The following is a 231,463-nucleotide window of genomic DNA, read 5'->3' on the forward strand; positions in this document are numbered from 1 at the left end:
CTCAATGAGATGATGCAAGTGTGTGTGTGAGTATTTGCATTTGCTTGGTTTAAGGGAGAAAAAGAGACCACGTACATGTATTTGTTGGGACAGTGGAAGAGTGCACCCTGAAGGAAACATGACAGGAGGGATGGACTAATGCATAAAGAAGGAAAGGATGTAAGCACAGTGATAGGAATATGACAGAGTAAGTGAATGTGGTTGAAGGATTAGGGGCCATTTACACAACACCGTTTTCAACTAAAAACAAAAAACTTTGTATGCATTTTGGCCGTTTGTTTAAGCCTACACGACAACAGCGTTTAGGGGGCCTGAAAACGCAAAGTTTTTTAAAACAATACTGTTATTGTCTCCGTGTAAATGTGAATTTGTGAAAATGGTGACATCATGTCATGTGCATGCATATTAAAGGGATAGTTCACCCAAAAACGAAAATTAGCCCATGATTTACTCACCCTGAAACCATCCTGTACATGACATTCTTCTTTCAGACGAATACAATCGGAGTTTTATTAAAAAATGTCCTGTCTCCTCCAAGTTTTATAATGGACTACAACAATATTTTTCTGTATTTTATTAAGTCACAATGGTACTCATAATAATCTCCACCTACCGAACGCAAAAAAAAGAGCACGAGGCCTGGTTGAGCTGCAAAGATAGTGCTGTTGCTGTGTCAAAGACACAGTTTTTTCCACAACATTTCCAAAACTCATTTGTTTGACCTTCTTAAGGCTGAAGAACTTAGAGTGGTTAAAACTTACCGGTATTTATCGATGCGTTGCACATTTTATGAAGAACAGCTTGTTTTCTGTAGCCTTTGTAAGACGGTTAATCGCCCCGAAAATTAACCATGGTTTTTGTGATTGATTATTGTTTGTATTACCATAGTTTTCCGACAAATATCACGATTAAATAGTGGATAACATCGTATCTATAATGTATAATAAATTACAAAAAGCATACCACTCTGAAACGTCCTGTGAAATCCGTGACTGCAAAGTCTGTTCATGAAATCCGTTCTCTGCACGGTCTTTTTGTTCGTTAACACTGTCAGGGTCTGAATCGTGCTCGAATTGGTTTGAAATTGAGACCATCCTCAATATTTATATACTAGAGAAGAACTCTATACGCTGATTTCACGCAGCCGCCATTTTTAAATGGCTCCGGTGGGAAGAAAAAACGGAAGTGTCGCCTTTAATCATAGGAGAGTCGCGAATGCGATGGCGTATTGTTGTGTTTAATGTAGAAATTAGTTATTCTAAAAATGTACATACATTTCTTTCATACTTTAGACTATATACAGTGAAATTCATTTATAAATAAAATAATTTTTTATATATATAATTCAGAACGTAAAAAAAGAAGCAGGAACGAACTATATACATATCCTATATTGGATATTAACATCCAATAGTGTAAATCGCGGCAGCAGCTTCAGGTTGGTAGTCCAAGGCATTGTTGTCTATCTGTACTTCCGGGGTTCTTCCCACCGGAGCCTCGCTTTCGATTTCAAAATGGCGGCTGCGTGAAATCAGCCTATGGAGGAACTTGACATTTACCGAAGCGCTGCCCAGTGCCAAGCGCTGCCAATCACAACACACTGGGCCAGCTAACCAATCACAGCACATTTCGTATTTCAGAAGGAGGGGCTTCATCGAAATCGGTGTGTGCGAGCCAGACTGTGGAGAGAGGTGCTGTAATAATGTACATTTGTAATAAAAAATAATAATAATAATAATAAAAAAATCCATTATGAAAACATATTCTAGTACACCCCAAAAACAAAATCAAGACAGTAAAAGGGCATAATAGGAACCATTTATTTTGACAACGTTGACGTCTGACGAAAAACGCAAAGGAAAAACAGGTTGGGGTCACCTCAACCCACGGACTACAGTGTAAAAGTAGCCCAGTTCTGCAGGAAAACCGCAGACTTGGCAACATTGTTAAACAGACACACCTGAACAAGCTGAGCAAGGATTAGAAAGCTACAGGCAGGGTTGGAGCTAAACTCTGCAGGACAGTGGATCTCGAACCAGTTTTGCCCTGTGTTTAAAAAAGTAGAGATTATGCATGTTGCAATAGTTTATAGTAGCTATATAAAATCAAATATATTCAATAATCATGCCATGATTCATACAAAACAAAACTTTTTTGCACTCAAAACACACTGCTTTGATATCCTCAGTCATTCTTGACTAAACTTGTGTTGTCCCTATTCCAGATGTTGATAAAAAAAGATTGAATTTAAAATTTATCTAGTGCTGCCACCAAGTGTCCACATGCAAAAAGGGCATTCTTCCTCTGAATCCTGAAGAATTAGGCTATTACAAATCATTTCTTCATCAATGTTTGAGAATAATATACATTTCATGAGAGCTGCATGTGTAAACACTAAAACTTACAAACTGCCAAACTTAAATGGAGAAGAAAGGGGCATTTTTGTCTCATTTTTCACTGGATCGCAAAGTCTCACATAGGACCCTTTGCCAGCCAGTCCGAACCCAGGATAAACAGGCTCTCTAAAAACAGTTTGGTGCTTATAAATGAGACTCATGTTGTCGGAGACATCGTAAAATGCCAAGATTCCAGCCCTGTAGTCCAAATACACTCCTATTCTGGAGCCACAAGATTTAATCTTCGAAACAGTTTTCTTATTGTCCTGCCAAAATTCAATCCAGGACCAGTTACAACGTATTCCCCATGAGTGCGAGTTTCTCCCAAACAGAGTACGCTGCTTGCCTTTCCTACGGATCCCTTGGTAGGACACAGCAATACAGACCCAAGTGCCCCCGCCAAACTCCACCTCCCAATATTTAGGGGACCCTCTGAGACGTTCATTGCACAGGATCTGTGCCCTGGAGTTAAACCTCTGAGTCTGTTCAGGATAGTCCTGGATCAGGTGTGAGGCCATCACCTCTCTGTCATCTTTTTTTAAGATGAGACTTTCATGTGCTGTGTTGGTATTAAAAGTGAGCTTTGATGCATCTGAGGTGGACAGATAAAAAGATGCAATATAAAACCACCATACAGTAAGCATAACTTATGCAATTGCCAAATTATAACATAAAAGATTTTCTGTGCATTCAGTTCTATACTGGAAACTTACACTGTAGAAACTCCTCTCGAGTCTTTGGTGGTGGGAATGTTACGATTCTAGTGTTTTTCACTGCAAAGAATAATAGTTAAGATGAATTAAAGACATTTTATAACTATAAAATATATATTTAAATAAATCTTCTGCCAACCTTTTCTGGAAATTGTGAGTAAACTCAACTTGCTGGTCATGTTTAGCTTTTCTGTCAGTTCATTAACTGCCATGGAGTCACGCTCAAAAGAGTTGTATGGATGCACATGGAAGACGAATAATTTTTTATACTCGGTCAGTGTGGGCAGAGACACAGCGCTCTGTAGAGAGAACATAATACTTTAAATGCACTTGAAAAGTGACTGTACCTGATCATTTTACAAGCCAATCCGACAAGAATCCATTTCTACATTTGTTTCACAGCCATCTCGAATGTACCTCAAGAAATCGAACTTTATTGTCTGTATGAGAGAGCAGCTGCAGGTGTTGTAGATCAGCATCTGAGGTCTTCATATGACCGATCTCCTGGAGTAGAGTCTTTATGAATCCCTCCGCTTGCTTCACTGCAGTCTGTGTCTGACCTTGGATCAGCTCTGTCACTTTGGTTTGATTGTCCTTCAAAGACTGGATCAGCTCAGTAAACTCTCTCTCGTTCTTCTCCAGTGCCTTATTTGCTGAGGCCTAATAGTGAAGAGGGATGAGTGGATGTCTTAAAATTAGCTACACAAGCAATACCATACCATAAAAATGATGGTTACAGGTTTAAAGCAAAGTTAAATGCCCTCTAACCCTGAACATTTCAACAGCTTGTCTCAGCTCTTGCACATCTTTCTCCTTTGCTTCAATTATGTCAATGTTGTGCTTCAGCAACTCCCCCAACTTAACCTTTAAAAGAAACATAATTGCAATTAAAATTCAGTTGAACACATTCTAGTGTTTTTAAGCCTTTTTTATCTCTTTTATTGGCACTGATAGTACAGAAAAAGAACACGGGCCAGACTCAAATTCATTCCACCCACATAAGCAACATGTTGAGCATGTGTGTTAACCACTGGTAATAGGCTGGTATTTGGCCATTTTGGCATTATCAGTCAAGTGCTTAAAAGATTATGTGTATTTTCAGTCATCTTTAGTCAGATTAATTTACATTGTGACTGTGCTAAGATGCAATCAACTGTCAGAAACACATCCTCGAATTTAGCACATGTATCTCTTCACTTCACTGATATTGCATTCTCAATTACCGCAATGAATCGCTTACAAATGACAAAGAAACAGCATTTCTCAGAGAAAATTGCAGAGTAGATCAATCTCCTGTGGGAGGTCCCCTAACAGTTTACTATTGTTTGTAGCCCATTTGTCTTCATGTATAAAGTTAAGTCTTTGGGTTAAGATTCATTGAAGGCCGACACGCTAACATCGCTGCTGAAGGACTGTGCTACACAGTAGCAATTCTTCTCCCCACAAGAACTCTGGTCAAGCTTACTTGTTTTATGTATTAGAGGAATCGAATACACTGGCGAGCCCCCAAACGACTGCTGGGCCAAATAAAGAGAAATCTAACATGCTGAATATTCAATCAAATTTAATTTAATTTAATCAAATACATTTATATTTACACATTCAAATTTTCATGTGAATTCATTCAAATATAGAGCACATTGCCTGTCCACGTTTTCCAGTGGCGTTGGTTCCGGAAGTGTTTTTCCATTAATGTTTCCCATAGGGATTTTAAAAAAATCTTCGTTTAAAGGTGGGGTAGGCCTATGTGATTTGGAAAACGACCGCCAGATTTTGAAAATGTACAATTCAAATGGTCCTACCTTCTTTCCTCCAACGCCGGTGTTGTGCCTAATTTCGACCCCCTGCCAAATTATTACCCCCCTCGTTGAAGTCAGTACCTGATTGCCTAATCCCAACCCCGCCCCTAATCCTACCCCCTCCCCCACAACTTATCCTAAACCTACCAATGCTAGGGGGGTAATAATTTGGCGGGGGTCGAAATTCGGCACAACACCGGCTCTGACTCCACCCATTCGAAGAACATGGACGCGCAATCATGCACGAGCGAAAACTCAGATGCGCGAGAGATTGTAATGACGATTTACTACTAATCGAACCATAGACAGCATGGAACCGGCTTTACTGACGAGATGCGCATGCGTCACAAACTTTGAGCATGCGCACGACCGGGGGTCACGCGCGCTGGGGGGAGGGGGGCGTGGTACAACTGTTTGATTGACGGACTTACTGTCCAATGATTCTGGTGGTCTTGGAAATGATTGGCTGGAGTTTTTCGAGTCCTGCCCGTTTCACAGATGATTAAATTGCTTAATTTTCATTTCAGTGCTTCTAACTCAGTGGCTGTAAGTGGGTTAGGAATAGGATTTCAAGTTATTTTGAAAAAATGTACAAAAAAGAGAATCACATACCCCACCTTTAAAAGCCGTGAACCAAGTCACTAGCTACGATGTGAATCACAACATTACAAACTTTTTATTTGAAGCAAAAAAGAACTGCAATCCCATTAAGCATTGCAAACAACATAATCAAATTAAAAATGAGAGATATATTAAAGGTATTGTAGGTAGGAATTTTATAAAAAAAACTTTTTTTCAAATTTGTTTAAACTTTCTGTATATATCAATGCATAATTAAAATGTAAGTATTCTGATAAAAAGAGTCTAAAAATCGAGTGACTCTAGTCCGTTTAATCTACACTAAACACAGCTCATTATTTCCTTCCGGGACGAAACAAAGGATTGGCTTAGGCGACTGTCACTCTCTCGCAACCATGGCAACCACCCTTTTGCCACACAGGACCTGCCCACTTGCGCGTATCCGTTTGATTTGAAAAATTCAAGAGGCACGGAACCTAGGAATAGCAAAACAATGGCAGAGAAAGACCAATCAAAATTCACATATGAAGTTCGCGAAGGCAAACCTTAACCAGGCAAAAAAAGGAAGACAGTAACGTTACTAGAAAAGGTAATGAACAAAAAGTCTTTGGATAAACAACGAAATAAAATGCGTGTCAATATCGGCGTGGCTTTCCAGCGATGGCGAGAACTGAGAGACCTCAAGGGGCTGAAAAGTGACGCCTTGTGACGACCTCCTCTCCTTCGCCCTCGACCCCGGATCTGTCCTCGAGCTGACGATGCGGTACTTGTCTCTGGAGTGTAGTCCTCATCAGAGTCAACAATGCTTTCATCATGGAAACTCTTACATGCAGAACACCATATACGGTATGTTATGAATGTTACAAGAAATTCATCTTCATCACAGTGTAAATGATGGCAATGGAAAAACGTGTATCATGCAACCTGTTTTTAGCTTTGCCTTATAGATAACTAGCTCGTTAGCGAATCAATATATATTTTAAACTTTACCAATATCAATATGCTAGCTTGATAGTGAGTACTAAAATACATCTTATTTGTTTATCTTCATAATGATAAAGTTAGATTTTTTTTATTACATGTGATTCTGACATGATGTCACTACATGCACTGCGCTCCTTCCTCTCAGGTAAATAATGCGTCTTCAGCTCAGCGGTCGGAGTCGCGCGTTCATGTGTTTTTGGGGCGTGGCTTTGGACGGAGCCCAGAAGGGAGGGGGTGGAGTGAATGGAAATAATGAGCTGTCTTTAAAACAGTCGTGAGAGGTCTACAGACACTTGATTTTTATACTTTCTTTTTCAGAGTACTTACATTGTAATTATGCACTGATATATACAGAAAGTTTAAACAAATTTGGAAAAAAGTTTTTATAAAATTCCTACCTACAATACCTTTAAAAGTATTCATTTAATGTTGTTGATTATATCTACAGAAACAATTTTTTTAAGTTCATTGCAATATATAGGCTATAGCCACACACACATGCTGTTACGTTTCTACGAGGGAGGACTCAAATGCAGAAATGTGTTAACAGGTTTTATTGAAAGACAGTTGACAAGACGAGATGGTGGTGGGTGAGGAGGTGAATAGTCCAAACAGTAGGCAAGGGTGAGGCACAAAGACAGGCAGGCTGAGAGAGCGCTGAATCCAACCCAGAATGAGAGTAGGAGGGAGGGTAGACACAGAAGGCCAGCAAGAGACTGTCTTGCTGCTTGGCTGATGGTAAAAGCGGCCAGGGAAGCTCAGCTTGGAGACAAACTGGGAAGACAAAAGACACAGCAAGCACAAGAAACGACGAGACTAGACGAGGTGAGATTTAAGTTAGCTCTAACTAGAAATTACTAGACTGTCAAACAAACAATGTAGCACAACATCTATACAGAAGAACAACATCTTACGAACTGGCAACACATGAGGGAGAGCACACATATAAAGGGAGCTAAGAACAAGAGGAACAGGTAAGCTCAGACAAGGAACAGGTGACCACACTCAGGTAAACGAGGACTCAACTAGACAAGAGGGTGTGGTACAGGGAAACAAGGAGGCAGGAACAGAGCACATGGCCAACACAAACAAAACCATACGTTCAAGCACAACACAAACATAGAGACATGAAACAAAGACAACACATACAAAGCTGCCAGAGCAAGACCCTGACACATGCATATGTTGACACATTGTTGACTTTTTAATAGGTGGAATTTTCTGTACCGCATCATGGGCAGTGTAGTTTTCTCCATGAATTCCATTTAAAGATGATTATTAAAATATGTTGAAATATTGCGCACAGATGGTTTCAACAAAAGCATACCATTGATCAACAAACTCGGAACTCACATTGGGTCTGTCTTTAAATGCTTGGTTATTGTTAAAAAATCTAAATCTCTATGGAGAAAATTGTGTTTACTTAAAAGATTAGTTCACCTCAAAATGAAAATTTCCTGATAATTTACTCACCCCAATGCCATCCAAGATGTTCATGTCTTTCTTTCTTCAGTGAAAAAAGAAAATAAGATTTTTAAGGAAAACATTTCAGGATTTTTTTCCACACAATGGACTTCAACGGTAACCAAATTGTTGAAGTCCAAATCAATGCAGTTTCAAAGGGCAATGAAGTGCTTCAAAGGGCTCTACACGATCCCAGCTGAGGAATAGGGTCTTATCTAGCGAAACGATCGGTCATTTTCTAAAAAAAATAAAAAAAAAATGTTTATACTTTTTAACCACAATTGTTCGTCTTGTGCTGGTCTGCGACGCGCATGCCAGGCATTACATAATCATGTTGGAAAGGTCACACTGGACGTAGGCGGAAGTACCGCGCCATTGTTTTAACTTAAATATGTCATTCAACATACAATAAAATTTGAACGATCCTCCTTCTCCATGCTTGTAAACAATGGGGCGGTCCGTCCAGCGTGACCTTTCCAACGTGATTAGGTAATGCCTGGCGCTAGACGAAAAATTGTGGTTAACCAGCACAAGACGAACAATTGTGGTTAAAAAGTATATACATTTATTTATTTATTTTTTAGAAAATGACCGATCGTTTCGCTATATAAGACCCTATTCCTCAGCTGGGATCGTGCAGAGCCCTTCGAAGCACTTCAAAGCCCTTTGAAACTGCATTGATTTGGACAACAATTTGGTTACCGTTGTGAGGAGAAAAAATGAAATGTTTTCCTCAAAAAAAACGTAATTTCTTTTCCACTGAAGAAAAAAAGACATGAACATCTTGGATGGCATTGGGGGGAGTAAATTATCAGGAAATCTTCATTTTGAGGTGAACTAATCCTTTAACTGCTTGCCCTTTTGGGTGTGACTTAATGTGGATGTGGGGGTGGGGGACTTTGATATGGGAAAGAGAAATATCCAAAAGATTTTGCTTTTTTTTTCTTTCGGAAAGGGGTTAGATGCCTTTTTGTTAGAGGCACTGACTCTGAAACACCCATCACAAAAATATATTACAGCGCCTAGATCGCTATACATTACAAAACCAACACCAGCCTATCACTACTAAACACCAAGTCCTGGCTCAGACTTTTAAGAATGACATTCTGCATTTTTAAAAAACACTTCTGACCTGTTTATTGGCCACCTCCACTTCCATTGCGATGACATTATGACCTCTGTGTTTATCAGTAATGCACAGGTGACAGATGCAGCGTTGGTCTGTTTGGCAGTACACCTCCAGCATCCTGCCATGATCAGGGCAGATGTTCTCCTGCAACGTTGCTTTCGGCTCCACCAGTCTGTGCCTCTTTCCGTGCAAAGTGTTATGCAAATCAAGATGAATATCACAGTATGATTCCACACACTCCAGACAGGTCTGATCAGCTTTGCGCTTCCTTCCGACGCACGCATTACACTCCACATCTGTGGATCCACTTGAATGAAGAGCTGGAGCTGTGTCCTCCATGATTGTGGATGTGCTGGCACTGGCACTGGCAGTACTTGACTGAGTTTTGTTTCTGTGGAAGTATGATTAAAGCACTGGCAATGCAGGATTCAAATATTGAGGACAAGGGTGTGGTTTCAGTGACTCAGAGGACTCCTATTGACAAAACCACTGAAAGAAGCCAAGCTATGTTCTTTCACAATAAACAAATCTAATCAAACAGAGAAAGCAACTACTCTATTGTACTTATGTATTCAGTGTCACATAATCCGTTCCTTCAGAAATCAATCTAATGCCAATATGGTGCTCAAGAATAATTTCTTAACATTATTATAAATATTAAGTTCAAAAGAACAACATTTTTGTTGTTTGCTCAGGGCATGAAAGCAACAAGACAATATTAATATGAGCTTTATTTTTATAATCAGTACTGTTTTAGGAATTTGTAAATGTATTTGTATATGTAAAGTTGAGTTTGCTTTGGCTGAACCCGTAGGGCAAACAATATTGGATTACAGTACTTCAAACAACAATTCTGTGTTGCAAACAGACAGATATATTAATGTCAGTATGTATGACAACTCATGAGCTGTGTGCAAAATCAAATACTAACATAGATGTATACTGCAGTAAACTATATAATTCACACTGCATTTTTTCAAACAGTATTAAATGCAACTATAAGGTTATGTCGTGGGCATCTACGACTGGTCGTGTGGGACATGTGCCAACTGTTGCTAGGGCGGTTTTGTCCCTTCTACTTGAAACAGGTTGTGGGAAAGAATATAAGGGAGCATCTCAAGTTGGCAAGCAAAGTTGTCATTTCGTTGTAGTGAAATGAGTGCCGATCCAGTGCTGGAATTTGTTGTTTTTTTCATGTTTTTCACTGTCATAATTGGTGGGAAGCAACGGAAGGAGTAAAGTTCTTGCGCACAGACGCATGCTTGTGAAATGACAAAACAAATGCTAGTAAATTGGTGCTTCTCAAACGGAAGGTTGCCAAGTGAACAAGTGTTGTCAAAGGCCATCTCCATTTGAAGGATCCTTGGAAGGTAGCCTTATTTTTGCGTCCTTCAGCTAATTTTGAGGGATGTATTAAGTGTATCCTTCATGTCCTTCAATCCTTTTAGACCCACAATCCTTTCCACACAATTCACAAAAAAGAACTGATGAAAACGAGTTGACACTGAGCTTGTCTGAGTTCATTATGAAATGTAAGACAAAAATAATGTTTTTGGAGAAGAAGGCATACATGTTATCTTTTGTTTTTGGTGTGAATTAATGACTTAAAGGGATAGTTCACCCAAAAATGAAAATTAAGTCATTAATTACTCACCCTCATGCTGTACCAACCCCGTAAGACCTTTGTTCATCTTCGGAACACAAATTAAGATATTTCTGATTAAATCTGAGTGTTGGATCACTCCTCCATAGGCTTCCTAAGGGAGTGAAACTTGACGGCCCAGAAAGTCATTGAAGAAAATGTTTAAATATTTCATGTGCCTACAGTGGCTCCACTATAAGTTTATCAAGCGACGAGAATACTTTTTGTGCGGAAAAAAAGAAAAATAACGACTTTATTCAACTATTCCACTGCTTCCTTGTGGGCCTGAGACGAGAGTTCAAGAGATTTCCAGGACGCATGCGCGAGAACTGACGTTCTTCTTCTGACTAAACTGCCACTGGGAGACCACAGACGGTTGTCAATCATTGCATTGCATTAGTAGAAACCAATAAAGATTTTTAATACAAAGTTTTTTCCAAAATTAAGTTTTAATGGTATGTTCATGTTGTGATAGAGGGGACGGGACGGGACGGGAACATGTGTGACGTAGCCATGCACACTTACTAGACCGTCTCATTCTAGCATTTGCTGAGGAGGAATGTAGTCTACAAGTCTCTGAAGGACTGGACTAGGATCGGCCGATCGGCACCTACTGTGTGTTCTGGGGTGCAGGGGATTTTTGGCCAGCAGGGGGCCTGCGGGGCCTCACGCATTTGCATGATTTGTATGGTGGTTAACAAAGCTGCTGAGTATGTCTATTCTTCACTATCTTTGCAAAGCCTTGTCTGTGTGTCACTGCAATCCTAAGCAGTCTTCGTTGTCATTGTTTGTCCTGGTTTTGAACTGTCAGCATTTTTTCTTGGATCATGGAATTGGATTTTTTTTTTTCGAATGAATGAATATCTTATATCCTGACTTTGACTCCAGGCACATGTCTCTCTGAATTGCAACAAATTCCTTCATCATAGCCTATACTGGTTTTACCACTGTACCAGAGGCTTTACAACAATAGCCGGATATTGCTGTGCAAGTGTGAGTAAATGTCACAAATGAGTCACAAATGCTGTTTTGTTTAGTATTTTGTCCAAAGAGAAAAAAATAACTGAAATTATAAGAGCTAACTTCAAATGAACAAAGTTAACACAAATTAAACAAAAAATCATAATGGTATTTTTACATCAATAATTATAGTATTTGAGTAAAAACGTAAAACTGTAAATTAGTGTTAGTAATTCCAGTCAAATAATTTCTCTCATATCTATTTATTATGCACTACTTCTGTCATATGTCTGCTGCCTTTATTTCCATCCTTTATCTTTTATCACTGTTCTTTTATCTTTAGTTTCATTTATGGCGTATCATTTCTCACATCTCTGTTTCTGTTCAATTCATAAATGGATTTGCTCGGTCTGTTGTAAGTCTTTTGACTTACATTGGTGAATTTGTTGATGATCTGCTGAAGCAGTGTTGATAATCAGAGGTTCTTGGATTTATCAATCCAACTCATTCATCACAGCGAAAGCTAGTTTTTCAGTTTTGTCATCCTAATCAATCCTACTGGGAATGTGAAACCCCTGTAAACACCTAGAACAAAAATCAGGTTCACACCTGGTTAAAAAATCATTGCAAAAATGTTTTATAACATTAAAGTTCAGTAAAGCATAATTTATTTTGATGACACTTGCTTTTTGATTTTGTTATCTAACATTCATGCATTTTAAGTCTGGTTTTTCTAAATACTTTCCGGGCCACTCTGTTATATTTGAATCATCTTCTATAAAAAATGGCAGAATAATGAAGTTAAGTTCAAGTTATTTATCAACATATCATATGGTGGCTAGAGCAAATAATGGATTACGTAATGATTGACACCTGTTCCCTCGCATATTTACTGTAAAGTTATTTGACGAATCACTTCCTTGTATTTAAAATAGCCAGCTGAGATGAACTGATAAGATAAGCCTATAAGGAAAGTCTTAGTTTCTCATTACACACATAGGCCTAGAGTAAAATAAATCAAATAAACAAACAAGTCAGCAAAATACAATTGTATTCCCACCTATATTCTAGTTTTTATTTCTGTTTCCAAGATTTGTACTTTAGAACTTCTCAGTTTATAGAGAAGTCATACCCTCTGGTCATACCCTCTGTGACGTTGTGGAATAAAAGTGAAACTATCTGTACAATTGTTCAAATTCTGCTGCACTGCCGTGGAGGTATGTTGGTTGTTTTGTTATGCTCAAATCTGCATTATTATTGTAACTGTAATTAAATTAGCATTTTCAAATTGTGTTCTTGTAAAATATCAAAGAGAATTTGTTCACTATCTTATAAGCAAAATAAGAGAAAATAAGAAATATAGAGTATATAATACCAACAGCATTTTAAGAGCACGTACTGTAAGATTATATACAGTATTGATGTCCTGATCAAGTTTTTTGTGCCCCCGATCCTATTTGTGTCATTGAATATTGAGTATCTGCCGATATCGAGTCCCAATCCGATACTTGTATTGGTGCACACTTCAAATACAGGTTATTAAAATCAGTACAATGTATACAGGGATGTGCTCAAGAGTTTCTCGGGGGGCTCAAATGTGAAAAAGAGGCATCTATCACTCTTTCTCTCTCTGTCTCTAAGCTTCTTCTATAAACGACTATTCTATTGTATTTGATATAAACTTACTCTATTTTATATGTACACAAAGCAGGATAATTGCTTATGATAATTGGAGATAAGGTTAGAGCATATAATATTCCAAATATCGAAAATAGTTTTATCTTTAGTTTCACTTCAGTAATGCTCTGAAGTTATTACGTCTCTGTAACAGTGTTCTTTAAAATACAGATTTTACTATATGCAAATTGCTAATTATGGGGGAGAAAATAGACCAATGTGTTAAAAGTATGGGCTGTGCTGTGTTTAAAGGGATAGTTGGTGAAAATTCTGTTATTTACTTTTCCTTGTGCCACATACTTTGGAAATTTATTTGCAAAAATGTCTCCAGTGTTTTTGTTCGTATAATTGCACTGACTTTCATTGCATGCACAAAAACATACATTCTTCAAATATATTCAGTTGTGTTCCACAGTAAAAAAAAAAAGAAAAAGATAAAGAAATGCAGGTTTGAAATGACATGGATGTCTAATTGAATGATGACAGAATTTTTATTTTGAGATTATTGAAGATTTTGGACAACCCTGCTTTAAGCAACCCACAAAAATAACTAATGTATTGCAACATTTATCTGAAGGTGTGTTTACCAGACGTCTGTACTGTCGTGGGAATACAGCAGCTATAGATGTTTCCGACATCTGTGTTTGTGAGCTCTTCTTGTTCTTGTTGTGTGTGCCCTGGGTGTTTCTTTGTTGACCTTCAACCAAATTGGCATAGTGACAAACGATCCTACATAATGTATCATGGCACTACAATGTGGAATGCGATGAGGATCATGAGCGAGGGCTTCTTTCCTTCCGCTGATGGCATGCTGGGTCCTGGAGTCTATGTCACTAGAAGCTTTGAAAAAGCCTCCCGTTACCCTCTGCATTCACATGGGGAGATGCTTGCTGTTCTCAGACTCAGCGTGAGAGTGGGCACGGTGAAGAAGATCGACTACCAGGGTCACCCTTTACAGAAGACCTGGTATGAGCATGGATATGACACAGCGTGGGTTCCTCCGAACTGTGGCATGGTGAACAGTGGCCTACAGGAGAACTGTGTGCATGATCCAAGCCGAATCACAGTGCTGGAAGTCATTCAAAACCCCCGATTCTGGTAGATTCTGTAAAAAATAATGAACTCCTCAATAATAAATGAATTTACTCAAAAACACACTCTCTGATTTATGATTTTGTTTGTTTGGTTTTGGTTTTATATAAAACAGAACATTTTTACTAATATCTTTTGTTTTATTTTTTACACAATTCGTAGATGTGCACCTGCATTGTTTTTGTTATTTACATAACGCTTAAGCAATTATTGGCTTAAGCAATTATATATACAAAATACATTTATTTTAAACAATATTCATAATGTGCATTGGACATTCATATATTGTGAATAAAGTGCTAAATTGTTTTTTTTTTTTTTTTGCACAAACAAAGCACTCGCACCACTTCATAAAATTGAGGTTAAACATCTGGAGTCACATGGATTACTTTAATGATGTCTTTAATACCTTTCTGGGGCTTGAAAGTATAGGCTGTCAACGGAGCGGTAGAAAGCTCTCAAATTTCACTAAAAAGATTGTGTTCCAAAGATGAAAGAATACCTTACGGGTTTGTAATGACATAATTTCTGGGTGAACTAACCCTTTAAATGTTCATTCTTGACTTTCTAAAGTTGTTAGCCATTGATTCCATCCAGCATCAGTTTCATCTGATCAACACCAGAGGTCACCATCACTTGCTTTATGACATGAGTTTATAACCTGTGCCAAAATAACTCCAGTCATGACTTGACAACATTTTGAATATATATATAAAAAAAATGTACTGGTCTCCCCTGCATAGTTGTCAACTTAGGAAGTTTTTTGCATGCGTGTCATTTCAAATCTATCCCAACACGTGGATTCCACAAGTACCAGATGTGGGCCGACAATATGTTGCTGTCTGGGATGCATCCTGCCTTGTCAGCAAGAATAAAAAACGAAAAGACAATCTCGTTTAAGGTCTCATTCTTGTATTACATATTACATACCTTGTTAGGAGGTAACTTATGCCTTGAAGGTTTTAGTATCAGTGTTAACTGGAATTTACACACGTCTTACTGATTTCTTATGTTGTTGAGCAACTACTGTGTTCACTTCTTTTGTTAAAAGAAAAAGCCTCTGGAGTTAGTGTAGCATTGTTTGTTTAGTGATTACATACACACATACATACATACATTTCTTGCCTGTTCGTTCAGGCAAGAAACTGAATTGCATTGATGAGAAATATGGTCTAAGTAAGAGTAGGCGACCACACCCTTAACCACCGACCCCCTTTCTCCCCTTTGGCTCCACCCCAATATACTAAATAAAAGTGAAACCAAAGTTCTATAAAGTTTTACTCTTTTTCTAGAGGCTGTGTGGCACCAAAAGACTCCCGAGCATGTAAGTTAAATTAAATCAAAATTTTAATTAAAGACATTTTATTCAGCTAAATTAAATGAAGCCTTTAAAGCTTTTAAATGATGCAGAAAACTAAGTTTAATGTAGAAAGAAAGTTTCACAGCATAATTTGTGTAGTGTTCACAAGGTCCATTCATCATAACTTTCATTTTCATTTTCAAACTGCATATTTTTAATATCATTCAAATAATTTCTTTGGTTATTCACTAATTATCAAATATGAAAACTTTTCAAAGTGCTTTGGTTACTGCCATGGGGGACAATGGTTATATCACTGGAATGCAGAGCTATCCTGGACGGAGAACATACATCATGTACCACGGCACTACGATGGCAAACGCACGGAAGATCCAAAGTGAAGGACTCAGACCCTCCTCTGATGGCATGCTCGGTTATGGAGAGCTTCTCGTTACCCTGGGTTTGCTGGAGGACAACAGCTGGCCATTCTTAAACTAAGTGTTTGAGTGGGAAAAGTGAAGAGGATTGATTATCAGGGTCATCCCTTACAGAAAACCTGGCATCAACATGGTTACGACACTGCGTGGGTCCCGTCAAACTGTGGAATGGTATCCAGTGGATTAGAAGAGGACTGTATTTATGATCCAAGCCGAATCAAGGTTCTACAGATTATTCCAAACTAACTAAAACTTTTGTCAGCTTTATTTTGGCACCTTAATAAAAAAAAAGTCAATATAATGTAAACAGTAAATATGTGTTTCCACTGAGTTTTGCCAAACTGTTTATCTGTAAAAACCTTGTTTGAATCAATCAATCAATCAATCAATCAATCAATCAATCAATCAATCAATCAATCAATCATTCCATCATTAAATATAAAAATATAAATAGGCCTATAGCTGTTTACTTGTATGTATGTCATCATATGCTTTAAGTCTATTTTAAGAAGTGAAATAATCAGACTTTTAGACTCAATTAAAACGTATTTGCATGTCTCTGTTGTCATGTCTTCAATAACAGGTTTCTGATAAGCACTGCAGTTTAGTGGGTTTCTAAGTGAGAATCGTATGCAAAACAAAGATGAAAATAAATTTGCATTTCCACTTGTTTCTCAAACAACTAGTGCTATTGTTGTCATTGTTTTGTTGTCATTATTATTAACATATTAATTTATTTTATTTATTATATATCATTTTATTTATGTCAAAAAGTAGAAACTTTTTTGGAAAAATCAAATCAAATGGAAATTTGGACATACTTTTTGATTTGGTTGCTGTTGCGCTTTTTTATTGCTATATTTTAATTAAAAAAAACGTATACCATGAATGGCCCTGAATGTTTCAGTATAAATCTGTGTTTACAAGAATCGAGTGGAATTTGTGTGCATGTTTCTCTGAATTTAACTGAATTCTTCTGCAAAGCAACATGTAGAGAAACTGCATGAGTCACACAGGTATTATATCACAGAAGATATCACAGCATTGGGGGTTTTCCAAGCGTAAAGGCTCGTATTGGATGAGTTAGTGACTATTCACTTGTTGAAATGAACTATTTCTATAATGATCTTCTTGACAACACAGCTGAAACTGAAAGTACACATTGTATAGAAGAACTCTATGAATTTATGACTCCAGCCTCACTTTATTTCGGTTGTCCACTTTAGACATTCTACTAACTATAGCTAGCCTGGTTAAAACCAGACCATTCTCAGTTGTAACTGAGTTATGGTCTGGCAAGTGGCAAAGCGTCATAGACAAATCATTTCCAGAGGGGCGTCACCAACGGACGTCGCGGATACACCTAAAACCAATCAGAGCGATGAAGGAGATGACGTATGCAGAGCGGCGGAAAAAACATCTCCAAAAGTCTGAGTGTTGTTCTTTGCTCGGTTTTTTAACAAAAAAGAAACGTTCAAATCGCTTAAAACAGACGCGATAGCTGATTCGAACGAGTGATGTTCGACGGTGGCATCCATCTTTGTAATGTAGGCTACAAAATTTGCTTCAAAATCCCAGCGCTGTCGTCATCGTGTAAAGCCCGCCCCAACGTTTCTGATTGGTGCCTCGATTTCGGCGGATTGGAAATGAGCTTGAATGAACTCTTTGCCAGACTTACTTTCAGAGCAAATTTAAATTTGACGGAAGTTGTCTGGGTTTTCCCAGGCTACCATGGGACAGAATTCAAGGTGAGCTCTCGGATCGCTTTCTCTGTAGCGGGAACCTCATTTTCCCTCATCTCAGATGACACTCAGGACAAATAATAATGGTAAATTGTCAAGGACTAGGTCAGAGAAACACTCTTCGCGACTATCCGTCCTAAGTATTCGAAAATAGAATTAGTACGTCCCAAATCGTAGTATGTTGAAATGAGTGTCCCAAAGAGACCCGGATGGTCTACTATATCCGGTCAGAATCCGAAGTGCAGATCGATGCGCACTCTAACGGCTGATATTGCCCACAACCCATTGCGCGTTGGACGAGGATTCGGTTAGAACTACAAACACGAATGAAAAGTGTTCAAAAACTACAGACATGGAGGCGCGAGTCCGACGGTTATGTAGAGAGGTTCAGAGAAAGGGGTTTGAGTGATTAATTATCAGTATCTAACCTGACGAAAATGTATTTATTCAATGTTGTCCACATTATGCATCTGCAGCAGCATTGTGAACTTTTGCAAAGATACGTTGGTTTAGCCATTAACTTTTAAATGCATTATTATATTCAAATTCCAAACACATGAGGAGAGTCTCCGCATGAAAGACCCATGACTGGCAGATGAACGTGCGACAACAATTCTCTCCGAAATGGTAAGAAGTTATATTAGATTGAATGGAGGATTTTAACTGTGACGAGATGATTGACAGGGCAGTTTACGGTGATAGGATGCACGCGACAGATCTGTCCCTTAAAGATGACGAAGTAGTATGTCCCAAAGCTTGCCTACTCTTTTGTTACACACTCAAAAGTATGTACTTTTTCTTCACAAAAAGAGTACATACTATTAAGGCGTAGTATAAGTAGGCGAATTGGGACGCAGCACGAGTGTTGTTCTTTGCTCGGTTTTTAACAAAAAGGAAACGTTCAAATCGCTTAAAACAGACGTGATAGCTGATTCGAACGAGTGATGTTCGACGGCGGCATCCATCTTTGTAATGTAGGCTACAAAATCTGCTTCAAAATCCCAGCGCTGTCGTCATCGTGTAAAGCCCGCCCCAACGTTTCTGATTGGTGCTTCGATTTCGGCGGATTGGAAATGGGCTTGAATGAGCTCTTTGCCAGACTAACTTTAAGAGCAAATCTAAATTTGCCGTAAGTTGTCTGGGTTTTCCCAGGCTATAACTTTGCAACTACTTTTGCAAAGATGCAATTTCAAACCTGAATGACCACAAGAGAGCGGCATCAGCAACTTAGACTGTTGATTCCTAATGTGTCCATAAGATGGCAGCACCATCTTGTAAACAAATCAACAAAGATTTTTATCTTTGAATCTTCTTTTATCTTCTGAATAATTCTTATGTCTTACCATAATTGTTGCCTAATGTTTGTGTGGAGGTCTCTTAATATTATTATTATTATGATTATAATCCTAATCAATAAACTATTTTTTCCCGAGCAGTACATCGTGAGCATGTGCAAGTTGCTTGTATTAATAGCCTATTAAGAAATGTACGTATGCAATTTTAACTAAGTACTCATTTTGTGTCACCAAAAAAGAAAGAAAGAAAAAAAGCTGTTATAAAACATATCTCTGACTCACTGCCTTTCAGACATATCTGCCTGGATGAAGGAGTGTCATACAGCTCAACCTTGCAAAGACTGAGCTCCGTGTAATTCCTGGAAAGCCGTCAGTTGACCACATCACTGTGATATTGGGGTCTACAACACTAACTGCATCTAAGACAGCGAGGAATTGGGGATTGTTTGAAGACCAACTGCTTTTCCACCATATTTATCTTTCTGTGTTGCACACACATTTATTTTCAGCAAAATCCTTTTTTTGTGTTGGTGGCCTTACAGAAATCCTGTTTATTTAAATAATAAATAAATAAAAATACTAAACTCTCTGTCTTGTGATACAAGAATTTCTAGGCATGCCTGATTCACCCAGAGGCGGCGCCGGGGGTCTTGGGGGGTCTCAAGACCCTCCCAAAAAATGCTTTGACCCCCCACCCCCTTCCTGATTAAAAAAAATATATATCCGGGATAAATATTTAAAAATGTTTATCTTCAAACTACGCAGAACAATAATAATTAATAATTTATTCGACATACAAAATATATAAACATAAGAATCACGTTCCCTCTAAGCTGCGCGCGTGCGCGGTCGTGCACTTCTGATGCCGCGGCCGCGCAGAAAAGAATAATATGCCACGCAGAGGACTGACGCGAAATGTGTGGGGAAATCCATTTGAATGGCGCTTTTCCACTACACAGTACCAGCTCGCCTCGGCTCGGCTCGGCTCGACTCGACTCGCCTTTGTTTGGTTTTCCACTGTGTAAAAGTTGTACCTGTACCTGCTTTCGGGTACTTTTTTTCGTACCACCTCCGGCGAGGTTCTAAGCGAGCTGAGGCGAGCTAAGCCGATACTAAAATGTGACGTGAAAACAATGCCGACTGCTGATTGGTCACAGAGAATCTGCGTCATCATTGCACGCGCCAGATGGAGTATCCAGAATAACCCCGCCATTTTTAAATAGTTTGGCCAGAGATAGTTACTAAACTTACTACTATTATTATGGCAACTCGGAAGAATACGCCGTGGTCAAACGAGGAGGTGCAGACATTCATTTGTTTGGTTGCCGAAGAGAGGATCCAGCGAGAGCTTGATGGGGCAACGAGGAACGAAATGCGTCGCTATGACGACCGGGTACTATTTGTGGCGGTACTTTCTGCAATGGAAAACGGAGCGAAAAGCGAGCCGAGTCGAGGCGAGCCAAGGCGAGTCGAGTCGAGTCGAGCTGGTACTGGTAATGGAAAAGCGCCATTAGTGAGAAATAATTGCAGTGCTCAAACTGGTGAGTGCAGTTAACATGTTTCAAAGAAAGAGAATGATGTGAGCGCGTGTGATTGGCAGTGAGTCGTGTGTGCGGACCAAATATCTCAATACGAGAGGCCACGAGAAACGCAAAGATATGTGAAATAAAATCACAATATCATGTTTTAAAGAAGAGTGGTTTGATTAAAGTGGTGGAAATAACGGATGATGGACACAGAACGGTAACAATTACACACACACCCACCCGCGTGCAAACTCAAAATACATCATTAGTTTACATAGATTTAAATAGTTTCAGGCATGGTTAGATTAGGCTAAAGAGTTCACATATTGACTTTTCTTGAAAATATTTAGCTATTAGATCTAGCTATTTACAGTAAATGCTTCAGTTTGTTTTCATATTATAATAATATAATATGAAAACAAATTGAAGCATTTAAACTATCACTTCAAATACTTCAATTCATTTTTTTATATTATATTATATTGGGCATGTATTTTATTATATTATAAGCCTAAATAAAGAATCTCACAAGGGTATTGTTTAGGGCTCATTGCCATTAAAAAGTTTGAAACCCCCTGCTAAAAAAATTTAGGCTAGGAAATTCATAAGCTATAAACAATCATTTAACTTTGATGGTTTAATGCTGCCTGTACAATTAATTGACTGTACAATAACACTTTATGGTTTTCCTAAACCATCTCAGTGTAACAGCTTAATTTTATTTTATAATATATTATATTATTGTAAAGAATTGAACTGTCCTGCAGAAGATTTTGTAAATAATTTCTCATAGGATTTCTTAGTATAGACTGGAAACAGAGGACACCGAGGAATTGGAGGATGAGGAGGATACTATTTTGTAAATATGTTTTCTGTCATGGGTGTGGCTATGGCAATTAAAGTTCGAGCATATTGTTTGCAAACTGCAATTGATTAATTAATTAAAAACAAAAAACCGTCGGTGTGTGAATGTGAGGCAATATGTAAAGCGCTTTGGTGGCCATTGGGTCTTTGAAAGCGCTATATAAATGCAGTCCATTTACCATTTGTTAAGTAGCAGCAATATGCAGTTATTAGCCGTGTCCACTGTATTTTTTGTTGGTTTTCATGAGACCCCCCTTGAAATGACCAGGACCCCCCATTGCCCCCCCAATCAAAATTGTCTGGAGCCGCCACTGGATTCACCCCTGCCATAAGGTAGGTACCGGTAAGTAAATTACATAAACTCAGCATCTAAAGAATTTCGGTGGAAAACAATCCAGTTTAGTAGCATTTTTTTAGTACCTGACTGTCTGACAAGAAACTACTGTATGATCCTCTATATTACCCATTATGAATTCCCAAGTACTCTTCCTTAAAACATGGAAGACACCACCAGACTCAAAAGGTGAAACAAAGTACAGACAGTATACGTCAGCAATACAATTACCGGTATGAATGCTGATATATTTACATGGTCAAAATAAAATATTATTGTCTAACTGTAGCCCTATAAAATACTCTGTAACACAATACCGCCGCTCCCTATAGCCTACGCAGAGTATGCAGCCTGTGTAGGATACAAATTACCAAGGGGGCACCATCTTGTTCCAACCGAGGAGCTGACGAATTGGAATGCCTGGCTGGTTTTTGATATTCAAGGCATGGGTCATTGGTCATTCATATTTAATCTGATTTAAATCAGTATGGTCTAGTCTAACTATTATACATTTATTTAAATAAACTGAAACTGCATTAGATTGTCACTCAATAATACAATAAGTAGGCCTATTCTACTATTAAAGGAATAGCTCACCCAAAAATTCTGTCATAATTTCCTAATCCTCATGTCGTTCCAAACCTGTATGAAATGCACAGCAGCAGCAGAAGCATCAAAACACATTGGACTGTTTATTCCTATTGTGTCCATTAGATGGCAGCACCATCTTGTTCGCAAAATCAACAAGGAATTTTTCTTGGCTTTTCCTCTAGTCTAGATAATTACGATTTGTATTACATTTTGATTTTGTCTACATAATTGTTGCCAAAGGTTTGGGTGGAGGACTATTATTATTTGTATTATTCAACTTAAATAAGGTCAATGTATGAACATCACGTGCATCATGTCTTCTGCTACTAACCTAGAGACCCTTATTAGCCTACTGCTCCTATGGATTTTTTTGTCAGCTTACTGTTTGGGTGATCGAACACTAATTAAGATCGTTAACGAAGATTTAATTTACCACTTCAAACCTGAACACATAGCACACAACACAATCTGCCAGTTCAACTTCAACGTCTTCAAGACTAGGCCTACCCTCACAGCAAAAGGACTCCGCGGCGGAGGTATCGCTAAACGGACCCGTACAATGTAGGCCTACAACACACACACACACACATACACACACAGGGAAGCCAGGAAAGCTATTAAGAGAATTAGGGAATAAACACACATTTTCTTAGCTGACTATAATGGGGGAAATACCTTAATATTAAAATTAAGCAATATCTCCACAAGCAATGTTGTTCGAGCTGTAATTCAAACAGATGCACGAGGTCGCACGGTAATCACACAAGACACAACCATGGAAAATATGACTCATACTCTACTGTCCTTGCGTATTGATGTTGCTTTTATATAACTCAAAGTGAAGGTAAAATTGAGGAACAAAACTAGTTTCAAAGGCTGAAGGCCTATCGAACGTTGCTGTCTCGTTTCTGAATGAATCATGGCTGTGTCCGAAATCGCCCCCATAGCCTTAAATTGGGCATTTGAGGGGACAGCTGTTTGTAGTGGTGTCCAATACCACAGTTAAGTCTACTGATCTACACTTATCTAATACCCATAATGCACTGTGAGAGTCACACGCTGAATGAATTGTTTAATTAAGGTAGGCCTATATAGTTTCCATGACAGAGTTCAAGATAAATCGTATCATTACTACTGGAGCGGCATAGTTAAGTTTCAAATGATTATTAAAAAAGTAAACACAAAGTGGCAGCCCTTCCAGCGCTCTCAGTGTCCAATTTCACACTCACTCATTTTCATTCATTCCTTCAAGTGGACTATAGTGGAGTAATATAGGGAGTACTCAATGAGGGGGGCGATTTATTTCAAACACTGCTATTGTTGTTGAAAGAATCGGTTGAGTAAATGATTCAATGACTCACTCAAAAATACAGACAGGCTGTATCCGAAATTGCATACTTCCCTACTATAGGCTATAGTAGTAGGTGAAAAACTGTATGACAAAAGAAGTATGTCCAAATTCACAGTAGGCCTACTCTTAAAAGAGTAGGCAAAGTGATGACCTACTTCTCCAAGCGAGATTCTAAGGTGTGGCATCCCATGAGGCCACGGGAGGGAATCTGTGAATGGTAGTGAAGCGACGTCACAACTGACGCTGGTAGGTCACATGATAATGACATTGCAAATGTAGTAGGTTCAATATTACATTAATACTACACACATTCATACTATATAGAATGTGCTTTTTTAGCGGTTGTGAAGTGATTACTTATTCAAAATAAGTACCTACTAAATAGAGTATGCGATTTCGGACACAGCCACTGTTTCGTTCCTGAATGCTCAGCGTTTACGAATTAATCGGTTTAGTAAAGATTCAATGACTCGCTCGTATTGTATATACTGCCACTTGTTTCATTCCTGAATGAATCCGTTTTGACTAAATAATTCACTAATTCAGAAATGCATAGGCCAACATTTTAGCATATCTTTCTGTGGCAAAAATAGTATGCTAGTACGAGAGTCTGAATTCAGCAGTGTAAAGAAACAAGTGGCTGTGTAATTAATTCGTTCCTAAATGAATCACTGATTTGAACGAATCGGTTGATTAAATGATTCAGTGGCTCACCCATAATACACAACACTGAATGATATTCAGAAGAATACCATTCTTGGTCGTAAATATTGCTTAATTGCTAGACTAACATGAAATGTCATTTTTATAAAGACTTTATTTATAAAATGTTCTTTATAAAACGTTGTTGAATGTCCACAAAAGGAGGTTTTGTCAGATTTATTGCACCAATTTTGTCCCCAAACTAAAGGACACTCAAAAAAATAAATAAAAAAAATTCAGTCACAAAACCGTTTTACTACCCTTGTAAATATAGGCCTATAATACAAGGCGAGATAAATATGGCATGTACTGCCCGCCAGTCTTGCTGTTGTCCCTTTCACCCACTGCCTCAGTGAGCCAGATATTAAGTGGTTTAATTATCAAGGTTGGTGGGCATTTTCACCTTGCTGTTCCTGAGGAAGCATAGAAAATGCAAAACTGAGAAACACTTTAGGTTCACATACCTCTATTCCAGATGTCTTGTGGTTGAGCTGCACACTAATGATCTAAAGGTTCATTCTGAGTTGTGCAGGATTGCAGGGCAATTCACCAAATTAATCTTTAATGAGGACCTTTTGCAGTGAATTAATGTATTAATAGCAAGTTATTTTTGTTCTTATTCGTGTACCATACCTATGTGCTCCATGTGTTCTGTGATAAATGCTTTCCTGACTATGAAAAACAAAATCTTCTGACATTACTTTTAGAAATAACCCATCTGTGGTATCACTCTGCTTAATGAAACATGCCCAGAAAATTTATTTGCATAAGTATCTGAGAACATTTTTAGTAGTTTCAGCAAAAAACTCTTTTCTGTATGTGCATGTGTGATAGTTCTCACTCCCTGCCTATTTAGATAAACAGTACATTGTATAATACCCTGCGCATCAATTCATTATGTAACTCAAGGACAGAGCGTGCATTTATAATCTCACTTTCCTCAAATCATTTTGAATCCCTCTTGTGCTCTAAGTGAATTTTGAAGCAATCGCACTCTCTCTTTGTCTCTCTCATTCTAGTCTGCCATTTCCTACATCAAGCTTTGCGAATGTAATTAAACCAAATTTAATCTAACAGGATATGCGCTGGAGTTCATGAATAATTAACCAGCCTCAAATCAAAAAGGTGGCCGTGGCTTGTTTATTTGCCAGCACATACGCTAGTTTAAACACAATCACACACACATATTGCAGGATTGAAGTGTAGGATAAGCAAGGTTGACTTGCAGGTGCGGTGGTTTGAAACAACCTTTATTTTCTCCACTTTCATCAGATCAACTAAGGCCCACTAATAAATCTCACACTTTTTACGTAACCCAGACTTCAAATGGAGCAATTTCCAAGGAGAACCTTGCGGTTAACTTTTGTCTGTCTTAAAGTGCAACCTGAACTCTCAGTTTCCATTATTGACCTCGGGTTGTAAGTCTGTCACGTAGCATGGGAGTAAGTGGACTAGACATTGTGTTTACTCCCTGCCAACTCTGTCCCAGTTTGAAGGGCCTCTATGGACATCTCCAAAGCCAGCACTGCATTTACTCAGCAGAGGCAAACACAGACTACTGTAGAACAGAGGCAAGAGTCAAAAGTCAGTTTTAAAAAAAAAGAGCATATACACATTTGGTCGCGCACACATCACCTCAAAACATACTGTATTTATTCAAATTTACAAAAAAGAAAAGGAAAAAATACAACAGAATAAATACATTTTTAATACAAGCCATCGTGAGATCTCAGTACCAACAGGGACCACTTGGGGCCACAACAATGCAGTCCAATAGGAAGGCAGAAACCAGGATGAATGCAGTAACTCCACACCCAGTTTACAGTTGACCTAATCCACCTGAAAAATATGGAATGAAATGGGACGCATTCAATTCAAAGGTCACACAACAGTTTGAGGCTGTCTACACTGGACAAAGCAAAAGTTACGAATCCATTTGCACTGCGATCGGAAGTAGCACAAGCGTGTGGAGTAAGTCAGAAATTGAACAGGCCGTCAGTTTACAGTTGGTGTCCATCTGTAAACTCCCGCCACATCCAGTGTAGACAGTATCAGTGATTATAATAGGCTCTTTTTGCTTGTAATGTCGCACCGCTTGCTTCCAGTGTAGACACTGTGTTAGGGTAGTCCTGATCAAATAAGCTCCATTCTGTAATTATACTTGTCATAAAGTAACATTTACATGACAGAGCTTGATATTTGGGTTGTTTAACAAGGTGTGGGTTTGTACTGGTATTAGTAAGCCCCCTGGTATTAGTGCGCATGATGGTGGAGTGATACAGTGGTTCTGGTTCAGTCCAGTCACAGTGAGTCCTCGTGGCCAAAAACAGTGTGATATATCGGGATATCATTGCAGAGTGTGTGCTCAACCCAGAAAAAGGACTTCGAATACATTTAGTTGGACCTTTCGCATTCAATTGAGAACAAAAGTTCCGTTTGGGAAGAGCGACACATCCGAATCCGACATCGTATTGTAAATGGTTGGGTTTAATCTGCTTCAGTCAATTCAGTGTCTTCCAGTTATATCCAGTGGATTTCGATGTGGCATTATATATATAATATTCTCCAGTTTTCATTTTATTATTCTATTATTTTTTGTTGCTTGAAGACTACAGTACTGTTGTTACTTTTCACAATGGCATTCAGTGATATTTACATTTAAATGCATTTACATAGAACATTTTTTCATGTTTTTTTCCTCCAATAAAAAAAACAACAACACCATTTGTATTCTATTTGAACATCATGTATAAAAGTGCATTCTAGCTGAAGCAGACCTGTCAGCTCTCGTAATTCACCTTCACTTTTTAAATGTGGGATTTATTTTGACAAGTAATGGTTGTTTGTGCAGTTTTTTTTTTTTTTTTGCACAATTTTAACATCACTACATTTCAACTGCGTCTTTTTTCTTTTTCTTGAGCAACTTTGTATACAATCTGTTCTTGGCAAAAAAATGCAAGTAATTTTGAACCCTGACAATGAGACATCCGCAAAGCAGAATTTCCATGCAGGTTTTAAAATTGATGCGTGTTTGTTTTTGTGTGTATGTGTAAACACAGATAATCTTTGTGCAGACACTTATTCAGGGACTTTACTGTAATATTCAGTGCTTTCTTTTGAATAATTCAGTTCTCTTGCTTTTGTGAATGTATAAACAATTTCTGTACAAACATTAATTTTCCTTCTCCCTCGTGTGTTGCCGTATCTTTTCATCTATCGTTCTGGCCTTGCGTTTCTCATTCCCATGTGGTGCCATTGTCTTGCTCACTGACACAAAAATCCAAGTTCAAATCTCTTACTTTCTCTGTTGTAATTAAATGTGATCTGGTATACAGTGAACTTTGCTTTTCGCTCACTGCCAAACACACTTCAGGAATGTCAAATGCTGGCTAAAGAAACACACCTTTGACTGTGCTCACACATCAGCTTTTCAGCACTTATTGCTTCAAATTGCATCAATCACTCTCTCCACTGCCTCTGCTCTCTCAGTTCATTTTTCCTTGTCTTCCCTTATTACCTTTCCTCTTAGTCTCTCCCTCCTTACCCTTCACTTTTCATTATTCCAGCTCTTGTTGCCTTTTAATCACTGTCCCACCCAACCCCTCTCCTTCTCGCTCTCTTCCTCTCAGACATTCGCCTGCTCCTCGTCTTCAGACTGGTCCTCATTTTCTTTCCATTCCCTGTCCTTGTGCTTTTTGTGGGCCTCTACATCTCTTTCCTTATCTTCTTCATTCTCCTTCTCCCTTTCCCTAAAAAGCTGGGCTAATTTCTGGAATTGTGGGCCCCAATCTTCCAGACCTGCTCCCCACACCTCCTTCTCGGCGTCTTTACTGCCATCGCTGTCCAGGGAACTGAGGGACCCGGCGCGCGAGCCTGTGCCCTCCAGCCCGTACACCTGCACCGAGTCGTATGGAGGCTGCGAGGGGTCAAAGGTCACCTGTGCCAGACGCAGACGCAGGAACTCGCCGACCCTCAGGGCGAGAGAGTGAGCACCTCCGATGGGCGCCCCTCTTCCTGACGCCTCAGGTGCTGAGGGCCACGCTCCGCCATAACCCAGGATGCCCCCAAATGCTCCCCGGCCTTGGCCAGGGTACGGAAGCAGCTGGGGTGTCATATCCCTCCTGCCCAGCGGGTACCCGGTTATGCCCATCCGTTCGTGCCAGTCTCCTATGAACCCGCCACCCTCCGGATACATCCCGGTGCTCAGTGGAATGCTGGCCTCTCTTTCGGGCCTGCCCACCACAAATCCGCTGCCCATCTCCAGCCCGCCCCGTCCCAGAGTCCCCGAGTAGTCCCTCTGCTGCTCCCCCTGCAGGATGGTGGCATAATTGCCACTGACCGATTGCATTTCTGCGCTTCCGTTAGCAGAGTCAAGCACCCCAGGGTGGTTGGACTCGGCAGGCCCTGCGCCGCTCCTACTTAGGGAAAGACTGCCCCGCGAGGAGTGCCGTCCAGCACGGGGGAGCGTGGAGGAGTCGCACATCCACCCTCCGGTGGTGCCCGGCCCAGCAACCGAACCGGAACGGGTCAATACCAGCTCTCGTTCGCGGGGGGCTGTGTCTGGCTGGACCTGTATGGGACGGGGAGGAGCAGGAGGGTTAGAGCGGGAGGTAAGAATGAGTTTATTCTTCTGTTATTCAACAGAGGGACGTGTGAGGAGAGAGGGAAGAGAAAGCAGAGAGATAATTCAGACACAATGAGCAGGTGAAAAAAAGAGAAACAGTGATAACAGTGAAGTGAGACAGTAAGTTATTAGCGAGTAGGGGAAGGAAGTGACAAAGTTAGACAGATGGAGAAAGAGAAACGGTTGACAATAGCTGAAACAGGTTAATTGAGCTCTAAAAAGAGCTAACACTGCACTGTGAGATGAGGATGAGGAGAAAGAGAGACAGTGAGAGACAACTTGTGAAAACACATCTTTCATCATCAACCTGTTTGGCACCTACAACAAAGAGCAAGCGAAAAATAATCTTCCAGCTAACTAGGGATGTGCAAAACAACATATTTTCACACATGGGACATGTACTCACTTTTAATAAAACTAAAGTAAGACTTTTTCAGTGGGAAAATATGTCTACCTTTTGCGTTTCATTGGATAAATGTGTATATGTGTAAAATAAGACATTAAAATTCAGTGGATTGGGCTCTTAAGATGTGCAACGGTATAAAAAAATAATGCAAGCTGCTTTCAATATTTTTGAATTCACGCCTTTCAGTTGTAACTGAATCTGTGGCTAACAACTGTCTCAGAGCAACACACATTATGAAATAAATATTAATATTAATTTCACAGTTGTTTCCAAGTCTCCGGTTCAGTGAATGTTTATTAGACATATTACATTAATACTGATTCGATGCTGCCGGAGTGTGACTGAGAAGTGTGTCTATGAATTAAAATTAGCCATACAATTTTTTTTTCTTAGGCGTTGTGTTTGCTAAAGCTGTTTAACTTATCCAGCCTTAAGCAGTGAGTGGTTTTCTTATTGTCTTGTCTTCTTACTGTTTGTTTAAAAGTCCATCAATTATTAAACAATAATGCATTATTTAGAGACCTCTGGAGAATGAAATGAATAAATTCAATGTACTACATTTGGGTTTTACCCCAAATATTGGTTATTAAAGCAGCTTTGTGATTAATTTGAACATGGACTTCTTACTTAAATAATTAAGATAGAAGTATGTTGCTTTACCCAGTCCAGATCCTGGCTTTGACTCTGACTCTGCTGGGCATCACTGCCTGCGTCATCCTTTGAGTCATTTTTCCTTGGCGTTCCTCCCTCAGATGTGGTAGCTCCGTCCTGAGATGCTGTCCCTTCTTTAGAGCCGTGACCGGCCTCTGATGCTGGCACGTAAATGGCCCCGGGCTCCAAAGGGCCAACCATAGCCGCCTGGTTTTGAATGACTAGAGAGTGGTCTGGTTGATTCCCAGGAAAGCGGTAAGCCAGCTCGGATAAGCCGGGCTCATAGGGGCCCTGTGAGCGACGCAGCACTGGGAGAGTGTGGCTGCTGTAGCAAATCCGCCCATATAGAGGGGCTCCTTGACTGGTGTACTGCCCCGGGTCAATCGCTCCAGCCTGAGCCCAGCTGCTATACGCACGAGCCTTCTCCTGACAGTGCTGTGAATAACGTCTGCGGGAACACGGAATATTTTATGAATGGAAGTTTTATGCAGCCTGCCAAATAAATAATAAAATAAAATACTAAGATCATTTTAAAGAAAAAAAGAACTGGCAGCACCATAAAACTAGTCCATACGACTTGAGCAGGATATTCCAAGTCTTCTGAAGCCACACAATAGCTTTGTATAAGTAACATACCGAATTATAAAGGTTGTTATTCACATAAAATCTTCCACCATATAGCTTTTAAATCTCATTCATGCTTACACACACGCACATCTGCTAATTTTATGTTTTTGTTGAGTTTGTGTGCAACCTCAAGAGAGGTGATGTGATAATTGCGATAAAGCCATAGGTGTTTGAGATGGTATGATCTGTCTTCTTCTGCTTTTGTTTGCTGCGTGCCATTGTTGTTGTTGACTTTTATTATGCCCATGGGGAAATTTAGTTTCAATGAGTTTTAACATGCGTTCACACAAAAAACAAACAATGTACAGTACATAAATATGAGAATCACACAATATAAAAATCGCAGAATCAAAATGACAAAACAATCCTCCCACATTCATCATCACAAACTCTACAAAAACACTCTTTCATTTAAGCATTTTACCTTTGACTTCAGCTTAAAACTGATTCTGTAGTTCTTTCAAATATAACCATTGTGAAAATTAAAGCACAATTCATTGTAACATTTCAACATTAAAATAAACAATGATCAACTCAAAACTCATTCATCATAGACAATGAAATTATTATAACCTAAAAAAGCATTTAAATAAAAAGGGCCATGATGAATTAAAATAGTGGCAACAAATAAGATGGATTTTGGAGGTGATTTGAAGCAGAATTAATATTAGCAATGCATGATTTTAAGGAAAATGTAACTGCAATTTTTTAATAGTTCACCAAAATAATAATAATAGTTCACCAGAACAAAATAATAGTTAACCCAAAAATGAAGATCCAGTCATCATTTGTTCATCCTCAAGTTGTTCCAAACCTGTATGAATTTCTTCCTTCTGCTGAACACAAAATAAATATTTTGAAGAATGTCCGTAACAAAACAGTTGACTTCCATAGAATTTTTTCCCCATACTATGCAAGTCATTGGGGGCCCAACAACTGTTTTGTTACCCATATTCTTCAAAATATCTTATTTTGTGTTCAGCAGAAAAAAATAATAAAAAAAAATTCGAAACAAATTCATTTTTGGGTGAACTATCCCTTTAATACACTTTCAAACGTTATAGTATGGAACAGAACAGTCAGGACATTCCGCTAAACATCTCCTTTAATGTTCCATGGGAAGAAAAACAAAACATACAGACTTGAAATTACATAAGAGTGAGTGAATGATGCCAGAATTTTCGTTTTGTGGTGAACAATCCCAAGTGCATTCAGGAAGTGTTTTATGAATGTGCAGGAGCCAAGGAGTGAGTTGATGTAACAGATGTAGCCACACTCACATGTTCCTGCTGTCCAGGGTACGGTACCCCCTGCGTGCGTTATGTGGGGCGCTCTGCAGCGCTGTGATGTCGAATGCAGCCGTGTCGGCCTCACCTCCTCCTTCATCATCATACGTGATGATGTTCTCTCTTACATCATCCTCCTCTAAAGGCGAAAGCGAGTCCCTTTTCTGCCTGCGCAGAGACAGAGACAAAGCACTGACAGCTAGAGAGAGAGAGGAAAGACAGAGGGAAAGAAAACAGTGAGAGGTGAAGAGAAAAAGTGAGTGTTTTATGATTCCATTTATAAAAATTGAGGACTTGTGTGTATGTGCTGGGTGACAAATTTTTGCAATAAAATTGCAGGGTGCTAAAGAAAGACAAACACTTACACAGGCTGATGCCCCATAATTACTTTTATTACACAGCTCTGGGAAATACTCAATTCTGATTGGTCAGTCACTGCATCCAGTGGTCTGATATTTCCTAATATTCACAGTCGTCCATGACAATGCTGTTTATCAGAGCACTCATCCGGGTGACTGAATTTGGTACTGCTTTCACGTCTTTCATATCACACTGCACCTTTCCATATCACTCACACTCTATCGTTTCATACAAAGATATTGACAGTGTTGACAATGACCTCAGAGGACTTATAGTAATATAGAAATAATCAGTATTATTTCTATATTACTATAATATTGTCACAAACAGTGTTCATCTTGTTGCTAGAACTATTGTTTTGCACACTGTTGTGGACTATTTTTCTTAGCATAAGCTCCAAGATACTATCACTGATTCTTGAAATAAGGGACAAAACATGTCCCCCATTAAAATGCTGCAATTTGCCTTAAAAAACAATAAATTATTTTAAAAGGCTTCAAAAGTTGGATTTGAAAGACTTGTGTACCTATGTTTAGACCCTTTGTTTTGTATATATTTATATTATTTCATAGTCATTTTATAAAATACCGGCACTGTACTATGAAAGCCCATGGAAATGAACTTGTCCCCCGTAGAGGTCACAGTATCAAACTGCAAGAAAAAGTGTTTTAAAATGCCCAAAAATGAGGTTAATTGGGTGGCTTAAAATATCACAAAATACTTAAAGTGAATATTGCATTATTTTATACATAACAACAGCCTTTCAAAATATGTCATTAATTCATGTCAACTCCGTCAGATATTTTTGAAATTCGAAATAAATCAACATATTTTGGTCAACTTTAACCCTAAGGACCTCCTATGACTTCTTTCTGTTGATGGATGCAGCAGTCCAACACATGGTCTCGTAAGTTTTAATTTTTAAAAAAATATTCAGCAAACAAGTTGAAATCCCTGTGGTGACAGCTTTTATGTGTCAACACTGTCTTCAAAGTAGGCATGATTTCAATCAAGAATTTTTAAATAAAAGTTGGTATTTTGGTTTAGTTTAGTGGCAGCTGGCAACTGAGGAAAATCAAAATGGCTACCATTTATTAGACATGATTAAGTTGAAAAAACATGTTGTTTTGTGAACTCCGTCAGACGTCAACTCTGTCAGATATTTTGTCTGACCGTGTTGACATGTAAGCTGACGGAGTGGAAAAGTGCTCCCAAATACTCATTAAGCAATGTATAACAACTACATAACATGATAATATGATCGAAGTATACCGGTACATGTTGATTGACTTAAAATATCTTAATATACCCAAATGCCAAATAATAACTTTAATAAAAAGTATTGTTTTTATCTGTACTGTAGGCAGACATGGCTAGACAAAAACTGTCAGTGGAGGAGCAAAGAAAAAGTAACAGAGTTTCAGATAAAAATGAGAGAAAGAATTAACAGTAGGCGCGTTTCCATTACAGATTTGCTCAAAACCTTTGTTTTTGTTTTTTCAAATGTCAACAAAAAACTATTGTGTAATGACGCAACTCTGTTAAAGCGTTTCCATTAACCAATGTTATGCGACTAAAACTTCATTTTTTCCTCTCGTGATAAGTCATTCCAAAAATCATGGCAGGTTTATGTATATCCCAGCCACTGCACTGGCCATTATTATTATGTGTTTGTGTGTTATCCAATCATTAATGGCAAGGAAAGACCCTTATACTTGTGAGCGGCACATATGAGATGTGTCTGGGTGTTTCTACCTCATATCTGCTTCGAGGTCTTGATTGTGGCATTTCTTTGAGGTTTAAAATCCAGTATTCCTGTATTTCTTTTGTCTTTTATGAATATAATAAAGAAATCTGTCCAAACATACTGTGTCCTCTATGTCAGGTGACTGTAAATGTAAAAAAAATGTTTCCATTGTAGTTTTGCGAAATAGTTCATTTTCGAATTGCCTGAAAAACCATCTCATGTGAACGTAAAAACGTTTTTGCAATAAATGGGATTTTTTTTGCGAAATTGACATGTTTCCATTGGGCGTTTTTTCAATTTGCGCAATTTGAAGGGTAATGGAAACGCGGCTACTGACCCAGAAAGCAGAAGAGACCAGTTAGAAAAGGAGAGACTTAACAAAAAATTAAAACAAGTAGGAGAATTAGGACCAAGAGCAAAGAGGCACCGCAGAAAGTATTGGAGGAAAGCAAAGAAAAGGTCCAGAGCTATGCAGATTAGACGGCTAAATGAAATAGACACCCCACCAGAAGGTCCTCTGGACCAGACTGTTGAGGGCGAAGGGCTGGAGAAGGAACCGATGGGGGAGGATGACAGGGAGGAAACGAAGTTCGCCGGGCCATGGTGGAGCAGAGGGTTCAGAGGGACACGGGGAAGCCGTTGACTAGGGTGACTGAGGTGTAGAAGGGGACACAGAAGGGCGCGGTGGAGACAGAGGGACTGAGGACCGAGGAGTAGAAGGGAGTGAGGAGTCTAATGGAGCCGGGGGGACGAGGGGACAAGGTGAAGCCAGAGAAGTGTAGTCCAGAGGTGATGGAAGCCTGGTGGAACTGATGGGCCTCCTAGATGGAGGTAGGAGCCAAGGGTGAGCTAGTGGACTGATGGGTCGATGTGGAATCCTGGACTCTGTGGCAGGAGTCGGATCCCAGACATCCCCTCTCCAAGATGGTGCTGAGGACTGAAAGCCCCTCAGCGAGCCCACCATTCCACTGGCGTGTAGAAGGCGAGTGATGGGGCTGACAAGAGGCAGAGGAGATGAGGATGACGGCTGGATGATGAGAGGAGGCGGGAGAGGGAGGTTGGGTGGGAATTCAGGCTCAGGAACCGACTCAGGCAAGAGGCGATCATCTCCGCTGAGTGCTCGGGCGGCAATCTTTGCCGGTGACGGATTCTCAGGCGTGGTCGGAGACGAGGGCTCAGGTATGGGGGCGACCATCTTGGCCGGATATGGATTCTCAGGTGTGGTGGCGGCCATCTTGGCCAGAGACGAGGGCTCAGGCGTGGCACTGGCCATCTTGGCCGGAGACGAAGGCTCAGGCGTGGCATGAAGCTCAGGCTGGGCAGGCATGACTTAAGGAAGCTCAGTCTTGACAGGCATGACGTGAAGAAGCTCTGGAAGGGTGGTCTCGACGGGACGAGACTCTGGAAGGGTGGTCTCAACGGGATGAGACTCTGGACGAAGATGGGAGGTGTGGCAATGAAGATGGCAGGTGACGGTGATCCAGGTATTGTTCGAACGTACCCGGGATCGCTGCTGCTGGAGCTTGCTGGTGCAGATGATCGTCCAGTCCGTACCAGAAGACAGTCTTTAGGACGCCATCTGCCCAGTCCACATGGCGAGAAATTTCGAGGAACCTCTCGATATATTTCTCGAGCAGTTGGCCTTCCTGGAAACAGGTTACAAGCCGATCTGCAGGATTCAGTAGGGTACGGAGAACGACCATTTTCTCCTTAATTCAGTCAGTATATAATTACCAACTTTTTGGGTATGGTCGGTTCTTCTGTCACGCTTTGGCTGCGTGAGGCACGTTCAGGAAGACGGATCAGGCTGAAACTCTATTTATTTACGAACAAGACACGTACCAAACTTAGCAAGTAGAATAGACGAGAACCGACAAGGGAGAACTGAATCTAGGGAGACTCATGTCTGTGATGAGGATGATGACAGGTAACAGGTGAAACCGATTAACAAGGAAACGCATGGTGCACAAACACACAAGGCAAAACAAAGTCCAAGACAGGTGTCACAGTGACACTCCCATTGCCATGTCAAAACTAGGTAAATATCTTTAATCGGTTTGATTCTCGATTAGTTTGTCAACACCGTCAATTGTGTGTCAACACCGTCAATTGTGTGTCAACACCATTAGTTGTGTGTCAACACCGTATTATGGAGGTTTTTCATTTTTATAAAAAAAAATTGTTTCTTTTGTTCAATTGAGTGTTCATACATTCAAACACCAACTTATCTACATGCATCAGTGTGTTGTGTGCACAAAACCACTGATTGTATATATTCAAAATTAAAAAAATTAGTAAACTAAATGCAGGTAATTTAAAATGGCTAATTCCACAACAATATAAAATAATATTAAAAGTCTATACAATGCAATTTATCACTTAACTTTACAGTGTTGTTGAATTTATTAAACACAAAAAAACATATTTTCATGTGTCAGACGGAGTTGACAAAAGTCAAGTTACTAAGTGAGTAAATGTCAATTTCTATAAAAAGTGGTTAAATAAAAAAACTGTTTATTTTCATGGTATGATTGATAGATGAGACCAGTGTTTATGAAGATATCCAATTCAAATTAATGTAGTATAGATTCTTTGTTTGTCAAGAATCAATTCTTGTCTCAAGAATCAGTGATATATATACAGATATATTGAATTAGCTTTTATTTTTTATTTTCTTTCATTTTCATTTAATTTAGGGTTTAGTCATTTTTTACATGCTTTTGTCATTTTTATTGGTTTTTGTTTTTATAAATATTTATATTCAGCTTTAATTTATTTTTATTCCAATTTTTATTTTAGCAATTTTAGTACTTCAACTAAAAACTTATTTTATTTCAGTTAGTTGCCAAGGCAGGTTTTTCATCTAATATTTATTTATATTTTATTTTGAAAATATTTATGTATATATTATTTTGAAAATATTTTATTTATATTTTATTTTGAAAATATTTATTTATATTTTATTTTTGAAAATTATTTTTATTAGCTTTGATTTTAGTTTTAGTTAACAATAACATTACTGATAAAGATAAAATCTATATTTGACCATCTGACTGTCCATGATCCCTACTATATGGAAGCTAACACTAAACTTACCCAAAAGAGTGGCCACACAGGCTAAAATGGCCAGCAGGGCGGCAGTGCTGAGTCCAGGGGAGGGCAAGGAGGAGTGCTGGGGCAAACAAACTGTCTCCCTGTCCCACTCTGCCTCACTTTGCTTCTCTTTCTCTCCCGCCCGGGCTCCTCCTCTCAGACAGGGACATACGGACACCGTGACTGTCCCAGTGCTGGTCAAACCGGAGACCCCGTCCCTCAGGACCAGCGGGACGTAGAGTGTGAGGGAGGAAGATGTAGAGCGAGACAGTGTCTGCAAAGGTGACGCCAACACCAAGCTAGCAGTGGGGCCTAGAAAATGAGAATAATAGCAGAGAAATTGAGATAGACAGGAAAAGGGGGGGCTTTTAGATCAAATTGAGCTCGATGGAACTTTAATTTAATTGAACTCAATCGAGTGCAGTTTAATTCCATTGCTGCTCGTATAACATTTGTACAGACCAGTGAGTCCAAATGCAGCATAAATGCCAGAGCACATTTCGTCTGTGTGTGCCGGGAGAAGATAGATGTGGCAGAGAAGCAAAAGCAAACAATGGGGAAAACAAAGGAGCAGGGCACAAAGCAGTCACACAATGTGGTTGCAGACACAGACTAACGGATCAAGAGAGACGCCGATGCACACGGCTGGATGGGAGAAACAAATTGTGGTAGTAACTGCAGACCTCCACTCTCCCTGACGCTGAAGTTGAGGGCAGCGTTGGAGTCCGGAGGGATGTTGAAATGGACGGTGCTGTCATTTCCTCCCTCGTCTCTATCAATCGCCCGCAACACCTGCACCACCTGAGAAAATGAGATAGGAGAAAGATGGAGAGAGAGAAACAATATAAGGGGCAGAGCCAAAAGGGAGAAAGGAGAGAAAGGAGAGAAAGGAGAAGAGAGCGAAAGATTTATGAAGAGAGAGGAGAGATTATAAAAATAAAAAACAACAACCTGATGCACATTTTAATCTCAGATATCAGCATTAACCTCGCCAGCACCTTTGCAAATGGGTGACTTGAGACTGATTAGCCCACACTATGCAGTCAAACAATAATTAACTCTGACCGAGTAGCGAGCTTGGGGAACACCCAAACATAGACACAGCTTTAGCATGTGCTCTGAAAATGAGGCGCCGACTCCAGAGATCCACTTAAACTAGAAATATTCACTCGATGGGCCTCTTTTTGCAGTGCTCTCAACACACATTAGGGAAAAAGTTCTAACAAAAATGAGCCGTGTGATGCAGATCAGAGCTGTGGGTTAGCCGGTTGTGCTGAGGCATGAAAAAGGGAGCATTTTTCTGTGATTTCAGTACTGCAATGAGATAATGTCGTCACGTTAGTAGTTTTCTGAGTCTGTCACCAAACTTTCCTCCTCATAATGGGACTTGTGGTAGGTCGTTATGCGAGCTTCTAGTTGAATAAGCAAGCAGACATTTAGTAAAGGCTTTTATCCAAAGTAAATCACACAGTTCCATAACAAGATAAATCGCCAAAGGGATCTTTTCTATCTCAGTCAGAGTTCAGCTTTGCCATTACAGGAATAAATTACATTTCACAATATATTAAAATAGAAAACAGTTATTTTAAAGTGTAATAATATTTCAGAAGTTAACTGTTTTTTTTTTTTACTGGATTGTACTAATAAAATAAACGCAGCATTGGTGAGGCTTCTTTCAAAAACATTTCAAAAATCGCACAGACTGTATTGTGAAGGTAGTGTAGTGGTCATCAAACATGAATGAGGAAAGACTGATTGTTAGTTTAGATTATAAATAAATTCAGGAAATTGATTAAATAGATTTTATTGTCCCTAAAGGAAAATTATTATTATTAATAATAAAGACAACAGTTTTACGAGAAAAATATTTAAAAAACATTGTCTGATGAAGCATCACGGAAAACATTAAAACACCAGCTGTGTTCTTATTTTTATCACATTGCGAGTGCACAAAAGTACCTACATCACATTTAAAAATGTTGCTCCAGGATATCAAACTTGCATGTAAGCACATTCAATGTTGTTCTAGGACCAACAAGGTTGATAATAACGTTGATCAAGGAACTACTTGTCCTACTTGGTGAAATCACAATACGCTTTCACAATTTACCGCAAGCTGCGAAGACAGCAGAATGATGAAGACAGGAGAAAGGACACAAGCTATGACAGCTTAACAGATGCACCACATCCAATTAAGAATTGAAGAAAAAACATGAGTCAGGCAAAAGGGGAAAAAAAGGGACAATATCATGGAGAGACAGGCACTCGAAATGAAGGAGAGGCAAAATGGATGAAAGCCAACAGACCAAAAGATGAGCAGATTATAATGTATATCTATAGAGAGGAGATGAGAAAGCTTGAAGCATCCGCTAAATGGGAACAGCAGTGATTCAGCTGCAGGGTAACGGCAGAACTAATCAATCAGCGTGCAGGCTGTATAAATGGACACACTCACAGATGTGCACAAAAAATGAGAGCGTACCAAAAAAAAAACTTTCATGCACCACCAAATCTATATGAACACAAAGAGTGCGAGTCAGTGAGTCTAAAGGCCTGAAGTCTTGAGAAAAGGTAATTAATCACCCATAATTCATCTGTGACAATTACCTAATTACAGAGCTTAACAAAAGGACTCTCATTAGAGCACTTCCTGTGCTTTTACACTTCGGGTGGAGTAACGAATTATCAAGTCAATGGAGACAAGTGCGACCTTCCTTGCACCCATTATAACATGTGGCTTGTTCTCTCACCTGTCCAGTGGAGGCGGAGTCACACATGGCTGTGTTGTACTGCCTATCTAGCTCTGGAGCATTGTCATTTAAATCCAGCGTTTCTATGGCAACCACCACTCTGGACACCTGGCTGGGGTTATCTGAGGTAATTGAGAGAGCAGAGAAAGCAAGTCACCAAAAATACACACGCATGACACAGATTGAGTGGCTTCTTGAGGTGTGCTCGCCATGAGCCTGGGCCACTGAAGGTAAATTGTTCTCTTTTAAAGTTTATCACACATTTCCATGTGCGTGTCCACTCACACTTTGAGAAATCATATGCTGAATGCTGACAATTTTCACACACTCATGCTCTTTTACAAACAGTAATGAGCTGCCTACGGAGGCAGTATTTTAAGGCATTGTATTGCAAAAGGTAGCAGCATCACATGTATCCTTTGCAGACAATGCTATTTCATAATGCATTGCGGCAAACTGAGGAAAAATATACATCAAAGTTCCCATGAAATCAAAAATGACGTTTTTTGGCTTTTAGTATGAACATGTTAGTCTTACTGTTATCTATAAGCTCCATCGCTCCAAACCAATGGCAAAATTCAGATTTAGAATATATAAGCATTCAAAACTTACAGTCTCTCACTTTTGCCAATATGGATCACTGATTTTGATGACATCACTCTGCACTTCAGCTTCTAATCAGATTTTCTGTCCAATCAACTACAGCGAAACTACAGCGCCCCGCCCTCAAATAGACGCTGAAGCTGCAGCTAAACTTGGTCACTTGTTCACACATTTACTATTTTCTACATGGTGGATGGCACATATTGCACTATATAGGGGATAGGGAATGATTCAGACAGTGTAAATATACGTTAGTTTCACGCGAACCGCAGCAGAGCGCACACACAGTCTGCTCGGGTCCAGAGACAAGATAGCACAAAGCAGAACATATGTGCGAGTCGGTGCATACCAGAAAAAGTATCAGATGTATCGGAGAAACAGTAAGAGATTAGGAGGAAACTGCGGCTTTACCGAGCTCAACAGCTCTGACCAGGCTGTGATACAAACTAACCGCTATTGGCTGTTTAAAAAAGGGGAGGAGCTGTTCGATATGTCCCGCCCTGTCTTCCTGTTTCTGTGGAAATGACGTCAACACATTGAATAAGGCTGTGCGTATCAAGGCACTTCAGTGGGCCTTTAAAAATGTATCCAAGATAGAAGAAATGTTAAGTTTAAATAAATGTATATTTCATATGATACAGAAATGAATCTATAAAAAATTATTGGACCCACTGTGTGACTTTTTTTTTTAAATGAAAAAATACAGCATTTTAGTCTGACTTTCTTGTATTGTCCTATAACTCTGAACCCTCAATTTTTATGATTTTAGTAATTTGTTATTTGCAGTACATTAATAATCAATCATACCATTTTTATTTTATTACTATTGATTTTCTATTTTATACCGTCTAACTTTTTTAATGGTATTGGTGTAATATATATATGGGTCTATTGCTTGGTCTTGTCTGTAAAGCACTTTAAACGGTTTTGGTTTGTTTGGAAAGGTGCTATATAAATAAAATAGGATTTCAGCAGTTACTTTTCATATTCTAGATGAATGGCTTGTCATGACGAACAAATAGCTTTCAGTAGCTTTTAATTCAGAATAGATCGGCATATTGGTACAGTATAGGTTGAACAAACTTAAAGGATTGGTGTGAGCCTAAAGAGAAATTGAAGCATTCTGTCTTTCTTGCTACAATTCAGTCCCACACACTTGCCTGTGGTTTGGACTGCTTTCACACAAATGTCTTGGACTGCATCCACACACACACACACACGCGCGCGCGCGCACACACACACACACACGCGCGCGCACACACACACACACACACACACACGCACACACGCACACACGCGCGCGCACACACATGCACGCACGCACGCACGCACGCACGCACGCACACACACACACACACACACACACACACACAGACACACACACACACACACACAGCTGTGACATGATGTTGTGGATTAGTGCCCACTGCTTCACATTACTGGGAAGAGGCTTTGCCTACAATAGCCATCAGGCCTCCCTGAAGCGGCTTAGACCTACTTTCCATACTGTAACACAGCGGCATAGATCATCTACTAACATGCTATCTCCCTGAGCAGTGCCAATGTATGTTTAAACCATGTTTAATCCATGCATGCATTAAGATCATACATAAAGGATAAAAAGTAAAAACACAAATCCATTAAATATCTGCTAGTAATTTTAGCCATAAATATTGCATCCTTATACAAATGTGATCAGGAATGTCGCAAGCCAGATTAGAACTTGTTAGCAACACTATTTTTACTAAGTAGACATGGTGGCATGGACATTTTCAACCATTATTATGAATTATTGAGCTAATGAACAACATGCCATCCTGACCAATTTCCAGGTCACTGTATATTGGGAAGTTATGAACTATAAAAAACACTGCTAAAATTTTCCAGTAGTGTGACTAGCTCAGCTGTTTTCAAAATAGTGCAGCTTTTCCAGTAACAATCTACTTTTGAAACATGTAGCGGTACATCATGACAAATCACTGTTTTTAATGTCAAATTATATTGTGCACACAGCTTACAGCCGAGCAAACCGAGGCACTAATCTAATGTGCTCTCCTGAACTCTATTCTCTCTCAAATGTAGTCATTTTAGTGAATTAAACTTGAAAGGTATTTAAAAAGAATACTTGAATATAACTAAATATTTCTCTATAAAAAGAGGCAGTGATTTCTGCACAAACACATGAATCAGTGAAGCATTTCAACAAGCCAATTCAAAAAGAAAGAAATCATTGATCCATGCCTCTGCGCAGCAGTGTTAACTAAAATGTTTTCATTTATTGAAATGAAGTGGAAATAAAATAAAACACAAATATTGGATGGATGGATGGAAAAACTTGAACTTAAAAAACTAGAAAATTATAAATGTTGTCTTGGGCCTTGGCAACTAACTGAAATAAAACTGAAATAAAAGTAAATAGAAATAAAAATGACAAACTATTAAAATAAAGGCTAATTCAAAATATGAATAAATAGAAATATTGAAAAAAACAAATGACAAAAGCACTTACAATTACTAAAATTAAAATTAAAATGACAATATAAAAATCTAAGCTAATTAAAAATATGAATGCATACTATAATCACAAGTACATAAATAATACTATAATAATTCTGCTGTGTCACTGCATTTTTTTATTTTAGAAATATTTAGCAATATTCTAGGTTATATTGAGCTATATTCTCTTTTTTGTATTAAACTATGTTCAAGTGTAATGCTGTCAACCTAAACAAGATTTTTTATTTACAGATTCAGAAACTTCTGAGCTCTGATTAAATTATATAAATGGATATGTATACACTCACCTAAAGAATTATTAGGAACACCATACTAATACTGTGTTTGACCCCCTTTCGCCTTCAGAACTGCCTTAATTCTACGTGGCATTGATTCAACAAGGTGCTGAAAGCATTCTTTAGAAATGTTGGCCCATAGTGATAGGATAGCATCTTGCAGTTGATGGAGATTTGTGGGATGCACATCCAGGGCACGAAGCTCCCGTTCCACCACATCCCAAAGATGCTCTATTGGGTTGGGATCTGGTGACTGTGCATGGGGGCCATTTTAGTACAGTGAACTCATTGTCATGTTCAAGAAACCAATTTGAAATGATTCGAGCTTTGTGACATGGCGCATTATCCTGCTGGAAGTAGCCATCAGAGGATGGGTACATGGTGGCCATAAAGGGATGGACATGGTCAGAAACAATGCTCAGGTAAGCCGTGGCATTTAAACGATGCCCAATTGGCAACTAATGGCGCTTTTCCACTGCATGGAACGGTACGGTTCGGTTCGGTACGGCACGCTTTGGCGCTTTTCCACTGCATGGTACAGTACGGCTCGGTTCGGTACGGCTCACTTATGGCGCATTTCCACTGCATGGTACGGTACGGTACGGTACGGCTCGCTTCGGCTCGCTTTAAATGGTACCTGCTCTGTTGAGATTCCAAGCGTACCGTACCGATACTAAAATGTGACGTGAAAACACAACAGATCACTGATTGGTCAGAGAGACAGAATCGTCACTATCAGCGTCATTGTATTTGCGACACGAGACACTAAACCCACTCGATTTAAATAGCCAGTAGACAACAGCGACCGCTGTAGCACCTGTTTTAAAACTACTTGCTTGACTTGCTTGAAGAAAAAAGAAAGAAAGAAAACTTCCATAAAAAAGAAATGGCTGAATCGTGGTCAGTGGACGAAGTGCAGACGTTCGTCTCGTTGGTTGCCGAGGAGCGGATAAACTATAACGGTCCATCTATAATCCCACCCACTTTGAAGCGGTACTAACTGCAGTGGAAAAGCAAACCGAGCTAAAGCGAGCCGAGCCGTGCCGTGCTGAGCCGAGTCGTACCAGCAGTGGAAAAGCGAAGCGAGCCGAACCGTGCCGCGCCGAGCCGAACCGTACTGAGCCGTGCCAGCAGTGGAAAGGCGCCATAAGGGGCCTAAAGTGTGCCAAGAAAACATCCCCCACACCATTACACCACCACCACCAGCCTGCACAGTGGTAACAAGGCATGATGGATCCATGTTCTCATTCTGTTTACGCCAAATTCTCACTCTTCCATCTGAATGTCTCAACAGAAATCGAGACTCATCAGACCAGGCAACATTTTTCCAGTCTTCAACTGTCCAATTTTGGTGAGCTCTTGCAAATTGTAGCCTCTTTTTCCTATTTCTAGTGGAGATGAGTGGTACCCGGTGGGGTCTTCTGCTGTTGTAGCCCATCCGCCTCAAGGTTGTGCGTGTTGTGGCTTCACAAATGCTTTGCTGCATACCTCGGTTGTAACGAGTGGTTATTTCAGTCAAAGTTGCTCTTCTATCAGCTTGAATCAGTCGGCCCATTCTCCTCTGACCTCTAGCATCAACAATGCATTTTCGCCCACAGGACTGCCGCATACTGGATGTTTTTCCCTTTTCACACCATTCTTTGTAAACCATAGAAATGGTTGTGCGTGAAAATCCCAGAAACTGAGCAGATAGTGAAATACTCAGACCGGCCCGTCTGGCACCAACAACCATGTCACGCTCAAAATTGCTTAAATCACCTTTCTTTCCCATTCTGACATTCAGTTTGGAGTTCAGGAGATTGTCTTGACCAGGACCACACCCCTAAATGCATTGAAGCAACTGCCATGTGATTGGTTGATTAGATAATTGCATTAATGAGAAATTGAACAGGTGTTCCTAATAATCCTTTAGGTGAGTGTATATGGATATTTATCCAATTATATAACTATATAACTTGATAACTAACTAGCTTCACTACAGTTAGCTACTTTTATTTGTAGCTAAATACTTCCCTGTCAATGGGACTGTGTGTGTGTACCTCTCTGTGTAGCAATAATGGTGATATTATGCCACTGCTCATGCTCTCGGTCCAGCTCAGTCACTGTAGAGATGAGCCCAGTGTCTGGAGTGATCCGGAACAGAGCTTCTGGGTCAGACTGAGGATCGATAGAGAACCTGAGGGAGATAGAAGACAAATGGAGAAGGAGAAATTTGTGGCATGATGAGCAGGTGAGCAGATGCATAAAGTCCCGGTTAATCAGAAAATCTGTCATTCAGGAGCTGTTTTAAGCCCAGCGGCGGGAATCAAAAGAGCCGTAATTAGCAAAGTGAGAATCCTCAGATCCCTAACTAGGCACTGTTGAAATAACTGTAGTTCACTGGGATGGATCTTGATCATTGGCCTTTTCCATGTGGAAGCAAGCAAACGTGCCTTGTAGCATGAATACCTTGATTTCTGTGATAATGTTTTGAAGTGTTTTTACATAGAAAACAGAATAGCATACAACAATAATTAATGACATAATGGCTCTGTTCCAAACCCTAATGAGCTGCCTACCCGGACATCTGCTTTAGGTACTCCAGGCATGTTCCTGATGGGAAGGCTGTTCCAAACAACAGGCAGCAAAATTATGATGCCTTTTTAGATTCCTCATTAGAGCCAAATTTTAAGGTTTTATGTATCTTTTGTGGGAAATACACTGCAATGAGCTTAGCGAATATTTTCATCCCAGATGGTGCACAGTGCGTTTTGTTCAGAACTTTTTATTCAGAAGTATTGATAAATACTTTCACCTGCACGTTCAGTGTATTGATCAAATGTAGCTTGTATACCAGTGGTTCACACAACCAGGGGTCCGGGGCCAAGGGGGGCTCAAGATGATTTAAAATGACATTAAAATAAGCTAAGATAACTAAAGGTCAAGATACTTCTTCAACAGCTGTTTTTTTTTTTTTTCATCTCTGAAGAACCAAGATTCCCAACCCCTTGATATATGAGGTGGCTTCATTTGGAGTGATTTGTACTTGGACAAGTCATGTAAATTACTAAAATCTTAAAAACTCTGTGGGCAATTTTATAATGAATATACATTTTTCAATTGTGCCAAAAATGTTATATTTAGGGAAGAAATGGTGAGTACAAATATTTCTAAAAAATCTTTCAAATCCTAAAACAACAATTAGCAAAGTCATTGGGCCTTTGAATATTTTCGTGGACAATGAGGGGCCTAGTAATCAAAAAGGTTGAGAAGCACTGCTGTTCACTGAAAATAATTTGCTATAGAAACAATTTTCTCTCAGAATTTGCTAGTAAAGGAAACGGCAAGTAACACTGAATTAAACGTGAAATCTTGAGGTAGAATAACTGAAATAGAATTTCTTGTCAAATGTACTCCAATAAAAAAGAATTTTTTACAGTGTACCTGATGTTGTTTGTGAGCCCCGTATCTGGGTCCACGGCACTGATCCGCCCCACTGTACACGCCGCTGGGCAGTTCTCAGACACATCCATTCGGTAACGTGCCCGTGAGAAGCGAGGGGGCTCATCGGCATCTATCACGGCCACTCTGATCGAGGCACGGTCTTTGAAAGGCCCACGCCGCAGGAATCGAGGGTCAACGATGGGATTCAGAACCTCCACTGAGAAAGAGTAGGAGCTACGGCTCTCATAGTCCACCGCCTGTAGATCAAACAAAAACATCAATATGAACATAAACCTTATGACAAGACTGCATTGCTCATACTGCCCACATGAGCTCAACATACAGTAGCACACACTAACTAATCACTATAATGGATTAATAAATGGGTCTATTGGGCTATTATGTTGTTGCTTGTTTTCGTATATGTTTCTATGAGAGCAATTGCATGACCTGGAAAGGCTGTTAAATTACATTGGCTACCAGACGCTGATGTGATAGTAAATAATAAACAAGCCAGTTTGCTGGATGGCTGTAAAAAATACAATGCTGTTGAAAATGTGGTGCCGATGGATCTTTGACATCCAATTGAAACTTGGAATGAGCAGTAAATAAAAGTAGATCGATCTGACTATTATCAATCAAGCTGTCTACACCGCAAGATACACCTTCTTACAATAATCCAGGTCCAGGGCATGTAAACATCATACCGAAATTGACTTTGCTTTTGAACTACAAGCCACTGTATGGTATTTCAAAAACAGCATTATTTGACATTCAATTACGTTTTTTTATTTTTTTTATTATCACAGTCTCTTGAAATGCAATCCTGCTCTTTGATGAGGATGGCCATGCTAATGCAGTAGCAAGGTCCAGGCAGCATTTTTGTATTGTGACGAGTCTTGGGATCTGAATCTGGCACTGGGAGGGTTGTGTGGGAAGCTGGCACACCAGGAATGGGTAATGGGTTGATTTTGGCAAGAGTAGCTGGACAGGGGCTGAAGGAAGTCAGAAACGACTGGCTCATTATGACTCTCACTTTTGTCATAATATGTTCTCCATTCATCTGCTCATCGCTATACTACACACACACACACACACACACACACACACACACACACACACACGCACACGCACACGCACACACACATAAGACCAAGTTGAGTTTGGAAGAACTCAGTGGGGCACACAATGTGTTTGGCCTTGGTTTCAGGCTGAAGGACAGACTGAAATGAGCTGAATTAAACTGAGCTGACTGAAGGACATCAGGTCACAATGGACACTTCAAATGTCTGCCACTTTCTGTCTCACCAGAGTTGGACTCTTGAACTTGAGGACTCTCATAAACATGGTCTGAGACTCATTACTTGGTATCTTGGCCTGGGTCTCAAAACAACAGCAAATGGTCTTGGTTTATGGTCAAGAGACCTCAAAAAGTCATTCATAGAGGTGATAATTACCTCAGCCGAAGATCACTGAATTAAACAAAGAATTAGAAAAAGAAAGAAAGGAATACCGGTTTTGGAACGACATGGGGGTGAATAAATGCTCCCTTTACACTGTAAAGCCTGACAATAAAAAACTAGTAATTTTTAATGGAACAAGATTTTGAACATCATATTGTATGATATAGGAGAAAATATCAAGCTCAAAAACACAAACATGCAATTTGGTGAAGTTGTTGATATTTATATGGCCAAAAGGTCAGGTGAATACTGATCGCTTGTAGTGTAAATCAATTTGTCACTCTATATCTTCCAATAATATGTCTTAGTAAGATGCCATTTGAATGCCTAGTTTTATGATCAAAGTTCTTTTATTTTGGGAGCAATGATAATACAACAATAATTGAGAGATGTACAAATAAACATTCCTAAAATGCCTGATCATGTTTGATACTCACGTTTAAACAGGATATTTCAAACAGACAACAACAAAAAAGATGTTTTGTTGTTTTGTCAAGTACACCTAAGTTGCAATATACAAATTATTTGTGTGTTTAATTGAAATAAATATTTCACAGCGAAAAAGACACATGTACCACGGTCTGAATGTGGACATTTTTAGAATTATACAAAAAGGAATTTACAAAAGTATAAACAATCAATCAGATGGAAGAAGACGTGTAGTCGATTATGTACAACAGGATTTTCAGCAAAGTTTTGATCATTTAGAGGCCTTAAAAATGTGTGTATCAAATATGATACAGTAGGATTTATAGGATTAATAATTAATTATACTTGCCTAGGCATTAATCTCTCACATTTCTTCTAAAACAGCTTCTGTGAAGGCGTTTCACTAGATGTACCATGTCTGCAGGCATTTGCTCCCATTGCCAGTAAGGTCAGGCACTGACGTCTGGCACACAGTCTGCGTTTCAATTCATCTCAAAGGTGTTCAGCAGGGTTCAGGTCTGGGCTTTGTGCAAGTTAGTAAGGTTCATCCACACGGGACGCAGAAAATCATTCTATAAGCACTTTGTGCACAGTGACAATCTAGTACAAAAAAGTGTGGCTTTGTGGCTCACTCCAAACCGTTGCCACAAAGTTGGAAGCACACAACATGTCTGAAATGTCATTGTGCCATAGCATTGAGATTTGTCTGCACTGCAACTATATATATGTGTACACAGCTCAAAAACTTGGGGTCAGCAAGGTTTTAAAAAAATAAATAAAATAATAATCATTTTAGGATGCATTAAATTGATCAAAAGAGACAGTAAACACATTTATGTTACTTTTGAACTGTATATTCATCAAATAATCCTGGAAAAATCCACGGTTTCCACAAAAATATTAAGCAGCACAATTTTTTTCAACACTGATAATAATAAGAAATGTTTCTTGAGCATCAAATCAGCATATTATAATGATTTCTGAAGGATCGTGTGGCACTGAATCCTGAAGTAATGATGATGAAAATTCAGCTTTGCTCACAGCAATAAATAACATTTTTAAATATATTTAAATTGTAATAATGTGTCTATTTTTACTACATTTTTTATCAAAAAATGTAGCCTTGGTGAGCATCACAAGACTTCATTCGATAACATTTGAAAAAACCTTACCAACCCCAAACTTTTGAATGGTAGGCACCATTAAGTCCATATCACATTCTGCTATGAATCTATAACCTGAAACAAGAAAGATTATAGATTAAAAATTACTCAGTGGGTAGGGGACAGTTGAAGGACACTGATATTGAAATATAAACATGAAAAATAAAAACATAAATGAAGGTGAGAAAGAGCGAAAGAGACCCCCAAAAAAGGGACAGAGAGTCATGCCAAGAGAGTAGAGGAGGGATAAATGGAGAGAAAAGGTTCCTAACAGGATCCCATTAGAGGCCGAGAGAGACAATCTGTCTGAGGAGGAGAGATGTCACTTACACTGTGAGCACACACTCATCACCCCATCCCTTCCTCTCTCACATACTCAATCACTCACTCTCCCTCCATCCTTCTCTCCTTTCCTATCCCATCACTCCATCACACGCACAACACCCCTCCTAGTGAGCGGCGGTCTGAGAATACACACTCGTGTCTGTTTATAATAAACCTGGCTGAAAAGACCGGACTGAAATGAATTCACAGGCTAGTTTATGCTAGTTTCATGCTGGTCTATGGGACTATACCTATTTGTATTTGTTTATTTATAAAGATGCGTTTTATCCAAAGTTTAGTTGAGGGTGGAATCTCCTCCTCTCTCTCTTGTTCCACTTTCCAGTTTTTCTTTTAAATGGCTCTCTAGTGAAATAGCAATTATACGAAATTAATTAGGCTCTCTATATGGTCCACGATTCGGCTATACTACATTACACTATATTCCATAATACCATATGGCAGATCATAACTTTTCAAGCATTTGATCTTTGGAGAGATATGAAATGAGGTAGATGGTAAGATGTTTTATATATTTTTTTCACGTTTTTAAAATAGGTATTTTATGTTCACCAAGGCTGCATTTAATTGATAAAAAAAAATAACAGTAATAATAACAAATATTATTACAATTTAAAATAAATGTTTACTAATTTATACATCTTAAAATGTGATTTTTTCCTCTGATTCCAAAGTTGAATTTTCAGCATCTTTATTCCAGTCTTCAGTGTCACATGCTTTTTCAGAAATCTGCTCAAGAAACATTTCTAATTATTATCAATGTTGAAACCAATTGTGCTGCTTATTATTTTTGTGGAAACAGTGGTTTGCTTTTTATTTCATTATCTGATGAATAGAAATATCAAAATATCAAAAGAATTGCATTTATTGGAAATACAAATATTTTGTAACATTGTGCATGTCTTTACCATCACTTTAGATCAATTTAATGCATCCTTACTGAATAAAAGTATTAATGTAAAAACAAAAAAAAATCTTACTGACCACAAACATGAATGGTAATGCACGAGTATATAGGAAAACAAAGAAAACCTGAGGGTAAAAGTATGGCTGTAAATATAATCAAATGTATTAATTATTTAAACCACCAGTGCTAACCTACTGCATCACATCAATAACTATTTGATGAGGGATAATGATAATAATAATAATGTACCTCTCTAATAATAAAATGCACCTCTCATAACTATAGTGCTACAAAAAACATCAACAACAACAATAATACATTTTATTTATTATACCCAAAGCACTACAACACAAAATAGTTATTTATAAAGAAATAAAATTGTACATTAAATTTACCAAGAGAAAAAAGGCTGAGAGAGGGCTAAATTGCTCAACAACAAAATCACTCTGTCTCCATACCATTTCAACCTGATACAAACAGTAAATAAAGCCGTCACTATACTTGTGGGTGAGGCCATATCTCCCGGTGAAACCCTCCAGGTTGATATTTTGATCTAATCTCTTTGTGAATTCCTGATGTCTCCCTGTTTCTCTTTCTGTGCATACACATGTTGGCTCTGTGCTTGAAATACTCGTCCTCTGCATGTCTTTTGCGTGCGTACGTGCGTATGTCACTGCATTGAAAGTCGACAAGCAGTCTTGAATCAGGTTGTCTGCCTGACACCTGATTCACAGCTGGTCTCGCTGTCTCCCTTGTGTTTTAATACGACTCTGGGGCGTTAAGCCCAGATTATCCTTTCAATTCACACACTACATTCTAACAATGTTCTGCTTCCCTTCACTCGCTCTCTCATTCATTTCTTATGTTCTTAAACCTTACAAACCAGGTTTTATTCAAAATTCCACATTTGCATCCTTGCATTCCTTCCTTCTCACTATATTTCCTTCTCCTGTTTGCCACAGTCCTTCTTCGCACCCTCAATCACGATCTCTTTCTCTCTCTCTCTCTCTCTCTCTCTGAAGATTAACACAATCTCTCCACTCGGAGAGAAAACAAACACAGATAATCCGGACAGCACCACAGGTTGATGACTCTGGATTAGCTCCACGGTTAAATTGAGAATATATGGATATAAATAACAGAGGGAGGACAGATTTACAGCATCCCCAGATGTTTTAAAACTCAACTGGCAGACAACGGCATTAAAAACCCAGAGGTCATGAGTTTGATTCCCAGGGAACACACGTCCAGATATAATATTGAGCTTAAGTGATGCATGCACTGCATAATGCTTGAATCCAGTCTGTCCAGGCAGAAATAATGATTATTTGTTGTTTAATGTTAATTGTTTTATTGTGTTTGTAAGGTGTCCTTGAGTGTCATGTAAGGTGCCTATAAATAAATGTATAATTAATGTATAATAATAATAATTTGTCAAATCCATGAATGTAAATAATAAAAGATTTGAACCTGCAATCTTCTATTCTCCATCACAAATTAACAGGAAATCCATGTCCACGGATCTATGTTTAATTCACAGCATCACAGCTTCCTATTCATTTGCAACATGTCAATCACTCTGCTCAAACCTCTCAAAAGATGTTGCACCACTAGGTGGCACTGTTGGAAAGCTGTATCGGACTTGTTACAAAAAGGTGGTTAATGCTACTTTAACATTAGTCACTGTCACACACAGAGAGTCACTTTAAGGACAGGTTGAACAACACTGCCACAAGAGATCACATATGTGGATCTATTGCCGGCACATTAAATATTCAAATGTACACAGACCTCTTCCATTAAAGGCCTGTGTAGCTAATGCAGCTCTCTCTCACACAAACTCAAACGGATAAACACAGACTTCCAGCAATCTGCATACGCTTAATCAGAGCAAGCCACCCACCAGCCCACACAAACACACACGCGCCGCTCTGTCTGGATAATTATGACTCTGAAAATTCACTTTGTGTTGATTAGTCTAAGAACAGTGAATAATGCTGTGTAATGCCAGCGCGAGGACAAAGTGTTAAACGAATAGTTCACCCACAGATTCAAATTCTGTCATCATTTTCTCCCCCTCATGCCGTTCCAAGCTGTATATGACTTAAGACATTCTTCGGTGGAATACACAAAATGTAGAAAGTCCTAAGTGGGGACTGTAAAAGCCAATGTGATTTTGGTGAATGTGAACAGGGCCTGTTAAGTTCCAAAATGATCACAAAAAAAGCACCTAAAAGTACAACAAAAGTGCTCCATACGACTTATTCCGTCTCTTCTGAAGCATATGCTATATAGTTTTGTTTGAGAAACAGACCGAAGTTTTTGTCATTGGCAGAAATAGCAACATGTCATTCAAGATTCACAGACCATCTTGACACGTTTTATTACTCTTGACACACTGTCATTAATGAGAAATGTAGCGTTGTCCGATTAAATTAATACAATAAAGCTAAATATAAATTAATATATACCAACATTATGTTAAAGCAATTCAAACATAATAGTAGGCTATGACTTTCTATTAAGCTGTGTATTGTGAAAAGCGCTATACAAATATATTTGATTTGACTTAAATTATCCGAATACAAACTTTTCAGTGAATCGGTTCATCCAGTTCACAAAACGGGCCTGGATGATTAATTCACAAACTGGGCCGATTCTCTAGTTCAATTCACTAATTATCTGGTCAGTGTGGTCAAGCTTTCTGGAGTGGAAGATTGTAGTGAGGAGTGAATAATTATTTAAATGTCGATGTACTTGTTATGCAAAGCAACCAGAAGACTTTGAATATAGCACACAAACGGTATGGGCTACTTTTATGATACTTTTATGCTGATTTGTGCCATTTTTCAAGCTTTCATATCTCCCATTCATTGTAATTGCATGCAAAAAGGATCGACCAGTAAATTATTCAAAATTTCCCCTTTTGTGTTCCATGGAAGAAAAGTCAAATGGAGTTTGGAAAAACTTAAAGGTGAATAAATGATAAAAAGAGTTGAGAACCGAACCTTGAAATACTCACTAAACTCATATCCAGACACCTCCTCAAAACTGAAATCTACAGATTTACACTTTGTTCCTTTCTTTAATCCTCAACTCAAGGCATGTTTTCTCAAGGACAAAGCGTTTTTGCACTGTTTGAGAATCAATGAATTTCTAGCCGTGCTCCACACACTTTTTGAAGCGCAGAAATGACCACAGCACATAACTAACATCCCCCAGGGGAGAGAGAGGGAGCGAGGGAAAATCTGCAGAGAGAAACCCAGCACTGCCTGCACACCGTGGAGATGAGTGAGTGAGCAAGGGAGGGAAAGAGAGAGAGTTTCTCCTCAGACAGGCAGGCATGACCTAGCTTACCAAAAAGGCCCTTGACTGACCCATTCACACACTAAGCCTTAGGCTTTGTCCTCTTTATCCGCACATCAAAGGTCTCTTCTTTTATCTGCAAGAAGCTTCTTTCTTCAGTACCTTTCATTTTTATAATGTGCTCCATTTTTTGTCATAACATAGTTTGTAATTCAGGGCAGAATTAACAGAGCGGGTGGAAAGGTCATGTGTAAATGAAGATGGTCTGTATGTGTTAAATAAAGAAAGGTTTTGTAATTGTCTCGGTCAAAAAGATCAGCTTAGACAAGTTCATGCTGGTTTAGCAGGTTAATCTTGCTGGTTATGAGGAATATACATGTCTTTCCAAATGCGCATGACTTCCTTTCTTCCTTCTGAATGCGAATGAAGATATGCCTGAAATGTCCAAGCTATTCTTTTTTTTTATATGAATATGACTGCAGACTTGAACTGTCCAGCTCCAAATAATGACAATATGTACAATCAAAATGCTCCAGATGATATTTGACATCATTGATTTCTGCACGTCAAGCGACAGTCATCATTGACGTCAAGAGCTACAAGACTTTTTTTCCATTTAAACTTCAGTTAGGACAGTTAATGTATGACTTCAGAAGATTTTAAAGAATTCAGTGACTGCTTTTATGTCTTTTTGTCATTTTTGGATCACAACGACCCTAGAGCTCATTCATTTTTGATTAAAAAGAGCAGCTTAGACATTCATCCAAATATCTTCCTGTTTCATGGACAAAAGAAAAGTCAAACAGGTTTGAGAGGAACAACCTGAGGGTGAGTAAATGATGACAGAAGTTTAATTTTGGGTTGAACTATGCCTTTAAGTGTCCATGCTGCATATGGTCATCTATACATCAACGGATGTATTATATGAGGTTGTTTGTATGTGTAACGGTCACCAGCTAGAGTGCCCTTGAGAGCCACCAGAGGACACTCCACATCAGACTATTGTCATTATCTCCCATAACTCACTGCCCGGACTCTTCATCCATTATCACATTCACCTGTGTCTCATTATCTTGTTTAGCTCACCCCATATAAGCCTGGTTTTCTCATTCATTTTCTGCGAAGTCGTGTTTAGTGTTACACTGCAATTCTCCCTGGTTTAATGTCTTTTGGTTTTGGATATCTTGCCTATTCCGTGGATTACTCTTTCACCCGTGTTCCCTGCCTTGTTGTGTATGTTTGTATGGACTGGCTGCCTGTGTTTGACCTTGCCTGTACTTTGGATTACGTCTTTGGATTACCCTGTTCAATAAATACTGCATTTGGATCCTCAACCGAGCAGTTTGTGACAGTATGCGCATGTACGGGTATGTTTGTATGGTACGTGTATCTCCTCTAAGCAAAAAGCGACCACGCTCTAAGCTCTGTGGGTTCCTGAGAGGTCATGGCGGGCATTGTGATGACAGAAATTGCTCCTATTGGAAACACTTTCCTCCCTGGGGCGAGCTCTTCCTCTCTTTGCGCTGCTTTCTTTTCTTTTCACTATCTCTCTCTCTCCCTCTGTCTCAAAGAAATCTTCAACTTCAGTCTTTCTGATATGGAGCGAAATAAACAAGAGGCAGGCATGACGTTCGGCTGTTCTGAATGAGATAGGCAGGTGGCCAAACTAGAGCGGGGTCCTGTAAACACAAACACAAACACGACAAATAATGTTCAGCAGGTTTTTTTATTTTTGCTTAATGGGCCGGAAACCAAAGGGGAGCTTAGTGCTAATTTTACGCTTTGTTTATTCTAATTCTATTAGAGTGGTATCTTTCATGTTTTCTATTAGTTGCGCGTGGGTTCTCCGACTAAATCCCTTTTAACCTCTTCAATCTTTGTCTTCAGATACTCCCACCTGCATATCCTCACTCATTGTTCTCTTTCTCTGTCTTTGTCTTGTTCTTCATCTCCATCATTTCGTCTTGCAGCGCAGCCAGGAGTCCTGGCCAGAATTCCGAGCCCTAATGGACAATGGAACCGTCTCTGTGTGGTTTTGACAGGAATATTAGAGAGAACTGTAACTGCAGCAATCTTAGAAAATATGATTGGGCGAATAAAGCATCAGTGCAGTGGAGGATGAAGAAGGAATTCAAGGAGAGACATGGGAGGAGTTCATTTGTTTACCCATAATTCCCCTTTTTCATTTCCTCCTTCACTAAGCATTAGAAGACTGAAGCATTCCCTCTTTTGCTTTCTAGTACTTTCTCACTTTTTCTTTCCCAGATGAACAAGTTGTTCCTTCAAGGTGGCTCTTTCAAAGCTCACGATTTACAGAAATACTTCACCCAAAAATGTAAATTCTGTCATAAGTAACTCACCCTTTCTTTCTACTGCAGAACATAAAAGAAGATAAATGAATCGGTGTTTTTGTCCATACAATGGAAGTCAATGGGCTCCAATGGTGTTTGGTTCCCAACGCTTTTCAAAATATCTTCTTTTGTGTTCAGCATTGGAGAAAAATGGATACAGGTTTTGGAACATGAGGTTTAGGAACCATCCCTTTATTGGAGTTACACATTAATGCGAGTTACGTAATACGATTACTTTTTGCAAGTAACTAAGAAACACATTACTTTTAAATTTACAAAAATAGTATTTGCTCCTTTATCGCCTACATGGTCCATGAACCCTTGTAAAGTTTAGTCTGCTATCCACCTTATTTTTCAACATGTAAGTAAGATGTTTTCTGTGAATGTGTGAGACTTCTGATTTATTAGCCGATATAGGGAAATAACAGAGTGCAGTAAACTTTAAAACTGTTTGCGCTACAAACCAGCGTGTTTATAATTAAGACACTACATTAAAATAATATGGTAATAAATACCAGTTTGCAATATCAAGCAGCATAAAAAGCTGTTTTGTACAGCTAAAAATAACTGGAAGCTAATGACACCGGAAGCCAGACACATTCAAATTAGAAATGGTCGCGCCTGCTCTTACCTGAAAAATAAGGTGGATACTTAGCCTGACTTCGTCATACTCATATTCTAGTCAGAATGTGAGTCTGATACTGCTCCATAGGGAATTATGGGTAAACAAATGAACTCTGCACTCAATTGGATAGACCTACAACCAATCAGAGCAATGCAGTAAGTGTTTTTTTATGAGTTATGCAAAGTTTTCAACAACAGAACTCATCTACATGCACGCTGGAAGAAGTAGTAAAATAATGTGTTGCTTCTTTTACTTGGTCCTCCATGAGTGCGACCAAAGGAGAAACCACATCGACCACAGAGTTTTCATTGCTTCCCATCTTCTTAGTGACCATCGGAGCCAGCTGATAAAATAAACTTTTGCCGAATCCCGTAGGAAGGACGGCAAACACATCTTTCCGATCGACAAATGCCTTGATTGCAGTTCTCTGTTCGTCTTTTAAAATGAATGCGCTGTCGATTTCTTTTACAACAGACGCAATAACGGAATCTATACATCTCAATTCTCCAGCTGCAGTCATCTTTGAGGGAAACCAGTTCAACCCAAGCGCTCTTTGATAACGTGATGATTACGTAACTGCAGATCATCTGTCCATCATCGTATAAAGCCCGCCCTGGCAATTTGATTGGCCCGACTATTTCTGAACCGATCATAATTACTCCTCAATGGATCGAGTCCAGACCGAACTTCCCGACCAAAAAATGTTGTGGGCGGGGTTCGGGCTGGCATCCAGGCTAGTGGATACTAGTTCTGTATCCCAAACCAGGAAATGTGAAAAGGGTCCATTTCTACTTAGTTTAAATAGACAAAGTCTTTACATTTTCAGTTAGTTACTCTATGTGCGGCTTTAAAAGAAAATAACCGTCCTATCAAAAAAAAACCTGAATGTGCAAGACTTCACATAACATCTTCAATATGCCTAGCAACTTTAGCCGCTTTTCCACCGTTGGGCCGAGCGGTTCTTAGAACGGTAAGGAATGGCTCCAGTTGAGGCAGGTACTGCACTGCAAATTCGAACTTTACATTTTTATCTTTAATACTGTCTGCCCTAGTGTATGTCTTACTTCCACGTCTCTGTATCTCTCTATATACCGTCTCCTCTCTCTGGTCACTCGTTTAATCTCCCTGCTCCTTTCTGTCGCTTTCCTCTTTCCAGTTTTCCCTTATCGCAGTAACACATCCCTGGCCTAAAATCCCTCCCAGGCTCACCTGCAGCCAAAGCCTTTTTTAACACTGACTTCCCCACACCTGCCAGGAATGTCACAGGCAAACCCCCTCACTTTATTTACTCACACACACACACAAACTTGCATGATCGCAGTATAGTCGACCTGAGGTACACACAAATGAGTCCAGGAAGCTGGATTGGCATCAATAAAACTGTGCTGGCTTTTCCCAGTGTCTGATCACAGATCCAGATCTGAACAGAGCATACACACAATCACCTGGCCACCCAGCAGCTTGGAAATGGCGCTTCAAACATTTTAACTGTAACAGGCAACATGAAGTTCCCATCACTGCAAAACCTGATCAGTTGAGATTATTTTGTATGCAAAATGAGCCTGTTGATTCCATTAAAGGAACAGTTTGATTCTGTCATCTTTTACTTAGGTTCATGTTGTTCCTGTAAGCAGTTATATTTGCAGTCAAAAACACATAAAGAATCTTCACACAGCTGTTAAAAACAAAGACAAAAAAAAATTATATGTAGTCCAAACAACTCGTTTCCAAGTCTTCTGAACAGAAGTGTGAAGAACAGGCAGAATTTAACTAATAATCTTCTATATTCAGATTAAAAAATGTTGTTACTTAAATAACAAATAAAGCAAATATATATTATTTATGTAAATAAATGCATTATAGTATAACATAGTATAGCTATGTGTTGCATGTTAAATACATTAAGGTGATGGAAATAGTGTTTTTGCATAAGCAATGGCATGTTTTGACTATTTGTGCACGTACTGTGAGGGAAGCAACATCTATCTACAAGGAGTGACAGCTTTCTTATAAATAATCCAACTCAGAAGTGTTTAACCTCACATTCAGCCAGAATTTAGAGCCTGGCACCAAGATTATCAATGAATAAGACTTACATTTTGTTCTGTTCCTTTCACAAACCTAACATAGTTTTGGAATATAATGATTTAATGCATGAGCCACTTTTATGTTGTGCAACGTGTTTCTTTTTTTCTTTTTGTTGTCCTGTTTGGAGCTTGACAGTCCCTGGTGACTATGAACTGTCATTGTATGACAAGAGCTTCTAAAAAAACTTCTACTTTTGAGTTCTATGGAGAAAAAGAAAAAAAACAGCATGTGTGTCTGGAATGACATGAGGGTGAGTAAACAATGACAGAATTTTAATTTTTGAGCAAACTATTCCTTCCATTTACTAATGTATCATGTGACGTTTCAGGTGATGCGACGATGCCCACAGGCGAACAGTGCCACTCAGAATCTTTATCAGTGAATGAGTGCAGTCTCATGGGGCTCCTGCGTGTGGCATGCACCACACGACATGTCAGCGTAAATCACACTCTTTTCTCTGATCGGTGTCTCGCGCACACGCACGAATGCGAGAGGAGGAACAGACTGCGATGGGGCTGATTCAACATTGACTCACATCGCCTATACAGCACCGACTCTCATTTTGGCCTTTTGTTGAGGTTTTTTTCTTCCACTGGAACAGATTTTCTCACGACACCTGGCAGAATGAGTAACCTGCCCCTCCTACACCAGAGCATCATCTGCTCTATGAGGCGTCTTCTGATCTCTACCCACCTTCTATGAACCCGTGCCCACACACAGGGCCGTAGTGAGAGGATTCGGGGCCCCCTGAAAAAATATTGATGTGGGCCCCCACCACCCTCCACCAATATCATATACTGTACAATAGATGAGCATGGAGGCCCACATATAACAGAAGATGGTGATGTTGTTGTAAAACCTTTATTTTAAAAGTTAAATGTTTATATAAAAATTAGAAACTAATAAAAACGAACAAAAAGCAAGAAATTGTTAAATAATAATAAAACCAATTTAAAAAAAAGTAATAGCAAAATAATGTTTTTTTTCCCCCCATCAGTCTGTTATAATTCATAAATCAAAAAGTAAACATTTAGAAATTGACAAGAATGCAGTCAAATTTAAAAAATAAAATAATTTATTGTATTATTTTTTAATAAAGATAATATGGAACTGGTAATATTATTAAATAAAGGCAAGCTAATACATTTATTCATCCAAGTGCAGTGTGTTGTATTCATGTTTTTTGATTCCCAGCGAAATAACAATACAACATGTCTTTAAGAACGTCTTGATCGACTGGGATACAACAACTCTCCTGGCCTCCCTCTCCTTCTTTTCATGGCGTTTCTGGTACCCTGATTTATGTTTTCTTTTCCCCGACGGCCCTGCCCACACACACATACACACAAACTTTTCTCTGCTGAAAAGACCAGCGATGGTTACCAGAATGCACTGTGTTTTGGATGCAGGTCAACACTATTGTGCTGCAGTTCCCACCAGGCTTCTTAACTAGCTTAGCCAGCAAGACTTTCTTGTTCAGCCTGCCTCAAACAGGAAGACCATGCTGGTCGACAACCTTCACTACTGTAGCCATATTTAGCTGACAGCCAGCAGCCGAGTTTGTGTCCAACATATTTTATGTGAATTTTGGGATATTGCCTAAAAATAAAAATAAAAACCAGCACCAAACTGGAAATTCATGCTGATTCAGATGGGCTTTTCAGCAAGGTTTTCTCCCTTTCACATATGTCCTGTGCATTCTTCCCACCTTGTTCAGAATGATCACAGCCTCTTGGTTGGCTCCGGTGATGTTAAAGGTGTCCCCTGACTCTCCGTCCAGGATGGTGTACTCCAGCTTGGCATTGTCTCCCAAGTCAGCATCTGTTGCTGAGATCCGACCCACCTCCGCCCCTGGCATGGCCAACTCTGACACAGAGAACAGCCAGGAACCTGAGATAGGAAAAAGATTTGGACAAAAAGACGGGATGAGAAGTGAGACATGGACAATCATTTAGCATCTTCATACATCATATCAATTTGATTTACGAAATCTTTAAACTGAAGCTTCTCATATTTCACTGTATTTCAATCACAAGTTTATCCTTTTGAGTTTCCCCATTTGACTTTGGCTATTGATTGATGGCGCAAAAATGGTTGTTAGCGAAGATTTTTCGTCAATGATGACAAAAATGCATATCATGATGATAATTCATTTGGTAACACTTTACAATACGGTTTCATTTGTTTCATCTATATTCATTAGATGAATACAGAATACGTTTTAAAAATCAGCATTTACTTTACTGTTAATTCTGATCTATTTAATTTTATATTATTATTATTATTTTCGGCTAGCTCCCAAACTTTTGAACTTTAGTGTATATAATAAAGAAGTGGCCACTTTTATGATGCACTTAAATTGTTCATTGTAGAGCTAATACATTTTTTACAGCATTTATTTATCTTAGTTGTTAATCTCAACCATTACTAATGCATTTTTAAGATCAAAAGTTGTATGTTAACATTGGACTGTGCACTGTGAACTAACATGAACATGAACATTTGTATTAACTAAGATTAACAAAGGTGAATAAATGCTGTAAAAAATGTATTGCTCATTATTAGTTTGTGTTAGTTAATGCTTTAACTGTAACAAATAGAGACCTTACCGTAAAGTGTTACCAATAATTGTAATTGAAACATGCTGTTAGCAAAAAAAATATGACAGGAAAAAATATCACAATGCAAGATATTAATGCACTAACATTTCTTTTTGAAGAAGAAAAGTCTAAAAACAATATGATTGTTTCTGAAGCTAAACAGTGAATGAACACCGGCAAACTGAAGTGCTTTGCGAGTGGGTTAAAGACTAGCAAAGACAGAATGTTATAAAACAATGATAGGATTTTATTGTGACATTTATATACTGAGAAAAGTCAAGAAGGAAGGAAGGATAAAGAAAAATGATGGTCTAAAACATATATATAGTGAACATTAGTTCCAAATGTCACCACCCAGGACATTACACAGTACATCTCCATTAGACACCTTGTATCCGTGACACAACAAAACAACAGCCTGTGATGAAAGTCAAAGCTAATAACCATCTCCGTATATCAACCAACTGCACCTAAATGTGCAGAAATATAACACCAGCCTTTCAAATCACTCCCTCAGTAGTGTGCATCAGTTCTGCATTTGAAGGGCTTTGAAATTCAGCACAGACTGACATGTAGTTGATGTCCTGCTGTTCTTCGATGACGGAGAGGTGGCTGATGGGGAAAAAGTCTACGATACAGCAAGTGTGTGAGGATTTGTCTACAGAGTGGCCACCGTGTCATTGCTCGGACTTCAAAACGCTCTGTCACTTCTGTCAAGCAAATGCACGAAATTCCACTTAGAAGATGTCGTCTGCGATTCGGCACACTTGAGGCAAAATCGAGGAGAGCTGTTCGCATTAGGATTTAAGGATTTGGCACAACAGGAAGTCAAACACATAATTGAATGCTCAAGGTTGTGCACTTAAAAGACAAGTAAAAGACAAGATTCCAGACAAGATATTATAATTTATACCTGTGATGGCAAAGCTGAATTGTCTATCTATTCTATATAGTTCTATAATAGAACTATCTAATAACGTATTAGACAGGACTGTTGGTCAGATCGTAACCTAATGAACACGGAGAACGCGAGCACTGTTTGTTTGCTCAGACTCTGGCATTCTCAAAATAAAGAACGCCAGAGCAGTCAAAATAAAAGTCATAACAACAAGCGCGGCTTACGTCACTTCAGAGGTCATACTGGCGGTGCGAATGCAACAGGAAAAGGTTCCTATGGGAACCATTAGTTCTCAGGGAACCACCCTGATGGTTAGTTCCTAGAACTATCTGGTGCGAAAGCCCCTATTATCAATGTTGAAAACAGTTTTTGTTTTCTGAATTTTTTCAGGATTCGTTGATGAATACAGAATAAGGTTTAAAAACAGCATTTACTTTACTGTTAATTTTGATCTATTTAATTTTTTTTTTTTTTTTTGGCTAGCTCCCAAGCTTTTGAACTTTGGTTTATACAATACAAAATTAGCCACTTTTATAATTTTCCACTTACATTTTTTAGTAACTTATTTATTGTTTAAAAAATGTTGGATGAAAATGCAAAGATGCAAACGAAATTATAAAAAATTCATACATATATGCACTGTTAAGGTGGACATATTTTATTTGATTTAATTTTTATAATATTTTTATTTTATTTTTAACTACAATAGAAAATCATTTAAAAAAATAAATTCCTATAAATAAAAAGATTAATCTTTCAGTGTGACTCTTTTGGCGTAAGTCAACTTTGCGCCATATTTAAAACGATAAAGTTTTAAATATGGATATTTTTCTTACACGAACGCATCGCTTCAGAAGGTCTTTATTAACCCGCCAGAGCCGTGTGGAGCACTTTTATCACATATGGATAGGGTTTGATGGACTTCCAAAAAAATATACCCATTCACTCTCATTATAAAGCTTGGAAGAGCCAGGACATTTTTTTTAATATAACTCCGATTGTATTCGTCTGAAAGAAGAATGTCATATACACCTAGGATGGCTTCAGGGTGAGTAAATCATGGGCTAATTTTCATTTTTGGGTGAACTATCCCTTTAATAAATTTGTCTGTCTATGTAGTAGAAAGGTGATTTTAAATCGGTGCTAAACATGTCTAGAGAAAATAGACAAAAAAGCTGTAGAGTTCCCTTTTGCCACAAAGGTAATGAAACAAAATCGTTTGTCTTTTTCCATGCCTTAACACTGAACAAACTCACTTCAAACGAGCAAACACACAATGACAGCTACCTGCCACCTCGGAAATCACAAATCAGGACAGGAGAAGAGCAGGGAAGCAAATGGATGCTCATCTTTTTCCGAAGCAGCTTTAGTCGGCCAATCACACAGCATGTAGGGACGAGATCAATGTTCTGTGACTTCGAGATAGCACTCCCCACTGGGTCACTGTAAATGTGTTCAGAAGGGACAAGCGAAGTGCCACCGCAGCGCCTGCTCGATCTCACTTCAAAAGCACCACCTTTACTCTCGGCCTCACCTCTGCAATGAGAGAGCCTGCTAGTTTTATTCTTTTAATTCATTAAAAGCCACTCTAATGGGGCTGGGCTTCCCAGGGACAGAGAAGGGATTGGCTGGTATGAGTCAGCGCCCAATGGGAGATTAAGAGGAGAGTATTTAGAGCTTTTCAATGATAGGCAGATGGAGTTAATTAGCAGGTCTGTGGATGAAAGCAGGTTCAGCTCAGTAAATAACATGGACAATTACCTCAGGTCCTCTGAGCGAGATGTGTGAGACTCAGTGTGGGCAAGACTACATGTGGGCAAGCAAAAAATGGATTTTGAAAAGAAACCGATTTAAATGGTACAAAGAGTTTTCAATGGATGAATAGATACAGAGGACTGTTTTGTTTGTAAATGACGGGGAAAACAGCTTGATTCAAAGATGTAGTGATTACAGAGCTGAATAGAAATGCAAAGGAAATTCTAGAAGAGAGAACAGGCGGGAGACAAAAAGAAAGTAAAGTTAAGAGAGAGTGAGAGAAGGAAAAGAGAAAATAAGAGGTCTTATCTATGGATGAGGCTTTATGTTGCAGTAGAAATGAGACCTCTGAGATGGGAGAGTCATTAAAAAAGTGTCTAGCTGGCTAAAGCTCAAGCGCTGTTTGAAAATTAGATTGAATAAAATCTGCATCCTTTTAAGGCGTCCATCACTGTAGCACTTATGGAGGCAGGGTGTAAAATGAAGGATGTGGAGAGAGAATTGTCCCAAAGCATCCCGCCTCAGCATCAGTTGCCCTGTCCCTTTACCGCTCTGCAGATCAACTCTGCTGGTAGATGTCATAATTACACCATCTGGATCCTCCCATAGGGTAACAAAAAAGGGACCATGAGAAGGGGTGAACAGTTTCTTCTATAATCAAAGACTGATATAAAGCAGAAATATATCACAAAATTTAATTTAAATATAGTAAATAACACATGCGCAATGTAAGCGCAACATTTTATATTTAAAAATATTTATACATAATACGAACATACACTCACCTAAAGGATTATTAGGAACACCATACTAATACTGTGTTTGACCCCCTTTCGCCTTCAGAACTGCCTTAATTCTACGTGGCATTGATTCAACAAGGTGCTGAAAGCATTCTTTAGAAATGTTGGCCCATATTGATAGGATAGCATATTGCAGTTGATAGAGATTTGTGGGATGCACATCCAGGGCACGAAGCTCCCGTTCCACCACATCCCAAAGATGCTCTATTGGATTGAGATCTGCTGATTGTGGGGGCCATTTTAGTACAGTGAACTCATTGTCATGTTCAAGAAACCAATTTGAAATGTTTCGAGCTTTGTGACATGGTGCATTATCCTGCTGGAAGTAGCCATCAGAGGATGGGTACATGGTGGCCATAAAGGGATGGACATGGTCAGAAACAATGCTCAGCTAGGCCGTGGCATTTAAACGATGCTCAATTGGCACTAAGGGGCCTAAAGTGTGCCAAGAAAACATCCCCCACACCATTACATCACCACCACCAGCCTGCACAGTAGTAACAAGGCATGATGGATCCATGTTCTCATTCTGTTTACGCCAAATTCTGACTCTACCATCTGAATGTCTCAACAGAAATCGAGACTCATCAGACCAGGCAACGTTTTTCCAGTCTTCAACTGTCCAAGTTTGGTGAGCTCTTGCAAATTGTAGCCTCTTTTTCCTATTTCTAGTGGAGATGAGTGGTACCCGGGTGGGTCTTCATGCTGTTGTAGCCCATCCGCCTCAAGGTTGTGCGTGTTGTGGCTTCACAAATGCTTTGCTCCATACCTCGGTTGTAACGAGTGGTTATTTCAGTCAAAGTTGCTCTTCTATCAGCTTGAATCAGTCGGCCCATTCTCCTCTGACCTCTAGCATCAACAAGGCATTTTCGCCCACAGGACTGCCGCATACTGGATGTTTTTCCCTTTTCACGCCATTCTTTGTAAACCCTAGAGATGGTTGTGCGTGAAAATCCCAGTAACTGAGCAGATTGTGAAATACTCAGACCGGCCCATCTGGCACCAACAACCATGCCACGCTCAAAATTGCTTAAATCACCTTTCTTTCCCATTCTGACATTCAGTTTGGAGTTCAGGAGTCTTGGCCAGGACCACACCCCTAAATGCATTGAAGGAACTTCCATGTGATTGGTTGATTAGATAATTGCATGAATGAGAAATTGAACAGGTGTTCCTAATAATCCTTTAGGTGAGTGTAAGTTAGATAATTAATTTGAAAATGAATCATTTTTAACTTGATAAAAAAACCTATAAAAAATATTGATTTACTTAGACGTCAAAATATAAGTTTCCTAAACTAATCGACCATAATCAGTCCAAATAAAAAAGCCAAATATCAACCAATTGATAAAAATAAATATTAATATAATATTTATAGAGGCTCTATGCACATTACATATAAAGGGATCTATAAACTGTGGAAAAGAAATTAAAAATAGGCCATTCAAAAGTAGTCATATATTCTGATGAATGTGTATATGTGTAATAAATAACATGATGGATATAAGGCGCTGTTCATCAAAAGAGCAAAGCAATCAGTAAAGACCCACTGAGATGATATGATTATGCAGGGGTTTTAACATGATATTTACATCCAGGTCCTGCTGTGAGGCTTAATGCATTGTAGAAGTGCTGTCCCGGTGCTTTGGCTCACCTCCCGTGAATGGGCGCACAGCATCGTGGGATTGCGAGAGGGTTAACACTGCTCACTCGAGCCAAAAGGATATATTCAGCACAGCAAGGATTCGGCACAGGGGGAGTTAGCTAACTGTATATGAATACATCAAAAGACTAACTGGAGGAACACTGAAAGTGAGAACGAGAGGCAGAGATTTAGAAATTGGTGTGGCGGCAGTGAGCGAGGTCTCAAAGAGAGAGATGCGTGGGAGATGGACAGTTACTGTATACTGTTCCTCAGAATGAAAGGACTGAGAACGCAGGGGTGCAAAAGCTAACGGGAGGGAAAGAGAAGTAAGAGGAGGTGAGCTAAAGAAAGAGAAAAGGTGAAGACGGACACAAGAGAGATGATGTGAGGCCAAGCGCTTGTGCATGGATGTGCATCTGTCTTCCATGAGTATGTGCTGTTGTGCGTGAGACTGAGGGATGGAGAAAGTTGAGGTACGGAGGGGGGCGGGAGACGTGTCTGTGGGCAATGATTAAGCCGTCAATTGAAGCAGAAAGCGCTGAACTTTAGATGAAATATGAATAAATAGAGCAAAAATAAGCAGGCAAAGAAAATGAAAAAGGATTAAAAGGAGGCTAATATGAACTACTACTATTTTAATTACACTCTTCAAGGATGTGGAGCTTAATTAGAGAAGACAATTATTGGAATTACTTCTATTATCGAACTCCTCCAATATTATTTAAATCACTATTTTCTGCCATTCTGCCATGGAGTTTAATCTGCGCTAAATAAGGATGACTTGGCTTGAAACCTCCATTTACACAGCATGCACCAGACTGGGCCAGAATTGTCTAGATCACCTTAATTACAAGTAACACTGGATGGCTCACAATCACAGGGTAAGAGAGAAGCTTACATGCTAGGTCTAAACTTTGCCTGCTATACATACCCCTGAAAGCCATTTTAGTTTACATAGGCTAATCTACATATGGCTGTAAGATGGAGCAGACATCTTAAAAACAGTACATGTATTGTACCCAGCACACTGTAAAAATGATATGATCAATAAGTTATGACAACATTGTTAAACATCAGTTAATTGTACTTTTTTTACAGTGCAAAAACAGTAGATGCTGGTTTACTATTAACTGCCAGGTGATAATATGCACTGCACATTTTAATATTAAATTTTTATATACACTCACCGGCCACTTTATTAGGTACACCTGTCCAACTGCTCGTTAACACTTAATTTCTAAGCAGCCAATCACATGGCGGCAACTCAGTGCATTTAGGCATGTAGACATGGTCAAGACAATCTCCTGCAGTTCAAACCGAGCATCAGTATGGGGAAGAAAGTTGATTTGAGTGACTTTGAACGTGGCATGATTGTTGGTGCCAGAAGGGCTGGTCTGAGTATTTCAGAAACTGCTAATCTACTGGGATTTTCACGCACAACCATCTCTAGGGTTTACAGAGAATGGTCCGAAAAAGAAAAAACATCCAGTGAGCGGCAGTTCTGTGGGCGGAAATGCCTTGTTGATGCCAGAGGTCAGAGGAGAATGGCCAGACTGGTTCGAGCTGATAGAAGGGCAACAGTGACTGAAATAAGCACTCGTTACAACCGAGGTATGCAGCAAAGCATTTGTGAAGCCACAACACGCACAACCTTGAGGCGGATGGGCTACAACAGCAGAAGACTCCACCGGGTACCACTCATCTCCACTACAAATAGGAAAAAGAGGCTACAATTTGCAAGAGCTCACCAAAATTGAACAGTTGAAGACTGGAAAAATGTTGCCTGGTCTGATGAGTCTCGATTTCTGTTGAGACATTCAGATGTTAGAGTCAGAATTTGGCGTAAACAGAATGAGAACATGGAACCATCATGCCTTGTTACCACTGTGCAGGCTGGTGGTGGTGGTGTAATGGTGTGGGGGATGTTTTCCTGGCACACTTTAGGCCCCTTAGTGCCAATTGGGCATCGTTTAAATGCCACGGCTTACCTGAGCATTGTTTCTGACCATGTCCATCCCTTTATGGCCACCATGTACCCATCCTCTGATGGCTACTTCCACCATGTCACAAAGCTCTAATCATTTCAAATTGGTTTCTTGAACATGACAATGAGTTCACTGTACTAAAATGGCCTCCACAGTCACCAGATCTCAACCCAATAGAGCATCTTTGGGATGTGGTGGAACGGGAGATTCGCATCATGGATGTGCAGCCGACAAATCTGCGGCAACTGTGTGATGCCATCATGTCAATATGGACCAAACTCCCTGAGGAATGCTTCCAGCACCTTGTTGAATCTATGCCACGAAGAATTGAGGCAGTTCTGAAGGCAAAAGGGGGTCCAACCCGTTACTAGCATGGGGTACCTAATAAAGTGGCCGGTGAGTGTATATTACACTTAAAAACTTTGAGGACAGTAAGATTTTTTTAAAGAAATTAATACTTTTATTTAGCAAGGCCTTATTAAAATGATAAAAAATTACAGTAAAGGCATTTATAATGTTACAAAAGATTTATATTTCAAATGTTTTCAAATGAACTTTCTATTCATCAAAGAATTCCTAGAAAATTATAAAGCAGCATTTTCAACATAGATAATAATAAGAAATGTTTCTTGAGCAGCAAATCATATTATAATGATTTCTGAAGGATCAGTGTACTGAAGGCTTGAGTAATGGCTGAAGTCAGCTTTAAAATCACAGGATTAGATTACATTTTAAGATATATATTAAAATAGAAAACAGTTATTTTACCTATTTACGATTGATCAATTGACACAGACAGACAGACAGACAGACAGATAGACAGTTAGACAGATAGATAGATAGATAGATAGATAGATAGATAGATAGATAGATAGATAGATAGATAGATAGATAGATAGACAGACAGACAGATAGATGTGGTATATATACAGTATATATATATATATATATATATATATATATATGAATGATATATTTTTGTGGTATATATGTGGCCAACAAGTTTCTTGGGAGAAGAGAAAAGTGATGGAAAAAGAGAAAACAGACTGGGAATGGTGACCGATATTGCTTGAGAAGGAGAACGGGGGGAAAGTAGATGAGAAGGAGAAGGGACAGAGATTGTGTTTATGTCAGGGCTGCACTGTTTCTGAGGAGAAATACAGGTGGTGAAATCAGTGTTGTGTGGTTGCTTCGGGGTGTTAATACCTCCAAAGGACTCTCACTCTATTTCTCTCACAAAGACCGCTGGGGCTGTGGGGTAATCAAAACACATCCACACCCTCAGCTCAAAATGACTTTAATATCAAATCCCTTCCTCCGTAATTCCACTTTAATAACCGCGACAATTGTGTCCAGGCCACCTGGTGTATATTGTCAGTCTGCGTCTGGCTCTCCCAGGACACCTCAGGTCATCTGATGTGGTCAAGGCATCGTTTAAAATACCCAGGTTAAACTAAAGCTCACTCAGTGCTGCAATATTTCAGTACTAACCACTGCAACTAGATCACCGTATGCTGACCTCTTTATCAACAATGCCCTCAAAGAGCCCTGGCACACTGCCGTATAACTAAATCGGTCCTGTGATTCAACATGCCTGTAATCTAAAAGACCTTGCCCATAGCACAGTTTCTCCAATTACTCACCATCATATATATGGTGTGTTAAATAATAAAAGACATCAATGCATGGGCCAGTGTCCAGAAGAAGAGAAACTTCAAAGTAATAAGCCAGGAATTGACTAGTTTATGCAGCCAGAGCTCAGAGTCCACACTCTCTTTTAGTTCTAGCAAGCGCCCACTTCACTTTCTTTTCAGCATCGTGCGAGAGAGAGGAAGTTGCGAGTTCGTGGTTTGGTGCGAGACCCCCGTCGCGCTGGCAGTCCGACGGCTGCATTCATCATAGAGACATAGGCGCAGACAGAAAGGCCTGCCGGGAACATTCCCATTAGCATGGAAATCACTTCCCTCTTACCTACCCCCACCAACCACTCCACATCGCTCGTTCTCTGCCTCCATACAAGAAGAATGGCTCTAACTCCTATTATTCTGCGTGAAGGCACACTGCCAGGGTAGATGACAAGAAAAGCGAAATCGTTGACCATTTTTCCCGCACTCCACTCTCACTGTCGCCGATAGAACAACGGCCAACCTCCTGATTGATTCCATCGCTGACGTTTGGCTCTGGGGTTATTCCTCAAAAACTCACACGATGGTCAAACACTAAAAAGTTTCCCTACAGCTCATGGTACTGTCCACCTGCTCGTAAGTAAGGAAAAAACATCATTGTGTCACTCTTGTGTCAGATTCAAGAACTTCTTCTGTTGCTGGAATATGTACAGTGGTGGATTTTCTTAGCAAAAGAGCAATGCTAAAATGCAAATCACTGAATAAACATGCATAATTAAGACAGAAAAAATGAATAGGCTTTTCAACATTTTAAAAATGCTTCTCATATCCTTTTGTTAATGTTATAAGACATGAAAATAACTTTGTTAAAGTTTTAGGGCCAGATTTCCTAACAGCTTGCGCCAGCGCACCCCCTCTTTTGGTGTTAAAAAACTACTGTCAGGATTTACTAAAGACACACAGTGACAAATATGCGCTGAAAAGGTGTGGACAGGGTTATTTTTGTGGCTGACCTTATTGAACATGCATTTATAGGAGAGTAGGAGAGTATTTAAATGAATCATGCAAGGTGATTTTCTAAAGGTTTGCACTAGTCATTTTACTGGTATTTGTGCCATTCTTTAACGCCCCCCAAAAAGCATGTTTTAAACCAGATGCTAAATTGCACTGCTCTGGGTAGATTGCGTTGGTCATTATGGAAATTATTATATTAATATCTGGAAAATGAAGTTGACACTTCCTTTCTACCCATTCTACCCACATACAGTCAGATGTATAGGATACCTGAAGAGATAAAACTATGCCTGTTAAAAGAATAAAATAATTGTGATTTCCGACTAGTCTACAGAAAACAGAATAAAATAATGGTTTTGATTTCTGTAGCAAAACCAGCTGAGAACTTTTGATGTAGAAAGCTTAGTATTGCGCACGAAAAAAAGTAAATTTTCTTTTGCAGATAATTTGGCCTCTTGAGAAAAGACTGGATAGGTCTTTTTGATCTTTCGTATTGCTAGTGATTGAAACCTCAAAAAGGCTTTGCAGTGCTACTCTACTATATTTTTCTCTCATTATTAATGACATTAAAACAGTGTGCAGTCACTCTCGGATGCCTTTGACGTTTCACCTCAAATGCACTTTACTCAGACCTGCACATAACGTGTAAGCGGGCAGCCGCAAAGATTCAGTCATCACCAAAATTGGCCGCAGTGCTACCAGTGCCTCATGTGGAACCGTGGATCATCCAATCCCAGCTCTAATTGGGCGTTGTGATACGACGGAGTGATTTCAGGGACGTTTTCATGCCCCACTGCTGTCTATAGCCCCCCGAGGAGACCCCACAGGCAGTCGCCAAGTCAGAAGCGCTTTGCCTGCTTGCCTTATTCATACCAAACCCAATCAGCCGAATCAGTCAACAAATTATCCGATCAGAACACATGGCTGAGCTCCTCTCCAGCAAACTGACTCGAGGAAATGGACAAAGACCAGGCCACGCGTCACAGATAAGGAGCCGCAAGCTCGCTGGCGTACCAGAAAAAAAAAAAGCACATCTTCTGCAGTGTTTTCGAGCACAGCGTGAGATGAAAACGACTCAGACTTCTGTGATTACAGCGGGCTGGTATGGCCAAGATGAGGCTATTAGTGTTCCTCTCATCCCTTCCTTCCTTCATCCCTCCTTCACGCTCGGAGAAGTCGCCCTAGGGATGCATCTTTACGGATTCAGACACGCATCTCACGTCTTTATCGCGCCATGCATGGCGAAAACACAGAAATATAACCTTATGGGATTGGACGAGACTCGCAAATACAAATAGCTGGAGAGGTTCGCTGACAGAGGGGGGACCCACTGAATAGAATTAATTGTAAAGCTACTTTCATTTTAATTGAGTGTTCAGGACCCCGAAAGCCCATATCCGACTACCAAGAGAGAAAGCGCTTAAAGCACTCCCACACATGTGAATTTATTGGGAAAAGTCACTAGGGATGCGCTTTTGGGGTTTTTGGTCTCGCCTTAAACCTCTTTGCTCTCGCCACAGACAACATCAGAGACATTGGTGAGACGCCAGGCAACTAATTCTTTACATTTTCCGCTTCCTTTACTTTTAAAATGGATTCCAGAGGAGGCTGAGATGAGTTTTCCGGGTGCATCTTAGTTACATCCAAACTGTGGCGTTTTATTGCCATTATACTCAAGAGAACATATGCATCAGGCCTAATCGCCTGTTGAACTTGACACTGCATGATTCCATAATGCAAAGCTAGAAGGCTAAATGGGCTTTATGCTTTGATGAGAGTGTAAATAAACAGGCTTTATGATCCGCTGAGAGCACACAGTAAGTGTTTTGATGAACAGTGTTTTATTGTCTGTGTGCACCACTGACCACTGAAGAGCCTTTAAATGCAAAGCCAGCTGAGGGCAGAAGGGTGAGGAGGGCTGAAGAGGGTCGAAAAAAGAAATTCACATAGGAGACGCACAGAAAGCCAAAGAGCAAGAGCAAAGGATGCAGAATGACAATTAGCCCTTAAGGGTTGATGACAAAACCTGTCACCTCCGAGTTTCTCCATCCCCAGCCGTCCTCTCTCCTCCCTCAGACTGATGAACTGTCGAACGCGTGTATGTGACATGAATGTGTATGTGCGTGCGACACAGAAGCTGATGTGTATTCCTGTGAGCACGCACGAGTCTCCTCTCATGAGTCAGTCAGTGAGTGTGTAAATGGCATGCGTGAGAGATGGAGAGAGAGAGAGAGAGAGAGAGAGAGAGAGAGAGAGAGAGAGAGAGAGAGAGAGAGAGAGAGAGAGAGAGAGAGAGAGAGAGAGAGAGAGAGAGAGAGAGAGAGAGAGAGAGAGAGAGAGAGAGAGGGAGGGAGAGAGGGAAGACATGAGAACCGAAACAAGAAATGACACAAGAAATAACACCGTGTCTACACTGGACACGAGCGACAAAACATAATCGCTCCCATTATATTCAATGACAGCGTCAGATGTATCATGCGCTAAGTTGAAGAACGGCCTTTTCTATTTTTGATGCAATGCAGAGCTATGCAGTCCTGTTTTTCCTGTTCATATGAAAAAAATATACATTAACAAATTTAATCTGTAAACAGACTACAAATTTACAGCCGTGCTCAAAAGTTCACATACACCTTGCAAAATGTTAATTATTTACACAAAATAAGAGGGATCATACAAAACGCATGTTATTTTTCAGTTAGTACTGTCCTGAATAAGATATTTCACATAAAAGTTGTTTATATATAAACCACAAGACAAATAAAAATAGCTGAATTTATAAAAAAATGACCCTGTTTAAAAGTTTACATACCCTTATTTTTAATACTGTTTGATCCACGACTGTTTTTTTTGTGTGTGTGTGTGTGTGTGTGTGATGGTTGTTCTTGAGTCCCTTGTTTGTCCTGAGCATTTAAACTGCCCAATGTTCTTCAGAAGAATCCTTCAGTTCCTGCAAATTCTTCCGTTTTCCAGCATCGTTTGCATACTTGAACCCTTTCCAGCAGTGACTGTATGATTTGAGATTCATCTTTTCACACTGAGGGACTCAAACACAACTATTACAACAATTTATTGCAAAAATTCACTGAAGCTCCACAGGGAAGAACATGCATTAAGAGCCGGGAGGTAAAAACTTTTTGAATTTGAAGATCAAGGTAAATTGTACTTAATTTGTCTTTTGGGAAACATGTAAGTATCTTCTGTTACTTCCAAAGGGCAGTACTAAATGAAAAATGTTATATTTAAACAAAATAAGAAACATTTGGAAATCTTCATCCTGTTCAAAAGTCAGTCACTGCTGGAAGGGGTTCAGATATGCAAAAGATGCTGGAAAACTAAAGAATGTGCAGGACCTGAAGGATTTTTCTGAAGAACATTGAGCAGTTTAACTGCTCAGGATAAACACAGGACTCAAGAACAACCATCACAAAACAAAACAAAAAAAAACCTTTTTGGATCATCCAGGTACGACACACAGTATTAAGAATCAAGGGTACAAACTTTTGAAAAGGGTAATTTTTATAAATTCAGCTAATGTATTTTTTTTGTCTTGTGGACTATATGTAAACATATTTTATGTACAATATCTTATTCAGCACAGAACTAAATAAAAAATAACAAACATTTCATATGATCTTATTTTTTAAGGGTTCTGTCACTTCTGTCTAGTCTATTTCTTGGTTTTGTGACAGAGACACTCCTGTTTTGTCTTGTCTGTGCCTTGTTTCATGTGATTTCATGTCACGGTTTGTCTTGTGCTGTGCAGCACTCAGCTTGTGTTTTACACTAGCAGTGTGCTTTCATGTTGTCATGTTTTGTGTGAACACGTGGCTTATGAGTGTTCTCATTAGCTGCGTGTTCATGTCTCGTTTTGTGTGAGCACATGGCTGGTGATTTATTTTACTGACCATGTGCTTGTGTTCTAGTCCTGTTTGTTGTGAGCACATGGCATGTCATGTGTTTCCTTGTGCCATGTGCTCTCCTGTCGGTTGTCTAGGAGTAGGCAAGTTCGGTCCTAGAGAGCCGCTGTCCTGCAGAATTTAGTTCCAACCCTAATCAAACACACCTGAACAAGCTAATCAATGTCTTCAGGATTACTAAGGCCCCGTTTACACGAGAACGATTCCGGGTGAAAACAATAGGTTACTGTCGTAACCCCGGTTCTCTGAAACATCGAGTGGAGAGATCCACCTATGGGAAGGGCATCCGTACCTGACCTCTGCAGAAGCATCCAATTGCACCAAGTCTGGCTAACAGACAGAAGCGCGCAGCCAATGCCAGGTGAGGCCACACCCCCTTACCTACGGGCATATCACAGCTGGGCGCGCTGCTATTCCTCAGTCAGTATATTCGCTTCTCGTGCGGCAAGCGGGGCAAGGCTGGTGGATCTCTCCACTCGATGTTTCAGAGAACCGGGGTTACGACAGTAACCTATTGTTCTCTTTCATCATCTCGTTTCGAGATCCACCTATGGGAGAGACATGGACAGCTCCCCGATTGCCCAATACACTACCAGTGAGGTTCTGAAGGCCAGAGAAGGACGGTCACCTCAGAGAGGCGGTGCCTGACACGTCCCACAAACATGACCCTGCAAGTTTTCCGCCACGCTAACTGCTGTGGACAAGCAGGGCATGAAACATGCATGAGACACATACATGATAATGGCCCCCGCACCACCAATGCACATAGCTAAACCCAAGAAGGAATGCGAATGCTTGGTGACAGGAATGAACATGGCCAGCCGGCCCATTCACTCCTCGTTGGTTAACCAAACGGGGCTGTGGGAAAGGGCTAAGAGGACCCTACCCCTAGGACCGAGTGTGCCACCGAAGTTCCGGTGACATCCAACCGGTAGTAACGCTCAAAGGTATGAGGAGAGGCCCAGCTGGCCGCGGAGCAGATGTCCTGCAGTGGCACTCCCCTGAACAAAGCCCAAGAGGCGGCTAAGCCCCTTGTGGAATGAGCTCTGATGCCCCTTGGGGCTGCACTCCCTTTGCTTCATAAGCCATAGTATAGCGTCCACAAGCCAATGTGAGAGGCATTGCTTTGAAATGGGACTCCCCTTGTGCAGGGGAGCCCTAGAAACAAAGAGCTGGTCGCTCTTGCGGAAAGCACTGGTCCTGGTCATTATGCTTGCAGAGCACGGACGGGACACAGAGCATTCAGCCCCTGATCCTCCGGGGAGGCAAAGGGTGGAGGGTGAAAAGCGGATAGCTCCAAAACCTCCGACGTGAACGCAGGGAAGCATTTCGGCATGAAGGCCGGGTTAGGCTTAAGGAAAACCTTATCTCCACTTAGGGAGAATTTGGCGCACGAGGGGTGAACCGAGAGTGCATGTAGCTCACTGACCCGTTTAGCAGATGCCAAGGCCGAGAGCAAAGCTGTCTTGAGGGACAGCAGCTTAAGGGAAATACTCCCCAGAGGCTCAAAAGGATACAGAGACCGCGCTTCCAGCACCATGGAGAGGTCCCACTCTGGGACAGATTCAACAGATCTCCTGATGACCAGCAAAGAGCGGCGTGCACCCTCCATAAATCTGCGGGTTAGAGGGTGCTGCCTGACGGTGGAGCCCCAAAACCCACATGACAGGCTGAAATCGCAGCCAGGTAGACCTTAATAGTGGAAAAGGACCTGCCTCTTTCCATGAGGTCTTGCAGGAAACACAAAATATCAGGCACCGAGCACTGATAAGATGTGAAACCACGCCCATCATACCACCCTTCGAACACTTGCCACTCACAGCCATATAGGGATCGCGCGGAAACGGCCCTGGCCTTCTGAGTAGTGGCGATTACACGCGGCGGGAGCCCCAGTGCATTTTGGTTCGTCCTCTCACGGGCCAGGCCCAGAGAGCCACCCTGTCCGGGTGGGGGTGGTAAATCTCCCCGTTGGCTTGGGACAGTATGTCCGTGCGAGGGGGGAGGCGCCATGGCTCGGCGTATAACAGAGGGATTATCTCTGCCAGCCATGGGGCTTTGGGCCACCTGGGTGCTATTAGAGTGAGAGACAGGCCGTGCTCTCTCACCCTGGCCAGAGTGAAAATTATCAGGCACAGGGGAGGAAAAGCATACAACAGCACTTTGGGCCATGGGTGGGCCAGTGCGTCTGCCCCGAGGGGCGCGTCCATGTCCTTTAGCGAGAAGAACATAGGACAATGGTGATTTTCGCGCGAGGCGAAAAGATCTACGGCTGCCTGTCCCATCTCATCCATAACCTCTCCACTATCTGCGGGTGAAGACGCCAATCCCCGTGGATTGGGTTTCCCCTCGATAGCAGATCCGCGCCTCTGTTCCGAATGCCCGGGACATGAGTCACGCGTAATGACAGAAAAACCTGTCTGCTCCACACCAAAAGCCTGTAAGCTAGAGCGTGGAGTTTTGACGAGCGCATGCCACCCTGACGGTTGATATAAGCCACTACCGTGGTATTATCGCACCGTACTAGAACGTGATGTCCCTGCAGGCGAGGCAGAAAATGATTCAGAGCTTTCCAAATAGTAAAAGCTCTAAATAGTTAATGTGCGCTGAACGTAGTCTGCTCAGCCACAGACCGTTCACCGTTCTGCCTTCCTGGGTGGTTCCCCAGCCTGTTAAGGACGCATCTGTCGTCAAAACTTTTCGCATCGTACCGTCCCGAGGGGGGGTTCCCCGTGCGTAAAAGTTCTCGCTCACCCAATGGCGCAAGGCCGCCGAGCAGGCGCGCGTCATCGTTACCGAGCGGCAGAGATCGCAAATCGGGCTGAAATGTAGTGTACAAAACCCATTTCGTGAACGTTCTCATTCTCAGGAGACCAATGGCACAACTTGGATAGATGAAGCCATGAGATCCTGCAGCCTGAGGCATGTGCGATATTGTACTCTCGCCCCTTCACTGAACTGAGACAGACAGTCCATCAGCGAGCGAACGCGCTCTTGAGAGAGACGCGCTCGCATGGAGACTGAGTTCAATTCCAAGCCCAGGAAAATGACATTCTGACTGGGAGTCAGATTGTTTTCGCTCGCATTCACCTTGAACCCGAGGGATGTGATGTGTGCGAGCACCCGGCCGGTGTCCAGCGACACCTTCTCCTTTGATTTGGCTATGATGAGCCAGTAAGTCAGAATTCTCAGCCCTGATAGTCTCAGGGGCGCCACGCCCACCTCCACACACAGACAGAAAGTTCGGGGACTCAAATTGCACCCGAACGGAAGAACTGTGAATTCGTAACAAACGCCTTGGTAGGCGAAACGAAGATATTTCCTGTGTGGAGGGTAGATGCTTATGTGAAAGAAAGCATCTTTCAGATCGACTGATGTGAACCAGTCGTTCTGCTTTATGGCACAGGCGAGAGAGGCTTGTCACATTCTGAAATTGAATTTCCTCAAATGTTTGTTCAACACTCGAAGGTCCAATATAGGGCGGGGGGGCGCCACGCCTTTTGGAACATGAAAATACCAGGAATAAAAACCATGGTTTATCAGATTGGGTGGCACCATCTGAATCGCTCCCTTGTTAGGAGGGAGGAAATTTCCTCTTTCAGAATGTGTGAGGCGTTTTCTTCTGTGTGAGAAGAGAGAACGCCGTTGAAATGCGGAGGTTTTATTGCAAACTGCAGCTTGTAACCCTGGGTTACAGTACGCAAAAACCCACTCGGGCGCTGAAACGGCTTGCCAAGCCGCTTTGTGACTCGCGAGCGCCCCCGCTCGGGCCGGAGCGGAGCTGTATGGGCCCAGCTGGTTCATTTGTGATGCAAAGGCGCCATCTAGTGGGAACACTAGAGGCAACATGCAGGGGTTTGGAGGGATTTCCTCTCTCTCCAGTGAGAAGTTTTCTTTGCGGAGAGAGGTCTTCTCTCCAAAACGAATTCATTTGATTCGTAGCTTTGTGTGTTTTGTGTTGGGCAAACACTGGGGCCAAAGCCTTTATTGACAGAGTGAGGGAAACATAGTGTGGTGTCCACTGTACTGAACTTTCCCTCACAAGGTGTCCCCAAAAGTGGGAAAACCACATATCTCCTGAACACATGAACTGGGCAGTCTCAAGTGCAGGCAGAAAAATAATATCCGCGGAGAGAGATACTCTCTCTGTAACGGATTTATTTAATGCGTTTTTTTTTTTTTTTTTTTTTTTTTTTTTTTTTTTTGTGTTATTTAGTTATGTGTGTGTTTTGTGTTGGGGAACACAGGGGCCTTACACACACAACGTCCACTAAAAACACATCGGCTGGACAGCCGCAACTGAGCTGTGTGAGCCCAGTTGGTTGATTTATGAGGCAATGGCGACCTCTTGTGGACGGACTCAGGGCGACATGCATGGGATCAGAGAGATTTGCTCTCTATGTTGCCGCTGGCAGATATATAAATCTGCACGAATTCATTTGATTCGTTTATTAAATGTGTTGTTTAGTAATGTGTGTGTTTGTGTTGGGAAACACTGGGGCCGAAGCCTTTAATAACTGGGTGAGGGGAACCAAGTGCGTGCGGTGTGGTAACACTGCTATGTACTTTTCCTCACGACAGCCCCCTCCCCCGTAACTTGTTGTTGTGGGGGGGAGGGGGACACACACACACAACGTCCACTAACATACGGGCCGGGCAGCCACGCGAGGGGATTAACCGACCGTAGGTGGGAGACCCTGTTAGTTAACGTTACTCCCAATGGTCGAACAACAGGCAGGCCGCTTGCGTTCGGGACCGCCTTCCTAGGAAGGCATACATTGAAAACCTCAACACGTAATCGTAACAAATCAAGGCCCGTGAGACCGTGTTAACAGTCTAGCGGGACGCTCCGGCCGTTCAGACTGGGCGGTGGTCCCAGCGTTTACCCGTCGTACATATTCCTATCCTGGTCGGTGGCGCTCTGTGGAGCTGGCCACACAATGTTGAAACGAACGGCCGCTCGCTCACAAACTTCCAGGAGGATGGACGGAGGCAAAGCCGCGTGAACGCTAGCCTAGGGAACGCTAAAAGGACCGCGTCATCCCCGTCGCCGGAACCGACCGGTTCGTCAACGAGAGTGAGGTTTTCCCGCGAAGATGTCCTCTTCAGGGAATGCGGATTGGGCTGATGTCAGCTCAAATATTTTAGAGAGGTGGCGCTCCGGGAGTCCCCCGGTAGCGCGTCATCATCACCGTGTCTCTCCTCCGAGTCAGAAAGGCCGAGCACGGCGCGCTGTGTCGTGCAACTAAAAGCCGGCTTAGTAAAAGCTACATGGGCAGCAATTACAATGACCGCAATTCCCCGGGTTCTCCAAAGCTTGAGCGTGTTAAGCCCAAGCAGAACGAGAGGGTCCTTATAGCGGCGATGAGAGCACCACACGCGGCCGGGCAGGCTCGTCGTGCTGGGCTGTTCCCCGGGGGAAGCGGCTGTTTAGACGGTCACATAGCCATGGGCGGGCCAGCGGTGAAGAACTCGGAAAAATCCGTGGCGGGCAGCCATGTAAAGGAGGAGCAGGTGAAGGACAGCGAGAGCTCGGGCGGCTCCGGATGCAAAAAACACAGCGGATAGGCTGAAGAAACGACTGTCACTCACGTCTGGCGGAGGCTGATCTGGCGAATGCGATATGTCCTCCTGAAGACTCGAAAGTGAGCAGCGTAACGTTAATCCAACCGAACTGTGTCAATGCAGAGATCGCGAGAAGCGAATGTCAACTGAGGAATAGCAGCGCGCCCAGCTGTGATATGCCCGTAGGTAAGGGGGTGTGGCCTCACCTGGCATTGGCTGCGCGCTTCTGTCTGTTAGCCAGACTTGGTGCAATTGGATGCTTCTGCAGAGGTCAGGTACGGATGCCCTTCCCATAGGTGGATCTCGAAACGAGATGATGAAAGAGAACGTAAAAATATTTTTCGGATGTACCTTTCGTTTACACGGCAACGGCGTTGGGGGCTTAAAAACGCAAAAAAGTGAAACCACCCTCCAGAGTGGAAATCTTAAAAACGCTCCACCGTCGCGTTCCCGTCTAAACGGTAAAAACGCATATCTGCTCACGGTGGCTCTCGTCGCGTACGCGTTTACGCCAAAGGCATGCGCTAGTACAGGAAAATAACAACCAACATGTCAGATTATTTCCATACGTCGGACCTTCAAGTTGCCCTAGCAGCTCTGAAAAACATACAAGAGTCTTTTTAGCAGTTGTACAAAATATTCTAAGATATTTGTGTTGTTGTGTGGCAGTGCTTCACATTGCCACCTAGCCGCCTGGAGTGCATACTACATCGAATTTCACACACTTTTGCGTCACCATATGCACGCGGATTTCCCAACCATAACGCTCGTCTAAACGCAGAATAAAAAGTGATAACGCAACGCCACTTTTGCGTTTTCTCTTCAGATCGTTTCCGTGTAAACATAGCCTAAGGCTATAGGCAGGAGAGGTTTTTTTCAGTGTTGGAGCCAAACTCTGCAGGACAGCGGCTCTCTAGGACTGAACTTGCCTGGCCTGGTCTAGCCCCTCCCATCTTGTTACCTTATTATTGATTGATTTGCCCCACCTGTCCTCCCTCGTTACCTGCCTTGTTTGCTTTCTATTTATTCTCCTTGTGTTTGCATTCCTGTGCTAGTTCGTCGTCGAATGTACACTGTGTGTTTCCCTGCTGTGTGTTCAAGTCAAGTCCAAGTCTGTCTTGTTTTCCCCCTCGGGGCAGTTTTTGTTGTCTGTTTTGTTTTACTTTATTATCATTAAAAACCCATCAACTCTGCACTTGAGTCCTCACTACTTTCACCACCCAAATCCTGACATTATTTTGTTAAAATAATTAACATTTTGCAGATTCTGCAGGGTGTATATAAACTTTTGAGCATGACTGTATATTTTAACATTTTAACACGAAAAAGCACAATTAGTTCAACCTCAGTTTGTTTCACTTAAATGCCCAATTAAATCAGTCCTGGTTCCTTTGATAGCTGCACCCTATATTTGGACAATTGTGCCAATTCTAGAGCCAGTGCATGCAAAATATTAATCAGAATAAACTGTATGTCTTAAGTTTATGTTAAAAAGATGACATTAGAATTGAAAAGAAAGATGATCATTTGAAATTATTAATATAATTATTTCTGGATAATAAACTGAAATTATTTCATTTAAAAAGGAAAATAGAAATAAAATAAATTATTTAAATTATTAATTTGATTACACAATTTGATAAAGTATAATTTGCACAATTTTACGTGATATGATAAGCAATCTTTAGATTTAAACAGCGTGATTTACTGCAATGGTTTTTGCCCCTTAGTTGGTCAGAAATAGTGGATGTTTCTTACTTGTTCAGATGACATTTTCCGGTGAAAATTCTTATGTTGGTCATACTTCTAAAAAGTAGAATCTGTGATTCCGAATGACAGTTCCGAATGACAGCCGCACATTCTCCTCAAAACATTGGATTCATCCGCGCTGTGCCGTGCCGAGGCACAACCCACGTAAAGTTGATAATTCCGTGAATAACTACAATTGCAGTTTTCCAACAGAGATGGCGACAAAGAGGAAAAACTACGGACTGCAGCTTTAAGTTTAGCTCACAGCTAGTATTTTCAACATTGCTGGTGTGCAGCTTTGACGTTTCCAGTGTAGACAGGATGTAATAGATGATTTAAAGGTGTGAGTGGGCGCACAGACACACACATACAGGCAGACACACACTCCCATAAATAAAATTGATTCCATTCTCGGAGCAGAGTTAAGCTGTCCTTTTTCTTGTGTCACCATCACCTCTCCTCTCCTTCCCATCTCAGTCTCCCTGTCAGACCTTTTTTTGTTGTTTTTGCATTCTCACTCTGTCCGTGGACAAATTACGGTGATTATCATTTAGTTTCTCTATTCTTAAACTCTCTTTAAGAACTCTCTTAACCTCTCTTCTTTTGCTATCTTTTTTCGTCTTCCCTCAATCTTCGTTTCCCCTCTCCTTCTCTTTTGTTCTGTAACCAGCAAAGACTCAGGGGAAATAAATTAGTAATATTTATGATGAAACCTTCTCTGTATCGTTGCTTCTTATCTCGTCGCCTCATAAAAAAAGACACTGATCTTAACAGGCGTACCTATGTAGTCATCCGTCAAACAATCTACCCAGCCATCCATCACGGGCACAGTGCACTCCTCTGCTCCTCTCGGATGCCCAACACGGTTCAAGGCTGTTAAAACTACAGAAACCAGCTCAACTCCCACTGCACCTGAGTCTGCATCTATAATACCGAGGGATGCATCACCCTCCCCGCAACATTTTTCAAACGTAATTGCAATGTTCAAAACAGCTCCCAAAACGCCTGTAATTTGTTTGCTTTTATCTGAAGTGAATTCCCAGAGAGATTTCTAAATCGGCTTCCAAGTACGAGGAGATTTACCCAACCTTGCCCAGTCAACCTGAACGTCTACCTGGGTGAGACTTTGATATATTTTCCCCACACGCTCTCTCTCTCTTCAGTCTTCAGATAATCTCACCCCGGCTCACCCCGGTAAAAAAACACGAGAAAGAGAAGGGCAGAGCTGACGTCGGGAGAGAAAGGACCCTTCTATGACCATACTAATAAAGGGCTGGTATGTAATTGAGCAGAACTGGGGGGGTGGCTGCATTTGATAGTGTTACGGCCCCTATGCAGGCACAGTTAAACAGCTGGCGGTGTGGACTAGATACGGCTCTGTCTGTGTCTATAACTAACCTGTAACTCTAGATCTCCTGTCTCCCGTTCATAGAAATGGCCGGTTTATGTGCACCAGGTTGTACACACAATCAATTCTCAAGACCATTTAGGAAAACAAAATAACACAAATCCAATGTTTTGGGATTTTGCCACTCTTATTGATGGAAACAACAGGAAGAGGATGAGAAAATGGGGCAGTGATATGATTTAAACTACATGAGCGCCACAGCTCAACATGTTTGGAACACATGCATTAACATCTAGACCATACTATGATGTATTTAAATTTACCATCAACAATAGTATCCACAAAAATCCCAAAGTACTGTAAAATCGTATTATGGAATGTGCTTGAAAGAGTATGTCAACTTCTGTTTTTGATGACAATGGTGGCTAATGCCATGCTTTATAGGGCTGCCAAGTCATGACGTTAAGTTGAAGGCCAACCTAAAATGTTAACTTGCAAATCCGGTTTTATTAGAAGCTGTAGGAATTGGTGAAATTGTAAGAATTCACACAAAAACATATGACCAAAACCTAACTCTTAAACCCGATCACTAAAACTATATGAAACTGCAATAGAAAAAAACAACTATAGAAGTTTAAAGGTGCAATGTGTAATCATTTTGAGTATCTATTAACAGAAATGCAATATGACATCCATAACTATGTTTTCAGTGGTGTATAAAGAACTTACTTAATAAACCGTAATGTTTTTATTACCTGACACATTTATATCTACATAACCGCGGGCACCCCCTTCTATGAAGGTCGACATATTGTGTCGCCATGTTTCTACCGTAGCCGACAGCGAACAAACAGCGCTACAGAGCGCTACCTTGAAAGAAAAGCAGCAGAAAGCTAGAAGCTAGCCATAGACACCATGAGTAGTGACTTTTCCCTTGTCAGTGGTGTAAAATATGTAGTTGGATTGTTTCATGTAACTTAGTTCTTCTCCCTCGCTGTGTTATGGCTTTGCTATGTGGGGATAATGCGCTGGTTACGTTCGTGAGACAGCTGATTAGTACTCTTGTCATTGACCGTAAAACAGTATGTTACAGGAATCACAACCCGTCGATCGCGGTCGACAAGTCGATCTTGGAAGCATTTTAAGTCGATCGCGAAGAGTTTTCAAAATCAGAGAAAAAAAGCCTATTGTGTGTAGTAAATGGTGTCTAGGGGATGCGGAGGCGCGCGCGCTGTTACAATCATGTCATTTTTGCCGCGCGCACCTTTGGGCTCATGCGTACACGTCGAGTTTAAAGGTGCTCTAAGCGATGTCGGGTGACATCACTTCTTGTTGACGTTAAAAGTATTGTCAAACAAAACGGAGTCTAGTCAGACCCTCCCTCCTCATCCGCGCACTAACCCCCCAAACCACACCCCCAAATCGTTCCTGTCGGTTATTGGCTGGAACAGTTTGTTATGTTTCGGGGTTGCTACAGTTTGTTTTTGTTGCCGTTTGTGGAGCCTGGGGTGTCTGCAGAGACCGCGTCTTTTTACAGTGTGTTCAGGGGACAGGCAGCTATAGCGGATTGTGAGGAGATGTTTGCTGTATGTGACAAAAAATGTTTGGGCCTAAAAAAACGTGTGACATCGCTTAGAGCACCTTTAAACAAGGCTACGCTTTAACCAGCTCAGCCACAGTAACAGCTCATATTTAGCCAGCTAAACTTTTACTACCCTGTTAGAATTTTTTTTATAGTTGCATAGTTTCATGTGGTTCTTCTCCCTCGCTGTATTATGGGTTTGCTATGTGGGGAGAAATGTGCTGGTTACGTTTGTGAGACAATCAGCTGATTACTATTATTATATTATATATTAAGACTCTTGATCCTCACCTGACTATGGCTTTGTAAACTTTATCCATGATGTGGTTTATAATGGACTGTGGTACAGAAACAGTGACAAAGTTACACACTCTTGTCTTACTCTGACTATTCTCTGCTGTCTCAGACGACGATATGTTTGTCCCGTTTTAGCAACCGTAGCTTCTTCGGAAGGGAGGGGTAAGCGGTGGGCTGAGCCCTTAGTGCAACTCGCAACCGAACCGCTAGATGCCGCTAAAAATCACACACTGCACCTTTAATACAGAAAATATATGGTGTAAGATCTCACCATCTTAATTATTAAGAGTTGTCATGAAAGTATGTTATAATTTGCCATTTGTTTCCTCTGGAAAGTCAAATGTGTTTTTAGAATGGCAGTTTTTGATTTATGAATAAAACAATGTCTGTGGCGAACATCACTTGAGGAGACTTTCATTAAAAATACAGTAAAAACAGTAATATTGTAAAATACTGTTACAATTTGAAAATAACTGTTTTCTAATTTAATATTTTAAAATGTAATTTATTCCTGTGATGGCAAAGCTGAATTTTCAGCATCATTACTCTAGTCTTCAGTGTCACATTATCATTCAGAAATCATTCTAATATGCTGTTGCATTTTATTTTATTTTTTCAGGATTCTTGAAATCCGTGTTGTTGTTGTTTATTTTTACAAAGTAAACGTCTTTACTGTCACTTTTCAATTGAATGTGTCCTTACAGAATAAAAGTATCATTTCTGTTAAATAATTTAAAAGAAACCAAATTGACTGACCCCAAACTTTTGAATGGTAGTAAAAGTAGCACAACTACCTCAAGAATAAGTTCATATGCATGATGAATCAGACAACCAATTTAGTCCTTATAGCAACATTATTAACTAATGCTGTTAAAGCTCATCACTTCAACATCTGTGTATGATTGTGTGTGTAATTTATGTTGCAGAACAAAATTAAAAAGTTTGAATTTACTTTAAACTCCCTGAAAATTCCTGTGGGAACCCATGGAGGGAAAAAAAAAGCTAATTCTCATGTGAGTTTTAGGAGTACAAATAGTTCTTCATGGGATATACTTCAAAGAGTGTCTTTTTTTCAAAGATGGCTTTTATTGTAGCCACTATGGTAATTTGACAGACACTATTGGTACCATGGCAAACTTCTGTAAGGGACATAGATGTAGACTTGATGTAAGATAAGGAAAGTTACTCACTTTGTACGAAGCGCGGAGGGTTGTCGTTGACGTCCGTCAATCGTACAGTAATTGTAGTCGTTCCTGACAGGCCACCAAGATGTCCGCCCATGTCTTTAGCTTGCAGGACCACCAGATACAGATCCTGCGCTTCTCGATCCAGATCAGGAACTGCAGTACGCAGGATGCCTGAGGGAGAAAAAGAGACAAAGAGAGAAGCACATCACAAATTCAATCATCTCCTTGAATCAAATAACTTCCATGTGTTCTCTGACCGTAAGCTTGTAGAAACACGTCCCAGTGGACAAGGTCACCCGTGGGAGACTCCAACCATCGGACAACAGTCTACAATGGAGGTTTATTAAAATATATCAAGGAAGTTTAACTACTGTATGGATACACACTATAATGCATATAGGAGGAGACCTTTCAGAGTGCTACGGCTCAGAATGCTAATTCCCGCTAATGAGTAAAAAAAGAATGCCATGCAATGCATACACGACAGAATTAGGTTAATATCCTTGATTAGCATTCACAAAACTCCAGGAGAAAAAGCTCTCTCATTCATATCAGTGTGGGGTCCACAAATGTCAACAAAATTAATTAGGTTTCATTAGACGGCCAAATGGAATCAAAACACGAAGGAAGTCCATTATCAACATAGACAGAGACACAATACACCGACTGCTACACAAACATTCGCACAATGGATCCGTGCGTGCAGAAAAATTCATCTTTCACTCTCTCGCTCCTTCTCTCGCCTCATTTTTTCTAGCCTGTCATACACACAAATACCCATCATTCTATTCTCAACCCTTACGCTCACACATAGAGGTATGCCACACAGTCCCCACTGCATGTAGAATCACCCTGCGCTCACTTCACTTCTGCCAATTCCACTCTACAGCACAAAGAAGCAGGAGTGATTTTTCAAATGACTACAGCCCCCCTGTAACCATGAATAAAAGCCTCTCTCCAGCCTCTGGGTCACAAACCAGACCCTCTGACAGGCACAGAGGCAGAGCGCAGAGCCCGGCAAGTTTGCCATTTAAAAGAAAAGTTCACCCAGAAATTCTGTCATCATTTACTCACCTTCATGGCATTGCGAACCCGCATGCTGTCATTTTATTCCTTAGAACACCGGTGATATTTTTAAGACTCTTTATGCACCTACAGTACCATTTAAAACTTTGGGGGCGGTACGACTTTGTTATTGAAAGTATCTTATGCTTACCAAGACTGCATTTAAAATACAGTAAAAAAGCAATGTTGTGAAATATTACTACAACTTAAAATAATTTATTTCTGTCATGGCAAAGCTGAACTTTCAGCAGCCATTACTTCAGTTTCACATGATCCTTCAGAAAATATGCTGATTTGTCGCTTATTAAAATGTATTATTATACAAGTTTAAAAAGCAGCCGTGCTGCTTAATACTTTTGTGAAAACTGTGAATAGAAAGTTCAAAAGAACAGCCTTTACTTCTCTGTACTGTCACTTGTGATCAATTTAATGCTTCCTTGCTGTATTAAAATATTAATTACTTTAAAGAAAATATCTCACTGACCTCAAACTTTTGAATGGTTGTGTATATAATGGCAGTGAACAACACAAAAAAGCGCCATAAAAGTATCCCATTTGGCATGAAGTCATACAATATCTTTATGTGAGAAACAGACTGACATTTAAGTCGACAGATTGCACGAATGTTTCCTCAGCCAATCCTGCGAAAAGCCAGCGAAAAACATAATTTGTTCCCAAAAAAGAAAGCCAATTTAAAATTACTCACTAAATGCTGTATATAAGCCAAAGGGACAATTTATCATCAATTAAAAATGTCAGAATCATCATTTAATCTGGAGATGCAGGCTAGATGTGAGCTTTGGTGGCATCAGTAATAATGACTTGCAAAACTATCAAATAACTCCAGAAGACTTGGAATATGACGCACTAGTGAGTCATATGGACTACTTTTTATGATGCTTTTATGGTGATCTATGTCCATTTTTTCCTGCTTGGTAACTGAATTGTCATTGTATGGCAAGAGCTACCCAAAGATTCTTAAAAACATTTTACATTGTATTCCACTGAAAATATAACAGCATACAGGTTTGGAATGACATGAAGGTGAGTAAATGATGACAGAATTGAACTATTCACAAACCTGTGGTGACGTCCCACTTTGAAGAATTTCTCTTTTTTCCACAGCCCTCAGAAGTGTGATTTGAGTTAGTGTTTGCAGCATTTGTTAGAAGTGCAGCCGCTCAGCTGGTATGAATACATTTCTGCCAAGTCAGTCTGGATTAACGAGCATTGAAGAGAGGGAGGGAAGAACCAGGAATAGAGGAAGGAGGAAAGAACCAGAGAGATGAAGGGATGACAGAGTGAGGGGGAACTGATCAGGGCTTTGAAGGTAGAACGCGTGGTGCTGATGGCTGATCAGGGACTGAGACCAGCCTAAAGAGAGTATAACATGAAACTGAAGACTCTCTATTCTACAGAAGCATTTTATTATATTTTTCACTGATTTTAGTGACTTAACTTGAGGCTTAGTAACTTCACTTGTCCCTCAAGGATGAAGGACGGTGAGAATCTGATTAAGAACTTGTTCTCTATGGACAACCGATTAGCCAAACACTTGAAGCGGTTCTTCAAACAGTTTCTCATATAAATGTTTTAGATCTCCTCATGTTAGTGGTATCTACTGTTATTGTGTTGTTGTTATTGCATACTCTGCTGTCAGAGACCTTTATTTTTCCCACTTTTAATAAAAGTACAGTAGAGAGAAGATGGGAAATGATGGGAAAAACAAGATCAGAAAAAGATGCAGGCCAGACTTAAACTCATACTGGAAGCACGAACACCACAGCACGTATCAAAAACCTGCGCTATACCCTTCTGAAAACATACCTGGTTTATGGTTGTCAGTGCTGGTTTGATGTTGGCGTAGCTGGTGGACAGCATGACCTTTCTGGTCACAAGCAATACTATGATAGGGAAACTGGTTGACAAGTGATGTTGACCCTTTCGGCAGGCAACAACATTTCTGGAAAACAATGTCCAACTACTTTGTCTTGCTAAGGTTAATTTCATAGCTAGAATTGTATGCATTGCTAAATACAGAGTAAAATAATATAATCACCCTTTGTGCATAATATACTGCTTGTAATCAAAATGATGCTCAATTGTGAAAATGGATTTTTACAGATGATAATTGATCGTTACAAATTTCATGTCAAGCATGTTTTTCGCTGACACTTTTGTCTATTTTATGGACTTTCATAGTTTAATAGGAATATTCACCCAATCAGTTACTTATTTGATGTGCTCTATGTTCATTGATCAATGTTTAGATGTGAATAAATGCCTAAAATAAATCTGTACAACATGAATCGTGTCTCTTCAGAAGACTTGAGTTTAACTGCTCGATTCATAATGTATTACGCTTTAATGAACCTTTTGAAGCTTGAAAGGTTAGGGGGAATGAACTTTCAATGTAGAGACATAAATCTCACAGGTTTCATTAAAAAAATATCTTCATTTGTGTTAAAAAGACAAGACGTTTTAAAGGTGCCCTAGAATTTGAAATTGAATTTATCTTGGCATAGTTAAATAACAAGAGTTCAGTACATGGACATGACATACAGTGAGTCTCAAACACCATTGTTTTCTCCTTCTTATAAATCTCGTTTTTGAAAAACACCCCTGAAAAATAGGCGAATCTCCACATAACACCGAATGTGACGCAACAGTCGGGATCATTATGATGTACGCCTCCAAAAATTTGCATATGCCAGCCCATGTTCAATGCCAGGCGAAACTGCGCAGCCGAATCATTGGAAGTTCTGCAGGTGAAGAGACAAGCAAGGATCATAGGGAAAATGGCAGATCATGGAGACAAATGTTATGTTCCAGGCTGTGCAGGGGATGTGAGGACTTTTCATACCCTTCCCACAGAAAAGAAATGTCAACAGGCGTGGTTGATGTTTATCTATAATCGGATAATGTTACCGCAACAGTTTAATTCGAAGTTGTTAGTTTGCTCTGCCCATTTCACCACGGACTTATTTTCTAACCTGGGACAATATCAAGCAGGCTTCTCTCGGCGTCTCATACTGAAGAAGGGGGCAATTCCAACTATATTCCCGCAAGCAATAAGTAGTGATTTTATTAACGATAATTTACACTGTGTTATCTCGATCCAGCGCAAGATCCTAGTACAGTAACAAATAGCAAACTCTGGGTGGACTAACTCCACCTACTGAGAGCGTGCACATGCGAGTAGTTGATTGGGCGCTGTGGGATGGCGTATAAAAGAAGGGGATTTGGTCAACCGGATGTGTGCCTTGGCGGCGTCGGATGTCACTTTCATTCGTGGCCGCCTAGGGGTTAACCGCGGTCTGGTCTCCCTGTCTGCTGGGCACGTGCAGCCGATTCGTCTCAGCGGCATGTTTCCGACTGAGCGTCTGTATCCCCGCATGGTGCGTGGCAATGAATGGGCCGATTACATCTTCTGGGTTATCGGCATATCTGAGGGCTCCCCCGTTGTATTTAATGGGATCGAGCGACAAATCTAACTTGGGGAACGGTTGAATGGGACTACGTTGCTGTTTTGCTTCTATGGGGTATCTCTTGGTAACTGCGCACGCCGTGACGATCCAGTGTGTTGGTCGGTCTGCTTTTACCCGCGGCCACCTGTCTAGCTCTGTATGACTTGCTTTTACGATTAATCTCCGGATGACTGTGCACGCCGTACAGATACTGTGTGCTGGTTGGTCTGCCTTTACCCGCGGCCACCGTTTCAACCGTGATACTATAGTTGTGAATGGAGTTGATGTTTATGATTGTTTGTTATTCGTTATAGTTTGCCGTGCATTCTGTGCATTGTGTTGATTATTGTTGATTGAGTGAACTGTGTGTTTTGAATATGTTTTCTCGGTAACACTTTAGAATACGGTTCCTTCGTTAATGAATAACTACACAGGAACAAATAAGTAACACAATATTAACAATCTAGTAATTACTATTAACTAACAAGAAATTCTGATTAACAAATTAGTAAGTAACAGCGCACAGATGAAAGTGGTAGTTCACTAAATAATCAATAACTACTTTTTTTAATGCTTCCCAGAGAACTACTGTAAGAATCATGGTAACTAACTAGTAATGACTCAAGTGTTACTACATACTTCTAAAGGAATGACTAATTATTTGGATCCGTATTCTAAAGTGAAGATCACGGTAACTAACTAGTAATTTCTCAAGTGTTACTACATACTTCTAAAGGAATTACTAATTCTTTTAAGCTTTTGAGGTTTTTGGTGAAGTTTTAGATAGTAATTCCCATAGAAGTATGTAGTAACACTTGAGTAATTACTAGTTAGTTACCATGATCTTCACTTTAGAATACGGATCCAAATAATTAGTAATTCCTTTAGAAGTACATAGTAACACTTGAGTAATTACTAGTTAGTTACCATGATCTTCACTTTAGAATACGGATCCAAATAATTAGTCATTCCTTTAGAAGTATGTAGTAACACTTGAGTCATTACTAGTTAGTTATCATGATTATTACATGAAAAGCCAATCCTAAAGTGTAGAATCTTCTAATCCCTCACAAGATATTTGCACGCACGTATGAGGTAGGAGACATTAATAAAATCTTTTTTTTTTTTTTTTGCGAGGTATAGGTTAAATAATAAAATCACTGTATATGGTATTTGGATGGCCGATAACTCAATATGTTCCAGCCGTCACCGTGACTCTGGCCAATTTTCTGGCATTCCTCTGGACTGGCATTGAATCACTACAGGACAAGTAAGGTCCCGACAACTGCATTTAAAAAGCCATTTCTTTAAAATTATTCAGTTGATAAATAGTTCTCTAGGAGAGAGCATAGGCTAATTATTTCCCAAATCATAAGTCTGCTATGCTATTACATATTGATAAACCGTGTGTATTTGTTTACAGCAGTTATTAATGTTAATGTAGTGCTAGTCATTTGTCCTGCATTAGTTATTGATTAGTTTTGCATGAACTATTAATATTCTTCAGTAGTTCTCTGGGAAGCATAAAAAAAATAGTAGTTATCAATTAGTTAATTGTGAACTACCACTTTCATCTGTGCCCCGTTACTTACTAATTCGTAAATCAGAATTTCTTGTTAGTTAATAGTAGTTACTAGATTGTTAATATTGTGTTACTCATTTGTTCCTGTGTAGTTATTCATTAACGAAGGAACCGTATTCTAAAGTGTTACCGTTTTCTCTTAGGAGAACTGTGATTTTGTATGTTTTCTGTGTGTTTTGGTGAGTGTATATTGTGTTTTAAATGTGCTGATCCATTTTGGTGTGATTTCTTCTTTTTTGTAGGAGCTGGAGGTTCCTGGAGAGGGGTGGCTAGCTGCCATTGTGTGTGGGGTGGTTACACCTGTGCCGTGTGTCTGTTTGCAGCTAATCTTCACGTGTGTGTGTGGGAGCGCGTGTATGGGGATAGGGGCTCATATTAAATTAGCGGCTAGCCTGTACCTCCAGGTACCACCACTCCGGTCGAATGGGTTTATTGTGAGAATGTTGGTGTTGTATGATACAGATGGTACACGTTACTGTGAAGTTGAGCCTGAGATTATGTGATCTTTTTAATTATTTATTATGTAAGTGCATATGAGAAATAAAAATACTTATTTTTGCACATGTGTTTCACCCACGTCTCTTTGCCCACGGTTTTAACGAATCTGTGTGCCCTTAGGGCGGTTAGTCCCCAGTATTCTGGGGTGGCGTAGTCGACCATTGTTGCCATTACTGGAGCTTTTATTTTGCTCTTAGAGACAGTGGCTCCCTCCACTCCCGCTTTGCCACACAAGTAACGAGCATTTAAGTATTTACGCTGAGGTTAATATTTCTTGCCTGTGTTGTCATATAAATCTACAAAATAATACTGTAGATACATATGTAAATTCCCTTTTGTCAAATTATTTTACTTTCGTCTATTTTATCAGCAACACGTCAGGGGCTAACTACGTTAGTTTAGTTGCTCACAGATAATGTTAGCTCGCTCAATCCTTCTAGCTAACGTCACATTCTCCACCACATAAGTTGAAGCTATATTTATTTGACAAGGCATCTAACGTCCATTTGTTAGTCCATTTGTTTCACTGAGCCCGCAGTGAAACAGCCAATCAGAGCAGAACTCCTCATTACTATTCATGACCCTTTCAAATAAGGTAAAAACAGACCATTTCATTCTAGGGCCAATTTCTAGAGTTGAAAATGGACCTGTAAAACCATATCTGGACATTTTAAATGCCCTTAAATAAGCCACATACCCTCTATGTAGATATCAGAGACAAAATTAAAATATTATTTCAACACATTCTAGGGCACCTTTAAAGGGATCCTATTATCCTTTTTCACTTGTTCAACTTTAGGAGTGTGTTACTGTTTGAGCATAAAATAGATCTGCAAGGTTATAAAGCTCAAAGTCCAACCCAAAGGGAGATATTTTAATTAACAGAATTCACTTTACAAGAACTACAGTGAACAACTCGTTTGGACAACAACGCGATTGTTTCGGGTTTTGTGAAGTCACAATGTTACTCATTTAAATAATCCCCGTCCACGGAATACGCAAAAAAAGGGGACGAGGCCTGGTTGAGCTGCATTAGAGAAGACAGTGTTGTTGCTGTGTCAAAGAGATGCTGTTTTTTTCACCCCGTTTCCAAAACTCATTTGATTGACCTTCCTAAGGCTGACGAGAGTGGTTAAAATTTGTTTTAAACATTGTTCCTGAACATTATAACCCCAACATTTACTGTCTCTGTGTGCTGCCCATTTTCTGGAGAACAGCTTCCAGAACCTAAGAGAGTTGAATGCAGGCTACGCACAAAAGCTTCTCCTGAAATGGAGCAGTTCCCACTTTGTAGGGACAATCTGTTGTTTGTGGATCACAACTGGTAAGTATGTCTTATTATTTGTAGTTGCGTTTTCTATTAACAGTTCCAATTATAAGTTTTATGTTGTTGCTACGATGTAAACAAAGGGCAAAGCTTTGCCTCTGCTCGCCTGCTAGCCATTAGTGTTGATAGTGTTTACTGTAGCTTTTGTAAGCTCTCGCTTTTGTAAAGCTGTTAACCGCCCCTTAGAAAAATTAGTCATGGTTTTGTGATTGATTACTGTTTGCATTACCATAGTTTTCCGACAAGTATTAAATGGTGTATAACGCATCTTAAATGTATAAGAAAATTACAACAAAAAACTAAAAAAATCCGTGCTTGCAAAATGCGTGCATGAAAACCGTTTTGCACGATCCTCTTGTTTGATAAAGGACAAGTTCGGTATTTTACACTTAAATCCCTGTTTTAAGATCGTTTCTGATGAAATAGAACGGTTAAGATTGAAATTTGGACACATGTTGCTGGCCCGAGAATTTTTGTTTTCTGTGGTTGCATAGGTGCACTGGAACAATCCTTCAAAAACGCATTAAACTTTAGTTTACAAAGACGTGAAACTCACCGAGTGGTCTGGGGTGTTCACTGATATGCTCACACAAAAATCGCTGCAAAAGATGCTTTTCAACAGGTTTTATCGTAGTTTTTGTCCAACTCCATTGACTTGACTTGGACAAAAACTACGATAAAACCTGTTGGAAAGCATCTTTTGCAGCAATTTTTGTGTGAGCATATCAGTGCAAATAGCCATATCCTTTAACATTCTTAAGTCTGAATCAGGCTTGAATTGGTTTGAAATTGACGCCAACCTTAATATTTACATCTGAGTAGAGCTCATGGTTATGGTAAGAGGTGTGATATTTCCCAAACACGCGCTAACTGGTGCCAATCACGACACACTGGGCCAGATAACCAATCACAGCATAGTTCGTATTTCGGAATGAGGGGCTTCATCAAAACAGGAACTAAACGTTCGTTCAAGCCAGACTGGGGAGTGATGTGCTGTAATAATGTAAAATATGTGAAAAATAATGTGTTTTTTGAACAATCAATCATGAAAGCATTTTCTAGTACACCGCAAAAACAAAATCAAGACTTTGTTAAAGGGCATGATATAACAAAAATCAGTTCCTGGGGGGAAAACCCACCTGTCTGAGGGTCCATTGAGAAGTGCGGCTGCCCCTGAACTAGCGTGTACACCAGCCGTGCGCTGTTCCCATATGTTGGATCGTCTGCATCTGAAGCCGTCACCTGGATAATGGAGGTCCCTGAGGAATAGTTTCAGGGAGAAAGACAATAAGATATGATCAATACAGCACATATGAACACAGGTCATAACAGGACAAGCACATTAAATGAGAGCCGTATAAAGACTGACAGATTCTCTCCCTCTCTCCTCTCTCCTCTCTCCTCTCTCCCCCTACTGCAGTGTGACGGATACAGTATTCACTTTCTCTTCTCCCCAGCCGCACACCTTCTTTCATTGGCGCCTTTGACTGTCTCACTTCATTTCTCTTCATCTCCTTCTCCAATTCCCCATTTGCTTCCTCTCTCAATCTCTATGCCTGTTTCTGCGGCCACCCTCCCGTTCCCATAACTTCCTCACGTCTCGAATCTCTCCTGCGTTCCTGACAGATATGGACTTTTTTCCAACCAAATAAATCAAAGAGCTTCATGCGAAGGACCGAAGTGGTTTGAAAAGAACATATATATGTACAATGGAAAGGGAACTACGTTTCCCATGGGGCAACGGCTGACAAGCTCAGAGGGACGAAGGGATTTGTGGGAGCAGCTGTTGCTGTTTTCAGACATCAAAGGCCTGACAGTGTCACCAAGAGAGCTTGTGGGTTGAGGGGAGGCAGCCGTCTGATTACAGATCTTTCACAGGTAGTTAAGAAGCCGCAAATGGAATAAGGTAGGAGAAAGAAAGCAAAGGGAGATTGTCACTGTAAACGAACAATCAGATAGGCAGATCAAAAAACAGACATGACTGCCGGGTTGACGCAACCTGTACGGGCTCAGAGAAATCTATTCATATTCAATTTGAGCGGAACTGAAGAAACAAGGCACAATTTAGACTGATAACGCATTCACACTGCTAGAATATAGATTTGAATGGTGCTCGGGTTTCGTTTACCCCAGCAAGGGTTCAAGCATTCAGATGCAGCGCAGAATATTTCTTGTTTGCGGATGGGATGCTTTGAAATTAATTAAACCCATTTCAGGCAAAACAAAACCACCACGACTGTCGAGGGGTAATATTTTGAGCCTGACTCAAACGGACGTAAAATCGATAAACGCGAGAGGTTATTTCACCAAATGAGCGTCATTAACATTTAAACGGCGCAAATTATAGAGAGCGTTTCCTCAGCTTTTCATCGGATGATTTTTGGGACAGCGTGAATCCTGCATTATTCAAAAATCATTGACATTCACAGAGAAAAAAACATAGCAGGGATGAGCATGTGCTGTCTTCCGCTACCTATGTTCGCCATCTCGGGTACTGTGGCGCTGTAGGGTCCGTCCTCGAAGACAGGTGGGTTGTCGTTGATATCTTGCACTCTAATGATGAACTGGGAGGAGGGCTCCAGGGCACGCTCTGTCTGACTGTCTGTTGCCGTGGCAATCAGACGGTATTCGTCCTTCTCCTCCCGATCCAAGGGCTTGGTTACGTGGATGTTGCCTGTCTTGTCGTCAATCACGAACACTGACCCCGCCCCCTCACCCCGCAGCACGTACTTAGTGCGTCCATCACCTCTGTCCATGTCAGTGTGAAGCTGATGAGAAGAAAAAGAGAGGGAAAGGATGAGACAGAAAGATTACAAGAGACTGAAGTGTTCAGAAGAACAAATAGTATACTGGAGGTCAAAACAGTACAGACTATAAAAACAGACATTTGCATCAAGCAAAAACAGTCAAATAGATGATTAATCTTGAAATATTGACGCCACTGTGATGGGCGAAGACATTGGGGGCTCATCCGCAGACAGTACAGATGGGCGGTAATGATCACACAGCCTTGCGTGAAGCACTCGTACTCGAGGCATTGATTGCGGGCGGAGTCTGGTTACCGGATCAGCAGCAGTCTACGGCTAAGGCTTCATGCAGTGAGCAAAGCCTGGGCTGCAAAGGGAGCGTGTGACGCTCAGAAAGAAGAGTGTGGGGAACGCATCAGCATTCATCCTCATTATTGCTTCTACGTGGACAGAATACGGCTGCTTAAAAAGACCCCATAACAGCACAAGTTGCACAACTTCTACAAAAAGTGCCACACAGCAAGTTCGGAAGACAAATGGGAGCGTGTCCTATGTTTGGAGGCATTCGAGTGTGGAAAGAGCTGAGTATGTTCCCTCAATGGAATCAAAATGGAGATTTTTTTTAAATCAGAATATTCATCGTTTTTGCAGATTGAATTTTGAGACTAAACATGTGGTTGCGTAGATGTTAAATCCCCAAAGAATGCCCTGAAACTCTGTGGGCAGTGATGAGGAAAACTCTAAGAAAAACATTCTGCTCAGTGATACACACATTTTTGTGTACAATATCCAGGCGTAATGCAACAAGTTGACAAGCGATAAAACCATTTTTTCCATGTCGAGGGGTGTTCACATTGAGGTCTCCAGGTCTTTGTACTGTTGGTTGGTAGTAAGGGTTCCAACTCAGCTAGCTGTATCAGGAAGCATTCCTCAGTATGTTCAGATGTAGTTTAAAAGTTCAACTTCAATCAGTCTAAAGCAGTCATTTTTCTTTTTAAAATGTCATGTAAAAGTTTTAGACTGAATAAAATTGTACTAGTCTGCAAAGTTGGACTAACAGACCACTGTAGCCTAACATCATCCAGCATGTACAGTTGTAATCGAAATTATTCAACCCCCATTACAAATCAGGTTATTGGCAAAACGTACAGACTTTCAGCTGTTTGCAATGAACTAATTAATCAAAAGTAAATGTTTCGAGTAGTTTCCCCAAATTCAACTGAAAATGCAACTTTTAATGACTTCTGCAGTCTCAAAATTATTCAACCCCCTGAATTGAATCTCTCACAATAGCACAAATATGCAAAACAGGTGTTGTCTCAAGCACACCTGATGCAACTTATGAAGGGCTTCATTAGTTGCACCAGGTGTGCTTGAACTAGAACACATGAAATATCTGAACTGGCTAGGTTTGTTGAGTGTCACATTTGAGTGAATGTTAGAAATATGTCAAAAGAATGGTCCAAAAAGTTAAGAGAAGATATCATCGCCCTTCACAAACAACGACCAGGATACAAATAGATAGTGAAGGCACTAAATGTTCCTTGAGACACCACTGGAAGCATACGGTAGTTTGCAAGTTCAAAGTTAGAGGAGCAGTGGTTACACTACCTGGATAGGGCAGAAAAAGGAAGCTCTCACCGACTCGAGTGACTGCAAAAGTCCTGCAGCAAGACTTGAATCTAAAATCACATGGTTTTCATGCCAGAACTCCAAGACGTACACTACTGACCTAAAAGCCCAAGAAAAGTCAGCTCCAATTTGCTCAAAATCATAAGCAAATGGGCGGCATACTGGGCGGCAGTGGCTCAGTGGTTCATGTGGGTTGTCTACAAACCGGAAGGTTGGTGGTTCAATCCTCGGTTCCACCTGACCAAGTGTCGAGGTGTCCATGAGCAAGACACCTAACCCCAGCTGCTCCCGACGAGCTGGATGGCGCCTTGCATGGCTGCCGTCGCCCGTCGGTGTATGAATGAGAGAGTGAATGGGTGAATGTGAGGCAAATTGTAAAGCGCTTTGGTGGCCATTGGGTCAGTGAAAGCGCTATATAAATGCAGTCCATTTACCATTTACCATAAAAATCCACAGAAGTTTTGGTATTCTGTTGTGTGGAGCGATGAAACAAAACTAGAACTTTTTGGCCCTATTAATCAGCGGTATGTCTGGAGGAAGAAGAATGAAGCATATGCTGAAAAGAACACTATGTCTATAGAGTTCAGCATGGTTGTGGGGCTCGGTGGTGCTCTGGGGCTGCTTTGCATCCTCTGGCACTGGGAACCTGCAGCGTGTGGAAGGCAAGATGGATTCATTGAAGTATCAGGAAATCCTAGGAGAAAACGTCATGCCGTCAGTGAGGAAGCTGAAGCTTGGGCGTCATTGAAACTTTCAACAGGACAATGATCCCAAGCATACCTCAAATTCCACCAAGGCTTGGTTGCAGAAGAAGTCCTGGAAGATTCTACAGTGGCCATCAGTCACCTGACTTGAACCCCTATAGAAAATCTCTGGTGAGATTTGAAGAAGGCGGTTGCAGCACGCAAACCCAAGAATATTACTGAACTGGAGGCCATTTCTCATGGCTAAGATTCCTCAGAAACGCTGCCAGAAGCTGGTGTCTTGTTATACATCTCGTTTGCAGCAGGTCATAACAGCAAAAGGGTGTTCTAAGTACTGTACTAAAGATGCTTGCCATGAAGGGGTTGAATAATTTTGAGACTGCAGAAGTCATTAAAAGTTGCATTTTCAGTTGAATTTGGGGAAAACACTTGAAACATTTGTTGTGTTGAACTATTTCAATTACTTTTGTTTGATTTGTTCATTGCAAACAGCTGAAAGTCTGTAGATTTTGCCAATAAACCTGATTTGCAAGTTGAATAATTTCGATTACAACTGTATAATAAAAATAATACATTATTTTATTAATAAATGTTGATGTTTATTACAATAATAAGTAAATATTAATTATATTTTCCACAGGCCAATCACAATAAATAAATAAATAAATAAATAAATAACGTTTATATAACCCTTTTTTATGTACTTTCCAAATACTACTGCTCAAAGCATTTTATAGCATGGGTGGAGGGGTCTCCACAATCAGCATCCACCTGGATGATGCTACACCAGTTATCAGTGGAGAGGAGACAGTGTGAAGTAGCCAATTATATGTGGATGATTAGGAAGCCATGATGGAGAGAGGCCAATTTGACCAGGGCGCAGGAGTTGCATCCTAACTCTTTTCAAAAAGCACCCTTTTAATTACCATGAACACCTGGTATTAAATCCATTTTGGGTGATACTGTTTAGACCTGCTAGTATTCATCTCAAATGAGTCTTGTGTGACCACTTTTGTTTGATCAAATTTTTAGGGGAGGGTCTCAAGACTACATATATTACTTACCACATCAGAGTGATACTATAAGTTTGCAGGTGTAAAAAAAGGTACAATGAGTCAGCACATTATTGATTACTGCATAAAAATTAAACATGATGTTTTGAATTGAAAACTCATGTTATTTTAGCTCCTGTTCAAAGTCATTTTTGAAAGCACTTTACATAATCTGTGTCAATTAATGCTGATGCCATGCAAATCAAAGATATTCCAAGCAGTCTTGTGCATGTATATGCAACGTTATCTCATTAGTAATCATACATATTTGTAGGTAAAGTGGTTCTGGCACACATACATTTTTGTATGTTAGCAAAGACACAGAAGCATAACGTATACAAACAACTTTAGAGAAGTACAAACGTTTACAAATCACTGGGTTTGGATCTGAAAAAAATATCTATATAATATACACTACTGGTCAAAAGTTAGAAGTCTGTAAGATTTTTTACAAATATTTTTGACAAGAAGTGACTTATGTGCAACCAATACTGCATTCATTTGATTAAAAAAAAACTGTAAAACAGTAATATTGTAAAATGTTATTACAGTTTAAAAAATTGGTTTTGTTTAATAAAAAAAAAAAAAAAAATGTGTCATCTATTCCTGTGACTTCAAAGCTGAATTTTCAGCCTATTACAGTATGTGTTTTATATGGTTGAGAAATAGTTACAGTACGTTTAGGAAAGAGGTCGGATTAAAGACTGGAAAATATTTATATAATAGTAAAATGTAACTGTACAAATATAATAGATAATTGTAATATTATATCGAAAAATATTCTCTTTTTTTGTATTTAAGTTGCTGTATGTCCATATTACACTTTCCAGAATATATCCAAATATACAAAAATATACATTTATAATATACATATATAAGTGTTAAAATCAAATTTATGAGATGAGGCTGGTACATTTGCACGGAATGGATGTTTTTGATGCAAGTGTTATTTTCTTTCTAAGCCGCAAAACGTTTTGGACCCCACACTTGTTTTTTAGTCCTGATCTCTTGTTATTGGTTCACTGAAACGGATGTTAATACCAGGTGTTAGTACCTCAGCTTCAGTTGGTAACCAGTGGAGGGATATACGTGGCAGCCAGTCCAGGTGTCTGGTGTCGTTGCTAGGGAGAGCGGGCAGCTATGAAGCTGTTGCTGTGTTATTGCTTTGGAATTCCTGATTTCCATCCATTAATTCCGCCTTGAGCTCTTGGTCAGTCAAGCCTGCCAGCAGTTTGCCGTTCCAAGCCCGGGGTTCTTAACGAAGGGCCTTAATGACCCGCCTTAACGACAGGCCTTAACGACAAGACTTAACGAGGCCCTTAATGAAGCTGCCGCTATCGTTAAGGCTGGAGATGGCGGGATGATGAAAGACACGGAGAAACCCCTCTGTGTAGTCACGGAGAACGAGAGGAGCGTGTCCTTTTGTCCCTGGCATTGACCTGATCGAAGTGACCTCAGCCAACACTCCTTGTGATTTACACATTCAATAACACAGACGTAGTGACATGGCTCAAAACAAACACTCAAACAGACTCAAGGACACACACACAGCGTGATCCACAACCACACACACACTTCCAAGCAGATGCCTGACCACATTAGTGAAAAAACGGCCATGAATTTAAACAGTCGCACCATTATTGGCCCTACTGTGATTTGAATATTGGAACTAAATGAGGTATAATATCTACACAGATGAAGTGGGCTGACACCTTAATAAAGGATTTATCAGAGAGGCTGTTAATTCAAAAACAAGACATTTTAAAAAGCAACTGAATTATACATGAAACCGCATCCGAAAGGTCTAATTTATGCACTGATACACAGTTGACCATAATATGCATTCAAATTAGCCATGTCAATTCCTGCCAGACATCCTGTTTCAAGGACATATTCTCAGCTTCCTTTGTATACATGGGCATTATCATTAGACCTCTAAATCAACTAAATTACTTATATTATAAAGTAATGTTCTTATACTCATATAGTCAATTTCATATTTTTGCAATAACCATAAATCATGAACTGTGGGAAAAAATATTCAGTGTCAACCTCTAAATCACTTAAATAACTTATTCGGGTATACTCAATTTCACATTCCTGCAGCACAATAAATCATAAAACATTGGGAGTAGGGAAAAAAATGTATCTCGCATCTGTGCATTAACCTAATGAATGTGTTTTCCTGGGCAGATTTATTTAGCGCCCCGTGAGTTGGGAGAAACAGTGTTTGAGAAAATGGCACTTCAGTCATCATGTGAAATGGGTTTTGACTGCTCTAAACAGCAATGCAGTGCCCTGGATACCGAGAGGCCATCTACACACATAACCATTATAGAAACACACTCCGATACACACAGATCTCAGCGTGTTATGAGTTTCAATCCCCCTTTGTGACCAGGGAATCTTATCAAAGGCTTTAAGGCTGATGGGAGAGAATCCTCGGCTCCTTCACGTCTGAGTGAGGAAGATGAAGCTCACACGCTTCTCCTCAGAGGAACCCAGCCTCACATGACTCACTAGCCACGTTGATCAATTTTATATGTAAATTAAACAAATGTGTATATATATATATATATATATATATATGATTTTTATATAATAAAATAAAATATATAATAAATATATATATATATAGTTTATTGAAATGTATTATTATTATTATTATTATTATGTATAATTAATTCAATTAATCAATAAACAAGAACTATGTTAATAAAAATAAAAATTATATATACTGTATATATATATATATATATATATATATATATATATATATATATATATATATATATATATATATTATAGTTATAGATCATCTAAAGAAATAAGTCAATGTTTCACAATGCTGTTTGTTGATCCTAAACATAATATTTTTCCCATATTTTAATAATATTCAAAATTATTAAACAATGATAATGTCAATTTAACATGTTAATTTAGCATAGGTAATCTAAAAAAAGTGTGTGTGTATGTATGTATGTATGTATATACAATTTATATATATATATATATATATATGTACATATATGTATGACCGAAAAATTTAAATGTGCATTTAAATAGAACGAATTTAAATAACATGGATATTGTGTAAAATTAAGTATAATCACATTTCAAAATGTAATCTGACTACATGAAACGTCACAACTATCGCTGCCCAAGAAGAAAAAGGCTGCCAGAAATCATGTCAATATTGAAAGATCTGCTAAAGCAGCTTCATAACTACTTCCACTTAACGGCTTGAAGGCATATCTTGCAAACCAGAGCAAATGACAGGACCAGACAATCTATCACACATCTATGTTATTTCTGATCTGGCGAGGTGACAGGTGTCTCTTGCAGGTGCAGTGTGGGAGAATTCCAATTCGGGATGACCTTGCTTGGTTAACTCTCCACTCTTGGCCCTGCTGAATGACTAAGAGCAGGCGTGACTGTGTCTTCTCACCCAGACTGACCTTCCATCTGTCTGGCCCCCAGCTAGAACCAACCTTGCATCCCTCACTGGATCTCCTCTGCCAGGCGGCTCCGCACCTGCAGTCCGGGGGCCCAGCTGAGAGTCCACGACCGTGGGGCTCTTATCTATCCACTGACACATAATTAACATCAGCCCTGCCTGCCCAGGCGCACTGACCGCATTATTAAAGCTGTTTACCTTGGCGTAGTCTGACACAGTAACACCAAAGTGCCAGACTCCTGAAGTGCAGCGCTGTGAACTCCAGGACAAGAAGGTTCGTTTCTTCTATTATTCGGTTCTGCTCAATCTGATTTGAAACAGTCGTGTAAGCACTGCTAGGTGAGAATGGTGTCTTGCAGTTGATTTCACAAGTTGAGTTGAGCCGCGGGTACAGGTCAGTGGAGTCACACCGTAGCCTGGTTTCACCCACACTCTTACACTAATGCCCCTAGCAAGTTAGTAGGGGTGCTGAGATTAGTTGCTGGTGCTGAGAGTCTGAGAATGGAGGTGTTGTTTTTGTCTGTTGTTTTTGTCAGGCTGAGTCGAAACTGATGTAATGCCATCTGACTCAGCTTGGCCAAACACCCGACAACGTCCATCACTCGAATGCCCACGTTTGACGGTCACATGAGTAGTTGCTTTACATCATCAGCAAGTATTTTTCCAATTTTCTGCTGTTGTTCAGCCTCCTTCATGCATCATTTATGATCAAAATCAAAACCATCTTTATTTGGCACAAGTTTATGCAAATACCAGTGGTTATTAGCATAATCAGCTGAAATATGAAGAAAGAGAGCGTGGTTGTTTTTATGAATAGTGTTTAACTTTAATGGGTTGGCTTTGAGGCTGACACCATATATTTTAGCTTTATTTACTTTAATATTTTCAACAGGGGAGCATGTAGGCAGGAAAAGGGCACCAATGTTGATGCAAATCTCTTTTGCGCATTTAAAGGGCAGTTTGCTCACTTCTATGCCACTGTCTGACAGTGCCAAGACGAGCAACCCTGTGCCAAAACCTAAATAGCAAAAGACAGTGCTTCTTTTTAATTGTTCTGAGCATGACTTTGAGTAGGCTGTATGAATAAAACTACAAAAATACTACCTTGGTGCTTTTTAGCATAAAAAGTGCCATGCAGTTAAAAAAATAGCAAGCGTTAGTCTCTCTGGAGAAATGTTAAGCGTGTTTATTAACCATTAGGGTGCAGTCCTTTTGAAAGTGGTCATCTCTATGCCGTATTCCTTATAAAGGAGAAAACCCTTTGAAGTAACTCTTCAAGGGGTTTGCCGGGAACAGGGATCACAATTTGCTGTGGTCTGGAATATACATCTAACGTCTCTTGAGGGAGAAGGGAGGCAATGCATCATCTTCATATGTTGTTTATGAAGAACATGAAATGAGCAAATTCCATGATTACATAGCTTTGGCATCTAGATTTAAATATAAATATCAAATTTGTAACATTTATATAGAAAATATATTCAAATTTCCTTTTTATTTATTTAAAATATTACCCTAATCTTAACTCTGAATGAATAAATAAATATGTGGTGACAATTTTTCAGTGAATCTTTCTGCAAAGACAAATGACTGTCTTTATGAATTGAATCATTCATGCAAACAATTTGTTCAAAAACACTGAGCCATTTAGGAACAAAACCTTTATGATAAAGTAATTGAATCAATCACTCAAGCGATTCGTTCTATAAACATTGATTGGTTCAAGTGAAGTAATTGACTGAGTGAATCACTGAATCAACTTATTTATTCAAAAACACTGTGGCTGAATTCAAAATTGCCTACTATTTCTTACTATTTATTTAAGCTATTTAATTATATTGTAGAAATAGTAAGAGAAGTATTCTAGCATGCAATTCTTAATTCAGCCTGATTCATTCATGAACAAAACAAGTGAGTCTTTGAATCATTCTCTCAATTGATTTGATCAAAATACTGAGTCATTCAGGAATGCCACTACTGTGTTGTTGCTCAGACACATGCACTATTGAATGGTTTATTCACCTGCAACAATAATGTCTTTGATATACCTGCATTTTCTCAGCACATATGAGAGAATTTAATCAAATTAATCATGTATTAATTTGGTTAAAAAATTTAATTGATTGACAGCCCTAATATAATTTTGCAGCTCAAAGACCTGTTCTGACTGTAGTCTCCGGTTTCACACTATAATATTGATGAAGTGCCTTTGCAGTTCACAGGCTGTTAGAATGCCCATCTGGAAAAAAATGGTTTCATTCATACCTGCACGAATCTGCACCTTTGCATTTTCATGTTTTAACAGTATAGGACACAGGTCAATTCCCCTTCCCTAAAGCTTCACCCTATTCAATCTCTTCATCTCTCTCTCTCTCTCTCTCTCTCTCTCTCTCTCTCTCTCTCTCTCTCTCTCTCTCTCTCTCTGTCTCACACACACACACACACACACGGGGGCAGTGGGCATGGTTAAGTAGAGCGGATGGCCAGCCTCAGCTGAGAGGATTCAGAATAAATATTAGCTCAAGGTCATGCACTGTATTCACACTGGACTGTGCATAATCATGAGTTAACCCTCTGCAAGACCATCCCCTGTCTGAGCATGAGCAAAGACTTACAGTCCTCCAGCTGCAAATCACTGACAGCGAACTATCTCTAACGCCTTCCCTGGTGAAAAAAAAATATACTAAGTATGCTTGCAGCCAGACTGATTATCAGTATACTTCAAGTGTGTTAGTGATTAGTTAACTTGAAGTGTGCTATTTTGAAACAACTAATTTGTATTAAGTATATTTTAGTTGTAATTAAATTGTAGTAAAGCATAACTTTAAGTGTATTTACTTTTCTGTAGTAAATTGGACCAATTGGAATAATACAAATACATTTATTTACAGTCAAAAAAAGTTACTGCAGATTAAGTATTTCCAAAAACAATATTCACGGTATAAGTATGAATTGTAGCTGAAATATAGCCATTGATGCATGAGGTCCACTATAGTGGACAGATGATAAATCTGATTTTTCTCCCAATCTAAAATCAAAACTTGGACAATTTTACTGTGATATGACTCATTAGATATTGCTTGATGCTGCAATATTTTTGTTTTATCTACAAGAGTCTCTTAGGATAGAAGGAATGGGTGGATATTCCGGAGAAACTTGGCATTTCTGACTGACCATTGGCCATCTTGGTTTGGAGGGGGGAAAAATCAAAACACAATGGCTTACAACTTGGTTGCAATGTATAGGATGATGCACCAGGGTCCACTGAAGAGATTGATGTGCAACTTTGCCATCAAAACCCTTGCAAATTCAAGAAAATGCTTTTTAAATATAGCTTTCCACTGTAGTGACCACTATGCGTGAAAGGGTTAAACATTAGTTAATGTATTAACTAACATGAGCTGTCCATGAGCAATACATTTGTGACTGTGTTTGTTAATCTTTGTTAACGTTAGTTAATACAAATCCAGCTGTTCATTGATTGTTCATGTTAGTTCACAGTGCATTAACTAATGTTAACAAGATTTTAATAAAGTATTAGTAAATGTTGAAATTAACATTAACAAAGATTAACAAATGCTGAAGAAATATTGTTCATTCTTAGTTAATGTTAATTAATGTAGTTAACTAATGAGTCTTATTGTAAAGTGTTAGCATATTTTTATTATTATTTAAAATATCAATATTTTTGGCGTTTTTGCCTTTTATTAAGATAGGACAGTAGCTACACGGGAAGTGAGGTGAGAGAGAGAGAGAGAGAGAGAGAGAGAGAGAGAGAGAGAGAGAGAGAGAGAGAGAGAGAGAGAGAGAGAGAGAGAGAGAGAGAGAGAGAGAGAGAGAGAGAGAGGACGGGATCAGGAAAGGTCCACAAGCCGGGACTCGAGCTCGGGTCTAAAGCATATGTCGGCGCACTTGCCCACAAGGCTATCATGGTGTGATATATTTGAGCAAAAAGTATAGGCTCATTAATACCTTTATTCCAAATACTACAAAGTCCATACTTTGTCTTCAATAACTAATGTACATTATTAGACAAATAAAACTATAAAGCTAATCTTTGTACAAAATACTATTGTATACTATAATGTATTTTGAAAGTATACTTTCAATGCATTGTTACAATGATAATTTCCAGCACACAGTTAAAATATAGCCTAAAAATATATTTTTAATAAAGTGCAAATAAATACACTTTTAAAAAATCAAATAAATTTTCACTTCAAGTGTATTTTTTAAAATATACTTTTAGAAAATATACTAAAGTACAATTATTTTAAAGTGTGTTAAAAGTTGTATTGTGAAAAAAGGTAAAAGCATGATGCTAATATACTTTTAATATATTTAAAGATAGTAAAGTTTGTGTTAGTATATTTGCAATGTAATATTGAAAAGGGGAATATATTTCAAAAACATTAAAGTATACTTTTTTTTCACTAGGGTTCATACAAGCCAGGCATGTGAGAACCTTATGTCATTTCTTCACTGTTGAAACTTGCCCTTACCAGGGTTTCCCAACCTGTGGGTCACAGCATATATTTGACCTTAGGGGAAATTATTATGATTTTACTCTGAACCATAATCAATAATAAATAAATAAAATAAATTTGCCACACAGACAGAAAATAAACACAGAGTGAAAACTTTAGGGTCATTCGCAGTGTTTTTAATGGCGAAATAATGCTGAAAGAAAATAAAATATAAATATGAGATAAAACTATAGCTGAATTAGGCTAGTTGAAAAAAAGCTAAACTTTTACAGTCATCTTGAGACCTCTTGAGCTTTTAATTAAAGAGCCATGAGTAAATACCAGACGAAATACAGTTTGAGCCAAAAAACCTTTGTTTCTTGTGAAAAAAATTCTCAGCATTCAGTGAATTAGGTGCAATCAAAAGAAAGGCACGCAACAGATTGAAAATGTGCAGTGATATTCATATGCCAATCACTAAAATTGAAGGCGCAATATGAAATAGCAAGTAATTTGGTCCATTTATATTAACTGTTCACAGATGCATGAGGATAGGGGCTTGTGAAGCATATTATTTGTGGGGGAAAACTTTTTTTTTTTTTTTGTTAGAAAAGGGTTGGGAAACACTGATCTAGACTGTCACAGTAGATGAAATATAAACTACTCACACCATATTCTAAACAAGAGCAATACAACAAGTAATTTGTCTGTCCAAGCTGAATTCGAAACTGCTGCCCAATGTGACAATCACTATGGGGCACCAAGTGTAACCTGACTAATTTCATGCACCGTATGAATTGCATCACACAAAATGCAGTATTTCATGATAAAATGCTGTTACACCATAATGTGTTTCATACACAGAACGGCAAAAGCCAGTTGCATTTTGTCAGTGGAACCTCTTCGTTTAGTCTGCAAAAGGTGTTTTCTGTTTTTCAAAAATGTTGATAAAAAATGTAATTCACTCTTATATGTGCAAACGGAACGAACTTGTGTAAATTCCATGCATGAAATTACTGGTTCAGAATATTGTGTCCGAAATGAATAGCGGATTTTACATTTGACGAAAAGCAACTGGTTTTTGTGTTTCTGTGCATGATGAAATGCAGTATTTTGTTTTGAGATATTGCATTTCGTGTCACATAATTCATTTGGTTCACAAAATTTGTCAGATTACACTTAGTGATCCAATAATAAGTCAGTCAGAAAACATTTGATGTTTAACAGTTACACTATCGTTCAAACATTTGGGGCTTTTTTATGTTTTTAAAAGAAGTCTCTTATGCTCACCAAGGATGTATTTGCAGTCATTACTCATTAGTATCACATTATCCTTCAGAAATCATTCCTATATGCCAATTTGTTGGTCAAGAAGCATTTCGAATCAATATAAATGTTGAAAAAAATTACTATTCTGATGCACAGAAAATTCAAAAAAGCATAAGCAAATGCATTCTTTTTGAATAAAATGATTAATTTCTGTAAAAAAAACTTACTGACCCCAAACTTTTAAACGGAATTTTGGACCAATGAGATTTCAAAGTGGGTGGGGCTACAAAGCACAACCCTACAGAAATAGAAATAAAGCAATCATCAAAATGTCCTGTTGCTCATTGCAGTCATGACTAAAGGAAAAAGTCTACAAAGACTTGCAAGAGATCGCTTTTATCATTAGTCAAGTTATTGCATCGTGTTACGCAGGCTGTTTCTCTGTTGTGCGAGAGAATAACAGTCAAATTTACCCTGGAATCAAAAAATAGCAGAATGCCATGTGATAGCACCATTTGTTAGAGAAATTAAAATAAGTTCACTTTACATGTGATGAAAGTGTGGGTAAAGGAAGAAAAAATCACAAAAAGCGTTTATGTGTGGCATTATCTTGATTTGAAAGATACACAGGGAGAGGCAGGGAAAAGAATAAAGAGAGAGGAGAGAAGAGAATGGCTTAGACATGTTCTCTTTGAATTTCTCTTATAAAAGACTCTCCAGATCCTCCCCCTTCCCCCTCTCCTCTACTTCTCCCACTCTCAGAACAGAAACGCGTTTGAATTTCTTCTCCACGGGGGTTTATAATAAAATGGTATTTAACCACGCTCTCATTCGCTCTTTCTTAGCCCTCCTTCTCTCTTGCATCCTACTCTCTCCTTGTTTGCTGTGCTTTATCACTTTGCCTTTTCTTCTTTTTTTGAAAAATAAATAATTTTGCAAGAATCCCTCTCACTGGATTTCAAGGTCATGAGCTTGCATATACAGTGGGGTCAAAAGTCTGAAGATTCACTGAAAATCTGGGGTTTAAATTCTAATTTAAAGGAACAGTTTACCCAAAAATAAATGTACCCTGTCTCACCTTCATGCCGTTCCAAACCTGGATGACTTTCTCTCATTTGGGGAACACAAAGAAGATATAATAAAAAAATATTCTGAACAATTTTTGTTCACAGATAATTAGTATTATTATTATTTTCACTTTAGAATACTGATCCAAATAATTAGTACTTTAATACTTGGTAATACTTGAGTCATTACTAGTGGGTTACAATGAGCTTCACTTTAGAATTAATTATACATTATGCATTATTCATGTTAATTATGAACCTGTATATATTAGTTCTTGGTAGTCCTCTGGGAGGTATGAAAAAAAATAGTAGTTATTGATTAGCTAATAGTGAACTACCACATTTGACTAAGCACTTTTTACAAATTCATTGTACTTGTTAAAGGTATGTTCCAAACCAGTATGAGTTTCTTTCTTCTGTTGAACACAAAAGAAGATATTTTAAAGAATGTTGGTAACCAGACCAGTTTATGGTAGCCATTGACTTCCATAGTAGGAAAAAAAAATACTATGGAAGCCAATGGGTGCCGTCAACAGGGCCGGATTATCCATAGACGGGATTGGGCGAGTGCCCTGGGGCACCAGCCAATAGGGGGGCACCAAATGATTAAGAGAATGACTAAACCTTTAAAATAGTTTTCATGTTTTGTATATATATTATTTTGCTGGAAGAGATGCAGATATAAAATGAACAGTTAATGATAACATGTATACAGAGAGAATATAAAATATGCAAATAAAGAATCGCGATTGGGTCAGGTCACAGTGTAGCCTATTTCTTCGAAATGAAGAAAAGACAGAGACATCGATCGGCATCACCAGCAGAAGCCACTAGCAGCGAAAAATGCCTCAACCGATTCTCAAGCAGCAGCTAATGTTGTGAGCAAAGGCGGTAGCCTAACACAAAGTCTAGAAAAAGTTGTTCTGCTAAAGGTAAGGCTTATTTACCATTATTTCTGGGCAAATAGGCTAATGTGACGCTGTTGTCGATTTGAAATTTGGAACGGTTTTCTCTTTTAGCTGGTTGCTTAGTTAGAGATGCTTATTAGATGCATAACTTTTGTTTCAATCGGACTGAATTCATTCCGATCGATGAATCTGAATGTTATGTTTACATGAACGCTAAACGTGATCGGGTTGATGTGCGCGTTTATACGCAAGCTTAAAATCGGAAGAGGTAACGTTAGTAGGCTATACTGTGCATATACCCATCTCCTACATTGGTTCTTTATTTGTTTTAAACAGCAGGCTTAATATTTATCCATATCTGGTCATAATTTGTGGACAATGAGCACATGAACCGTTGTTGTACCGTGTTGCTTATATTTATCAGTAAAATGCCCCTCCCTTCTCTCGCCCAAAACCAGTCGTCTCTGGGTGATAATCCGAAAAATGACTGGTGGGACATTGTCCTGCTCCACTTCACAGACGCTGAGTGAAAGGAGAATTTTAAAATGACGGGACACTTGATTATATGACACTTTATTCAACAGGAAGAACATTTCGAGCGCCATACGTCATTACGCTATTTCAACGTCATTGCACATACGCAGTCCTTTCAGTTTCGCTTTTTAATCCGAATAAAAAAAAGGAATAACCCACCCCTTTCAATCCGATCGAAATTTGATTCCGATCAAGCTCAATCGGATCAATAAAGGTTGAATAAAAGCTTTTCAGTTCGATTGAGCCGTCAATCCGATTACTAATGGATTTGGTTGCATTGTTTTGCTGCTGTGCGTCTCTGTGGTGCTGAATCTATCTGATTCTTGGGCTTGCTTATTTGGTATATGTTTTTTTTAGACATAAGGTTTTGCAAGTAGTCCTCATACATGGCATTTATGATGGAAATGAAGATATTTAGTATGACATGTTCATGTTGCACTAACATGTGAGTTGTATGGGGTGGGGGGCACTTAAAATGTGGTCACCCTAGGGCACTACACTGTGTTAATCCGGGCCTGGCCGTCAACTGTCTGGTTACAACATTCTTTATATATTATTGTTAATATTGCATTACTCATTTGTTCCTGTGTAGTTATTCATTAATGAGGGAATAGTATTCTAAAATGTTACACACATTTGTGACACTGACCATGTTCGACTCATTTGTACAGACAATCAGAAGTTTTTGGTTCCATTGAAGTCCAAGATGCTCTTTGGGTTGTTCTCAAATCACACTGGAGAACATGATCATCAAGTTTGACAAACGTGTGCCGTTCGTGCAGCTCGAGTGCTGCTGTCATTAAAGCAAAAGAGACCACAAAACCAAATACAGAGACATTCTGAAAATGCAACTTTTCACTATTATTATGCTGATAATTTTCACTAATGATCTGACTTTTGGACCCCACTGTTTGTGTTTTCCGCGTTGACCCTCTCTTCCCCTCTTGCGTGCATTTCCAGCTCATTTGCTCCGCGGCATTAACCTTCCAACATTTTCTCATTCCTAGCCCATCTCTCTGTCCATCCGTCATCTCCGCCGCCCACCCCATCGCTCACCTCGGCATCTCAGCATCATTCCTGCATCTTCCTTTATCATTTACCTGTGTGCTCCTCCTTTTCTTCTCTCCCTCTTTGTCTCTCTAATTGCTCTCTCTCTCTCCTGCTGAGCTCCAGCCTGGAGGCTAAATGATTTTCACTGCAAGAGACAGAGTGAAAGAAAACACAAAGCTGTTCCGAAAGAGACATTCCGCAATTATTACTGATGATCTCTCTCGCAGCGTGTGTGTGCTGTAACTGTTGCCCCTGCATGCTCTCTTTTCTGTCGCTCACCCTCTGTGACTTATTCTCACTTTATTCTCATTTTCACTCATTCCCCCTCCCTTGCTTTGAAGTGATATTTAATTCTATTTGGATGTGCAGTGTTTTAGAACAGCTTGTTGGCCATGCTTTTAGGAATGATAAGAGACAAGCCGTGTGTGTGTGTGTGTGTGTGTGTGTGTGTGTGGCCAGATCACGCACGCTACGCCATATTGGCCCCCCAAGAGACCCACCCCATTAAAATGCCAGTGACAGCCACCATCTACCCCTGCCAACACCTAACATATTCAAAACGCTCCCCGAGTGCTCAAGAAATGAGAAATATAATAACCCAGTGTGTCAGAGCTGCAAACGCATACACAGCACGAAATTTGCACATGCTCCAAGGTTACTCAATTTCACCAGCTTGGAGCTCCATGGTGGCATCCTAACATCATCTTTTTCATCCCGAAAATGCGCTTTGTGCTACAAACGTGCTCCTGTTGAATTCGGTTATAGGTTTTATCAACAGATTGTCTAAGATCTTGGTGTGTTTTGTGCAAACTAAGCAGCACAGGTGGATTCGCAGAGAATCTGCGAGGATCCCTTGTGACAGTCGGGGGCCCTGGAGCTTGCGGAAAGTGTGCAGGGGTTCAGGCAGCTGGTTGATGATGCAGTGTGTTGTTCCTCCAAGCAACAGCTTGAAAGGAGGGCGTATTACATTACAGGTTGCCTGTAGGACCCACCAGCACCGGAGCATATGGTAAGAACACAAGGGCATCAACACGCTCTATAACACACACAAACATACTTAACATTAATTCATGACAAACAGGTTGCTTCAGTCCAGGGATGGACTGGGACTCAAAGGCCGACACCGGACCATCACAACCCACTGCGGATAATTTCCCACTACACAAGTGAAGCCCTTTTTTCACTTCAGAGGAAGTGAATTGAAGTGAAAATTGTGCAATAAATTAAAAAAACAAAACAAAAAACAGAATTGTGAGATATAAAGCCAGAGTGCCAGAAGTCAGATTTTGAGATATAATTTCACACCTGCGCGAAATAACAACAGCTTTTTTAGATATTAAGTCACATTATGCAATATAAAGTCACATTGTGAGTAGTCATAATATAAGATATAAATTCACAGCTGTGAGATATAACGGCACATTTTCAGATATAATCTCATATTGTGAGATATAAAGCCACATTGTGATAATTCATATTATTTCAGATATTAATTCACATTATGCGATATAAAGTCACATTGTGAGAAGTAATAATATAAGATATAAATTCTCAACTATGAGCTATAACGTTTTAAAACATAGTCACAGTGCGTGATATAAAGAATTATTGTGGCATAAATCTTCCCAAATCTTGGGAAATAAAGTTGCAGTTGTGAGAAGTAAGCCACATTATGCAATGCAAAATCATATTGTGAGATATAAATTCACGATCTTGGAAAATAAAGTCATAACTGAGAGATATAAAGTGACAATATGGTATATAAACTCACATTGTGAGATGTACTGTAAAGCCACATTGAGATAAATAATATTATCAGATATAAATTCACAACCGTGATATTACTAACACATTTTCAGACAGTCACATCATGCGATATAAAGTCATATTGTAAGGTGAAAACTCGCAGTTTAGAGATATTAAGTCACAATTATGATGTAAAATCACCATTTTGAGAAATAAAGTTGCAATCGTGAGATGTAGTCACATTATGCACAAAAAAAATGTGTGAGATATAAACTTGCAATTTCTGAAATATAAAGTCAGTTGTGAGACATAAAGTCATATTTATGTGACTTTACATTGTTTACATTGTGTGGTATAAAGTAATCTTGTGAGAAATAAAATAAATTTCGAGAAATAAAGTCAGAATTACCTTTTTAATGCATTTCCTTAGTGGTGGAATCAAGATTCCAAAATCACATGCATACCGTAACATACACTTTCAAACTACCTTTCCAGAGATTTCATGTGAACATTTGAACCCAACTTTAAAAACTGATTTATGTCTTATATAGCCTTTTACATTGCAAAGGCAGCACAAAAAAAATATACAATAAATTAAATATCATTGATACTATTGAGTGATTTTCGATAGACTGGAGACTTTGACAGATTAATACAGTCTCATATTTGAACATAATTTTTCAAGAAACTAGTAAAGGGTGCATTTGATTGCTTTCATTATATGCTTTCACTGACTTTATTCAGCTGACCTGTACTGTACGGTGCTATTAATATAACACCATACCCCCACCCACAACATTTGGCTTCTAGCAGGTAAGGACAGACAAATAGCAGCAGAAAAGCGATGGGGCAGCCAGCGGCAGGAAGGAGTATAATACCCTGCGGTCAGCCAATGAATGATGCCTGGTGGTAACATCACAGTGTGCTACAAGGTCACTTTCAAAAACCTCAACACTTCCGATGAAACAAACTCCAAACCATTGACCAGGATCCATGGAATTCCTCAAAACAAACCTCTTCTGAATGCATGAAACAGAAGCAGTGGATAACCCCAGTCTAAACTAAGATCTACACTCAGTGAGACCCGAATCTGAAATATCAAAATACTATTGGAGCAAAAGGTTTCAAAAGCCACCCGACTGGAGATAGCTGAGCTGCCATGAAATTACAGAAATCAAGTGTTTGTGAGTGTTTTTTAATGGATTTCATAAAGCATTTGCAACACATTTTATGGTGTTTTGATGCACTTGCCATGAGAGGATTTGAAAATTCGAAATGAAGAAAGTGAAAGATCAAAGCTCAAAATGCTGTTTAGAGATTCTCCTGTAGAGCGTTATTAGTGGTCTGAGGAGATTTCTGAAGACCTAAGTGAATTTGTTATTATTTAACAAACAATTATTTAGGACTAATAGCCGCTAACTCTCATTTTTAGCTCTCTGAGACTATCATTAGTTCATTCAGCTGGAGGAATTACTGTACATAAAAACATCACAGCTGCTTGTGTAATTAACTTACACTAAAGTAAACTCAAGCTAACTCTTCCCAGGCCTCCTCACTTTACAATTTCAGTTCTATCAGAGCTTGAAGTGGGGAAAATTAGATTTAAATTTGCTTTAAAAATGGGTATTGCCACCTAGACCGAAATCTACCAACCTATTTATCTACCTACCTATCTATCCCATTCAGAATTTAATTGAAAAAGTCTTTTAAAATCCAATTTAACGACAGATGGACGGACAGACGGAATAACGGATGGATCGACAGACTGATCGAAACCAGATAAATAGATGCCAAACAAGTTGCTGACAAAACAACTGTGGAATTTTGAATCTGATTTGTAAACCGCAACATTTCGAATCAAAGCTAATCAAACAAAATTCAGAGGAGGGTAAAGGGCTGAGACATAATCAAGAGAAACCAAGCACCAAAACATCACTTCCACAAACACAAAACCCCACAGAGGAATGATGGTGTTTGCAAACACTTCAAACCTAATCTCAATCATTCCACTTTATTTTGTATCCAAACTATGCCTGTTAGGAACAGGCTAGGGAGACCCACGGCTTTACGAGACCACTGTTCTGATAGGTTCAAACGATAGAGTGCAAATTTGTTTTCCCCGTGCGTCACACCCTGCCACTGCTTTTGAATGCAAAATATGTGCTAATTTATGTCCATACATTAAGATCAAGAAGGAAATGCATTCATTACGGAGTTACAGAGGAGCATATATTGTTATCATAAAGCCCCTGCATTTGCTCACTGGCAATGAGTCCTCTGACATAAACATATGGATGCTTGTTATGCCAACCCCCCAATTTGATTATCATTTAACGCAACCATAATTGCATATAATTGATGTTACCTACCATAAAATATGTTAAAATGCATAATGGGCCAGTGCTGTATTTATAGACGCCGTAATGAGTATATGAACGCGCGCTCCAAATGCTGAATCTGTGCTTAGCATCACGCTGTAGATTGAGTACGCAGTGGCACTTGGCACGTCTGCCGCGGGGCTACATAGTTCACTTCAGCCCTTTATTAAATCATAATCATCTCAGTCATAAGGCGCAGCAAAACACGTCCCCGTTGATTCGACAGGCAGCAGTGCAGGCGGCTCTGCATAGGGCCGAAGCAGCAAGATTAAACATCCGTAAGAGCATTAGGACACATAAGAGCATTAGGTGTGTACGTACACACACAGCACATGCTCAGACTCTGAACAGGTTCAGCCGCAGTGTTAGATACCGTGAAGGATGCTCAGAGAGCAGGGAACTATCAGTGACAGCATTGCCACCTGTTAAGCACACCATATTGGCTCTAATGACATACAGGACTGTCCATCTGTAGTAATGGTCAACAGCACCTAAGGCATTTTCAGTCTCATAATTCCCCATTCCTTCTTCCCGCTGCTTTCTTTCGCTTTCTCTTACTCTTTCTGCTGTCAACGAGGCCCTAATGAAGATCAATGCTTGTCTTCTTACCCACTCTAAACAGCCGTCCCGTTTGAGTGCAGTGATCAAATGTGTCTAAAACTATTGGGTGGATGTGCCTGGCTCTGAAGCTGGGTTTTAACAGCACAGGGGGTTCCATTAAATGCTGCAGGAGATATCTCACAGACAGGAAGACGTCCCAGAAGAGAATGCAAGAGGGTTTTTTTTATATCCCACAGTGCCGTCTGACTGCCTCAGGCAGACACGCAGAATCATCATCATTCATGTGTATTATGTATTGATTAACATGATCTAACCATGAGCAATACATTTGTTACTGTATTTGTTCATCTTTGGTAATGTTAGTTGATAAAAATAAAGCTATTCATTGTTTGTTCATGTTAGTTCACAGTGCATTAACTAATGTTAACAACATTTTTTAATACAGTATTAGTAAATGTTGAAATTAACATTAACAAAGATTAATAAATGCTGTAGCCTATAAGTGCAGTTCATTATTAGTTCATGCTAACTAATGTAGCTAACTAATGAACCTTATTGTAAACTGTTACCAAAATCTTTTTCTCTTTTTTTTTACGGCTTTCAAAACCTAAAAGCTAAAATCCAAATTATGAAAGCTAATAAAGAGATTACTGATCCCATTGATACTTTTTCTTGTTTTAAATCTAAAGCTCAAATATAAAATAAAAATTATTCTTAAAAGAAAAAGAAAAAACATTCACTTAATTTACTTTTTTTAAATTAAGCTTATTTTCCTGAAATACAATCTAACACAAAAAAGTAAATGTACCTAGAAAGATGTTTAAATATTTTTACTGGATAACAGGACAATTTAGCAGTATCTGTATTAATTCCTACGGCATGTGAAATATAAATACATTTTTAAATTCTTTACAAAAAATAAATATTACATTAAAAATGTAATGACAATTGAAAATAATAAATAAATGTATAAAATAATATATATATATTTAAATTAACCTCACAATGTGTGAGAGAATATTTGCAAAGCTGTTATCAAGGAAAATGGTGGCTACCTGGTGGCGAAAAACGTCTCGGGTTATGTCTGTAACCCTCGTTCCCTGAGAAGGGAACGAACGCTGCGTCGAAATCGACACTACGGGGAATGCCCTTAGCATGACGCGTCTGAAGCCTGAATAAAACTAGTCCAATCCTGATTGGTGCTGCGTGATGACGTCAGCCGTGACGTCGTAGGTGACGGTGAGCGGAACTATAAAACGGGCGCCGGAACCCGGAAGCGGCAGCTTTAAATAGTCCGAAGCAAGTCGTCTCTAGGGGCGCGAAGAGTGTGGCCGAGGGACGCAGCGTTCGTTCCCTTCTCAGGGAACGAGGGTTACAGACGTAACCCGAGACGTTCCCTTCCGAGGGAACTCCGCTGCGTCGAAATCGACACTACGGGGAACGCAATGCCCACTGCGCCACACTAAGAGAGTACGCCCTGGTGTGAAGCAATCTGGCACACTCAAGACGAGAGAACCTGTGAACCCGGTGTAGAGGTCAGATCCAAACTGTAATGTCTTATAAACGTGTGAGGGGAGGCCCAGCCTGCGGCATCACAGACCTCCTGAAGGGAAACACCCGCAAGAAGGGCTTTAGAGGAAGCCACTCCTCTCGTGGAGTGGGCCTTAAGCAGAAGAGGTGAAGGCAGGTTGCGCACCTCGTAAGCTGCCGAAATAGCTTCCACAATCCATCTACTTATAGTCAGCTTGGAAGCAGGAGAACCCTTTTTAGGCGCCCCAAAGCACACAAAGAGCTGGTCCGACTTTCTCCAGCCTGAGGATCTCTGCATATAGACCTCCAGGGCTCAGACCGGGCACAGTAAATGAAGGTTAGCTTGCTCAACCGACACATGGGGTGGAGGATGAAAAGCCTGGAGGATAATAGACCGTGCCACATTTGAGGGCACTTTAGGGACATAGCCCGGTCTAGGATGGAGAATAGCCTTTACCTTGCCGGGAGAGAACTCGAGGCAAGAAGGAGCGACCGATAGAGCCTGTAAGTCCCCAACTCTTTTAAGGGACGTGATGGCAAGCAGGAATGCTACCTTAAAAGACAAAAATTTCTCCGACACCTCACCCAGAGGTTCGAAGGGCGCCAGGGATAACCCTTCGAGGACCACTGTTAAGTCCCACGAAGGAACTCTGGACTGGGTGACAGGCCTCATCCTCCTTGCTCCCCGAAGGAAACGAACAATAAGAGGGTGCCTCCCCAAGGTGCCCACCCCTAAAGGCGTGTGGAAGGCAGCCACGGCCGCCACATAGACCTTAAGCGTGGACGGGGAGAGCCCGTCAGAGAAGCGGTTTTGAAGGAACTCCAGCACTGAAGCCACTGGGCAGTTAACTGGGTCCAAAGAGTGATCTCTACACCATAAAGAGAACACATTCCACTTCAAAGCATATAGTTTCCTCGTGGAGGGGGCTCTAGAGTTTAGAATGGTCTCAACAACCTCGGTTGAGAGACCTGCATTTATGAGCTGGTCCCCCTCAGGGGCCAGACCCACAGTTTCCATAGCTCTGGACGAGGGTGAAAAATTGTGCCCTCTGCTTGAGAAAGAAGGTCCCTCCTGATCGGGATTTGCCACGGAGGACCTGCTAGGAGGACCACGATGTCCGAGAACCATACTCGGGCCGGCCAGTACGGGGCTACTAGAAGTAGGCTGACTCCGTACCGCCGGACCCTCTCTAGAACCCCTGGGAGCAGAGCGATCGGGGGAAAGGCATACAGACGTAGCCTCGGCCACGTCTGTACCATGGCATCCAGTCCCAGAGGAGCTGGATGGGTAAGGGAGTACCATAGCGGACAGTGAGAATTCTCTCGGGAGGCAAACAGGTCCACCTCCGCCTGAACGAACTCCTTCCATATTAACTCCACCGACTCGGGGTGGAGTCTCCACTCCCCGGGCCTCAGCCCCTGCCTCGACAGGATGTCTGCTCCCAAATTGCTGTCCCCCGGGATAAACATTGCTCTGATTGACAGAAGTTTTCCCTGGGACCATAGGAGAACTTGATGCGCCAGTCTGCACAGAGGGCGCGACCTCAAGCCCCCCTGACGGTTTAAATATGAGACCACCGACATATTGTCTGTTCGCACTAGAACATGATGACCTCTGAGGTCCGAGAGGAAATGCCTGAGAGCCAGAAACACTGCCATCATCTCCAGGCAATTGATGTGCCAAGAAAGATGATGGTCCCTCCAGAGACCTCTGGTGTAGCGGCCTTCCATTACCGCACCCCAGCCTGTGAGGGATGCATCCGTGGTCAAAATTTTCCTCTGACACGGTGCTCCCAACACAGGACCCAGGGACCGGAACCACGGTTTCTTCCACATGATCAAAGAATGAAGGCATCTGCGCGTTACTTTGATCGTGCGAAAAGGGTTCCCCCTCGGGGAAAACCCTCTGGTCCTGAGCCACCACTGCAGGGCCCTCATATACAGCAGGCCAAAAGGAATAACGTTGGACGCTGCTGCAAGAAGACCCAGAACCCTTTGGAAATGTTTGACAGTGACAGCCTGGCCTAGTTTGATACTCGTTACTGTGGTCAGGATGGAGTCTATACGAGCGGGAGACAGCTGTGCCCGCATCGTGACTGAGTCCCAAACCACCCCCAGAAAAGTTGTTCTCTGTAGGGGAATTAACGAACTTTTCTTGACATTGAGCCTTAACCCCAAGCACTTCAGGTGATGCAGAACAACATCTCGATGTTGAACCGCCAACTCCAGCGACTGCGCCAGTATCAGCCAGTCGTCGATGTAGTTGAGGATGCGAATGCCTTGAAGTCTCAAAGGAGCAAGAGCAGCATCCATGCACTTCGTGAAGGTGCGAGGGGACAGTGCTAGGCCGAACGGAAGAACCCTGTATTGATACGCTACTCCCCCGAAAGCGAATCTCAGGAACTTCCTGTGCTGAGGAAGGATGGAGATATGGAAGTAAGCATCCTTTAGATCTATGGTGACAAACCAGTCCTCGGATCTGATTTGACTCACAATTAGAGGTATAGTTAACATTTTGAACCTGTATCTCCTCAGAGACCGATTCAATACCCTGAGATCTATAATCGGGCGCAACCCCCCATCCTTCTTGGGAACTATGAAGTGCCAACTGTAGAACCCGGTTTCCCAATCTTGAGGAGGAACACGTTCTATGGCCTCCTTTGCCAAGAGGGACTGAACTTCCTGTTCCATGACCTGACCCTGCTCTGGTTTGACCAGCGTATGAACCACTCCGCTGAATCGAGGTGGACGATATTCGAACTGAATTCTGTACCCTTTCTCTACTGTGAGCAGGACCCATTGAGATATATCTTGAAGACCCTTCCAGGTGTCTAGATAATCCACTAAGGGGATCAGCCTCTCGGGACTGACCTCTGGTCTTAAAATAGAAATATCGGTGACCTGAAGCATTTGACTGGCAGGAACTAACCGACTTAATATTCCTGCAGACCTCGTGAGAGGGAACACAATGCGCGGAGCCGCAGATTTTACGGGCGGACACTGCACCTTGCATTCGCTGGAAACCGATGCGTCCCGAAGCGCACGTGGCGGCGGGCAGCATACATCGATTTCCTGAGGGCTCCGTGAAGGAGCGAGCTGTTGTTGCTCGATCACGGAGGGGACCCCCCTCAGAGGCCTGCGCAACGCATCAGGACCTCTTTGACGAAGCCTTCCTAGCCTGAATGACAGTCCTCAGATCTGCCCTCGGTTTGGAAGACTTCGTTTGAGAGTGTTGCCCCTGGCTCCAGGCCTTCTTCGGGGGAGCACGAGAGGCAACACTCTCCTTCTGCTGCTGCAGGCGTGAGGAGCTGGCGGCTGCCTCATGGGACTGCCCCCTGGCAGCAGACCCATGAGACTTAGAACGACGGCGGGGGATAAGGTGTTTGAGTGCGGCTGACTGTCGTTTCGCTTCCTGGTACCTCTCGACGACAGTGTTGACTGCGTCGCCGAAGAGGCCAGTAGGCGAAATCGGGGCATCGAGGAGGAAAGCCCTGTCTTTATCCCCGATGCCCGACAGATTCAGCCACAGGTGTCTCTCCGTAGCTACCAATGCTGCCAGAGAACGGCCGATGGCACGGGCCGTCTCTTTGGTAGCACGGAGAGACAAGTCCACCGTACGACGCATCTCGCGAATATCGTCGTAGGCGACCTCCCCGCCGTCGTCCACCTCTTTGAGGAGGTCGGCCTGGTACGCCTGCAAAAGCCCCATAGTATGCAGGCATGCACCAGCCCGACCTGCCGCCATATAAGCTTTCCCAACCAAGGCCGAAGTGGTACGGCAGGGCTTGGAGGGAAGCGCCAGAGCTCTCAGGGACGATGCAGCATCGGGCGAGAGATGGTTTGCAAAAGCCTCTTCAACCCGTGGCATCGTCCCGTAGCCCCTCTCTCTCGACCCCATAATGGATGAATATAAATGAACATCGGGACTGGAAAGTCGAGAAGAGAAGGGCTTATTCCACGATCTCGACACCTCGGTGTGGAGATCAGTGAAAAACGGGAGACTCCGGCGCGAAGGCTGTGACCGGGCTTGCAGGAAGCGCTCATCAAGTTTACTTTTTTTAGTCGCTTCCTGCACTTCTGGGGGCCAATCGATATTTAATTTAGCCACAGCCCTGGTCACAACCTCCAGCAGCTCCTCAAAGGCAGGGGAATGTGGTGATGGAATTTCACAATCCCCTGCCCCGACGCTGAGAACATCTAAATCCTCGGATTCAGATAGTTCTAGCATCGGTTCCTCTCTGCGGTCGGGAGAAGCCGCAGGGCGGGCTCCCGAACCGTGAGCGGGAACATGAGAACTGGCCGATGAATGCTGAGAAAGAGCCGAAGCTGTCTCAACATTATCAGCCAGATCCTTTTGCGATCCCCATGAATGCAAGCGCCGCGCTGCCTCGACAGACGCGGGACCTGATCCATGGGGAGCGCGAGCCTGGCCTGATTCATCGAACAGGCTCAGGCGGGAGCGGAGCGTTCTTAAGGGCAATGTTTCACAGTTTGCACAGGCAGCGCCCTCAAACGCTGCCCGAGCATGCTCCACACCCAAACAAACAACACAGAGCTCGTGTGTGTCACCCTCGCTTAAATAGCGTGGGCAAGGGGACGCACACTGTCTGAACTGTTTCACAGTCTTCTCCATCACAATACCTTTGCTTTACCGAACAAACAACACCAAATAAGACAGACAGATTTCACATATAACGCTTTGCTGAAGGACAAAAGCTGCCGCTTCCGGGTTCCGGCGCCCGTTTTATAGTTCCGCTCACCGTCACCTACGACGTCACGGCTGACGTCATCACGCAGCACCAATCAGGATTGGACTAGTTTTATTCAGGCTTCAGACGCGTCATGCTAAGGGCATTCCCCGTAGTGTCGATTTCGACGCAGCGGAGTTCCCTCGGAAGGGAACAATGATATAGTTTATAGTTTAGTATATATAGTTTTGTTTGACATTTTCAGTCACTGCATAATTAAAAAATATATACATTTTTGTAATTTCATCATTTTGATAGTTATTTATTCTAAAGATCATGATTAAGAATGTATGTCTAAGGTCCTAAATTTTGACACCTCCAAACTGGGTCAGTAACAGAGAATGAGGGCAGGTAACGCAAACTTTTCATGCTTCACCACCAGGCTTTTGATATTCTGATGAGAAGAGCAATTGTTCGCAGCACATGCATACTGTAGCTTTAGCAGAGTAGAATCAGTGGCTGATTAAGAGGCTGATTGAAACATTATTCTGTGACCTGCAGAGTTCGGCTTCCTCAATCCTCAGGATTTAAACAGACAAAGATAGCAAGAAAAAAAGACTGGGATAATGTGTCTAATGCTATTTAGATCATTGATGTGATAAACGTTCAGACATGATGTTCTGTGGGAGACGTCTTTCAGTCTCAGTGTGTGAGCTTTTCTTTCTCCAATTCGCTTTGTTGAGGGTCACACTGGTTAGTGATCTTTGATTTGATCAGCTCATTATTTAATTAGGATAAGTGGTTATTTAGATATATTCAAAATAATGTCTATTAATAAAAGTTGATAGCAATGAGTTGTGTCATCATCATCAAACTATTTACAGAAGAATGTTTTGTTCATAAAATGATTGTCAATGGGGGCCAAAATAACACTGGACCTCAGTCTTTCATTGTATGGACTTCCTTTCTTTGTGTTTCACTATTCTTCAAAATTTTGGGGTCAGCAAGATTTTTTTTCAAAGAAATGAATATTTTTTCAGCAAAGATGCATTAAATTGATCAAAAGTGCCAGTTAAAACATGTATAATGTTACAAAAGATTTCAATTTCAAATAACAGCTGCTGTTTTGAACTTTCTATTCACCAAAGACTCCTGATAATGTTTCTTGAACAACAAATCAGCATATAAGAATGATTTCTGAATGATCAAGTAACACTAATGACTGGAGCAATGGCTGCTGAAAATTCAGTTCTGCCATCACAGGAATAAATTACATTTTGTAATATATTAAAATGGAAAATAACTTTAATTGTAATATTTTTTCACAATATTATGGATTTTACAGTATTTTTGATCAAATAAATAGACTTTAAAAAATAAGAAAATTCTTACTGACCCTAAAAATTTGCTACATGCCTGTATTGACGTGGCAGTGAGTAAATGAAAGTAATTTTTTGACTAAACCATCCCTTTAATAGAATCATAATGGGTTCTTACCCTTCCAATGAGCACTGGTTCTGGACCAGCATACTCCTCAATGACAAAGAACTGGTTCCAGATCCAGCTTCGTCGTCTTCTAGATCGAGCGATTTCCCCTTTTTGTTGATTCCGCCCCTCATCTTCATCCTCATCCATTTCCTGGAAAACAAGGCCCTGTCCACCTCTGCCAAGGCGAGAGTCCACAGTCATCTCTCCGCTCTCCTCCACTTCCTTCCTTCCCCATTCTGGATCTGGTGGGAGTTTTAGGATGTGACTGCTGTCAATGGGTTCTGAAATTTTAATCAATGGATTCTGAGTGACACTGAATGGCATAAGAGTGCTCTGATCTGATTCATCTTCAACATCAAGACTCCTCTCAGTCAATGAGCTGAAAATGTCAGGCCGAAGTCCTGAGTCGATCTGAGACGGAGTGTGTGATATGCCCATATCTCTCTGACCAGCGAAGGGATTCGTCTCGGTGCTGGGCATGATCTCACTTTGGGGAGTTGATGCTATGTGAGTCGTGAAGTGTTTGTACTTCCATGAAGCAGTTACTGGAACACCTCTCACCTCCAATTTTCTGTCCTCCTCTCCTAGATCCATATTGAATCCGCTAAATTGTTTAAAGAGAGTGTGAACAGTTTGATCCGAATTTAGACTGGCATTTGTAAAAGTGCTTGAATGTAGCTCCGCAGTCTGGTTATCCATGTTATACAGTTCAGGAGTGCCGTTCATTTCTTGTTTTTTCAGTTTGAGTGCCTCCATCTGACTGTGATCCATGTTGATCAGATCCCTTTTCCTGCTGTGACTAATTTTTCCTAGAATATTTAGACCTGGAACACTCTTAAGCTGGGAATTCACAATCCGTACAAGGCTCTCTTTAGATATTAGTTTTAATAAGCTTCCAGTGAGATTCAATTTTCGAGGCGAATCTGGAGTGACTATCTTTGTACCAGCTGTAGTGTGAATGGCAAAATTTGAACTCATTCTGGATCTTGAAGGGATTTTGAATCTTGTTCTATTGAAGCGCATGCCAGAGGTTGGCCTGTGGTGCTTTGGGATCCATTTCTCAACTCTTCCGCCTTTCCTTGTGTTATTTCTGCTCCTTTTTAACTCTAAAATGTCTCTAGAGTCATCAATTGGTGCTTGTACCTTAAAATCCGCTTGACCTGAGTCTTCATTTATTTGTACAGGTGGTTTGGCATTGAACCCAACAAAGCTTTCCTTGGTGAAGACGGGAGAAGCTCCATGGCTCTGGTGAGTTGTAATCTGCTCTTCAATTTCCTCAGGAGCAATCAGTTCTTTGAGTCTTGTCATTGTATTTCCATTCCTCTCCAAACTTGCATCCCATTGGTCAGTTGCTCCATTTTCTGTATGCTGGGTCTGAATTGAGCTCACCCCTCTTCTCCGAATAATCTTACTGACACAGGCTCCTCCTACAAAACAGAGGGACACCAATAGGAGCAGCCTTCTATCAATCATGTCGTCTTATTGTGATGTATTAATTTAAACAACAACTGATGAAAAGACGTGTTCGCTTTCCAGTTGTCTTCATTCTTTCGTCTTTCTCTTCTCACTCTCCTTCACTTATTCCTCCATTACACCACCTTCATCCAGCTCTGGAGAGTGTACGTCAGTCACTGTTGTGTTCACTTTATGTATCTCCCTCTATCTAGCAGAGCTTCTGTGTTTTAGTGCCGGTGAAACGCTTTACTCAGTTTCCCACAGAGGGTTGGATGCCCTGAGAGAAAAGATAAAGATAATTAAGTTAAAACTTTAATCATTGCGGTATGTTAATTAAAAGTGGAACGACATGGCAAAGTAGCAGAACACACAGCCAGGCTGATTCATTAACGTATGAGTAATAATCGCAAGACAGTAACGTCGGCATCATCATTACAATTCAATATGAGCCAAGGTGGCTGATATTTTCTTGTACTGCCAGATGTCTAAGGCATCATCAGAAGGCTTATAGGAAAATTGTGTTATGGCATTTCATTTGTGCTTATCGGAGACAGGTCTGGTCGGCAGCGCACACAGTGGCGCTCCAGATCTTATATCTGAGTCTACTGTGTAATAAAAGCAAAATTGTCTACTGTAGCAGGCGGAGCCAGCGGGGCGCTGTGGGACCATGGACGATGCGTTATATGCGAAAAGACATTTAGCTTCAGGTAAATATCGCTAAATTTAGACTTTCAAAGATTTAATATAAATAAATAACAAATAAATAACACAAATAAATAAATAAAGAGATACACATACATAAATAATTGATGCTCTTATTGGCTTGTATATATGTTCAATCCCTTTCACATCAGTGGTGCTTTGATATATCTTGGGTCAAAGTACAAGATGGCTTCAAATGATTTACAATAAGACAAAACAAGCTTGAAAATAAGCTCAAACAGGCAGACCAGGGATCTCATGGTCTTTGAAAACCTGGAATTTTGAAGGAAGTATGAAGGAATTTTAAAAGTGTGAATTCAAGACCTGGAAAAGTCATGGAAATGAATAAAACCTTATAAATGATAACAGGACAGTGGCATTAACACCAGTGATCATGTAGCGCCTGGAAAGACTGGTCCTCAATTACATCAAGACTGCTCTCCCCCCCACTTACAGTTATCGCCAGTACCGTTATATTGCGACACCCCTAGTGTGTTCAGTACCATGCAATGACAATAAAAGGAATCTTAATCGTAATATTAATCTTAAAGTTATGGAAAATGTAGTTTTTGGGGATAGAAATTGCTATTTGTGAGTAAAACCAAGTAATCACAAATGACTAGAAAAGTCATAAAAAGTGTATTTAAAAAGTGTAAACCCTGAAAATTATTCAGTTATTGAAACTATCTTAATTAATTAAATGATCTTAATATACTTCCACTCCCAGTTTCTTTAAATAAAAAGGTTTAAAATTAGCTATTTTTATTACAGTAAGGCCTGGTTTCACAAACATGGCTTAGATTAAGCCAGGATTTGGCCTTAGTTCAATTAGGATATTTAAATTGCTTTTTGTGGCGAGCAGGACGGGGCAGAGGGCCGTAAGAAATTAATAATAAATTAATGATTAATAATGAGCGACACCTGCGCGACGCACCGGTCTCGTATCTCTCACGGAGGAGCGGAAGCATAAAAGGAGGAGCGACGACAGTGAAGGACGAGAGAGGACAGGCCTGGGGCCTGATGTATAAACGTTGCGTACGCATTTTTCCACGCACATATCGGGATTTATAAAAAATAAACTTGGCGTAAATAAGTGCGCACCGTAAGGATGCTCTTGACCGTGCGTACGCACATTCTGGAGACAAAGGGAATTGGCGACACCGATGGTGAGCTGGAGTTAAATGTCTTTTTGGTCACTTTTAGACAGAAAATTTAAAGAAAATGATACATATACAGAAAGATAATAAAAATATTATTTCACTTTGAAGCTAATATCCATCCCTTCTTAAATGTCTGCGCCAGTGAGCGCGTTGGGCCTTTAGTGAAACTGACAAATGTGTAGGCTATCTAACGGCAGATTAAGTAAAACCGTAAATCTTCATTATGAGTCCTAATCATAAATACAGTGCATGTTCACAATAAAAGTTTAAATAAATAAAAAAATGATTTAAACCAAGCTTTACTCCTGATATAAACATTTAGATTAAATATTCCATTCTCATTAATTGAGTTAAACACTTAAATTGCATGAAATCATTACTGAGAAGTTACAACATTTTTTTTATATTCAATCAATAGAAATATTTGTAGTGGATGCAATGCTTTTGACCACTTTTCCTGTAGCATGCTGTGTTTAAATGTTTTACAGAGATAATTGCTTATCATGATAATAGCAGATTGCCTGAGAAAATATTTTCGTGGAAATTATGCACAATAAGGCCTATCTGTATCTGTCCATTAAAAATATAAATCAATTAAAAATACTATTTGGCCAGTGGAAAAGATTGAGAAAAACTTTCGCTGAAATGTATTTTATACTATTTGATTGATTTATTCAAAAACAAGGCAAGGATAGGCTACTAAATGATTTTTATTAATGTAATGTGAAGGCACATCCATATTTCATATTTTCCTAATGTCTTGTACCGTTAAACATGTTATCACGTGGATTAATAATCATATGCAAATGATATGCAGATGAGGATATGCATAGTAAAACTAGGCGTTGTAAGCTTCATATATGGTTATTTCGGGGTGGAGACGCATGTGCGCACAATTTTCCGCTGGCTGGGATTTATAAAGTGAATTCTGCGCAGGTTCTGGCGTACGAACGGTTTTATAAGTCGGAATATTTTTTTGCGTACGCCATTTTTGGCTTTCGGGCGCACGTACAGTTTTAGTAAGGATTCTACGCACAGTTTATAAATGAGGCCCCTGGACTTTACGTTGTTTTGTTTATGTTTTATTGTGTGTGTGCACGGCAGTCGGCCGTGAGGGGCTGCCGTCTTTACTTTGTTTTTGTATTTGTTTATTTATTAAAGTTAAATGTTCGCTGGTTCCTGCCTCCTTCTTCCCATTTTATTTTTTTTCTTCATTTAACAGGGACCATACAGTTAAACATAGTTACAATACAAAGCTTGTAACTGATGCACAGCATATGGTTTGTAGCTAATGCTAATTTTCAACTCCTGTCCCTGGTTGTGTCACGGGGTGGTTCAGGAAGGACAGGAGCGGCAGGTATAATCCAAAAACGAGTTTAATTCACAAGACAGGCAGACAGGCAAACGGGTGCAACAGCGTGTGAACACGTAACAAAGTGTAACACACAAACAATACCGGACACTGAACTGAAGACAGGCAGGAACTAAATACACAGATGATTGATACAAATGACAGGTAGCTGTGAGGGAGGTAATCAGTGTCCATGGATACAGATTGGTGGCGGGAAACTCAGACAGGGGAACACACGTGGAAATCAAAACAAACTGAAAGTCCAAAGAGCCTAATGGTGACATAACGCCCCCCTCCGGCCAGGTGCGTCCTCGCACCGTAACGCAATAACGAAGGGAGGACCGGAGGAGGTTCTGGTGGTGGACGAGGTGATGGTGAAGTGCAGAAACGAGGCTGGAGTGACAGGATAGTGAAGGGATGACGACGATCCCCTGACGGCATGGATGGAGATGGCCTGGTGGCGCAGACCCAGAGCCGTCCAGTACCGACAGCCCACGGCAGAGTAGAAGGAGGGAAGAGACCAGGTGGCGAGGAGGCTGACGGTAGCTGGGGGATGACCGACGGAGACTCGGCGGCAGAATCCATCGGCGCAGACGGAGAGCCTGTGGACTCAAACGACATCGCTGGACTGGGAGACCTAGGCGACATCGCGGCGACGAGCGCTGAAGGTGGAGCCAGAGTACCCGAGAGCAGAGACGAAGTCGGTGTGAGGGAGGACAGAGGTGACGCCGAGGGGAAGGAGGAGCCCGCTGTAGCCGAAGGGGTGGAGGGACGGAGCGTAGCGGACAGACCGTAAGTCCGTGGCGAAGGCAGAGTGACGACTGACCAAGGGGGAGCCGGCAGGACGAGGGAACCCGATGTAGCCGATGGTTCGAGGGTCTCTGGTGGAGGCGCAGGTGGGAGGAGCCAAGACGGAGCCGGCAGGTCAACAGGCTGAGATGGAGTGCAGAGGACCAAGGCTGGAGGCGGAGCCAGGGGATCCTCATGCCCGAGTGCTGTGGATGGATGGCTGACCTGCGACTCGACATCAGGGGCCCTCCCCAGAGATGAAGCAGGGCTGCTAACATCCAGCAGCGGCGGGGCTGGAGGACTGGCTGAGCTTAGATGAGAAGAGGTATTAGACAGGTTGATGACAGGGTAGATACAGTCACTGGATAGTTCTGAAGACAACGAAGATGCAGATGACGGGTGGGATAGGGTGGGAAACGGTGTTTCCTCCGAGGAATTTTTCAGCCAGTCCTCATGATCCGTCGATTGGGTTCCCTCGCCCGCAGATGTCGTGGGCTCACACCCCTGGTAAGACTCTTGTTGGAGCTCCTCCTCCGGGGCGAGGGTCAGCTCTGTCCTCTTTGTCTCGGGCTCAGGCTGGCGCGTTGCGGCGGGTGGTAGCTCTCCGTCTGCGGGGGGCACGCACGAGTTCTCCGCGGTCGAGGATGGTAATCCGGGCTCTGGGTCTGGCTGTGTTATGAATCGGGGTGCGACGCTCTCCAGACACCTGATGAAGGCCTCCTTCCAGTTCAGGTTAGAGGTGTCTGGGAGGTCGATATGCTGATGGAAGTTGGCCCCGATCCAGAACAGGTTCTTCAGGGTTTCGTCGTCGAGGGGGCTGGTGACTGCAAGGTAAACAAAATCTCTGGTGAAAGACAAAAAGTTCTTGCTCTTCTCAGCGAGCTGGATAAAATCAATATTATCCTTTTTTTTTTTGTTGGTCCGGTATTCTGTCACGGGGTGGTTCAGGAAGGACAGGAGCGGCAGGTATAATCCAAAAACGAGTTTAATTCACAAGACAGGCAGACAGGCAAACGGGTGCAACTGCGTGTGAACACGTAACAAAGTGTAACACACAAACAATACCGGACACTGAACTGAAGACAGGCAGGAACTAAATACACAGATGATTGATACAAATGACAGGCAGCTGTGAGGTCAGTGTCCATGGATACAGATTGGTGGCGGGAAACTCAGACAGGGGAACACACGTGGAAATCAAAACAAACTGAAAGTCCAAAGAGCCTAATGGTGACAGGTTGGGCATTTCTAAGTACATTATAAAAAGATACATACAAATAGAAAACATTCACATTTCTTCACACACACACACACACACACACACACACACACACACACACACACACACACACACACACACACACACACACACACACACACACACACACACACACACACACAACCAGAAAAATAAAAATAGTTAAAAATGGTTATAGTTTTGGTTTGCCTTTAGCCACAACTTAATCCTGGAAGTGACAACGAACATAACAACGAACTGCGTTACACTTTTATAAACATGCCTTAAAAAATCTAATTCAAGCATGTCCTTACTAAGGTCATCCATTTTCCTTCAGTGAATGCAACTTAACACCTAAAAAAACTCACCAAACATTTGAGTATATTTTTGGTGAAATGAATGACAGACTTCTCAAGCATTCAAGCATGCAGTCGGTGATGCATCATTTCACAGGTTGATTTTTGCAATTACCTGGAACCGAAGCTGTTTCTAGCACAATACATTAGGAACTGTGCAATTTTACAGTTTAAGTTTGATGTTGAATGAGGCTGTCTGATTTGTATAGACATGAACAATGAGGCACTGCAGTGTGAGTTGTGTTTATGAAGAGTAATGAACAGTAAGTTGAATGGTGGTTATGATAAAACTGCATAACATTGCATGGTGGGTTGTGTATGTGCAAAGAGAGGCCCTCCCTGTGGGATGTATAATTGCAAAACCATGAACTGTGGACTATATACAGTAACTACAGAACTACTTTCACCCAAGAACAGTGTGTTGTGATTACAGTCCTAGAAAGTGCATAAAGCCATCCATTCAAACCAAAAATGGTGAATGGTGGAGAGTGAGCAAACGGACAGTATTACAGATTTACCTGCGGGGGAATGCACTAGGGCTTCTAAACTACACTTAACCCTGGGTTAATGTCTTTTTAAACACCAGGTAAAGTCCAGTTTTAACCCTGGGTTAATCAACGTTTCACTTGTGATTTTATAAAGGGATTTAGCACTGATATTGCAAGTATAACCCCAAAATATTGCACTAAATGCATACAATATGATGCTAGAATGCCATGGGGAGTTGTTTAGCAACAGACAACCATTCATAACCAGCCTCAGTACTTGCCTCTTTCAATATTCGTGTGCTTCGTACAGTTGCAGAAAATATCCATGCCCCATATCTAAGGGAAACAGTAACGACAAATGTGCTTAAGTAAAAATTCATCCAATCTATTTTTTAAATGCATGTTATTGCTCTTATTGTGAATGATTCATTCATGCATACGTTTAATTTTCTTCTTGAGCTCATAATTTTTAATCAAAATGTCATAACTTGATCTTTTGTACTATACAATTCAGAAGAAAAGTTCTGTCGCTACTTCTGTTTTATCACAACTTTAACTGGATAAAGACACACTTATTATTTTGAGGTATGTTTCAGAAGACACAAGACAACCCGAGCAGAGACACGATGACATTCCTAGAAATAGACAAGCAGTTATTAATACAGGTCATGTCCTGTCAATCAATGTTAATGACCTCATGCATATGCAAATAAGAACTTTAACCCAGCATTAACAAACGCACAGTGTGAAATCTATGAATTAATAACCATGAATAAAGTATGCAGTGTTGCCAAGTCCACGGTTTTTCCATGGAATTGGGCTACTTTTATACTATTGCCGCGGGTTGTTTTTATATTCCGTGGGTTGAAGCGACACCCCACCCCCGGAACACAATTATGCTAGTTTTGGCTGTGATTGGGCTAGTTTTGATTAACAATTGGACTGTTTTTTTTTTTGTGCAAACCTGGCAACCCTGAAAGTATGAACAGTGTGAAACATGAATAAAATAACCAAGGACTACATTAACCAAGTGTAAGAAGAAGCCCAGCTGTGATTCACATAATTGCAGAGTAATGCGTTTGTATGTTATGCATGTCTGCTGTAAATGCTATGACATGCAAGTAAAGTAGCAGCGCTCTTGGTTTTGTCAACATGCCCACTGTATAACAGAGTCCTGCGTATCCTCACAGGATCCCCAAAATTCCTGGTTCCCCCTCCCTCCTGATTATTCACACAAGCCTTCATTCCTTAACAAATATTCCTCCCATCTCCTAAAAGCTTTTCTGTTCATGTTATATTTTCTCTTTCGTCACCTCCTCCCACTCACCACCTGTCTCTCTCTGCCTCTCTCTTTCCATTTATCGGCATTGTTTTAATATGTTATCCTCTGCTTCTCTTTCCTTTTCTTCGGCTACCTCCACGTCAATCATGATTGTTCTTTAACCTCTCTCACCTTCTGCGCTTTGACTCGCTTCGATCAATCAGCCAATCTCCGCATTGACATTGGGATTGACGGCTGTCTGGCACCTGCACTGATTCCTAAACGAAATGAACCTGTAGCTGAGAGTCTTACCGGTGATTCTTATAGATTATACAAATGAAAACACGTTAACATGCTACAACGGGATCCAAGTCTGCCCAGCAGCAGATTTATACAATGGACAAACTAAACAGCTGTTTGCAGGGTATATAGCAGTTAAGGTTCATACAAAAATGGATTTGTTTTTGCTGGAACAACAGATGAATATGTGCCAAACAAATCATTCATTCAGATAGAGATAGGAAACTGCTGATAGATTGTTGTGGTCTGAATTTAACAAGCTTGAAAACAATGGTGAAGCAAAAATTGCAGAGGCAGTGAAACGTTCTTGCCAGCAGTGACAGTTTCTTTAGATTAGATTCATTAGATAGGAACTTTTTTCACGCTGGCTGACTTATTATTGATGGCTAGACGGTCACAACTTGGGCACAGATTTGGATATGGATAGTAGAGACAAGTTTATAGGCAATAGACTGTAGAATAGAGCCTAATAATATTTGTAGTGATGTTGGCTGAATATAATGTAAAAATGCAATAAAAGTCTGGTGTGTCATTTTTCATAAGACACAACAGCTGTTTCTTTTTAAAAATCAGGGGTTTTTTTTTTTTTTCAGTTACAGTACAGATGTTACATTTTATGAAATCAAACTGACTTTATACATGGATTTAAATGCATTAATTTTGCACTGTATAAAATAAAAAATGAGAACAGGGATTTTTCAAATATAATCATTAAACTCAAGTGTATTATTTGGACATTTATAGTAATAAAAAAAATATGATACTTAATTTATCCAGAATTGTGTTTCACTAATTCATTGAATCAAAATAGTTTATTTGTAATCTTTAACCTAAACATAATAACATCCTCTGAAAAAACTTTTCTTTGCTCGAAAAAAATAGCACGACATGCATGAATGTTTCGCTAATCAGCTCTATCATATTCGGGTCTTTAGCGACCCGGATCTATAACACGGATGGAACTCTAACTTACAAGTCGTGACTAGTGATAATATAAAACTCTCCTGATATTAGAGTAACAAGAAGAATAAAATAAAGCATATTTTGTTACATTTTGGTGCTTGGAAGGGTTCAGTTTGAGAATATGTTTTATAACCATCATCACTGTCCTCGTCAGAGCTCATACCTCAGTTCATTCAGCATCTGGCTCATATTCGCGAACATATTCTCAAAAAAACTATCAATTTCAAATATTTTCATCGCTGACAGCTCTTCACCAGATCCACCATAAAGTGTGACAGTGACACTAATATTTGATTGCATTCAGTACTTGCTCTGCAGTAAATCACTGAGCCATTTCAAGTTTTGCTGATGATACTTCCTATTTTTTAAACGTCACTTCATCATCGTGTATCACATTTCCACCGTGTGGAATAAAGGTGAATTGCACTATTCAGATAAACTAAAGAAAAAAATACACTTACACTGTTACGCACCTCGGGTCGTTAGCGACCCTATACAATTTTTTATAAAAAATGTATGGGAAAGGCATCCTTTTATAATTGTATTCTTTTTTCTTTTTATATTATTTATAATGAATTGATTGAGGAATACTAAAAGGTCGATGTCTAACTTTAAAAAAATAAATGAGGAGGTGGATATGAAAATGACCTCCCGGGTAACTAAAGACTAAAGGTATGCGTTTAAGGGTTAATATTTACTAAAAGCTGCTTTAGAAAACGTAGGTTCGGTTTGACTCCATTCTGCTACGGTAACAACCACTTTTAACAATATAATCAATTCACATCATTCAAATATTTTTTATTCTATGAATATTGTTACTCATTAGGAAAGTAAAATAGGTTACAAATGGCAATTCGCTTTAAAACAAACTAAAAATATTTAATTGGTTATTTCACATAGGTAAAAAAAAACCTGTTCTCTGTGATTTAAAATGCAGTCAAAATAGGAAAACAAAAACCAGATATCACATTTTAGTTTTTCGGCTGTTAGATATAGTGATAATATGCAGTACGTACAAGCCTTCAGAGTGACAAGGAAATAATTGATCTTTGCCTGCCTGCCTATATATCTACTTGTGCATTTGTAGTTTGGCAAGTCAGTGTTAAAAAAAAACCTACATGATTAGATCTAGTTAGTAGCTCCAGACATCAAACAAATAACCTACTCTAATCTAATCATAGGTGGGAAAGAAGTTGCAGTCTAGAAAGATCTGGTTTCTAACACAAAGGTCGCTGGTTTATTTCCAGGAAGGTGTGTCCCACTGGACAGGTTCTGTGACAGCACTCTTGCTCTAGCACTGTTGTGCTCCTGAGTGAGACACTTAACCTCGCTCTGCCCCTGACTAAGGCTCTTAACACCAGCTTGTTTAAGTGTCTCTGCTCCAGGCAGACTGTCCCTCCAATTACAGTGTTACTTTAAATAAAATGTCTGCAAAATGACAAGTAACCATGCTGAATACATTAAAAATCGGTGTATCTTAATAACACAGTTTTCATGCTCCAGTCCCCAAAATATGCACATAGAGAATCATAAGTAGCTCAAAGTGTCTTTGCTTATTTCACTCAGCCTATTTACTCACCCATCTACAGGATACAAATAAAAGCTCCCACTTGTGATTCAAAATTATGCCCTGCGTTAGCCTGAATAGGTCTAGTAGGCTAACACATCTTACTTCAGCAGAAAAAAAGGTTATCCATTACAATATTTCTGGAAAATTTGGTTTTTCATTAGGTGTTTTGATGCTGCTCTGCCTACGCTCCACATATGGAGCCAAGTGACAAAAAAAGAGGAATTTCTTAAGGCTACAAAAAGCTACAAAGAGCCCTTTCTAGGGCAGAAATCAATAAAGCTGTTGCCAACTTGAAGAATGAAGAAGAATTAAGCAGTAAAGTAAGCAAACTCAGCAAACTAATACCTCTGCTAAATGTTAATCACTCTTATGCTCATGGGCAGCATTTTGTATGAAAAGTGGATGGGATGATGGCACCTGAACGGTCATGGAGACAGCTCATGAATATTAATACGATTATGCAAAAATATTTTAAAATAGAATATATGTTCAATTAAAAAAAAAAAAATTCATTTAAACAACAATTTCCACCACATGCTGAGTGGTAATTCAACATAAAACTGAATCTATTTGACAAAGCGATCATTCTTGTCGACCAATTCAAGTGCTTAATTTAAAATTGTGATATATTTATATGAAAACCATGGAAACATTTTCGCTTTGAATACATGGGTTTGGGGTTCTGATTTGCCCTAAAGTTAGTTTTTGTTTTAATAAACGCAGTAACATTTATTTTAGTGCTGTCCATTTAACCACCAGTTAGTGTAGTTAATTATTAAGAAAGTAACATGAAAAAAAATGTATGCAATTCATCATGCCGCTTTGCCGCATGACCTGTGTGTAAATTCCATAATAAAAATTTCCATTAAAGCCAGTCAAGCTTGAAGTAGTATTTTATTTCGCTGCTACGGACCAACTATGATAAATATAATATAATATAATAATATTCTAAAATATAGAAAAGCAATAGTGAGTGAAGCAATAAATAAGCATTAATTGTCACACATGTAGTTGTGTGTAAAAGGCACAATTGTTACTATCCTTGCCACAATTTCCATTGTATTAAACATCCCTGTTGCAAGCTAGCCTATTTCATAAAGTGGTGGGGATGTGAAATGATGCCATATTCCCGTTCAATAATTGCTCATGGCTCTTGCCCACACGAAGGGCGTAAAATGCAGGTGGTTGGATTTCGCTATTGTCATGGCACCAGGGCAACATGCTGAGAGCGTAGAGGAAACCAGCGTATAGACACTGTCACATCTGCGGTGGGAGTGTACTCTTGCTCGACACGAACAGCATATGCGAGGGAGACAGACTGAGCATAATGTCCCCGTCACTATGTGGTCTCTGATGCTAAATCAATGCAGGGCAAAAGTGTACGGCTGAAGGTGTCGGGAGCACTCGCTCTTTAAGCTGGAGTGTGTGTGAGTGTGAACAGCAGAACGTGACAGCATCCGATCACTTTGAGGCTTTCCTTTCACTTCATGCGACATGCATCCATACGCCCCCTGGACAATCAGAGTATCTCACTGAACTGATTAATTGGGGCCATAAATAGTTTTAATAAATTTTTCTTTTCCCCAGGGCTTCGGAATCCCTTGGTTCGTTAGTATTGGAGCCAGATCTTTTTCATCGATCGCTGGAACCCGTGGTGCAGTGAAGGCTGTCACCAACTTAACGAGACTGAAAATTTTAATTACGATTCTCATCCGTATTCCTAGCTCGCCATTTATTTCTCACTCACACACATAACACTTACCCCAAAAAACACTGTTCTCAACCAGAAAGCCAGAAACATATTCAGTCGGACATTGTGCAACATATAGGCTACGCTCCGTTCCAAAACATGCTTTGGGCGTGTAAGAAATACGCACGCTCTCAAAGTGAGGGCTGTTAAAAAAGTAGGAAAGTTAAAGGATTAGTTCACCCAAAAACTTAAATTTTGTAATTACTTACTCACCCTCATGTTGTTCCAAACCTGTATGAGTTTCTTTCTTACATTGGACACAAAAGAAGATATTTTGAAGAATGTTGGTAGGGGTGTAACGGTTCACAAAATTCACGGTTCGGTTCGATACGATACACTTGTGTCACGGTTCAGTTCGGTTCGGTACGCTTTCGATACAGCAAAAAGAAAGAAATGCCAGAGAAATGTCCTTGATTTAATTTTTTTAATTATATTTTTATTAAAACTAACATCATAAAGTATGATTTTTTACTTTGAGCAATGATGGAGCTATACTTGACTCTTCATAGGAGCATATAAAACAAAACAGCTCCTTGGACAAAATTAAATGTAATATTGTAGTAGTTATAAACAAAGGTTTATTTTAGTTCAGATTAACATTTGAGGGCAGCAATTGTATTCATATTGTCAAAATAAAACCGGCGTGATGTTACTTGAAAGCATTATAGCCTACTATTCCTGCCAAACTTCCATGGTTACAGTTAGTAGTGTTACTAGAGTAAATCCATGATGAATGTTGCTGATCTGTGGACACTGGATAGTTCATTCATGGCACAATGTTTCCTCCTGGTTTCCACGTCAACGCTGTTTGATCCGTTAATAACAGAGAAATGTGAATGTTTCTCACTAGATCTCGCAGCGATGTTATTTCTTCAGTGGCGAATTCAAAAATTTTCTTTACTGGATTTCGCTGTGTAGTAACAGTGCTGATGATTAAGATCGGCTCGCGCTGCATTGGTCCATAAACGGTCCGTCATCCACACAATAACGAGTAGCTCAGTTTCGTTCCGCTTACATTACATTTTCCATTTGATGTTGGGCAATGTTGTGGTCACGCCAGCGTCTCTTACATTATGAGCACGCTTGCCACGCGCGACGCGCCTACATTTGAAATAACTAAATTTTGGTGGGCAGGAAAAATGGTCCAACGAACCATTCGGTTTAAAAATATGTACCGAAAACCGAACCGAAAGCCTCGTACCGAAAGGTTCAATATGAATACGTGTATCGTTACACCCCTAGTATCCAAACAGTTGACGGCACCCATTGACTTTTCCAAAGTATTTATGCTTTTTCATACTATGGAAGTCAATGGGGTCCATCAACTGTCTGGTCACCAACATTCTTCAAAATATCTTCTTTTGTGTTCAAAAGAAGAAAGAAACTTATACAGGTCTGGAACAACATGAGGGTGAGTAAATGATGCCAAAATTTGTCTATCCCTTGAACTATCCCTTTAATTACACTTCCTCAAAAAAAAACTTGCTTTGACCAAATTTTAAGCAACATCACAGCAACATGTATCCTTCCCAAATCCCAGTATGCACTATAAAGTAAATATACACTATAGAAACACTATAGAAAAAACAAACCCAAGATGACGGACAAAAAAGAAAGAAATAGGGATACACAACATTGAATGAATTCATTCTGATTGATGAATCCGAACATAGTGTTTACATGAACACATACATAAAGTGTTTGAGATGATGTGTGCGTTTATGCCACAACAAGCTTTAAATAGGAATTAACTTTTTGACAAATATACAGAGTTTCCCGCTGGTTGCGCATATACTATCCATTTTCCTACATTGCTTCTTTTCTTTGTTTTAAAGAGCAGACATAATATTTATCTAATTCGGGTCTTAATTAGGAAACGCCGAGCACATGAACTGTTGAGCTGTGCTGCTTATATTTATCAATCAGTAAAAACGCCCCTTCTCACGCCCAAAACAAGCCGTCTGTGGATGAGAGTCTGAAACAAGGATTGGTGGGATGTTGTCCTGCTCCACTTCACAGTTTTTTATTATTTTCTTTTCTTTTAAATGTATGTACATTTATAACACTAACCCCCGGTTTCACAGACCAGGCTTACCCTAAGTCTAGTCCCAGACTAAAATGCAAGTCTAAGCTGTTTTAACTGAAAGCAACTTGCACTAAGATATCTTAAAATATGTCAGTGCCATTGTTTTGTCTAAAGACGCACACATGTAATGTTTTTTTTCTAAGGCACGTTTATAAAAGCTACTTAAACGTGCTTATGTCACATGTCTGTAAAGCCGGACCTTTACTTTGTATTATATTACCTTTGCATCAAATGACAAATATCTAGTTAACGCTGCTGTGAGAGTGTTTCTAATACAGCGGCGGCGAAGGTAAAATTGACATCTTTCTCTCTTTTGACTGCTGTTATCAATCTCTCTCTATTTTTTTCCTCATTTTGAAAGTTGTGAAAACACCATTGTGGAGTTTTTCTTTTGCAATTTGAACAAATGTCTCATTCACCGCTATAGAAGTTTTCCGCTTTGAAGAAACCCGGAAATGTGACAAGGGTCCATGTATGTTTATAATGGAATTGCAGAGTGCTATTTGTATGATGCACACTTGCAACCTACCTACATTAAAGCTCTCAAAATCAGTCACTTATGAAGTTGTATTTCAGTTAGTATGTAGGCAGCAAGGCTGTTTATGGTCTTCTTGAAAATAACACTAACTCTTCATAATGCACAATCCGCAGTAGATTTCAGATCAAAAATACACAGCGCACTCTAACTCTAGGAAACATTATCCCACACATGGCAGGGGAAATAAATAAAGCTATCTTTGTTATGTTGGGTTTTTTTTTTTACCTCTCCTGCTGTAGTGCTCCAGGGAAGAACCTTCTGGACCAAAAGGGAAAAATAGTAAAGAAAAAGCTTCTTTATTGCTACCGAAGTGAAAAAACAAAACAAATATAGGCAAAGTAATGCTGTGCGGAGTGTATGGTGGCTGCAGGTGCTCCCTGCTGCGAGACCTTCAGCGGCACAAAAGTACAAAAATGACTTTGAGAGAGTCGGTCTTTCCTGCCTCACAAAAGCTTGAGAGTGAAACAAGAGATCTGAGAGCAACGGGGGAAATCTGCCAAAGCGCTGTGGGATAATGCATGAGGCATTCTGTTTGCAAAAGGAGGACGTCTCCTAATCTAAATGGATAAAATCCATCCTCCTACATTTGTATTTTACCTAAGGTGAAATTGTCAAACCGCTGATCAGTATGCTGTGACTACGCCAGTGCGGGGTGTCGGCGGGGGGCCAGTGTTTTTAAAAATGTCGGCTCTCTCGGGACACTGGAGAAACATGCTGGAAGGGGTGAAAAAAAAAACACGATCGTCGACAGAAATGGACAGAGGGAGCATAATCTAGATGGTTTTCACGTTCCGATAAGTGCCAAGGATAAGTCCACTTCAGGGTGGTTCCCGTCTGGAGGATTAATATAAAAGGATCATTTTAACACAAAAGACAAAAAGGGGCTTAAAACCGCACAGGGCCTCGGCACGCTGTGAGCGTTTCCGTCGGGGCGAGCGGAGGAGAGGAAATGAAAACTCAGCAATCGGCAGATGAAATGGGACAAGAGTGAAACAGATAAACAATCTCTGAGCCCTCTGTTACAAAACAGCCTATAAGAGACAATCAATCTGCCTCCCACACCACAAGCCAACTGGAGAAATCTCGCCATCGGTAATCTGATTACGGCTTATGGCGCTAAAAGTACAGTGGGAAAATGATAAACATGCCCTCACTCTGACCCCACTGTCATAAGCACCTCATTAATAACATAATCAGTATTCACACACATTACTGAGCTTTTAATAATTCATACACAGCAACAAGAGATGCATGGGGTTAGAAAACAGAGCAAGAGATAAGATAAGAGACCTTTTGGTATTTGACGAGTTTGCAGTCAATCCCAGGTATTTTGCATTATTTGTATTATAAAAGTGTAACAAGCCCCAGCCCACTTTCATTAATCTCAAAATCCTCACAATGGCCCCCCAAAAAACCTAAATTAACCACTTTCTTATTAGCATAAAATAACAGATTCAAAGTTCACTTCTGTTTAAATCTCAAAAGGTAAACAGTTATGAAAAAAGCTGTTAGAAGATGTGTGAGCCACAACAGCTTGCAGTTTTTTTAGCAATCATTTGTGTCATTGATTCGAAATGCTTGTGTCATTTACATTGAGATTTTCACCATGTATTATGTTGCAGTTACAGTAAACTGGCGAGTAACTGTTTTATTTACTGATCACAAAACAAGTTTGCATTCGCCTCTGTGTTTGTCTTATGGTTTAATGATTCTAATAGAGTCGACTGAGATAAATTGCGAGGAGTTACGATTATATTTTTATGCTGCATTATACACTGGAAAATGGACTTTCAAACTGTCTTACATCTTATAATGATAACTTCTGCACAGTCAATGGTTTTAGCGACTCATGTATGCCAGTGTTTCACAGACAGAGAGTTGCCAGAGAGGATTTGCTGGTGAGTCAGAAAGTACGGAAACATTTGCTGAAATTACACCTGATGCCCATCAAGAGTCTTTCTTCTTCTTCTGCCTCAGTGGCTCTTGACATCAAAAAGCTATCTGATCCCTTCAGAACAGCGCCTGACATTTTACAGAATGGTCTGCAATCTTTGCCTCTCTCCACTCAGCAAAAGCTCTATGTATGCGTGTGTTTGTGTGGATTCACTACATGCTTACACGAAGTTAACAAAAAGGCAAATATGTCAAGATGATGTTAATTGATTACATTTTAACTGAATTATTTATATGATATGGTTAATCAAATACAGTGCAATTATTGGTATATCAATATTTGCTGAGAAACACCCACCCAATGAAGACAATTCAAAGACTTTATCTACATTAGCGGTAGATGAATCCATTGAATAGACAGCCATCATGAGAAAATGTAACTATTTCTCGAGGTGGCAATTTCATATTCATTTCTTAGATGTAATTCTGAAACATGCCATTTTTTTTTAGAAACAAAAATGTAGAAATGAATTTCCATGAGAATGTGTTGGAATAGGCAAAAAGAAGAAAAAACCCAAACTAGACTGGTTTAAGCTGGTCTTCCAGCCTTGCAAAGCTGGTCTTCTGCTAATCTATCTGAAATCCCAGCCTGACCAACTGGAAAATGTCCAAAACCCCTCTAAAACGATCCTACAGACCATTCTGACCATGTAAGTTGGAGACCAGTTAAACCAGCAAACCATTTTAGGCTAGTTTAAGATGCTTTTTAGGTACAGTGTCTTTAAACTTTTGAACATTCTCTGTACGTGTGGTTAACATTGTAAAAACATGAAGATGGTTTTTCAATTTGAATTGTGGTGTTTTAGAAATTTCCAATGTAAGGGGGCATTTTAAATTACATTATTCTTTTATTTTACTTTTTTATATTTATTCTCACTCAATTAACATGTTAAATTGACACACCTAATTAAATATGAATGACTGCAGTCTTTCACACACATGTAAAATACTTGACACAACCTCTAAACAGAACATAAAACTGCTTCAACAGATTAAAGTGCCTTCATTCAGTTTATTTCACTCCACTCACAACAACTCTCTGAGAAGCCTTTCTTACAGTAAGCGTTCTTGTAGAAGCTCAGCCGGACAGGCAGATGAATAGGACAGGTTATCCAATACATTTTAATATTTACAACACTACAGTCCCTAAGAACAAGACAAGACCCCTGTCATAAAGCCTGAAAGAGAATTAATAGCTCATTTTACTAATTACTACTCGTTTGTCATTAAGCTGACGGTTTCATCCAGAGCAATTTACAATACGCTTATTATAGAAGGTCCCCTGTGGTGCAACTTGGGGTAAAGTGTCTTGCTCAAGGGCACGATCCATTGATCAATCCTTACGAGGTTTCAACCTGCAACCATTTTGATTACCGGCCAAGATCTTTAACCCCAAGGCTACGCAAACCTTTTTTTTTAAACCACCCTCAAGTTCATTTAACAACAAATGCTTCCATTGTTGCCTTACAATCTCTGAAGCTTCTATGAAAAGAGCAACAAAAAAAAAGCAGTACAGTATCTCCACAGGGCACATCCTCTAGCTAGCTGAATGACAATAAAGTGAACTTCCACAGCAAACACAGATCGATTGGCTTTGTTCAAGCTGTCTGTTGTATAGCCTTGCTATCAACGCTCAGAACTGACATCTTATGTGAACCCAAATACAACCGAATCACACGCTCTCTTACTATATCACATTTTACTTGTGAGGGGTTCTGTAGCCTAGAGCAGGTTTTTGCTCTGTCATTAAAACTACCCATGCTTAGTCCTTAGCTTTAGGGATCTGTGATGGCTGCAGGTACTGATCAAGCTAACAAGCTCAGAGCAGTGCTAGCTGAATGCTAGTGTTGTGGGGTCTGGGGTGCATAAAAATAAGACTTTAAGTTTGTTTTGGGGTTTTGAGAGACGCCTGAGGCGTTTTTGTTTCTATATTGCTAAACCCACCCTTGCCCCACAAACCACCAGTTCGTGTGTGTGGCAGGTTGCATGATTATATTTGTTGTTCAGGTTTCGGCTGGAGCTGGCAGAACCGGAGTTGAATAAATTGGGCGTTTGAAAAGAAGAAAAATAGAGGAAGAAATAGTTGTTTGTTTAGAAATGCATATGATTATTATTATATTTTATTTCAGTTTGATGCCAAAGCAACATTTCTAATACATTTCTAAACATTATTCATTGTATTTCAGTTTTTTTTTTTCAATTGTTGTTCAAATACATAATTTTTCCAGGAATATTGTTTACATTTAACTTCTATGTTTACCTACCAAATTTGCTATTTAATATATGAGAGGGAGCCATTTTGTGTTAATGGTGCTTGAAGACAAAAGTGTTTCAAAAAAGATTATTACATGCTAATTCTGATTTTATAGCATTATTGAGAAGAATATACAGCTTTGATACCAGGGGAAAAATATAACCAAAAAATGTTTAGGTAAGTTTAGGTAGAACCTAAAACCATGCAGGAGCGTGTGGGAAGAAAATTATTATAGGTCCGGAACGGATGGACACGGAGTAAAGAAATTGGAAGCGGGTGGGTGAGGAATGAAACTCGCAGGAGCGGGAAAACAAAATCAGTCTCACGCAGACCTCTAGGGTAATGCTAACGCTGTCTGAAATGGAATGTTAGCATACTGGCGTGTTGACAATCCTGCAGCGTCAGCTACAGTGGAGTGCTAGCTACTAAATATCTGCAGTGCTGTCTTCACATCAGATGTTCAAGCTAAAAGTCAGAGCTGAAACACCTCTTTAGTTCTTTTAAAAGCTTCCATTCAACTGTCATGTTATGCAAGATGTGGAATTTCAGAGTAATACGCTCAGTAACAGAGTGAATTAGACTCGTTAAAAGGGAAAGTGCAGCTTCATGATGTGTCAAACTGATTGCTGATGTACATGGTCCTTTGTACCTACACAAGAGCTTACACAAGCTACGCGGGGATATATGACAAGCAAAAGGAAGCTAGGATTATGTTATACATTCATAAATGCACAATTGCTACAGTGGTGCTCTCTATACTCCACAAAACACTATAGGTACAGTGCAGCATAGAACCGCAGCATGCAGGTCTAACTCATCTGCTTTCTCTTTTTAATCCCCCTGGTTGGAGTCACAGCGCGCCCTGGCTCATTAGCATATCTCCCTGTACGGGTGACTTTCATTCTCTCTGGTCCTCTTGCGCTTTAGCAAGCTGTTGACAGTAATTTTTGTAATTCTAATGACTTTGCCCCAATCTCTAATACTGTTTTGTTATTTTCCGTATATGGGTCATTTTCGGGAGGTACATTCTTCTTCTGTTAGGCAGCGCGGCAAAGATTCATTATCTTAATCAGTATTTTTGTCTTGTTTTACTTAAACATCCTTAAATCAAGACTAATGTACTGTAGAAGCAAAATTGTGTAAGATAACAAGGCTTGTTTTCATAAAATATATATTTTTGCCACCGGCAAATTGTTTTCTTTTGCCTCGAGCATTAAGCTCGCTGTTTATGCACTGCAAAAAAAAGAAATGCTTTTCTTACTTAGTATTTTTGTCTTGTTTCCAGTTCAAATATCTAAAAATTATTTAATCAAGATGCTTTTAATAGATAAGCAAAATGGCAAAAGGTATTATGTCTTGTTTTCTGGGTGGGAAAGAAATCAAAATGAAGTGAGTTTTTGCTTAAAACAAGATAAATTATCTGCCAATTGGGTAAGAAAAATCATCTTGAATTAACATTTATAAGCAAATAATAAGCAAATTTATAAGCAAATAATATTTTTTCTTAGCTTGTTTTAAGCTAAAACAAAAAAAAACAATATCTTATGTCATTTTACTTGTCTCAGAATTTTTTGATATTTGGACTGGAAACAAGACAAGAATAGTAAATAGGAAAAGCATTTTTTTTTTTGCAGAATGCGAACAATTGTCGAAAAAAAAAATATTTAACAGTACCGTATATTCTTAAACTCTCATTATCTTACACAGTTTGACTTCTCAAGCAAACTTATTTTGTTCTAAAGAGATATTCGCATTAGACAAAAATACTCAACACCAGTAGAGCATTCAATTACATGAGCATTTTTTTGTTCCAAAAGGAGAAGAGGATGCATAGAAAAGCAGAGAAAGAAACATAATGGGAAGACATCTCAAAAAAGATTTTGATTAACAAAACAGCAGATAAAATCAATAATCTCACATTTAAGTAAAAGCTCTTTTGAAGGTAAAAGCTCCTTTGGTTTGTTTGCGCAGATGTAAATTTACCGAATGATCCGGCTTGCTCTTTGTCGTTATATTTTGATGTATTACTTTACAGTGTATTGAGCCTCGGGACGGGTTTGGCCGGGCTGTGTGTTGCTGCTGATGTACTTTGCAGTGAACTAAGTTATGAGTCATTCTAATAGCCTGCTGGTTTTATGTGGATGCTTTTACATCTTTAGTAGTTTTACTTGTGGACAGATATAATACATTGTGCAGAGCAAGGCTTGGTTTTTTTGGTGGGGGGGGGGGGGTTCCCGCATCAAGCTTACACGTATTTGCACAACCCGAGCATGCGACTCAATAAAGTACAGTTCTGTTTCTTTGGTTAGCGTAGCGTTTTTATTGAGTTATTTTGATAGAGATTTAAAAGGCTATATGGGAGCCGAGTAGTGCTCGTATGGGGCTTTGTGGAGGATAGATTCATTTTTATGTTGTGCTCTGCTGTGCAAGTTATGCTGATATACTTTCCCGCAACCTTCTGCTACAGTAATTCAGTTTAGCGAGACCACGGCAGCCTCAGTTAGCGCGTGTTCGGTTGTATTTCAGGGTCGTTTTCAGAGTCGTCTTTGCGTAGTCTGGCTCGCCTTCAGCAAGAGGTAGTAACTCTGCCGTAGACGGTGTCCTCCTCCTCCTCCTCCTCCTCCTCCTCGTTTTCTCATTTCCTCTCACCCCTTGAACGACTATCTCTGACCACTCAAGGTCATCCCCAAGCACAAAGGGCAGCGGTTGATAAGAGATATAGAGCAGCCGGCGGTCACGTGGAGGGAGGGACACATACTGCATAATGCACAACTAAGCGCTCTTTGATGAGGAGATTCCCCACCTTGGGAGCACAGAGATCACGTCCTATTTTTCTGAAATCCCTGTGCTTTGTTTGGCCTTCCTTCGCTTTTTCTTGTTTATAAAGCCACATCCATTATTGCGGAGAAGCTTACCCGATAATCCCGCATAATGGATTGACTCTGCCGTTCCTTTTGATGGATCCCCCTTTAATTTTAATGTGTGTGCTCTCGCCCGCTCGGACAGGTATTCGGCGCGCTTATGGCTATAGCTTATGAATGGGCAACATAAGAGCTTTGTTTTTAGGCCCCTCTTTCTCCATGCGCATATCAATAAGGGCATTATAGCGAGGGTATCGCTTCTTTTTAGTACACCGCTGCCATTAAGAGTCTTTGGAGTCAGCTTTTCTCTACTTCTCTAGATCCATCCCTTCATCCCTTTATCACCCATATATTCCATCTCTCCCTCTCTCGGCGTATTAGCCATTCAAAGATCTTTCTCTCTATGGCATGCAGTAAAAGTTATCTCTCCATCTCTCCTGCCGTCGCTTTATCTCTCTAATCTTCCTTAATCTTCCAGCCCAGAGTGAGGTGAGAATTAGTTTCTCACTCTCTCTCATCAATCTCTCACACCCTTCCAAGCCAGCTCTGTACCTCTCTCGCCATTTAACTTTACTCTCCCTCCCTCATTTGTACTTTTTCGCACTGTTATTCCTTTGGTCTTGACTCTTTCTCCACCTTTTCAGGTTCTCACTCAGATCAGAGATCTTTCTCTCCTTGAAACATGCATATCCATTAGTTCTACCTTTCTTTCTTGCACTCACACTTTCTTTGCTTTTTTCTTACTATACCTCTCTTTGTCCTTACCCCCACACTAAATTTCTGAAGAAGCATGGTCATTTAATCCTGTCAATCACAATACAAGGGCATATGAGGGTGTTTCTTCAACTATGGTTCACTTTTAGCCCTGTGAACTAAATAAACAAACATTCTGAACATTTCCAACATGCAGTTTCAATCACATTTCCAAATGTGTATTGTGTTTAATACATTTAATAAAATGAAAACTGTATCAATTTACTGAAATTGACACTATTAAAAACACAGAATAAGTCAATTGAATTGAGGTAAATAATGACACTATACTGTCTTCTGTAGAGCAACTTTTATAATTAATTTGAATTAAGTGAATTGAATTTACTATTTCCCACAGATGTTTAATTACTGTAAAGCTGCTTTGAAACAATCTATAGCGTATAAAGCACTTTATAAATAAACATGACTTGACTTGAATAACATTCTATGGTAAAATAATTTTCTATGGTAAAAGTATTTTCAAAAGTATTATTGGAATAAAATGGCCAGCACTTATCTTTCTATGGCTAATTTCATATGCTGTATGTATTCTAAAGACACAAAATTATTTTCCTCCGGTAAAATATTTTCCGACCTCTGCATATTTTGACAAAATTACAGCTTGATTGGAAATGACGGGCAAAAAAATCACAAATTTATGGGAGGAATATTTAGTTAAACACTATTAGCACTATTTTTTTTTACAGTGTACGGTGTTTTTGTATTTACTGTGAATTGCGATGCATACAGAAAACTCAGCATTGAAAACAAAAAAAGCATTGATTAAAGTATAAATGTTCAAATAGAATAGATTTTAAATAGTGCTGTCAAATTGATTAATCGCGATTTAATTTTGCGAAATATATTATTATATTTATATATATTATAAATTATTTATTATATGTCTATTATATTATTATATGTGTGTGCGTGTCTGTGTCAAATATAATAGATTTTAAATAGTGCTGTCAAATCGATTAATCGCGATTTAATTTCGCAAAATATATTATTATATTTATATATATTATGAATTATTTATTATATGTCTATTATATTATTATATGTGTGTGCGTGTCTGTGTCAAATATAATAGATTTTAAATAGTGCTGTCAAATCGATTAATCGCGATTTAATTTCGCGAAATATATTATTATATTTATATATATTATAAATTATTTATTATATGTCTATTATATTATTATATGTGTGTGCGTGTCTGTGTCAAATATAATAGATTTTAAATAGTGCTGTCAAACCGATTAATCGCGATTTAATTTCGTGAAATATATTATTATATTTATATATATTATAAATTATTTATTATATGTCTATTATATTATTATATGTGTGTGCGTGTCTGTGTATATATACATATACATATACTGTATATATAAGTGTGTACAATATACACACACACAGACATACAGTATATAAATTACATATACTATAAGTATAGTATATATACATATAATATGTAAACAAACTTATCTCAGATGCGATGAATCACGATTCATTGATTTAACTGCACTAATTTTAAAATAAACTTTGTTAGAAGCCTGAACTACCTACTATTTAACTACTATGATGAAGTAGCTTGACATATTAGCTTTAAAATTTAAAAGGAAGATTAACTTTAAATTAACTACTTCAAATGTGTTGCTCACTACAGTTTGAAGGTTTAGAAGTTGCTTCCTGAACACCATCTTGCACAATACTTGCAAAACTTTACAAATGACACCAAAATTGCAACGAATTGCACAGACTCTCAAATAATTAAAAATGACAAAACTTTATAAACAAAACCAAGCTGAAGCTACTCTCTCTTTAATTAGAAATCTGACGAATGTCAATGTTTCTACAAAGGAATGACGAGAACTCAAAAGCTCCACGTCCTTTTTTTAGACAAACCAATCCTCACAATCCCACTAAAGGGACTTCAATAAATAACAAACCTGGCCTATATCCCAGGAAAGCTATCATATCGCTGTGCTTTCTTCTCTCTGTACATTTTTGTTGAGTTTACCACTGTGGCCTGGATTGAAGGTACAGAGGTGACAGACAGCACCTTTGATGTGCGCAGACATTTCTTTTACAAATGCCTATGCTGAATGAATACACAATGTGCTAAGCAGCAGGTACACAGATGGAAACAGACAGAGAAATAGATAGAGAAAGCCAAAGACAGAGAGATGGGAGCCATGAGAGGTATAGACCGGCGCAGGAGAAAGTAAGAGAGTGGACAAAATAAAAATAAATCAAGATTGGAGCAAGCAACATTAATGCGACGAGCGGGAGAAAGAAGATGAAGATTAGAGGTTTAAGGATAAACAGATAAGGAGAGCATTGAGCAAGCACGTGGCAGGCGACGAAGCGAAGTAAAAAAATAAGATAGAGAGATGAGATGAGAGACTGGCAGCCGATAAGACGTAATCCTCCCCTTTCCCTGTCATTCCAAAGAAAACAGAGAGCACTAGCAGAAGAAAGAGAGAGAAAAATGTGAGGCCACCTCATTTACTTTGCCGCTTACATGATCCTTCCATTTTCAGCGGTCCGCTGATTAAACGTAACTCGTTTCCCTTCACCTAAGAAATCTAAGAAAGACATCAGCTATACGAAATACAATTCAGAATAATTTCTCTCCTCAAGCTCCCCCCTTGTGCAGACACACACAACCTTCTGTTACTGACGTAAAATAAAGATGTGGCAAGAATAAAAGAATATGAGAAGTATATTGCATCGTATTGCATCGGGAGTAGTGCAAGTTGAGAGTCTGCTTCCCAAATACTTGTAAGAGTGGATCTGTAAGGATGTACCTAGGAGAAGAACTGCCACTTTAAATGCTACTGAGAGTCTACAGCTTTTGAGTTGAACACAATAAATCCACACTGTCTTGATTATGAATTAACAACATGATTAAGATAACTGAAATGTTTAATTATTTTCAAAAATGTCAAGTTTTTTACAGTGAGGTTACCCTCTTTTGGGGCACGTTGTCACAAAAGGTAAAGGTGTTTTGAATGAACTGTATTGAAAAAACAGTAGATTTTTTTGTAGCCTAGGCAATAAAGTGTAAAGCCCGATTTATATTGTTTTAATGTCGGTAGTATAAATGTTAAAGAACTATGTTTACTCGTTCTCCTTGTTACCTGGACCGTACCGTAGCCTAATTTTTCAGATGTCATGCCCATCACGGAGCTGAACTTCTGCCGTCAGTCTGAAGGTCTGACTCGGTCTGACTATGCCAAACATGGACCAAGAAATTCACGTTTATTTGTCAGCAAAAGTTATCTGGACTTTTGGCAGCTCCAAGGCTTTTGTAGAAACTATTATAGCCTACTTCCGCATTTTTCATGGACAATCGGAGCGACAGGGGGTTAACAGAACAGTTATTGTAAGGGTATAGGTTTATCACTGAAAATTGTATCGTAGCTACTTTGTCTACTCTTTAAGCAGCATTATGGTAAAAATGGAACACTATGGCAACCGTTTTCTTACCTGTATGCGACGGCGTTTTGCTTTGGGGGTTGGGCGGAACTGACAGAACGGCAGTTTAAGTTTTCCCCTCTGTTTGGCCTAAAACACTTTGCTCGTCGTAGTCATCCAGTTTGAAATGTTGTTGACTACAATGATTTTCTGTTGCAGCGTTCTCTCCATTTAGAGAGCCTTAGCCGCCATCTATACATCGCGCTGGATCCTTCACTGGAAAACGAAAGTAACTCACTCCCGCTAAACGTTTACTCTTTGAATTCTTGGACCCGGGAACAATACTAGTCAACACTATTATGTCTAAAAGTTTGCTAAAAGGTATTACCTACTAATTTTTGACTCTGGTAAGCGTATCGAAAACTGGTGGAAATGGCCTTTGACGGCAACATGCCCTGTGCATTATGCGTGTTGAAGCTTTTCCAGATAGTCAGATAGCACCGATTAAAAAAAGAAAACAAATCTACTGTATAGGCAAGGCAGCCGTTTTATTGAAAGCCCATTTTGCCAGCGGTGAAGGCTACCCCTTAAAGGTGTGTTCGTACACAAAATTAATGCCCTGAGAAATATTCACTGAGATAAAAAGTGTGACAAGTTGACAACTAACACCAGTCTCGTTTTATATAATCCATTGCATTTGATTGGGAGAGGTCATTGTAAATGACCCCTATTAGCATTAAGAATATAACTATGAGACATAATTAATCACAGAGAATTTAAAACAGCAGTTTTAGACTTATGATATTTTAAACAAGGTGGAAAAATAAATAAACATATAATCAAGCCCAAAAAAAAATGTATGCGAATAAGATAACAAAAAATAATTGCACATCAAAAAAAAAAAAAAAAAATCTGGCTGGTGTAAGTAGAGAAGTCGGTATTAAGCTCATGCTGGAGATGCAGATCTGTGATCTGAGCAATTAACCTGAATTTCTCTGGTGAAATCCCCAGCTGTGCAAGCAGGGCACGTGTAAAGATGTAACCTACAAAACGTCTCCATGGCTAAGGGCATCTGCCAACAAAATAAGCAAAGCACTGTAATCAAAATGAGCTAATCACTTCAGCCTAATTTGCCACAGCCACACAAAAAAAGCTTCTCCGGAAGAAAACGAGAGAATAGAAAGATTGAGGCAGTGTGGCAGAAACATCACAGAGATTATATGTATGTGTGTGTAAAAAATGAAAATAAAAAATGTGTAAAATTATATATATATATTTATTTTTGCTTTAAAACGGCCAAAAAGCCCCCCAAAAGCATTATAAAAGTAGCTCTGTATGAGAAAAAGGCTTTATTCTGAGAAAACCTTGCCATGAAAATCTTGCTTGTATGGTAAGAGCACCTTGACATCCTGCTGTAAATAACTCTTTTTGTGTTCCATATAGGAGAAAAAGGCATGAGAGTACATAAACGATGACAGAATTTTCATTTTTGGCTGAGAAGAAAAGAAAAGTGAGAAGAACGAAAGACAGAGATCTATGAGGGAAATGATGGGGTGAAACCACAGGAGGTGCAGGCAGAGAGAACGCTGGAGGCAGAAAGGAGACTGGCGATACTATACGTCTCATGAAACTCCACTGCTTCTAGCTCACTAATTCAATCTCTGCAATCCTGGTGAGTGACTGAACACTCCGCCCTTCCCATTCCTCAGCTCCCGCGTGCTAATCCGATGCCTGCATCCACTATATACGCAACATAACATGACAGAACAGACAGGAAGGGGAGAAAGATGAAGAGAGGTAAGAGGAAGTGAGTGGAGTGAAGGGGCGTTTGTGGCACATGTGAACCAACAGTTATGCTATTCCTAATAAATTTGTCTAATTAAAACTCTAAATCCCTGACACTTTAAAGCCATTTTTATAATTAACACTCTGATCTACCCCTCCTAAATATAAAACAAGAAAACAATTAAAACTTTTATGATTTTTTACTTCAAAAACCCATTAATTAAAAAATGCAAACGAACAATGGAAAGATATTGAGACGGACCCCTCTTTGCTCATTAACTCGTGGCTAATTGATCCAAACCGGAATGTTTACCATAGGGAAGGCAAAGAATAAAATGCTCTCATTTCATTCACTTAATTGCATTTTTTTATTTTTTTTATTTTTTTGCATTTCTACACTTTTGAAGATTAAAGATTGGTTAAAATAACATGAAAAGGTTTTCTTTTAATCCCTACGCTCTTTAATATTTTGCCCAGGTTTTTTATAAAAATTAAGTTCTGACTTTGAAGTGCCCGATGAAGGGTTGAAAAAGTTGGGGTTATTCGAGTGCTGGCTGTAAGTGGTGTTCAGCATTTGGTCAAATAGTCATGCCCTTCACCATGACCCTGAGAAAGAAATGATGGACTCATCCATCAAAACTACAATACCCATGATCCATCAGTGCAAGTACAGATAGCAAACAGACATCGCCTTAAGACACACAAGCCATTGCGATGGCAAATAAGCCATAAACTCACTCATCCTTTTTCCTACTCCTCCTTTGCATGCACTTCATTTCTACTCTCTCCTCAAGGCAAGAGGAACTTTTAATAAAAAAAAGCATTTTAGCCCAGAACATGGGTGTTATAAAAATGAGCGAGAGAAGGCCATCTCGCCTTAACATGGTTGTGAATAATTGAATGACAGAAATGCTACGTGCCAACCTGCCAAAAGCCTAGGAGATTTCTTTTTACCGTCATTTAAATAATTCTTTCATCTAACAGTATAAGGTCCAAAGTAATGGCTAGGCCTCTTCTTTTTTTTTTCTCAACAGCACTTAAACAACACACATTATCACATTCTCATCAATATTCATCAGTCTGTCCCTTTTCCTGTGTCACCTGACTTCTTCCACAAACTCTGTTAACATCTCCATCTTCCTCATAATAGTCTGACTCCTCCATAAAGCTTTTACTTTCAACTCATCTCACCAACACCTTGTTTTCCTCCCTCATATTTCTCGTATCTGCTCAGTGCAAATATTGATTTCTGGCAATATGATGCAGTTTTTATTACGATAGATGACCACCAATCAAAATCAAGTATGCAGGCTATATTTCATATTTTATTATACCCATATTTCGGTTTATTAAAAAAAAAAGAGAATCAGTTAAAGAGGTTCCCAATATACCATTTATACTGTTCACTTTGCTCAGGGAATTTATTAACTTGCGTGATCTGCAGCATTTTTATACAGAACTTATCCCAGGTCAAACTATAATGCACATATTTTTTAACTGTTTTATTTTGTCACAAATAAATGAATTCATTAATCTTAGCACATTAAATATTTCCAAGGCTGTGGTTTGAGTTGACTCAATATTCCATCAAAAATTAAGAAAAAATATGCAAACTTATTAATAAGTGTATTATTTCTGCATTACAATATTTGCAAACAGTTTTATGCACCAATGTGCATATGGTTAGTGAATGAAACCCAATGAGTGCAATGTTTACATGCACTGATAACTAGTGACGGTTTCAGAAACATTGTGCACATAAATCTAGAAAAATAAAGAAATAAATATGGCACAGCTTAGAGCTCAGTGCCACCAGTTTGAGGTGCAGTTAGTTATAATAGTTGTCTTAAAACTGGCCATGGATCATAAACCATCCATTCCATCCCATCTGTCTTTTGATTTAACACTTTCTGCTATTTCCCTCCCCCCAACGGTGTCTCCTTTTCAAAACTCACTAAAAAAAAAAGACCAATTCTAACAATTTCTTCAACCACTCAAGCTTCATCTCTCCTTCACACTCAGACATGCCGATAATTTTTTTAATCCGTTTATGAGCCAGACTAATTATAAATGTCCTATTTTCCTGAGCCCTTCCACCATCGCCCCAAAAGGTCAGATCCCCTCACACCCGCATTGGTTTTGCATGCGTCTGATCTCTCAGTCCGTCATCAGGTCGTGTTGCCGTGGGCACTTTTCATTCAATTACGCCTTCCACTGTTGTTGTTATTGTCCTCACTAATAATAGAGCACCTCTGTCTTTGCTGTCACGCAAGGAGCCATCAATAGTGCCAGCCCTTATCTCCATCTCAGCAATCAGCCATAGCAGTGCCACCCTAGACTAGAGGAAAGATGGAGGGGAGGGTGAGGAAAGGACAGCCAAACAGCGTAACTGTCATAAATGAGAGAGGGAAGAGATGAATGGAAACCCCGGAGTCCTGGAGAGTGAGATGAGGGTGGGCTAGCCGCTAGCGTATGAGTGTTGGTTTGTGTGCATCATTGTGGGCTCTGTGTGTGTGTATGTTTACTAGACTTAGAAGATAGGGGCAGAGGAAATGGAGGAGAAGCAGTACAGGCACAGAGAAAGATTCAGAGATGAATAAGGGTGTGACAGACAGAATTGCCCTGAAGGCTCCGGTTACATTTGAAATTGAGGACTCACAGTGACATGGATGTAATTGGTGGAAACAAGCTTAAGAAGAGGGAAACGGCCACTCGTGAACGAAGGCCAAATAGGCCCCTATTGCATCACTGGCAATCCCAGCTCTCTTCCTTTTAGTCATATTTTCACCCTGTCATCACAAATCCACATATTTGCTCATTTGACCTCTATGTTTAATGCTGTAATCACAGTTTAGCTCCACTCCAGGTTTTTCATTTCCTACTCCAGCTCATTAATGTAACTAGGGATGAGCAACAGCACTCATTTTCTTTTCTGATATTAAGCACTATCAAGGTCAATATATAACACTAATTGAAAAAAAAATACTGTCTTCAAATTCACATTATATTATCACTTTTAATACCACTAGAATTGAAATAAACCCCATTGAAATATATATAAAACAAAAATAAATATAAAACAAAATAAAATACAACAATAAAATAAAAATAATAAAAATATACATAAAATAAATAAAAAATATATATATTAACCCCATATATGTATATTTATATATATACTGTATATATATATAGGGTTAATGTTAATTATATTTTATATATATATATATATATATATTCAATACTTCAAGATAAAATCCATCTGGCAATCCATAAACTTTTATCCATAATTATACATTTTTCGTCCATGAGTAATATTTAAACTAATATTGCAATAAACTACTGTCGTATTGTAGTAGATTACAGTATTTATGTATGATTATATTTGCTAATAGTTGTGCTCCCGTACACAGATGTCTCTGATAAGTTTAAATAGTCTGTATAGTTAAAATATAGTCCTGTCGTTCAGTCTCGTTTGTTTTAGGTCCTTCAATAACTTGGATCTCATCTGCAAGTTTCTCCACACCTGTTGAGAAGAAATCCCACCCCTTGCTCCAAGTGGAATCACACAACTCTGCACCATTCCATTTGGCCTCATATGACAGTCTCGGACATTTCTGCATTACAAGACCATGGTGAGCTCTGTAATTGTAGTGAAGCCTTTATAATGTCTGATAGACAGATGGCCAGCAGGGCTGCTAAGATTAATCTGTACAAAAGCAAAAGCTTTCACACCATGTGTTCACAGCAAGAAACTGGATTTTACAGACACCCGGTAATAACATTTCTAAATCTCTCTGAGTTAACGAAGAAGTTCAAGGCCAAAGCCGAAGTCAGCATGAGTGTGAACCTTCGGCCTTGCACTGGCTAGGCAAAAGTGGTGTTCTTACCTTAGGGAGCAGAGGAACTCAGACTCAAAAAACAAGGCGTTAATGCAATTTAACCACAATTGCCTTTGTTGAACACGTCCCCTCTGCCTCGCAACAGACTCAAGGCCGGTGGTATCCAAAGTACTAGTCTTGCATACCAAGGAATTTCCGAGTGCCTAAATCTGTGCCGAAAGTTAAAAAATTTTGCAGAGATGCACAAAGTAGCTGTCAGGTTTGTTTTTTGCCACATAGAATAAAAAGACGCTAGTTTAATTTCATAATCCATATCTGTGCGGAAGTTTGTGGTTAAGTAGATTGATTGAGTGGGAATTTTAATTCATGAAATTGCATAAACTCTTAAATTATAAAAAAGAAAGGGAGAGAAAGTGTGTAATTTGAGAGCAGAGCTTTCAACCAGACCAAGGTCATTAGCGAAAATGAGAAGGTCTCTGCGTGTTACGTTATTTGATTACCTAATACATTAGACTACTAAATTTGAAGCACACAGACAAGATAATGAAGGACTAAAGAAATCATAGAACTCCAAAACTCTTTGTCTTTTTTTATTTTGTGGAACACAAAAGAATACATTTTGAAGAAATATCCATACAATGAAGGTCAAATGTTGCTATGGGCCACACTGACTTTCATTTTATGGATGAAAACAGTTGAAATATTCATCCACCTACATGAACTTTTCGAAAGAACCAATTGCGTGATCCTATCAAGCACACCCTGCAAACACAAAACAATTTCTCTGCCCCACATGCACACCTACTCACTCTTCATCATCAGCTGTGCACGTATAATATAAACCTGAGCCCGCGCACACAACCCCCAAAACCTCTGCTGTAATGGAGTAGATTTGTGCGGGAGAGAGTTCGCTGTCAGCATTGAAATGAATCTAGTGTTAAAAATACACACAGGCACTTGGGTTTTCAAAGTAGAAAAAAGAAGGGAGCTAAAAAAGCAGCATTTTTCATTTAACTTTTCCCCTTTCCCCTATGGTCCTTTGAGGCCATGTGGATTAAACCTTTTTGTAAGTAAAGGGAGTTGGTGCTGCCAAGATTTCTAAATGAAGGGGGCGTCTTAATTGGGAAAAGGCTTTAGATATTCCTGAGTCTGATTAAACAGCTCTGCACAACAGAGATGGATGAAGGGAGTGAGGAAGGGAAGGATGGATAAGAAGAAAGAGGGAACGAGAGAGACAAAGGAGTGAAGTAAAGAAGGAGATGTAGCAGAAAGAGAGCGAGTGAAGTAGGATGTAAAGGACTGTGTGTTCATTGAAGTAGGGAAATAGATGTGAGCGGAAGCTGATGAGTTATCCTCCAGGCTTCAAGTGGCCAGAGCGGAGCTGAGCTCTGCAAAACACTCTTAATGTCATTATTCACTGAAAATCTTACTGTCCGCAGAACTCTGGAATAGACAAAATGATATGGACTATAAAAATGGCAAAACTGATGCCTAACATCATTGGTTCTTGTGTGTCTTATGACCAAACATCATACACTCAATGTTAACATTAGCCTGGGAAAACCCAGACAACTCCCGGCAAATTTAGATTTGCTCTGAAAGTTAGTCTGGCAAAGAGCTCATTCAAGCCCATTTCCAATCCGTCGAAATCGAGGCACCAATCAGAAACGTTGGGGCGGGCTTTACACGATGACGACAGCGCTGGGATTTTGAAGCAGAGTTTGTAGCCTACATTACAAAGATGGATGCCACCGTCGAACATCACTCGTTCGAATCAGCTATCAGCTAAAAACCGAGCAAAGAACAACACACGGAGATGTTTCTCCGCCACTCTGCATACGTCATCTCCTTCATCGCTTTGATTGGTTTTAGGTCTATCCGTGACGTCCGTTGGTGACGCCCCTCTGGAAATGATTTGTCTATGACGCTTTGCCAGACCATAACTCAGTTACAACTGAGAATGGTCTGGTTTTAACCAGGCTATGTTAACATATGACTTAGGAAGAATCAGAATATTGCTCATGAATCATATGGATGACTTCTTTGATACTATTATGGTGCTTTTTGTCATTTTGAGGCTTATAAATCACCGACCATATAGGGTTTGAGGTTGATGATAGAATTGTATTCTAAATATACTACTGTTTATTTCGAATTTAAGAATGGTTGCATTGCAAAAGAAACTACATGAAGGGATCTGCGCCCCCTTTGGAGACTGGGAAAATGTGATCTCACTGCATCGTCCCCTGAGGACCTCTTCACGACAACTCCACAGGGCCATGATTATAAGCAGGCCAATTGGAACATCATCTGCTGTCTGTGAGTCCAAAATATTAATCATAGCTTTACTAGACTCCTAAATATTTCTTGCACCTCTCGTGATGCTGGAATATTTATGATTCTCAGAAACTGGGAAATTGACAGACTGCACGCGTGTGAGTGTATCTCTGAGTGCCACTACACTATGTATCTATTTACTTTTTTGCGTGTTTATGAAAAATTTTCGACTTCTAATCATGCTGATTTTAATGGTGCCTAAGCATGCGCGCACATATCTTATTAGCAAACAGTTAGTGCTCATAATTAAGAGAGTGTGTGTGTCGACACGATACACATGTGGATTAAAAGATTTGGCCGTGCTCCTCCAAACCTCTAGGCCCGATTAGCCTTCCCTCTCCTCTTTTTCCAAAGAGCCCTTAGGTGGGCTTTAGTCCAGCAGATAATTTACCCTTCCTTAGCTTCCCCCTGGGCTGGCTGGGTGGATGACTGGCTGGATGACTGGGCACGAGGGCCAGGCCATGGCCGCTGCAGGGTGTGGGGGTGCTCTTTCCTGTGGAGGTTCTGCTGAAGCATCATCCAGCTGGTGTGGATAGATCAGCGATTACCTCAGGCAGGTGGTTAACACAAAACTACAACTGTATCTGGTTGTGTTCCTTTTACACAATGCATTACACTGAACAAGACTAAACCTAGAAGCTTGGGACTGTTGACTGCTGAAAACCTAAAAACTTATTTTTTTGATTAATTGAAATAAAAAAGACTAACATAGCTGCGAAAACCCAAAATACTCCAAAACCAACTTAAAGCTGCAGTCCGTAGCTTTTTTGGGGGTTAAAAATTATCCAAAATACATATTTGAGAAAACACATAACCAGCCAGTGTTCAAAACTATCTGCTTGCCTTAGCTCGATTCAAAACGGTAAGCTTGTAATAATGGTTTTAATTCCAGTGGTGGTGGATTTTCGCGGGAGATTCAAGCATGTCTTTGCCTCATTACGTCACATCTGTACACACACAGAAGAGTCTCGGCTAGTAGGCTATATTATGTGTGAGGATGTTGGAGGTGGAGATTTATAGCCTTTTCTCACAGCACTTGATATAATTAAACTTATCAATTTGATGGCAGATCCAAAAAGGTTCAAACGACAATCACCAGTGACAACTGGAGACTCACCCGTTGTAAAATGAAAAAGACTTCGTTCGGACTTCGGCTACAGAAAAAAAGAGACTGCAACCGGACCCATGCGAAAACAAGGATACATATCGGAAGGACATGTCGTCACGCAATGCTGACGTTGTTAAAATTAACAATTTGGGAACAAAGTATAATTTGCACGGTTTTGCGTGATATGATAAGCGATTTTTAGATTTAATCAGCGCTATTTACTGCAATGTCAGAACCAGAACAAAAGTGGATGTTTCTTACTTGTTCAGATGACATTTTCCGGTGAAAATTATTATGTTGGTCATACTTCTAAAAAGAATAATCTGTGATTCTGAATGCCAGTATCCACACCGGCACGGTGACTGACAGCTAAACACTCTCCTCAAATATTGTGTTCAACCACGCTGTGTCGTGTCGAAGTACAACTCACGTAATCTTGATAATTTCGCGAATAACTGCAATTGCAGATTTCGAACAGAGATGGCGACAAAGAGGAAAAACTGCGAACTGCAGCTTTAAATAAACAAAAAAATTCTGCAAATTAATATAATGTGAATAATGTGTAAAAAGATTTTTAATGATATCAGTTAGTGCCTTAACTGTGGCCGCATGTATTTATTGTAGTTTTAAAATACTAAAACTACCATACAAAAATATGTACTAAAACTGGAAAATTATACAAAAAAGAAATAAAATAAAACTAAACAGTGATAGAGTGAAAACTACCAAAAATTCTAATAAATTGTAAAGTAATAAAAAATTAAATAAATATACAATTAAACCAAATACAACACAAAACAAAAATAAAATAAAAATATAAATTCTAAATAAAATAAAAATAGAATACATTGCATAAATAAATGAATACATAAAGGGCATAAGGGTGATGCTTCATGGCTTATTCCTTGAGATCAAACTGGTAACAGTTACAGTCAAAGATCTTTAACCGGCCACGCCACCCTCATGTATTAATATTTGTGATTCTCGGCTCCGTACTGAGATGGCAGGATCAGGCTTTTACAGCATGTTTTAACAAAGCGTGACTTGATAAAGTGACAAGCGATAAATCCTTTCGCATCCATGTCCTAACCAGCCATGACTGCAACATGTGATGTTTGACAAGACATTCTGTCCATCAATTGGTTTCTATTTTTGCTGACTAGCTCCATCCACAGTGAAATCTACTGACTTAAAGTCCCGCTCCCCATAGCTGTACATCAAATATTTTTTGATAGGCTGTTATTTATAGTATGTCACATTGAAAGTTTGCTGTCGCTTCACGCTTGTTGACAATTTGCTTGAAAGGGGAGAATAAAGTACCAGTTTGGACACACCTATATTAATGTTTCTCGTCTTAAAGATCATTTGATCATGCTACAGTCTTAAGATAAATGCCATAAGTTAGTGTTTTTCTGTACAAGACTAAAAAATGTATGAGGAGTGAAATTGGACTCGAAAAGGAAGGAAAAGCAGAAAAAGTCTCCAGCAGGCATGTGAACTGCTTCACTCCTTAATATTTAACTTATAAGTAACATATGTGGGAAAATGGAAATTAAACTAAAATACATTTCCATGACCCTAAAAATAACTACACTAAACTACATAAATAGAGTAGAAAAAAAGACACATTTAAAACGTTTTCATACAAATTTTAAATAAATTTAAAATTATTCGAAAAACTGGAATAACCAGCTTTAAAGAAGCTAAAATATAAGACTATTTTGTCTCTTTGCTATTTTACTCACTGCAATACTTATATTTCGTAGTTTTTATGACTTTGATGACTCTTATTCTGAAATGTGAACATCTAAATAATAAGTTTTATTATATAGGCATGTGTTTGTGTCTGTATGTGTTTTCCTGTGCATAGTTTAGTTTTGATCCCATTTCAATTGTAACCTGCGGATCTGTGACAGCTTCTGTCAATTCCTGTCACAGTTTCGCCTGTCCTGATTTGGCAAAGTTATACTAAAATCAGATGGAAATGATGTGAACACTGATGTCACAAACTTTAAACTTGTCCACCAAATCTGATTGTTTGATTGGAATATTGTTCCAGAATCAACAAAGATGTTGATCCAGGAACATGTTGCACTTGGTGAAATCAGGTTCTGCCACAGTGCAATGCCAGTCTATAGCAAGACCCAAGCTATGCAGAGAAAAAAACACTCACAGACGTCGCTTATTAAAAGGCCTCTCATGGCAAGGCCTCAATGTTCGGAAATTCTTCAGTGGATTAATGGAAGGTCATGCCATTATTCTACACAGAAAACCAAAGCACGTCAGGATGAGAGGTACCAGTCGGGCCTTGACACTCACAAGCGCTCAGTCAAAGAAATTACGAGAGAAACGGATAAAGGGAAGCTGAGCCTGAGACATGAAGAGGTGGAGGGGGTGGAAATAAATAGGGGAAGCGAGTGAAAGTGAGGGTGACGGAAACGAACAAAAAGAACGGTAGAGAGTAGAAAGGGTAAGGAAGAAAAGATCAGCCATAGATCAGCAAACGAGAAAAGAACATACAGGCAGATTGATTCGCGAATGGTTTGATTTCAGAGACAGTCGGCGGCTGAATTGCACCTTAAGATTGACGGGGTGAGAAAGGGAGAGAAATCGAAGGAAATGATAAATTATAAAGAGTTATGAAAGTACAACTGCGAATGCAGCGAGCCAAGAAGAGAAGAGAGGGATTAGAAAGAGGAACAAATTAAGGCCAGGGGAAGTTAAAGAGAGAGCGAAAGATTGAGCGAGCGCTACAATGTGAGAGAGCAGAGAGAGAGAGAGATGATGATGGTGGTTGATTCACCGATGTTATCTCAGTGCAGGGAGATGTGTGTGACACAATCTCAAATTGGAAATCGCTGTTTCAATCTCTCCTCACTCTTTGCTCGCCGCTCCACTGATAACGAGACGAGCTTAATTCTATTAAAAATAGCCCGGTATGTGTGGCAGGAGCAGAACCGGCCCAGGCTGCTAAAAGATGCAGGTTTCCTTTTACTGACAGCCAGCATTATAGCCCACTTTAACAATCCCCCCTACCAGAGCCCCCGCTGGACTAACTTTCATCTCAATCTCGGCATCGCCATCTCTCAGCATTCATCTATCTATCTAATTATCCATCTGTCCCTCTATCACTCTCACCCATCTGCTGCACTCTATCTCTTTCTTCCAGACTAAGACTAGCTCTAGGGATTCTTTTGTTTTTCTTTTTCCGTTCTCTCTTTTCTGTGAGTTTTTGCTTTGCTGAGCCTAGTGTTTTCTTTAAACCGCTCTTTCTTGGTCTTGCTTTCTCGCTGTGTCTTCCAGACCGTCTTAATCTCTGCACGCTTCAGCTCCTCTTTTTTTCCTCCTTCGCTCTTTCTTTAGGGCAGGCGGTACATTTCCGCCATCTCATCCTGCACGTAGCGCCGTCCTTCCGTTCGGAAGCTTGAGCGACATTTGGTATACTCTCTCACCCCTCAACTTCTGACCCTGGCGACACAGCCAAGCCACTCTCACGCATGCTAATACCTCCAACCAATCATGTGTCAGCAGGTAGCCAAACGGCCAATCAGATCACGGTGCTCCATCTCACAGCGGGAAGGTGAAATGAGGCTCATTTAATTAGCAAGGGATGTTTTTTTTAGAACCATGTATCAGAGAAACCAACTATCTTCAGCGAACTTTCCCAGCTGGAAAATAAATAACACAAAATCATAATGAGCCTTGATATTAGATTCGTACCGAGATTCATAATGTGAAAGGGAAGAGATGGGGGGGGGGGGGGGGGGATTAAGATTGTACTTTTTTTTCTAAAAGTTTACTATCAAGAATACCTCTGTATGAACAGTTTTAAAGCCCCATCAAAAAAACAAAAAATGTGTTTTGTTGCTTATGTCTGTTAGCTTTGATGCTATGTACTTCTAATGCCTGGTACACATTGTACAATTTTGAGCTGTCCCAGATGGAAGATGATCAATCGTGAAATCACATACACTCACCTAAAGGATTATTAGGAACACCTGTTCAATTTCTCATTAATGCAATTATCTAATCAACCAATCACATGGCAGTTGCTTCAATGCATTTAGAAGGTGTGGTCCTGGTCAAGACAATCTCCTGAACTCCAAACTGAATGTCAGAATGGGAAAGAAAGGTGATTTAAGCCATTTTGAGCTTGGCATGGTTGTTGGTGCCAGACGGGCCGGTCTGAGTATTTCACAATCTTCTCAGTTACTGGGATTTTCACGCACAACCATTTCTAGGGTTTACAAAGAATGGTGTGAAAAGGGAAAAACATCCAGTATGCGGCAGTCCTGTGGGCGAAAATGCCTTGTTGATGCTAGAGGTCAGAGGAGAATGGGCCGATTCAAGCTGATAGAAGAGCAACTTTGACTGAAATAACCACTCGTTACAACCGAGGTATGCAGCAAAGCATTTGTGAAGCCACAACACGTACAACCTTGAGGCGGATGGGCTAAAACAGAAGCAGAAGACCCCACCGGGTACCACTCATCTCCACTACAAATAGGAAAAAGAGGCTACAATTTGCAAGAGCTCACCAAAATTGGACAGTTGAAGACTGGAAAAATGTTGCCTGGTCTGATGAGTCTCGATTTCTGTTGAGACATTCAGATGGTAGAGTCAGAATTTGGCGTAAACAGAATGAGAACATGGATCCATCATGCCTTGTTACCACTGTGCAGGTTGGTGGTGGTGGTGTAATGGTGTGGGGGATGTTTTCTTGGCACACTTTAGGCCCCTTAGTGCCAATTGAGCATCGTTTAAATGCCACCGCCAAGCTGAGCATTGTTTCTGACCATGTCCATCCCTTTATGGCCACCATGTACCCATCCTCTGATGGCTACTTCCAGCAGGATAATGCACCATGTCACAAAGCTCGAATCGTTTCAAATTGGTTTCTTGAACATGACAATGAGTTCACTGTACTAAAATGGCCCCCACAGTCACCAGATCTCAACCCAATAGAGCATCTTTGGGATGTGGTGGAACGGGAGCTTCGTGCACTGGATGTGCATCCCACAAATCTCCATCAACTGCAAGATGCTATCCTATCAATATGGGCCAACATTTCTAAAGAATGCTTTCAGCACCATGTTGAATCAATGCCACGTAGAATGAAGGCAGTTCTGAAGGCGAAAGGGGGTCAAACACAGTATTAGTATGGTGTTCCTAATAATCCTTTAGGTGAGTGTAGTCTGTTGCAGGCAAAAAAACTTTGAAAAAACAAACAAAATAAAATGTTCAGTAGATAAATGCATTAAAAATGTCCTGTGAAATGAGGCGTGTTTTTCCATTGAGCCTATGTTGAAAACTATGGTTTAAAAAAGAGCCCTTCCATTGGTCCCATCCTAACTTCCTGTTTTAACAGGAAAAACTTCAACAAATGGAAAAACTGCACTCTTCAAGCAATTTCATAGAGAGGGCTATTTTTCCCAGAATGCCCTGCTTTTGGATTGAAGTAGTGATGGGAAAATGGGTTTGCCCACATGAAAGAGTAAGGAGGGTGTCAGGCTAATGAATTAATCAGGCGGTCATTAGTTTATATCTACTGCAGCCACGCCAAGCTCTTTTTTTTTTCACACAGAAGGAACGGAGCAGAGAGAACGAAGAAGGCAAATCATTCAGGCGTGAGAATGAGGTTTTCTACAGTGTGTGTGTGTGTGTGTGGAAGGGACACGGAGAGACCAAAAAGAAATAGAGAAAATGAAGGAGTTACGAGCGTGTGTTAAAGCATGCTCTTTCATTCCTCTTAGCTAACTGTGTTCATTTCCCATCATGCCAATGAAGCCGAACTTGATTTGAAATTAAATCGGGTGAAGGGATGTATGACTTTAGCAAGGGCAGACAGATAAAGAGTTCGAGGGAAACTGAAGAAAGAAGAACGTTGTTTGAATGAAGGAGAAGGACACGGACAAGTGTAGAGGACAGGGGAAGTTAGTTACACAATCATAAATTAAAACCTTCACTTTGCATAGTACAAGTTGGACGCTCCAGCTACTGTTATTATGAATACAATACAAAGTTCAAGACAAGTTCAGCTTTCAGCATGTCTAGGATAAATGTCAATTACCATAGACAATTATTTAAACTTGTACTTCAGTCTTTTTTTAAATGCAAAAATGCAAACTGTGGTTACAGAAAGGTAATACACACAAGTTATTCTGCACATATTTTAAAGCAGTTGTGTTGGTGCTCATTTTATGTTCCTGACATTCTTTCTCAAGAAAAACTCACATACACAGGACAGTGTGCACTACTCACAGACTTTTTAAATATTATTATTATTATTATCAATGATAATAATGTGTTACTTAAATAGTATTTTAATAATAATTCTCATTAACATATATTGACAAACTAATTTTAATAGTAAAAGTAATGATATATTTAATAATAAATTTAATAAATATAATGATTGTTTTTTATTATTAATGACAATTATAATAATGTGTTATTCTAATAGTATTTATATTATTAATAATTCAGATTAATATATATTATTGACAATCTCAATTATGATAAAAATAATTTTAGGAACATGATTCTAATAATAATAATAATAAAATAATATGTATTATCATTGTTGTTGACAAAATCAGTTATGATAAAAAGTGTTATTTAGAACATGATTTTAATTATAATAATAATAATACTTATGTGTTAATTTAATTATTGTTAGTATTATTATTGTTGGTGTTTTTATATTGTTGACAAATCATTAATGTTAAAAAGTAATGTTAGAAACATGCTTTTAACTTTTTTGCCAGTTATCAGCCATGAGGAATCAATAAATGATCTACTGAATAGAAAAGCATGATTATCTCTGCTTAAAATATCAAGCAACAACAAGCTTTAATCTTGTAGTGCGCACTTTCCTTTAACCAGTTGGACTGTAACGTATGGGTGACATGTACATGTATATGTACACACACAAGCATTTTTTTTCTATCTCACTCTGTCTCGACTCTCGAGTCAGAAGCACCAGAGGTGACAGTTGTAAGTGAGAACATCTCCACTGGTTCTGGGTACCCTCCAGGTGCACATCCTCAGGTCCCAGAAAGTACACTGATCGATGCTTTGAAACGTCCCTCAAATGAATAACTTCCCTATAGTCCTTAGGGGAGATGCTACTAGAAATCAGGGTTAGATCAGCATGTTCAGGCTAAGAGCTAAAATATCAACCCAGAAATCCTGCAGTCAGGGATGTGCTCTAAATAGAAGGCACCCTAAACTCGCACAATTTAGAGGCGGTGACCTAAAAGCTCCAGAAATAGTTCTCCATTCTTTCTGTACAGACAGCTACCCTGTAACCTAAGTAAAAGTGGAGAGATGCCCAGTGAATGAGTTGGCCGATGCATTAAAGAGTTCACTCTGAGAGAAGATAAGGCTGCTACACTCTGTTTTAGAGAAAAGTGGTGCATAAAAGATGATCGGAGAAGCACTTGCATGTGCGAGGTGTCAAGATTTGTCACCACCTGTTCTGGATCAAAACATCGTGATGCCACATAGCAAGCAACCACCCTTCTGAGTGTATGTGATGGATATAAGCAACTAGGCTCTAATGATCTGCAACATTTAGTTTGGGTTAGTTTGTGACTTCAGGGCTCGTGCAATGCTTCAGAGAAATGCAAATCTACTGATATCAACTGTGGCAGTGAGGGGAAATTGAGTCTGATTGGCGCAGAGACGGTCATGATGACCAGGGTCCTTGAATTATCATAATTTATGTCAAATCTCAGGTGAAAAAGGAAGCTTATGCATTAGTTCTACAAGACAGACTTGTAGCAGTGAGTTTGTTGTGTCATTCTTATGTCATTTGTTGCTTCAGCATGCCAGCATTTGCATGTATTTTAATCACTAAATAACATGCCAAATTCAATCTCTGTGGTAAAATTGTAAAGAAGCCCAAATCTCCAACAATGTTTTGTCTCTTCTTCAGGTAAGAGGATGATAACAGTTAGGACACAAACAATTTTAATGCATAAAATATTTGGTTCGATCCCCACTAGGGCAAAAACCTGCAAAGTTTGTTCTGTAACAATACTGAATGCCAGTCTGAAAATGATTTACTGACAGACACCGAAAAGCCTAACCCCGGCCCTCATGTACGGCAGACATCTCTGGAGTTACAGCGCTGTCTATAATGAATCACTCTGGTCTCAGAGTATTGAACCTCAACAGACGCTATCCGATACAGGCAGAACAGCTTTGCTGAAATGAGAGCCATAAAGTCTTGAGCTTTGATCAATGGATTAACTAAAAACTATGACTGATCGACATTTGCCAAGTGTCTGATTTATCAGGTTAACCTGTGTGTGTGTGTGTGTGTGTGTACGGCGTGATGAAAAGAAAACCGGATCAATGAGGTGATCGATCGTCCAAGGCCCCTCTCGCTCTCCGTCGAGTGACATTAGAAATTGATCAAGTGCGTGCAACTCGGAACACGTGAACTTTAGACTACTCACGACAGAAAGCATTCATACGTGAACTTGTGTTTGCCTGGCTGTATGTTTGTTGAAGGTTAGAGACAAGAGCAGGAAGACGTCCCGCTGTGACGAAGAAGGAAGCTCTGAGCTGAAGTGTGGGAAAGCAGCAGCGTGTTAAGGAGGCAGATAAGCAGAGACACATCGACAGGAAGCTGTGACAGAGCGGCTATGGTTAATAGTCAATGGGCATAAAGCTAAGAGGGCAAAGTTGAAGCGACATCAAACCGCGAAGCTGAATGCCGCTTTTGGCACGAGCTACAGATAGTCCTATTTTTCACCACACGGGTCGGCTTTATGCTGCTGACAGAGAAATGAATAGACGTGTGTAAAGACCCAAGAGATTTGCCAGTGGATTAATCCTTTCATTAAGGAAAGCGAGAAGTTAATTGCAGCGACAGCTGCGTTTCTCAGAGTTTACTCGATTGACATTTTAACGCCATCCTTTTAAACGGAAAAAAGCAATTATCAATAAATGCAGGGCAATCTTCACATGATGAATCAGGCAGAAATTAGCTTTTATTTCTCTTTTCTTTGGCCTGGAGGCGTGTTGGCAGCACAGGCCTGGAGTGAGTTTTCGTGCAAACCGTCACGCAAACGAAAATAAACCACTCGATAGAGTTGTGATGAAACGTCAGACACAGTTTAGGCAGCAGATCAAAGGTTACGATCGAGCACCATGCTGAAGTCTGATGAAAAAGAGTAGAGATAAAGATAGATGGATATGGAGATGGTCCTGGGTAATTACTTTTGAGCAGCGGTATTGAACTACTGAAAGGAATAGTACGTAGAAAAAGGGAAGTTAGGCTTTGAGACTATTCAGAAATGATGCGGATAATCAGATGAATGTGAATGACTGTCCAGAGACCAGTTATGAAAGAAGACGCAGTGCTGGTGACAATCCAAGAATGGGACGGGAAAAAAAGAAGAAACCAGTAACTAAAAAGAAAAGAGACTAGGTAAGAGCTGTTACTGCATACTTATTATTAGAGCTGTCAATTAACACATTTAATCAAAAAATATTTTTTAATTAAACTTAAAACTTAAATTATAATATAAATATATATATATATATATATATATATATATAATATAATATATATATATATATATATATATATATATATATATATATATATATATATATATATATATATATATATATATATATTTATAAAACGGTTAGTTCCAATCCTTGATTCTGATTGGTCAATAGCTGTGCTTTATTCACGATAAAACACGGCTATGACCGCTTCACCCAACGGTTCTATGTATCACTACACAACACCCCTAGCAACCACTCTTAGCAACTTAAACAGATGTTTCATCTCATTGATATTGTTCATTTAAAGCTAGAGCAGAGCATTGTGAGAGATCGAGTAAGCGAGTGTACCTGCATTTACAGTAGACGTAGCATTTTCCTTCAGGTCAGTCCTATATTCATAATAAAAAAATGCGTTTGAATGTCCGCTGCATATTTTGTCCTTTTAACAGTCATGGGGTTTTCCGTGCATAACGTTAGTCATCTGTCAGTTGCGTCTGTCTTCTCCGTGATCACAAGTTCGAGTCCTTTCAAAAGCCTTCTCTACAGACTCACTCACTCACTCATAAAGACAGTCTTTGCCGCCATCTATTGGCGAAATAATATATGTAACTTCTGTTGCTGTTCACGTTCCGGGACTATTTTTTCCAGCGGAAGGCAGGCTTTTAGTGATTTTACTTCATGAAAGTTGCATAGATACATATTTTTCGGCTTTAATATTTTTATTGTGTGGCAACCGTTTTATAAAAGCAATAAGGTACTCGAGGCAAGTGCTGTATCGTGAATAAGTAACGGCTGAAGGGGTTGCAGGCACTCCGCTTCGCGTCGTGCCTAACAACGCCCTCCAGCCGTTACTTATTCACGATACAGCACAGCCTCTCGTACCTTATTGCTTACATATATATATATATATATATATATATATTATTTAAACTGTAATTTGTTAAAACACCTTAAAACTAATGTTAAAATCTTTTTTTTATAACATTGAGAAAAAGAAAAAGAAACATTTTAAAACTATCTATCTTCGAACTTTAATTTGAATTGCTTTAAAAATATATATTAAATATAATAAAAAATTAAAATATAACATTGATGTAAAATAAAATACAAGTATAAAATACCATTGCTGTACATCATCCCATTGCAGCATCTTCATTCCCCAGACATTAGGCTACTACGCAAAATATAGATAATATGTATGCAATTAATTTGATTAATATGTAAAATGTTGCAAAAATAATTAAAACAATGTTAATGTTAAAAGTTTTTAATTCATTGTTTAAAAAAATTAATATAGCTACTAAAAATATATAGAATTTGTGTAAAGTATAAATTCATGTCTTTTCCCCAAAAATCATTCAGCAAAAATGTATATTGGACGTGATTAATTTTATTAATATGTAAATGTAATTCACAAAATGTTTAATCGATTGACAGCCCTAATATTTATAGAGTATACAGCATCTACATATACCATGATCAAGAACTCACAAACAGCTGTCTTACGCACACTTATATTGTCACAACCGTCTGGCTCTTAAACAAAACTCCCCCAACAATGTCATAAAATCACAGCTGCTCTTTCTCCTTCCCTCACTTCCATCTCTGTTCCCTTTCTTTGCTTTTCTCCAATTCACTCTCTTTTCCTGGTGATGACAGCCATGGCCTGGTGCCACTCGTGCTTTTAACAGTACATCTGTAGATACAGCAGCCAACGTGTGGAAAACGACAGATGACAGGACACAATGCAATGCAAGACTCTTTACCCAGATCTGTCAGAACCACACACCTACCAACCCACATCTGCCGCACAATGTCTTTTCCACATGCGCACAGATGTGCATGTGTGCGATGTTACGTGGACATGTGCAGGTGTTTCTCATAAAACTTTGTCATGTGAGAGGAACAAGTTTTGGCTCTCAGCTTAGACTAGGATATTGGTTATTGGCTGGCAGGGGCTGGAGAGAGGAGTCTAGTGATTTCACGTCTGACTGGACAGGAGGACAGGTCTATTTCTCTATTTCAGGACTGCAGCTCAAACTAACCCTGCTCCAAAGGGAGTTTTAACCAAATCAGGCTGCAGATTTAATGTTCAAATGCAGGCTCTACAGTTTGTTCACATTTGCAATTACATCTAGTCATTTAGCAGATGCTTTTTACCTAAAGTGACTTACAAATGTGAAACATCACAAGCAAGAGTCAACAACACTCGCATTACTTTAGTGCCAAAATTGTAATGGTAATGCAAAAGCTAATTTTAACTCAATCGCACGTGGGATGAGTTTTATTTCTGGCTTTAAGTCTCTGCAAACGTTGCCTACTTGCAATAAAAACGTTTACAGTACAATAATCCTGAAGTCGATTGAATCGAACTCTAGTTCGTTTCCCCCTTGGTGCGGACCTTTTGGGCAGGTGTGAATACAGCAATCGAACTCGGGTGCGGACCAAACAACCGAACCGAGACCCAGCTGAAGAGGTGGTCTCGGTACGCTTCCAAACGAACTCTGGTACGGTTCGTTTACTGTGAACATGAACCGACCCAATTGCAAGAAAGCACTGCGCCTTTGAGTTAACAGGCTTCCGTAGTCGGAGTTGCGTTATGGGAAAGTGATCTGTTGTAGCCTACTACATTACATCTGTTGCGCGTCTTTCTGCGCGTCGTGTGTGCATCATTGGAATGGAATGAATGAATGAGTGTGTGCATCAGGAAATTCACATACAGAGCGTTTTCTTTAGTCTAATCGCGCATGGATGCAAAAAAAAAGCATTTGCAGTTCATATAATGTAACGATAGTTACAATACAAGGATGATGCTGCGTTAATTTATGTGAAGCATTTTTTGCACTTCCTGATTTCCCTACTTGAGAATCCTTGTCCAATGAATGGACGACCTTACCACACGTGTGGTTTTGTTTACAAATTTTGGTTCACTTGCAAAAAGAGCAGTGTGAAAGCGAACCGTACCAAAAAAATAAATAAATAATAAAAAAAAAATTATTTGGTCCGGACCAAAGCAAGTGAACTATCGGACTTTCCTGGTGTGAATACACCCATAGTTTTAGGCTGCATGCAAAAAAGAGAACAGCAGAAGGCAAGATGTTATTCTGTTAGACCTTAATCCGCAGAGACCACATCACCCCGGTACTGTCATCTCTCCACTGGCTGCCTGTTATTTTTAGAATCAATTTTAAGATCTTATTGTTTGTTTTTAAATCTCTAAATGGGTTGGCTCCATCATATTTATCCGACATGTTGACTCTGCACACGCCAGTCAGAGCACTTAGGTCCACTGACCAGCTGCTTTTAAACTGTCCAAGGTCCAGACTGAAAACCAGAGGGGACAGAGCATTTTGTGTTGCAGGTCCTAAGCTCTGGAACGCTCTTCCTTTCAATATTAGAGCAGCTACCTCTATGGAGAGTTTTAAATCACTTTTAAAAACTCATCTTTTTGCACTTGCTTTTTAATACAAGCTGAGTTGTGTAATCTTTTTTCGTGTCGCTTTTATTATGTTGTATTGTATGGTTATTTTATGTTGTTTTCTCTGTATCTGTACAGCACTTTGGGGCAGCAGTGTCTGTTTGTAAACGTGCTATATAAATAAACTTGACCTTGACCTTAAAATATGAGAGCAACTAAATGGTCGATTTCCAAATGACATGCTTAAAGTGTGTTGAACTTATATATATATATATATATATATATATATAATTAAATGAAATATAATATAATATAATATTATATACAGATGAAAGGATTGGATTAATTAAGAGTTTCACCAAGGATGCATTTATTTGATCAATAAATGCATATTAGAATGATTTCTGAAGGATCATGTAACAATGAAGTAATGACTGCTGAAAATTCTGATTTGCCATCACAGGAATACAATATTTCACAATATTATGTTTTTACTGTATTTTTTGATCAAATAAATGCATCCTTGGTGAGAGCCTTTTTTCTTTTTTTTTCATTAAAAAATTGTCCAATCCAATCTTTTGACCGGTAGTGTATACACATTATGAATACATATAGAGATAAAACGCATTAATTAGAAGAAGTTGTCAAGTACTTTAGGCCATGTAGTGTATTTGTTATACGAGTCAATGGCATTCTCTAGAAAGCCTGTTTATTCAAACAGTTCATACCTGGGCCCCAGGGAGATGTTTAAATAGTCCTTTCAACATGTAGCTTGTGGCAGAATATGTGTATCGCATTGCATTTAGCAGCTTTTATTGCACTGATGAGATCGATAAGACTTTTCCGATCTCAAATGGGAAAAGAATTCCAATGAGCGTGCGTTTGTGTGGCATTAGAGTTGATGGAAATGATATTGAAACTCTCTGTGATGTATTACTTCTGAGCAAATTTCACCCTCGAGTGATTTGGACAGAGCTTTCTGTGTACGCAACTGTGTACATAACCGCTGGTGTTCTCTGATTCTGATATTATGTTCTGGTTGCATATAAATAGCGGAGAATCAGAAGGCTATGTACTAAGGAAAGCAATGCTTTGCGATTACTAGATCTTTGAGTCAACAAGCACAAGATTTTCTCTCTACATGAAGTCATTCACACTCAGCTTCCTGGAAATTGACTGTAGATGACGATGGTGGAAAAAGACAACGAAGCACTCAAAATTCAAGACATCCCCCAGATTAAGGTCACTGCAGAGCTCCACGCTTATGACCCATCATAAAAATATTTGCCACGCCAAACTACCAGGTAAGATGGATCAATCAAACCTTTGAAGTCTAGGCCATTTGAAAGCAAATGAAAAATAAATGAAAATCATCTGTGATTCTAAGTCTGTGATTGTGCATTTAACTTGAAAAAGCAAAACACCGCAAACAAAATTCAGTTAGAACCGCATGGGGTCTCTTATACCAGTGGTTTTCAAACTGTGGGCCGTGCAAAGTGTTCGAATTGTGGTGCGTTCATGTGCGAAATATGAAAAATGTAAGTTCTCAAATTCAATTAGCAAGTTCATTGGTGGGCATACCTTATATTTACATATTTCACACATGACACAGTGCCTGCAGTCCTTTTAAAGGAATGGCAAACCCTAAAAAATCCTGTAATCATTTACTCATCCTCATTCCAGACCTGTACGACTTTCTCTTTTTCTGTGGAACACAAAAGAAGATATGTTGAATAATGTTGGTAAGTAAACTGTGAAGGTTCCTATTGACTTCCATGGTGTAGACAAAAAAAAATACTATGCAAGTCAATGGAAACCAAAACTGTTTTCTTACCAACATTATTCAAAACATCTTCTTTTGTATTCTATAGAAGCAAGAATGTCATACAGGTTTGGAATGACAGGATGGTGAGTAGATGACAGAATTTTCCTTTTTGGGCGAACTATCCCTTAAAGCAATGGAGCTCATAACCAGCTGCAACAAAAACAGCAGCACGAACTGTGTAGTCCGATTCACAACCAAACAGCTTTTTTTAATGATTTGGTCTCACAAACTAGTACTTACAGTTTTAAATCAGTCTAATGAAACCTTCAATAAATGAACTAATGAATCATTCAGAATGGCTACTGAATCAACACACGACTCCAAGTTCCATGTGAATGCATCATTACTTCAATCAATTAGCCTGTTCTCACTTGCTGTGACACCAAGAAAGATCCTACAGTATGTTCCATTATTAGAATCTATTTTACTCTTGGATTTTATATCCTAAGAATATTTATTTAGGATCTATAAATGATCCTCTTATCTATAGCTTAAGCCTTATAGTAAGAAAGTAGGCATACTCATTATAATAAAATGAATAATAAATATGATTAGATTTAAAGTAAATTAAGCTTTTTTTGTGTCCTAAAGTTTGGGAACCCCTGTTCTATGATCTGTCCTGCAGCAGACAGGTTTGGCTCATCTAAACTCAGATTCAGACAAAATGTTTCAATGTTGTGTAGTTGCTGTATTTCACCTCTGTAAGACAAGATGCTCCACACAATAAAATAACCTCACTATTCTTCTACCTTCACCACAATAAAACAATTGCAATTACTGTTGTTGAGTCCTTCCAGCACCTATCACTGGCCCCATCACCACAGCAGCAGCAAAGCCTGATGGGATTGCCCCTTGAGCTTCAGTCTGCCATCTTCATCCTTCTATCAGCTTCAGTGTCTGAGGAAATTGAAATGGCATTACTGAGTGAATTACTGAGCACGGCGGATAGAGAAATGTGTGTGTCACATGAGTGTGTGCCATTCGACCGGCTGGCTTAAGCATTGTGGCGCTTTTCGTTTCTCCGCAAAAGTTCAAACAACTCATTCACTTTATCCTCTCTCTCTCTCTCTCTCTCTGTTTGAATCAGTCCCGTCTCAGTGGAACGCACAATATAGAGGAACGCAAGCAGATTTCTCCTTTGAACATTTAGGAGGCGGCTGTTTATTGCGTTCCTCTTTTCCAAGCAGGATCATCAATTATGTATAATATAACACTTTTACGATTAAGGCCTCAAAAAAAGAAGAAGCAAGAAACAAGATTTAAGCCTGCCATTGAAAATCACACCCACCACCCCCCTTCCCTAATTGAAGTGAGTGATGAGCCTTTTTAATAAGAATCAATCTGAGGAAAAAAAATTGTGAGACAGGATTAATGCATCAGAAAAAGGAAGAAAAAAAGACTCAATTAAGACTCTGCCAAACTTTGGCAAGCGATAACGCATTAGCATTAAACACAGCAACCTAGAGACATCAACATTGAATCAGATCCAAGAATTATTCAGGTATAAAAATTCGAAATGTGTATTTATTGATGGCTTCAGATAATTCACTGCAAATGTAATCAAGGGCCAGAAACCTGCACACATATAACTATATAAATTTACCAGCAGTTCGCGACACCCTATTACAATTAAAATCACAGGCTCAGCGTTCCCTGGACCCAGGTATTGATGATACATTTTGCATTGTATCAGAGAAACAGAAATGCGGTTAAAGGGAGATCAGTCAGGCAGCAGACATAGGGGGGCTCTCTCTAATTGCCTATTCATCAAAAGAGTTCCTCAAGTATATCCAGAGCTGAAATATCACGCATGACAACTGAACCGCACTCCATTAATTATGCTTCCAATGAACCAGGTTCACAACACTCCTCTTCTGGTTATTAGAATCTCAGTCTCTCTCTCCACTGGAGACTCACATAATCAGAGTCATACTTTAACAAACGAGGATAATCATTCACACTGGTAAACAGAGCTGTAGGAATAAATCCTCTCACACACACACACACACAAACTGACAAGGCACATTTTCTACATCAAATTGAAAAAAAGTGGTTAAGGAGGGGGGTTGTTGGTACTTAAACACACTGTTAAACAATAGCGTGGGTGACGCATTTGTGGTTTTGTACACATTGCAAACAGAAGACCATATAATAGCACAGAAACTCTGTTGTTCTAATGCTCGCTACGAATGTTGGAAAACAAATGAACAATAACTGACTTGGATCTTTGAGCTTCTAAATGATCTTTGTCAACTTTTTACTTAAATGTAGTGATACACCTGCTTTAAGACAACATGAAAACAAAATGAACCTTATTTATTTTCTTTATACATGTTCCTCAGTGCATGTTATTAAAAACTGAATGTTTTCATAATCTTTCATCAAAATGTTACTCCGCCTCTGCAACCACTTTCCTGTCTAGATTATGCCAACAAGCTCTTTTATTTTTCAGCCCCTCCATGTACCCATCACATTCATCTGTTTCAGTTACGTCATCTTTATCCTCACAGCCGCCATATTTAAAACCGTCAGTAAGTAAAAGCAACAGTGGAGAATTCTAAAACACCCAAGGAACGATATCAAGAGAAATATAGATCATTCATTTTGATCTTGTACCAAACCTTAGGAATTATTTATACAGATCTGTAGTCAGTACAGACATTTAAGACATTTTAAATTAAAATGCTAATGCGAGTAGATTTAGAATTTTGCATTTGACTGATGTTGTAAATTTAAAAAGTGTTTTGTTAGTATATTTTAAAAGTTATTATATTTTTTGAAAAATATATTTAAAAAAAATGTTTTTAGTCAGACCCAATAACCCGCGTTATATATCAAAAATGGTTTGTTTTGCAAAAACTACGGGTTACGCTTTTTTGCTAACCTTGGAGGCTTGCATTCAAGTGCCTTTGGTAGAAACTTCCAGGCAAGTGTGTTGAAGCTGGTTGGAGCTAAACTGTGTAGGATTTTGGCCCTCCATGGACACATCTAGAGTAGAAGAACGATGTTGGTTCAACACGCAACACTCTCTACAACATCTATTGTGTAATTTATTGCTCCTTTATCTGCTAAATAAATATCTCAAAATTGTCCTACTTGTCCTTAACTTGTCTGTGGAAATCAAGCAAACAGTACATGATATTTATTTTCATCCAAATTAATTTTGCATTGACAAGTTTTATTTTAATACTCCGCTTCTCTACTTTTGTTTACGGAACTCTTGCATTCATAAATGCTGCTGTCTAATTCCATCCCTGCAAGCAGCTGCAACTGCTGACAAACTCATCTGTCATTTGCCAGTGTAAGTGTGTACACGGGATACATTGTGCCTCTGGGCTCTTGATGTTAACTATCTGAGCTCAGGCCTCATTTTTTTATTTGGATTTCACTGCATTGAAAGAAATATTCCAGGTTCAGTACAAGCTGAGCTCAGTCGACAGAATTTGTGGTGTAATGTTGATTACCACAGGAAATTATTTTGACTTTTCCTTTTTTTCTAAAAAAAAAAGATTATGCTGCGGCACTTGCAATGAAAGAAATTGGGGCCAATTTTTTAAGGAATGCGAAGCTTATAATTGTATAAAAGCAATTACATTAATTATTATGTTAAACCTGTATTGTTTGAGTTGAATTTGTTGAATTGATTATTTCGATGGTTGTTTTAGGCTTTTAGGTGTTACGTTATTATGGTAACAAAGTGTAAAATTGTATATAACTTTACACTGAAAAGGTTAGCAATAATATTTTCATACAAAATCATGTTACCACAAATGTTAAATGTCTTGTTGCTATACTATTGAAAAAGTATGTATTTTAACATTTACATGTGCGTGCCATTTACTTTCATTGTAAGTGACTCGATGTAACCTCACTGGGGGCGTGTGTAAAGTAATTTTTGTGTCAAAATTACGCCACAAGTACTGTCAATTGAGCTTAAGTTGTAATGAACTGAAATATTCCTTTAAATGGTTCAAGCGTGCTTGAGAACACACACACTTATCTAGAGGCTCCTAGAGGCACAAGACTGATGAGAAAAAATCTTCAAAGCCATAAACTGAGGCCTGCTCTGTTCGTTTGATGTGGAGATAATGATTAAGGTACATAGCGAGACAACATTTCCATTCGACTGCAAATTGGAAAGATTTTGAGACGGATGTCTGAAACTCAACACAAGGTGAGGAAAGATGATTGTCAGGGTCACTGGAAGTTTGACTCAGAGTCAATTGTGACATAATTGGGACTTCAGGCACTGGAGAAGGCTGGTTGTCGAGGTTATTATATGCTTTGTTTAGAACATTGGATTTGAAATGCTCAAGCCGTAGCTAGCATACGATCTCAACTAAGGGGAAAAAATGCAACAGACATTTTTTTACCTTTTCTACTTTCTATTAAGACCAGGTAAATTGGTGGTAACTTGGTTGTGTTCATGACTGGCATGGGTTTCTGTAGGAGGACAGCAAGCAACGGACAGCAAGTAAACAAGATGAAGTTCAACCATCCTTGTATATGAGCCAAAATGGCAACTGAAAATGACATTTCACATTTAAAATTCGCCAAAGCCAGCCATCTCACTGGTGATTTGTGCTCTTCCAGAGAGGAAGGCATTACTGTGTGTGAGGGGGAATACATCTGTCTGTCTGTCTGATAAAGCGGATGCCAGTCTATGTGCCATCGCACATTCTTCCTCTGCTTCAGGCCCTCCACAGCTATCAGTCCATCATTGTCATACAATAATTCTGCGTGTAATACCCGTCTGAGTCCCACAGAAACTGACATACTGTGTCTGCAGTGAGAGCGCGTTAAACCCACTCAACATCCTGTAGAACAGACCAATTTAACACAGAAATAAGCCAATTATCTTCGAAGAGTAGGCAAATTTACAATAGGATTTTCACAATTCCTGTTGGACATTCATGTCAGGGGTTGGGCTCCGACACATTAGTCTCTTTCATGGCCACACACATTTTTCTAGACAAAAATCTCACTTTCACACATTCATAGAGAGAGGCTTCAGTCTAATGCAAACATCACACGCTCACTTTCATAGTCAAGCGCAGATTAGACGCCACTAAAGAGATATTGTCAATACAAGACATCTGGACATCTACCGATGGAGATTCTGTAATGTTCACATCTCTCTGCATGAAAACTCAGCAAAATTCCAGATTAAAGGAATATTCGGGGTTCAGTGCAAGTTAAACTCAATTAATAGAAAGCATGTCATAATGTTGATTACTACAAAACCTAATTTCCACATCTTTAAAAGAAGCACAAATCTGGGTTACAGTGAGGTACCTATCAAAGAGGAGAATGGGGACAATCAATAAACTTTAAAATACTCACTGTTTCAATAGTACAGTAACAAAACAAATAATATTGGTGTTAAGATGATTTTAGTGTGAATATTTTTTAGAACTTTTTTGCCAAGACAATGCAATGTCATAAACATTAAACAGCTTTACAATCAATACAGTGTTACCAGAATAGTTCATGTAAGTGCTTTTATTAAAGTATATACTTCATATTTCTACTTTTAAGTACTCCAAAAATAGGCCCTATTCACCATTGTAACCTCAGATAATATCGATTTATGCCTCTGCTTTTTTTTTTAAGGAAACTTAAGGAAACTTTTAAGGAAATTTTTTTGTTTTTGTGTGGTAATCAACTTTGCCACAAATTTATTAACAAGTAATTAACTTGTACTCAACTTGGAATATTTCTTTAAGATTTGAGTAGCCTTAGTGTCAAGGAGATTGTGAAATAAATTGGATTATAATACACCATCAAAATAGATGATACTTCTCGCTTGGTAGAGCAGCTGATGTTTGAGAGCTGTATTACAGAGTGGCACTAATCATAGTGTCGGATTTATAGTTGTCATTCAAATGTTTGTCTGACTGCTAGAATGGCATTAACCAATCAACCAGATCATCCTCATTCTCAGCCCCTGTGAGATTAGGCTACAGCAGACAGTGTAAGGAGAAAGAGATGGACCACTTGTAGATAAATCCATTAATCTTCTATATCTTATGTCGGTCTCAGAGGAGTGCTGGAGCCTACTTGTTGATAAATGAATGGGAGAAACCACAACACTCAATATTTGCGCAAAGACATAAAATGTATGATACCATTTTTGCCAGATTTTATTGCTGATTTTATGTTATTGAGGCGCAAACAATTTTGGAGATTTCAGTCTTTCCCCATTCAAGCAGACAGGAGTTGAATTAATCACAATAATCAAAATAGCTGCCTGGGGTCATTGCCAAGATGGCAGCAGAGTGAAATGACTTGCCTTGAAAAAGATTTGGCAACATTAAGAAGATACCTGGGAACAAGGACCAAGGTTTGGGATAGAGAAATTCTTTCATGATCAGACACCGGAGATGTTCCCCAGTCAAACTCGAGAATGCCCCTCAATATAAAACGTGTTCCGGGGTGGTGTTGTCCGTTATCGTGACGCCCCACATGTTTGCAGGACGTTCCCTATGTGTCGATCCGCTACACCACTGGGCATTTGAATGGACGGATGGTTGGTTGGATGGATGGATGGACGGACAGACACATATCATTCCCCAGTGTGGTTAGGTCCATGCTGGGAATAAATTGTTTCAGTTTAATTTCTAGTGGAGAATATTCACTCTCAGTGCCAATAGCTCTTACTTTATTTTCACTTCAACAGTCCCACTTACTGCCTATCAATGGAGACCACTTCCTGCCTTTGGCATGAAAAGCTCCTCTGGCTCCCACAATATATTCAGAAAAACATTAAAATTACAAAAGAATAAAACTGTTTGAAGTGCATCACAATAATACGCAGATTCTTGCTACCAGCACATGAGCTTTTTACTTATCACAGCAAGCTCTCTAAAAGCCAGAGAGATCGAAAGCATCACCTCATTTGCTCATTTCACCTGACTCTTTCTCATGGTGAACCAAGGAGGTTATCACCCTGAGTGACACCAAGAAATTGCAGAGGCACACTGTTTATTTTAGAGAAGGTTTAAAACATCCATTAAAAGGTTTTTGTGTTTAGTTAGCTGGTTATGTTCCACTAATGAACACAAAAAAACTAGCTATAACATTGCTGACACTAAGTGCCATGTCAGAAAGATGCACAGCAGTCTGTTAGTATCCAAAGAGACAATCTGCATGATACTAATCTGATTCAGGATGGTAAAGAAAGCCCCATGTTAGCTTTAATACTCGCTTTAACTTAGTCTCTGAGGGCCTCTTATCTGATAAAGCTTGTCGACTTCATTTTACTCAATGGCCTGCTGTAGATGGAAGCTCTTTAGAGGAACAATTCCCTTTTTTTCTGTGGAAACAGAAACACTTGCTTTCCAAATTGCAAAGGGTGTGTAGAGGTTGTATAATTGGCCCTTTTCTTTAATTATGACAGCAAATATTTCAGGTTTGGATCTTACAACATAAACACATTTACACTCACCATTCCTCACTTCTTTTCATTCTTTTTCTTCTCCTTGCATGTGCTCATCGCTGCGTCTATTGTAAATTAAAGTAATGCCTAAGGCTGTGAGTCAGTCAGTCTTCCCTGTGACAATACTATATTTGTCTATTGCCGTCTCTTGCAAGGAAAGCCTTTGTCCAACATAACTCATTGAGCCAATGTCTTGTCTATTTCAACATGGATGCCTCCACACACCATCTCTTCTTCTCCATTTCTCCCTTGGTAAATGCAAGAGCTCCTTATGTGTAAACAATCACAAGATTATTGCTGACACAGATTGCTGGAGTCGCGTTAAATAAAATCAGAGGAGTGTTTACCCGTACTGCAAGCTGCCTCCTGCCAGGCCCATTTTGTAACAGTGAACCTCCCCTTGCTGAAGCTTAGCCAAGCTGAAAGGGATTTTGTGCATCACAAAAAAATAATAATAATTCTGCATATACTCACATAAAAACAACAACAACAAAAATCAATTTGTATATGCGTCCCTTTGATAGAGCAAAATCATCAAAGGAGAAAAATGCATTTTGTTTCAAGGCACACACAGACAATTACTGTACAAGAAAGGACCACATGGAAAAAAAAAAATTAAGAAAGGTGTGTATATGGACATCATAAGCCCATAATACAAGATACATGTAGAAACACATTTGGAGTGCAGAGACTCAATCGTTATTCGTCTTCTTTTTGGCCCTTCTTTAAGCTTCCCTTCTGCTCCTCATGTGCATTTTTATACAAGTGTTTTTGTGAGAAATACTTCCTCTGCTTATTATTTTTCTCGGGCCTGTGTGTAGCAAGGGACAAATGCCTTTCAGCTCTTCTATCTAGTGTTCCAACTATTCATGAAGACTCCCCAAATCTCTACATCTCACAAATATATCTAATGCTACAAGTCATTAACTAGTATTTCCTTGGTGAGTAATTCTAGCTAACCACACAACAGTTTCAACTTGTGCTACCTGCTTCATTCAAATAAAAACAGTCCGTTCTGTCAGACCCATCAACGTGTGGGAAAGTGTCTCGGACATATAGTGCAGTTGCACTTTAAGGGACTCGAGTTTGTGTCCCGGCAAAAGGTCTTTTACTGGTCTGAACACCCCTCTCTCCAGTCCTCCTACTGCCCTATCAAAATAAAAGGCAGCAATCCCAAAAAATCTAACTTACAATGCAAAAAAAAAAAAAAAAAAAACATCTCCCCACATTTAAAAATATCCATATTCATCCGCTCGTTTAGAGATGTGTAAAGTATGACTTTTCTGCCTCTAGCGACAACAAACAGAAATGCATTCCCTTCATTTACCAGTGGTCGGACTAACAGGCTAGTCCCGCCCACTATTCACTCCATTGTTTGGGTAAATAGTTTTGTGTCCAGCTGGTCAAGATGCTAAAACAGTGTAAACCCATAATGTTGGGAAATCCACCATGAATTACTTATTGGACTTAATATAAGTAGGATTACTATAAGAATAGATTATTTATAAAAAGTACTTTTATATACAAGCACATTACACATTTAAAGTCGCCATGAAATGGAAGTTGAGATCATCTTTTCTTCCCTATTGCATACTGTATTTCCAAGAGAAATGGCTTCTCAATTGAATTGATTGGATCAATCATTGTGGTTTGAGGCAATCTGAGCAGAGGCGGACAGAGTACAGAGCTTTGTTACTTGAGTAAAAGTACAGATACCCCTTGCTAAATTTTACTCAAGTACAAGTAAAAGTACTACATCCAGATGTCTACTTAAGTAAAAGTACTAAAGTACTTGTTTTTAAAAGTACTTGAGTATCAAGAGTACAAGAGTAGATTTTCTAAATATTGCATTACTAATCTACTGCCACAGTGCTTACATTTATGCACAGAAATGTCCTACATGGAGTTATGAAAAATGTTAACCTTGGAGAATGTAAAAGGAATTGAAAGTAAAAGCAAGTCATTTTCATCTTTTTACCATGTTGCTTTATTTAATTTAATAAAATTTTTTGGGGGTCCCATCTTTAAATGCGGGGACAACACACACACACACACACACACACACACACACACACACACACACACACACACACACACACACACACCACATGTAAGGGTGGCGCTGCCAATAAAGCACCTAAAAGCTGTCACAAAGAACTGGCAAAAGGAATGATTATGAATATGTAAAATATAGCAAGGAGAGGTTTTAATTGTTTATTAATAAACACTTGTTAATAAACAAGTGTTTTCTTTGTCAGTGTCGGCTAGATGAAGTTGACGATGCTGACTCGCGATCTTCAGTAGTGAACGCGCCAGAGAGAAATGCACATTTCATACGGATTACATAAACAGAGAGCAGTCTGTAGTCTGTTTTCTTTCGTTTTGATTTTTTCTGTTTAAAAGTAGACATGTCTGTGAGAGCCAAGTAGGCTACCTTATACATTGTGTTTCGGTTCATTTATGAGACGAGATCCAGTTCACGTGCCGGCGCCTCCGTTTCTTATCTATCGTCTGCTATTTACTTCTTATTTATTAAACCCAGGCAATTGGTTGATGAAACATTGATTCAAATTAAGATACAATTAATGTAAAACGAAATTCAGGTTAAAGAAAGGTTTTGTGTTTTCTGTTTGATGTCTCTGTGAAAGTTTTACAGCATTTTTTATGCCGCTTTCAGAGCGCTCACGTCCGTAACGGAGAACACGTCCATAACATTGTTTTTTCCTCATAAATGCAAACCCGAAAAATAAAATAAAACAAAATTAATATTTTATGTACTGTGGAGACTGAGCGCCAACCCTTCTTCATTCGCTGGGTAGTAGCCTGCTTTGGTTTGCGCAGTGTAATTCACATAATCAGTAAAAATATATTTTGCCTCCTAAAGTTTTTTTTTTAAGAAATCAGAAATCCCTCGTGGCTATGCCACTGCCACATTTGAACCTGACTGTGTTAAACACACCACATACTCAAGAACATCAAACCAAATGCTTGGCTTACATTAATGTGTAATATAAAATCTGACCATGTAGTTGACTTTGGCGGAAAGCTGAAAGTGATTGCTGATAGGCTGTCCCAATCAGTGGCGCCTGCACAATCCAATCACGTTTGAGAGGGAAACAACAAATTGAGGGTTTCCGAGATTATTTTTTACTTTTTTTTTTTTTTTTACTCGGGTACTCACGGTTATGGATAGAAATGTATTGGAGTAAAGAGTACAATATTTGCCTCTCAAATGTACTTGAGTAAAGTCATGAGTACTCCCCAAAAATGATACTCGAGTAAAGTACAGATCCCTCAAAATTGTACTTAAGTACTGTACTCAAGTAAATGTACTCCGTTACTGTCCGGCTCTGAATCTGAGTGACAGGTCTTCCTGCCCTTGCGCCAGTAAACATCATCAGAGAAGGGATGTTGTTGCAAGAGGGGAAGTTATTTTGATTAAAGATTAAGAGGGCACTTGAAATTAATAAATAATAATAATAATAATGTGCACGGATAAATCGTTTTTAATAAATATCGCAATTTATACTGATCAATTTTGATTTCATGGTGACTTTAAGTGACAGACACTCAACCAATGCTGATGATACTTATTAGGTAATCACAATGAAAGTTTTCAAAATATGAAATGACTTCAGTCAAGAGATTACACATTTGTTTGTGGTAGATTATACTTATGTTTTGTCGATGTACCGTACCGTACCATACCGTAACGAAAAGTGATGGACCAGCCTGCTGTTGCTATGGTAACCTCCTCAAACCAACGCGACTTATTTAGTAGGCTCCTCTGACTAACTCTAACTTTTGTGTTTGTGAATCTTAACCCCTGAAAGGTTTTTTTTGTTGGGACTTTTTTTCGGAGGTTAAGATTTAATCAGGGAGGTCAGAAATTTTAAGCGCACTTAACCCCAAAACATCATATGACGACTACTTCACGCAACACATGGCGATGGGTAATGAAAGCGACAGCAAATCTACCTACAGCCAACTGTAATCATTATTACAAAAAACATGGAGGAAAAAAAACAACGTCTGGGATACTAAAAGGGCATTCGCGCTAATAATATATTTGGGGAAACACATGGCACGAGCAGCAGAGCGTATCCAGCCTTGCCGCCGCGCGCTCGCTCACGCGCAGCCACACTCACTTAATTTGCGACTAAAACATTATTAGGGACTCAAATGAGTGTCATCAGTGAAGCCGTCGTTAAGAAAGGACTAACTGTTTAATATGCCCCGCGAACACAGGGGTGTCGGTAAACGTGTATGCTGTTGCCCCGCGAATCTCTCAACGGTGACAGACAGACAGAAGAGCGCGCGCCATCTGCTTCAATTCCTTCGCGCGCCCAGTCATGTGGAAGGTCCGCGTTTCCCAAGAGTGAGTCCAGTATTTAATAACTCATATATCACAAAACCCCCACTTATAGCCTATAGGAAGGACAGCATGCATGTATGCATCACCCAGTTAGTCCGTCAGGAGTAGTCTACTGGAGTTTTTGGACATTGTCAATGGGAAACATCGGTACTTTGTATTGACTATGTGTTGAATGACCTATAGGCTACATTGTTAAAAAAAAAAACGTAGTGGACTTTAGATGGACAATAAAAAATGCAAGCGGACACAAACTGAACACAATACGATAGTGTTTCTTCTTATTCACAACGCTTTAAAGCCAAAATAATAAATTATGGAACAAACACAAAAATATATAGGCTACATGTAGCCTATATACTTCATCTGAAATTAATACATTTGCAAATAAATCCCTCGTGCGGCGCACTGGGCTGCTTATTCCTTAACCCAACATAAAAAATAAAATAAAAACTCTAAAATATGAAGGAGACAGAAGCTCTGGCTTTGATAGCTCGTGTTGAATTCATCCGGAGCGATCTAGGGAAAAAATGAATATTTTACCTTGTAATGTCGATCTTAATGCGTGGACTTTCTTCCTGCGCTGTGTGAGTCTGTCGGTGTTCAATGACAAGCACTGAGTCAAATATGAACAGGGCAAACGCTGTTATCGCATCTCTCTCTCTCTCTCTCTCTCTCTCTCTCTCTCTCTCTCTCTCTCTCTCTCTCTCTCTCTCTCTCTCTCTCTCTCTCTCTCTCTCTCTCTCTCTCTCTCCCCCTCTCTCTCTCTCTCTCTCTCTCTCTCTCTCTCTCCCATAATAAAACGACTGTTTTAAAATCCCTCATCACGTACTCACTCTCCCTCGCTCTCGGCAGTCTGCAGCCTATCACAACAATCATGACAACTATCTTACAGAAATCCAATGTATAATAGAAAATAAATCCTATAATTTTGCAATCATCACAATTTACAACATCATTACTCCCTTATTATGGTAATAGACTATCGGGTGAGTGCAGTTCTTTGCATTTCCCCCCACATTTATATAATTTCTCTTAGGCAAGACAGCACAACAGAAACATTATGTGAGACCAATATTAAAAAGACTATCCCTCCTCTATCATAGAAATGATAGAGGAGCTGATCAGTCATCTTATTGACATATTGGTCTCACCATAATGTTTCTGTTGTCTGCCAAGGCTTCCTCTGTGTGTGTGTGTACACGTGTGTCTGTGTATCTGTTGAGCTTTGAAGGGCACTGTTTTAAAAAAAAATATAAAAATAAAAAAGTGATGGAGTCTCTGACCCACGTCGTCCTTCAGCTCCAGTATCACCTCCTTCATGCCTGACAATTGTTTAAAAACATCCTAACGTGCATATCACAACAGAACAGAAAATGTATTTCAATGTTATCCGGCACTTCTGCTTAAATAGATAGTTCACCCAAAAATACACAATCCATCATCATTTACTCACCCTCATGAGGTTCCAAACCTGTATGAACACAAAAGACAATATTTTGAAGAACGTTTCAACTGTTTTTATTATTACAGTGAAAGTCAAAAGAGCCTATTTAAGGACTGAGTAATAATAATTAACTACATGTACTAAAGGAAATTCTTTTGCCCTCACGAAAATTCACCCGACACTGGTCATACCTTGGGACTTAAGAAATTCAACAGGTTTGGAACAAAGTGAGGGAGAGTAAATGATGACAGAATTTTCATTTTTGGGTGAACGATTCCCTCAACTATGGGAAGCAATGACAGTGGGAAAATCAGCCGTGCCAGTTATTTTCAAGAGTCTTCTGACAACACAAAAAACCACAGACTTACTGCCAAGAATACAGGAGGCAAAATTTCTGATATCTCCCGTCCTCCGTCTCCGACGAGCATGTCGTCTCTCCCCACCTGTCTACCTGTGGCTGCAATGACAATACTGAGGCTTCGCCCATAAGGCCTCCTCGCCTTGATCTCCTGCTGACATTTACCATTTGAAGTCCTGTCCTAAGCAGCAGACAATAACACAAACACGCTGACTCCTTCCGCATTTGTGCTGGCGTGTGGGTGTGTGGACGTGTTTGATCCGGGGACGGTTTGTTGTTGAGAGGGCGATGGATTCAAAAAGTTTCACGTTAGTGAGGGGTGAGGAGGATTATTTGCGTTCGAGCGGTGTTGTAAATAATAAATGTGCTGGTGCAGACCTCAGTGAAATATTTTCCTCATGTTTTTCTTCTTTTCCAGCGGCTATCGTGCCCTCATCGGATCTGTTACTCTACCGACCGCTGTATATTGCACATTCAGATAGGAATAGGGGAAACCAGCTTAGAGAAGATCTCATTGAATCTGACACATTTAAACATGCTGACCTGTCTCTTGACCCTTCACAGCTCCCGAACAGGGCCAGGGGCTGATGATGTCAGCAGAGCCGGAGGTCACAGGGTCAAATTATCTAGTAAAAAAATGTCCATCTAACTTCAACTTAAAAACTTATGTTCAGCTGCAGCCTTACATTGTTTAAGTATAATCAAATTGACTGTATAAGTAATTTCGACTTAAATTATATTTTGAAATTGAGTTTAAAAAATTGGTGAAATGTATTTAAAGCTGCAGTCCGTAGCTTTTTTTGGGGTTAAAAATTATCCAAAATACATATTTGAGAAAATACATAACCAGCCAGTGTTCAAAACTATCTGCTTGCCTTAGCTCGATTCCAAGCGGTAAGCTTGTAATAATGGTTTTAATTCCAGTACTGGTGGATTTCCGCGGGAGATTCAAGCATGTCTTTGCGTCATTACGTCACATCTGTACACACACAGAAGAGTCTCGGCTAGTAGGCTATATTGCGTGTGAGGATGTTGGAGGTGGAGATTTATAGCCTTTTCTCACAGCACTTGATATAATTAAATTTGATGGCGGATCCAGAAAGGTTCAAACGACAATCACCAGTGACAACTGGAGACTCACCCGTTGTAAAATGCAAAAGACTTCATTCGGACTTCGGAGTGGCTACAGAAAAAAAGAGACTGCAACCGGACCCATGCGAAAACAAGGATACATATCGGGAGCACAATACATGTAGTCACGCAATGCTGAGGTTGTTAAAATTAACAATTTGAGAACAATATGATATGATAAGCGATTTTTAGATTTAATCAGCGCGATTTACTGCAATGTCAGAACCAGAACAAAAGTGGATGTTACTTACTTGTTCAGATGACATTTTCCAGTGAAAATTATTATGTTGGTCATACTTCCAAAAAGAATAATCTGTGATTCTGAATGCCAGTATCCACACCGGCACGGTGACTGACAGCCGCACACTCTCCTCAAACATTGTGTTCATCCACGCTGTGTCGTGTCGAAGTACAACTCAAGTAAAGTTGATAATTCCGCGAATAACTGCAATAGCTTGTTTTCATATGACGTCACGCCACTGCGTTGCCATGGCGTGAAATGCAAATGGAGGGCAGGAAGTGATTTGCTGTATTTAGAAAGCACTATAACAAACTCAAAATGCCTATGTTTTGCGTCGTTTATGGTTACTTAAATCGATCAAACCACGAGGAGTTTTTATCGTGTACCAAAAGTTGTTGTTCATAAGGGGGGAAAATGCAAGAAATTGACTGAAAAACTCTGGAAAAACGGCTTGTAAACCTACGTCTGCGGTCGGGAGGAGCCTAATGGGAAAATGCCCGTTTGTGCAGTGATCACTTCGTCAAAGGTGAGTTAATACAACTTAAGTGGCTATGTTTGTGTAACGTGTAACGTTTACGAACTTTGTAAAGTCAAAGTATGTCTGTAAGACGAGGTAGTTGTTGATATCTACCGCCTCGATGGCATGAAAATCTTTCAATTCAGTTGAAAATCGCTCCTCTTCATAACGTAAGGATCACGTCCAACATATGTTTGATTTTTTGTTTATATCTTTCTCTTGTAATAGCGTGTAAAGTAGTACAGTACGGACTTTCCTCCATCTCGTCCATTGCGCTCTTCACTCCCTGCCCTCCATCTGAATTTCGCGCGTCATCATAATCACGTGACTGAAACCCAGCTATTGCAGATTTCAAACAGAGATGGCGACAAAGGGGAAAAACTGCGGACTGCAGCTTTAATAAAATATTATTAAAGTTGAAATTACTTGTACAGCCAAGATGAGTCAAAATTAAGTTGAAATTGGTTAAATTAATACAATGAGTTAAAGTAATGGAAAAACATATGCTGCCATGATGTATTGATCGTAGCTCTTGGAATGTCATGGTGCTCTTGTGTTCATATGAAATAAAAGTAGTGTGCTTAAAGTAATAGAAGCGAATTTTCTATAGCTTTAAAAAAATTGCACACTATCTGCCACACAATCAGTTCATGCTGAACAGCACTGGTAATCATCATTAACCGAGTCAAGAGAATAATCTAGACAAGAAGATTTTACAGTTGTTTAGATACATATTTAGAGATGGAGACAGATGGAAAGTGGAAACCGTAAAACATTAAAGCACTGAAAATTTGTTATATACTCTAGATGTCACGTCTTTGTAATGAGACCTCTATCTCATGTTCTCCCACGTGAGAACATTTTATACAAATTAGAAACTGTGTATGTATCGCCGTCCTCAAAATAGGTCTATTTTCTCTTTGCTGATGTGCTCTATCTTACGTGGCTGGCAGGCCAAGAGGGGTGCAATTTAAGGTGTATTCAAGACGTTGGCTGCCTAGAATAAATTGGGATCTATTTTCCAGACATCTGGTCTTTTAGAAAGATCATTACTTTGATCTTTTTAAACTTTACCACAAGAGAGGGTTCTGAGACTTGTTACTTTGCACTCTGTCGTTTCATTCCCTCTAGCATAACATATCCTGTCACTCCTCTACTTTCTCCATCTGTCCCTTCACTTTGCCTCTCCTCTTTCTTAACCTTCATTCTCACATTTTCTGCAAAAAAAATATATCTGTGAATATAAAGGGAATTAAAGAAATAGTTCACCCCAAAACGAACATGTTTTTCACCCTTATGTCATTCCAAATCTCTTCCAAAGTTTCTTTCTTCTGCGGAACACAGAGGTCATACTGCTGCTCACAGATCATGACATTATTTATTACTGTTGATTATATAAGTTGATTTTGTTGTACCTTTCTAGGGAGTTTCACCTTGCCAGTCACCTTTAGCTTTGCTAAATCGTCTTATGGCAATATTCTCAGTAAAGCTGCTTAGTAACAATATGCTTAATAAACAAACATGTAAATTTAAACTTTTTCTGTTTTTTTGTCTTACATAAATAGTGGATAGAAGAAGATACACTGTCTACTTAATACAAAGTAAATAAATATTGTCCAGATAATACTTATATGTAAAGCTGAATTATTTATTTTGTGTGTGTGTGTGTGTGCGTGCGTGCGTGCGTGCATGCGTGAGTGTATGTGTGTAAATATTTAAGCTTTATATGAAGTTAGGAAAAAATCTCAAGTATATATATATATATATATATATATATACACACACACATACATATATATCTATCTTAGGGATAACTTTTTTGTTTTTATTTTCAAAAACATTTTCAGCAGCCATTATTTACATGATCCTTCAGAAATAATTCTAATATGTTGATTTGGTGCTCAAGAGATATTTCTTATTATTTTCAGTTTAAAACAGTTCTTCTGTTTAATATTTTTGTTGAAATATTTTTGATACATTTTGTGATACATTTTTTTAAGATTCTTTGATGAAAAGAAAGTTTAAAAAAAATAACAATGTACACATAAAAATGTAACACTGTAAACTATTTTAAATACACACACACAACTACTTTTAAGGGGATTCTCTTCTGCTTTTGTCTTTCCTGACAGAAAAAACATATTTAGATTTAGGGCAAAATGAGAGTGAGTAAATGATCAATCATGCATTTGGGATTTCACATGTTTTTAAAAATAACAGATTCAAAATTATCATATCGGTAATTTTGTGCAATTTTACATACTACATGCAGCACAACTCACCATGCTTCCCATATTCACATGCACCGGAGTCTCAGGAATATCTAACACAAACATCTAACACACACAGGCCAATCTGATGTTTTCATTCCTACTCATATATATTTCCCATGGATCTCTCTCTCTGCCTCTCTCCAGCGCTCCCTCCTCCTCTCATCTCCCTTCCTTTTCTCCTTCTACCAGATGGCTGACCCATCTGCTCCCTCTCTCTTGCTATCCCTGCCTTTACCTCCATCTCCATCTCTCCTGATATACCCCTTGGCTTTTGGAGTGTAGGTCCAAACCACATAGTTCATACATTTCATAAATGTCAAAGTCACACCAAATTAACCCAAAGGTTACACATAGACACCACAGCCTCTGGGATGGGAGAAAGAATGAGAGAATAATCTATGTTTTGAATCTCTTTAGCTTTATCTCAAGCGTCTCTCATGCTGCGTCATGCTGCATATCTCAAGCGGCGTGTTGGGCTATAAGCTGATCTGATCGTAGTGAGGTTTTCCATCTCTGCCAAAATGTCTCTCTTTCCATCCATATGCAATTTTAGCCTCCATAATCTGTTTGTGCAAGCAGGGTTTCAGAGTATTCACCAAGGTAGTTCCAGACATAAAATGCTCAAGTCATACATGTATTTATTTAAAGGAATAGTTCACCCAAATTAAAAATTACTCATGTCATTCAAATCAACTATGAGTTTTTTTCCCGAAAGAGGAAAGAAAAAACCTCTCTTTTCCATACAGTTACAGTAAATGGTGACTGAGACTTTCAAGTTTCAAAAAGGGCATAAAAGCATAATTCGGTTCTCAAGTTCAACTCAATAGGCAGTCAACAGATCACATAGAGGAGGATACGTGAATAACGACTTACATTTTGAATGTTCCTCACACAAAGCTATCGTATGACTTAGACTTAGATGACTTAGAATATAGTGCATGAGTCATATGGACCTCTTTTATAGGCTAATGCTTTTGTTTCCTTTTTAAAGCTTGGAAGTCTCAGTGCCCATGAGGACTAATTGCATTGAGAAAAGTAGGCCTACCTAATTCATCAATTTTGTGTTTAATGGAAGAAAGAAAGTCATACAGATTTGGAATGACACAAGGTTAATTATTTTTAGGTGAACAAGTTTCATAATTATATCCCTGAGGACCACTTTTCATGTAACTGTAAAGTTTCTTTTTCGTCCTAAAAAGAACCATAATTTAGTTTTTCACTGCCATTTTCCACCCTGTTCTTTCCACTGGTTTATAAAAAATATCTCTTCTGAAATGAATGGTTAGTATAAGACAAGATGATCATGGATCTTGTATAAAAAAATGGCGACATGACATGACTTAACTGAAATGGCGACATGACATGACTTAACTGAAATGGCGACATGACATGACTTAACTGAAATGGCAACATGACATGACTTCACTGAAATGGCGACATGACATGACTTCACTGAAATGGCGACATGACATGACTTAACTGAAATGGCGACATGACATGACTTAACTGAAATGGCGACATGACATGACTTAACTGAAATGGCAACATGACATGACTTCACTGAAATGGCGACATGACATGACTTAACTGAAATGGCAACATGACATGACTTCACTGAAATGGCGACATGGCATGTCTTAACTAAAATGGCGACATGACATAACGACATGATTTAACTGAAATGGCGACATGGCATGTCTTTACTAAAATGCCAAAATGACATGACTTCACTGAAATTGCAACATGGCATCATGTCTTAATTAAAATGGCGACATGACATGATGACATGACTAACTGAAATGGCGACATGACATGTCTTAACTGAAATGGTGACATGACATGACATAACTGAAATGGCGCCATGACATGTTTTACCTAAAATGGCAACATGACATGATAAATGAAATGACGACATGACTTAACTGAAATGGCGACATGATATGGCATAACTGAAATGGCAACATATGGCATAACTGAAATGGCGACATGACATGTCTTAACTGAAATGATGACATAACATGACTTAACTGAAATGGCGACATGACATGAAATGGCATGACATGATAAAGACACAGATTCAAATCCTATACGCTTAACTTTTCAATTAACTATTTAATTGTGTTTGTCTTATGATTTTACTGACCTGAAGCATAATTTTATTTAAATAATATCCATCTCCCTCTTTGTTCGGGTTCTGGAAGCTGTGGAGACTTAGATAGTGTGAGACGGTTGGAGAAGTGTGATGATGAGGTGGCCAACCTGCAGTGAGAAAAGTATACAGAGCATAAAGAACCTCTTTAAACATTTATCACTATCAGAAGCCACAATCCCGTAAAACTGTGGTTAATCGGCAATAGATAAGTGAACACTGTGGAGGCCAGAAGCTTCCTATGACGAGTCCATAATAATCAAACAAAATAATTAAACGATTAGTCCTTGTAATCGTTTAGTGCTGATACATTAATTTATTTGACATCAGAAAACTGCAGACGTTCAGAACAAGCTGTTTTTGCGGTTTAGTTTTAATAAAGCAAATTCAATAAAGGACAATAAAGCAATTTTGAGTCCCAAAAGTTATAACACGTTTCATAGTACACTAAGCTCTTTAATATAAACAATCAAAGAAAAATTATCCTCAACAGTATGCTGGAAAAAGGGAATTCATGGAATTTGTGAAAGTCATAGGCCCAATCCCAAATGGCACACTTCATGTGCACTTTCGGTCTTGTGGACTTACAATGGCTGCCGCGTGTGCGTGTCCGTGTCCGTGAGACCGCAGTGTGTCCCATTTGTCATTTTTAGATCTCAGAAGGGTGCTCGCGAGCGCCCCCTCTGCGGTCGATTTGCGCCCTTGATGCGCACTTTTGCCGAGCCCGCGCTGATGCGGACTCCACAGCAGACTTCTTCCCGACATTCAAAGCGGCGTTACGTCGCGAAAGTGCGGAGTCAGAGGAAGACCGCGAGTGCTTAGGGTTCCATTTGGGACAGGGCCAAAGAATAAATATATAGTGACTACAAAAAAAATACTTGAACACTTATATTACAATTACAATGTATACATGTTTTTGCACTATATATAACAAAATATCAAAATAAATGGCATTACTTTAAAGAAATATTGCACAGGCACACTTTTCAATCAAAACACTTGAAGCAGCAATACATGTATGTTCAGTAGATTGAGTAGATGTTGTTCAAATTGAATACAAAAAGTCTTGGACACTTGTGTAGAACTACACCGGCGGATACTCTGCTAGGACATGTGTGTATAAACTAAAAGCATTAACGTCATTTTTTTCCAGATGTCATGCCATTGATATTTTGCATACTGCAATGAAAGCCAGACATTTTTGTGACTTAAATGTTCAAAAGCTTTTTGGGGCCACCGTATTTGTAAATGTATTGAATGCTTAAGTTGATTTGTAAAAAAGCACCTGCCAAATGAATACATTTGAATTTTGTTTAATGATTATAGCTAACACTACTGTTCACAACTTTGGAGTCAGTAAGATTTTTTCATGTTTTTGAGTCACTCACAGAGGCTGAACTTATCCTATCAAAAATACAGTAAAAACAGTAATATTGTGAAATAATATTATGGTTTAAAATAACTGTTTTCTATTTTAGCATATTTGAAAATATATTTTTTTCCTGTGATGGCAAAGCTGAATTTTCAGTAGCAAATTACTCCAGTCTTCCTTGAGAAATCATTCTAATATGCTGATTTAGTTGCTCATGAAATAACATTGTGCAAAAACCATGATCATTTTTTTCAGGATTCTTTGATGAATAGAAAGTTCAAAAGAAGTTGAAATAGAAATTAAAGTCTCATCGCAAAGTCACAGAAATGACTTTTGATCCATTTAATTTGTCCTTGCTGAATAAAAGTATTCATCTTTTTTTTCTTTTTTTTTAAGTACGGACCCCAAAAAGGTAGTGTAGCTGGTAAGCTTATTCATATTTTCCAAAACAGTGTAAGGTCATCTATAGGAGAATAAAGAGCAAAAAGCTTCTGTTTACATCACATCTGCGTCATAAGTCAAATGTCAGAACAATTACCCACTTCCAGGTCAATTTAGCCCATTTACACCAGTGGTGATAATGAAACTAGATGGACAGTGACAACATCTATACCCTCGAGGCACAATTTCCTAAGTATTCAGCAGTGCTTCCATGGAGTCTGAGACACCTGCACACTGCCTCGCAACCGTCTCCAGTATCGGCCTCTGCTTATGAGCGCCACTCCAGCTGTCTCGAGCATATTGAGGGAGGAGGAGGATGAGGAGCATGATGAAGCAGGGGACGTCTGCCCCTTCATCTCATTTCCCACGCTGACGCATCAGTTAGGCATCCGGAGGCATTCAGCTCGAGGCTTGGTATCCAGCCCAGGCCTTATGGTGTTCCTGAGAGCTCCCAGCGCAGGACAGATTTGCCAATTAATGAAATGAAAGCCAAGTCTACATGGGCACGATCACAGCAAAGAATTACCGAAGTCAGGTGATGCAAACAAACAAACCGTTGAGATTAGAACTGAAGCAGACATCGAGCTGTAAGTGGATGCATGGCGGGTCGTATACGGCAGAGAACGATTGTGCACATCTTCAGCAGACACCGGGACTTAGTAAAACTAATTAAAGCAGCAAATGGGAATGAAGACAGAAGCGGCAAGGGTGAGAAGCAGTGGTAAACAGCAGATTAGGAGTCATTCTGTCTTTATTAAACCTCATCTCTCAGAAAGGGACACTCTAGTCATCACATACACACACCCGCTAAGTACTACACTGTGATTTAACAACACAATTAATTACAGCACAGATGCACTACCAGACACTTAATATCTACTAATAAGGTAAATAAATCTGAGAGCTGAAGGAATGCACCCTGTATGCTTTTCTCTCAAATACCCACGGGGTGCAACAGTCCAGATCTTCTCATAAGCTACAGAGACACACACAGCCAAGACGCTACAAGTAATAAACCTGTCCTTGATTTACTGGATGAGATGAGCCAGCATTGGCTAAAATAAATCCTCTCAAGGTAAGGCTGGATCCGCTTGATTGGGGGATTCTGTCTTAAGGAGTTTCATGGGGCAAAACAAAAACAGATTTTAGAAAAACAAGAGTGACAAAAAAATCCTGCCTACTTTAAAAAAAAAAAGCTTTTCTGGAGCTTTTCTCATTCATCGGATTTTAAATAGTCTCATCGCATCTCATTTCTACCACTTTTATGATTTAGATTTAAGACAAGTGATCCCAAAAGGGCTTTTCAAACTGTGCTTAACCCTGTGTTATCATCGTTCTGAACCCCACTTTTAATCCCAGGTAAAAGAACATTTTACACTTGTTATTTGGAATTGGGGTTAGCACCGCTTTTTACAGGGGGGTTATGAAACACTGCTCCATAGCAATGATAGCACCTCTTTTGCATAATATGAGAACATGCAATGAGCTTTTTAAACTGGTCGCATGCTGCACTCGTCCAAACAACGACACTGACACAGCAAATTATGCAAATAAGGATGTTAACCCAGGGTTTAGGAATGTATGGTGTGAAACATCTTGCTTATAAATACCCAGGCTGGGATTAATTGTTAACCCTGGGTAAATTATGAGCAATGTAAAACGTGAACCAAGATAACCCAGGATTCCATTTCCCCGGGGTTTAGAATGACCCAGGGTTAACTATCTCACATATGAAAAGCCCTAAAAAGTACTAGCCACGATTAAAAATCACTGAATGTCATTGCATTAACGAAATACGAAGCTAAATTTGAATAAATATAGCACACGCACAAAAAAGGAAGTTTGTTAAGTGGTATAGTTATTTTATAATTATATTATATTAATTATGTTTAAAAATAGATTAATTAAGACAAAAGTACTTTGACACTTTTGAAGAGTCAAACGTCCACGGAATATGTGCACAGTTAATATGATGTACAGCAGGAAAGGAAGTAGACCACATGTGAATTTTTTTCTTTTGCACATTTTGGTGGAAAATCTGGGGGGTGAATTTAAACAAGTGCCAAGTAAGCTCATGGTGGTAGATGAACGCATTATCAAATTAGCTAAAATACTTCATAAAGAATTGTGCGAGGTACAGGGAACATGTAAAACTACTCTATGTTAATGATGGATGTATTTGCAGGGGGCACGGATTATGTGTGGGCACAAACACTGAAGTTAGAAAACATCACTTAGTTTGATATTTTGTTATTTGCTGTAATGGCATGCATTTTTAGTGTATCTTACATGTCCAAAGACATTTAGGGGCACTGTATAACAGTCTCTGCCAGAGGCATTTTCTCCAAAAAAGGCAAAAAAAATCGAATGAATATTACAAAATATTAGATGAAATAATGCGTACAGAAAATGTGCAACACAGACAAGTTTCACATGGAGACAACTTCACTTTAAAGACAAGACACGGGCGAAAAGTCAAGTGACAGGAGGCAGTGCACAGTTGCGCTTTGATTGGCCTTTTACCCTGTCATTGTGATAATGTGCGCCTATTATGTTCTCTTCATCACTGATTGGCTTATTTCACTGTCAGTGCAACAAAGGCCACATTTCATGTTGACAATCAGTCCACAAATCGGCCTGAATAGGTCCACTTTCCGAAAAGAAAACAGCTGTCATGGGGCAGGACAGTGCATATAAGTACCTTAGAGCAGTATCGGCTCCTGACCGTAAATTTAGGTAGGGCAGATTCTGGGTCTTACTAGCACTAGCTTATGATAAACATTTTGTAAGCTTTATATTCTAATCGCTGAACACACGCAGAACACTTGGCAGAGGTTGCGTTATTCAGCCTGAGGGTGGCTCTCTAATATTGATTGACAGGCTTTAAGTATACACGACACACGCATAGAATGCTATCTTAGAATTGCCTTAATAGGCCTATTTATTGCATCCGAATGTTGTTTAAGAAAGTTAGAGGGTTGTGGAGGAATTCAGGTGAGGAAAAGAAAGTCAAGTCTATTCTCAGATCAAACAAAACAAACACAACAGAACTATTTAAAAGCTATTCATATGAGCATGTTTAAACTAAATGATTTATACTTATTTATAACTTAATTTGATACGATGATCCACAAAGGAAGCACAGACATTACTGGCCTGATGCAGACTAATATACACAATGATGATTGATACCCAAAAATGAAAATTCTGTCATCACTTACTCGGCCTCACATTATTCCAAACCTGTAAAAATGTCTTTTTTCCGCTGTACAGAAAATAAGATATTTTGAAGAATGTCGGTAACAGTTGATTGACTTCCCCATTGACTTCAATTATAGTATTTTTTTTTTTTTTTACATACTATGGAAGTTTATGGGGTCCATCAAACATTTGGTTACCGACATTCTTCAAAATATCTTTCGTTGTTGCAGAGTTGTTACAGAGAACTCAGCTGCACCTCCATGTCCGCAATCATCAGGACACCTGTAAGGTTGTCCAAGGACTTATTGACTAATGGCCTGAAAAGAAGGCAACTATTAATAAAAATAGCCAAACAAATAATATCTACAAAAAAATAATGTAAATAAAAAATTATACATTGAAAATGTAGGCCTATATATACACACACCATTAAAAGTTTGGGGGTCAGTAAGACCCTTTTTTTTACATTAAATTGATCAAATGTGACAGTAAAGACTTTTACATTCTTTTAAACTTTTTTTCTGTTCTTTTTAGTCATCAAATAATCCCTTAAACGCATACCTCGGGTTAGGGCTGGGCGATAAAACGATAACGATAATTATCGCGATATATTTTTTTCTCGATAAAACGATATCAAGAGGTCGATAAATGTTCGATAATGTGTATGCGCCAAAAGCGGAACGAAAATCATTTGAACCGCGCGCCTCACGGACCGTTTATCCGCTCGGCTCAAAGTCCAAATGGCAGCGCGAGCTCACTAGAGCAGACCAAGGGGGTAATCCATCGACCGGAAGTTGAAGCCGGCCGGGTGCCGCCATGTTGTAGCAGAACTTCACTTGCGTTAGCATTTCCATTGACTCCCATTCATTTTTGCGTCACTTTGACAGCGAATAACTTTACATCTGAGGCGTTTAAAGACTCCATTTGTCCATTATTTATTTCTAAAGAAACACGACAATGTATAAAGGGCTCCATTACCTTCTATGTTACACTATGGCCCCGTAGAAACAGATTTTGTAAAAATAGGCTAACGATTGCGTCATAACCACTCGACTCTCTGTCGCGCTGTACAGAAGTTACCGTACAGACAGGAGGAGAAGCTCGCAGGCAATCGGGGGGAGGCCCCGTCAAGGGAGAAGCCCATAGATAATGAGTCCATAAAAGCAACGGAATACTTACTCCTGCTCACTCACGCCAAAGAACTCTTTGCTCAAGTTCCCCGTCTCTGCAAGATTAACGTTGGCAGTTTTCACGCACAGCTACTAGAAGATTAACGTCTGTCAGACAGGTTGCTCACGTCATCAAGCTTAGTTTGAGTCGGTCTGAGTCTGCGCGTCAGGAACGGAAGTTCTCAAAAATCGCTAAAAGTGGGCTTCAACTGTCTCAACTGAGTTCCAATGAGATCGCTCTGTCCATTTCTTTTACTGTCTATGGAGCAGACGCGACGCGTTCAGGTTTACTCTGATCGTCTCGCTCACGAGATCCAGTGAACAGCGCTTAAGTTCAGCGAAGAACACAAATGTCCAGTTTAAATCAGTTTAAAGGCAGATGAAACAGCGCTGACAAAACAGGAGAAACACTGTACGCAACGATACAGTCAGAATCTGAATTGAAACTGAATCCATTTAGCCTACCATGGATTTACTGTAACGTTGGCCTAGTAATATTAACTGCACCATGAAATGTGGGATATACATATTGAATTGTAGAATATTATTAATGTAGGTATTAAATGACTAATGGAATATAATTACAGTATTTAATAATGTATTTAACTGTTAGGCTACTGTTTTTCACACAAATACCATAGAAACCATAAAGTTACATTTTGCCATGATAGTGAGGTGCTAAGTTATAGGCTGTACCTGGCTTTATTTGTGGTTATCATGATCTAAATGCATGATACTGGATGACCAATGGTTAATTTTAATAAAACTCAAACAGTCAGAATATTACATTTTACCAAATAAAAATGTGGTCCTTAAATTAAAAAAACAAACAGATGTTACTGTTTTTGTTAATGAACATAAATTTAACATAGTAGTATTAGCTTGAGTTAGGATGCAGATTTACTGTCAACTCACTGTCAAATATGCATTTCGAGACAAAACATGTAATTTGAATATTGCAGCCTGCACTGCAAACTGTGCTGAAGAAATATTTTTCTTTTCAAATATTTATTTTGTTAAGGAAAAATGACAAATGTTTGAATGTTCTACCTCAGATTTTTAAAACCACAACACTCTGGTTTATACAACTTTCACTTAGGAGCAAAAATCTGCCTTTAAACTTGAAAGAAATAAAGATTTGACATTTATCATAATAATTATCGATATCGACTGATATAAAAAAAAATATCGTGATAATTTTTTTTGGCCATATCGCCCAGCCCTACCTCGGGTCTTTAGTGACCCGGGACGTCATTCACTACCCTCCTCCTCATTTCTTTTTATATTTTTTTATATTTCGAGATTAAAGTCGAAACATTACAAGAATAAAGTTGTAATATTTTGAGAATAGTCAAAATTAAGAGAATACAGTCTTCCGTAGAAGTTCTTTGTGTGTGTGTGTGTGTGTGTGTGTGTGTGTGTGTGTGTGTGTGTGTGTGTGTGTGTGTGTGTGTGTGTGTGTGTGTGTGTGTGTGTGTGTGTGTGTGTGTGTGTGTGTGTGTGTGTGTGTATAAAGAAATGTGTTTGTGAAGTCGAACTGCCTCGGACATGGATCTAAACAAAATAGTAGCTTTTTACTTTTATCTGGGCTTTCAACAAAAGGAAATTCTGTATAGGAAATTATATATATTCTGTATAAAATATATTGTATAGGGTTTTTGTAATTGTAACGACCCGAGGTGTGTATCAGTGGAAGTATATTTTTTCTGCACAACAATAATTTAATATTTAATGACTAAATAAGTGCACTTCACCTTTATTCCACAAGGAGGCAATATCTGATAAACAATGAAGAAGTGACATTTCACTCATAGTTACCGCAGGCAGAAAACAAAAGAATAGGAAGTAGCTATCATCAGCAAATCTTGAAATAATTCAGCCATTTCCTGCAGAGCAAGTATTGAACGCAATCAAATAGTAGTCACTGTCACTTTATGGTGGATCTGGTGAAGAGCTGTCAGCGATTAAAATATTGATTTTGACGAAATGGAAAATAATATTTTGAGAATATGTTTGAGATCGTGAATATGAGCCAGATGTACTGATAAATAGATATAGATACAGGTCGCTAAAGACCCGAATATGTAATAATGATTGGCGAAATATTCATGCATTTAAGGGATATATGTTTTTGTGTGTGTGTGTGTGTGTGTGTGTGTGTGTGTGTGTGTGTGTGTGTGTGTGTGTGTATATACGTACATATATATATATATATATATATATATGTATATAGGATTTCTGAAGGATCATGTGACACTTAAGGGTGGAGTAATGGCTGAAGAAAATTCAGCTTTGCATGACAGAAATAAATTATATTTTTAAAGTATATTAAAATAGAAAACCAGAAGGCAAAATTACTTCTGTAATACAGAATCAAAGGTGAAAACTGTGCTTCACTCAATGAACAAGATGAATAGATCATTCAATCACATTGCAGCTACTGTAAGAATAAATGACACCATTCTGAAATCATATATACAGTGACAAATACATTACACAAGTGTAGGTCAAAATCAAAAGTGGCTCCATTTAGAATTTTAAATCACTTTCAAGGTGACTGGAATGTGGAGATATGGCCCTAAAACTACATTGCCATGGCAACAACAGTCTTTCACACAACATACTTTTTCACACTAAAGGGGAAAGTAAAGGCCAAAGCTCATTGTAAAGTGTGAGTTGTATGATCCAAAACCTTGCATCAAGGTCAGGTGTCATTGTTTAGTAACGCACTAGACACCCTAGGTCATGGAATCGAAGTGTATCTTTAGCTAAGAGCGCGTGTAGGTGTGTATAAGCAAATTTGCGGACAGAGGCGTCACAGTGTGCCCTTGAACAGACAAACAGTTCATGAGCAGACTACTGAAAAAGGCATTGGAGAGGCACTAGGGAAAGAACACCAGTGATCTGAATCATCACCATCACCATAATGAGAGGAGATCTGTCCTAGTCTATAAGAACGAGAGAGCTCATAAAACGAGAAAGGGTGCATGGGTAGAGAAGCAAGAGCATGATCAAACAGAGATTCTAGGGAGAATAACCAAAAGGAGTCAAATAGAGACAAACACCGGGTTAGATAGAGGACATGGGAGGCAGAAGATAATGTTGTTATTCTGGGATTCTGCTTCAGCCCTGACAAGCCGACATTATAGCCTAGATAGCAACTGGCGGGATTTTAACACCGCTGGATATTTGAGCTTGTACTCGATTACACACAAGGAAAGGAAGAGAAAAGCAAACGGAAAACAAGAGCAGCCAGGTAAACAGGATGTGCAAAGGACACGACATGGGCTTTCAAGGTAAAGGACGAGCCAAAAATATGCCTGGAATTTGCATAACACATTCCCCTACCTCAGCCCGTTGTATCCCATATAAAGTCAGTTCATTTCCATAACATGATCTATTCATTTCCACACCAGCCGACACGGAATAAGAACGATAGGAATCTAATCTCCTCACCCGCTGACCCTGTCACTCTTCCCAAATCCTCCACCCATCCCATTCCATCCATTACTACAACTTTCACACAATCCACTACTAGATTCGTCAATTATACCCAATCTTGTCCAGTGGCTGTCAATCACCGCCCTGACGTCCTGCCCACTAGATCATCCATCAGTGGTGGCAGGCCGAACGCATCCCTTCTCATTACCCTCATGTCGCTGGCCTGGAGAATTACAAGTGCGGCGACAGTGGAGAGGCCCGCAGCGGAGGGGAATGGCTTGAGGAACGAGCTGGAGGGCCTTAATTAAGGCTAGTCCTCCACCGCCCTGAGGAGGGCTGAGGCATTGATTAGCCTGAACAGGAGCGCAGGGGAGATGGCCAGTGAGACAGGGCGCTCGCGGGAGATTAAGTAGGAAACTACAGGAAAGGAGAAGACTTCACGCCTCAGAGACTTGTTCCTTAGGTGAGCAGGAGGCTGCTTCTGCATATCTAACATCCCTGTCACAGCAGCCACAAAGATGTTAATCTATCCAAACTAACAGCAGAAATGCACTCTGTGAAAGTACAGACATTAATGATCGGCCAAGCAAATTGTTCTGCGGTTATTGTGGCACCAGCAAACCTCAGTACTTAAAGTGGCGATGTAACGGAAGTTGCGACAGATCTTTTCTTGCGTATTGCGATGTACTTCCGAGTGAAACGGATAGGATTATCACAAAATAAAAATAATAAAGTAGGGCGGGGCCTTGGTTCTATCCATCGGTAGTTGATTGGATGGAGGCCGATCTGAGTGTAACCTTTCAGTCGATTGTAAGAAATTAGTGGGGTTTAAAGGGATACTCCACCAAAAAATTTAAATTCTGTCATCATTTACTCACCCTCATGTTGTTGCAAACCTGTATGAGTTTCTTTCTTCTGCTGAACACAAAGGAAGATATTTTGAAGAACGATTGGAACCAAACAGTTCTTTGGCACCATTGACTTCCATAGTAGAAAAAAAAAATACTATGGAAGTCAATGGTGCCCCACAACTGTTTGGTTCCAATCGTTCTTCAAAATATCTTCCTTTGTGTTCAGCAGAAGAAAGAAAATCATACAGGTTTGCAACAACTTGAGGGTGAGTAAATGATGACAGAATTTTCATTTTTGGGTGGAGTATCCCTTTAAGCACACTTAATGATTGGTCAATAAACAATTGAATATAGCCTATGCATAGATGAATCATTAAGATTAATAACATGCATTTAGAAAACAGAGTATTTCCATTTTATACCAACTTTAAAGGCAGAATTAAACGGAAGTCACAATAGTCTTTTCTTCCCATTGTGATATATATCTGAGTGAAGCGGCTTCTTGAACAAGAAAAGATTTAGGGCGGGACATGATTTTGTCCTTCGGGAATTGATTGGATGGTTGTGGTTTGCTATTGCTGTGATCTCATGTGATTGACAGGTTGCCCCGCCCTCGCGCCAGTAAACGCATCATCAGAGAAGACAGTGGCGTCATGCCCATTCAAATTAAGATTTTTCCTCCCTAGGGTGACCAGAAGTCCCGAAAAAATCGGGACAGTCCCCAAATCTAAGCTGTTGTCCCGAATCCCGAAACCGGCCTTAATTATCCCGAAAATTATACTAAAGCAAAATCTTGATATAAAATATTAAAAACTGTCCGTGGAAGTTGAGTCGTCCTGCAGCCAGCCCCTTCCAATTGCAGCAGCCGCAGCCGCAGCCGCGAGGACAGTGAATGTGCAGGCAGCAGTCTAAGGGCCGTTACATAGTCAACGCGAGCAACGCGAGCAAGCAACGCGAGCTACGCGCTCCTTTTCATAGCACACAAGCGTCACCGGCGATGCGTAAAATGCAATACACCGATCGCGCAGCATGGGGTAGTAGAGTCTAGAGTCGGGTCACGTAATATTCAGATCAAAATTGCAACTGAAGAGGAGTGCATATTGCTGATTTTACATCGGCGGCAACAAAGGATGTATACGAACAAGCTCGCATAACTTTTCCTCTTCGCCCGCCATTGTATTCAAATCTTCTTCTTCTGTAAACATAATAATATACCTTTTTATGTACATTACTTGCAATGTCGCCCCCACCGACAACGCATAGTATTGCGTGCATCGGCGCGTCGCGTATCAAAAACTAGGATGACACATTTGGCTACGCATCGACGCATAATGGTGGCCGAAGCGTAGCGATGTGTAGCCTTGCGCACGCGTATGCGTACCGATGCGTTGACTATGTAAAGGCCAATTTTATACTTCTGCGTCGGGTGCGCGCAGTAGGTACGGCGTAGCATACGCACAGACGCGTACCCTTCGCCGTAACCTGACGCGCACCTCCTCAAAAATGTAACTACACGTCGCGACGACGCGGACCGCAAGATCTGTGATTGGTCGGCTTGGTAGCATCGCGTTTCCTCCTATGCATTTCCGGCGTGTTCTTCTGCACCGCCCGCCATTTTTAAATTCTAAGTACAGCGAAACTGTTAAAAAAAATAAAAATTTACCTTTTCCACCTCGATAAGCTCCAACTCCAACATGATCTGCTCTCTTTCAGTCGCCATTGCTTGTAGTAACCTAAACTCAAAACAGCCGCGAGGAATCTTCTTCTTCTTGCCGCGAGGAATCTAAACACAGTGGAACATTAAAACCCTCCGCCGCCAACTAGCGTTTCGGCGCTGTACTGCAGAGCAACGCAGACCTAAACACAGAAGTATAAATGCTCATGACGGCGTTGCCTACGTGCGTAGCCTACGCCGTACACTACGGCGTACACTCGACGCAGAAGTATAAATTGGCCTTAAGGGCCCTAAACTTTAGTTTTTTTACGCGCATCATTTGCTCTTGACGCGCGAATGGATTCATAGTGTTCACGCGTAGGCTATAACTAGACGCGGTAGGCGCGAATTTGACGCGCTATTCGCGTCTGGTGTGAACGCAGCATTAAAGGAGTGATTGATTGGTCGCGTCACTGTGTGCAAAAGAAAACTTCGTCCGGGCCTTATAATGTCTGATGTCGGGTTAGGCCTACACAAAGCAAATCATCTACAAAATTATTTAGTTTTCCTATTTAATGACCGACAATTTAGTTGTAATAATAATTTTGCCATAAGGCTTATTAGCGTTAGGCTATAGCCTGAAAGGTCTGATTTAGCCTACACACTGTTACAACAGTAACACATTTTTTTTTACAATGACATTTGAGTTCATGATTTTAATGGGTTTTTTTTTTTTTTGGCAGACTAAAGACTAATGACAGACTTTGATCTTTGAATTAAAAAATATGTTTGGTTCAGGTTTGAAATTCATTATCTTTTAATGTAGTCTAATATCATAGTAGGACTACCCCCCAAATCCCTACAGCATAGTTGTTATACAGATCGCTATACATATTGCATTTGATTTGATTACTTTTTTAGATTTCTGTCAAATATTAACCATTTTCAAATAAACGGGGTAGTGTTAACCTTATTCAGCACTGAAATCTGTCAAACTTCTTTCAAAGTCCTTCATCACATATTAATAATAAAATAACTTAATTTCAGAGCACCACAAAGTCAGACCTCAGCACCTTAATGTAGGCTACCTTTAATGTAAGATCGTTCTTAGGTCACATACCAATTTAAAATCATAACATAAAAACTGCAATGGTACTGTTTTTAAAATCATGTGTAGTAGGCCTAAGTGTACAGTAAGTGTGTGTGTAAACATGCTTTAATGAAGTAGACTTCAAAAGCTTTTGAATTTGAGCTTACAGTTCTTTCATCAACCTGTCTTTTACATAAACTTACAAAATAGATACTTTAACTTAGTCCTCAGAATCAGATAGAGGAGTGTTGCTGCTAGCTCCGTTAAGGTATTTCTGTCCCTCCCAAACTGCATTGAAATGGTATGTTTAGCAGCCAGAATTTAAAAAATTTTCAGGGGGAGAAACCCCCTGACCCCTCCTAACATGATCCATATCACCCGTCAGAAAACAATTGCAACGTCTCAGATTGTGCCCCCCCCCCCAGAATTTTGGCTTGCATGACGCCCCTGAGAGAAGAGAAGACGTCGCTGCAAGTGGAAGGGGAAGCTTTTCTGATTAAATATTATGAGGGCACGTGAACTTAAAAAAAATAAGAAAAAAATAATGCTGAATCAAATAAATCATTTATAATAAATATTCCATTTAAAAAAGAGAATTGTAAATTTTGATTTCATGGTAACTTTAAAGGTGGGGGAGGGGTAGAGTTGCCTTCAAATGTCTATTTAAATCACATGTGGATGTGGATGTCGACTATTTTATGTACAACAATGCTGTGAAAACGTATTTGCCCCCATCCTGATTTTCTTTTTTCCACCACATCTTCTCAAAAATGTATTTATTTGATAGTATTGGTGTCACCAATTACTTATACGGCCCTTGCGGAAAAAAATAACTGCCTTTGAAAGCAAAAAAATAAAAAAAGTTTTAGTAGGTAATTATTCAGGAGACTAAATCTGTCCAGTTGAAATGAAATTGCACATATTGAATCTTTCTAGAGTCACGAAAAAGCTTCTTTGTCACAATGCCACATTTAAACATAATGACTAAAGTTTTGACTTAGGTCAGTGTTCAAGGCTCAACTAAGAGACTGCATTCCTCTGTAAATAGGAAGAAAGTGGCACTGGTCGCTGAAACAGCAAGACTCTCTTAACTGTTGCCGTGCCATAGCGACCTGAAAGATAAAAATGCACTTGCATAAAGTATGTTTCGAGCCTGAGAAAAACAGAGATTAACATGAAACATTTACAAATAACGATAAGGTTAATTATACAGATTGGGGAAAAAAAATCAATCATTTGCATCCATCATACATGCTAAACACATGTAAATAAGGTCCAGCACACACTTAATCCATACACTTAGAATAGTGAGTATTTGGTAGTGTTATTTTGCTCAGTCGCCTACTCTCTATAGCTGACAGCAGAACACCAGCCAGCCTATGCGATTTAGCTTGATCCACAATGCCGCATACTCCATGACCCGCTGTGAAAAGCAATAAAGTTTTTTTTTTTGCTGGTTGTCCCCGTGGGGCATGCTCAAAAGGACACAGAGAGCAAAGGAACAAAAATACACAAAAGCAGTGACCACAGCCGCAAACATCAGTCTTAAACTCTTCTCTTCAGACAACGGCTTCGCCTCGCTTCACCTTCTCCCTTGCAGGGCCGCCACACGCTTGAAACAGAGACGCTGATAATAAAACAAACAGACATGCTGCATTTATATGGTCAAGTGTCATGAGCAAAGGTGAACGGCTTGTGTCAGTCTAAGCCACTCAGAAGACAGGTGATGACTATATGGACCTTTTTCCACCTTGTTCATAACTATCATCTGAAACCTCCATCATCGAACACAATTTCAGAGATATTAAGCTTAACCAACAACCACAAAGGTGTCTGATTCTGCCTGCTATAAGGTGCAGTGTGTAAGATAAAGCTCATTTCAAAGGAGTGGTTTTGGAATCTATGATTCGTCAACGTTCAATTTATGCAGTCAATATGTAGTCTATAGGCTACTACACATCCAAAAGTGTGGAGCCAGTAAGATTTTTTTTTGTGCTTTTATTTTGTTTGTTTTTCTTTTATTCAGCAAGGATGCATTAAATTGAACAAATATGGTAGTAAATGCATTTATAATGTTAAAAAAATTAATTCAAATAAATGCTGTTCTATTAATCAAAAAACCCTCGGGGAAAATATATATATAAGATATGCATTTCTGAACCAAATCAGCATATTAGAATGATTTCTGAAGGATCATGTGACACTGAAGACTGGAGTAATGATGCTGAAAATTAGCTTTGCCATCAAAGGAATCAATCACATTTAAATTATATTAAAATAAAATAAAAAATAAATGTTTTTTTTAATTGTAAATATATTTCACAATATTACTCTTTTACTGTATTTTTATGTTCTGCTCTTGGTGAGTTGACTTTCAAAAATATTCAAATAAAATCATTTAATTTTACATTTAAATTTTAGATACTGTAAGTAAATTGATACCTTGGGTAAACGTAATCCAGTGGGTTGCCTTTTTTCCACACTGTTTATACTTTGCCCTGGGTTACCGTTAATCTAGGCAGGTTTCAAGATTTTACACTGCACATTTTTAAACCCTGGATTAAAGTTGTTATTTGCATATTTATAAGGTTGATAACACTGATTGAACAAACACAGCATGCATTGAGCATGCAAACTGTTTCAATAACTGCTTGTCCATCTGTGAAAATCTTGTTGATTTGCTCTGGAAAATTATTACTGTATCCCTACGAAGACTTAGGATCAGAACAAGTTAAGCTAAATTGACAGCACATGCGGCATGATGTTGATTACCACTAAACTATAAAAATAAAAAAAAGAGCAAAAATCTGCACTTACATTTGAAGTGAATAAATTCAATCTGTAAACATTAAAATACTATTTCAGTAGTATTAAAGGGTTAGTTCACCCAAAAATGAAAATTGTGTCATTAATGACTCACCCTCATGTCGTTCCAAGCCCGTAAGACCTCCGTTCATCTTCGGAACACAGTTTAAGATATTTTAGATTTAGTCCGAGAGTTTTCTGTCCCTCCATTTAAAATGTATACACGGTATACTGTCCTTGTCCAGAAAGGTTAGAAAAACATCATCAAAGTAGTCCATGTGACATCAGTGGGTTAGTTAGAATGTTTTGAAGCATCAAAAATACATTTTGGTCCAAAAATAACAAAAACTACCGCTTTATTCAGCATTGTATTCTCTTCCGTTTCTGTTGTTCTGTTGTTTTTCCTCTTACACAAAAAGCATGTTAAAGGTAGGCTACAATATATGTAAGAATTTTGTAATAAAATATCCAAAAATCACTTGCACAGTGTGATATATTTCCTGCAGTTGTGTACATACAATATCCCAAAAGTTCCCAAAGATTTTTAATTTCAGATAAATTCCAATTTTAAATAATTGGCCGTCCTGGAATGTTCACTTGTCGCCTGTGTCACTGACGTAATATCCGCGTTATTCCTGGTTTCCGCTCGTGCAGTAGGCCTACTGTATGCCTATTGGCAGTGCCACCCTAGTACACGCGTCACCACCGCACCCACCAGATTAGGCCTGTTTAGTAAGCAGGATAAGATTGCCGCATTCTTACATTTATAAAAGGCAATTCAATGCGGACGTAATCCCTCAGATTGAGTAATGTAAAGGAATACGTTACAAATTACATTTTTGGGCATGTATTCTGTAACGAAATAGCCTATGTTTTCCCAACACTGCCTACAGCTGAGGAAAATGAGCGGTGAACAGGTGTGTTTCTGTCTTACTTTATCTAATTAACCTTATTGAGGTTTTCTTTTGCAAAATGTTTATTACATCTAGACAAAAATCCATATTACCGCTAGTAGCACTTCACTCTCTCTAGGATAGGGGAATCTAAGCTGAAAGCTCGATCATATGTTGCTTTTAAAAAAAAAATCCGCATAAGACGCGTGTGAAATTACTAAATTAGTGATTATGTACACTGAACGAATCTATTTCTTTCGTTCTCCATAAATTAATGAGAACATTTAATTTAATTGAAAGGAGGGTTTCATTTGTCTGTCCAAAATAATAATTTGAGCAATACGTCACAGGGAAGTTAAGAAACAATTGTATATTGTTTGTTTTGTTCATTCATTAGGCCTATTTTATTACATTAACAGTTACGCTGACTGAATTCCAACTAAATTAATGAATAAGTGGGACCCTTTCAATTAAATGAAATGTTCTCATTAATTTATGGAGAACGAAAGAAATAGACTCATTCAGTAAATGAAACGTTTTTACAAAAATGTAAAAAGCAACATGATGGCATAGCTTTCAGTTTATAGATTCCCTTATCCTAGAGTGGAGTGCTACTAAGTGCTAATGTGGATTTCTGTCTATATAATAAACATTTACCAAAACCTCAATAAGGTAAATTATAGATAAAGTAAGACAGAAACACCCCTGTTCACCGCTCATTTTCCCATGGGCAAAGGCAAGCACGCGTTTCACATCAGTGTTTCTCCCGAGAGACTAGCGCGAAATTGATCCCCTATCTTAGCGCCATCTACTGTTCTAGAAGAGGAAGTTGCTCAACTGCATTTGTGAGAAAATCTGCCTGGACACGGAAAAATAGTGTCAAAAATCACGTGACAGTTTTTCGTACTTGTAGAATTTTGTTTTGTACTTGTAGAATTTTGTTTTGTACTTGTAGAATTTTGCTTTGTACTTGTAGAATTTTGTTTTGTACTTGTAGAATTTTGCTTTGTACTTGAAGGTTTTTGTTTCGTACTTGTAGAATTTTGTTTTGTACTTGAAAGATTTTAGTTTGTACTTGGATGATATTTTTGTCATTGAAGAAATACGTTTCTATGTATATGTAAAACATACTGTATTTGTTTGATAGGTACGTTTTTTATTTGCAGAACAATATGCATTAGTTTGTGAGTGATGTTTCGTATTTACAAACCACATTGAGTTTGATTGTGAATCATTGGGTGTGAGTAAAACACGTTTTGTGTGTGTGAGAGGTTTTGGCACATAATTCGCTCCATACTACTGGCATAGTAACCATGGCGACAGACGTGGACTACAGCGTTACATCAGAGAATGTGACATCAGAGCCGTATATGGGCAGTGTGACAGTTCTAAAAGTTTTCTATCGAACGATACCATACCAACCTTTTGACTTTCCTTGTTAATTAGGTATGAAACGCTGCTTAATCCACATTAAATAATGCGTATTGTCACAGACAGACAGGGTGTCTGACAGACAGACAGATATTTGAGGGGGAGATGAAAGACAGAATTACTGAAGCCACCAAGATACGACAAAACAAAATTTCATGCAGAATTATGTCCAAGATCGTCTGATCATGCAAGGTTTTTACATAGGCCTATATATTTAAATGACCATTAATTGGAATTAATGAGCACACGCAATTAGAATGAAAAATTATTATGAAACTAAGGGGGGAGAAGAAACAAGGAGGGGTGGGCTAATGGGGTATGCAACAGGAATGACAAGAGCGTGCCTGTCGCACGCGGGGAGAGAGAGAAAAGAATGCGCGAGTGGCACCAAATGCTATTACACGAGGGCGAACTCGAGGACTGAAGCACGCTGATTACATAACGTCTCGAGAGTCTTTAGGCGGGCACTGTATCGGACCAGAGTGATTTCCTGACAAACTGACCTCTCATTTGTTTTCGATCCGGGAACAGCTTCCGAAGAGGAAGAAAAAACTGTTTTATTCTTGTATATTCAATCACAACCACAGGATTAAATCACGATTCACTGTATTTTTTTATTTTGATTTATGCTTACATCTTCCAGACCAGAAGATTTTTTTTTTTTTCTTGAAGAGAAACCACCCTGAAACCAGCTTGATGGTTTGCTAGCTGGCATCCAATCTGCACTTCCGGCCGGACCAGCTAAAGTGTGTCCAAAACCACTCTAAAACCAGCTAACACACTAGCCTGACCAGACTGTGAGACCAACAAACCATTTAAGATCGGCATGGCGAATATCTAAAAAGCATCTCAAATCTGCTAGACCAGCATTAAGACCAGGTGTGAATCTAATTATTTTATAGTTGGCAGGTTGTAGGTCTATGCTGGTCTTAGATGGTTTAAGATGCTTACCTTGCCAAATAAAACCAACCAATAGACCAACATGACCAGGAGAAGAAAACCAGTTTAAAAAAAAAAAAATCTTTGTGTTTTAGGGAGATAAAGATTTTCTGGTTAAAGCTGGTCTCCCAGCCTGACCTGCTGAAAAACACCACAAACGCCTTTAATAAGAGCAGCCTCATCAGGCTGAGAGACCAGTTAAACCATCTTAAGCCGGTCTAAGATGTTTATTTTAATCAGGGTATACTGTGAAATTTAAATCCAATTCAGAGCAAATCAAATAAAGCAAGAGAGATTTGTCATGTATGCTATGGCCACCTGACAGATGGTGGCACGTGGGTGCAATGGGGTTATTTTTTGACACTGTGAAAATCATATCGCTGGCACCTAACAAACTAACCAGCTGGTCTCTCACACAATCCTATTCTTCATTTTGGCTTTGGTTAAGATACAGTTTGACTATCCAAATCACTACAGACTTACGTGGATTGTATCACAATGCTTGTTGTATCATAGGACAAATAGTGTGAAGATGGTCCATAAATATCGGCAAGCACACTGCTGGTACTGAAACTTCAAGTAGCTCTTCCTACATTTTTAAACCTTGAAAAGGAGGTGTATACTGTTTATATTACTCATGAGAGATTCAAATGGTAACTTCTCTCATTGCAATGCATCCAACAACATTATTTTGTTATAATGCATGTGAATTGCATTTTCTAAAAGCTAACCATTATGGATAATTAAGGTAGTTGATGAGTGCTTTCAAGAGTGACCAGCCCAACATCTCATTTCACCACTCAAAACAAATACGTGTTCGATGCTGCAGATGTTTTGCAACTAAATTACTTCAAAAACATGATTTGTAGTCATTTCGTAAGTAACTCTCATCTCTTCATTTTCTCCAAGCAAAGTAATGGAGAAGAACTCCCCATTTACATTTATTGAAATCCCATTTGCTTTCCATCTGCTAACTAGCCACCTGTGAAACTAGTTTTTAACAATCATTGGGGCTCAGGGCCACCACATCGTCCCATAGCCTTTATTAGTGTTTATTTTCAGCTATAAAACTACTGAGGGGGGCTACAGTGAATCCTTGCATTGTAAAACAACGTGATAGAGCACATTTGGTGTTGGGAAACTAGGTGTGCTGAAATTAAAATTGGAAATAAATTCCCCCTCTAATTAAAAAATAAGACAACCAAGGACTGAGTCCATAGACCCGAAAGCCGGAGGACGATTGCAAAACAGCACAAAATACCATTACTATTTTCCTTGTCAGCTTAAGGTGTTAGAGATTGTTTACTTCTGTTCAGCAAGCACTAATATAGCCCACAAGACAAGACCAATGCAGACAAAGACACAATGAATGCACTATTTGCATCTCTAAAATACTATTACGAAGCAGTGATGGCAAGAGGAAGGAAAAAGTAAGACACTTAAAACAGGGCCTCAGGCAAAAGTGAAGAGGAAAATATTCAGAGTTCCTGTGCTGATGGAGACAAATGGGCAAGATGGCTGAAACGAATTCCATTGCAAAAAATTGTCATTTTTTTAAGCCATCTGAGCCGATATTAAAAGGTTCACCTAGAAATAGATACAATGCTCCCAAAATAGTTGGACACAAATGTAGGAATGGCACTAGATATAGGCTTTCAAATTAAAAATAAAAATGATTCATTCATAATTACACGATACACCAATTTAATCCTATTTAAGAGCAAATCAATTAATTTGGAGGCTTTTCACAGATAATATTGACAAATTCAAAGACATGTAACATTATTGTGGCAAAAACATTATGGTGGTATTTCAAGCTTCAACTGCTCCAAAAGTAGGAAAATCCCTACTTCAAATGTAAATGAATTCACGCACGGGTCAGGGGGCATGATTAATTGCATTTTTGTATATTATTAATCACAATTTAATTGACAGCCTAATTTGATAAAATATCAAACCAAGTGGCATTTATTTGGATGAAAAATAGCATGAACAGTAATTAGACCAGTGGTTCTCGACCTTATTGACTGAAATAGCCCCCATTGGCTAACACAACATTTGAAGGCCCGCTAGGGGTGGGCATTATAATGGTAGACACGATAAACCAGAATAAATTTGTCAACCGGTAGAGATTTTGAACTATCGTCTCTATCGCGGTTATGCTCATGTGGCGTTGCACATGGATAGCACAAAAGCTTATCATTTGCATGCATCTTTAAGCATTACGGTTTAAAAACAGGTATTTTGAAGTACAATTAGGAATTTACACACTTGTATTTGCAATTAAACAGTCATTTATGAGGAACCCCATTGGCTAACACAATATTTGAAAGCCCGGCCCACCATTTAATGACTATTTTCTCTGGTATTTCTGATGTAATTATGACATTATGAATCGAAACTGGGAGTGTTGATATTAAATGAACCGATTCACTTTGTGGTTCCAGAATATCCATGATTCGTGGGGCAAGTTGCCTAAAATTAACTGAGAAAGTTCTGAGAAAAGATATAGCATTATTTGTTGGCACTTTGCAGATGCCGCTGGTTTCATATTTTATAATTTAATGCAATGACATTCATACATTAGATGTGACTCAAGTTTCCAAATACATTTTAGAGCCACTGCACAACTTGTGATCACCTGTCAAAACACTTACCAACCAATACATCAGGATCAAGAAAAAGAACACTTAAATAGCAAAATTTCAAGGTTTTATTGAGAGTAGGTTTAGTAACTGTGGGTAACTGCAGATACATGTGAGAAGAGAAGAACAGAAGCCCACTCCCACTCAGCGAGAGCTGGCCAACAGGAGTTTTGGCTTGTCATAGTGTCCATTGGGACGCAGCGCCCCCTTATTTTATAAATCGCAAACAACAAGTGGAACTGCAATGGATGGGGTTGTAATACTACTGAAACTGTGGCTGACAACTCAACGAATAACATACGTGAGAAAAATAACGGAAAATTACTTAACTTCAAGAGAAAGAGAGATGAGAGGAAGAGAGAGACAGCTTTGCTTGAGTTTCTCATGCGCAGACGAGCAAGCTCTTACAAAAGAGTTGGCATTAAGTTTCCTGGAAGTCGATTTGATTTCATTAAGTTAACTGAAGTGCCTTTCAGGTTATACCAGTAATCTGCTATTCATTCTTCATCTGACCAGTCTCACCCTTCCTTTTGAAACTCAATTGATGCTGTGGCCTCTTCCCTCATCCCTTTTCTCCATCCAACCCCTCTCTCTATGCTTTCTCGCTCTGGTATTTAAGGTGCAGCTGAAGCACGTCTTCCTGAGAGACCCTTTCCCAACCCTCGCTGTGGACGTGGTAGAGATTGACTTGGCCTCCACTGTAGGCATCACGGTAAGTAGCTTGGTAGATGGCGCGGCGGCCTAGGTCACAGGCTTCCTCTATGGACAGGTCGTTGCGAAGGCCGCTGTCGACGACACCGTAGGCGTACATGGAACCCGAACCAACTGCGAACAGGTCTCCGCACACGCGGTTGCCCTCTGAATCCACATAGTAGAGCCCTGTGATCAGAGGAAAGCAGAAGGAAGAGGAAGAGAGAGAGACCATCAGTACTGCTTTACATCATGCAGTGTTTAAAAGGCAGGCGCCTCCACGAAAGTTGAAAGCGTAAAAAAAAAACTTAAGAAGGAATTCAGTAGATCGATGTTATGAACATAAATAATGTTCTGAACTATACAAGGTCAAATCCATCTCGGTGAATACATGTGAGAAATGGAGTCATGGGAAACAGTTGGTTTACTATTTCTTGCCTGACAGCCGGATGCTCGATAGCTCAAGCTCTGTCTCAGGGTTACCTAAGGGCTTCAGCATAAAAGCGGGGGGGTGAATTTCTTTTTTTTTATAGAAGAGATCTTGCTAATATTAAGCAAGCTAAAGAACAAGCTAAGACCAGGCACAAGCAAATATAGCATCCAACCCGGGGGCGTCGCCTGAGGTGCTATTGAGCGCTCCAAAAACACCAGAATTAATTATTGATCTACACCTGAAGACCTGAAACCTCCCCAAACATGATGGACGACGCACATCACACTCGGTGAACTGGTGGGTCACTGTCTGGTCCAGCAGCAGAGCACCTCAAGGCAAGTTTCAAGTGTCCAAAAGGCTGCGCTATGACAAAACGCACTGCTAGAGTAATGGTGACTACGTCCCATCTGTGCTCCAGCAGAACCAGGCTGCAGATGGACCGTTAACCGGATAGTTCACCCAAAAATTAATAACGTCATCGTTTACTCACCTTTTGGAACATAAAAGATATTTTGAAGAATGTTTCAACTGATTTTGTCCACACAACAGAAGTCAGCAAAACAACATTTGACTCATTGTATCAACCAAAAAGCAACATTTCTTTTGTGTTCTGCAGAGGAAAGAAAGTCATACAGGTTTGAAACAACATGAGGATGAGTAAATCATTTTTTGGTAATAGGGCTGCACTATATTGTCGAAATTGAAATATACAAAAAAATATTGAAATAGCGATATGCATATCACAAGGTGTGCGGTTACAATATTTTGAACTTCAGAAAGTTATGTAATGTCAAAGATAGCATAAACGCAACTGTTATTTTGAATTCGAGTGTGCTCTCCGATGACACATGCGAGACAACAAGCTGTTATGACGCTCTTATACCAAACTAGTCAGAGAAGATGAGTCAGCCCAAGGCACCAAGAGAGCATGAAGCATGTTGGGCCTATTATATCAAATTGTATTTTACACACTTAAAGCATTATTGCATCAACACTGCATTATAACAAGTAATTACACATCACATTTGTCTTCAAGATCATGCAGCCCTTTTAAGTGAACTATCCCTTTAATGAGCGAGCATGTTAATCTGATAGCAACGCGAAGAACATCACTAGTACTGAAAACTAGGGATGTGACGATTCACCATTCAAGCAATTGAATAAAAAAAAAAAATTAAAAGTGCAATGACAAACACGCTTAAATAGGCGCTTTTACATTTTGCTTTGAAACCGAATCTTTCGCCGTCGTCTTGTCAGTCAAGAGTGAGGCAATATGGGCGAAGTGAGGTGAAATCTGACTCCTGTTGCTGATCTGTGCTGCGACTCTAGTTCGGCTTAAGCTGAATTGGGCAGACGTGTTCTGTTTTTAATTGTAGTGTCTGTTCTCTAACTGAACTAAAAGATTTGTATTACTTTTTTTTTTTACTATACTCTAAACAACAATGGGGAGTGGTGCCACGTGGGCAAGGGATGTAACCGGTGTAGCTGCTGAACACCGTCTAACACCGACTATCGCAGCAGGCCTACTGAAAACGTAATGGTAAGTTTGAGTAAAGTTCAAGGACCCCAAAATCAGCTCACAGAGACATTTTAAGGACAATCGTAGCAAGTAAGGCTCAGGCGTCTTCAAGCAAATTACACTCTGTACGCATCGTTAGCTCGACCTGATAATCGTTACTGTTCCCTGAATATATGCAAGGTAATTTACCATTTTGTAGAGCCAAGTGTGACGACTAAAAACAGGTTAAAAATGCAATAGGACGTCTCTTTCAGCCGCAAGGCGCCGGTTCTCATTAGGAGCGGAGTGCGAGGGTACTTCAGTAGACTGGAATTTTTTTTAATGTACAACACCTGGGATCGTTTTATCACACAACGGCCGTTGCATGCTACCTGCGTCGCTGAGAAAGGGCGGGGAAGTAAAGGTGAACAAAAGAGGCACTTGAATTTGCGAGCCCTCGTAAAGCAGAGGCGCCGAAGCGGGAGCGATCTCGGGATGCTACGACAGCCAGACTCCTTGCACTCCATCACAAAGGTGACAGGCAGTTAGATGTGCAAGACTGAAAGAGCGGCTGTCTGCATGTATGAATGGCAACTTCAAGACAAAAGGAAGGAAGGAATATACACAGGTGATTGGCTGACTGCTCTGCTGATTGTCACACAGCCATGGTTGGTTAGGAGTGCCACTGATGAGCGCAGCTGCTCAGAAAGCAAAGCATCACTGTGTACAGACGTCTAAGCATGCATGCACATCGCCAGTCCGCGTCTACAGAACATGAAAAGATGGCAGTTGAAAGAGCTTCATACGTCTTTGAGACAGCAGTCCTGCTGATATTTGCATCTCCTGGCAGGACAGCAGTTGTCTATATTTTCACAGTTGGTGCACAACAAGCCAACAGAGAACTAATGTAATGTAGAAAAGTTGCAGAAAGAAAATAAAGACCATGACTGTTGCTTTTAGAGAAATAAGACCATGGTGAAACACTTCTTGAATTGCTTGACCAAAGGTCAGATTGGCCTTGTAAACACCTGCGTCTCAACATGAATCTCATGTAACCACTTGCATGATGGCAAGAGTGTTATTTAATATAGTCTTTTAACGTCACACATACCCGAATAAGGTTAAAACTTGTTTTAGCTCAAAGCTTAATTGGACAACACACAACATTTGGACCTTACTGTGATTGAATCACAAATTAATTTTAATACCAGTTGTAAACAGAGTCCATAACTCAACCAGCAAGGAAAGAATGCATCTGTAGAAGCGCTCTAATGACACAAGGGCTAAACTTTGGGGGGTCAACAACAGTGGTCTCAACAGAAGTTTAACTGCATCACCATCTTGAACCATGTCACAGATTTTTATTTTAAAAAATCCTCAAAGAACGACACTTAATCACAGGAATAAGAGTGCCCGACATTGTCAAGGCAGTAAATGTGCTCTGTTTAATCAAGATTGATTTAATTTGCACAACATTTACCTCTTTATTGAATCACAACGCAGCTAGTGCAGCTACCGAACTTCTAACAGCAATCACTATGTGCAAAATTGATTGTAAGATTTACCACGTAGTTTTATTTATCCGCCAGGCAAAGGTTGTTTTTTGGGGGGGGACACGCTTGCCTGTGTCACCGCATAAACTCCAATTGATCGAGCTGACAGGATTTTGCATGCGACCCGATTGCCCTGGCTGAGAGTCGCGTCCATCATGGTGTGGCTCCCTCCTGGCCCACAGTCACCGGCATATTGATTTCCCATTACTGTGTCACTGTGCAGGGCCTCTTTAAACACATTGGCCGTGATGTAGAGCAGTTACAACACCCCAGTGTCTGCAATTGAGGGATGCATCAGTATCACAGAGCGCTATGTCGCCATCTGGTGGTACTGGCTAATCTAAATCCCTGCTTTGCACACTCGTATACTGCATTTTGTAGCAGCAATTTATATTAGTCTTTCTCAGTCAGGTTTGCTTCATTTAGGCTTGCACTCTTCATGTTAGGAAGAAACAAAATGAACTGAAAATGGGCAGAGCTCACCATTAAGACCATTAGATTAAAAGCCTCTTATAGATCTAAATGCAATATCCAATTAAGAAAAATGGACATCAATCATTTTCTAGAAAAGCAAAGGTCTTGAGAGTCCATTAATGTGCAAGTTTGTGATTCATCTCAAAAACAAAGTCATGGTGCTGCATATTAAAACCAGATCCCGGCTACCGATGGAGTCTGGCGGGAAATTATGGTGATAGAGCTATTTTTACAAAGCTGTTTCAGCAAAAAGGCAGGGTCAAATAAGCAGAGAAAATAATCACATCATTTGTCCCCATGCCAACTACAGCAATCATTCAAAACATAAATGGTGAAGAACAATTCTGACAATCTTTTACATCACAAAGCTATTCCAGATGCAAACAGATTACAGCTGGAATGTTTCCGCTCAACGCCTTTAATGGAATCAGAAAGGAATCAGAATCAGAAAACCACCTTTAATTAAAAGCAAATATTCTTGTAAATACCATTACAAAATATGTAATTACCATAATCCTCACAATTTTATAAGAGAATATTAACCAGGTAGGGTGTATTAATAGCTGAGAAAGTTTTTACATGAAATTTTAGTATTTACAACAATGTTAATGCCAATTTTTGAAATTTGATTTACCTAAAAAAAAAAAAAAATTTGACAAAAGCAATACCAATTATCAAAGCACAATTACTGGCAGCTCCAAAAAATAATTACATAGGCAATAAATATGTATTTATTATTACCAAAGTGTGTCTGTGTGTATATATATATATATATATATATATATATATACACACACAAACACAAAAGTATTTTATATTTTTTATTGTAAGATAATATTGTATTAAATATTTTTTTAAATTATATAAGTGTGGCCGAATGCAACACAAAATTACAGCTTTGTCTAACCAGTTGTTGTAATCCAATTTACACATGAGTATGATATTTACCTGGCCCTCTTTTGTCCCAACCGCAGACCATCGTGCCCATGCTGAGGCCCATGCCTTTGTACTGATACACCATGTTAGCCAGTAGCTTGGAGGCAGCAGCCACTGAAATGCGCTCTTTGTTGCGCAGCTCGTAGATGCGGCACTGCCTGGCCAGCAGGCGCTCCCAGAAGCTGCAGTCCGCGGCTCCTCCTGCCATAGTGCCAAGCAGGTACGGGTTGATTTCAATCACCTTCTTCACGGTCTGTGAAGCGATATAGGAGCCGGCTGTAGCTCTGGAATCCACAGCCACAATGACACCATGCTGAAACTGAGACATGAGAGAAATAGGTTGATGAAACTTGCACATTTATTTATTTACATTTCATTTTCATTTTAATTTGATTGATTTTACAGAAGACAACAAAATGCTGATGTATAATAACTTTAAAGTGCCCCTATTATGCTATTTTTAAAAGGTTCCTAATTTGTTTTGGAGGTCTTCTACAATGCAGCCAAGGACAAAAACACTTATTTTCTCATATTATTATACATTGCGCATCAACTCATTACTCAGAGTCTGAAAACGGTTTGTTCAAAGATTCAGTCGCTCTAAACCCCTCTTTTCCGAGAGCCGCCTCTGCTCTGATTGGTCAGACGGCCCAGTCTGCTGTGATTGGTCTACAGCGCGTGTCGGAAATGAAACACCTATTTTCATATCTGAATTTCAGCTCCAGAGGCTTCCTCGGCACTTGTATACACAGTGATAAGAACAGTAACGATGGCGTAGTTTTTTTTCCGTATCAACTCTATCATGAATCCTTCTCCTTTGGATGTGCATGCAAAGTGGATTCGCAGCACAGAAGACATGTCGACAACACAAACCAAAATCTTCTAGGCCTCAGCTACAATTACAGTGCTTGAGGGTGGGTCAAAGTAGATGATGTTTGTGGGCAGCCAATGAAGACCACATAGGCTGGTATTATGCAGATTTGGTACACTGTTATGTAGATGTAACATGCAGTGAGATGGCAGTTCAGAATCAATTCTTTCTTTTAGGAGAGAACTTTGTTGTGCACTTTGATCTTTAAAACTTTGCAGACCTTTTACATTCACAAACAGCTATATTAGTCACTGCATGAAAGGTAATATTTGAAAAAGTCTAATAGGGGCATTTTAATCTGATTAATAAATAAATAAATCAAGTATTGGCTTGTTAGTGTGACAGTAACGACACCATATGGTTCTATCAAGCATCTTTCTCCATTGAGAGCCTTTCAAAAGTTGCATTGTACAGAGGATTTTTTTTTCCAAAACCATATAATCACATATTTTAGTAGATTATCAGTGCTTGTTATCCAGGCTTATGTTATCCTGTCTGAAGTTTTTCATGTCACTAGTATCAGGACTAGTTTCATCAGCCAATCATTGCTGTCATCATTTTAGAGAATATTGTTGACTTCAACAAACAGAATGACACTTTATGACATCATAAGCTATAATTTGTTTGTTCTAACAAATAGACTAATACAGGTTTGTGAATAATCTATTAATTCAATTTAGTGCCACCCACTCAAATACATATGTATTATGCCAATGAAGACATTAAATTACATGTAGAGCCAAAATACAGGTGTATTGGCAGGGAATTAAAAGGAAAATTAGTAATGATTTAGGAAGAGATATACCAATGCAATTGTGTCTGCTTGGTGGATTCCCCTCAGATCAGTTTAATAAATCCCAGTTATTTATATTGCATGTATTATTAACGGCACCTAGGAAGATAATCACTGTGAACTGGATGAAACTGCACAAACCTACTGTGACAGATTGGACACAAAGAAAAACAGATGTATTTATTTGAGAAAATGACTGTGGGTTTACATTTGAAATCAGACATTTTTTAAACAGAAGTGGGTGCTAATTGAAAAATATTTGCTTTAAAGGAAATAGCTGTAATATATGTTAATCTATGAACAATGCAGATTGTTTATATATAACAATGCATATATATAGGTTAAAAAAACAGAGTTTAAAAAAATTACAGGTAGTGAAATTTTAACAGGAGTTCTAATATGTAAAGAGTGTTGCTACCAAGCTGTGAATATACAACAGACTAGTCTACTAAAAAAATGAATCTTATGTCTGCATAACATTCTGACAAGACCACCTGCTCAGGATCACGTAGTATGTCAACAATGAAAAAGCACATTAGTTGCTGTGTCATTATGGGTCTTATTTTGACAATCTCCACTTTGGCATAGATACCCAACTTTACTACAGTATCTATTCATACTGTGATCAGCCCCCATTTAAACTTCCATACAGACTTTTAGAAACTTCGTTCGTAACACTGTAAACACGTTTTAACTCTGTTTGACACACAAGTTTGCGGTTCTTGTTACTGAAACGAATTAGGTCCCTAGGCGCTGTCCTTAAAAACTAGAACACAATACATTTATCAGTGCATGTCTTTTTTTAATATACGATAGAAATGCGCTAAAAGTACTCCGCAAATCAAATAAACCAGTTAAGTTAAATGAGTAAACATTGGTATATTTAGCAAACTGTCAAGTCACTCATTCTTTAGCCTTTATCTATTGATAACAAACACTGTATAAACATCAGGGTAGTTTTATAAAAGACATACATACTTCTGAATGTGTCGTGATTATTAGGTTACATTAATGGTAAGGTGAACTAAATAGTTTTTAAACTGGCCAGATGCTATTAGCTGCTGGCTAAATGAACTCACTTTGAATGCTAAGGTGGTCGTGCCATGCAGAAACTCGATTTTTCTCTCCGGTTCATCCCCTTCACCCAGTGTTTTCACGGCAAAGTTCAGACTTTCACTCAGTGCGTCTCCAAAGCCGAGATCCGTCTGGTTGATGCCACAACCGTGCCCAAAAGGCCGGTCAAAGCGATCTGAGAAATCCGCAGACTCACTCCGCAATACACTAGACAGCGCCATGTTCCAGATAATGACCAGAAGCGGAGTTCTGCTTCTTCTATATTACATGGTGAGGATACAAACGATTGTGGCGCCGCATCGCCATCTAATGCCCAGGATGACCGTTGCCATTATATAGTACTTACTTTTTACTAAATATGCCTAAAACTACACATTAGAAAGTGGCCGCCACTCTGACTGTAATGTATCATAGTGACCGTTTTTGGCCTGAAAAAGTAGCTACATATTTAATGTCACAGCTTGATAAAGTCATACAACAACTACTGACAACCGTTGCTATAACACTGTTGCTGAATTCAGAACCGCATAACATACTCTCTCGCTATTTTTGCCATAGGCCTGTTTCACAGACAGAGCTTTAAGTTAGGATTACCTTAGTTAAATTAGGACATTTAAGTAGCTTTTATAAATGTGCCTTAGAAAAACAAATCTTGAGACAAAACAATGGCACTAACATATTTTAAGATATGAAATCTGCTCGAGGCCTTCAGAATCGATAGTGCGGGGCTGCGGGCGCCTGTAGCGATTAGACTGCACCGGGGCCATCGTCAGCATTTTCACGTCCTTTGATTGTTTTAGTATCTAGTAGGCCTAGAAGTCAGAGCTAGCTAACTGTATCGAACTGCATAAACTAAAATATATCCCTGTAGATTTAATAGTTTTTCAACCCACAAATTAATGTTTCTCTCCCTCCTCGACCCCCAGCAGTTTCAAACCTATACCGGAAAAAAAAAAAACCTTATCCAGCTTAACGCAGAGTCACGGAACTCTATTCGATCTGTCCGGGGAAAAACAGAATTAACTGACTGTAATGTATGCCATGTCTGATTTTAAAGGCAAAAGTCCAGCTAATCTCATTGATTTCCTTCAAAAATCTGTGAGAGCATGGGGCAGCTGCATCGTCCTGTTTGGCGGTGACTGTCCCTGTGCACTGCTTCTGTCGAACGGACATTCTCTCAGCCCTAAAGCGAATTAAAACTTATGCCAGAAATACGATGGGACAGACTCGACTTTTAGCATTAGCCTTGGTAAAAAAAGACTCATTGTTGGAACTGAAACGCACAGATAACCTGTTGGCCTACAACAGAGTATAATCGAAGTCTTCTTGAGGAAAGAAATAAGGATAGATTTTGTGTAAAAATAATCAGAACTGAAGTAATTATCTAATTACCCAAATGGTTGGAAATTTTAAAACTGATTGTTTAATTGATTTATAATTTTCTCAAATTAATACTGAATTACAGTAACTTCCATACAAGGCAACATTTATTGCAAGTACATTGTCAATTAAATGGACTAAATTTGTTTACTTTAATTAAATTGGTGAATAATGTTGATTTAAAATACAAAATCAATCCATTCTTGGTCTTCAACATCAAGGAGAATCCAATGTTTTTATGATTACAATTGTTTGTCTGAAAAAAAAAATGCAGTGTATTGATAAAATATTTTATTAATTTGGTTTAAATAAAAAGTTTACGAGAACTATCTTTCTCTGTGCATTTTGTATTCTTTTTATCTGTTCTAGTGTCAAGTGAACCGAAATTGTTTTACTCACTCCTATGTCAGTCCATCACATTCATATTCGATCCATGTCTTTTTGTTTTTCCACCTTTTGAGTCCCTATCTACAGTGAACTGAATATATATACATATATATATATATATCACCTTCCCCTTCAACCAGCTCATCCCACTGTTTTCTGTCTCTCTTTCTCCCTCTCCCTGATCTTCTCCGTCTCTCTCTCCCTCTCTCTGTAGTACTCTTCCTTCAGATCTTCTCTATCTCTGCGCCTGCAGCCATGGGCAGTGATGTGGAAAATGTCTACATTATTCCCAGAGTAGGCATCCCAGTGAGTGGCTCTGAAAACAGCCTCCCGGGCCAGTCCCACCGCCTCATCCACAGTCATTCCCCATTTCCAACCATCATCAAGCACGGCGTATGCATAGGGTGACCCTGAGCCCACTGATATTAGTTCTCCTCTCAGTTGCAGGCCATCACTGCAAACATAGCACACCCTGGGACCAGACCGTCCTCCAATAGTAGACAGAACATTTTTTGGATTTTGATCCAACACAGTTGCATGAGTGTCCTTCAAGATATCCTCCTGCTCATTTATTGAGGCCATTTTCTCACTACCTAGAGCAGATGCATCTGAAATTGCAGTGGTATCCTGTTCCATTGCTTCCTTAACATCTGCCATTTCCACGCTAGACCGTAGGGTTTCCTGCAGTATCTGAGTTTCTTCTCCATCCCATCCACATAGAGTAGCTGCCACACACACATTAGTGCCTTTGAATGGATGAAGCATCATGGAGAGCAGCTTTGCAGCTCCATTGACGCTTAGTCTCTTGTGATGGCGAAGCTGGTAAAGCCTCATCTCACGGGTGAGGATCCGTTCCCATAGCATACAATCGGCACCGCTGCCCGATGTGTTGACCACCAGGTGAGAGTGGATGGGCATAATCTTCTGACTTATCGGACAGCAAATAAGACCCTTACAGCTGGCGCGAGTGTCCGCAGCGGCTATCACGCCATCCTGAAATATAAAGCCCAAAGTCGTTGTACCATGTGATAGCTGAAAGGGTTGCTGATGAGGTGACAGACATGAGAAAGTTGAAGAGAGAAGAGATGGTGCCTTGCGTTTTCTGCTGTTCTGCTGAGGGGGGGGAAGAAAATGAAAAGGACTGTCACTATCAAACTCAAACGGTGTCATCCACATGTATCCCATCTCATTTGGTAGATAAGTGCACGGGCTGCTGTCATCCAGGGTCTCCAGGAAATCACACACATCCTCAAGAGCCATTTTTCTTTTTAGTGAGAAAGCTAGTAAGTTGCAATGTTGAGCCTTGGAAGAAGCACAAACAAAAAAGACCCTTCTGAGACATGTGATTTATATAGGAGGTGGAGAGTATTCACATCATATTCCCATGTACACAAGCATGCACTTGTGATGTCTCAGCAAAAATCTTTGCTACCCTTTTTATCTGATATGCTTCTGTGGTCATCATTGAGGCACAACACTGAAGCGACTCTTCAAACATAATCATAAAAGTGCTGAGATGAGCTCAGTCTGTTATTCACACACATAAAAAGGCTCAAATGCAAATCTCACAAAATATTCTCAAAAAGGTTTACGAGGAGTAGACTTAAACCATGTGGATTACAACACTGAA

General features: G+C 39.5%; 5 protein-coding genes and 1 long non-coding RNA gene across 7 annotated transcripts; 1 reads left to right on the top strand and 5 right to left on the bottom strand.

Moving 5' to 3' along the window:
* Positions 1 to 2,119: 2,119 nt before the first annotated feature.
* Positions 2,120 to 9,769, bottom strand: LOC130076160 (tripartite motif-containing protein 16). Its single transcript, XM_056241136.1, has 6 exons — positions 9,068 to 9,769; positions 3,878 to 3,973; positions 3,527 to 3,769; positions 3,249 to 3,408; positions 3,110 to 3,169; positions 2,120 to 2,988 (listed from the first exon to the last, which is right to left on the bottom strand). The coding sequence occupies exons 1-6, from the start codon at positions 9,401 to 9,403 to the stop codon at positions 2,402 to 2,404; spliced, it is 1,482 nt and encodes a 493-aa protein (XP_056097111.1). The 5' UTR covers positions 9,404 to 9,769; the 3' UTR covers positions 2,120 to 2,401.
* A 4,003-nt stretch (positions 9,770 to 13,772) lies between these two features.
* On the top strand, positions 13,773 to 14,461 carry gig2q (grass carp reovirus (GCRV)-induced gene 2q). The gene has a single exon (XM_056241138.1). It carries the CDS (start codon positions 13,969 to 13,971, stop codon positions 14,443 to 14,445), a length of 477 nt encoding a protein of 158 aa, XP_056097113.1. The 5' UTR covers positions 13,773 to 13,968; the 3' UTR covers positions 14,446 to 14,461.
* A 12,702-nt stretch (positions 14,462 to 27,163) lies between these two features.
* LOC130076190 (desmocollin-1) lies at positions 27,164 to 190,381 on the bottom strand. Of its 2 annotated transcripts, none has more exons than XM_056241169.1 (14): positions 190,240 to 190,379; positions 126,803 to 128,525; positions 97,990 to 98,284; positions 96,656 to 96,775; positions 87,581 to 87,748; positions 61,322 to 61,503; positions 46,940 to 47,196; positions 45,556 to 45,692; positions 40,122 to 40,243; positions 38,055 to 38,172; positions 37,375 to 37,683; positions 32,166 to 32,370; positions 30,268 to 30,706; positions 27,164 to 29,147 (listed from the first exon to the last, which is right to left on the bottom strand). In XM_056241169.1, the coding sequence occupies exons 2-14, from the start codon at positions 128,264 to 128,266 to the stop codon at positions 28,203 to 28,205; spliced, it is 4,761 nt and encodes a 1,586-aa protein (XP_056097144.1). In that variant the 5' UTR covers positions 128,267 to 128,525; positions 190,240 to 190,379; the 3' UTR covers positions 27,164 to 28,202. The 2 variants fall into 2 exon arrangements, with proteins under 2 accessions (XP_056097144.1, XP_056097145.1); XM_056241170.1 differs by lacking the exon at positions 27,164 to 29,147 and adding an exon at positions 29,217 to 29,436 and having other exon boundaries at positions 190,240 to 190,381.
* A 1,890-nt stretch (positions 190,382 to 192,271) lies between these two features.
* LOC130076178 (uncharacterized) lies at positions 192,272 to 193,078 on the bottom strand. Its single transcript, XR_008805615.1, has 2 exons — positions 192,880 to 193,078; positions 192,272 to 192,376 (listed from the first exon to the last, which is right to left on the bottom strand). It is a non-coding gene; the product is annotated as an uncharacterized LOC130076178 (long non-coding RNA).
* Positions 193,079 to 219,794: 26,716 nt separating this feature from the next.
* Positions 219,795 to 228,317, bottom strand: psmb5 (proteasome 20S subunit beta 5). Its single transcript, XM_056241141.1, has 3 exons — positions 228,072 to 228,317; positions 225,341 to 225,647; positions 219,795 to 220,623 (listed from the first exon to the last, which is right to left on the bottom strand). Exons 1-3 carry the CDS (start codon positions 228,285 to 228,287, stop codon positions 220,337 to 220,339), a joined length of 810 nt encoding a protein of 269 aa, XP_056097116.1. The 5' UTR covers positions 228,288 to 228,317; the 3' UTR covers positions 219,795 to 220,336.
* A 1,648-nt stretch (positions 228,318 to 229,965) lies between these two features.
* Positions 229,966 to 231,130, bottom strand: psmb11a (proteasome 20S subunit beta 11a). Its single transcript, XM_056241162.1, has one exon. The coding sequence runs from the start codon at positions 231,091 to 231,093 to the stop codon at positions 229,975 to 229,977; it is 1,119 nt and encodes a 372-aa protein (XP_056097137.1). The 5' UTR covers positions 231,094 to 231,130; the 3' UTR covers positions 229,966 to 229,974.
* Between the last annotated feature and the right edge of the window lie 333 nt (positions 231,131 to 231,463).

Source organism: Rhinichthys klamathensis, unplaced genomic scaffold (assembly GCF_029890125.1).
Source record: "Rhinichthys klamathensis goyatoka isolate OS25496 unplaced genomic scaffold, OSU_Roscu_1.1 h1tg000631l_1, whole genome shotgun sequence".
Taxonomy (NCBI): Eukaryota; Metazoa; Chordata; class Actinopteri; order Cypriniformes; family Leuciscidae; genus Rhinichthys; species Rhinichthys klamathensis.

What these genes read in the sequence shown, in the direction of transcription:
- psmb11a (XM_056241162.1), bottom strand. Translation starts at nt 231,093, where the DNA reads ATGGCTCTTGAGGATGTGTGTGATTTCCTGGAGACCCTGGATGACAGC.
- psmb5 (XM_056241141.1), bottom strand. Translation starts at nt 228,287, where the DNA reads ATGGCGCTGTCTAGTGTATTGCGGAGTGAGTCTGCGGATTTCTCAGAT. An exon ending in CGACCACCTTAGCATTCAAA is followed by an intron (nt 225,648 to 228,071) that starts GTGAGTTCATTT and finishes CTCATGTCTCAG; the next exon opens with TTTCAGCATGGTGTCATTGT. An exon ending in TTGGGACAAAAGAGGGCCAG is followed by an intron (nt 220,624 to 225,340) that starts GTAAATATCATA and finishes CTCTGATCACAG; the next exon opens with GGCTCTACTATGTGGATTCA.
- gig2q (XM_056241138.1), top strand. Translation starts at nt 13,969, where the DNA reads ATGTTTCCGACATCTGTGTTTGTGAGCTCTTCTTGTTCTTGTTGTGTG.
- LOC130076190 (XM_056241169.1), bottom strand. Translation starts at nt 128,266, where the DNA reads ATGATTGATAGAAGGCTGCTCCTATTGGTGTCCCTCTGTTTTGTAGGA. An exon ending in ACCCGAGATGGCGAACATAG is followed by an intron (nt 96,776 to 97,989) that starts GTAGCGGAAGAC and finishes ACTATTCCTCAG; the next exon opens with GGACCTCCATTATCCAGGTG. An exon ending in CTGTGATCATTCTGAACAAG is followed by an intron (nt 47,197 to 61,321) that starts GTGGGAAGAATG and finishes TTTGATCTACAG; the next exon opens with GCGGTGGACTATGAGAGCCG.
- LOC130076160 (XM_056241136.1), bottom strand. Translation starts at nt 9,403, where the DNA reads ATGGAGGACACAGCTCCAGCTCTTCATTCAAGTGGATCCACAGATGTG. An exon ending in TGGAGGTGGCCAATAAACAG is followed by an intron (nt 3,974 to 9,067) that starts GTCAGAAGTGTT and finishes TTTCTTTTAAAG; the next exon opens with GTTAAGTTGGGGGAGTTGCT. An exon ending in ACTCACAATTTCCAGAAAAG is followed by an intron (nt 3,170 to 3,248) that starts GTTGGCAGAAGA and finishes TATTCTTTGCAG; the next exon opens with TGAAAAACACTAGAATCGTA.